Source organism: Coregonus clupeaformis, chromosome 3 (assembly GCF_020615455.1).
Source record: "Coregonus clupeaformis isolate EN_2021a chromosome 3, ASM2061545v1, whole genome shotgun sequence".
NCBI lineage: Eukaryota > Metazoa > Chordata > Actinopteri > Salmoniformes > Salmonidae > Coregonus > Coregonus clupeaformis.
In genome coordinates, this window is record NC_059194.1 from 28,882,475 (window position 1) to 29,146,307 (window position 263,833).

Sequence of the window (263,833 nt, forward strand, 5' to 3'; positions counted from 1 at the left end):
GGGGAAAAAAAAGTATTTAGTCAGCCACCAATTGTGCAAGTTCTCCCACTTAAAAAGATGAGAGAGGCCTGTAATTTTCATCATAGGTACACGTCAACTATGACAGACAAATTGAGAAAAAAATCCAGAAAATCACATTGTAGGATTTTTAATGAATTTATTTGCAAATTATGGTGGAAAATAAGTATTTGGTCACCTACAAACAAGCAAGATTTCTGGTTCTCACAGACCTGTAACTTCTTTAAGAGGCTCCTCTGTCCTCCACTCGTTACCTGTATTAATGGCACCTGTTTGAACTTGTTATCAGTATAAAAGACACCTGTCCACAACCTCAAACAGTCACACTCCAAACTCCACTATGGCCAAGACCAAAGAGCTGTCAAAGGACACCAGAAACAAAATTGTAGACCTGCACCAGGCTGGAAAGACTGAATCTGCAATAGGTAAGCAGCTTGGTTTTGAAGAAATCAACTGTGGGAGCAATTATTAGGAAATGGAAGACATACAAGACCACTGATAATCTCCCTCGATCTGGGGCTCCACGCAAGATCTCACCCCGTGGGGTCAAAATGTTCACAAGAACGGTGAGCAAAAATCCCAGAACCACACGGGGGGACTTAGTGAATGACCTGCAGAGAGCTGGGACCAAAGTAACAAAGCCTACCATCAGTAACACACTACGCCGCCAGGGACTCAAATCCTGCAGTGCCAGACGTGTCCCCCCTGCTTAAGCCAGTACATGTCCAGGCCCGTCTGAAGTTTGCTAGAGTGCATTTGGATGATCCAGAAGAGGATTGGGAGAATGTCATATGGTCAGATGAAACCAAAATATAACTTTTTGGTAAAAACTCAACTCGTCGTGTTTGGAGGACAAAGAATGCTGAGTTGCATCCAAAGAACACCATACATACTGTGAAGCATGGGGGTGGAAACATCATGCTTTGGGGCTGTTTTTCTGCAAAGGGACCAGGACGACTGATCCGTGTAAAGGAAAGAATGAATGGGGCCATGTATCGTGAGATTTTGAGTGAAAACCTCCTTCCATCAGCAAGGGCATTGAAGATGAAACGTGGCTGGGTCTTTCAGCATGACAATGATCCCAAACACACCGCCCGGGCAACGAAGTAGTGGCTTCGTAAGAAGCATTTCAAGGTCCTGGAGTGGCCTAGCCAGTCTCCAGATCTCAACCCCATAGAAAATCTTTGGAGGGAGTTGAAAGTCCGTGTTGCCCAGCGACAGCCCCAAAACATCACTGCTCTAGAGGAGATCTGCATGGAGGAATGGGCCAAAATACCAGCAACAGTGTGTGAAAACCTTGTGAAGACTTACAGAAAACGTTTGACCTGTGTCATTGCCAACAAAGGGTATATAACAAAGTATTGAGAAACTTTTGTTATTGACCAAATACTTATTTTCCACCATAATTTGCAAATAAATTCATTACAAATCCTACAATGTGATTTTCTGGATTTTTTTTTCTCATTTTGTCTGTCATAGTTGACGTGTACCTATGATGAAAATTACAGGCCTCATCTTTTTAAGTGGGAGAACTTGCACAATTGGTGGCTGACTAAATACTTGTTTTCCCCACTGTACTTGTGCGCACACACACACACTAGCGGACACACACACACTTGTCTCAGCATGTTTTAGGCAGGTCTCCAGTGTGCTGTAACCTCAGCATAAAGACCACAGCGCTGTTTAGGAAATATAGCATTTATGATGACGGCAGACAGTCAGGCAGAACCATACAGTAATTACAGATGACAGAGCACACCCAAGCACACACACGTAGCCCTAGACACACACACTTTTCTGTTTACGGACCTTTGAGAATGCCTAATAGAGCTCTACAGTCTGTTAATCAGTGACATAGTGACTCCTCCCTGTGAATCAGAGAGAACGTAAAGAGCAAGAACCCTGGGAAATTAGATGAGGACTGTGGAACACACACACTGTACACAAACACAAAGGTACACGCACAAACACATTTAGACTTATCCCTTGGAAAAACACACCTAAACATCAACCCCAGTGTGAACAACAGAACCGTTTAGGTAGAAGGTTTTTGATTGGTCCACCCTAACCCAACACAAACTCCTATTGGACAACACGAGCGCTGAAATGTGCAACTTGAAATTGTATTGGTTGGCACTTGTTTCTTTTATAAACATACAGCAAAACATACAGTATATTTGACAACTACAGAGCAACATTTAATAGGTTTGAAACAAAACCTGGAAGTTCTCTAAAACACTTCTATAAAACATCAGGGCTTCCACATAGGTAGGACATTCCAACCATCCAGATTGGGAAATCCATCCTATCCCTCTGGAAAAATGTAGGATCCCTCCTGATAAAGTGTTGTTGGATTGTCTCAAGAAGCACTTCAGAGATAGAGGAAAGTAGATGGACAGATAGTGACAGTGTGTGCGAGAGAAATTGATAGAGAGAAAGAGAGACTGAATGAGAGATAGACAGAGTGCAGTGGATGTGTGCAGATGCTGACGCTTGAACATTGATACCGTACGTTTATTATATGGCAGAGCAAGAGTCCTCCCTCAGCGTGGAAACAACTAATAGCAAGCCAGCCTGCGAAACCCTGGGGGTGTGGTTAAGGTGAGAGCCCCGCCTTCACCCATTGGCCCCTCCAGACCCAGTCTGTCCAATCCCGTGGTCCTATGAAGTAGAGTAGGATGAAGTTGCCCCTAGACACTAATCTAAGATCAGTTTCTGCATCCCTGCCCCCATGGTTAAAATTAGGATACTGGTACGGTAAGCTGATCCGAGATCTGTGGCTAAGGTGTAACTTCTACCCGTCTTTAATTGGACCGTGATAGGTTTTCCTCTAAAAGATCCTCTAGTGACCCCGCCCCCTCTATGCTAGGCTCCTCCTTTTGTTCTGCCTTGGTCTTCTTATTGAGCGGTTTGCTGAAGGAGGGCGTGGTGTCCTCCTTCATTAACTCTTTGGCCAGGATGTTCGTTACTGCATGACCAGCTCTCCGGTTGGCTGAAGAGAGAGAGGGAGGGAGAGAGAGAGAGAGAGAGAGAGGTCAGACATGTCAGGGTTGGTCATCTGGTGTTAACAGACATGCGACAGACAGGGATAGTCGAGACAGGGGTCAGTTCCATTCAGGATGCAGTTCGGTACAGGGTAAAGACAACACGGCCAAACCTCAACAAGCAAACCAAACCTCTCACTGCAAACATCAACCAGGCTGCGTACCAAACGGCACCCTATTCCCTATATAGTGCACTACTTTTGACAAGGGCCCATAGGGATCTAGTCAAAAGTAGTGCACTATGTAGGGAATAGGGTGCCACTTGGGATGCAACCGCAGAGAGAGAAGTGACTGACTCACCACAGGCCAGGGCAGGCTGTCTGGAGGAATACATACTATGTCTGCTGACTGGTCAACAGTATACACACATGCAATCATGTATTCTCAACGGTGACCACAAGAAATAACAAAATGCACACAAGAGACACATGCACGTATGCATGCACGCACGCGCACACAGCTGTGGCGTTAATGTGAGCGAGGATTAGTGTGTGTGTGTGTGTGTGTGTGTGTGTGTGTGTACACGTACAGAACCCTTCACTACATGTGTCTGATAACTACCACTCTACATGATGCTGCTGGCACAGAGAGATGGAAGGAGACACGGAAAGAACAGAGGAGGATTGGCGGCTGTGAGGAAGAGGGGGGAGGAGGGAGAGAGGGAGGGAGGGGTGGATGGAAGGAGGGAGGAGAGGAGGGAGGAGGAGAGGAGGATTGGCGGCTGTGAGGAAGAGGGGGGAGGAGGGAGAGAGGGAGGAGGAGGATTGGAAGCTGTATAGAAGAGGGGGACATGTAGAGGAGGGAAGGAAGAAGGAAACAGAAGATTCATGTAGTAGGAAGATGAGAGAGAGAGAGGAGAGTGGTATAGAGAGAGAGAGGAGAATGGTATAGAGAGAGAGGATGGGAGGAGTGGACCACATAGAAACAAAAGAGAGGATGTGGCACATAACCAGAGAGACAGGAATACACGGAAGAGTGAGAGCAGTGAATGAGAGAGAGAGAGAGAGAGAGAGAGAGAGAGAGAGAGAGAGAGAGAGAGAGAGAGAGAGAGAGAGAGAGAGAGAGAGAGAGATGGAGTGTGACAGATTCTTCCCTGTGGATGCTGTGATGCATTTATCCTTCTAGCCTTTTCTCCATCCCTCTCTCCCTCCAGCCATCCCTCTCTCCCCTCCTCCCTTTATTCTACAGCGTTGGCAGACAGCTGTGGCACAGCGGCCATTTAGAATTATATAGATCAGTGGGGGATTGTGTGTGTGTACTTGTGTATGCAAATGTATCAGAAGTAAGAGCCACTATCCCTCAAGCAAGTGTTTGTTAACAGCAATACATCTTGTACGCTGTACGTGTGTGTGTGTGTATGTGTGTGTGTGTGTGTGTGACATGAGGACTGAGCAGTGAGATGTAGTAGTGGGTTCTGGAGTTGACCTGGAATGAAGGCGGCAGTTAATTAGACTCTGGTCACAGATGCAAACAGGCACACACACACACAAGTACGCAAATGCATATGAATGAACCATGGATGCAAAACAACCACATTACAACACACAGTCACATGGTTCTGTTGACACACACGGGTTACCGAGCAGGTCTCCAGCTCTAGCTGTGACAGGGACAGCACTGAGTCTGGGGAGGAAGAAGAGGAGGAGAGAGAGAGAGGAAGATGGAGAGATACATTAGAGGTTATTCAACTCGGTTCATTTCACTTGTTCAGTACTGGGGTTTACAGTCTTCATCTATGCTGACGAACACAGGCAGCTGTGGCTTTAAATTAGCACCTCGCGCTCATCTACCCCAGGGTGTTCAGAACAGAGAGATCTCACACACACTAATTAGACATTATGCAAACGACCCGATAGTGTGCATGATCGGTGCAGAGCCTGTCCCACAAACCCAACACGAGAAAAACGTAAAAGGCTGTCAACTCTCCTCCACTCCACTTCTCTTCCTCCTCTCACATGAGAGAGAGAGAGAGAGAGAGAGAGAGAGAGAGAGAGAGAGAGAGAGAGAGAGAGAGAGAGGTCTCAACCTCTAAATAATAGAGGAGGATTCCGAATAAAGACTAAACCAGTAATCCTGACACTAATCAGAGAATCAGGGCGAGGACACTGGTTTGGAGGTCAGAGAATCAGGGCGAGGACACTGGTTAGTAACAGAGCATGCTGTCAGAACAGCAGATACATTTCTAATTGATCAAGAACATTTTCATTTTGTGCCGATAGTGACCTAAAACTGGAGAACAGAGCTGAGGCAAATTTAGCTCTGGGCCTGTAGAGTTCCCTTCCCACCAGGAAATGAGATGTCTAGACCAGAACCCAGCACAATGCCTCACAACATGCTGCCTGTGTTTACCTTTGTTTATAACTCTGTGTGTGTGTGTGTGTGTGTGTGTGTGTGTGTGTGTGTGTGTGAGAAGAGAAATGGGGACACAGACAGGGTGGTGAAAAGATCATCTGTTACACATTACACAACAGGATACTTCATAATGACTGCCTGATGAGGAAAAAAACTGTATGTGTGTACATGTGGGTGTTTTATTGTTTGTGTCTGCATATGTGCTGGAAAACGTGACTGTGAGCGAGTGTGTAAATGAGTGACAGAGATTAAGTGAGAAAGGTAAAGCAACGTATGTTTAGATGGAACAGTTTTATTGTAAGATAGCCATGGTCTCTCAATACTCACAGATGCTCACAGCTATGTGCGTGTCTGTGTGTGTGTGTGTGTGTGAGAGAGAGAGTGAGTGAGTGTTAGATCAGTGTGTAGAGAGTGAGAGGACTATGATCATGTAGATACAGTGATGATATGATAGTCATGAGACCAGTATGCATGGATGTTCCCAGCTGGAGCAGCAGACAGCGGATCTCGTTCTAGAAGCTCACGTCGCCCTCCTCAGGCTAGACAGGGTAACACACAGCTTCACATAACCTGTCCTCAGTGGCAGTGTGAGTCAGTCATCTGGGACTACTGCTCTGAAAGTAGACATGGCAATGTGGTGTGGTGTGGTGTGTGTGTCAGAGAGAGAAGGGGGTTGGTCTCTTCTAGATTTTTCTGTGAGTGACTGCTCTTTTGGAAAGTGTGTGTGTTTGTAGGTGTGTGTGTGTGTGTGTGTGTGTGCGTGCGTGCGCATTGTTGGGGTGTGCAGGGAGCCCCACAGTGAGGAAGCGTCCTTTATTACGGTCGTCTCTGTTAAAAGGGCCGGCCTGCTGTGGAGCGAGCGTGTCTCTATTGTGACTGGCCCTTTTATGTGTGTCGCTCTTTTGTGATTGGTGCTTTGCCATTCATTCTCTATTGTGATTGGTGGTTTAGGGTGGGGTTATGACCTAGCAGATGGGCTAGCGATGCCTCATTGTGGTGTCATCATTCCATTAAACACCATCATTCCATTATATGAAAGAAAGAATAGCCAGGATCTCTTCATTTCCTTAGAATGGCTGTGTGAGAGTCTATTTGGATAAAGTCTGTTACTCGGTGTCTAAGTGTGGGAGTTTGTATATGTTAGTATCAGTATGCATGCATATGTGTGTGTTGGTATGCAATGTGTGAGGGCCTGGTTTAAAAAGAGCAGTGTAGACAGAAGGAGGACAGCTGTAGCACCTCTCCCCCAGAGACAGCCAGACAGAGAGAGCCGAGTCACAGGTCACAGGTCAGAGGTTAGAGGCCCTCCCCCTTCTCTGTCACTCTCCTTTCAGCCTCGTGGCTCTCTATCGAAACAGACAGCCATGACACAATGACCATGACAACACCCAGCATGGAACAGTGTGTGTGGGTGCTCTGTCGTGAGGAAGAACAGGGGGATATGTGGGAAAGAAAGAGTAATAGTGATGGTGGTACTAATGAAGTAAAAAGAAGGTCTGAGTGGGTTTCTATTTAGTGTATGAGGGTGTAGGTCTATGTGTGTGTGGGAGTCAGAATGTCAGCCATCTGAACTGAAACCAGCCCAGGGAACCAGGAGGTACCTCCTCCTCTAGCCTGCTAAAATAAGACCTCTGAGTCATCTAACACACACACACTATTGTATGGGTTAACTACTGAGAGGCCAGCCTAACCGGGGAGAATCACGTGGCTGACTGGAAAATGTGGCTTTGAAAATCAATGTGGAAAAATGATGCATAAACAAAGCTCTGATTGGCCTGAATAAACCACAGCTAGCCAACACAGACATAGAAAACAAGAAGTAGGGAAGAGAGAGCACACATATCCTGCTTGGAGTGTGACAACAAGTAGCAGTGTTGGGGGTGACTGACTGAGGCCCTAGTGGGAACCTTTCTTCCTTTCCCTCATCCTTCCTTCCTTCCTTCCTTCCTTCCTTCCTTCCTTCCTTCCTTCCTTCCTTCCTTCCTTCCTTCCTTCCTTCCTTCCTTCCTTCCTTCCTTCCTTCCTTCCTTCCTTCCTTCCTTCCTTCCTTCCTTCCTTCCTTCCTTCCTTCCTTCCTTCCTTCCTTCCTTCCGCCCGCTGTGTCTCAGTCTGTTTAGCAGTGATTAGGTTGACTGGGCCTCACCTCCCTGTGATGAAGAGAGTTTTAGCTCCCTGGAAAATGCCTGTCAGAGTTAGAGGACCCCAAAAGACCCTTCCACAGATCACTGAGCCAAACTTTACAATCTCCACACTCATAACACGGAAACGTCACACACAGCTGCCCAGAAGAGAGGGCAGAGATGGAAAGATGAGAGAGAGAGGAGAGAGGCAAAGGGAGGAAGGGTAGGAGAGAGGGAGGGTGGAAGAGAAAAAAGGAGGAGGGGGGGGATGTCTGCGGTCTAAGTAGCCTACACTGTGGTGCTGTAACTTTGTGTATGTGTGTTTCTGTGACAGTGAACATTCTTAAGTGTGTGTGTGTGTGTGTGTGTGTGTGTGTGTGTGCAGCGGCTGAAGTGAGTGTAACTCAATAGGCCAGTGAAGCAGGAGAGAGTAAGTATTTAACCAGATTATGTGGGTGGTGTTCCTCTAGTCTGAGAGAGAGAGACTGGAGAACAGTAGAGTAGAACAGGTCTGAGTTGAAATCAATACAAATCACTTCGAGACAGACTGGCTGAAGCACGTGTTCACACAATGAACACAGTCTAGCCTGCTAGTGCTAGCCCCAGGCTAGTGGTTGTAGACAGAACAGGGGTTAACCTGTATTAAAAGGTGAAGCCACATTTTTATAGTGTATTTCTATTCTATAACTGAACTCCCCAGACCACCACCCCTCCCTGTCACTGCCACCCCACCCCTCTCCCTGTCCTGCCAGGCTGAGCTGACTGTACCCCTGGAGCAAAGCCCAAACTGGTGCCACGCCCTGGCCCCCTTGCAACAAAACAGATGGCACCATACAAACAGAAGGCAGCCATGGGACTGAAGGCTTCATCAGAGGGAGAGTCACTGTTTGTGCATGAGAGAGAGAGTGTGTGTCCAAGTATATATAAATATATATATATATATAGTGGGGGAAAAAAGTATTTAGTCAGCCACCAATTGTGCAAGTTCTCCCACTTAAAAAGATGAGAGAGGCCTGTAATTTTCATCATAGGTACACGTCAACTATGACAGACAAATTGAGAAAAATGTTTTTTTTTTTTTTTTTTTTGGGGGATTTTTAATGAATTTATTTGCAAATTATGGTGGAAAATAAGTATTTGGTCACCTACAAACAAGCAAGATTTCTGGCTTTCACAGACCTGTAAACTTCTTCTTTAAGAGGCTCCTCTGTCCTCCACTCGTTACCTGTATTAATGGTACCTGTTTGAACTTGTTATCAGTATAAAAGACACCTGTCCACAACCTCAAACAGTCACACTCCAAACTCCACTATGGCCAAGACCAAAGAGCTGTCAAAGGACACCAGAAACACAATTGTAGACCTGCACCAGGCTGGGAAGACTGAATCTGCAATAGGTAAGCAGCTTGGTTTGAAGAAATCAACCCTCGATCTGGGGCTCCACGCAAGATCTCACCCCGTGGGGTCAAAATGATCACAAGAACGGTGAGCAAAAATCCCAGAACCACACGGGGGGACTTAGTGAATGACCTGCAGAGAGCTGGGACCAAAGTAACAAAGCCTACCATCAGTAACACACTACGCCGCCAGGGACTCAAATCCTGCAGTGCCAGACGTGTCCCCCTGCTTAAGCCAGTACATGTCCAGGCCCGTCTGAAGTTTGCTAGAGTGCATTTGGATGATCCAGAAGAGGATTGGGAGAATGTCATATGGTCAGATGAAACCAAAATAGAACTTTTTGGTAAAAACTCAACTCGTCGTGTTTGGAGGACAAAGAATGCTGAGTTGCATCCAAAGAACACCATACCTACTGTGAAGCATGGGGGTGGAAACATCATGCTTTGGGGCTGTTTTTCTGCAAAGGGACCAGGACGACTGATCCGTGTAAAGGAAAGAATGAATGGGGCCATGTATCGTGAGATTTTGAGTGAAAACCTCCTTCCATCAGCAAGGGCATTGAAGATGAAACGTGGCTGGGTCTTTCAGCATGACAATGATCCCAAACACACCGCCCGGGCAACGAAGGAGTGGCTTCGTAAGAAGCATTTCAAGGTCCTGGATTGGCCTAGCCAGTCTCCAGATCTCAACCCCATAGAAAATATTTGGAGGGAGTTGAAAGTCTGTGTTGCCCAGCGACAGCCCCAAAACATCACTGCTCTAGAGGAGATCTGCATGGAGGAATGGGCCAAAATACCAGCAACAGTGTGTGAAAACCTTGTGAAGACTTACAGAAAACATTTGACCTGTGTCATTGCCAACAAAGGGTATATAACAAAGTATTGAGAAACTTTTGTTATTGACCAAATACTTATTTTCCACCATAATTTGCAAATAAATTCATTAAAAATCCTACAATGTGATTCTCTGGATTTTTTTCTTCTCATTTCGTCTGTCATAGTTGACGTGTACCTACGATGAAAATGACAGGCCTCTCTCATCTTTTTAAGTGGGAGAACTTGCACAATTGGTGGCTGACTAAATACTTTTTTCCCCCACTGTATATACACTGCTAAAAAAAATAAAGGGAACACTTAAACAACACAATGTAACTCCAAGTCAATCACACTTCTGTGAAATCAAACTGTCCACTTAGGAAGCAACACTGATTGACAAATTTCACATGCTGTTGTGCAAATGGAATAGACAACAGGTGGAAATTATAGGCAATTAGCAAGACACCCCCAATAAAGAAGTGGTTCTGCAGGTGGTGACCACAGACCACTTCTCAGTTCCTATGCTTCCTGGCTGATGTTTTGGTCACTTTTGAATGCTGGCGGTGCTTTCACTCTAGTGGTAGCATGAGACGGAGTCTACAACCCACACTAGTGGCTCAGGTAGTGCAGCTCATCCAGGATGGCACATCAATGCGAGCTGTGGCAAGAAGGTTTGCTGTGTCTGTCAGCGTAGTGTCCAGAGCATGGAGGCGCTACCAGGAGACAGGCCAGTACATCAGGAGACGTGGAGGAGGCCGTAGGAGGGCAACAACCCAGCAGCAGGACCGCTACCTCCGCCTTTGTGCAAGGAGGAGCAGGAGGAGCACTGCCAGAGCCCTGCAAAATGACCTCCAGCAGGCTACAAATGTGCATGTGTCTGCAGAAACAGACTCCATGAGGGTGGTATGAGGGCCCGACGTCCACAGGTGGGGGTTGTGCTTACAGCCCAACACCGTGCAGGACGTTTGGCATTTGCCAGAGAACACCAAGATTGGCAAATTCGCCACTGGCGCCCTATGCTCTTCACAGATGAAAGAAGGTTCACACTGAGCACATGTGACAGACGTGACAGAGTCTGGAAACGCCGTGGAGAACGTTCTGCATCCTGCAACATCCTCCAGCATGACCGGTTTGGCGGTGGGTCAGTCATGGTGTGGGGTGGCATTTCTTTGGGGGGCCGCACAGCCCTCCATGTGCTTGCCAGAGGTAGCCTGACTGCCATTAGGTACCGAGATGAGATCCTCAGACCCCTTGTGAGACCATATGCTGGTGTGGTTGGCCCTGGATTGCTCCTAATGCAAGACAATGCTAGACCTCATGTGGCTGGAGTGTGTCAGCAGTTCCTGCAAGAGGACGGCATTGATGCTATGGACTGGCCCGCCCGTTCCCCAGACCTGAATCCAATTGAGCACATCTGGGACATCATGTCTCGCTCCATCCACCAACGCCACGTTGCACCACAGACTGTCCAGGAGTTGGAGGATGCTTTAGTCCAGGTCTGGGAGGAGATCCCTCAGGAGACCATCCGCCACCTCATCAGGAGCATGCCCAGGCGTTGTAGGGAGGTCACGTGGAGGCCACACACACTACTGAGCCTCATTTTGACTTGTTTTAAGGACATTACATCAAAGTTGGATCAGCCTGTAGTGTGGTTTTCCACTTTAATTCCAGACCTCCATGGGTTGATAAATTTGATTTCCATTGATAATGGATGACGGATCACCACCTCAAGCTGAACCCTGGCAAGACGGAGCTGCTCTTCCTCCCGGGGAAGGACTGCCCGTTCCATGATCTCGCCATCACGGTTGACAACTCCGTTGTGTCCTCCTCCCAGAGTGCGAAGAGCCTTGGCGTGACCCTGGACAACACCCTGTCGTTCTCCGCTAACATCAAGGCGGTGACCCGCTCCTGCAGGTTCATGCTCTACAACATTCGGAGAGTACGACCCTGCCTTACACAGGAAGCGGCACAGGTCCTAATCCAGGCACTTGTCATCTCCCGTCTGGATTACTGCAACTCACTGTTGGCTGGCCTCCCTGCCTGTGCCATTAAACCCCTACAACTCATCCAGAACGCCGCAGCCCGTCTGGTGTTCAACCTTCCCAAGTTCTCTCACGTCACCCCCCTCCTCCGCACACTCCACTGGCTTCCAGTTGAAGCTCGCATCCGTTACAAGACCATGGTGCTTGCCTATGGAGCAGTGAGAGGAACGGCACCTCTGTACCTTCGGGCTCTGATCAGTCCCTACACCCAAACGAGGGCATTGCGTTCGTCCACCTCTGGCCTGCTGGCTCCCCTTCCTCTGCGGAAGCATAGTTCCCGCTCAGCCCAGTCAAAACTGTTCGCTGCTCTGGCACCCCAATGGTGGAACAAGCTCCCTCACGACGCCAGGACAGCGGAGTCACTCACCACCTTCCGGAGACATTTGAAACCCCACCTCTTTAAGGAATACCTGGGATAGGATAAAGTAATCCTTCTACCCCCCCCCCAAAAATTGTAAAGTGGTTATCCCACTGGGTATAGGGGTGAATGCACCAATTTGTGAGTCGCTCTGGATAAGAGCGTCTGCTAAATGACGTAAATGTGCCCTTGAGCAAGGCACTTAACCCTAATTGCTCCTGTAAGTCGCTCTGGATAAGAGCGTCTGCTAAATGACTAAAATGTAAAATGTAAATAATTTTTGTGTGATTTTGTTGAGTATATATATATATATATATATATATATATATATATATATATATATATATATATATATATATACTCAACAAAATCACACAAAAATTATTTACATTTTACATTTTAGTCATTTAGCAGACGCTCTTATCCAGAGCGATATATATATATATAGGTACAGGTCAACTGGACATGTACTGGCTTAAGCAGGGGGACACGTCTGGCACTGCAGGATTTGAGTCCCTGGAGGCGTAGTGTGTTACTGATGGTAGGCTTTGTTACTTTGGTCCCAGCTCTCTGCAGGTCATTCACTAGGTCCCCCCGTGTGGTTCTGGGATTTTTGCTCACCGTTCTTGTGATCATTTTGACCCCACGGGGTGAGATCTTGCGTGGAGCCCCAGATCGAGGGAGATTACCAGTGGTCTTGTATGTCTTCCATTTCCTAATAATTGCTCCCACAGTTGATTTCTTCAAACCAAGCTGCTTACCTATTGCAGATTCAGTCTTCCCAGCCTGGTGCAGGTCTACAATTTAGTTTCTGGTGTCCTTTGACAGCTCTTTGGTCTTGGCCATAGTGGAGTTTGGAGTGTGACTGTTTGAGGTTGTGGACAGGTGTCTTTTATACTGATAACAAGTTCAAACAGGTGCCATTAATACAGGTAACGTGTGGAGGACAGAGGAGCCTCTTAAATAAGAAGTTACAGGTCTGTGAGAGCCAGATATCTTGCTTGATTGTAGGTGACCAAATACTTATTTTCCACCATAATTTGCAAATAAATTCATTAAAAATCCTACAATGTGATTTTCTGGAAAAAAAATTCTCAATTAGTCTGTTATAGTTGACGTGTACCTATGATGAAAATTACAGGCCTCTCTCATCTTTTTAAGTGGGAGAACTTGCACAATTGGTGGCTGACTAAATACTTTTTCCCCCCACTGTATGTATGTATGTATGTATGTATGTATGTATGTATGTATGTATGTATGTATGTATGTATGTATGTATGTATGTATGTATGTATGTATGTATGTATGTATGTATGTATGTATGTATGTATGTATGTGTGTGTGTGTGTGTGTGTGTGTGTGTGTGTGTGTGTGTGTGTGTGTGTGTGTGTGTGTGTGTGTGTGTGTGTGTGTGTGTGTGTGTGTGTGTGTGTGTGTGTGTAAGAGAGACCGAGAGAGAGAGAGACAGAGAGAGAGAGAGAGAGACAGAGAGAGAGAGAGAGAGAGAGTGTGTCCAAGTACGTGAGAGCGAGAGAGAGAGAGAGCGAGAGAGAGGGAGCAACAGTGTGTGTTCTTACCAGCTTGTCGTGGGCCTCTCTTCCTCTTGAAGGCAGCACCAGACTGCAGCGCCTCCAACAGGCCGTCCATGATACCAGTCTCATCACCCTCTGTACACACACACACACAATACATATCACATACACAACATATAGAAACAATACAAAACACAGAAACATCCATAATTACCATAATCAAACACACACCATTTTCAGCATCCTCCATATAGACATACGACAGAGGAGAGCTCAGAAGACAAAGCACAACCCCTACCTTCACAAACATAACTCTCTCACAGGGGGGGAAGTCACCAGTCACAGACACGGTGGCCCATTAGATACATTAACCTAGTTGGGCACTGACCCAGTTCAGATCCTGCCTAGGCTGCAGGCTACATACATGTAGGAGTACACACACACACACACACACCAACAGGTCTAGTAAACTATGGCTCAATAAGCTTCAATGTCGACCAGGGATGTCTTCCATATGTGTGTGTATACTGGGGGTTGATTTATGTCTTTGTACCCCTGCACAGACACAGCGTCTGGCTGTCTAACAAAGCAGGGGAGAGGGGGTGTAGAGGGGATTCAGTGGCATACTCAGGCATATGGTTTGAATTATTTCCACTTTGAACTAAAAGAAGGGAGGCTGACAGGGGGGTGCTGCACGGGGTTAAAGGTTGTTGTCTTCACCTCCCCCTCCCCCTGTATCCCCCCCCCCACACACACACACTCTAGTTTAATCCCACTGTAAGCCTAGCGGCAGATGGCTCCTAGTCTCATTTGTCACGTCAAAGAAAGTCACACACACGCACGCACACACAGAGTTCAGGCCCCCAACACAGCTCGCATACACACTCAAGTGGCTGCAGCACTCAACTGCACAGGCAGAAAACATGCAGTCGTGTTTTTATTTTTAACCAAAGGAGAATACATCTGGCACAAAACCACTCCCCACTTCCATAAATCACAAGCTTGTGTTAAACCCAAAGCCATCCAGTGAAAACACACATCTTCTCGAGGAAACTGCTTTTGAGTGAGAGTTAACTGCAGCAGTACAGGGACAAACTGGGACCTGTTTTAAAAAGCATGCTTTATAGTTGACCTAATGACCTGGCAACTAAAATGAGACTACCGTGTCCTAGGGCTAATGGCCTCTCACTGTACAGCATGTTGAATGGCGCTACACTGGCTATGGGAGGACTGTCTAATGATTGAATAAGGCAAATTAAACGGAGTACACTATCGACTATGTCCGATCATTTCTGTAAGGTTTTTAAAATAGTTTTTTAATTTGCATTAATCAAGTTGAAGCACTTGTTGATAGCTAATTAACTCACATTTGATCCCTAAAACTGTTGCACAATACTGATTTAATTAACACAGCCATTGATAATCAATGGTCAGCAATCAATAGGAGAGTGAGAATTGAGTGGTGGTCAAGGTCATTATGAAATGCTCTCTCTGACCAGTGTGTAACGATGACCCCCCCCCACCACCAACAAAAAACAGGTATAGGATGGCAGTGAGTTAAGGACATAAGCTCTGTTAATCCGGTAATAGTATTAGAGAATCAGCATTAGAGATAAAGCTGGAGAAAATAATTAAGAGCTATTCTCTAAAGATGTCCCTTAGACACCCCCCCACACAGCCTGGCGTCATCATGTGCAGAACAAATATACACACACAAAGACAGACAACAGCCCCCCCTTTGGCCACAAGAGACGGTTTATCCAGCATGACTACCACTCTAGCAGGTTTCTCCATCCCCACCCACAAGAGGAGAGAAAGAAGTGCCCCCCCCCCCCCCATCTCATCCTCTCCCATCTATCCCTTTCTCCTCTCCATGTCCCTCCCTCTGTTCTGAGAGGACCAACACTGTCTAATCCCCCTGAGACATCTGTTGCTCTACAACTCCCCTGTCCCCACCCCCCTCCCTTCGCCTCTCTCTCACACAGCTTCTAAGGTAGAGCCACAGCACCCCCAGTGGCTACACGCCACACATCCACGTGTGTTCTCTCTCTCGCTCTCTCACACACACACACACACACACACACACACACACACACACACACACACACACACACACAACAAACACACCCTCTTTCATGCAGCACTGACACCTAGCTGCAGACCTGGGGAACTACGCAGAACTGGTGCTACTGAGGAATATGAACAGGTCCCAGATCAGCCTACACTACAGCTGCTGTCACTAATACAGTAGGCTATTGCCATTGGCACTAAACCCTACAATTCATACAGTTAAGACTAAGTATAAATAAACTAGGCCTAAATCCTGATTAAAATGAGCAGTGGTACAGCCTGGCAGTATAAGTAATATCGCTGTATTTTAATCTTAATTTATATGCTGGTATTATAATTAAGCAATAATGCATGAGGGGGTGTGGTATATGGCCAATATACCATGGCTAAGTGCTGTTCTTAAGCACGACGCAACGCAGAGTGCCTGGATACAGCCCTTAGCCGTGGTATATTGGCCATATACCACAAACCCCCGAGATGCCTTATTTACAGTGGGGAAAAAAAGTATTTAGTCAGCCACCAATTGTGCAAGTTCTCCCACTTAAAAAGATGAGAGAGGCCTGTAATTTTCATCATAGGTACACGTCAACTATAACAGACAAAATGAGGGGAAAAAATCCTGAAAATCACATTGTAGGATTTTTAATGAATTTATTTGCAAATTATGGTGGAAAATATGTATTTGGTCAATAACAAAAGTTTCACAATACTTTGTTATACACCCTTTGTTGGCAATGACACAGGTCAAACGTTTTCTGTAAGTCTTCACAAGGTTTTCACACACTGTTGCTGGTATTTTGGCCCATTCCTCCATGCAGATCTCCTCTAGAGCAGTGATGTTTTGGGGCGGTCGCTGGGCAACACAGACTTTCAACTCCCTCCAAAGATTTTCTATGGGGTTGAGATCTGGAGACTGGCTAGGCCACTCCAGGACATTGAAATTTACATTTACATTTTTGTCATTTAGCAGACGCTCTTATCCAGAGCGACTTACAGTTAGTGAATACATATTTTTTTATACTGGCCCCCCGTGGGAATCGAACCCACAACCCTGGCGTTGCAAACGCCATGCTCTATCAACTGAGCTACATCCCTGCCGGCCATTCCCTCCCCTACCCTGGACGACACTGGGCCAATTGTGCGCCGCCCATGAGTCTCCCGGTCGCGGCCGGCTGCGACAGAGCCTGGATTCGAACCAGGATCTCTAGTGGCACAGTTAGCACTGCGATGCAGTGCCTTAGACCACTGCGCCACTCAGGAGAAATGTTTCTTACGAAGCCACTCCTTCGTTGCCCGGGCGGTGTGTTTGGGATCATTGTCATGCTGAAAGACCCAGCCACGTTTCATCTTCAATGCCCTTGCTGATGGAAGGAGGTTTTCACTCAAAATCTCACGATACATGGCCCCATTCATTCTTTCCTTTACATGGATCAGTCGTCCTGGTCCCTTTGCAGAAAAACAGCCCCAAAGCATGATGTTTCCACCCCCATGCTTCACAGTAGTGGTGGTGTTTGGATGCAACTCAGCATTCTTTGTCCTCCAAACACGACGAGTTGAGTTTTTACCAAAAAGTTATATTTTGGTTTCATCTGACCATATGACATTCTCCCAATCCGCTTCTGGATCATCCAAATGCACTCTAGCAAACTTCAGACGGGCCTGAACACGTCTGGCACTGCAGGATTTGAGTCCCTGGCGGCGTAGTGTGTTACTGATGGTAGGCTTTGTTACTTTGGTCCCAGCTCTGTGCAGGTCATTCAATAGGTCCCCCCGTGTGGTTCTGGGATTTTTGCTCACCGTTCTTGTGATCATTTTGACCCCACGGGGTGAGATCTTGCGTGGAGCCCCAGATCGAGGGAGATTATCAGTGGTCTTGTATGTCTTCCATTTCCTAATAATTGCTCCCACAGTTGATTTCTTCAAACCAAGCTGCTTACCTATTGCAGATTCAGTCTTCCCAGCCTGGTGCAGGTCTACAATTTAGTTTCTGGTGTCCTTTGACAGCTCTTTGGTCTTGGCCATAGTGGAGTTTGGAGTGTGACTGTTTGAGGTTGTGGACAGGTGTCTTTTATAGTGATAACAAGTTCAAACAGGTGCCATTAATACAGGTAACGAGTGGAGGACAGAGGAGCCTCTTAAAGAAGAAGTTACAGGTCTGTGAGAGCCAGAAATCTTGCTTGTTTGTAGGTGACCAAATACTTATTTTCCACCATAATTTACAAATAAATTCATTAAAAATCCTACAATGTGATTTTCTGGAAAAAAAAGTCTCAATTTGTCTGTAATAGTTGACGTGTACCTATGATGAAAATTACAGGCCTCTCTCATCTTTAAAAAGTGGGAGAACTTGCACAATTGGTGGCTGACTAAATACTTTTTCCCCCCACTGTATATTATAAACTGGTTACCAACGTAATTACAGCAGTAAAAATAAATGTTTTGTCATACCCGTGGTATACGGTCAGCCAATCAGCATTCAGGGCTCGAACCACCCAGATTAAAATGTAATATAACCTAATCAAATGATCTTATCGACTCGAGCATCTGTGTGAGAGAAACTGAGGATACGGTCTCTCTGTGCTTATTTCACATGGGAATGTTAAGGCCATGAACTCCAAACACACACTGACCTCACAGAGTTCAACCAACTAGTGTGTATGTGTTAGAGAGGGAGTGCGTGAGAAGCAGGAAGTAAATGATGTGAGACAAAGTAATTATGAAGAGAGACCTTGAACACAGTTCAACACACACAACAAAGACTAGGTGAGTGTGTGTACTGTGTGTGTGTGTGTGTGTAACTAGGTTGTGGTAAATACCACAGAGCTTTGGCAGTCCTACCACCTGTATGTAAATCGCCCCTCCCCTCCCAGCCACACACAAGCGTGCAGTCAAGTTTCATGGTCAACTATCGATATGAAACTCAATAGGCAGTCAAAGCTCTATGAATGGATGGATGGAGTGTGTGCTTTGAATGTCTGTAGTGGTTGACCATGAAACTTGCCTCCTTCACGTTCTACACACCGCACGGATAAAGGGTTTAGATTGCAGGAAGATAAATGACTGTCCCTTTAAAAAGAAAGGACAGATGGAAGAAAAACTGAGGGAGGAAAGAGGGGAAGAGCCAGCTGGAACACCTCATCAGGAGAGAGGGAAATAATGTGGGTGAAAGAGTGGACGCACACGCACCCACACCAACACACACACCCACACCCACACACACACACACACCCACACACCCCACACACACCCCACACCCACACACCCCCACACACACACACACACACACACACACACACACACACACACACACACACACACACACACACACACACACACACACACACACACACACACACACACACACACACACACACAGCGCTGTAGCAGAGAGGAATTCTGTTGACTGTGGAGTCCCAAGGGAGACCAACTGGAGCCAAAAAGAGGAGGAATGTTCTGAAAGTAGGTCAGAGAACGAAAGAGGGAGGTGCAGTGTCTGTGAGGGAGTGAGAGAAGGCAAAAGTTACTCGTTTGTGGTCCGTTTGTATGGGTTTCAGCGCAATGCCCTGTGTGTGTGTGTCAGGATAAGATGGTCGCTATCCCAGCCTTTTTAAATCTCAGACAGAGAGACTAAACGTATTTGTGGAGTTAAGAGATTTACTCTTTCTTCTTATTGTTTTCGGAGACAAAAATCCCTCGTTCCAAAAAGAACTGAATGAGGTGATAAGACAGAGTCAGACTATAGTCTCCTCCACATTTCTATCCTCCGTCTCTCGTTCACTAGCTCTTTTCTCTCGCTCTGTGCAGAGGTCCTCTATATTAGATTATCTTAGGTCTGCTGTGGATTACTGGAAACAACGCACACACGCACACACACACACGGATCCCGCAGTACAGTGGGCTCTGACTGCCCCCAACTGGCATCAAGGAGAAGTTCAGTTCACAAAACATCCTCCCTCCACCCAGCCCCACACGTTGACCCACTCCTCTCCCACAGACACTCTGACCTGCGTTGAGGTCCAGTTGTTGGCTTTTCTTCTGTTTCTCCTCCTTCTCCCTGTCAGCCTTCTCTCTGGCCAGCTTGGCTCTCTTGAGCTTCTCCTCCGACTCCCTCCTCTTCGCATTCTCCTTCACCGCTTGCTGAGGGGACATGGACGCAGAGACAGGGACGTCAGTGTGTGCGTGTGTGTGTGTGTATGTGAGCGAGAGAGATTATGTGAAAGTGTGACACTGAGAAACACTTCAAGACTTGGCCGTCTGCCTAGATAGCCCGTCAAACAAACCAGCACCTGCATCTGTAGGATCAAGGAGTTCTTTTAGTAAACCACAGTCACAGTTAAACGGTTTAAGTGAGATAAACACACCATGTCAGCCGTTATGAACACTATGTCAACACTAGCAACAGGTGGCTAAATCTATCCCCTAATTGCCCCTTCCCTCCTCTTCCCTCTCTCCTCTAAAGTGTTTGTGTAGGCTAAAAGGAAACTGATAAGGAATACCTGTAGACTACACCTGCCTACTAACACAGTAAATATCACTCGCACAGACAGGTGACGAGAAACGGTACGGTTTGAAATCTACTTTAGTGTGTATAATTTAATCCGAATGAGAGTGAGAGAGACACCCGTGCACGCACACTCACCTGGAACATGTTCTTGAAGTTGTTGAGGTCACCGAAGAACTCTTCGACAGAAATCTTGCGAGGGTCGAACACAAAGTAGTCCCCCAGGTCAGAGTACTGCTTCTCCATGTTCTTATGCATCATGTCCAACTTCTCATACTGCTCTCTGGCACTGCCCACAAAGCTGTGAGGAACGGCGTTAAGGAATACACAGCCCGGCAACACACAGAGGCCTACACACATTCAGCTTTCAGCACGGAAGACCTGGCTTGCAGGAATTGACATCAGAGAATGTTTCCTGTCTCCATTGTAATTCGTAGGATGTGTGGCGCTCCTTTGAAACAACACTTTACATGTAGTTTTATTGGATGAGAGGAAGTGAAAATGATTTGAGTTGAGTTTGATTTAGAGTCAACGTGATTTGCAGTAGTAAAGGATATAGTCATTTTCTCTATGAACATGTCCCTGTCACTCTGTGGAGGAGGGAAGGTCTCCAGGTCTTTGTCCAGACTATTCAGTGCACGACCCATCTGCTCCAAGTTCTTCTGCAGAGTCTCAGCCGACACTGGCACAGGGGTTAGATAGGAAAGGGCAAAGGTCAACGTGTCGAAAGGAAAGGAGAGAAAACAAGGAAAGGAAAACTGTCTGAATATTGGTATCCACCCCCCCAGTCTTAGTTCTGAGGGTAGGTGTTAGGTGTAGTCTAGGGTTGGGCGATATTACGATAGGCGATACTATCGACAATGATTGACAGCCATCGTCGATGGTGACGACATCGTGATGTGACAGATGATGGTTTAGCCTATTTGAACTTGACTGGCTCTGCGCAGTAGGCCTAAGGAACGGTGTCGGACAGCGCACGGCAGGGCAGCACGAGTGACATTCCGAGTAATCTGCCTAGTCCTATTTGCTATAGCCTATTTAAATAAATAGCCTGTTATGTAGGCCTATAGAGTAATGTAGGCTAGACAGAGCAGATAATTCCACCAAAGCAGCGCAAAATGTCCAGTCGGAATATTGTTTCTCTCTCTCTAGCTCTGTCGGATGCATGGGCCTTATAGCCTAAACCTATTTATTTTTTATAATGAACACTCCTTAACTACATTGTGTCTAGCTGTTTTAAGAAACGTAGGCTATATTCCCTTGTTTCTCCATTTAATATGAATATGACTTTGGGCTAAACAATGAATGAGTCTAACGGAGTTCCACCTCAAAAAGTTGTTTAAATAGCCTACAAACGAAGGGTAGCCAGGGGACTAACAATGAGAAAGAACAAACTATATCAATAGCCTATAGAAAAGTTGAATGACAAGCTTAATCAAGTTTAAGCCTATTAAGAAATAAATGATCTGTGCGGGGTGAAAAAAAACAAACAGCCAATAACCTCTCCTCTTACATGGCCCATCATAGAAGTCATGAAGTTGCCGCTTTCAAAAAGAACAAGAATGAAGGTCTGAATCTAGGCTATAGAACAAACAACCGCCTTTTAAGAGAGGAGGAAGAAGCAAAGCAATCCTCATCAACTCTGAAGACGGTAGACTTTGCTTCTATCCAGCCCATGATTTTATGAGTACATACTCACGATAGGACAAAGATTGACATCGCCCAACCCTAGTGTAGTCCATGGTTGTCATGGTTACCTCGGCTGGCCTTCTCTACGTGGATGAGCTCGTCGGGGAAGGTCATGACGTCGGGATACTGCTCCTGACAAACGTCAGCCAGGAAGTGCAGCAGCGTCTGCTTCAGGTCAGCTGTCTTCGTGTCCCGCAGCTGATTGGACAGAGGGTCAGAGGGCAATTCAGACAATAGTTGTATTCCCCCCCCACCCCTTTAAAACCCTTAATGCAGTCTTTGCTTATCACATCCATTTTGTCCTAACCCTGTAGTGTCTGTAGATACGCGATTGTGTGTCTGTGTGTGTTTATGTATGTGTGTATATATCTGTCTCTCTCTCTCACACCTTGCAGAGGTAGCTAATGGTGAATCCGAAGGCCTTGGCGTTGCGGGAGCCGGCGTTCATGTAGTTGCCCACCAGCAGGGTGATCTGCAGCAGCTGGGAGAAGGCGGTGCTCTTCCTCAGCTCCTCGCAGGCCGCCGTCACGGACACCACGTCTGGCTTGATGTTGTTCAGCTGCTCCTCAAACTGCAGCCGGAACAAGATGGCCGTCAGCCGAGGCTTCAGCCGCTTCACCGTCGACATCTGGAGGCGGGAGAGAGGCGAGGGTTGGAGAACATGACACCCACGAGGGGTACATTTGTGTTATAAATGATTTCTGAAGCATCTTTTTAGTGCTTATGAAGACTTGTGAATGCTCTATAAAGCCTTTATAAATTATGTTTCCTTTAAAGTGGGATGGGAGGGACTGTATTCCTGGTAGTGTTTGACTAGGGTCAATAGGGTTGTGTGTATGGTTGGCTAGTTTGTGTTTTCCAAGTCTAATGTGTTATGCTATGGTTTAGTCAGGCCATTCACAGCTTTATTAATGCCCCATTTTTCCACATAATAGCGTGTGTGTTGTGTTGTGTTGTGCGTGTGTGTTGTGGCTTGTGTTCTCACCACTACTCCAAACTGCTCGGCCTCTGCCAGGTCTTCATACTCATCTTTCATCTCCCCCAGAACATTCAGCGTCTCCTGTTCTGGCAGCTGCTTGATAAGATTCTACACACAGCAAGAGCGAGAACATTCATTTACATACAGGAAAAATAGAACATTTGAATACACAAAACAAACATTTGCATTATCTAACGCACACATAGAAAACACTGACTCGCTCACGTTCAGCCAGCCAGACAGATAGACAGACAAACACTCTGGTCTGTACCTGCACCATGGACTCAGAGAGCAGTTTCTCGTTGACCTCCAGGATGACGTTTTTGATCTCCTCGTAGGGCAGACGGAACGAGCCCAGGAAGATGGCTGAAACACACACAGCCAATCACAGCTCACACACACACAACACTACTACTTGACTGCTAGACCCTTGCTGCATTGAAACCCTGAGAAGCTGAACATAGTGGAGAGCGGTGATACAGGGCTTGTGATTAGACACTCACAGAGGTTCTGAGAAGATTTGGAGTCCAACACCTTCAACTCTTTCACCTTCTTCTTCTGGGTTGTTTTCTTCTCCTCCTCTCCCTCCTGGTCCTTCTTTGCTATACACAGAGAGAGAGAGAGAGAGGGGGGGGTGGTGGTGAATGATTTATATTGTTAATATTCGGTCCTCTGTAGCTCAGTTGATAGAGCATGGCAACTAAGTCACTTTGGATAAAAGTGGCTGCTAAATGGCATAGATTATATTATTACTTCAATACTTCGAGAAGAGAACTCATGTCAATCCCAAGGCACATTTCAACTGGAGGGAGGAGAGAGATGGCGAGCAAGAGGGTAAAAAGGAATATAGGAGTGGAGAGGAGAGGGGGAAGCCAAGATGACCATTTTAAAGCATATGACAAAGAAAGAAAACAGAAAGAGTGATAGAAGTTAACAGAGGTGACAAGAAAAACAGTATGAAAGAAATAGAAAGGGGGAGAAATGTAGATAGACGCTGACAGAGAGAGAGAGAGATGTAGATAGACGCTGACAGAGAGAGAGAGAGATGTAGATAGAGGCTGACAGAGAGAGAGAGAGATGTAGATAGAGGCTGACAGAGAGAGAGAGAGATGTAGATAGAGGCTGACAGAGAGAGAGAGAGATGTAGATAGAGGCTGACAGAGAGAGAGAGAGATGTAGATAGAGGCTGACAGAGAGAGAGAGATGTAGATAGAGGCTGACAGAGAGAGAGAGATGTAGATAGAGGCTGACAGAGAGAGAGAGAGATGTAGATAGAGGCTGACAGAGAGAGAGAGATGTAGATAGAGGCTGACAGAGGGAGAGATGTAGATAGAGGCTGACAGAGGGAGAGATGCCCTTTTCGTGTCTCTCCCACCTCCAGCTGTAGAATGTCATGGAGGTGTTGGGAGCATTGTACTGTAACACCTCGGAGTAGACGAGAAATAACATCACTCCACCACCACGGGGGAAGAATATTCACGTCGCACAAGGCTACACATAGTTCTCATGCAGACGGACATGGAGGACTCTGAGGAAAGCACAAAGCAGCAGCAAACACACCACCATACACACTCACAAACTGTTGGTACAAGGAACTTGTCTGTGGGTAGTGTGTGTACTTCTGGGTTGAGTTCAGTGTTGGACACACACACACACAAGCGTGTATCCAATAGGGTTGGCCGGCATCCAGATGTTCATACTGTCTCTGTACCATACTGGGGTATACGGTATTACCGGAAGTGCACAATATATATATATATATATATATACACACATATTGGGGAGAACAAGTATTTGATACACTGCCGATTTTGCAGGTTTTCCTACTTACAAAGCATGTAGAGGTCTGTAATTTTTATCATAGGTACACTTCAACTGTGAGAGACGGAATCTAAAACAAAAATCCAGAAAATCACATTGTATGATTTTTAAGTAATTCATTTGCATTTTATTGCATGACATAAGTATTTGATCACCTACCAACCAGTAAGAATTCCGGCTCTCACAGACCTGTTAGTTTTTTCTTTAAGAAGCCCTCCTGTTCTCCACTCATTACCTGTATTAACTGCACCTGTTTGAACTCGTTACCTGTATAAAAGACACCTGTCCACACACTCAATCAAACAGACTCCAACCTCTCCACAATGGCCAAGACCAGAGAGCTGTGTAAGGACATCAGGGATAAAATTGTAGACCTGCACAAGGCTGGGATGGGCTACAGGACAATAGGCAAGCAGCTTGGTGAGAAGGCAACAACTGTTGGCGCAATTATTAGAAAATGTAAGAAGTTCAAGATGACGGTCAATCACCCTCGGTCTGGGGCTCCATGCAAGATCTCACCTCGTGGGGCATCAATGATCATGATGAAGGTGAGGGATCAGCCCAGAACTACACGGCAGGACCTGGTCAATGACCTGAAGAGAGCTGGGACCACAGTCTCAAAGAAAACCATTAGTAACACACTATGCCGTCATGGATTAAAATCCTGCAGCGCACGCAAGGTCCCCCTGCTCAAGCCAGCGCATGTCCAGGCCCATCTGAAGTTTGCCAATTACCATCTGGATGATCCAGAGGAGGAATGGGAGAAGGTCATGTGGTCTGATGAGACAAAAATAGAGCTTTTTGGTCTAAACTCCACTCGCCGTGTTTGGAGGAAGAAGAAGGATGAGTACATCCCCAAGAACACCATCCCAACCGTGAAGCATGGAGGTGGAAACATAATTCTTTGGGGATGCTTTTCTGCAAAGGGGACAGGACGACTACACCGTATTGAGGGGAGGATGGATGGGGCCATGTATCACGAGATCTTGGCCAACAACCTCCTTCCCTCAGTAAGAGCATTGAAGATGGGTTGTGGCTGGGTCTTCCAGCATGACAACGACCCGAAACACACAGCCAGGGCAACTAAGGAGTCGCTCTGTAAGAAGCATCTCAAGGTCCTGGAGTGGCCTAGCCAGTCTCCAGACCTGAACCCAATAGAACATCTTTGGAGGGAGCTGAAAGTCTGTATTGCCCAGCGACAGCCCCGAAACCTGAAGGATCTGGAAAAGGTCTGTATGGAGGAGTGGGCCAAAATCCCTGCTGCAGTGTGTGCAAACCTGGTCAAGACCTACAGGAAACGTATGATCTCTGTAATTGCAAACAAAGGTTTCTGTACCAAATATTAAGTTCTGCTTTTCTGATGTATCAAATACTTATGTCATGCAATAAAATGCAAATTAATTACTTAAAAATCATACAATGTGAATTTCTGGATTTTTGTTTTAGATTCCATCTCTCACATTTGAAGTGTACCTATGATAAAAATTACAGACCTCTACATGCTTTGTAAGTAGGAAAACCTGCAAAATCGGCAGTGTATCAAATACTTGTTCTCCCCACTGTATATATATATTTTACACACAAGAAAATGTAAGCAACAGGGATCTTGCTCCAAGAGGGGACTGAATGTCTCTGCTGTAACCAAGAATCTTGATCTTGACATCTAGCCACTTACAGTGCATTCGGAAAGTCTTCAGACCCCTTGACTTTTTCCACATTTTGATACATTACAGCCTTATTCTAAAATGGATTAAAAACTAAATCAATCTACACCCAATACCTCATAATAACAAAGCGAAAACAGGTTTATAAATATATTTATTAATAATAAAAACAGAAATACCTTATTTACATAAGTATTCAGACCCTTTGCAGTGAGACTCGAAATTGAGCTCAGGTGCATCCTGTTTCCATTGATCATCCTTGAGATGTTTCTACAACTTGATTGGAGTCCACCTGTGGTAAATTCAATTGATTGGACATGATTTGGAAAGACACACACCTGTTTATATAAGGCCCCACAGTTGACAGTGCACGTCAGAGCAAAAACCAAGCGGTGAGGTCAAAGGAATTGTCTGTAGAGCTTCGAGACAGGATTGTGTCGATGCACAGATCTGGGGAAGGGTACCAAAAAATGTCTGCAGCATTGAAGGTCCCCAAGAATACAGTGGCCTCCATCATTCTTAAATGGAAGAAGTTTGGAAACACCAAGACTCTCGCTAGAGCTGTCTGCCCGGCCAAACTGAGAAATCGGGGGAGAAGGGCCTTGGTGAGGGAGGTGACCAAGAACCCGATGGTCACTCTGACAAAGCTCCAGAGTTTGTCTGTGGAGATGGGAGAACATTCCAGAAGGACAATCATCTCTGTAGCACTCCACCAATCAGACCATTATGGTAGAGTGGCCAGACGGAAGCCACTCCTCAGTAAAAGACACATGACAGCCCGCTTGGAGTTTGCCAAAAGGCATGAGAAACAAGATCCTTTGGTCTGGAGGAAACCTGGCACCATCCCTACGGTGAAGCATGGTGGTGGCAGCATCATGCTGTGGGGATGTTATTAAGTGGCAGGGACTGGGAGACTAGTCAGGATCAGGGAAAGATGAACGGAGCAAAGTACAGAGAGATCCTTGATGAAAACCTGCTCCAGAGCGCAAAGGACCTCAGGCTGGGGTGAAGGATCACCTTCCAACAGGACAACGACCCTAAGCACACAGCCAAGACAACGCATGAGTGGCTTCGGGACAAGTCTCAATGTCCTTGAGTGGACCTGCCAGAGCCCAGACTTGAACACGATCCAACATCTCTGGAGAGACCTGAAAACAGCTGTGCAGCAACGCTCCCCATCCAACCTGAGAGAGCTTGAGAGGATCTGCAGAGAAGAACGGGAGAAACTGCCCAGTTACAGGTGTGCCAAGCGTCATACCCAAGAAGACTCGAGGCTGTAATCGCTGCCGAAGGTGCTTCAACAAAGTACTGAGTAAAAGGTCTGAATACTCAGGTAAATGTGATATTTCAGTTTTAAAAAATGTATACATGCATACATTTCTTAAAATCTGTATTTGTTTTCTCATTATGGGGTATTGTGTATAGATTGATGAGGGGGGAAAACACAATTTAATACATTTTAGAATGGATAAAGTCAAGGGGTCTGAATACTTTAGCTAGTAAGTTAGCAAACCAAATACATAGCTGGAGCCCTGAGCTGGATATAATTTATTTGACATATCTTAGATTTCTTATAGTTACACTTAACTTACAGTTAGTTATAAGCAGTGGCGTAGCACACAGCCCCCCCCAAAAAAAAAAAAAAGTATGTTTTTTAAATGGTATTGAAAAACCATACCATCGTTATTTCGAAATATACCGTGTTCCCGGTGCATCGCCCAAGCCTAGCATCCAAAGCGACTGGCTATAGGACAGAGTTCACGTGTCCCCATTTTTCTTTTTGCTCCTTCAACATCCTCCATCCATCTCCTGTCCCCTTCCACAAGGCATATTATGTCCCCTACCGCTCACTCAAGTTTTCACTCTCTCTCTCTCTCGCTCTCTTTTATCCCTCAGTTTCTTTTTCCTCACAGTTTTACATGGAGCCTGAACAGGAAATAGGAATACAACTACTACAACAACAGGTCCCCTGTAGCTTACTTGGTAGAGCATGGCACTTGCAACGCCAGGGTTGTGGGTTCGTTTCCCACGGGGGGCCAGTATGAAAAATGTATGCACTCACTAACTAAGTCGCTCTGGATAAGAGCGTCTGCTAAATAACAAAAGAAAATAACACCAGTAGTACTACTACTTCTACAACAACAGTAGTACTACTACTTCCTGGGACCACCATACTACCACTGCTACTACTACAACAGTACCACTACTACTACTGAACTACCCTTACTACAGTACTACCACTACAGTACTACCATTACCACTACAACAGTACTACTACTACAGTAATTTTCTATTTCACCTTTATTTAACCAGGTAGGCCAGTTGAGAACAAGTTCTCATTTACAACTGCAACCTGGCCAAGATAAAACAAAGCAGTGCGATAAAAACAACAACCACACAGAGTTACATATGGAATAAACAAAAACGTACAGTCAATAACACAATAGAAAATCTATATACAGTGTGTGCAAATGTAGTAAGATATGGAGGTAAGGCAATAAATAGGCCATAGTGCAAAATAATTACAATTTAGTATTAACACTGGAGTGATAGATGTGCAGAATATGATGTGCAAATAGAGATACTGGGGTGCAAATGAGCAAAATATATAACAATGTAAATAACAATATGGGGATGAGGTAGTTGGGTGGGCTGATTACAGATGGGCTGTGTACAGGTGCAGTGATCGGTAAGCTGCTCTGACAACTGATGCTTAAAGTTAAATGAGGGAGATAAGGGTCTCCAGCTTCAGAGATTTTTGTAGTTCGTTCCAGTCATTTGCAGCAGAGAACTGGAAGGAATGGCAGCCAAAAGGAGATGTTGGCTTTGGGGATGACCAGTGAGATATACCTGCTGGAGCACATACTACGGGTGGGTGTTGCTATGGTGACCAATGAGCTAAGATAAGGCAGGGATTTGCCTAGAAGTGATTTATAGATGACCTGGAGCCAGTGGGTTTGGCGACGAATATGTAGTGAGGGCCAGCCAATGAGAGCATACAGGTCACAATGGTGGGTAGTATATGGGGCTTTGGTGACAAAATGGATGGTACTGTGATAGACTACATCCAATTTGCTGAGTTGAGTATTGGAAGCTATTTTGTAAATGACATCGCCGAAGTCAAGGATCGGTAGGATAGTCAGTTTTACAAGGGCATGTTTAGCAGCATGAGTGAAGGAGGCTTTGTTGCGAAACAGGAAGCAGATTCTAGATTTAACTTTGGATTGGAGATGCTTAATGTGTCTGGAAGGAGAGTTTACGGTCTAACCAGACACCTAGGTATTTGTAGTTGTCCACATATTCTAAGTCAGACCCGCCGAGAGTAGTGATTCTAGTCGGGCGGGCGGGTGCAAGCAGCTTTCGATTGAAGAGCATGCATTTAGTTTTACTAGCGTTTAAGAGCAGTTGGAGGCTACGGAAGGAGTGTTGTATGGCATTGAAGCTCGTTTGGAGGTTTCTTAACACAGTATCCAATGAAGGGCCAGGTATATACAAAATGGTTTCGTCTGCGTAGCGGTGGATCTGAGAGTCACCAGCAGCAAGAGCGACATCATTGATATACACAGAGAATAGAGTCGGCCCGAGAATTTAACCCTGTGGCACCCCCATAGAGATTGCCAGAGGTCCAGACAACAGGCCCTCCGATTTGACACATTGAACTCTATCTGAAAAGTAGTTGGTGAACCAGGCGAGGCAGTCAGTTGAGAAACCAAGGCTATTTAGTCTGCCAATAAGAATGCTGTGATTGACAGAGTCAAAAGCCTTGGCCAGGTCGATGAAGACGACTGCACAGTACTGTCTTTTATCAATCGCGGTTATTATATCGTTTAGGACCTTGAGCGTGGCTGAGGTGCACCCATGACCAGCTCGGAAACCAGATTGCATAGTGGAGAAGGTATGGTGGGATTCGAAGTGGTCGGTGATCTGTTTGTTAACTTGGCTTTCAAATACTTTCGAAAGGCAGGGTAGGATGGATATAGGTCTGTAACAGTTTGGATCTAGAGTGTCACCCCCTTTGAAGAGGGGGATGACCGTGGCAGCTTTCCAATCTCTGGGGATCTCAGACGATACGAAAGATAGGTTGAACAGGCTAGTAATAGGGGTTGCGACAATTTCTGCGGCTAATTTTAGAAAGAAAGGATCCAGATTGTCTAGCCCAGCTGATTTGTAGGGGTCCAGATTTTGCAGCTCTTTCAGCTATCTGAATTTGGGTGAAGGAGAAGTGGGGGGGGCATGGGCAAGTTGCAGCGGAGGGTGCAGAGCTGGTGGCCGGGGTAGCCAGGTGGAAAGCATGGCCAGCCGTAGCAAAATGTTTATTGAAATTCTCGATTATCGTAGATTTATCAGTGGTGACAGTGTTTCCTAGCCTCAGTGCAGTGGGTAGCTGGGAGGAGGTGCTTTTCTCCATGGACTTTAGTGTCCCAAAACTTTTTGGAGTTAGTGCTACAGTTAGTACAGTGTATTATAAGACAGAGCAGGCCTTTGAGGCCTCTCTTTCGCTCAGTCACTAACGAGGTCTCTCTCTCACACTCCACCACTCACAGCCTCTACTGAACAGCATTGTTTGTTTCACTTGGCATCATGACCTCCTGTAAGCATCTTTGTCCCTCGTCTGCTCTCTGTGTGAGTGCAATGTTTTCGCTCTGTGGGTAGCATATGTGTTTTCCCTGTGTGACAACAAGCATATGTTGTCTTTGTACGTACCTAATGTATTGTGTGTGTGTGTGTCTTCTGAGTGTATATAATGTGTGCGGTCTGTATCGTCAGTGGGAATCATAAACACCATTGTGTCTCACACACTCTGTCCTGGAGTCTACAGAGAACAGGAAGACTATCAGGATATCCACCGTTACACACAAACGGACAAAGACAAACACACAGAGACAGACACACACAATCAGAGAGACAAATAGAGATGGACATACACTATATATACAAAAGTATGTGGACAACCCATCAAATTAGTGGATCCGGCTATTTCAGCCACACCCGTTGCTGACAGGTGTATAAAATCGAGCACACAGCCATGCAATCTCCATAGACAAACACTGGCAGTAGAATGGCCATACTGAAGAGCTCAGTGACTTTCAATGTGGCACCGTCATAGGATGCCACCTTTCCAACAAGTCAGTTCGTCAAATTTCTGCAATGCTAGAGCTGCCCCGGTCAACTGTAAGTGCTGCTTTTGTGAAGTGGAAACGTCTAGGAGCAACAACGGCTCAGCCTCGAAGTGGTAGGCCACACAAGCTCACAGAACGGGACAGCCGAGTACTGAAGCGCATAAAAATCGTCTGTCCTTGGTTGCAACATTCACTACATAGTTCGAAACTGCCTCTGGAAGCAACGTCAGCACAATAACTGTTCGTCGGGAGCTTTATTAAATGGGTTTTCATGGCAGAGCAGCCCAACACAAGTCTAAGCTCACCTTGCGCAATGCCAAGCGTCGGCTGTAGTGGTGTAAAGCTCGCCGCTATTGGACTCTGGAGCAGTGGAAATGTGTTCTCTGGACTGATGAATCACGCTTCACCATCTGGCAGTCCGACGGACGAATCTGGGTTTGGCGGATGCCAGGAGAAAGCTACCTGCACGAATGCATAGTGCCAACAGTAAAGTTTGGTGGAGGAGGAATAATGGTCTGGGGCTGTTTTTCATGTTTCGGGCTAGGCCACTTAGTTCCAGTGAAGGGAAATCTTAATGCTACAGCATACAATGACATTCTAGGCAAGTCTGTGCTTCCAACTTTGTGGCAACGAGAAAGAGAGAGAGAGGGGATGCGAGAGAAAGAGGGGATGCGAGAGAGAGAGGGGATGCGAGAGAGAGCGAGAGAGAGAGGATGAGAGGGCGCGAGAGGATGAGAGAGGGAGAGAGAGAGGATGAGAGGAGAGAGAGAGGATGAGAGAGGAGAGAGGGGATGAGAGAGGAGAGAGGGGATGAGAGGAGAGAGAGGGGATGAGAGGAGATGAGAGGGGATGAGAGGAGATGAGAGGGGATGAGAGGAGAGAGAGGGGATGAGAGGAGAGAGAGGGGATGAGAGGAGAGAGAGGGGATGAGAGGAGAGAGAGGGGATGAGAGGAGAGAGAGGGGATGAGAGGAGAGAGAGGGGAGAGAGGAGAGAGAGGGGATGAGAGGGGAGAGAAGGGATGAGAGGGGATGAGAGGAGATGAGAGGGGATGAGAGGAGATGAGAGGGGATGAGAGGAGATGAGAGGGGATGAGAGGAGAGAGAGGGGATGAGAGGAGAGAGAGGGGGATGAGAGGAGAGAGAGGGATGAGAGGAGAGAGAGGGGATGAGAGAGAGAGAGGGGAGAGAGGAGAGAGAGGGGATGAGAGGGGAGAGAAGGGATGAGAGGGGATGAGAGGAGAGAGAGGGGATGAGAGGAGAGAGGGGATGAGAGGAGAGAGGGGATGAGAGGAGAGAGAGGGGATAGAGGGGATGAGAGGAGAGAGAGGGGATGAGAGGAGAGAGAGGGGATGAGAGGGGAGAGAGGGGATGAGAGGGGAGAGAGGGGATGAGAGGAGAGAGAGGGGATGAGAGGAGAGAGAGGGGATGAGAGGAGAGAGAGGGGATGAGAGGAGAGAGAGGGGATGAGAGGGGAGAGAGGGGATGAGAGTGTGCTCTTACGCCTATTATAGTGCATGATGCGCTATAACCAATCAGAGCACAGCCCACAGATGACGACGTCATTACTGATTCATAAAATGGGTCCTAAGCTGAGGGCAAAATGGGTGCACACACACAGGTTCTCTCATTTATGGTGTAATGGCACCCCTACTGGCTACTGATAACACAGCACTCACATTAAACTGAGCCACTATGGGGGAGAACACATACACACATGGCAGGTCCATGAGCAAACACACAAACGTCGAGCACACATGCGCACACACACATTCTTGTTTTATAGTACATGCTGTAGTTCTATTGCTCCCCACCCGCACAAAGGGAACCCTCTACTCACCCCCATATGCCCCCTCCCTCCCCCTGGTTACCCCCACCACAGCCCCCTGCCTTTCCAACAGCTGTCTGGCACTGAGACGAGTGTGTGTGTCTGTGTGTGTCTGTGTGTCTGTGTCTGTCTGTCTGTCTGTGTGTGTGTGTGTGTGTGTGTGTATGCTCGCAAGTATTTTCTTTATTGTTTAGCTAACATTACAAATATATCCCCTGCTGCTTATCGAAAGAGAGAAACAAGAAAGGAGAGGAGGATGAAGGAGGAGAGGAGGATGAAGGAGGAGAGGAAGAGGAGGAGGGATGCCAAGTCATGCAGTAGTCCATCCGTCTGAGTGAGTGAGTGAGTGTGTGAGTGTGTCTGTCTGTACAAAGAGGAGACTGTTTATCAGTCACCAGGCCTGAACTGTCTTTCACACCCCCCTCGTCCCTCCCTCCCTCCCTTCCCTTCCTCTCTCACACCTTAAAAGGACAGAATCTGTGTGAGGAGGTGATTGCTCGCTGCCTTGGAGCGAGAAAAGAGACAGAGTGGAAACAAAGAAAGAAACTGGAAAGAACAAAATCAATCCCTTATCAGAGAGAAAAGCTCTCTTTTATTTGATCTATTTTCCTCTCTTTCATTCCCTCCCCTCTTTCATTCTCCAATTACCACTCCCTGCATGCGGAGCAGAGCGGACCAGGGGTATTTTTACTCTAAAAGCCCACAGATGACAGAGTCCACTGTGGGCTTATGGAGGAAAACGGTGGCACACCTCTACTGGCCAGCTGGGAGAAGTGCACTTAACGTTATATAACTTCAACGCAACTTTTTTCCATACAACATTCTTCTGCCCTGAGTTTCTCCCCAGCTAGAAGAGGGGAGAGGGTTTTAGTTTTCAGGAGTCACATTATTAATGTTTGGACTGCGAGGCTCCCCACATTATGCGTCTACATGTCTACCTACCATACAATACACGCAACACACTTTGCAAACTCATGAACTTCACAACCGTAATTCAATATGTTAAGACTGGAAGCCTTATGCTTTCAATTAGAAAATTAAGTTACTCTAAAAGTTTGAAGTTATCTAGAACCTAAAAGTTTAAATGGAATGTGTGTGACAGAAAGACAGGAGAGAAAGAGGAGAGCATGGGGAAGAGGGAGGTAGGGAGGGGGGCAAGAGAGGCATGAGGCCTTTGTCTAAACTTAACAGGACAGAACGACAGCTGACGGAGACTTGGTCCCTTTAAACTTTAAATGTCCACATTATGCCTCTGTGTGTGTGTGTGTGTGTGTTAAAGAGAGAAAGAATAGGGGGTTTCCAGGGTAACTTCGGACTGAAAGAGCCCCTTCATCCTGTTTTTCTTTCTGAAAGGAAGCAGGGAAAATGGATTCCTGGCAGTGTGTGTGGAGCCCAGCACCAGATGGCTGGGTGGGGCAGGGGGGAGGGGGAGCGGGGGCAGGATGTGGGAGGGCCAGGCTGGAGGGGAGGGGTCAGGGGAGGGGCTAGGACTGTGCTCACTTGCGCACCCCTGGTGTCTGAACAGTGTAACTGTTTATAAGAATTACTCCACTGACCCAAAGCGCACACATATCATCTTATAAAGGCTGTATAAAGTTGAAAATAAATGAAACATCAAATATCATCTCATGATAAAATGAGTAGGACATTTATTTGTCATTTCCACCAGTCATCAGCTTGCATGTGTGCTCTGTGTGTTATGTGATGGTATGGTAAAGACACCTGACAAAAAGTAAATCTAGAGACTGTCAAATCTTTGTAAGTTATATATGGTTGAAAGAGTACGCCTAGTGTATACCTACAGACAAAATATATTTATAAATTATTTAATTAAGATTCACAAGTCTCAAAACAGATTTTAAAAGTATACTAAACACCTCTAAGTATTTCCAACCAGATCTCAGAAAGTCTCACATAATGCAGCTCTACATTCATTTATTGAACCCTTATGGTGTCCTTACATTTACATAACCTTATAAAATCTCCCTAGAACTACATACACACACATACATATTTTTACCATTTTAAACTTACTTTCTAATCATTCCACTAGCTGTGTGTACTGAGGGTACAAAACATTAAGAACACCTGCTCTTTCCATGACAGACTGACCAGGTGAAAGCTATGATCCCTTATTGATGTCACTTGTTAAATCCACTTCAATCAGTGTAGATGAAGGGGAGGAGACAAGTTAAATACACATGGATTGTGTATGTGTGCCATTGAGAGGGTGAATGGGCAAGACAAAATATGTAAGTGCCTTTGAACGGGGTATGGTAGTAGGTGCCAGGCACACCAGTTTGTGTCAAGAACTGCATTGCTGCTGTGTTTTTCCCACTCAACAGTTTCCCGTGTGTATAACGAATGGTCCACCACCCAAAGGACATCCAGCCAACTTGACAACTGTGGGAAGCATTGGAGTCAACATGGCTGTTCTGAGGGCGGGGGGAGGCAACTCAATATTTGTAAGGTGTTATTAATGTTGTGTACACAGTGATCCATGTGTTGTAGGACAAAAGTGTCACTCATGTGGATGGCTGTATGTATGATGATGCGTGGAGTATGACTGACCTCTACTGGCTAAACCACGGAACTGTTTCTATAATAATGTATACGCCAACAGTAAGGAACACCTTGGTCCTAGTGGTTACTACTCTGTAACTATCTGTGAGAGTGACCCTGAGAGTTTATGAGAGGTTGTGTATTATAGAGAGAAAGTGTGTTATTCTCTCAGGGCCGTTCTGACCTCGCTCTGCTCTCCTGGCCATGAAGGTCTGCAGTGATGACGCACTCACACCACGCAGCCTGCATCACTGATAAGGCACCATAACTGACACACAGACACAGATTCACCTTGAACTCATATTCTCACTGCTGCCTCAACCACATAAACAGCTAATAAAACCCCCCTTTAAACACCCAGACGATAGACACACACAGGGTGAGGAAAGGCAGTTAGAGGTTAGCTGTAATGCGCTACCACTGGCTGTGGTTATTAAATCAGCCCTATATCAGCCACTCTCCCTGGGACATGAGCTAAGATTTACTACTGCAATTACACCAGCTAATTAAAACAGAGCGAGAGAGAGAGAGGGGGAGAGAGAGAAAGAGAGAGGGAGGGGAGAGAGAGAAAGAGAGGAGGGGAGAGAGAAAGAGAGGGAGGAGAGAGAGAGGGGGGAGAGAGAGAGAGAGAGAGGAGGAGAGAGAGGGGGGAGAGAGGGGGAGAGAGAGAGACAGAGAGAGAGAGAGGGGGGGAGAGAGAGACAGAGAGAAAATGAAAGAGGGAGGAGAGGAGAGAAGGACAGTTAAAGGGAGAGATGGAGGGGGCCATAAAACCAGTCAAACAAAGGAAATCTGAGAGAAAGAAGGAAGGGGAGACAGCAAAAGGGTAGAAAGAGGGAGGGAGGGAGGGAGGGAGAGAAAGGGTGAGGGCTATGTGCGCAAATGTTTCCTCTTCTCATCCACTTCACTTTGTCAGTGACCTTGAGTTCCACACAACCACACACAAACACAACCCCACACACAAAATCACACACACCTCAGATTCATCCTCTCCTTGTCCCTCCTTCACACTCCAGAGGACTTAGACAAGCCCAACCAGCGCTGGAGGGGTGACACTTGCCCGCCCGCCCACCCCCCTCCCTCCCTCCCTGTGTGTGTGTGTGTGTGTGTGTGTGTGTGTGCTTGCATGTACATCTGTGTTTGCGGGGGTGTGTGTGATTGTACATCTGTGTGTATGTGTGTATAGCGCTCCCAAATCCACTGGTGGTTGGTACACAGTGTGGAGTGCGAGCCAAGTGATGATGTAGTATTGCTGTTGCCGTCAAACGGCTCCCTCTAGGGTGGTTGACAGGGTACTACAAGCTGTCTCATAGAGAAGATTAGATCAATCGCAACACAACCGCAACCACAACACAACCACATCACTGATAGAGATTGTCATGTGGTAATCAAATAGACACAGCACACACACTGTGCTCTAACCCTCTAGGTAACAACCGCCTAGGGCTATGGAAGGGTTTGGAAAAGCACTTCTGTCAGTCTGAAATATTAACACGTTCATTCTGGACAAACACCAGAAAAGGAGAGAGAGAGAGAGGGATAGAGAGAGAGAACTATACTAAAATGATGAGAGGGATAGAGAGAAACCGTATTAAAAGGTTGAGGGATATATAGAGAGAACAAACTAAAAGGATGAGAGGGATAGAGAGAGAACCATACCAAAAGGATGAGAGGGGTAGAGAGAGAACCATACTAAAAGGATGAGAGGGATAGAGAGAGAACCATACTAAAAGGATGAGAGGGATAGAGAGAGAGAACCATACTAAAAGGTTGAGGGATATATAGAGAGAACAAACTAACAGGATGAGAGGGATTGAGAGAGAACCATACCAAAAGGATGAGAGGGGTAGAGAGAGAACCATATTAAAAGGATGAGAGGGACGGAGAGAGAGAGAGAACCATACTAAAAGGAGAGAGAGGGGTTGAGAGAGAGAGAACCATACTAAAAGGATGACAGGGATAGAGAGAGAGAACCATACTTAAATAATGAGGGATAGAGAGAACCATTCTAAAAGGATGAGAGGGATAAATATAGATAACCATACTAAAAGGATGAGGGATAGAGCGAGAACCATTCTAAAAGGATAGAGAGAGAGAGAACCATACTAAAATGATGAGGGATAGAGAGAACCATACTAAAATAATGAGAGGGATAAAAAGAGAGAACAATCCTAAAAGGATGAAGGATATAGAGAGAGAACCATCCTAAAAGGATAAGAACCATCCTAAAAGGATGAGGGATAGAGAGAGAACCATCCTAAAAGGATGAGGGATAGAGAGAGAGAAACATACTAAAAGGATGAGAGGGATAGAGAGAGAACCATACTAAAAGGATGAGAGGGATAAAGAGAGAGAACCGTATTAAAAGGATGAGAGGGATAGAGAGAGAACCATACTAAAAGGATGAGAGGGATAAAGAGAGAACCATACTAAAATGATGAGGGGTAGAGAGAGAGAACCATACTAAAAGGATGAGAGGGATAAAGAGAGAGAACCGTATTAAAAGGATGAGAGGGATAGAGAGAGAACCATACTAAAAGGATGAGAGGGATAAAGAGAGAGAACCATACTAAAAAGAGAGAGAGGGATAGAGAGAGAGAGAGAGAGCCATCCTAAAAGGAGAGAGAGGGATAGAGAGAGAGAACCATACTAAAAGGATGAGAGGGATAGAGAGAGAGAACCATAATAAAAGGATGAGAGGGATAGCGAGAGAGAACCGTATTAAAAGGATGAGAGGGATAGAGAGAGAACCATACTAAAAGGATGAGAGGGATAAAGAGAGAACCATACTAAAATGATGAGGGGTAGAGAGAGAGAACCATACTAAAAGGATGAGAGGGATAGAGAGAGAGAACCATAATAAAAGGATGAGAGGAATAGAGAGAGAACCATACTAAAAGGATGAGAGGGATAAATATAGATAACCATACTAAAAGGATGAGGGATAGAGCGAGAACCATTCTAAAAGGATAGAGAGAGAGAACCATACTAAAATGATGAGGGATAGAGAGAACCATACTAAAAGAATGAGAGGGATATAGAGAGAGAACCATCCTAAAAGGATAAGAACAATCCTAAAAGGATGAGGGATAGAGAGAGAACCATCCTAAAAGGATGAGGGATAGAGAGAGAGAATTACACTAAAGGATGAGAGGGACAGAGAGAACCATCCTAAAAAGGATGAGAGGGATAGAGAGAGAGAACCATCGTAAAAGGATGAGGGATAGAGAGAGAACCATCCTAAAAGGATGAGGGATAGAGAGAGAGAAACATACTAAAAGGATGAGAGGGATAGAGAGAGAACCATCCTAAAAAGGATGAGAGGGATAAAGAGAGAGAACCGTATTAAAAGGATGAGAGGGATAGAGAGAGAACCATCCTAAAAGGATGAGAGGGATAAAGAGAGAACCATACTAAAAGGATGAGAGGGATAAAGAGAGAGAACCGTATTAAAAGGATGAGAGGGATAGAGAGAGAACCATACTAAAAGGATGAGAGGGATAAAGAGAGAACCATACTAAAATGATGAGGGGTAGAGAGAGAGAACCATACTAAAAGGATGAGAGGGATAAAGAGAGAGAACCATACTAAAAAGAGAGAGAGGGATAGAGAGAGAGAACCATACTAAAAGGATGAGAGGAATAGAGAGAGAGAACCATAATAAAAGGATGAGAGGGATAGAGAGAGAGAACCGTATTAAAAGGATGAGAGGGATAGAGAGAGAACCATACTAAAAGGATGAGAGGGATAAAGAGAGAACCATACTAAAATGATGAGGGGTAGAGAGAGAGAACCATACTAAAAGGATGAGAGGGATAGAGAGAGAGAACCATAATAAAAGGATGAGAGGGATAGAGAGAGAACCATACTAAAAGGATGAGAGGGATAAATATAGATAACCATACTAAAAGGATGAGGGATAGAGCGAGAACCATTCTAAAAGGATAGAGAGAGAGAACCATACTAAAATGATGAGGGATAGAGAGAACCATACTAAAAGAATGAGAGGGATATAGAGAGAGAACCATACTAAAAGGATAAGAACAATCCTAAAAGGATGAGGGATAGAGAGAGAGAATTACACTAAAGGATGAGAGGGATAGAGAGAGAACCATCCTAAAAAGGATGAGAGGGATAGAGAGAGAGAACCATCGTAAAAGGATGAGGGATAGAGAGAGAACCATCCTAAAAGGATGAGGGATAGAGAGAGAGAAACATACTAAAAGGATGAGAGGGATAGAGAGAGAACCATCCTAAAAAGGATGAGAGGGATAAAGAGAGAGAACCGTATTAAAAGGATGAGAGGGATAGAGAGAGAACCATCCTAAAAGGATGAGAGGGATAAAGAGAGAACCATACTAAAAGGATGAGGGATAAAAAGAGAGAAACATACTAAAATGATGAGGGGTAGAGAGAGAGAACAATACTAAAAGCACGAGAGGGATAAAGAGAGAGAACCGTATTAAAAGGATGAGAGGGATAGAGAGAGAACCATACTAAAAGGATGAGAGGGATAAAGAGAGAACCATACTAAAATGATGAGGGGTAGAGAGAGAGAACCATACTAAAAGGATGAGAGGGATAAAGAGAGAGAACCGTATTAAAAGGATGAGAGGGATAGAGAGAGAACCATACTAAAAGGATGAGAGGGATAAAGAGAGAACCATACTAAAATGATGAGGGGTAAAGAGAGAGAGAACCATACTAAAAGGATGAGAGGGATAAAGAGAGAGAACCATACTAAAAAGAGAGAGCGGGATAGAGAAAGAGAGAGAACCATCCTAAAAGGAGAGAGAGGGATAGAGAGAGAGAACCATACTAAAAGGATGAGAGGGATAGAGAGAGAGAACCATAATAAAAGGATGAGAGGGAAGAGAGAGAGAACCATATTAAAAGGATGAGAGGGATAGAGAGAGAACCATACTAAAAGGATGAGAGGGATAAAGAGAGAACCATACTAATATGATGAGGGGTAGAGAGAGAGAACCATACTAAAAGGATGAGAAGGATAAAGAGAGAGAACCATACTAAAAAGAGAGAGGGATAGAGAGAGAGAGAACCATACTAAAAAGAGAGAGAGGGATAGAGAGAGAGAGAACCATCCTAAAAGGAGAGAGAGGGATAGAGAGAGAGAACCATACTAAAAGGATGAGAGGGATAGAGAGAGAGAACCATAATAAAAGGATGAGAGGGATAGAGAGAGAGAACCGTATTAAAATGATGAGAGGGATAGAGAGAGAACCATACTAAAAGGATGAGAGGGATAAAGAGAGAACCATACTAAAATGATGAGGGGTAGAGAGAGAGAACCATACTAAAAGGATGAGAAGGATAAAGAGAGAGAACCATACTAAAAAGAGAGAGAGGGATAGAGAGAGAGAGAACCATCCTAAAAAGAGAGAGGGATAGAGAGAGAGAGAACCATCCTAAAAGGAGAGAGAGGGATAGAGAGAGAGAACCATACTAAAAGGATGAGAGGGATAAAGAGAGAGAACCATAATAAAAGGATGAGAGGGATAGAGAACCATACTAAAAGGATGAGAGGGATAGAGAGAGAGAACCATAATAAAAGGATGAGAGGGATAGAGAGAGAACCATACTAAAAGGATGAGGGATAGAGAGAGAGAACCATAATAAAAGGATGAGAGGGATAGAGAGAGAACCATACTAAAAGGATGAGAGGGATAGAGAGAGAGAACCATACTAAAAGGATGAGAGGGATATAGAGAGAACCATACTAAAAGGATGAGGGATAGAAAGAGAGAACCATACTAAAAGGATGAGAGGGATAGAGAGAGAGAACCAAACTAAAAGGATGAGTGGGATAGAGAGAGAAACCCATACTAAAAGGATGAGAGGGATAGAGAGAGAACCATACTAAAATGATGAGAGGGAGAACCATACTAAAAGGAGAGAGAGGGATAGAGAGAACCATACTAAAAGGATGAGGTATAGAGAGAGAGAACCATACTAGAAGGATGAGAGGGATAGAGAGAGAACCATACTAAAAGGATGAGAGGGATAGAGAGAGAGAACCATACTAAAAGGTTGAGGGATATAAAGAGAGAACCATATTAAAAGGATGAGAGGGATAGAGAGAGAACCGTATTAAAAGGATGAGAGGGGTAGAGGGAGAACCATACTAAAAGGAGAGAGAGGGATAGAGAGAGAACCATGCTAAAAGGATGAGGGATAAAAAGAACAATACTAAAAGGATGAGGGATAAAGAGAGAGAACCATACTAAAAAGAGAGAGAGGGATAGAGAGAGAACCATACTAAAAGGAGAGAGAGGGATAGAGAGAGAGAACCATACTAAAAGGATGAGAGGTATAGAGAGAGAGAACCATACTAACAGGAGAGAGAGGGATAGAGAGAGAGAACCATACTAAAAGGGTGAGGGATAGAGAGAGAGAACCATACCAAAAGGATAGAGAGAACCATACTAAAATGATGAGGGATAGAGAGAACCATACTAAAAAGAGAGTGAGGGATAGAGAGAGAACCATACTAAAAGGAGAGAGAGGGATAGAGAGAGAGAACCATACTAAAAGGATGAGGGATAAAGAGAGAGAACCATACTAAAAAGAGAGGGATAGAGAGAGAACCATACTAAAAGGAGAGAGAGGGATAGAGAGAAAGAACCATACTAAAATGATGAGAGCGATAGAGAGAACAGAACTAAAAGGATGAGGGAAAGAGAGAGAACCATACTAAAGGGATAGAGAGAGAGAACCATCCTAAAAGGATGAGGGATAGAGAGAGAGAACCATACTAAAAGGATGAGGGATAGAGAGAGAGAACCATACCAAAAGGATAGAGAGAACCATACTAAAATGATGAGGGATAGAGAGAACCATACTAAAAAGAGAGTGAGGGATAGAGAGAGAACCATACTAAAAGGAGAGAGAGGGATAGAGAGAGAGAACCATACTAAAAGGATGAGGGATAAAGAGAGAGAACCATACTAAAAAGAGAGGGATAGAGAGAGAACCATACTAAAAGGAGAGAGAGGGAAAGAGAGAGAGAACCATACTAAAAGGATGAGAGGGATAGAGAGAACAGAACTAAAAGGATGAGGGAAAGAGAGAGAACCATACTAAAGGGATAGAGAGAGAGAACCATCCTAAAAGGATGAGGGATAGAGAGAGAGAACCATCCTAAAAGGATGAGAATAGAGAGAGAAACCATCCTAAAAGGATGAGGGATAGAGAGAGAGAACCATCCTAAAAGGATGAGGGATAGAGAGAGAGAACCATCCTAAAAGGATGAGAATAGAGAGAGAAACCATCCTAAAAGGATGAGAATAGAGAGAGAAACCATCCTAAAAGGATGAGAATAGAGAGAGAAACCATCCTAAAAGGATGAGGGATAAAGAGAGAGAACCATCCTAAAAGGATGAGGGATAGAGAGAGAGAACCATCCTAAAAGGATGAGGGATAGAGAGAGAGAACCATCCTAAAAGGATGAGGGATAGAGAGAGAGAACCATCCTAAAAGGATGAGGGATAGAGAGAGAACCATCCTAAAAGGATGAGGGATAGAGAGAGAGAACCATCCTAAAAGGATGAGGGATAGAGAGAGAGAACCATCCTAAAAGGATGAGGGATAGAAAGAGAACCATCCTAAAAGGATGAGAGGGATAGAGAGAGAGAGAATTACACTAACGGGATGAGAGGGATAGAGAGAGAGAACCATACTAAAAGGATGAGAGGGATAGAGAGAGAACAATACTAAAAGGATGAGGGGTAGAGAGAGAGAACCATCCTAAAAGGATGAGGGATAGAGAGAGAGAACCATCCTAAAAGGATGAGGGATAGAGAGAGAACCATCCTAAAAGGATGAGAGGGATAGAGAGAGAGAATTACACTAAAAGTATGAGAGGGATAGAAAGAGAACCATACTAAAAGGATGAGAGGGATAGAAAGAGAACCATACTAAAAGGATGAGAGGGATAGAGAGAGAGAACCATACTAAAAGGTTGAGGGATATATAGAGAGAACCATATTAAAAGGATGAGGGGTAGAGAGAGAACAGAACTAAAAGGATGAGAGGGATAGAGAGAGAGAACCATACTAAAAGGTTGAGGGATATATAGAGAGAACCATATTAAAAGGATGAGGGGTAGAGGGAGAACCATACTAAAAGGAGAGAGAGGGATAGAGAGAGAAACCCATGCTAAAAGGATGAGGGATAAAAAGAACCATACTAAAAGGATGAGAGGGATAGAGAGAGAGAACCATACTAAAAAAAGAGAGAGGGATAGAGAGAGAACCATACTAAAAGGAGAGAGAGGGATAGAGAGAGAGAACCATACTAAAAGGATGAGAGGTATAGAGAGAGAGAACCATACTAAAAGGAGAGAGAGGGATAGAGAGAGAGAACCATACTAAAAGGATGAGGTATAGAGAGAGAACCATACCAAAAGGATAGAGAGAACCATACTAAAATGATGAGGGATAGAGAGAACCATACTAAAAGGATGAGAGGGATAGAGAGAGAGAACCATACCAAAAGGATAGAGAGAACCATACTAAAATGATGAGGGATAGAGAGAACCATACTAAAAGGATGAGAGGGATAAAGAGAGAGAACCATACTAAAAGGAGAGAGAGGGATAGAGAGAGAACCATGCTAAAAGGATGAGGGATAAAAAGAACCATACTAAAAGGATGAGAGGGATAGAGAGAGAACCATACTAAAAAAAGAGAGAGGGATAGAGAGAGAACCATACTAAAAGGAGAGAGAGGGATAGAGAGAGAGAACCATACTAAAAGGATGAGAGGTATAGAGAGAGAGAACCATACTAAAAGGAGAGAGAGGGATAGAGAGAGAGAACCATACTAAAAGGATGAGGTATAGAGAGAGAACCATACCAAAAGGATAGAGAGAACCATACTAAAATGATGAGGGATAGAGAGAACCATACTAAAAGGTAGAGGGATATAGAGAGAACCATACTAAAAGGATGAGAGGGATAGAGAGAGAACCATACTAAAAGGATGAGAGCGATAGAGAGAGAGAACCATACTAAAAGGAGAGAGAGGGATAGAGAGAGAGAACCATACTAAAAGGATGAGAGGGATAGAGAGAGAGAACAGAACTAAAAGGATGAGAGGGATAGAGAGAGAAAACCATACTAGAAGGATGAGAGGGGTAGAAAGAACAATACTAAAATGATGAGGGGAGAGAGAGAACCATACTAAAAGGAGAGAGAGGGATAGAGAGAGAGAACCATACTAAAAGAATGAGAGGTATATAGAGAGAGAACCATACTAAAAGGAGAGAGAGGGGTAGAGAGATAACCATGCTAAAAGGATGAGGGATAGAGAGAGAACCATACTAAAAGGATGAGAGCGATAGAGAGAGAGAACCATACTAAAAGGAGAGATAGGGATAGAGAGAGAGAACCATACTAAAAGGATGAGAGGGATAGAGAGAGAGAACCATACTAAAAGGATGAGAGGGATAGAGAGAGAGAACCATAATAAAAGGAGAGAGAGGGATAGAGAGAGAGAACCATACTAAAAGGATGAGAGGGATAGAGAGATAAAACCATACTAAAAGGATGAGGGGAGAGAGAGAGAACCATACTAAAAGGATGAGAGGGAACCATATTAAACGGATGAGAGGGATAGAGAGAGAGAGCCATACTAAAAGGAGAGAGAGGGATAGAGAGAGAGAACCATACTAAAAGGATGAGAGGTATAGAGAACCATACTAAAAGGATGAGAGGTATAGAGAGAACGATACTAGAAGGATGAGAGGGATAGAGAGAGAACCATACTAAAAGGATGAGGGGGATAGAGAGAGAACCATATTAAAAGGATGAGAGGGATAGAGAGAGAGAACCATACTAAAAGGATGAGAGGGATAGAGAGAGAACCATCCTAAAAGGATGAGGGGCTAGAGGAAGAAAGTGGAAAGGAAGCAAAGAGATAAAGGGGGAAAGTAGAGAGTGAAAAATGGAGGGCTACATGGTGTCATGCCACAGAGGACAGTTAAAAGCTCGCCACGAGAGTGCACACATTCATCCTCCGTTAATCCCCCCGTTCCTGTCATCCGTCTCCATCCATCCATCCATCCATCCATCCATCCATCCATCCGCTTCTCCTCCTCGCCTCCATCTCTGCTTCGGCGAGGAGGACAAAGGAAAGCACTCTCTCTAGCTCCCTCCCTCCCTCCCTCTTTGGGCTAGCTTCGCAGACTTGATTAGCAGTCGTGAGTTGACCACATGGTGGAAACAGACTGACACGCGCACACACAACAAAAAAAAGGAGGCAGAGACAGTTTCACCGGGTTCTATAGGACCCTGGGCTATGACTTTAGAAAACATGGGGGTAGGGAGAGGAATATCGCCCTTTAAAATGTCACACACTGCTCGCAGGGCACAAAAACAAACAAACACACACACAATTGAGAAAAATATGTCAGATCTAAATATCTTCTAGCCACCATAGAGACTCGTGTTCCTGTTATAGTCCCTCTAGCTTTCCTCTGCCAGTCTCAGTGTCTGGCCAGGGCTCACATAGGCACAGATGAGGAGAGGAGGAAGAGGGGGAGAGAGATGAGGAAGAAAGGATGAATAGAGAAGAGGAGGGTATGGGGAGGAGATGATGAGGGGTGAGAGATAGGGATTTGGAGGGGTGAGAGAGGGAGAAAGGGATATCTAGAGGTAAGAACGGGGACAGCTCCAGTGAGACCCAGCCTCAATCACAAGGATTAGCTCTGAGCAGCCAGCTAGTGTTTCTGTCCGTCTGTCTGCCGCAGATGATCAGGAACCAGATTTAATCCAACTGCTAAAACGGGGGCCCTGCTCTCCTCTTTCATCTACACATAAAGGCAACCTACATCCAGTAGAGTAGTGTGTATGTGAGCGCAGGGCTCCAGACTTAACGTTTTCCACTGGTGGCACTAGCGCTACTAAGTTTTTCAGTTGGTGGCACCAGCACATGATTTCGTTGCACCAATTTGTTTTTGCGCCATCACACAACACATATATATATATATATATTTAATTTTTTTCATCATGTTATAAAGTCAATCATTTTGGGTTGACAATTGTATTTATACTAAAAATATATATAAACACAACATGCAACAATTTCAAATATTTTACTGAGTGAGAGTTCATATAAGGAAATCAGTCAATTGAAATCAATTTATTAGGCCCTAATCTATGGATTTTACATGATTGGGTGCAGCCATGGGTGGGCCTTGGAGGGCATAGGCCCACCCACTTTGCAGCAAAGCCCACCCACTGGGGAGCCAGGCCCAGCCAATCAGAATGAGTTTCTCCTCACAAAAGAGCTTTATTATAGACAGAAATACTCCTCAGCACACATCCCAAGAGACTAGACTCTGTCTCCTTTCTCAACTGGTTTAGTGTGCTGTAAAATATATTGTGTGTAAGACTGTCTTGTACAGCTAGACACCATAGTGTGTGTAATCCAGTCAGACGGGAGTTAAAGCTGCAGTTAGCTCCAGAGACTGACAGAGCAGCTCCAGGGGTAAATCAGTCTTACCACAGACAGCTTCAGCACTGAGACATATACACAGGGAGGAAGAGAGAGAGACACACACACACTAGATATTTTACAACACACATATTTTGAGGCCTTCATAGACTGCGTAAACTCCGGCCCTGTGTATGGTGTGTGCAACAGGATGTAGCTAGGTCCTGGACCTGTGTCTACTTTGAGATGGTGGTGTGTGTGATGCTCTGGTACTCTCGTGTAGCACGGCTCAGTGAGTGTGTCAGTCTGTGTTGAGGCTCACTGAGAAACCGCTGAGAGCTGGCAGCTGCATTAAATTTTAACCCTGTATCTAACTGCTCGGCGCACTCACACACACACAGAAAGATAGTGATGGACACACACTCTCTTCCTATTATTGTGGCTCAGATGTGATGGTGGTAGATGGGGAGCGACGGAGCGAAAGATGCAAGCAGACAGAGTAAAGAGAGGATAGAACCCATTACACACTGACCCACACACACACAAAGCCAGGACAGGGTAGGAATATGAATCCAGTCAGAGCCAGCTAAATGCACAAATGGAATGTCAATATGAATGTGTATCACTCATGACCCGTTTCTCATCCTGTGATCTTCTCAATCTGTTTATCTTCTTCCCTAACCCCTTCTCTCTCTCTCTTTGTCCTTCTATCCCTGTGTGACTCATCCTCAATGTCCTTCACCCTCTCAACCCCTCCTCTTTCCCTCGGTCTTCATTCTCCCCAACCCCTCTCCCTTTCTGCCCTGTCTTTGTCTGACTCTCTGTCCTCGCCTTCTCTCTCTCTCTCATTCGTCCCCCCCCCTCCCTCCCTCCCTCCCTCCCTCTGTCCTCTCTCCATTGCCTCTTCTCTCTCCCCCCTCTCCCCTCTTCATTGCCTCTTATCTCTCTGTCCTCTCCCCCCTCCCTCTGTCCTCTCTCCATTGCCTCTTCTCTTTCCCCCTCTGTCCTCTCTCCATTGCCTCTTCTCTCTTCCCCCTCCCCACCTCCTCTCTCCCTCTGTCCTCTCTTCATTGCCTAATCTCTCTCTGGCCTCTCCCCCTCCCCTTCTGTCCCTCTCTGTGCCCCAGTGGACTGTGGGAAAGCAGGCGGTGCTCGGAGGCGCTGGTCTCTTAATTAAGGGGCATAACGAGGCCGGAGCTAACGAGGTCACAGACACACACCCCCTCTCGGACACACAAACTGAGATGACACATACACGGTTGCCACCGAGCGCACACACCGCCTCTTTCTCTCACATCAACACAGACAATCAGTGCAAGAACCCCAGGGCCTAACCCTATGGGGGCAGGACTCAATCAGCTAGTGCAATCAGAAAAGACAAACACACACTCAGACTGCGACAGACACTGCGACAGACACACACTACGACGCAAACATAATAAGCCCAGAGCTGATGGTCGAAGAGAGACCATGATATTATTCAGTCTAGTCCAGCTCTACACACACAGGCTGGAAGTACACTGGGTTGCTATTTAGAGAGAGAGATAGTTGGTTCCTGGTGAAGGTGACTTTGGGCTGAGACAAGTGGTAATTGGGTACACATACAAATGCCTGTTTCTCCCTCTTCTCCAGGTTCATTTTAAACTTATTTTTCTCTCCTCTGCCCCCTCTCTCCCTCCCTCTCTCACTGGCGTGGCCCCGAACGAGATTACCTTTCGACACGGAAGAGAGGGAGACGGAGAGAGACAGATGATTGACTAGAAAAATGTAGACATGGAGAAAATGGCTCTGGTCTGGATATGAAAAATCAAGAAATAAACAAATGCGCGTACACACACACACCTCTACATATATGATTTACTCTGTTGGGGAGACTAAGCAGAGCGGAGAAACAGAATGTCACTCTCTCGGTCACCCTGCTCTTTCCTCTGACTGACACACATGCACCCAGCTCTGGTCATCTCATTTCCTCAGACGAGTGACATTTCTCTTCCCTGCTCTGTCGCCGCGGTGATGGAATTTGAATTCCTTCATCTGCCTCTCCCTCCCTCTGTGACTGGGCAAGGGGTGGGGACCGGAGGGAAGGAGAGGGAGAGTAGCAAGAGAGAGCAAGTGAGAGGATTGAGAGCAAGTGAGAGAATTGAGAGAGAGAGAGAGAGAGAGAGAGAGATCGACGAGAAGAGAGAAAAAGACGCGACCAGTATACATACTTAAGGAAACAGTACATGAGACCAAAAAAAACACTCCAGGGATTCCAATTGCCATGCCAACCATGTCTTCTCCTCTCCTCTCCCCTCCGAAGGTCCTCCTGTCCAGACCAGAATAAGTTGAACTCGTGGCGACAACACACACACACAGACACTGAGGGTGTATGGTCAATCAGCTCATCACTGGACGACTGACATTGACTGACATAATCCCTTGGAATAAGTAGATTAATTAAATAACACTGAGTGAACAAAACATTAGGAACACCTGCTCTTTCCATGACAGACTGACCAGGTGAAAGCTACGATCCCTTATTGATGTCACTTGTTAAATCCACTTCAATCAGTGTAGATGTCTCCTGAGTGGCGCAGTGGTCTAAGGCACTGCATCGCAGTGCTAGCTGTGCCACTAGAGATCCTGGTTCGAATCCAGGCTCTGTCGCAGCCGGCCGTGACCGGGAGACTCATGGGCGGCGCACAATTGGCCCAGCGTCGTCCAGGGTAGGGCAGAGAATGGCCGGCAGGGATGTAGCTCAGTTGATAGAGCATGGCGTTTGCAATGCCAGGATTGTGGGTTCGATTCCCACGGGGGGCCAGTATAAAAAATATGTATTCACTAACTAAGTCGCTCTGGATAAGAGCGTCTGCTAAATGACTAAAATGTAAATGTCTGTGGATATAGGATTTTAAAATAAATAAATATTAATAAATAAATACAATTTAGATGAAGGGGAGGAGACAGGTTAAAGAAGGATTTTTAAGCCTTGAGACAATTGAGACATGGATTGTTTATGTGTGCCATTCAGAGGGTGAACGGGCAAGACAAAATATTTAAGTGCCTTTTAACGGGGTATGATAGTAGGTGCCAGGTACACCGGTTTGAGTCTGTCAAGAACTGCAACGCTGCTGGGTTTTTCACGCTCAACAGTTTGTATCAAGAAAGATACACCACCCAAAGGACATCCAGCCAACTTGACAACTGTGGGAAGATTTGGAGTCAACATGGGCCAGCATCCCCGTAGAACAATTTCAACACCTTGTATAATCCATGCCCTGACAAATTGAAGCTGTTGAGGGCAAAATGGGGTGCAACTCAATATTAGAAAGGTGTCCTTAAATGTTTTGTACACTCAGTGTATAGGTACGCTTGTGAGTAAGTCAGTGTGTGTGTGTGTAAGAATGTGTGTGTGTTTGTGTGAAAGCGAGTGAGACAGAACGTGCGAGCGTCTAGGGGGTTAGTGCAGAGGGCCCACAGAGGATAATTAAAAGAGAAAGACACAGTCCTTGGGAGAGAAAAAATTATACTGCAGCAGAAAACTTCACAAAGAGCAGGTTAGTACTGACCTTTAAAAGACTGACAGAGAGAGAGAGAAAGAGGGGGAGAGAGAGGTACTGTGAGATGGGTTGATAACAAGAAAAAAGAACGACAGACTAAGCTAGAGACAGAATGATAAAGGGGAAGTAAAAGTGTGTGAAAGTGTTAAAGGAGGAGAGAAGGGAGAGAAGAGGGATGGAGCTAGGGAGTGTGTGTTAGGGGAGGAGAGGATGAGAGATGGACCCTAATCAGAAATCTGCAGGGACACTATAATACGAATGCCTGACAAATGTCAACAGGGAGAGAGAAAGAAGGAGAGAGAGGAGAGAAAGTGAGTCAGAGGGGGAAAGAGAGAGGGAGGGGATGGGAAAGGTGGGGAGGGAAAATGCAATTCTCTGATGTTAAGGGGGGAACATATCGAAATATATCCCCCCCCATTTCCCCATAGGAGTGGAAGAGAAGCTCAGGGTCAGATGGGTGAAGGTGTGTGTCTCTCTCTCTAGCCTTAAATCCTTGCCCTTGATCCAACCTTGACTGCAGTTTCACTCCAACTAAGCTTAATACTAAATCAAATGCTCTCACACACACACTTAAATCATTCTGACTGTGTAGTAAGATTATGAGACGAAGTTGTTCTCCCTCTCATTTGACTGCTTCTCCCCCTTATGGGCTCATCCCTGAGGATATCAGCCCACGCTCTCTCCGTCCTCTCTCTCCCTCTGGCTGGCACACTGTACGCCAGGGATCATCAACTAGATTCAGCCGGGGGCTTGCGAGAATGGTCGGGGGGCCGGAACATAATTCCAAATAATTTGCAGACTGCAAATTGACCACAAGAAGCCCAAACAGATAACATTTGACTAAAACAACCATTCCAAACCTTGCTTACATTTGTATATGATCACATATATTTATCTATAAAATCACTTGGAGCTGATTTGCTGGTGTTTGTACAGTCTTATGTACAACAATAAAAATCAATATCACCCACGGTTGGGGAACCCTGCTGTACGCAGAATGAGAAACAGAGAGAGAGGGGTATATAGAGGGAAAGAGAGGGAGATGGAGCAGTGTAGGGAGAGAGAAGAGATTGAGCTATTGCAAAAGAGTAAGAGACCAGGAGTCAGGAGACGCCCTCGAAGTCGAAGTTTCCCTTAGGCACAGATCTAGGATCAGTGTATCCTCTCCACATCCCATGAGCACTCTTAAGGTAAAGATCAGTGAAGGTCACCAGGTCATCTCATCCTGAATCTGAGAGTCCTCCTGTACTTCTCCTCCATCTAGTCCTTCTTTCCCCATCACACCATCATCTCGTCTCCTTCCTGGCTGAGGACACCCTGTACCCCCCCTCGGTCTCTCCACAGTGAGTAATGGCCGGAGCGAGGGATGCTGGCAGATGGCTATAAAAGTGTAATTTGTTCCATTTTCCTCAGGAAACCAAATTCACTTTCTCTCCTCCGTTACAATCTGTTAACATTCAGACGGCCAGCGCAAGCAGACAGCGCATTACCCACCCACGCCTGCAACTAATGACCCTTGCACACAAAGCGCACGCACAGACACGAGCACACACACTATATACAACCTTACTTGAATTCAGCCCGTAATAGACTAAGGGAAGGGAGCGAGAGACAAGGGGGAGGGAGAGAGAGAAAATACGAGAGAAATTAAGACAAAAAGGTATATAGGTACAAATTCGAAAAACATCTCTCTCCCTCATGCTTCCTTTCTTTCTTATTCCCTATCTTTCTCATTCTCTCCTTCCTTTTCCCTCCCTCCATTTCTGTCTGTCCTTTCTCAGAGAGCTTATAGTTCCCTCCTTTGTTGTAGTGGAACAATGTGCTATGGTGTACTGTATGACTGTACAGTACACCACCAGAGTGGAGCTATAGAGGGGATGTTGGTCATTAGCCCAGCCTCATTCCGATCCCCCTCACTAATTACGCTTGTTTCCATGCACACCACAATTAATCCCAACGCACACGCTGATGCTACCGCCACCGCGCTCAGAATAACCACCGCATCACACACAGACCCGCTCTCTCGCTTCGGAAACATCAGAGGAAGAGGAGGCTATTTAAATCACCATTGTTCCTCTCGGTAGCGCTGTAAGTTCACTAAACTAAGGGGACTTTCGTGTTCATTCAGATCAGCTCATCTCAACATGTGCCTAATTTCCTTGTCAGATGAAAGTTCAGGATTCATGATGCATTACATTAACATTTTAGTCATTTAGCAGACGCTCTTATCCAGAGCGACTTACAGTTTGTGAGTGCATACATTTTTTATACTGGCCCCCCGTGGGAAACGAACCCACAACCCTGGCGTTGCAAGCGCCATGCTCTACCAACTGAGCTACAGGGGACTAATTCTAATGTATCCATATTTTCTTAAGAGCATGAGGGTGATAGTTTGTAGTGTGATTTCCTTTACGGTCCATTGAGCTATTTAAAACAGTATTATAATCTCCCACCATAATAATAGAGTCTTATATTGCTTGTATTGCTTGCAGGTTTGATAATTTATTATATACATTGTCAAAGAAGCGTGGATCATCATTATTTGGTCCGTAAAGGTTAATGAGCCATATCTGTGTATGGTCCAATAACATATTTAAAATCATCCATCTACCTTGCGGATCTGTTTGGACAATTTGCACATTCGGATCAAAATTACTGTTAATTAATATCGTCACCCCTTTTGAGTTTCTTTGCCCATGGGAGAAGTATATTTCGCCCCCCAAGTCCTTTTTCCACATAACTTCATCTAGAATTGTTGAATGAGTTTCCTGTAAACAATAGATATTATATTCCTCCTCTAGGAGTTCTTCTTTTGTTATTATCTGCTATTTCATAATGAGATGAGTTTCAAATCTATTTATCATAATATATGTTTAAAATGTACCAATAAAAAGTACCACAGTGATTGAGTGTCCATATAGCTGTACCATGATATTTGCATTGCTACTAAGTAACCCTCCAATTGTTCTCCACTATTCCCCCCGCTAAAGCCCCTCCCCATCCCAAGTTGGGTTGTACATGATTTAGTAACTACATCGTTTTTCTCAACTAGCTGCTGCTCTGTAATGCCACTGTCCACCAGATGCATTTGCATTTTGTTTTGCCGGATGTCTAGCCCGCATTTTCCGTACTTGACGCAGGCGCTTCCCTTTTCAACTGGCTAAAAGCTAGCTAGTCGGAGTGTGTGTGTGAACATCCGTTTGTGCCACCGCACGGTAACGCAATGCACGAGTTCAACATATTGAACGCATGATGTACACAGAACGCACCGCGGCCTAGTGTGGCATCCACAAGATAGCATTGTGCACTGCTCCATTGCTCCGTTTATGACCATGTTGTTCTTTCTGCTTGCATTTTGTATTTATATTGATGTGTGTATTCTGTAATGTATGTAATTCAGGGCTCATCTGTAAAAAGAGACCTTGGACTCAGTATGACTCCCTGATAAAATAAAAGGTTAAATAAATACAATATAAATTGACAATGAATGACTTCGGCCGGAGTTTAATGCATCTGGTGGACATGAGACGTAATGCTTGGAATAAAGAGCGTCTACATGTCATTAATCAAGACTAGAACTAAGGTTACAAAGACGACAGGAAATGATTTCAGCAGTCATAATTGACACCGAAAACTCAGTCTCCGCTGTACTAATTCCCTCCCAGAGCCACGTATTTAAACATGTATTTAGAGAGTTGGGCCAATGCGGTTTCTGCATTATCATGCATTTACATGACACTACAACATTCTATGGCAGCCATGTTAGGTCTCCATTAACATTACATGGATAATATTTAAACAATTCTATGTAACTGAATGTCTAAAATTAGAACAATATGAAAAATTATATCTAAATACACTACCAGTCAAAAGTTTGGACACACCTACTCATTCAAGGGTTATTCTTTATTTTTACTATTTTTTACATTGTAGAATAATAGTGAAGATATCAAAACTATGAAATAACACATATGGAATCATGTAGTAACCAAAAAAGTGTTAAACAGATTCTTCAAATAGCCACCCTTTGCCTTGATGACAGCTTTGCACACTCTTGGCATTCTCTGAACCAGCTTCATAAGGTAGTCACCTGGAATGCATTTCAATTAACAGGTGTGCCTTGTTAAAAGTTAATTGTGGAATTTCTTTCCTTAATGCGTTTGAGCCAATCAGTTGTGTTGTGACAAGGTAGGGGGGTATACAGAAGATAGCCCTATTTGGTAAAAGACCAAGTCCATATTACGGCAAGAACAGCTCAAATAAGCAAAGAGAAACAACAGTCCATCATTACTTTAAGACATGAAGGTCAGTCAATATGGAACATTTCAAGAAGAAAGTTTCTTCAAGTGCAGTCGCAAAAACCATCAAGCGCTATGATGAAACTGGCTCTCAGGAAACGCCACAGGAATGAAAGACCCAGAGTTACCTCTGCTGCAGAGGATAAGTTCATTAGAGATGATATGAAGAGTGTTTGATCCAATATTATAAAGATTGTAAATTGTATGAGAGAGCGAGGGAAAGCCATGTGTTCGTAGTATCACGAGTGAATACTAGAAGGTCAGTGTGCCAAGATAGATTGGGGGCCACTAGTGCTACTCTTAGGATTGGTGCGTGATGGAATGGACTGGCTAGGGTGAGATATGACACCAAGGAAAGGAATGATATGTAGGAAGTGAGTGGCAGCTAGTAATAGTTAGCAACTGGGTAGGATAAAAGTAGACTGGAAGAGCACAATATAGGCTGAGAGAGAGTCCATGTAATTCAGTCATATGATAAGAGGCAAAGCACGTTCGTCTTATGTGATCCAGTACTGAAATAAATGTAAATCAAACTTCCATCTGAGTGTCTGCTACGTTCTCTTATATCCTGAACTTCTTCATACCAGAAACTCATAACAAGTTACCAGCCTCAGAAATTGCAGAACAAATAAATGCTTCACAGTTCAAATAACAGACATTTCAACATCAACTGTTCAGAGGAGACTGTGTGAATCAGGCCTTCATGGTCAAATTGCTTCAAAGAAACCACTACTAATGGACACCAATAATAAGAAGAGACTTGCTTGGGCCAAGAAACACGAGCAATGGACATTAGACCGGTGGAAATATGTCCTTTGGTCTGGAATCCAAATTTGAGATTTTTGGTTCCAACCGCTGTGTCTTTGTGAGACGCGGTGTGGGTGAATGGATTACCTCTGCATGTGTAGTTCCCACCGTAAAGCATGGAGGTCGTGGTGTTATGGTGTGGGGGTGCTTTGCTGGTGACACTGTCTGTGAATTATTTAGAATTCAAGGCACACTTAACCAGCATGGCTACCACAGCATTCTGCAGTGATACACCATCCCACCTGGTTTGGGCTTAGTGGGACTATAATTTGTTTTTCAACAGGACAATGACCCAACACACCTCCAGGCTGTGTAAGGGCTATTTTACCAAGATGGAGAGTGATGGAGTGCTGCATCAGATAATCTGGCCTCCACAATCCCCCGACCTCCACCCAATTGAGATGGTTTAGAATGAGTCAGACCGCAGAGTGAAGGAAAAGCAGCCAACAAGTGCTCAGCATATGTGGGAACTGAAAGCATTCCAGGTGAAGCTGGTTGAGAGAATACCAAGAGTGTGCAAAGTTGTCATCGAGGCAAAGGGTGGCTATTTGAAGAATCTAAAATATAAAATATATTTATATTTAACACTTTTTTGCTTACTAAATGATTCCATATGTGTTATTTCATAGTTTTGATGTCTTAACTATTATTCTACAATGAAGAAAATTGTAAAACATTCAGAAAAACCCTTGAATGAGTAGGTGTGTCCAAACTTTTGACTGGTACTGTATGTCTCTGCTCTCTCCTACTCTCTGTAACATAAAATTAATTTTATCACTACTTCTAAACTGAGTTGATCAGGAATGACTCATGCCAGCTTCTTATTCTGCATATCTCTGATGGATTCCATCTCCCACAGTTAAACTCAATCTCGATGTTCAATGCTACAGTATCTCTCCACACATCTCTCTATCAGTTCATCTCTCCCTCTCTCTCTTCTTAGGATTAGCTTCTCTCTGGAGATAAAAGGGTTTAAAACTTCACACAAATTAACACTGTGGGAAAGAGTGAGAGAGAGATTGGGCGGGAGGGAGAGATGGAATGAGAGAGAGATGGAGATGGAGATTTAGACAGCGGAACAAGCTCACATCCAGGTCATACTACTCTGCCTTTCAGAACTTAACCTGCTCTCATAAATAATCCCTCCCTTCCATCCCTCTCTTTCCATTAACACACATTCCAGAAACACGTGTTCCACTCTGTCTCCCTCACGTCTTCTCTATTATTAATGCTAGTTAACACTCGCCCAAACTACACACGCGCGTGTGTGTGTGTGTGTGTGTGAACGTGTCTAACAACACGGCGGAGGGACTGATGTACGGAAGTGGGGGGGAGGGAGGGGAATGAGCCGCAAGTGTAACACAGCATCATCATCAGTGCATTCTCTCGCGCTGATACACACAGGGCTTGCTGCCGAGGCAGATGTGAAGTGAAAGAAGTCACATTAAAACAGCAAACTCGTCCTGTTTCGCTTTCATACCCCCAGTCCATTTTCATAATGCACCAGTCAGAGAGAGGGAGGAAAGGAGGCAGAGGGAGAGAGATATTCGTAGTGAACGAGAGAATGAGGAAGATTACATGCAGGAAATAGAAGAAAAGCAGGTGAGGGATGAGGATGGACTGATAGACGGAGAGATCATGTAGATAGATAAAAGATAGGATGTACAGATAGAGGAAGGAGGAGGAAAAAGATATGGTGTCACTGATTCAGTTAGTTCCTGTAGTGTGTGTGTGAGAGTTTTGGGGGACTGCCGCAGGGCACTGCTGCCCTTGTTATTATGAACCAGTGGGACAACACACACACAGTACAATCAGAGTACACACCTACACACAACACAGAGCACACACACCCCCCCACACAGTACAATCAATCAGAGTACACACACACTATAGAGACTTGGGTTGGGAGTAATCTTGACACAGACGTAGAGAGATAGAAAGACACGCTACCTCCACATTAACAGACCCAGGGTCTTAAACAAACATACATCATATTACCATTAAACAATACTAATGTGTCCTAACAACAAGCATTTCCAACATCAATGTTTAAACATGAATGTGATGCTAATGGTAGATGTATTCTGGGAGAGATAGAGGGACACAAAGCTCCATCCAATAACACAGAGAATGCTCCTGACTAATACATTAAGAGAGAGAGACACAGTGCACCATGTAGCCAATACACTGGCGGTTAGAAGGCTATCTAATATACAGCCGACAGAGACTGAACACCAACAACAAAACTGCTGGAGGCAAAGAGCGAGGGAGGGAGAGATGGAGAGAAAGGAAAGTCGAGAAACTAACAATGTGGCCTGTGTGTGTCTATTGGGGATGGACAGGACCAGAGCTGGGATGGCTGGCTAGGACTCTGGCTTGTTTTGATTTCTGCCTCAACAACAGTAACCATGTATTCTCAAGGGAATGACAGATATGAAGGTAGCCATTCTCTCTCTGTGTGTGTGTGTGTACCTTCCAGATTCGCTGAGGTGTGTTTGAGTGTTGCTGAAGCCTGACAGTAATGATATTGTTTTTATTAATGTCTGATTAAAGATTTAGTGTGTGGCTGCTGGGGCTCTTAGTGTTTTTACAACACGGAGAAGAGCACCTGTCTGGATTCCTCTCCATCACACACACACACACACACACACACACACACACACACACCATGCATCCTTCACTCTCCTCCGCTCTGATTCCTCTCTTTATTTATTGCTCTACCTTGATGTTTCTCGCCTCATTCATCCCTCTCCCTTCCCATAGCTCTTCACAATGTAAAGATATCCCTATTTCTCTCTTTTATCCAAATACAGACACACACACACACACACACACACACTAAAGAAACATTCAGACACAAAACACAAACACACATTCAGAGACACACAGGACTGAAAGATGGAACTCATGAAATCTCTTAGAACACAATGCAAGCAGAGAGAGTGCAACACTAAAGCATAGCTAAAAGCAGAGAGACTGAGTGAAGGGGAGAGAGAGAGGAGAAACTGTACTCCTGCACTGAGACAGTCTACAATACAGACACTAAAAAAATCTCTGCCGTGCGCCGGTCTTGCTCCCTCTCTCAAACACGGACCAGTCTTTACAGAGACAAGCACAAAGAACCCCGACAAAATGAAAGCCTACACAGGCCTTTAGGAGACTAGATGAAGGAGGGAGAGAGGCCTAATAGGGAAAGAGGAGAAGAGGGTTGGGAGAGAATGTGTTGGAGACAAAGGGAAGGAAATAGAGGGAGAGAAAGGAGCAGGCAGTCTTTGCTTGGTTCAGCCTAGCCCTCCTCCTAAAATGCACTGTAGTGAGAGAGTGGTGTGTGCGTGCGAACGGATCCTACCGATAAGATTACACTCTAAATTCCTAATGAATCCTTCTAAACGGGATTATGGAATGGAGCATGATAACATCACTATTCTACCCCGTGCCCGGACATACACCGTGTGTGTGTGTGTGTTTTAATCTCACTTTAACGGCATTCAAGCTCAAATCTCAGTAGGGGTTCTGTGTCCTTGGTCACTTATGTTGGAAAATGGAGCTGACAGAGCCATAGGTCCCTCATGAACAAATTGTGCACGCTAGCACACACACTAAACTCTCCTCAGACCACAGGTCTATAACTGCTTATGAATTATTATTCGTGTGGAGGCCTCCTAAATCTTGACATTACACTTCACACAGTTAAACTGAAGACTGGAGGGAATACACACACACACACACACAGACCGAGAGACATTTGTCCCCACTCCCGTCCCTCTGGCACAGATGTAGAGTGATACAGGACTATCTTGGGGCTGCCCTGCTATGGACCATATCTACCATAACTAACAGTCCATAACCAGAACTAATATCTACCAGATAAAACCAGCAGCCTTATGCTTAATCAGAATTGATAAAAAAAATCCCTTACATTTACCCCTTGTATATAGGCTACCCTGACTACCCAATATCTATACTGGACCAGTGACAGTGGGAGAGGGATGAGGAGGGGGGGGTAGGAGTGGGAGTGATGTAGCGAGGGGTAAATTAGCCAGCTTTGCTGCTTTCAGCTGAGCTGTAGAGGGTCGGTGCTGCTCTAAGTACCACGCGGTATTAACCAGCTATACTCTCTACGGAGAGACTGAACAGAACCATAAAGAAAGAGAGCGAGAGAAAGGCAGTCAGAAAGACAGAGATACAGGGTAAGTATGTGTGTACAGTAAAGTGCTGGCAGCATTCTGTTCCTCTTTAGGACTGTCTCTGCGTCATTCTCCCTCGTTCTCAGGAGAGAAAGAAGAAAATTGTCACAGCAGGCATTTTAGCACCTCTTCCCCCAGACACAATGTGTCTCTCCGCTGTCTCTCTGGCATTTGGCCTTTATCATCTTTCGCTATCGTTTCAAATAGAGCATCTCGGACCTACTACGTAACGCACACACACACACACACACACACACACACACACACACACACACACGAGCGGAGTTGAGCTGTTGGAAATTCCACTCTTCGCTCACAGAGCGGTCTTTGCACACCGCTCCAGCAATCAACTTCCTTTCCCCCGCTCCACAAAAAAAGAAAAAACACTCAGCCCTCACAGGGGAAAAAAAGAAATGCAGCTCCAAATTCGCTACATTCATTTTTTTGTTTAAAAAGATAATTTAACAAACATTCCATCTACTTTTGGGACTATGTACCATTTGGTCTCGTAAGAAGCTTCAACATTTCAACAACATGTCATAAGCTACTAAACAACAGCCTACCTGATGATATGCGGCTGCTGTGTTAAAAAACGACTTGCCTTTTCTCTAATGTATTGATAATCAGATACTTCAGTTGTAACTGGCTCTGTTGCACTCACATTTGATAGACAACTTCAGCACTGCTAAAAAATTTGTTTTACAATAGCCAATATAAAAGTCTAAACGTCTCCGGTACATGGGCACATTCGTTGTCTTCCTATCAATTACACAGGCTGTGTGACCTATTTATTGGATGACACAAACATATCTGGGCATTAGTGATGGGGTAGGCTAAATAAACACAACAGAATATGCCTAATTAAAAGAACAGTGATGAAGGAAATGAAAAGCGCTGGGCAGAGCATGCCCAGAGCTTGACTGAGCGGTATTGGAGAAATTCCGCACGCACCGCTCCTTTCTCCACTCTGCTCACATCTTCTGGTACACACACTGGTGTACTTGTGGGTAACAGGGTCTCAAATCTGGAAGAACAACCGTACACGGTTCACTGTCACGGCAATACACGTCACGACAGACAACTACACCCACCCATCCATCTCCCTCTCTTTCACTCTCTATTCATTCCCTCTCTCCCTCTTTCAATCTCTATCCATCCCCTCTCTCCCTCATTCTTTCACTCTTACTCTATTCACTCTCCTTCAAATCATTCATTCTGACATATGTCCTTACATATTTGTATCTCTTTACTCCCAATCACTCCGGTCCTCCATCCTTCTGTTTACCTCGATTATCTCCTCCCCATTTTTCTCTACCTAGCTACTGGGTTCTCTGTACATTGTCCATCCCTCTCTCACAACAGAGCCTCACAGAGGTAGAAACTTTCCCTCAGAGTAGAAACTTCAACTTGGAATTCTTGTACATTCAGTGTTCAACATTGAACTTTATCCCTGGTGTATCAACTTAGTTCTCCAAGTAGAGAAAGACACAGTGCTGTCATTAACTATTCACTCTGGGTATTGTATAACACACTGCTTTCTCCTAGTATGAAGTCCATACACACATTTAGTTAAAAATAAGATAGCTTCCTGGACCAATACTATGGTCTCCACATCCCTATGGTAATGCAATACACATTCTTGACATGTTTCCCCAATGCTGTGACTGTCCTTGTCCCCACCTTCCCTCTTCTCCCAGTGCAAGGTTCACCCTCCAGTTACTCCTCCTGGATGGAGTGATGAGCGTGTGGGGAACGGAGAGAGAGATGAAAGGAGAGATGAAGGGAGGGAGAGAGAGAGCCCATGCATTATTGAACAGACAGAGTGGAGTTTTCGGGATAATGTAAAAGTGTGGTTAGGGACAACCTTTCCCTCTCTCCTCCCCCTCTCTCCCTCCTTCCCTCTCCCCCAGCGGATTTTACATATTTTATTCAAGTGAGGTTAAAAATTCAACGCTTGGGGGAGAGTGCGGGGGAGGGAATGAGTGTACCTGAAAATGGACAAAATGAACGAATGTCTTTAGGGACTTTCTCAAGTGCTAATCTAGGAGCGCTACTCCCTTTGATTAGGACCGAGGGAGAGAGGAGGGGGAGGAAGGGAAGGCACAGGTGCCTGCAGGGCGAACCAGAACTCAGTCTCAGGAACACATTGATACAGAGCAATGGAGAAGGGCTAGCGAACACACACACACACACACACACACACAGATCCTAAGTAATGGAGCAGGGCTAACACACACACACGCGCTCTCTCTAATAATACCATAGATTAACAGACAGAGTCACAGCTGTTCCTTAAAGGTTGCAAATTAAGGTCGGAAAGCAAAGTGACATAACCCACAAACCCCCGTAAATACCATGTCTGGTTTAAATGCCATGCTAAAGGCCCTACTGCAGGCTATACCAAAGCAGAGCCAGGAGCAGTCTAGGGCCCTTCCCCTCTCTCTGCAGGCTAGGAACAATGGAACTGGAAGGGTTGGTGCTAGGGAGATAGTTTAATATCTGGGAGTTTGTAACTGGTTAGGAACAATGGAACTGGAAGGGTTGGTGCTAGGGAGATAGTTTAATATCTGGGAGTTTGTAACTGGTTAGGAACAATGGAACTGGAAGGGTTGGTGCTAGGGAGATAGTTTAATATCTGGGAGTTTGTAACTGGTTAGGAACAATGGAACTGGAAGGGTTGGTGCTAGGGAGATAGTTTAATATCTGGGAGTTTGTAACTGGTTAGGAACAATGGAACTGGAAGGGTTGGTGCTAGGGAGATAGTTTAATATCTGGGAGTTTGTAACTGGTTAGGAACAATGGAACTGGAAGGGTTGGTGCTAGGGAGATCGTTTAATATCTGGGAGTTTGTAACTGGTTAGGAACAATGGAACTGGAAGGGTTGGTGCTAGGGAGATCGTTTAATATCTGGGAGTTTGTAACTGGTTAGGAACAATGGAACTGGAAGGGTTGGTGCTAGGGAGATAGTTTAATATCTGGGAGTTTGTAACTGGTTAGGAACAATGGAACTGGAAGGGTTGGTGCTAGGGAGATAGTTTAATATCTGGGAGTTTGTAACTGGTTAGGAACAATGGAACTGGAAGGGTTGGTGCTAGGGAGATAGTTTAATATCTGGGAGTTTGTAACTGGTTAGGAACAATGGAACTGGAAGGGTTGGTGCTAGGGAGATAGTTTAATATCTGGGAGTTTGTAACTGGTTAGGAACAATGGAACTGGAAGGGTTGGTGCTAGGGAGATAGTTTAATATCTGGGAGTTTGTAACTGGTTAGGAACAATGGAACTGGAAGGGTTGGTGCTAGGGAGATAGTTTAATATCTGGGAGTTTGTAACTGGTTAGGAACAATGGAACTGGAAGGGTTGGTGCTAGGGAGATAGTTTAATATCTGGGAGTTTGTAACTGGTTAGGAACAATGGAACTGGAAGGGTTGGTGCTAGGGAGATAGTTTAATATCTGGGAGTTTGTAACTGGTTAGGAACAATGGAACTGGAAGGGTTGGTGCTAGGGAGATAGTTTAATATCTGGGAGTTTGTAACTGGTTAGGAACAATGGAACTGGAAGGGTTGGTGCTAGGGAGATAGTTTAATATCTGGGAGTTTGTAACTGGTTAGGAACAATGGAACTGGAAGGGTTGGTGCTAGGGAGATAGTTTAATATCTGGGAGTTTGTAACTGGTTAGGAACAATGGAACTGGAAGGGTTGGTGCTAGGGAGATAGTTTAATATCTGGGAGTTTGTAACTGGTTAGGAACAATGGAACTGGAAGGGGTTGGTGCTAGGAGATAGTTTAATATCTGGGGAGTTTGTAACTGGTTAGGAACAATGGAACTGGAAGGGTTGGTGCTAGGGAGATAGTTTAATATCTGGGAGTTTGTAACTGGTTAGGAACAATGGAACTGGAAGGGTTGGTGCTAGGGAGATAGTTTAATATCTGGGAGTTTGTAACTGGTTAGGAACAATGGAACTGGAAGGGTTGGTGCTAGGGAGATAGTTTAATATCTGGGAGTTTGTAACTGGTTAGGAACAATGGAACTGGAAGGGTTGGTGCTAGGGAGATAGTTTAATATCTGGGAGTTTGTAACTGGTTAGGAACAATGGAACTGGAAGGGTTAAAGGGATACTTCAAGACTCTGGCAATTAAGCCATTGTTCTACTTAGCCAGAGTCAGATGAACTCATTTTGTTGTCTCTGTGCGCAGTAGCATACACCAGCGTACCTGTAGACTTCCAGTCACTGCGCTAATGCTAGTTAGCATTGGCTTGCGAAACTACCCCCAACTTCCTTCATACTGCACGGCACACAAAGACAAAAAAAATGTTATCCACAAGTTCTTCTGACTCTGGGTAAGTAGAAAAACTGCTTAATTGCCTGAATGTAGCAGTCTCCCTTTTATGCTAGGGAGAAGGAATCAACTCTAGGAGTTTGAAACTGATATAGTACTCATGAGGACGGGGAGAGATTTAAGGAGTTTCAGATGTAATGTGGGAGGTTGTAACTGTATTCCAGCAAAGCCCTGAAGACTTCCCTGCACCTCGGAAAAATATATATATTATTCGATTAACTCAAAACTGGAGAAAGGATGTCTAATGCTACAGCATCCGCTGTAGGCATCGGCTAAATGACAGTAGCTATTGGTATGAACATAGCTTCATATAAATCTCTCCCTCTGTCTCTCACAGCTGAGATAAGAGAAGAAAAGAGAGGAGGAAGGTAGGAGAGAGGAGCGAAGAAGAGGGGGTGCTATCTTGTCATCTGCGTCTTTGAAGATGCTCCTTTCCCCCCGCTTTTTCATTCCCTGCCATCGGTGGCATCAAAGTCTGTGGCTAGGCAGTATGCCTGTGTGTGCGTGTGTCCATGTGAGAGAGAGCGCTGTGTGCCAATGAGTGTGCCTGTGTGTGTGCGCCCGTGTGGGAGAGCAAGTGTGTGTGTGTGTGTGTGTGTGTGTATGCTACCCCTTAGGGAGGCCTAATAATGAGAATAACCCATCAGAAACAGCAGCAGACTCCGATGGCTGCCATAAGCAGGAGCATGGTAGCAGGGCATGCAGGCCCAATCAGTCTACACTCTCTCTCTGTTGACGACACACTTTCTCTTCTCCTCCTCTCTTCCCCTTTCACCATCTCTCGCTCCATGTTGATTAAACTGCTTCTAAACATAGATATGGCCCTTGTATCTTCCCTACCCCTCCTCTCTCTCCACCCTCCTTCCAGCATTAGAATACCCCCACCATCCTTCCCTAACACACTGACACTCAAAACACACAAAATGAAGAGAAAAATGGTTAGATGAAAAGAGTGAAGGGAGAGAATCTGTCCTTAAAATAATGGATGGAGTAAAAGAGTGGGTGGAGGAAGATTGTAGGTGTTGCATATCACTCCTCCCCTGCATCCATCCTTCCTTTTCTCTTCTCAAACCCAGATGCTTAATGCCTAACTCAGTAACAGGCAGCTCTGGGTTTGTAAACATTGGGATACTTAGCATCTGTAACAAGCTTTCAACCCCAATTAAAACACACTCACACACACACACACTCCTCGCCTGTCACATTGGAGTGTGTATTTAAATGGTAATGGTGTTGGGAGCTGAGATTGGAGCGGTGCTTGGCTCAGCGGTCGGAGAGTGAGCGGCAAGGAGCGCGGAGCAGGCCGTTCAAAACCGGATAATCTCCAGGAAGAGAAAGTGGAGAGAGATTATGCACACAGCCGTGTTGCAGTGGCGAGGGTACACTTCATTTGCATTTAAAACAGAGGGAGAGCCAGGGAGATGCAACGAAGGGACAAAAACATTTGCTGGCTGTGTGTGTAAATAAGCTGTTGCTTGTTGGCAGGCCGCAGCATGAGGAGCTCACAGATGTGTTTTAACGCGATAACGACTGATGAATGAGCGGCGTTCTCAAACGGCTCGTAACGATAAAGAGATTCGGAATTATGAGCTTCCGCTATCAGCGCCGAGGAAAAGAACGAATGCAGCAGCTCAGAACAGTGCTGTGCAAAGCCAAGCTAATACACAGCTAATGTAGGGCTTAGCGGTAGCCTTATTCCTTACCCAAAGCACTGTATAGCACTCGGAGATATAAACATTCACACACATCTACGCACACACACTCAGCCAACCTGTACTTATCAAAAGGTCTGCACACTGTGAAACTCAAAAGACACAAGCACGCCCCACGCACGCACAGCCTTACTGAAATCCAACACTTGTGTAGTAATTCAGTGAGAGGAAAAATGGTGGGGCAAAGATGGAGATTTGAATGGTATGGACGTCTTGAAAAAAGAAAGAAAGAGAGCGCGCTGAAGAGAAAAGTGTTTTTCGCTCTGGCATTAGTGACCTATGCATTAACCTGCCTCGGTCTCCCCCAGCCTGCAAACAGCATGATTTATTTAACGACTAACAACCACCATGTACCCCACTCACACCCACAAACACACTCAACCAATTTGAACAGAGATAACACGCTAGGCCTATTACCAAAGCCCATTGCATACGCATTTGAAAAACACATAAATCAAACACACACACAGCCCATGCCACAGACAAATCAGGCCTGTGCCAGTGTGCCTCATACCCATTTAAAATCATTTAAGCGGTTTATTGGCAGATCTTAAAAAATTGTCTCATGGGACAAGACACCATGCAGATAGGGCTGCCTGTGTGTGTTCATTAACACACACACACTAACGCACAACACTTTCTCCTCCTCGGGTAAACAAATGTTTCCCTGCGACTCCTCCGATGGGAATAACTGAAAACAAACCAACAGCTGGTGGGAGAGGTAGAAAGCAGGAAGGAGAGAGAGAGAAAAAGAGAGATAGACAGAGGGGGTCCGTCTACCCTTTTATTTTGACAGACAGGTTCTCCACCTCTCCCTCCCACGGCATCTCTAAACCTCATCCCAAAACTCACTAAAATAATGCAAATAATGATATCATTCTGCCAGGTAAGCATAGGCTACTTTGTAGTTAACATTTAATTGAGAAGGTTTTTGGGAAAGCCTTTCCATCTACCAGAAGATTTTTCATTAGCGTCATCGCTAACGGCTACACAAAGTGGTAGACCCGCGCACCGCACACACACACGGGGGCATTCTCGTTGCCTCTTCAGAACGTTGCAGGAAATACGAATCACTGATGCATTCTGTTCATGTCTTATGATAAACTGGGTCAAATTAATTAATGTAATAAATGTTGTTACTTCCCTACTAAGTTTGTTGAATTCAGTTTTACTGTCTAGATTCCTTGATTCTGTCCGCGTTCTCTGTATCGTGGATTTTATAGGGCCCTAAGCATTAAATTGTGTTTTATAACAATACTCCAACTCCTCCCTACTGACTCTACAGCCTGGCTAGAACACACTATTATACAGCACTGACTGCCCTTAAAATACTGCAGGTTGACGTATATTGTCATGAGTCTTGTCCTGGAGGCAGAACTGAGCGATTTCCCCTTAGATAGGCCAGCTGCAAAGTCAAAATTGGCTATATTGTAAAGATTCATGTAAACAAAAATGAATTTAAGGTTAGAGTTAGGCATTAGGGTTAGCAGTGTGGTTAAGGTTAGGTTTAGGAGGGAGGTAGCTTAGTGGGCGGCAGGTAGCTTAGTGGTTAAGAGCGTTGTGCCAGTAACCGAAAGGGCGCTAGTTCTAATCCCCGAGCCGACTAGGTGAAAAATCTCCCGATGTGCCCTTGAGCAAGGCACTTAACCCTAATTGCTCCTGTAAGTCGCTCTGGATAAGTATGTAAATGTTTAAAATCTGATTTTATGACTTTGTGGCTGTGCCAGCTAAGTGACCAGAGCTGCCCCCAAAACAAGATTCATGACAAAAAAACACTGAAAGTTTAACTTTAGTTTACCAGTCATGTTGACCACCTCATCACACACTGTTGTGTGTTGCCAAGTGTGTGTTTACCGGTCCGGTGTGACCTGTACTGCAGAGGCTGTATCATTAGGATGGAGAGAGGCCAAGCAGAGAGTACAGGATAGTCTTAGTGAGAGAAACACATGGGGACACACACACACAGAGATGTGGACCTGCACACACACGTATAACACCCTCACACAATGCAGGAAATTGATTTCCGTTGAACACAGGGAGATCAAAGGACTCATTATAATTGGCGTGTAAGTGCTGTGGAGCACCCCGACAGACGGAGAGACACACACACAAACACTTTTAAATAAAGACACATACGTAAATGTTCAAAATATACTTATAGCGCAGCAGGCCAAAGGCCATAGGGAAAAAATTGTGAGAAAGATGTGAGAACTTTATTGCCACCCCTTTCAATGTCGGCTGTGTGTGTGTGTGTGTGTGTGTGTGTGTGTGTGTGTGTGTGAGACTAGCAGGGATCAGAGCGGGTAGTGTGAGCCTCAGCACGCCACGACTTGCCATCCGGTAACCGTGGTAATGAAGTAGGTCGCTGTATTCATCGTGGTGCGGCGAGGGGGCGTCGCCAGCGCCGGCTGGTGGGGTGTCACTGAGCGTGCTCCGTAGGGGGTAGGATAATCTCCACGGAGACAGAAACCAGGCCGCTGTGCTGCTCAGGTGTGCCACAAACAAATGAACGAGGGAGGGAGGGAGAGGAAGAGAGGAGGAGGATGAAAGGAGAGGAGAACATATGCAGGCATCACCATGCCTTGAGACATCTTGAGACTTGTATTGGAAAAGTAGATGAGAAGGAAATTGAGACGAGGGAGGTGGATGGAGGGGAGGGAGGAGAGGGCTGGTTTAGGAAACTAAGGGTTATTAAAATCATCACCATATTAAGAGGATGAATCTGCTTCCGGCCCTTTCGCTCTCACTTCCATTTTAACCACTACTGTAACATCCCCCTCATCCTACTCTTTCCCTCTACTCATTCCTATATGTATTTTTTCTCGCTCTTCTTCCTTCACCATCCCGTCCTCCCTGCTTCCCCATCCCCTGTCCTCCCTCCTTTCCTGTCCTTCCTCCTTTCCTATCCCCCCTGCTTCCCCATCCCCTATCCTCCCTCCTTTCATATCCTCCCTCTTCCCCATCCCCTGTCCTGCCTCCTTCCCCATCCCCTGTCCTCCCTCCTTTCCTATCCTCCCTCCTTCCCCATCCTCTATCCTCCCTCCTTTCCTGTCCCCTATCCTCCCTCCTTTCCTGTATCCCTCCTTTCCTATCCCCTGTCCTCCCTCCTTTCCTGTATCCCTCCTTTCCTATCCCCTGTCCTCCCTCCTTTCCTGTACCCTCCTCCTTTCCTATCCCCTGTCCTCCTTCCTTCCCTCCCTCCTTTCCTATCCCTCCTCCTTTCCTATCCCCTATCCTCCCTCCTTTCCTATCCTCCCTCTTCCCCATCCCCTGTCCTCCCTCCTTTCCTGTCCTCCCTCCTTCCCCATCCCGTCCTCCCCATCCCCTGTCCTCCCTCCTTTCCTGTCCTCCCTCCTTCCCCATCCCGTCCTCCCCATCCCGTCCTCCCTCCTTTCCTATCCCGTCCTCCCCATCCCGTCCTCCCTCCTTTCCTATCCCCTATCCTCCCTCCTTTCCTGTATCCCTCCTTTCCTCCCTCCTTTCCTATCCCCTGTCCTCCCTCCTTTCCTATCCCTCCTCCTTTCCTATCCCCTATCCTCCTTCCTTTCCTCCCTCCTTTCCTATCCCGTCCTCCCTCCTTTCCTATCCCCTGCCCTCCCTCCTTCCCTATCCCGTTCTCTCGCTTTTCCCTATCCTCTGTCCTCCCTCCTTCCCCCTGTCCTCCCTCCCGCTATTCTCTCTCCCCCTCCATCTCTCTTTCCTGCTAATTGGCCTATCTGAGGTGCAGACATCAAAAGGCCCCTGCTATCAAACACTGTGCTAGCTTGTGCCAGAAAAGGAAGAACAGAAAAATAAAAACAGGGGGGGGGGAACACTGAAGAGAGCAAGAGAAGAGAGGAATATTCAAGAAAACGAACGGACACAATCACTTCAAAAGGGCAGAAATTAGAGCCAGAATCACACACACACTCTTCAGGGAGAACAGTGAGATATGGGTTTATAGAGGCACCACACATCCACTTCATCAACTAACTATACACATAAAAGCAGTTTTACACTGTTTATTTCAAACAAACAAACTAGTAACTCAGAAAGCTGCCAACAACTGATGGTAAAAGATAAATATTCCAAACAGCTAGCAAGAAAGAACAAGAGTGTAGGGGTGAGAAGGTTTAAACAAAGTTGGGATCCTTAACTTTAAGAAAAATCCCTAGGTGAAAAACAAAAGTTTTTTCCCCCTCACAGAATTAAAATCCCAGTGCAGTTACCAAACAACTTTTCCGTGTTATAGCCTAACTCGACGGTAGGCTATAAAGGCCTGGGGAAAGTTGTGTAAATTAAATAAAACCAGAGAGGTGAACTGTAGGCTACTTTGGTGAATTTGTGAGAAATGCAAGACAAGACATTGCGAGATACAGATTACATTTACATTTTAGTCATTTAGCAGACGCTCTTATCCAGAGCGACTTACAGTTAGTGAGTGCATAATTATTTATTTTTTTAATAAATACTGGAATCGAACCCACAACCCTGGCGTTGCAAATGCCATGCTCTACCAACTGAGCTACATCCCTGCCGACCATTCCCTCCCCTACTCTGGACGACGCTGGGCCAATTGTGCGCCGCCCCATGGGTCTCCTGGTCGCGGCCGGCTACGACAGAGCCTGGATTCGAACCAGGATCTCTAGTGGCACAGCTACTAGAGTCCAAGACATGCTTGCGGCCTGCCGCCTCCTCTCGCTCCCCTGCTCTTGCACTTCGCCAGAGATCTGTATATAATGACGAGATGCTCATGTCTCCGCCCTAACAATGGGAGTTGTTGTCCCAAAGGCGGGAATGCAGGTGACAAGCTTGCCCTCCCACTAAGTTAAGTATAACTATAAGAAATGAAATAAATTATGTTCAGCTCAGGGCTCCAGCTATGCATTTGGTTTGCTAACTTGCTAGCTAAGTGGCTAGATGTCAAGATCAAGCTTCTTGGTTACAGCAGAGACATTCAATCCCCTCCTGGGTCAAGATCCCTGTTGCCTAAATTGTTTTGTGCGTCAAATAGCGGCCCTTGTAATACACGTGGAATATATATTTGTAAATCGTATCGTTTTCACGGAAACCGGAAGAAAATGGCAGTTTAAACATTACAAATTGTTTCCGTTTGTCACATCCCTAGAGGAGAGAGAGAGCGATAGAGGGAGAAAATGAGAACCAACAAGCTATAGCGAGAGAGATAGAGGAGAGAGAGAGAGACAGATAAGGGCGGATGGCCAGCGAAGGCGCATGCAGCCCGAGGGCCCGTCACGTTCCATCAGCGCTGAGCACTGCCGCCGCACCCATGAGGTCATCAACCTGCGACCCAGCCCGCAGCACTGAGCGGGGGGTGTGAGTGTTTGCAGACAGCAGAGGAAAGGGGTCAGAGTGGGCTGACGGTGGCGTCGTTTCACTAGGCTGAGTAACGAGGGACGGGAGGAGGAGGAGGGCAAATGGAGCCGCTGCAGAGCCCCAGAAGCGAGGGATGTTTGTCAGCTTGTTTACATTGGTGGTATTGGAGTGGAGTGATGGGTAGAGGTGAGAGGTCAACCAATGGAATGAGGACTGGCTGCTTATCACAGTACACAACATGCAGGCTCTCGCACTAACAAACACACACCAGCAGAAGTAGGCAGTCAGAGGGAGTTGGAGCTATTGAAAAGGGCAGCGTGTGTTTACAGTCAGATATCAGAAAAGGTTATCAGACATCAAAATGGGACAGCCGTGTCTCAGCCAATCACGCAGAGGGACCAGAGGCACGCTAACGAATCACAGACTGACAGCAGACCTTAACCACTCCGTAGAGGTGAACGCTGATGGGACAGCTGACAACCTTGACATTTCAACAACTCGGACAGCCAGAGAGGGGGTGTGTGTGTGTGTGTGTGTGTGTGTGTACACGTTTGAGTGAATGTGTGTAGGACTATGTGCACGTGCGTAAGAGTGAGACAGAATGTGTGTGTTCTGATTGCATCGCAGCTGAAGGTCGGTTGAACAAGCGGGCACACACACACACACACACACATTTTGTCCCTGAGGGTATTAGGCAGAGTATCCTAGCTGTAATGATGAATATGGAGCAGAGGAGCAGAAGGCTCAGTGACACAGGAACAAGGTGACAGAGGAGAAGCAGGACAGGTGGGAGTGTGTGTGTGGGTGTTGACAGTAGGACAGCACTCTGTGCCAGGACAGCAGGTGGCTAGTAACAGGGCACCAGTGACCTCCCACCCATCTCTTCCTCCTCTCTTCCCTCTGTCCATCTCTTCCTCCTCTCTTCCCTCTGTCCATCTCTTCCTCCTCTCTTCCCTCTGTCCATCTCTTCCTCCTCTCTTCCCTCTGTCCATCTCTTCCTCCTCTCTTCCCTCTGTCCATCTCTTCCTCCTCTCTTCCCTCTGTCCATCTCTTCCTCCTCTCTTCCCTCTGTCCATCTCTTCCTCCTCTCTTCCCTCTGTCCATCTCTTCCTCCTCTCTTCCCTCTGTCCATCTCTTCCTCCTCTCTTCCCTCTGTCCATCTCTTCCTCCTCTTCTCCCTCCCTCCTTTCTTCTCTCATCCCCAAAACCCAATCCATCTCACCTAGGGGAGCACACTGTCTCTTGGAGAATGAGACAACTCACAGCCAGAACGGACAAGCTCACTCATACACACTCACAAGCAGCAGTAGAGCTCTTTGGAACGCACACACACACAACAGTCCTTGCACGCAACATAATGTATGTGTTCTTACCTTTGGAGGCTGTTGGATGGATGGAATGGACATGGAAAGCAGGTGGGGTGGGGTTGGGGGGGTGGGGGGAGTGAGAGGGGTGAGGAGGTGAAAAAAAAAGAAGACAATCCTCATCAGTAAGCCAACTTTAGAGACACAAGCGCACTGCCGACAGGCACGGACACACGAGCAATGGTACACACGTGCACACACAGACACGTGCATGGGCTGACACTCACTCTTGGTCTGGGAGGAGAAGGCCAGGGTGAGTTTGGCAAAGAGCTCGTTGTTCTCATAGCGATCCTCTTTGGCCTTTGTCCAGAAACTGCACTCAGACAGATCCTCATATCCAATCTGTATAACAGGGAGGGAGAGAGAAAGAAAGAGGGGGGTAGTGAGAAAGATAAATGCCTTCTGAATCCTTTCATCCAATTTTGCAAAAAATTATTCATCCATCTATACAGCAATCAAGCGAGAGATGGACAGAGAAAGAAAGCAAGAAAGAGAAAAAGAGAACAAGAGAGCCGGGGTGCTAAAGGAGGTGTTGGAGAGAGACACAAAGAGGAGGAGAGGAAGGAGGACAGAAGTAGTCATTTTCCCTGATCCTCATTCTCCTCCACACAAAAGGCATTTGCTTCACACAACTAGCCGTGTCACACAGAGAGAGAGAGAGAGAAAGAGAGAGAGAAACAGAGAGGGAGAGAAAGGAATCCATTCCCTTTATCCTCCTCTCTCCCTCTCTTTTTTCCTCCATCGCTACAGCGCTCACTTTCTCTCTTCCAACCATCAACACCACCGCCTCACAATTAAGTGCCTTTTTTCCATCTCTCTCCCCCTTTGGTTCTCTCATCAAGGAGCAGAGCAAAGAAGAGAGAGAACGGGGAAGTGAAAGAGCGAGAGAGGAAAGAGAGGGAGGATCAGAGGAGAGGTAGTAACTTCACAGATATGAGCCTTTCATTACGAAAGATGCCTCTGGGAGGGGGTGTGGGGGTGAGGGAGGGGGAATGTGATACAGGGGCTGAAGGGCCGAGGAGGAAAAAAAAAAATAGTAATTTAAATTACAAAAGAATGCTGTCCTTTCTAGCAGCAATTTAATTATCTTTCACCAGCGCAGTTAAAAGAAGCAGCCTTATTAAAAAGCAATTTCTGTGACATCCTCGTCAAAGGCCTCTCACCAACCCCGTCGAACGAACAGAGAGAACAGAGGGGGGGGGAGACTAAACGCTGATGAACTCAGCTGAAGCCATTAAACAGTAGCTTTAGGCTAAAGAGAGACAGAGGGCCGTTTTGATGTTTTAACCATCGCAGATGAGAAGGAGGACGACAACATGGAACAGAGACACAATCACATACACGCATGTAGTCATACACACTCACAGTCACATATGGTCACAGTCTTAGTATTCACTCACACACACTGACAAGAACTAAGTTGTTGTTGTTCTATTGACTCCTATGATTGGACACACTAATAAAGGCTCATGCTCTCATGAAAAAGAAACCTGACTCACAAACACACATTCATTTTCTCGCTCACACCGTCACGCTCCCATCCTCACCTTGCTCCAGTTGGCTCTCTTCAGCTGCACCTCAGGCTTGTACTCCTTCTTGGGCGCCAGGCCGAAGGGCAGAGGGGGTGGCACAGGGGCTCCCCAGCCCCCCATACCAGGAGGCGGAGGGGGCATGCCCATGCCAGGTGCAGGAGGGGGTGGAGGGGGCATACCAGGACCACCAGGGAGGGGAGGAGGGGGAGGTGGCATACCGGGCATCCCAGGGAGAGGTGGGGGTGGTGGGGGACCGCACATCCCTGGTAGGGGTGGTGGTGGAGGGGGCCCGGGCATCCCAGGGAGAGGTGGAGGTGGTGGGGGACCGCACATCCCTGGTAGGGGTGGTGGTGGAGGGGGGCCGGGCATGCCCGGTAGAGGAGGTGCTGGAGGGGGGGAAGGGAGGAGTGCTTGGCCGGGTAGGGGAGGAGGAGGAGGGGGCATGTTAGCTTGCCCTGGGATGGAAGGTGTGCCTGGGAGAGGGGGGGCAGTGGGAGGAGCAGGGCCAACTGGGACATGGACCGTGACAACTCTGGTCTTGGCCTCCTCCAGATCCTTACTGAGCTTCTCTATCTGGAGAGGGAAAGGGGGATGGAGAGACAGAGGACAGATAGAGGAAGAGAAAAATATATTAGTTAGAAGAGATTTACTTTACTGTATGAAAGTACTATACTACTAAACCATGAGAGAAGACATCATTTTCTGTCTTTCTAATGAGTGTGTGTGTGTGTACGTGCGCTTGAGTGTGTGTCTGCCAACATGTTCTTGTGACTGAGGGACAGAGAATTGCTCCTCACTAAACTCTGGCTGTCCTTATGAGCATTCAGTCACATGAAGGGGTGGGCACAGCCTCATACGGGGGGAGAGTGAGAGATCTCTACATGTGAATAGTGTTGTCAAGATACCAGAATTTTTACTTTGATACCGATACCAGGTTTAGTATCACGATACTCGATACCATCGCGATACTCAATACCAAAACGACACCAGCCAAAGTCACAGAATGGCACTTTATTCAGACAGATAAACTCAGCTACTGCTCTGTTCAATGGTTGGGCATCTTTTGAGTTCAATATCATTACATTTAAAAAATTGTCAAATTTTTTGAGACAGCCATGTATAATGAATCAATTATACAAATCATAAAATCTATTTGACTTTATTTTTACCAATCTAACTACAAAACAAAAATAGAAATAATTCATTTGAAAAGGTACATTTCTATTGATAAACTGGGTAAATCAAGATGTAGCCTAGGTCTATTCACAATACAGGTGAATGCATATTATTCAATAGGAGTGTGTGCATGCATTGAGTTATTGAGCTTGTTTTAGCTAATTTCATGGGTCTCCAGATGACAAACAATCCCTTTCATTTAGGACTTATTGTATTGGCAACTGCTAGGAGAACATATTATTGTATTGTACTGATCAACAACATTGGCATAGAAGAAGCAATCGCTTCTTTTATAAAAGTGTGCGCCGTCTCTTTAAGAAAGTAATTACATTTGTGAGCCAGAACATGGCTGTGGAATCTGACTTTGTGGCTATGGAATCTACTGGAAACCAGACGGGAGGGCGAGGGAGACGAAGTTAATTAATATATATTTTTGTGACAATCAACTTTGAAATCAGCATATTTGTACATTTTAGTCATTTAGCAGACACTCTTATCCAGATCGACTTACAGTTAGTGAGTGCATACATTATTTTATTTACATTTTTCATACTGGCCCCCCCTGGGAATCGAACCCACAACCCTGGCGTTGCAAACGCCATGCTCTACCAACTGAGCTACATCCCTGCCGGCCATTCCCTCCCCTACCCTGGACGACGCTGGGCCAATTGTGTGCCGCCCCATGGGTCTCCCGGTCGCGGCCGGCTACGACAGAGCCTGGATTCGAACCAGGATCTCTAGTGGCACAGCTAGCACTGCGATGCAGTGCCTTAGACCACTGCACCACTCGGGAGGCCATATGTTGCGTTATGGTTTGCATATTATCACAAACAGTACTAGGGTAGTGAACTGATGTTGCTTCAGCTGTAAGCTAGCAAGGAAAGTTAGCCTGCAATTAAAGGTGGAAGCTACCGGTATCGTCTTGCATTGTAAAAGTGTTCTAGCCTGTATGGACATTGTTTTGTGAACAGTAATGAACCGTTTCAACATTTCTCAATGCACTATTCAAGTGTGTTAACTTCTGTGTAGCATCAGCGGCAACCTATAAATGGAGGGGGGAGTCAATGATCTGTTGATGAGAGGGTCTTTGATATGTGTGTTGATGTGGGGACAAACAGTTGGACGTGTGTGAGAGACCATGAGATGATTCTGCTGGCCTCAGCCTGTTGGGGAAGGGACCTGTCCAGGTCTGTGTGGCTCCATCAGACACACACTTAAGAGGACAAACACACATGCACGTACACACACACAGTGATGTGTGCAGATTGGTGTGTGTGGACTGGAGTGGGTTGTATGTGTCAGATGAGCTGTTCGGTACATGCTCTGTGTGTCACTATGAGGCAGGGTCCAGCTGGTGGACACTTCTCTTCCCTCGCTCTCTTCCTCCCTCCTTTCATCCTCCTCCTCCTCTCCCTCCCATCTCTCTTTGTGTCAGTTGAGTCTAACACTTTTTTTTAGCTACTTGCTGTTGAAGCGCTCATGACTTTCTCCTCTGTTCATATTGGTCAAGGGGAGTTTAGAGTGTTCTATTGTGCTCTTATTGCTAGAGTAATGTAAGTTTGAGCTCTGGTTTTCTGAGTGAGTGTGTACCTGCTCTTTCAACGTGTTGATCTGTCCCAGTAAGGTCTGGTTCTCGCCCTCTCTCTCCTGTTTCTCAGAGCCCAGAGTCTCCTTCTCAGCAGCCAGCTCCTGGACTCTGTGTTCATAGTCTCCCTCCATCTTCTTCAGCTCTACCTGCAGCTCATGGCGCGCCGTCAGCTCTGCATCCAGCTACAGGAAAGATAGTTAAGAGTCAGGCAACAAAATGTGTATAAAGGCTTGTTAAATGCACATAGCTCAATGTCCAGTTATTGAGCAACATGAGTTTACAGGGTTAAAACACACAGCTTAGTGTCCACTGAATTATTTGTTACTTTTATTTCGTATTTTTGTGTGATTTATTTTTTTGTATTCTTTCTTAAAACTGCATTGTTGGTTAAGGGCTTGTAAGTAAGCATTTCACTGTTGTATTCAGCGCATGTGACAAATAAAACTTGATTTGAAAAGAACACAAACACACGTTCCTAAATTCTCAAACATACGTTCACATACACAGCTGGTTTGGTTTAACTTGCAGACACTAGTTTTCCTCATCTTACTGACAGTCTCATCCCTAATCCTGCCAGCAACTACCCTATCAACCAACGTGTGTTTGGTCAGTGGCAGACACTGAGTGTGGTAGTCCATATTAGCATGGAATGGGTATGATTATGTGGGTTTGCATTTAATGGGACAGAATGCCAGCATGTGTACGTGCATGCGTGTGTGATGGGGATAGTTTAGTTCATTTTTTGGGGGGGGGCACCAGGGTAGAAACCTCCGCAATCACAGCACTTACCCCCTCATTGTGTGTGTGTGTGTGTGTGCGTGTGTTCTCCATCAGGAAGCGGTCAGGCATGCGTGTATTCATTCTCCTCTTTCTTATTTAGACTGGTAGTTATGTGTCAGGGAGAGATGAGCACGGAGAGAATCTCATTACAATCCTCTGTGTGTGTGTGTGTGTGTGTGTGTATTTCACCTTTTTCTCCAGCTCTATGGCCTTGGCCTCACTGGTCTGCACCTTGGTCTTGTCCACCATATTGTCTGTGGGGAGACAGAGAGAGGGATGAGAGTGCGAGTGCGTTCCAAACAGACCTGATCACGTCTCAGAGTTGAGGCATTGTGCCCTTCAGTCTGGCGCTCGTTCTCACACATATACGGCGCCCTTCACTCTGCCTGCGTATCCATCAGTCTGCCTTTCCTTATCACACTCCTCAAAGTGTCGATCTGAGAGTCGATTGCCCAGGCATCTCATTATGTAGTCTGATCCTATCTGTGGGGAGCTGACGCTACCCATCTACACACACACACACAACAGTCGCAGCCACACACCCACACAGAGACACCCACAGACACCCACCCACCCACACAGGTCTGCCAGGCTACAAAGGGGAAACACTCATCTTCTCATTTCTTTCCATTTTCATTCCTTTTTTTTTCTCTTCGGTTTTTCATTTTCAACCCTGTCTAAAAAAAAAACAGAACTGAGAAACCGCCTCTAGGTGACGAAGGAAATAGGGATGGCATAATTACCGTATAATTTTGTAACCAACGTTTATGGATGAATAACAGTCATGAGCATTTAGAAAAACGAACTGCTGACTGAAGACAGGACAGCAGGGCATTTGTGCGGTTGAGTCCGTTTCCGCAGTTACATGGACTCTTTACAACGTGATGAAACTTTGTTTATCCTTGCTGAAACAAGCAAGTAATTGTAGCAAAGGAGTCTATAGTTGCCTAGGCAACAACCCCCTTCCAGCAGCAGCAAATGCATGTGCGTAAAAAAGAAATAAAAGACCAATAACCGTCATCCAGATTTCTATGACCGTCACAGCCCTAGACGGAACCTCTGACTGACCTATCAGGGTGGCTCAATAAGCAGGGGGTGGAGTCAAGGAATGTCTATTTGGCCAATAGGAGGGGGTTGTTGGTGGGACTGGAGTCTACAGGTGGTAAGGGGTCCCGGGGGTAGGCTGAGCATGTGCAGAAACGTATGCTTGGTGTCGAAGGGAAGGCTACATGGGGATTGGCCGAGAGAGCGCGACCAACAAGGCACAGCTCTCAGAGAAAGAGAGAAATAGAAAGAGAGAAAACAGGAAGAGAGAGATAAAATGGAGCGAGAGAGAGAATAATCCAGAAACAGTTGAGAAATTGAGAAAAATCCAAACAGGTAAAGAAAAGACAAGGAGAGAACGGTGAGAAAAAAAAGAGAAAGAATGATGAATAGAAAATAGTGGATGGGAGAGAAGAGAGAAAAGACTAGCGAGGAGAGGGAGAAGTTCTGTTGTATGTGAGGGAGACTGTTGGAAGAGTGTGTTATGAGTCCACTCCGTCGTCAGATCCGGGCTAAATGGGACAAGCCTCTAATAGAAAATAAGAAAAAAAACCTGTGTGCACAATTTCAAGAGTTCAAAGAAAAACACGAAATAATGCATGCAAGGCAGCAATGGGCTGCTTTCCACCGATAATAACAGCAACCTTAAAGGAGGCCGGCATGTGGGTACGCATTTAGAAGCAGTGCAATTAGAGCCTCCTGCAGAGAGAGAGAGAGAGAGAGAGAGAGAGAGAGAGAGAGAGAGAGAGAGAGAGAGAGAGAGAGAGAGAGAGAGAGAGAGAGAGAGAGAGAGAGAGAGAGAGAGAGAGAGAGAGAGAGAGAGAGAGAGAGAGAGAGAGAGAGAGAGAGAGAGAGAGAGAGAGAGAGAGAGAGAGAGAGAGAGAGAGAGAGAGAGAGAGAGAGAGAGAGAGAGAGAGAGAGAGAGAGAGAGAGAGAGAGAAGAGAGAGAGAGAGAGAGAGAGAGAGAGAGAGAGAGAGAGAGAGAGAGAGAGAGAGAGAGAGAGAGAGAGAGAGAGAGAGAGAGAGAGAGAGAGAGAGAGAGAGAGAGAGAGAGAGAGAGAGAGAGAGAGAGAGAGAGAGAGAGAGAGAGAGAGAGAGAGAGAGAGAGAGAGAGAGAGAGAGAGAGAGAGAGAGAGAGAGAGAGAGAGAGAGAGAGAGATTGTAGACTGGAGCTGTGAGCTGAGACAGCAAGTTCCTTTGGTCTGATCAGGTGACTGAACAATAGAGGGACTCAACCATCACACCTGTTCCCCTGCTTTATGGGCTGCTGTTGTTGTGGTGTTGTCTAGTTCCATGTTCTCTATGCACCAAGTCGGAAGACTACACCATGGTTACAATCACCTGAAATAATACGACCCCACCTCCGGAAAATGTACACATTCCCTCTCTGGTTCCCCCTTGTGGTAGCTGTGGAACAGCGTTCCGTGTGTGTGCGTGGATGTGTGCAAGGCACTCTTTGGAGTGTGTGTCTCTTACCAATTAACCCCTCAACATCCAGGCTGAGATTGCGGCACTTGAAGTCTGGGTCGGCTCCGTTCCTGTGCAACACGATCTGAGCTATACATTCATCTATCAGCTTGTAGTACTGGGGCCTGGAAGACAGAGCGAGAGAATCAATGTAATTGTGGCCGTGTGTGTGTGTGTGTGTGTGTGTGTGTGTGTATATGTGTATGTGTGTGTGTGTGTGTGTGTGTGTGTGTGTGTGGAAGACAGTGAAATTTGAGAGCAAGAAAAAGAGTGTGAAATTCAATTGAACGTAAATCTGGGAGATGGATGGAATAGGAAGAGAAACAAAGAGACGGAGAGAGACAGAGAAAGAGAATGTGTGGGTATATACAGATCAAAAACGCGTGGGACAATGTCTGGGCCAGTGTGTGCATACATGCATTCAAGTGTGTGCCTGAGTGAATGGGAGCGCAGGTGTCCATATGAAGCTGTGAAAATAGGAGTGGCGCATTTTCTTTATATCAAGGTGTAGGAGTGTGTCTGTGTGTGTGTGTGTGTGTGTCAGTTCTGCTCCACACTCCTTGTCTGATGTCGTTGGTTTCACACAGACACTCAATTTTGGAGGTGTCTGATTTTGTGACCCAATGTGATGCTCCAGTCAAAAACTCAATACTTTATTTATTCCCCAACTCTAGCACTCTACCCCCTACCTTTTCTCTCTCTCCTCCATTTCACCATTTCTTTTTTACAAACTCAGATTTAAATTGGTGGAGCGAGAGAGACATCTAGTGTCTGTTTCTAAAAACAAACTAGGAAAAATATATTCCTAAAATCCCTGATAACCTTGTAATTAGTGCTGTTGTCATGAAAGCGCATCCTATACTTAAGCAAACTTAGGTTTATTGACTTGTGATTGGTCAATAAAGGTATCGATATCTTGCCAGCTGTCTCATGTGAGATGTCCTTCCCTCTGCCTGTGTGTCATAGTCCTTCACTGTTGGCCATTCTCATCATTCCTTTCCCTGTTCAGACAGTGTGTAACTCAAGGATAGATTGAACCATGTAGTGGAGAGTGAAACCGAGTGTTTTATTCCCAGCCTAACATCATTCCTCTATAGCCAACCCCTCTCGCTCTCTTTCTCTCCCTCTAATTTCCATGCTAGCATCTCTTTCTCCCTCGCTCTCTCCCCCACCATGTCTCTTGCTCTATAATTTCCAATTTCTCCCTCCCTCTCTTTCCTCCCTCCCTCCCTCCGTCTCTCAGGACTCCATTATGGTCCAGCTCCATTGTGTGATGGCGTATGACCTGGAGGGGAAATGGGGGAGAGAGGGAGGAGAACCACTCTATTCAGCCAAGGCCATTACAGTAAGGCAGGGAGAGAGAGAGAGGCAGGGAGAGAGAGAGACTGGGAGAGAGAAAAAGACAGGGGAAAGAGAGAGGGATTAGCGGGAGGGGGGGGGGAGGGGGGTCAGACACTGCTACATGGGGAGGTCAGGTCCACATCCAGGGGTGAGGGTGGAGGCTGGAGGGGGCTGTCATTGCATTGTAAACCCTCCATGACTCATACGATTATTACCTCTCGCTCTCCCCTCCCTCCTCCCAGCGCCACTACAATTTCCTGCCTGTCAGAATCCATTCTAGGAACACTGGACCGGCAACAATACTGAAATCTCAACTCAGATCTGTGTGTAACTGAGTGATTCTAGGAAATTGCAGCTGTAAAATGTACTGTTCCTAGAAATGTACCCTGAAAATAAGGAAATAACTGTGTGTGTTTGTCGCATACCCCTATAGCGTATTCTCTCCTCTCTTTTCCTCTTTCATTCCACCCTCGATGTTCTCTCTTTCCCTCGCCCTACCCCTCTCTCCACAGTGAAAGCTCACTGGCTTTGGAGTGCATTAGCATATTTATGGAGATAGGAGGAGACTGTGCTCATTTCTATTAAAATCTATTTTGCATGTATTCATTTCACAGCTTTGAAATGACGCACTGAGAAAACAAACAGAGGGAATGGAGAGAAAAAGCAGAGAGAGATAGAGCGGAAAGGGGGAAAGAGAAGAGGTCCAGAGAGATCCAGAAACAGTTGTAGAAAAAGCAGAGAGAGATAGAGTGGAAAGGGGGAAAGTGAAGAGGTCCAGAGAGATCCAGAAAAAGTTGTAGAAAAAGGAGAGAGATAGAGCGGAAAGGAAGTGAGTGAGTGAGTAAGAGAGAGAGAAATCCAGAAACAGTAGCAGAGAAAGAGGCGAGAGAGCTGCAATAGGTGGCCTCCAGGTCATCACAACAACAATACATATTCTGAGTCACATGGTAGTAGAGCGGAGAGAACAAAAAGGCAAAGGGTAAAGGTTGTGAGATCATGGGGAGTGGAAGAGGTCTAAACTTCTATCACTGTTCCTAGGCATTTCCAGTCAATGCTGAAGTGACCGTTGTGGTTTTAACCTAACCGTGATTGTAATGCAGGTGCGTGTGATATTATGTCCCTTACCTGACCATGTAGTCATTGCGAACCAGCAGCAGGTGCTGCATCAGAGATAGGAAGTGTGTTTCCGCCTTGGAGTCTTTGACCGTGTTCATCAGGATCTGGAACACCTCCATCACGTCAGTACGACCGCACGGTTAAGGACCACAACCTCAAGTTGTGAGAGCGGTCAAATAGGAACACTTTTAAATCCACAGCATCATCAACGCACTGAATCATTCTGCTCCTACTACTAAGATATACTATTTTGTTTAGAGGCAACCCAATCTACAGTAACATAGATCCAATATAGTTTACTACCACTGTATATGCAGTAGTCATTGTGTTATATTGTGATGGATATGCAGCAAATATATACAACTCTGTTAATGATTGGTGTCAGTATCTGATCAAATGCTAAATAGCTTCCTGATCAGTTTATTACTGTGATCAAATGTATCTCAGTCATGATGATCAGAGCCAAAGCAATCAACACGGTAAAATAAAAGCACTGTAGAAATCCTTGTGCTTTTGTGTGAGAAACTATTATGGCACCTTGGAGCCACCTGGTGGTGAAATATAGGAATGCACGTTAGAAGACAACAGTGACCTTGACTGGTAGGTTGCACCCTATTCCCTATATAGTGGACTACCCTATAGACCGTGATCAACAGTAGCGCACTATATAGGGAATAGAGTACAATTTGAGACACAGCCAACTATAAACTCGTATCACTTTAACATCTGAACTAAAGTAACTTGCCCTTCATAGAGGGACTTTTTGAGCCTCTCTGAGGTGGAAGGATATTCCATCTCGATGCGCACGTCGTTGAGGCGGGCCTGGAGTTCATCAGAGTCATCCTCAGCCTGCTCGTCAAAAACACTGAGCTGCACCCTCAGCTCCTCATTCTCAATGGTCCGAATCTCCTACAGGACCCAGGGAGGAGGGAGACAGGGGGAGGAAGTGAGAGCAAGGGGGAGGGAGGGAGAGCAAGGGGGAGGGAGGGAGGGTTGGAGAGTGGGGGGGGGAGAAGAAGGATAGGAGAGGAAGGGGAAGAGAGAAAGGTTCAATAAAAATCTGAACTTCCCTGAACCTACAGGTAAACATGAGTGTTTGGAATCTGTGTGTGTGTCTGTGTGACTCACCGTCAGCAGGTCCCGTAGGCCCAGTCTCAGTAGTTCTGAGCGGATGTGGATCCTGTAGTCCAGCTCTTCTCCTCGACTGATGAGAGCATTGATGAGCTGCATACAGCCATTCTTCAGGGCGATGTTGGGCTTATTCATACCTGAGAGGAGTGGCTGAAACCTCTCAATGTCCAGCTTTTCTGCCTCCTCAGTGATGGCCTCCAGAACACGCTCATGACTGCAGAGAGCGTTCCATATTAATACACAGAAACGTACACACACACAAACACACTCTCGCTCGCTCTCAGACACATTCTCCCGCTCACAGACACGCTTCCTCACTCACACACACACACACCTAAACGGACACTTACAGGTTGTCAGGGTGTTCCAGGATGCAGATGGCCGAGAGCAGTTTGACCACATCCACCATCATGTGAGGGACCCGGGGGTTGATGGCTCGGACCAGCAGAGGGATGCCCACGGCAGACGTCAACATGGCCTTCAGACCGTACTTGTTGTTCATGAAGGCTTTGAGACAGCGCACAATCTCGTGTTGACACTTCATGCCCATGTTTCTAACCGGAGGAAAGAGAGAGAAAAGGTGTGTTACTGTACATAAGGGGTTTACAAACAAAACAAGTGAGTAGCAAATCTACTGCAGCGGGTAATGGGTTATAGGAATAAGAGGGCTGAGGGGGGTAAAATGGTGTAAGAGGGTGTTGATGTCTTACGTAGGGCCCTATAAAATCCGCCATCTGGAGAACGCGGACGGAATCACGGAATCCAGACATTAAACCGGAATTCAACAATATTCAAAAATGCATTGAACTTCATAGAGAATCAACTATATTTATTGAAAATAAATGTATTTGCCCAAGTTTATCATAAGACATGAACAGAACGCACCAGTGATTTGTATTTCCTGCAACGTTCTGAAGAGGCAACGAGAATGCACCCGTGTGTGTGTGCGGTGCGCGGGTCTACCACTTTGTGTAGCCGTTAGCAATGATGCTAATGAAAAAACGTCTGGTAGATGGAAAGGCTTTCCCAAAAAGCTTCTCAATTAAATGTTAACTACAAAGTAGCCTATGCTTACCTGACAGAATGATATCATGATTATTTGCATCAATCCAGTGGGTATTTGTTGTGCAAACTCTACAATCATATGTGCGCTACAAAAACGCTAAACAACAGTCTCTTGCTAGGTGTGCACTGTAATTAAAGGGTAACTACACCCAAAAATCTAAATTTCTCATAAATTTTCCCAGACCTCAAAAGAAGTCTTCTAATGTGGTTTAAACATTGTTGTGGACTTAGAACGTACAATTTAGTTGTTTTTCTAGAGTGAAAACGCAAACCTGGAAAAACTAAACTGAGAAAAGGAATTTTGGGGAAAAAACTTAATCAGACTAAACTTAACTGATTTTATAGGGCCCTACTTACAGGTACTCGTCTCTTTCCTCCTGGAGTTGGGGTTAGGGTAAAAGGGTTGAGAAGGTTAAGAGGGAGTTAAAAGGGCTTACGGGTACTCGTCCTTCTCCTCCTGGATTTTCCTCATGATGTTGAGCAGCAGAACCAGGCCCTCGTCTCCAAAGTTCTGCACCCAGCTGACAGGGTTGTTGTTGAGGGAGACCCGGAGTGACTCCAGACAGCCCAGGAGCTGTGCGTCTCTGGGCTCCGTCCTCAGCTCCTGGATGTACATCATGGCTGACTTGGAGCTCTCCTTCTGGTTCTGACCCTATCCCACACAAACAAATGGTATTAGTATATTGGGCACATAAGGAGGACTAGTTACCGCTGCTCTAAGTCTACTGTGTATGTTATACAGGTGGGACTGATTGTTATCCCAGTACCTCAACCTTTGTTACTCACGGCTTTGGACGTGTGGAGGTACTGAGACACCATCTCTCGTTTGATGACGATGTCTTTCGCCCGCAGAGGCTGCTGCTTCTCCTCATTCAAGTTCATATCCACCTGGAGAGAGAGAGAGAGAGAGAGAGAGAGAGAGAGAGAGAGAGAGAGAGAGAGAGAGAGAGAGAGAGAGAGAGAGAGAGAGAGAGAGAGAGAGAGAGAGAGAGAGAGAGAGAGAGAGAGAGAGAGAGAGAGAGAGAGAGAGAGAGAGAGAGAGAGAGAGAGAGAGAGAGAGAGAGAGAGAGAGAGAGAGAGAGAGAGAGAGAGAGAGAGAGAGAGAGAGAGAGAGAGAGAGAGAGAGAGAGAGAGAGAGAGAGAGAGAGAGAGAGAGAGAGAGAGAGAGAGAGAGAGAGAGAGAGAGAGAGAGAGAGAGAGAGAGAGAGAGAGGGGGGAGAAAGAGAGGGGGGGGGGAGAAAGAGAGGGGGGAGAAAGAGAGGGGGAGAAAGAGAGGGGGAGAAAGAGAGGGGGGAGAAAGAGAGGGAGGGAGAAAGAGAGGGGGAGAGAAAGGAGAAGAAGCGAGAAAGGGAGGGGAGAGCGAGGGGAGAGCGAGAAAGGGAGGGGAGAGCGAGGGGAGAGCGAGAGAGGGAGGAGATAGAGAGAGAGGGATGGAGGGGAGACCGAGAAAAATACATTTAAGTCAGCATCCCCAAAAGAGACACAAATAGCCTATAGTCCACACTTAGCAGACATTAATTCTCTCTGTTTAAATCTCTCCTCTCACCAGCATCTGTTCGAATAGTTCAAGGACGTATTCGTCAGGGTGGTCATGCAGCATAGCCCCCTGGGCAGGAACCTCGTAGTGGGCAGCGTTGGAGTGGCGCTGCCCGGCTGCATGAGGCTTCTCCTTGTCCTTCTTCATCCTCATGCTGGTGAAACGCTCCAACTGCAGAGGGTCAATAGACAGTGGTTAGAGGTGAGAGGTCACACAGGGAGATATGAGGGTTATTCCAGTTCAACCCCAACCCTGTGGATTGGATAGGTCAGGGCAAAAAGTTTGATTTGGGATTGGGCATCATCAGATTCCAGTGGACGTTCAGACGTCATTAATTACTAAATATCACTCAAACACCTTGAGCTTCATTGCTGTGTGTGCTAGAATAAGATTAAGCAGGATCACAGGGTGATGTCATCATCATCCCAGTTCCCTCCAAAGAGTAGGCTACTTATTGTTGGCCTCTTATGACAATGTCTGTGAAATAGGCTTGGGCGGTATACTGTATATTACCGTATACCGGGGTACTTGGAAATAGCCACCAGATGGTTTTTCAATATCGTCAATAACGTTGAAACTATTTATTTTTTCAAGTTTTTCAATGCATTTTAATATTTGTAGCTACTTTAAGTAAATACCTGCATTCAACTTGTGCAATACATTAGGAGATAAAGCAGAATGCGTTCTTCATTTCACCCACCACATTATTTTCCATAATGAAGCTTACCGTGGTTGCCCACGACAGTTGAGCCAGTCACGTGTTTGTTTGTAAATAGCACAACGGGAGAAAGCGGGAGCAGGTGAGTCCAGCTGTGTAGCCTATTGACAGGGCTCGCGTTTTATATTGCTTCAATAGAGTGATCAGGGGCGTGAAACTATAGTTTTCCTTCACAGAAAATACATTAGTGCAACACATTTGGTAGAAAATAGCTTTATTTTCATCAGATGACAAAAGTGGCTGAATTACTAAGGTGACGGGGCATCATTGCGTTAGCTTTCTGCCGTGTTTGAGAAGTCAAAGCCCTTTGGATTAGTTATTTTAACAGTACTGGCTCTCAATTTTCTTGCGTTTGTTCTCCTCTCCATTCTCTACCCGTCTGCTCCTCCCCCTTCTTCTCAGATTAGAGCAGGCAGGGTCCATGCTATCCGGGATCCTGGGGGCGTCCCTACCCCATTGACGTTGACATTTAAAAAGTTTAGGGTTAGGTAAGGGTTAAGGTTAGGGAAGGATTATGGTTATGGTTTAGGGTAGGGACATCCCAAGGATTCCCGTTAGCACTAACCGAGCAGGCCCATTGCCCTAGCGACTCCAGACTCCACACAGAAACAGCATGCAGGCCTACACATGCAGCTCCAGAGCCAGTACTTTTCTTCCTTCAGACAAGCATGCGTCAAAACACTGTACATTTCCACAATGTCGCTCATTCACATTTGCTTGTAAATGTCCAAAATCACCAACAATTAAATTCGGTTGCTCCTACCCGCAGTGCCTTCGGAAAGTATTAAGACCATTTGACCTTTTCCACATTCTGTTACATTACAGCCTTATTCTAAAATAGATTAAACAAAAAAATAATCCTCAGCAATCTACACACAATACCCCAGAATGACAAAGCGAACAGGTTGACGAATTTTTGCAAATGTATTACAAATAAAAAACTAAAATACCTTATTTACATAAGGATTCAGACCCTTTGCTGTGAGACTCGAAATTGAGCTCAGGTGCATCCTGTTTCCGTTGATCATCCTTGAGATGTTTCTACAACTTGATTGGAGTCCACCTTCGGTAAATTCAATTGATTGGACATGATTTGGAAAGGCACAAACCTCTCTATATAAGGTCCCACAGTTGACAGTGCATGTCAGAGCAAAAACCAAGCCATGAGGTCGAAGGATACAGGATTGTGACGGGGAACAGATTTTGGGAAGGGTACCAAAAAATGTCTGCATCATTGAAGGTCCAAGAATACAGTGGCCTCTATCATTCTTAAAAATGGAGGCAGCCACTCCTCAGTACAGTATACACTACTCTATACAGTATACACACCAAAAGTATCTGGACACCTGCTCGTTGAACAACTCATTCCAAAATCATGGGCGTTAATAGGCACATGACAGCCCGCTCGGAGTTTGCCAAAGGCACCTAAAGACTCTCAGACCATGAGGAACAAGATTATCTGGTTTTATGAAAACAAGATTGAACTCTTTGGCCTGAATGCCAAGCGTCAAGTCTGGAGGAAACCTGCCACCATCCCTACGGTGAAGCATGGTGGTGGCAGCATCATGTTGTGGGGATGTTTTCAGCGGCAGGGACTGGGAGACTAGACAGGATCGAGGCAAAGATGAACAGAGCAACGTACAGAGAGATCCTTGATGAAAACCTACCCCAGAGCGCTCAGGACCTCAGACTGGGGCAATGTTCACCTTCCAACATACCACGACCCTAAGCACACAGCCAAGACAATGCAGGAGTGGCTTTGGGACAAGTCTCTGAATGTCCTTGAGAGGCCCAGCCAGAGCCAGGCCTTGAACCCGATTGAACATCTCTGGAGAGCCCTGAAAATAGCTGTGCAGCGACGCTCCCCATCCAACCTGACAGAGCTTGAGAGGATCTGCAGAGAAGAATGGGAGAAACTCCCCAAATACAGGTGTGCCAAGCTTGTAGCGTCATACCCAAGAAGACTCGAGGCTGTAATCGCTGCCAAGGGTGCTTCAACAAAGTACTGAGTAAAGGGTCTGAATACTTATGTAAATGTTATATTTCAGTTTATGTATTTAATAAATTAGCAAACATTTCTAAAAACCTGTTTTTGCTTTGTCATTATGGTGTATTGTGCGTAAATTAAGGGGAAAAAAACAATTTAATACATTTTAGAATAAGGCTGTAAGCTAACAAAATGTGGAAAAGGTGAAGGTGTCTGAATATTTTCCGAATGCAGTGTGTATGTGAGTGTGTGTGTGTGTGTGTGTTTGTGTGCATTGATAGATATACAAAATAATACTGTATAATATGTTATTTATTTCTGAGGTCTGAATACTTTCCAAATGCACTCTATACAGTATACACACCAAAAGTATCTGGACACCTGCTCGTTGAACAACTCATTCCAAAATCATGGGCGTTAATATGGAGTTGGTCCCCCCTTTGCTGCTATAACAGCCTCCACTTTTCTGGGAAGGCTTTCCACTAGATGAAAATGTATGCACTCACTAAGTGTAAGTCGCTCTGGATAAGAGTGACTAAAATGTAAAATCTAGATGTTGGAACATTGCTGCGGGGACTTGCTTCCATTCAGCCACAAGTGATGTTGGGCGATTAGGCCTGGCTAGCAGTTGGCGTTCCTATTCATCCCAAAGGATGAAAAGAAAAGGGCCTTCCCCAAACTGTTGCCACAAAGTTGGAAGCACAGAACCATCTAGAATGTCATTGTATGCTGTAGCGTTAAGATTTCCCTTCACTGGAACTAAGGGGCCTAGTCCGAACCATGAAAAACAGCCCCAGACCATTATTCCTCCTCCACCAAACTTTACAGTTGGCACTATGCATTGGGGCAGGTAGCTTTCTCCTGGCATCCGCCAAACCCAAATTCGTCCATCAGACTGCCAGATGGTGAAGTGTGATTTATCACTCCAGAGAACACGTTTCCACTGCTCCAGAGTCCAATGGCAGCAAGCTTTACACCACTCCAGCCGGCGCTTGGCAGTGTGCATGGTGATCTTAGGCTTGTGTGCGGCTGCTCGGCCCTGGAAACCCATTGCATGAAGCTCCCGATGAACACTTCTTGTGCCGACGTTGCTTCCAGAGTCAGTTTGGAACTTGGTAGTGAGTGTTGCAACCGAGTACATACGATTTTAACGCGCTTCAGCAGTCCTGTTCTGTGAGCTTGTGTGGCCTACCATTTCGCTGCTGAGCCGTTGTTGCTCCTAGACGTTTCCACTTCACAATAACAGCACATACAGTTGACATTTGATGAACTGACTTGATGGAAAGGTGGCATCCTATGACGATGCCACATTGAAAGTCACTGAGCTCTTCAGTATGGGCCATTCTACTGCCAATGTTTGTCTATGGAGATTGCATGGCTGTGTGCTCAATTTTATACACCTATCAACAACAGGTGTGGCTGAAATAGAAGGCGTGTCCACATACTTTTGGCCATGTGTGTAACTTCATGAGCTGGATTGCCTGTCTTTGCAATTAGTTAATTTTAATTTGCGCTCTATAGCATATTTACCTAGCAGCCACCATGGAAATTCGCTATTACTTGGGCTAATTTCGTTAGCATTCTGGTAATAGACGCCCAATGGGCTTTTTTGCGTTATTTGGCGCCACCCTGTGTGCTAAGCCGGTAATACCGTAAATCCCGCGACGAGAGGACAGTATGACGATATGAAAATCTGGATACCGCCCAACCCTACTGTGGAGTCTTAACCTTTATCTCATTATAGTGTATAGCATTGATTATTGCCTGTGTAGCTGCTTAGCTGCTCTCAGCGCAGAGACACCAGAGAGCACTGGCAAGCTGCAGCACAATAAGACAGCAGCTCTGGGAAGCATGGATGATGGCCATGGTTAGGGACTAGCTAGTTTAACCCCTCCCTGCCCTGGGCCTAACCTACCTACAACCCCCCCAACCTCCACCCCAGACCGAACCTGTAGCCTAGGCCTACCCCTCAGACCGACCACTGAGGGGGAGCCAGGGCGGCACAGACGGACAGGCAGGCACCGTCCAACAGTATCTGTCCATACAACCAGGGTGAGTAGTAAAGACAACATGGTTGAGTTATTATGGGGTGTTACTGCAACCAGGCTCATGGGGGTTGTAGTGTGGTATGGGTGGATGGGCATGGGTTAGTAGTGGACTACAGGGTGAGATGAGATGCGACAAAGACAGTCAGATGATTATGACTGGGATATGGGTACACACACAACCTACCTCATCAGGAATCAGCCGTTTGAGTTTCTGTACGGGGGGGGGGGGTGAGAGAACGAGTGAAAGAAAGAAATGGGGAGATTGAACGGGGAAGAGAGAGACAATGAGGGAGACGGGGAGATCGAGGGAGGGATTAAGAGACAGACGGAAGGAGAGAAAGAGAGAGGGAGTGGGGGAGAGAGGAAAGGATCAATTAGGATCAGACAGGGATCGTCTCTACAAAGGTCATTATTAATCATTGATCACAAGAGGACAGAGGGGAATAGGCTACAGGTAGATCAATATCACAATAATAGATCACTTCATTAAACACAGTTACACATTACACACTTGATCAATCAAGAACATACACACCTAGATTAGCTCACTAATTCCTCTGGTATGAAGTTATGGATCTGAAAAATTCTACAAGCAAGGATTGATATTTTTTATTTAGAGATTAGGGGATTTCAGATTTTTGACAGGTTTATGGCAGAATCACACTACAATTGCACATGCACATCTTTGCCACAAGGTGTCAGGCTACACCAATGAATGTCCTGGTGATGGCAGCATCTCAACCGCCAGGTGGTGCTGAAGATCACACAGACTTGCACACAACTACGGAAAGCTTTTGGGTAAGTTCCTCACTTCCTATTTTTGCATTCTACTCTAATTAGGCTACACAACCGCAAAGATAAGCCAGAAATAAGATGCATGATCTCTGTAACTGTGCTTCCAAACTAGCAGACATGACCCATAATGACTGTCCCACACGCCAGCATCTGAAGCCAATCAGCAGCCACCTAGAGCCTGAGGGTCACAGGTCAAAGGCCACTGAACAACACAACCAAGGCTCGACATGTTCAACGGCTTTATAAAGTCATCCTTCAGGAGAAGACACAAACAGAGGAGCACACACGCCTCATCTCTCTCTGAGCCAGCACTCCTAGATCAGGTATCCCCAATTACAATCAGTCGTGGGCATATTTTTCCTGAAGCGGATGGTTGGGGGGGCAGGAACATAATTACAAATAATTTGTACACTGCAAATTGACCGCAAGAATCACAAAGATAGAGTATTTGATTATCTAAACAATATTGAATGTAAAGGTATTGTTTTGTTATGTCTGGTATAGGCTTTCATTAGGTAAGAAGTCTAATTAGAAGGCTCTTTTTCAAAGCGTTTTGAGTTGTCAATGTGCTGCTTCTCATTGTAAAAAAAAATATATATTGTTCTTAATTTCATTAAATTGTTTCCTTTTATCCAAATGTTGAATAGACAGGCAGACTAATTTATGCAGGGCGGGGAATAACAGCCTACTATTCTGGAGTCATAAAAACAATTAAATTAATTATGTTATTTGGCGGGTCACGGATCGGCTCTCGGGAACAATTAATTCTATGTAGGTGGGTTGGTGAGAAAAATATGTCCTGATATCGGGTGTGACTCCGAATGTATGTGGCCGGCGCGGGGCAGGTTCGGCTCCAAAAAAACGGACCAATGCAGGACTCTACTTCAGTGATCAGCTTTCTCTTCAACAGAGAAAGGTTCAATTAGCGAAAGACAGACTCTCTCTCTCACTCACTCACTCACAAAGGCGGACACACATACACACACAGCTACATGGAAAACAGTGCAAACAGGGACTGGTGTAAGCTGCTGTTGGACTATAATATGGATTCCACAAACATTCAACACAATTATCTAAGTCACAGTATGGAGTGTCATTACTGCACACCATCTCCACACTTTTATCTCTCCATCTCTCCCTTCATCTATCCCTTCCAGTCTCTTGTTCTCTTTCCAATCCTCCTCCTCTCCATCCCTTCTTCACTCTCTCCTCTGTCTCTCCATCCATCCTGAGGCAGCCAGCTGATTGGATCTGGGCCTGAGAGAGTGGCAGAGGGTCTGAGGTCCCTGGCTGCATTTTCTTCTTTTTGATTACTTTCTCTCAACTTTTCATCCCTCGTTACCTTCTAGACTTGGGCAGTATCCAGAATGTCATACCGACCTTGTGCCATAACGGGATATTATGTATGTTTTCAAACTCCACTGATACTCTGTAATCCGAAGGTTAGCAATGCTAACAAGCACATGTATAATCCAATAGAGAACGCTAACTAAATGCATTGTGAAGATTTTATACAGTCTGGCCTAAACTATACAAGTACCTCAAAAATGCTACTTTGCAGTTTGTTTGCTGCACGCAGAAAACAAGTATTAGCCAGCAAGGCTCTTGATCCAGGAGGGGATTCTCTGCTGTTACCAAGTGAATGCTTGATTTAGAAAGAATCTAACCACTTAGATAGATAGCTAACTAGCTATTAAATTAGCAAATCAAATTCACAACTGCAGAGCATTTAGCACATTTTAGACAGTTAACTTAATAGTTATAAGATATCTAGCTGGCAAACATTTAGTTGTGAATTCCATACTGTAACTAGATCACCTGGTGCATGCTGCACAACAGTGAGTGACTCACAAGGCTCCGGTCTCTGGTCATTGTGTGCTTGTAAACAAACACCACGTGACTGGGGACTACCAGTAAGCGTCATAATGGAAAATTATGTGACAGGTGAAATAAAGCACGCAATCTTCTTTATCTCCTAACGTATTGCACAAGTTGATTGCAGGTATTTACTTCTCTGTAGCTCAGCTGGTAGAGCACGGCGCTTGTAACGCTAAGGTAGTGGGTTCGATCCCCGGGACCACCCATACACAAAAAAATAAATTATGCACGCATGACTGTAAGTCGCTTTGGATAAAAGCGTCTGCTAAATGGCATATTATAAAAGTAGCTACAAATATTCACATTTATTAAAAAACTTCAAAGAAATAGTTTCAACGGTATTGAAAAACCATCCCGTGGCTTTTTCCAAATACCCTGGTATACGGTATATACGGTACACCGCCCAAGCCTATTACCTTCTGACAACTTTCACTCAAGCACCTTGGGAACACATTCAGATTGGTGTCTGCCATGCCAGCCTGAGCTTTCGACCCTCATCATAGAACTATTAGGTCTGCAGCTAGACTGAATAGGAATCACCTTGTGTTGTGTTGGCCATCTGTTCTATTCTATTTCTATGGTATTGGGCTGACATTAGCTGGTGCCCTTTCTTAAGAAATACCAGACATGGTATTATGAGTGGGAGTCACCCTACCTCCCTCAAAACCAACACACACTTTGTCAAGTTTTAATAGGCGGCACCCCAGTTATCCAATCTCTATAGGTTAACATCACAAATGAACTCACATGTGGGCTCAACCGCTATACAGATGTGTATTCAAAACACACTCACGGGCACGTACACAAACAAAGGCCTACACTGCACATTGTTGTTCACATGATAGATGTTATCACACAGGGAATAGGGTGCCATTTGGGAAGCCGCCACAGGGCTGGTAATGAGACTACCTGTGTAGTGCTGTTCTTTTATACTATGTGATGTGTATGTCCTCTAATGATGTCCTATTCTTATTCATGTTGGAAACAAACATCATGATGTTGTCACAGATGTATTTTCTAAGCTATAACACACACACACAATATTTAAAATAGAGAAGGTTTAAAGGACCAAAGAAATACGTTTTTTAAAGGACCAAAGCATATGGTCTGCTTCGTGTTTTCATTGTTGGCATGGGAAACATGTTGGGTATCGTCAAACATACTGGGTATCGTCCTGGCCCTAATTCTTATACAGTCATTGTGTTGACCAGGCTAATTGGTCTTTGTCTCCTGCAGTTAACACGGATCCTGATTGCCTCTACAGGGCGGCTTCCGCTTAGGCTACATTGATGACAAGTGCGGGCTCAAACACGCAGATCAGGGTTTCTGTTAGGAAAATTTTCCGCCAGACAACGTAACCGGCAAGATATGAATTTCCTGGACATTTGAGAAATTTACCAGACATCCATATGCATTGGGTGCGTAACGCATTAGGGTGTCGACCCACGGTGCTCAAAATCCCATCTAGATTATTGTAATTCATTTGAACAGAATAGAAAATAGCCTGTAAAGCTGCATTAAAATAAAGTAGAACAATGCTCTTATACCAACATTAAAGGCTTTATTGAAAAGCAAAACATTGCTCTAGGCAGCCACAAAATGAAGAAATTGTAAAACTGACGATGGACTGTCAAATTCGATATGTACAGTGCCTTGGGAAAGTATTCAGACACCGTGACTTTTTCCACATTATGTTACATTACAACCTTACTCTAAAACTGATTAAATTGTTTTTTGCCCTCATCAATCTACGCACAATACCCCATAATTACAAAACAAAAACTGTTTTTTATACATTTTTGCAAATGTATTAAAAATAAATAAATTGAAATATCACATTAACATAAGTATTCAGACCCTTTACTCAGTACTTTGTTGAAGCACCTTTGGCAGCGATTACAGCCTCAAGTCTTCTTTGGTATGACGCTACAAGCTTGGCACACCTGTATTTGGGGAGTTTCTCCCATTCTTCTCTGCAGATCCTCTCAAGCGCTTGTCAGGTTGGATGGGGAGCATTGCTGCACAGCCATTTTCAGGTCTCTCCAGAGACTGTAACGTAACAAAGTGTGGAAAAAGTCAAGGGGTCTGAATACTTTCCGAAGACACTGTAAATAAACACATTTCGGTAAGGCTGGTTCATTAAGAGAAAGCTTATTTTACAATGCTCCTGTGAAATGAGGCCCGCGCCATGCATTTATGAAAGCACTTGTTTGGAAAGCTCACATTATATCTCACTCTTTTTACAGTTCTACTGGATGAAGTTAATACATTATGTTTATTGTAATTTCAACTATTATGGTGTCATGTGTGATATACGTGGCTCATTGATAACTCTGCTTCCTACAATAGGCAGTTGGCTGCCTAGTGATTGCACAATTGTAACTCTCCGATGTGAATAGCTGGCTGAATAAACTCAACTGAAATGCACCAATTGTGCATGATACACATAATTACTCTACTCTATCAATCCATTCCAAGTCTTTATACTATACATGACACAGGGGTGGTATATGTTGATCTTGCCTAGGGTGCCAGCAGAATTGCTAGGACCAGGCCTGACGAACACAATAATTTGCCTCTAATTTAGTTGAGTTTGCGGTGGACCTTGGGCTGCTTAAAGTGAGCTGCTGCTGTTGGGAAGTCAAAACTGTCCAACTCCTTGGAGTAGCTTGTGATGCGCATCAGCCTCATTACTTTGTCCTCAAGAAGGTGCGATCTTGAAGCTGTCATTACTCCGTTTTGGAGAAAGAATCCCCTCTCGGCAGGCACACTGGAAACTGGGATAATCTTAAATTTTGCCCAGTCGGGGTAGCCTACACTTACCTGAAGTCCCTTATGAGGACCTCGCATCTTTTGCGTGAATAAAAATTTAAAAACACACACCCAACACTAATTTCCAAGCAGCTTGAGGATTTATTATCCTACAAAAGTATATTTGCCTTTGAAGTTGGAGCACATCGACTGGTATTTCCATCAATGAATAAAAAGCATTATTTTGCAACGGATTATATATATATTTTTTAACAATTTGTCCGGCAACAATATATATATTTTTTTAAATCAGGTTTTCATTTATTTTTGGGGCCAAAAACCGGCATTTACCGGCAAACCGAAACCCTGACACTGCTATTCTAAAAGCAGCTGATGCCATGATGGTGCCATTTAACCCACAAGGCCAGAAACATCAGACTGAGAAAACAGCCACAAAGAACTCTGGGTAATCACACAGGAAACAGTGTGTGTATATATGAGAGCAAGAGAGCGCGAGAGAGGAGAAAATGTCCAAAAGTAAAAAGTGATATTCCCCCACCACACATACAGAGACATAGCCTACACACTGTCAGTCAGGGCAGTAGCTTAACTCTGAGTAATTAGAAAGAGATGAGAAGAACAGGCTGCATTCCTCAGGAGAACTTCACTTCACACGGAGGATCACCACACACACACACACACACACACACACACACACACACACACACACACACACACACACACACACGAACACACCACTAAAACAAAAGTGCTGTGTAATTATCCGTCTAAAAAGTACCCTGCTGCACAGGCACTCACCGACAAAACCACACACAGAGTTCCAAAAGGAACATCATTAAACAGGCAGAAAGAAGCACAGAACTAAAGGAGCAGAATAACTGTATTTGGTTCTTGTGGTTCCTAGGAAACTTAGTGAAAGTCAGTATTTAAGCGCTTGGCTTGTGACAAGAACATAATGAGCCAGTCAGCCTCTCTTCATAGCACTGTTACTACTAATGTACAGCTCCCACCCAGAACCATAAGACAGCCCTGTGTGTGTGTGTGTGTGTGTGTGTGTGTGTGTGTGTGTGTGTGTGTGTGTGTGTGTGTGTATGTGAGAGACAGCTATGCTGAGTGAGCACGGGAGGGAGAAAGAAAGCTAGAGAGCAGGTGGAGAGAGAAGAAAAAAAGAGCACACACCCATTTATTTATTTATTTTAATAATGATTTTAGAGCCAGTGTTGAGATGTGTTATTACACACACTTGAATTATTACTCACTTCCCTTTAGAGACAAGCAGAGGTCAGAGTAACGTCACAGTAAGTTGAGTGAATGGACCCAACTTAACTGGCTAGCTGCATGAGTAAGGTTCAATAAATAACACCTTCAATTAATTAATAATCCCGTTACCACACCTGTGATCTCATTCTCTCTCTCTCTCTCTGCCTCTCACTCTTTGCTGCCCCGCTCTCTCGTTCTCTCTCTCCTGTACATGGACAGGACTGACTATTTGGTGTTTCTTTCTGAACAACAAAGTCCACTTTAGATCAGTGATGTTAATGTCTAAACTACTGCTAGTTAAATACCTATTAAGGAGAAAATTAGTATTTTGGGGAAAGAGAGCGAGAGGAGATGGAAAGATGGATAGAGTGGGAGATTGGATGTATTGTTGTCTACACTGTGGCTGTTGATACGAGTGCTTGCAGGGTTGCCATGGCTCAATGGCGGCGGCTGTGCACTGCTGAGCGGTGAGTGATAGTATCACAGGGAGGGGTTCTCTGGAAGGCGACACGCCCGAATGAGTGACAACACTTCCTGTTCACAGCTACAACAGGAAGTCAGTGCCATACTGAAACCTGACTCACTATCACTACAGAGGGAGATCTAGGAAAACACATGCCGCTTAATTCTAACATACTCCCTCTCACACACCCGTCAAACACACACAGACACACAAACTCCCCCGTCAAACACACACACACACACACACACACGTAACCTCCGAGGCAAGTCTCCTGACCTGAGGCCTGGTAAGTGAATACAAAATAAACCTAAACCCTAAGTGTTAACGCATAAAGCCCATTTCCTCACCGTGCATTTCAGACAGACATTCTCACACTTGGTCAAATGGACCACAGACAGTTACGTGTCAAAAGGAGTGGTGTGTCCAACTGTCCATGAGAGTGGTGGTGGTGTGTATTCGTGTTGTCACGATAGCAGAATTGACTTCAATACCGATACCAGGTTTAGTATCACGATACGCGATACCGTCATGATACTTGATTCCAAAATGATACCAACACAATACCACAACAACAAAAAAGGCATATTAGCCAAAGTCACAGAATGGCACTTGATCCAGAGAGATAAACTCAGCCACTGCTCTGTTCAATCGTTGGGCATCTTTTGAGTTCAATATCATTTATTATATTTGAACATTTACGTACATTTCTTAGAGACAGCCATGTATGCATTAATTAATCAAATATACAATCAATTTCACTTTGTTTTTACCAAACTACAAAATAACACAATGGTAATCATAATTTGAAAGGTACATTTCTATTGACAAACTGGGTAAATCAAGATGTAGCCTAGGTCTATTCACAATACAGGTGAATGCATATTATTCAATAGGAGTGTGTGCATGCATTGAGTTATTGATCTTGTTTTAGCTAATTTCATGGCGCTACAGATGAAACAATCCCTTCAATTTAGGACTTATTTTATTGGCAACTGCTAGGAGAACATATTATTGTATTGTACTGATCAACAACATTGGCATAGAAGAAGCAATCGCTTCTTTTATAAAAGTGTGCGCCGTCTCTTTAAGTAATGACTATGTGCAAGGCAGAATGTGGCTGTGGAATCTGACCTTGTGGGTATGGAATATAGTGGAAACCAGACTGGAGGCGAATTAGGTTTTTGGTGACAATCAGCTTTGAAATCAGCATATTTTGCTTTTATGGTTTGCATATTATCACAAAGTACTAGGGTAGTGAACTGATGTTGCTTCAGCTGTAATCTAGCAAGGAAAGTTAGCCTACAATTAAAGGTGGAAGCTACCGGTATCGTCTTGCATTGTAAAAGTGTTCTAGCCTGTATGGACATTGGTTTGCGAACAGTAATGAACAGCTTCAACATTTCTACATACTGTGTTGCATTATTCAAGCGTGTTAACGTCTGTGCAGCATGAGTGGGGAACTAACAATGCATCCCAGAAAGCTCTAGCAATGCTTGAGTAAGTGGAGCAGGCACTTTGCTCTTCGTGCTACAAAGGGGCTGTGCGGATAGAACGACTTGAGCCTCTCAATCACGTTAGACATTTGACAGAAGCACTGAACGAAACAAAAATTATAGTATCAAATGGTTTAGTTTTTTTGGTGAAAAAGTACAGAAGTTTCAGTATTACTGTGCAACACTAGTGTGCGTTACATGCTGACCACACCGCTCGCGTTACATGCGCTCGCGTTGCAAAATAAATGTACACATACATGTTATTCAACCATTTCATCCCAACTGCTTGTGTGCGTCTGCGTAGCCAGGCGCTAAAATAGAACTTGGTTCTATTTTTTACACTTGACGCGTTGCAAGTCCCGCCTCTCCCATCTCCTCTTTGGTTTTTAGGAGCATATACCCACGTGGGTGATTGAAAGCTGAACTGAGGTCCACACTCCAGTCCAGTTGGTGGTGGTAATACACTTTAAAGTTGGTTTCCAAAGGCCATATAAAGTCCAAAGAAGAAGAATGAAGGAAAAACTAACTAGAAACTAACTAGGTTGACCCTTTTGTCTGTGGATTAATTGTCAGAGTAGAGGACCTTGTGCATTTCAGGTAAAATAACAACCTAATGTTTATATCCCAGAACAAATTAGCTAGCAACAGCAAGCTAGCTAGCTAAATGGCCATGAATGTTTCATGCATTTCGACCTGTCCCCTAATTAATAGAGGTGGTTCAGAGTTTGTTTTGATATTTCAACCTGCGCGTCCTGATCACGTCTAGTGTGGATGGAAAAAAATCAACATTCGTGCGATGGCGCACGCAGACGCAGGCGCGTGTCCAGTCTAGTCAACATGTTAGGGTGATGTGTGCCTTTAAGGCTTAAGGCAGGCAGGTGGTTACTGGTTATGCCTAAGTGTGTTACACGTGGTTACATTGTGTTCCTTGTCCCTGATGAACACTTGACTGTTTACACATGATCAAACACTCACAGAGATAAACAACTTGACAAAGAGAGAGACAAACATACACACAACTAACACATGACAAAAACAGAATGGTAATGATCATTCACACACAAAACAAATATTTAATAAAAACACTACAAAACACTGACAAAACACACAAATCACAACCAACACTTCTTGGGTGGACGACTGGTTTGGTTGCTACTTTCTCTTGCAATAACATGACACTAATCCTTGTAAATCAACTAAGATATTAACATAAAACCAGCAGTCACTTGGAATGGAATGGTTTGCTTTCCTTAACACCCCTAGGCTAACATACTCCGTCAACACAGAACACACAAACAAACATACTCACGACCAACCAGCCATGCACCAGCAGCACACTCTAAGCCAGGGATCTAGATTAAGCCGCGGGCCGATTTTTTCGAGCAGATGGTCAGGTGACCAAACAGAAGCCCAAACAGATAATGTTTGACTAAAACATCATTTCAAACCTTGCTTACATTTGTATATGATCACATTATCTCTCTATTACACGTGGAAATACTTTGGAACAGATTTCCCAAATTAAAATCACTTGTAGCTAATTCGCTGGTGTTTGTACAGTCTTTTATGTCCAACAATAACAAATAAAATAATAAAATCCAGAAAACTTTGGGGGGCCAAATAAAATCACCAGTTGGTGAACCCTGCTCGAAGCAGTTCCATGGGTTAGGCCTTTGATTGACAGCTCACAGAAAAAAAAAGCTGTGACAGCTTCATCATACCCATTTCCACCCATGCCACCTCCCTGTCAGTGTGTGTGAGTGTGTACATACAGTAGCACTATGTAACCAGGAAGTTCTTTAGGTCATATTAGGCTCTTTCCTTTTTATTTCACATCAGACGGTCTCTCTGGTTCACTGTGGCTGGGCCTTCTCCCTTACGCCTGACCGACCCCTGCTCTGTGTGTGTGTGTGTGTGTGTGTGTTCAGTGACAGTGGTGCGTAGCCTACATGCAAGTCTTTAGGAGTGTGTCCAAGTGGGCCGTTTTTCCACATGATTGCTCCATCCTTGGAGGGCCGTCCCTAATGGTAAAACAAAAACTAGCCCAGAACAACAAGAGAGGCTAACGCGACCTGGCCATGTCTGTACTGCTGCATGAGGCCCTGCGAGTATTTCTGCTGGCAGATAAGGGATGCAGTCATTAGCGAATGTAGAGCGCATTCCCACTGAAACCATGTCTGTCTGGTGGCATTACACACAGGCAGGCGGACATATTTGTAGGATCATTTTGAATGTTAGGTGAATCGTCAAATACCTGCTTAATGTGGCATACCCGCCTGAATAGAATACTGATTAGGCTATGTACGAAATGTCTGATTTGCATGTACTGTAAAAGCACCATCCCAAAATGAGTTCACCTATGTGAACAGAAAAGGCTTCCATTCATAAATGTGCAGGTGATGCTCAAAAGACGCTGCTGAATGTAAAATCAAATCAAATTGTATTTGTCACATGCGGCGAATACAACAACATTACTGTGAAATACTTACTAAACCAACAATGCTGAGTTTAAAAAAGGAAGTACCGGTACCGAGTCAATGTGTAGGGGTACGGGTTAATCAAGGTAATTGAGGTAATATGTACATAATAATAATAATAATAATAATAATAATAATAAGCCATTTAGCAGACGCTTTTATCCAAAGCGACTTACAGTCATGTGTGCATACATTTTTGTGTATGGGTGGTCCCGGGGATCGAACCCACTACCCTGGCGTTACAAGCGCCGTGCTCTACCAGCTGAGCTACAGAGGACCATGTAGGACCATGTAGGTAGGGATAAAGTGACTATGCACAAATAATAAACAGAGAGTAGCTACAGCGTGTGAAGAGTGTGAAGGAATGTGAATGTCCTGTATGTTTGTGTGTGTGGCGTCAGTGTGTTGTGTGTGTGTGTGTGCGCGTGTGTGTGTGTGCGTGTGTGTGTTGGAGTGTCAGTGTAGTATGTGAGTGTGTGGTTAGAGTACAGTGAATGTACATCGAGCCTGTGCAAGCAAGCCAGTGCAAAAACTATGAATAAATAATAATAAAATAAGGGGGGCAATGCAAATAGTCCGGGTAGCCATTTGATGAACTGTTCAGCAGTCTTATGGCTTGGGGATAGAAGCTGTTAAGGAGCCTTTTGGTCCCAGACTTGGTGCTCCGGTACCTCTTGCCATGCGGTAGCAGAGAGAACAGTCTATGACTTGGGTGGCTGGAGTTTTTTTTTTTTTATAATTTGAGCCTTCCTGTGACACCGCCTGGTATAGAGGTCCTGGATGGCAGGAAGCTCGACCCCAGTGATGTACTGGGCCGTATGCACTCTGTAGTGCCTTGCGGTCGGATGCCGAGCAGTTGCCATACCAAGCAGTAATGCAACCAGTCAGGATGCTCTCGATGGTGCAGCTGTAGAACTTTTTGAGGATTTGAGGTCCCATGCTAAATCTTTTCAGCCTCCTGAGGGGGAATAGGCGTTGTCGTGCCCTCTTCACGACTGTGTTGGTGTGTTTGGACCATGATAGGTCCTTAGTGAAGTGGCCACCAAGGAACTTAAAGCTCTCGACCCGCTGTGGTGGTAAGGTGGCAAGGTGGCCAGGTGGAACGCACGACTCGTTTAGAACAGCAATGTTGGCCTATACACCTACAAGAGGGAGCGGTTGAGGATGGATGGCTTATTGGTGATTGTTGCGTACTCATTTTAAGTATACAGTGGGGAAAAAAAGTATTTAGTCAGCCACCAATTGTGCAAGTTCTCCCACTTAGAAAGATGAGAGGCCTGTAATTTTCATCATAGGTACACATCAACTATGACAAAAAAAATCCAGAAAATCACATTGTAGGATTTTTAATGAATTTATTTGCAAATTATGGTGGAAAATAAGTATTTGTTCAATAACAAAAGTTTCTCAATACTTTGTTATATACCCTTTGTTGGCAATGACACAGGTCAAATGTTTTCTGTAAGTCTTCACAAGGTTTTCACACACTGTTGCTGGTATTTTGGCCCATTCCTCCATGCAGATCTCCTCTAGAGCAGTGATGTTTTGGGGCTGTCGCTGGGCAACACGGACTTTCAACTCCCTCCAAAGATTTTCTATGGGGTTGAGATCTGGAGACTGGCTAGGCCACTCCAGGACCTTGAAATGCTTCTTACGAAGCCACTCCTTCGTTGCCCGGGCGGTGTGTTTGGGATCATTGTCATGCTGAAAGATCCAGCCACGTTTCATCTTCAATGCCCTTGCTGATGGAAGGAGGTTTTCACTCAAAATCTCACGATACATGGCCCCATTCATTCTTTCCTTTACACGGATCAGTCGTCCTGGTCCATTTGCAGAAAAACAGCCCCAAAGCATGATGTTACCTCCCCCATGCTTCACAGTAGGTATGGTGTTCTTTGGATGCAACTCAGCATTCTTTGTCCTCCAAACACGACGAGTTGAGTTTTTACCAAAAAGTTCTATTTTGGTTTCATCTGACCATATGACATTCTCCCAATCCTCTTCTGGATCATCCAAATGCACTCTAGCAAACTTCAGACGGGCCTGGACATGTACTGGCTTAAGCAGGGGGACACATCTGGCACTGCAGGATTTGAGTCCCTGGCGGCGTAGTGTGTTACTGATGGTAGGCTTTGTTACTTTGGTCCCAGCTCTCTGCAGGTCATTCACTAGGTCCCCCCGTGTGGTTCTGGGATTTTTGCTCACCGTTCTTGTGATCATTTTGACCCCACGGGGTGAGATCTTGCGTGGAGCCCCAGATCGAGGGAGATTATCAGTGGTCTTGTATGTCTTCCATTTCCTAATAATTGCTCCCACAGTTGATTTCTTCAAACCAAGCTGCTTACCTATTGCAGATTCAGTCTTCCCAGCCTGGTGCAGGTCTACAATTTTGTTTCTGGTGTCCTTTGACAGCTCTTTGGTCTTGGCCATAGTGGAGTTTGGAGTGTGACTGAGGTTGTGGACAGGTGTCTTTTATACTGATAACAAGTTCAAACAGGTGCCATTAATACAGGTAATGAGTGGAGGACAGAGGAGCCTCTTAAAGAAGAAGTTACAGGTCTGTGAGAGCCAGAAATCTTGATGGTTTGTAGGTGACCAAATACTTATTTTCCACCATCATTTGCAAATAAATTCATAAAAAATCCTACAATGTGATTTTCTGGAAAATAAATTCTCAATTTGTCTGTCATAGTTGGCGTGTACTTATGATGAAAATTACAGGCCTCTCATCTTTTTAAGTGGGAGAACTTGCACAATTGGTGGCTGACTAAATACTTTTTTTCTCCACTGTACTGGTAAAGATCATTAGAACAATTATTGAGGTTTTTTCCTCGGACTGGTGAAACACAAATTAAAACTTCAGGTCGCACAGCAAAATATTTCAAAGAACTTTAGAGCTCTGGCTGAGGGCTCTTTCTGCCCTCTGGGTGAGAGCACTTTGTGGGGCAGGAAGCTGTGACGAAGGCTCCACAGCCTGGAGCAATTATGGAGCTGTGAGTCCTGAGAAGCAGGATCTTCTGAAACAGACAAACTGCATTGATTACAGACAGAGACTGCCTGTGGGATAAATGTTACAGAGCCACCAATCGATCAGTCACTGTCAGTCACTCACAGCACCTCAGACAGAAGACCTCGAACTGATGCTCACACACAGTGGCAAACAGTCTTACACACACCCACATGTGTTCTCTCAAACACTGTGGCGTACCGCAGACAAGCCACCAGGGGGAGACTCGTTGAGGCCTGGTGACAGACTGAGTCTACATCACGCAGCGGTGGCTCCCTCTGCTGGACGTGCCAGGTCTCGACGGTTCCTCCGGCCAGGACTAATTGGGGCTAATTGAGGCTGCTGAGTAATCAAGGGGCTGATTGCTCACCAGCCGTACGGGGCCCATAAAGCTGCCAGGAGGGCAGTACACGGGTGGGTTGGAGGTAGTGAGAGGTTGCTACCGGACAGATGTCCTCACGGTCTGATAGAACCGAGGGGCTTGGTGTTCTACACCAGAGGAGACCGCATTCCCCAGAGCCCAGGTAACCTGGAAGAGATCTCCAGGAGGAGACTGGTTTCTTTTATTTTTCTTTATTGTTTTAAATACCCTTGAAACCGAGGTATCACACTACTGTCCGTGTCTGATCTGTGTAAACGTCTTGATCAATCCCCTTGGTCTGCCACAAGTGGTGGAGAATGCGGGAAAGTCTGACAACGTGGTCAGAACAGGGTTGACGTTTACGCGGTATCAGCATGGACGAGTTGATAGCTCAGTTCGTTCGGGCCCAACAAGCGCAACAGGACATTCAGGAACGAACGCTGGAAGAACAGCGTCTACAGAATGTCCGCCTGCTGGAGGAAGTCAGGAAGCTGCGAGGAGAAACGCAGACCGAATCGCATCCCAATCAGTTTTCAATCAAGCTAACGGAGGATGATGACATCGACACCTACATCTGCACATTTGAACGGACAGCACTCCAGGAAGGATGGCCCAAAGCGAAGTGGGCGAGTCTGCTGGACCCGTTCCTGTCCGGAGACGCCCAAAAGGCGTATTATGACCTCAACACCAAACAGGCGGCTGACTACGACTGTCTCAAGAGTGAGGTACTCAGCCGCTATGGGTACAGCCTGGCCCGTCGGGCCCAACTGGAAGTTCGTGGCCGAAGCTTCCCCCCGAGCCCAGATGAGCGACCTACTGCGCATCACCAGGGCATGGCTCCTAACTGACGTAGCCACCCTCCCCGTTATCGACAAAGTGGTCATGGATCACTTCTTACGGGCACTCCCACACGACATGAAGAGGGCGGCGAGCCTACGCGCACCCCAGACCTTGGAGAACCTCTTGGGAGCCGTGGAGATGCACCAGAATACAGAGGCACTGCTGAAGGGGACGCAGGCCGAGTCCGGGAGCCATTGGAGGGGATGGAAGGACGCCCCCACCACCGTACAGCCCAATCCGACAGTCAGCCGGGCTAAAGGACTGCAGATCCGGAGAGACAGCTGGGGGAGAGTCGACCCGCCGCCGACGACCCCAGGTGGATGAAGACATGGAATTGTACGGGTCAAGGAGTCGATGCCATCAGCAGGCCCCGGAGACGAGCCGGGCCACGTAGTAAACTACGTCACATCCTGTTGGGCCCACAGCGAACCACCAGCACCCATGGTCCCGGTGAAAGTTGACGGTCACGACACCCACGTTCTGTTGGATTCCGGGAGTGTGGTTACGCTTGTACAAGCGCACCTGCTGACCCATCCGACCGACTGTGGTGAGGAGATGTCCGTCTCCTGTGTCCACAGCGACACCAAGCGATATTTGACCGGGCAGGCATTTATCGTGAAGCCACAAGGGAGCTGCCAGATGAGGGTGGGTGCCGTACCGGAGTTGCTGGTACCCCTCCTCGTGGGGCGAGATTGTCAACTGTTCGCGGCACTGTGGAGGCACGAGCTGGGAAAAAGAGTACGAGCCGGCGACCAACGAGAGCGGGGATGGATCGTCGCCTCCATGGTTGCCAACACAGTGTCTACGAACCCGGAGTCGGGGTTCGAGGGGGCGCCGGAACTAACCTCACCTGGAGGCTCGAAATTGAGGGACCCTCCAAGACACCGGCCCTGAGTCCCGATGGTACAATTCGGGACAGCCCAGTGGGAGGATCCAAACTTGAAAGCCACCACGGCCCAAGTGATAGCGGTGGATGGCCAGCTTCTTCCGGGGATGAGTGACTGATGATACAACAGGTTATTTTTATTTGGAAATGGGGGTATCAGGTGTCGCACGAACAGGGGGAACTTCCGAGAGGTGCTGTTGCTGCCCCGCCGGTACGTCGGAACAGTTCTTCAGCTTGCCCACACCTGGGAATGGAGAAGACCCGGGAACGGATCGACGCCCGTTTCCACTGGCCCGGGATGAGGCGGGCCGTGGAAGACTATTGCCGCAGCTGCCCGGTGTGTCAAATCACCGCCCCAAAAGCACACTTCCGCAACCCGCTGGTTCCTCTACCAATCATTGGAGTGCCGTTTGAACACATCGCCATGGACATATTGGGCCCCCTGGTAAAAACGTCCCGAGGACACCGGTACATCCTGGTACTAGTAGATTATGCCACCCGATATCCCGAGGCCATTCCCCTACGGGCGGCAGTCTCCAAGGGAATTGCCCAGGAGCTGTTCCACCTCTTCAGCCGGATGGGCATCCCGAACGAGATCCTGACCGACCAAGGTACCGAGTTCATGTCCCGACTAATGAAAGATTTGTGTGGTCTCCTACAGATAAAGCAACTCCGGACCTCTGTCTTTCACCCGCAGACGGATGGGTTTGTCGATCAGTTCAAGAAAACGCTCAAACAAATGCTGTGGAAGGTCATCGACGGGACGGGAAGAACTGGGACCAGCTACTACCCCACTTAATGTTCTCGAGCCGAGAAGTGCCCCAGTCCTCCACTGGGGTTTCCCCTTTTGAACTTCTCTACGGGAGGAGACCCCGCGGCCTACTGGATCTCGACAAGGAGGTGTGGGAAGCCCAGCCGACCCCCTTATGCAGCGTGGTGGAACACGTAGACGATGAGGGAGCGGATGACAGCCATATGGTCAGTGCTAAGGGAACATATGGAGAAGGCCCAGCGCGCTCAAGTCAAGGTCTACAATCAGGGTACCCAGCCCTGAGAGTTCCATGGGGTGAAAAGGTGCTAGTTTTGATCCCCACCGCAGAAAGTAAGTTCCTGGCCACATGGCACGGGCCGTACGAGGTGACGGAGAAGCTGGGACCCGTAAATTAGTGAGTACGGCAGCCGGGAAGACGGAAACCCCAACAGATTTAATATAATAATATAATATAAATATGCCATTTAGCAGATGCTTTTATCCAAAGCGACTTACAGTCATGTGTGCATAAATTTTTACGTATGGGTGGTCCCGGGGATCGAACCCACTACCCTGGCGTTACAAGCGCCATGCTCTTTACCACGTGAACCTATTGAAGAGGTGGCACGTAAGGACAGTACGAAAAAGGCCATACCGGATCCCCGAGAAGAGGTCTCCAGGAGGAGACCGGTTTCTTTTATTTTTCTTTGTTTTATATAAACACCCTTGAAACTGAGGTATCAAACTTGTGTCCGTGTCTGATCTGTCTAAACGTCTTGATCAAACCCCCTGGTCTGCCACAACACATAGGAGTAAAATCAGACATAGGGAGGAATCCCCAGACAGCAGTTTAGAATTGCGTGTAGGAGGATAATGGGGATCATTCGAAATCTTTACATGACACCCTCCTAAAATACCGCACTCCTCCACTGTTCCACCTCCCAAAAATACCCCCATCACTTACTATACAGAAAGAGGACGTTACCTCGCTGTCCCATGCAGGCAGATCGGACAGATGGTGTGCGTGTTTCAAGTTTCAAGTTGTATTAGTCGTATGTACGGAATAGACATGGTATACACCGTACAATGAAATGCATCATTGCAGGTTCCTTCTCGACAATGGAACAACAATAAGAAATAATAAAATATAAGAATACAAACGTGTAGTAAATGTCTCAGTAGAATATAACATTTTAGCATACGTATAATACAGGAAGGCAAAATGTACTATTTGTATATACTACAATATTTACACGTGTTTTGGGGAAGGGGGGATTGGGGAAAAGTGTTTAAATTGTGCAGTATTTAGCAATCATAATAAGAGTCTGGTAGCAGCAGTTGTGATGCGTGTGTAGCATGAATGTGTGGTTGTGTGCGTGAGTGCATGTGTCTGCGTGAGAGACAGAACAAAGGAACTCTACAAGCGATAGCACCCCCCCAACAACTACCTACATCTCCATCTCCCTGCCTTCAACAAGTCCATTCACTGTTCCTCCTTCACTTACCCAGTACACACACACACACACACACACACACAGCCCCTATAGCCCCCACCAACGCACACAAACAGGGCCCCTATGCCAAAAAACAGCAAAGCACCCAGCATTCCCATCTCAACATCAGCTCTGCATTGAAGTCCTCGCTCAGCAAGAATCACCATATGTCCCCTTGTAAGCCTAGGCCTATGCCCTTGGCAGATGCTCCAATGTACTATCAACACTTATTCTGAGCATGTATAGTTACTGAACCCACAGCCTTGGTGTTCTCAGCAGCATGATCTGACTGTCTGAGACCCATGCTCCACATATCCCACAAAGTCTTGTCCAGTACTGACTCTCCTGGATGCACGCACACCAAACGTTCCTCCTATGAATTGGCATGGCTCCTGTGTGAGTAGGTTGACTGCTGGGTACTTGCACTGACTGGGAGACTGCCTCTCACAGCTGTTCCAGGAGAATGAGGAGATAGTGTTATGTTAGACTAGAGGGATGCAGGGAGGAAGTGCTCATTTCAATAACACGCCAAACCCAAAGCCTGAGTCTCAGTAATGATGAGGCTGCATAGAGCAGTTTCACACTGCGTAGCCACACCTAGAACATGCATCACCAGACTATCAAACACTGAGACACAGTTAATATTTGATAACGCCCTCTCTATAGAAACAGACTGTGTCAGTGTTCCTAGAGGCCCACATACCCAAACAAAAGCTATTTATTTAGCCTACTCGATATAATATAGCACTGGTCATTCATAATTTCAGACTTCATAGAGCAATAGAGAGAGCACTAGCGAGACTCAGGCCCCTGGATATTCAGAGGTCAATAGCAACTCCATCAATCAATTTTACATCAATGGCAACTCTCTCAGCTCTTCTTTTGTTTCTCTTCTTCTACCATTTCTCCATTCCTCCTCTCATCCATCTCGGTCTCTCTGCCCCCTTCTGCTTTGCCCCTCTCTAAAAAGGCGCTGCATGGTCAATCCGTGTCTGCATTGGCCTTGCAGCATTTAGGGTGATACGGCCTCTGCAGAATTCAAGGCATTCATATTTCTTGCGCTTCGCGGAGCAGCGCAGAGCTGTTGTGAAGGAAGTTGTCAAGGAAGTGGATTTACAGGACCTCCCGCCCTCACCTACCAATCATGTCAATGCGGAGCTAAACGGAGCCCTCCGGTTTCTGCATTATTAAAGCATTTGAGAGGCGCAGGGCTATGCAGTACGGAACTCAATTTGGCCTCTGCATGCCTCCGGAGGCTCCGCAATTGCGTCACACCATCCATATGGCACCTCCGACCACATTTTCGGATCAAGCTTAAATTGGTTTTTAATCTCTCTAAATGTCTCTCCATTGATTCTTCTCCTTTACTACCTATTCCACTCCTCACGTTTCCGTTGTACACGCCAAGGTTCAATGCTAACTTTTTTTCTCACTTGCCCAGTCGGGCCAATTGGCCAAAATCTACTGGCCCGAACAGAATTTGTACTGGCCCGGACATTGGTTAGTTTACAAATGCATTGGTGTCATGCAGGGCCTATTGGTTGGCATGCTTTCTCTCTATATTCAGCTAATGCTAGTATGTTCACTATTGAAAGTTAACTTTTGTAAATAACTTTCCCTAAAGTAAATAAGCTCAGCGAGTGGATTGATGAGAGCTTATTTTTGATTTGGACAGCTTGTGTGTGCAGTGTGAACGAAGTAACTCATTATGTACCGCTCGAGAACGAAAAGTTGTGACTCGCGGGGAGCGTGGTGGCACTTGAACGACCAATCATATTTCTCAAATACAAATAGCATGACTTCTCTTTGTTGTCATCAATGGTTTTCAATGGCAGACCGCGACAGAGCAGGTAAACGTCGAACTGGATCTCAAAATGCACGGAGAAGTTACTGGCCTGGTCACATAGCCTAGTTTGACTGGAATATATCACAGGTCGGGCTGTGAGAGCACGCAACTCCTCAAACAGCGTGGAAAGAAACATGTTCTGAAAAGCGCAGTCATTGCGTAAGTCTAAATGCCATCGTGGGAAAAACACAGCTTTGATGGCTTCTCTATGAAAAGAGAATCCCGGCTTTCCATTCCTATATTATTTATCTCTGAATTGAGCAGATGAGTGTTTTATAGTCAGAGTATCTGGCATGCTTTAGATAAAAAAACTAACAGTGGTAAGCGCTTTGTCCGTTCTCCATTTGAATGCATAGGGGCTAAATGTTACGGGACAGTTGTAAAAGTAGGGCCCTATAAACATCTGCTATGCGGAGAACACCGACGGAATCACGGAATCCAGATATTAAAACGGAATTGAACAATATTCAAAAATGTATTGAACTTAGTAGGGAATCAACTAAATGAATTGAAAGTGAATTAATTAAATTTGCCCCAGTTTATCATAAGACATGAACAGAATGCATCAGTGATTTGTATTTCCTGCAACATTCTGCAAGAATTCCCCATCTGTGTATGTGCGGGTCTACCACTTTGTGTAGCAGTTAGCGATGATGCTAATGAAAAGTATTCTGGTAGATGGAAAGGCTTTCCCAAAAACTACAAAGTAGCCTATGCTTACCTGGCAGAATGATATCATTTTATTTACATCAATTCAGTCTATTTCTTTTGCGCACTGGAATTGAAGGGTGCTTACACCCAAACATTTCTAAAATGTCCCAGATATCAAAAGTGGTCTCCTGATGTGGTTTAAGCATGGTTGTGGACTTAGAACATCCAATTTAATTGTTTTTCTATAAAATAAATGTGATTGAGAGCGAAAACCTGAAGAAACTGAAATCTGTAAAAACAAAACAGAGAAAACAGAATTTGGGAGAGAAAAAAAATTAACGGAATCAGGCAAAAAAATACATATATATTTCACTGGGCCCTATAACAGGTAGGCCTACATATTCAGTGTTTTTACATCATTGGATAAGTGCCAGTGGAATGTTTTTTAGGACATCATAAATACATGGCTAACTAAAAAACCAACAAGATCATATTTTGAGTCTGATCTCTGGGAGTGTGGTGCCAGGAAAATAACCTCTCACTCAACGTCAACAAAACAAAGGAGATGATTGTGGACTTCACGAAACAGCAGAGGGTGTACCCCCCTATCCACATCGACGGGACCGCAGTGGAGAAGGTGGAAAGCTTCAAGTTCATTGGCGTACACATTACTGACAAACTGAAATGGTCCACCCACGCAGACAGTGTGGTGAAGAAGGCACAACAGAGCCTCTTCAACCTCAGGACGCTGAAGAAATTTGGCTTGGCACCTAAAACCCTCACAAACTTTTACACATGCACAATTGAGAGCATCCTGTCGGGCTGCATCACCGCCTGGTACGGCAACTGCACCGCCCACAACCGCAGGGCTCGCCAGAGGGTGGTGCGTTCTGCCGAACGCATTACCGTGGGCAAACTACCCGCCCTCAAGGACACCTATAGCACCCGATGTCACAGGAAAGCCAAAAAGATCATCAAGGACATCAACAACCCGAGCCACTGCCTGTTCACCCCGCTATCATCCAGAAGGCGAGGTCAGTACAGGTGCATCAAAGCTGGGACCGAGAGAATGAAAAACAGCTTCTATCTCAAGGCCATCAGACTGTTAAATAGCCATCATTAGCACATTAGAGGCTGCTGCTGCCTATTGAAAATCACTGGCCACTTTAAGAAATTGAACACTAGTCACTTTAATGTTTACATATCTTGCATTACTCATCTCATATGTATATACCGTAATCTATAATATCTTAGTCCATGCCGCTCTGTCATTGCTTGTCCATATATGTATATATTCTTAATTCCATTCCTTACTTAGATTTGTGTGTATTGGGTTTATGTTGTGAAATTGTTAGATATTACTTGTTAGATATTACTAAACTGTTGGAGCTAGAAGCACAAGCATTTCGCTACACCCGCAATAACATCTGCTAAACACGTGTGTGACGAATAAAATTTGATTTGATCTACCTAATTATTAGCTAGGGGTAAACAAATTAAGATGGGCATCCCCATGCTTCAGCTATGTAGCCACTATGCTGCATTATTTGAGCTGTGGTGATTATGCTTATTGCAAAAAAAGCAAACCTGCCTAATAATATGGACCTTCTATAGGCCCTAAAGATATTACTTTTCACCAATATATTATTGGGCCAAGAGTTGGAATAAGAGTTTGTTCTGTAGATAATATTTTACAGACTAAATAAATAAAACTGTCTTAATTCATTAACTAGCCTATACTTCTTGATTATATTTATTGGTAAGTGTGCAGCAGAGGGAGGGAACAAAGTATGTATTGCATACACCATACAAATTACAGGCTTTTCTTGTCCATGGGCATGATCTGTAAATGATCAAGTCTTTGCCACTAGTACAGTGGTGGGCAAACTATGGCCAGCGGGCCAGTTCATTCAATCCAATTTGTGGGGGGGTAAAAAAAAAAAGACACTGAAGGCCACTCTTGAATGGCGAAAACTAGATTGAAAGTATGTAAAAAATTATAAATGGACCTACAGTTGAAGTCGGAAGTTTACATACACTTAGGTTGGTGTCATTAAAACTCGCTTTTCAACCACACCACAAATTTCTTGTTAAAAAACTATAGTTTTGGCAAGTCGGTTAGGACATCTACTTTGTGCATGACAAGCAATTTTCCAACAATTGTTTACAGACAGATTATTTCACTTATAATTCACTGTATCACAATTCCAGTGGGTCAGAAGTTTACATACACTAAGTTGACTGTGCCTTTAAACAGCTTGTAAAATTCCAGAAAATTATGTCATGGCTTTAGAAGCTTCTGATAGGCTAAATTGACATCATTTGAGTCAATTGGAGGTGTACCTGTGGATGTATTTAAAGGCCTACCGTCAAACTCAGTGCCTCTTTACTTGACATCATGGTAAAAGCAAAAGAAATCAGCCAAGACCTCAGAAAATAAATTGTAGACCTCCACAAGTCTGGTTCATCCTTGGGAGCAATTTCCAAACGCCTGAAGGTACCACGTTCATCTGTACAAACAATAGTACGCAAGTATAAACACCATGGGACCACGCAGCCGTCATACCGCTCAGGAAGGAGACGCGTTCTGTCTCCTAGAGATGAACGTTCTTTGGTGTGAAAAGTGCAAATCAATCCCAGAACAACAGCAAAGGACCCTGTGAAGATGCTGGAGGAAACAGGTACAGTAAAACGAGTCCTATATCGACATAACCTGAAAGGCCGCTCAGCAAGGAAGAAGCCACTGCTCCAAAACCGCCATAAAAAAGCTAGACTACGGTTTGCAACTGCACATGGGGACAAAGATTGTACTTTTTGGAGAAACGTCCTCTGGTCTGATGAAACAAAGAACGGTTTGGCCATAATGACCATCTTTATGTTTGGAGGAAAAAGGGGGGTGCTTGCAAGCCGAAGAACACCATCCCAACCATGAAGCATGGGGATGGCAGCATTATGCTGTGGGGGTGCTTTGCTGCAGGACGGACTGGTGCACTTCACAAAATAGATGGCATCATGAGGAAGGAAAATTATGTGGATTTATTGAAGCAACATCTCAAGACATCAGTCAGGAAGTTAAAGCTTGGTCGCAAATGGGTCTTCCAAATAGACAATGACCCCACGCATACTTCCAAAGTTGTGGCAAAATGGCTTAAGGACAACAAAGTCAAGGTATTGGAGTGGCCATCACAAAGCCCTGACCTCAATCCTATAGAACATTTGTGGGCAGAACTGAAAAAGCGTGTGCGAGTAAGGAGGCCTACAAACCTGACTCAGTTACACCAGCTGTCAGGAGGAATGGGCCAAAATTCACCTAACTTATTGTGGGAAGCTTGTGGAAGGCTACCCAAAATGTTTGACCCAAGTTAAACAATTTAAAGGCAACGCTACCAAATACTAATTGAGTGTATGTAAACTTCTGACCCACTGGGAATGTGATGAAATAAAGAAAAGCTGAAATAAATAATTCTCTCTACTATTATTCTGACATTTCACATTCTTAAAATAAAGTGGTGATCCTAACTGACCTAAAACAGGGAATTCTTACTAGGATTAAATGTCAGGAATTGTGAAAAACTGAGTTTAAATGTATTTGGCTAAGGTGTATGTAAACTTCCGACTTCAACTGTAAATATTTTCAAATAACTGCCCTTTTTTTGGCCTGCAAATTGATTTGGACAAATCGGTCAAAAACAATGTGTGGCCCTCGAGCCAAAACGTTTTCCCACCCCTGCAGTAGTAGGTACTAGCTAGATAACATTTTAGTCATTTAGCAGACGCTCTTATCCAGAGTGACTTACAGTTAGTGAATGCATACATGTTTTTTGTTGTTGTTTTTATAAATTTTTTCATACTGGCCCCCTGTGGGAAACAAACCCACATCCCTGCCGGCCAAACCCCCACTACCTTGGACGACGCTGGACCAATTGTGCGCAGCCCATGGGTCTCCCGGTCGCGGCCGGCTGCGACAGAGCCTGGTCTAAGGCATGGAACACACAAAATCGTTCAAAGCTGTTTTTTGGTTTCTGAATAGACTTAATTGGCTATTTTGGTTAATGGCCTTGGTTCCCTGGCACCTCAGGTCTTCCCAGCAGGCCTCGTTGGTGGTGATAAAAATCAAAGGCTCAAAGGTTGAATGCCAAAGTTCAAATAGTAACATGAATTTTAAATGTTTTCAGCTAAGGGTACGCATGAAACATGACTCCAGTCCAGTCCACTCCACTCCACTGAAGAGTGATATTTCTCAGTTTCCCCCCTTCCTGCCTCCCTCCATCCCTACTAGCTCTGTCTCGCTTTAGCCCGCCCCCCCAATCTCTTCCTTTCATACTTCAATGACACCTGATCAGCAGAAAGCCCGACCTACATCACCTCCTGTCACATCAGATTAGAGTGATTAATTTGTTAATGACAGATTGCAGGTTAAGCTCCGTTTCCTACACTCACTGCCAACACCAGCCTCACTTCACTTTTGCGTACACCAGCCTCACTTCACTTTTGCGTGCGCCATGCATGACCATTCATCTCACTGGTATAAATTGTATGTTGGATATGTGGGGGGAGAAACTATGAGGTATCGGAGCTGGGACTGTCATTCCCGTGTCTCCAACAATTTAAACATCTTAATAGAGAAAATGAAGGGAAGAGGGAGAGATAGTGTGTGAGTGAACATTCGTGCTCGTGTGTGCACAAGTCCAAACCCTTGCAAAAGCACACATACTTTCAGTGTGCTTATTCAAACTGACAGATACAATTTACTCCAACACCCCACACACTGACAAAAAAACTCACTCTATAAATGACGAGGTTCTACTGTGCGGTGTTCTTGTTTACCTGTGCTGTCTAGGGTGCAACAGGGCAGCCTCAGATTAGCAGTAATCTGTCAGTCAGTCTGAGAATGGGAGAGTCACACTCTAATCCTGACTAATCCCACACAGAACACAGATAACGACATCATCATACACACACTGACACTGTCTATGGGACTGTTTATCTACATGGCCATCGGAGTCTGTCTGTCTGTGTTTGTATCTGGGTACTGCAGAAGCACAGAGATAAAATAAGCAGCAATTTTCAATGAAAATAGACACAGACTAGGCTTGGGCGATATACCGTTTACTGGGGTGTATTTCGAAATACCAACGATATGATTTTCAATACCATTTAAAAAATATATTTTTTGGGGGGAAATGGGGGCACCCGGGGGCTGCATGCTACGCCACTGCTTATAAATTACCACTGGCAAAATCTATGAAGTTAAAATGCCTATTTACTCTGTTCAATCTGAATGCGCAATCCACCGTCTCATCAGCCCAGCCAGGCAATTTATTAACTTGATCTCCACTATAAAAAGCATGTAGACATTCTCATTTATTTTAGACTAACACTTTAAACAGCAGAGATTTGTATAAACCTTGCGGTCTGTCTCTCCAACATTTGCAACATTGTTTCAATATTCAAATTGGATCTCCAGCTGTCCCAAAGTAATGAATGTGTTGGGAGTCAGGACGAGACAGAGAGGCAGACAGTGTTTCTCAGCCAGTCAAAATAATGAATCAGCTGGCATCATTTTTACAGATATATACAAAGAAATGTCAATTGAAAAAATTTCTAACGAAACATTGTGCGTCTGGCAACCGAACCGATAGATTGAACGACCAGCTGGCTTGGGTAGCAACCCTAGATTTGTGTCGGGACTATATCTTGTGGAAGGATTAAATAGTATGTAAAATCATCAAAATAACATATTGTACATATGTAAAATATGTACAGTGAGGGAAAAAAGTATTTGATCCCCTGCTGATTTTGTACGTTTGCCCACTGACAAAGACATGATCAGTCTATAATTTTAACGGTAGGTATATTTGAACAGTGAGAGACAGAATAACAACAACAAAATCCAGAAAAACGCATGTCAAAAATGTTATAAATTGATTTGCATTTGAATGAGGGAAATAAGTATTTGACCCCTCTCAATCAGAAAGGTTTCTGGCTCCTAGGTGTCTTTTATACAGGTAACGAGCTGAGATTAAGAGCACAATCTTAAAGGGAGTGCTCCTAATCTCAGCTTGTTACCTGTATAAAAGACACTTGTCCACAGAAGCAATCAATCAATCAGATTCCAAACTCTCCACCATGGCCAAGACCAAAGAGCTCTCCAAGGATGTCAGGGACAATATTGTAGACCTACACAAGGCTGGAATGGGCTACAAGACCATCGCCAAGCAGCTTGGTGAGAAGGTGACAACAGTTGGTGCGATTATTCGCAAATGGAAGAAACACAAAATAACTGTCAATCTACCTCTGCCTGGGGCTCCATGCAAGATCTCACCTCGTGGAGTTGCAATGATCATGAGAACGGTGAGGAATAAGCCCAAAACTACACGGGAGGATCTTGTCAATGATCTCAAGGCAGCTGGGACCATAGTCACCAAGAAAACAATTGGTAACACACTACGCCGTGAAGGACTGAAATCCTGCAGCGCCCGCAAGGTCCTCCTGCTCAAGAAAGCACATATACAGGCCCGTCTGAAGTTTGCCAATGAACATCTGAATGATTCAGAGGAGAACTGGGTGAAAGTGTTGTGGTCAGATGAGACCAGAATCGAGCTCTTTGCCATCAACTCAACTCGCCGTGTTTGGAGGAGGAGGAATGCTGCCTATGACCCCAAGAACACCAACCCCACCGTCAAACATGGAGGTGGAAGCATTATGCTTTGGGGGTGTTTTTCTGCTAAGGGGACAGGACAATTTCACCGCATCAAAGGGACGATGGACGGGGCCATATACCGTCAAATTTTGGGTGAGAACCTCCTTCCCTCAGCCAGGGCATTGAAAATGGGTCGTGGATGGGTATTCCAGCATGACAATGACCCAAAACACACGGCCAAGGCAACAAAGGAGTGGCTCAAGAAGAAGCACATTAAGGTCCTGGAGTGGCCTAGCCAGTCTCCAGACCTTAATCCCATAGAAAATCTGTGGAGGGAGCTGAAGGTTCGAGTTGCCAAACGTCAGCCTCAAAACCTTAAATGACTTGGAGAAGATCTGCAAAGAGGAGTGGGACAAAATCCCTCCTGAGATGTGTGCAAACCTGGTGGCCAACTACAAGAAACGTCTGACCTCTGATTGCCAACAAGGGTTTTGCCACCAAGTACTAAGTCATGTTTTGCAGAGGGGTCAAATACTAATTTCCCTCATTAAAATGCAAATCAATTCCTAAGATTTTTGACATGCATTTCTCTCGATTTTTTTATTGTTATTCTGTCTCACTGTTCAAATAAAACTACCATTAAAATTATAGACTGATCATGTCTTTGTCAGTGGGCAAACGTACAAAATCAGCAGGGGATCAAATACATTTTTCCCTCACTGTACATACATACATATAGTGGGGAGAACAAGTATTTGAATCACTGCCGATTTTGCAGGTTTTCCTACTTATAAAGCATGTAGAGGTCTGTAATTTTTATCATAGGTACACTTCAACTGTGAGAGACAGAATCTAAAACAAAAATCCAGAAAATCACATTATGATTTTTAAGTAATTAATTTGCATTTTATTGCATGACATAAGTATTTGATCACCTACCAACCAGTAAGAATTCCGGCACTCACAGACCCGTTAGTTTTTCCTTAAGAAGCCCTCCTGTTCTCCACTCATTACATGTATTAACTGCACCTGTTTGAACTCGTTACCTGTATAAAAGACACCTGTCCACATACTCAATCAAACATACTCTAACCTCTCCACAATGGCCAAGACCAGAGAGCTGTGTAAGGACATCAGGGATAAAATTGTAGACCTGCACAAGGCTGGGATGGGCTACAGGACAATAGACAAGCAGCTTGGTGAGAAGGCAACAACTGTTGGCGCAATTATTAGAAAATGGAAGAAGTACAAGATGACGGTCAATCACCCTCGGTCTGGGTCTCCATGCAAGATCTCACCTCGTGGGGCATCAATGATCATGAGGAAGGTAAGGGATCAGCCCAGAACTACACGGCAGGACCTGGTCAATGACCTGAAGAGAGCTGGGACCACAGTCTCAAAGAAAACCATTAGTAACACACTACGCCGTCATGGATTAAAATCCTGCAGCGCACGCAAGGTCCCCCTGCTCAAGCCAGCGCATGTCCAGGCCCGTCTGAAGTTTGCCAATGACCATCTGGATGATCCAGAGGAGGAATGGGAGAAGGTCATGTGGTCTAAACTCCACTCGCCGTGTTTGGAGGAAGAAGAAGGATGAGTACAACCCCAAGAACACCATCCCAACCGTGAAGCATGGAGGTGGAAACATAATTCTTTGGGGATGCTTTTCTGCAAAGGGGACAGAACGACTGCACTATATTGAGGGGAGGATGGATGGGGCCATGTATCGCGAGATCTTGGCCAACAACCTCCTTCCCTCAGTAAGAGCATTGAAGATGTGTCGTGGCTGGGTCTTCCAGCATGACAACGACCCGAAACACACAGCCAGGGCAACTAAGGAGTGGCTCCGTAAGAAGCATCTCAAGGTCCTGGAGAGGCCTAGCCAGTCTCCAGACCTGAACCCAATAGAAAATATTTGGAGGGAGCTGAAAGTCCGTATTGCCCAGCGACAACCCTGAAACCTGAAGGATCTGGAGAAGGTCTGTATGGAGGAGTGGGCCAAAATCCCTGCTGCAGTGTGTGCAAACCTGGTCAAGACCTACAGGAAACGTATGATCTCTATAATTGCAAACAAAGGTTTCTGTACCAAATATTAAGTTCTGCTTTTCTGATGTATCAAATACTTATGTCATGCAATAAAATGCAAATTAATTACTTTAAAATCATACAATGTGATTTTCTGGATTTTTGTTTTAGATTCCGTCTCTCACAGTTTAAGTGTACCTATGATAAAAAATTACAGACCTCTACATGCTTTGTAAGTAGGAAAACCTGCAAAATCGGCAGTGTATCAAAATACTTGTTCTCCCCACTGTACATACACACACATATATACATAGCGGGTGCTACTAAATTGTAGTTATTTGCCCTATGTCATTAAGAATCACATACAGTTAATCATTACATTGTTCTCTACAACAGTATAACCTTAATATGCTTGTACTTAACAGTGTTGATTAAATAAGAATGTTTGCTGTGACCGTTGCTAGTTTAGAACGCCTCGCTCTTAGTTGTATCTCTTCCATTTGTCGGCGTTGGGGGTGGTAACATTTGGAGGCTTTTCACGCAAAGAAATGGGGAAATTATATTATATTACTAATACAATTGCTCAGAGAAAGAGATTTGGTTTTACAAGCAATAAAATAAATCATAAAAAGATAGGGGTCAGATTCCATGAAAATAGTGCTATTTGGTCATGCATAACAGTGGTGGGTTAGGGATCGGAAAAAAAGAAGCACATGCTTTTTACCGACAGCAAAATATGGTGTTATGGCGCTATTTTGCATCCACTGATCCTGTGGCCCTTGTCAAGGCCAACGGCATCATGAACTTCATCAAGTACCAGGACATTTCAGCCAAAAATGTGGTTGCCTCTGCCAGGAGACTGACACATGGTCGCAAGTGGATCTTCCAGAAAGACAATAACCACAAGCACACATCAAAATCCAAATAATTGTTAATTGACCACAAAATCAACATTTTACAATGGCCATCTCAGTCTCTGTACTTGAACCCCATTGAAAACCTGTGGTTTGAGTTGAAGAGGGCAGTCCATATGCACAGACGAAGGATATCAAGGATCTGAAAATATTCTCTATGGAGGAATGGTTTAAGACCCTCCCAATGTGTTGTACAATCTCATAAAACATTTTAGAAAAAGGCTCAGTGTTGTTTTCCTCGCAAGTGTAGGGTGCTGGAGTACTGAAAACAGGGGTGCTAATAATTTTGACCGCTATCTTTTGTAGATTTGTTTTATTACTTGTTAAACAAAATCTCGTTCTCTGAGCAATTGCACTAGTATAAAATAATATAATCCCCCTCCCCCAAAATTGCTTGCAATAGTCACTTTATTTTTTAAATATTCCACAGATTTAGAAAAATACAATTTTATCACACACAAACCTGCAGCCACAAGCTAGCTCTGTGTGTGTGTGTGTGTGTGTGTGTGTGTGTGTGTGTGTGTGTGTGTGTGTACGTACATAAGAGCATGTCTAAGTGAGCATGTAGACGCAGGTAGGTAAGTCACTCATCCTCTGTAATCCTTCTGTGATGCACTGTAAGAAGCAGATCCTCATCGTTCAATGTCCCTGGCCGTCAGTACAGAGCTACACATGCACACACGACTCCCCACTCCAGGGCTAAACAGTGACAACGATTATCAATAACACGATTCGAAAATTTCACAATGGCTTAAAGGAAAGGTTCACCCAATTTGAATGTTGTATTGTTTTTGTACATCTCTGGGTGATGTTCTATCGATTCCCTGGGTCATTTCATGTTTTCATGTGTTTGAAGCAGGCAGAAATACGTCCGGTTTGATGTAGCACTGTGCTAAAGCCGCTCACTAAACTGGAAGTTAATAGGAATACGACTTTTAGATGGCAGAAACATCCATCATACATGTCCGACTTCAATACTGGCCGATGTCATAATACTGGTGGATGTCTTCTCTCGAATGAGCCATTGATCATATTTTAGCGATATTCCTACCTGGAATTTTTGTATTTAACTAAGGGTCTAGCACATTTTTCCTATTTGTCTGCATCTTCAGTCCAGGGTGCATTGCATGGTGCCATTGCCAGAGATATTATAGAAAGTAGACAGGAATCCAATTAATGAAGGAACATATAACGCCCCACCCAGCAGACTGTCGACAAATCGTGTTCAAATTGTCATGCTGCGTCACGCGGTTGCTAAGTTAATCGCCACGCAATCCCTTCTCAGTCAGGGTATATGTCGAGAAACGTGCCTATTTTTCATCCAACGTACGTAATATCACAATTCCAACACTATACGTTACTACAGATAGCAAGTTAATTACAGTGCATTCGGAAAGTATTTAGACCCCTTGGCTTTTTCCACATTGTTACGTTACAGCCTTATACTAAAATTGATTTTTTATTATTTTTTTCTCATCAATCCATGTGTGTGTGCATGTGTGTATTCATGTCTGTGTGCGTGTGTGCGTGTGTGTTTGAGCGTGTCTCCTGCCAAAATGAAAATAAGGACTTGTAGGACACTAAAATTAAAACCAGGTCATTGAAATTTAGCAGAGCCTAGTGCAGTTACATCACCACACAGTGACACAATACACATTATTCCAAGATAACAGGAATCATGTTTGTACCACAGAAATAAATAACATATTATACAGTATTATTTTGTATATCTATCTATACACACACTGCATTCGGAAAGTATTCAGACCCCTTCACTTTTTCCACATTTTGTTACGTTACAGCCTTATTCTAAAACGGATTAAATTGTTTGTCCCCCTCAATCTATACACAATACCCAATAATAACGAAGCAAAAACAGATTGTTAGACATTTTTGCAAATGTATAAAAAAATAAATAATAATATCACATTTACATAAGTATTCAGACCTTTTCCTCAATACTTTGTTGAAGCACCTTTGGCAGCAAATACAACCTTGAGTCTTCTTGGGTATGACGCTACAAGCTTGGCACACCTGTATTTGGGGGGTATCTCCCATTCTTCTCTGCAGATCCTCTCAAGCTCAGTTAGGATGGCTGGGGAGCGTCGCTGCACAGCTATTTTCAGGTCACTCCAGAGATGTTCGATCGGGTTCAAGTCTGGGCTCTGGCTGGGCCACTCGAGGACATTGAGACTTGTCCCGAAGCCACTCCTGCGTTGTCTTGGCTGTGTGCTTAGGGTCATTGTCCTGTTGGAAGGTGAACCTTCGACCCACAGCATGATGCTGCCACCAACATGCTTCACCGTATGGATGGTGCCAGGTTTCCTCCAGACGTGACGCTTGGCATTCAGGCCAAAGAGTTCAATCTTGGTTTCATCAGACCAGAGAATCTTGTTTCTCATGGTCAGAGTCCTTTAGGTGCCTTTTGGCAAACTCAAAGCAGGCTGTCATGTGCCTTTTATTGAAGAGTGGCTTCCATCTGGCCACTCTACCATAAAGGCATGATTGGTGGCGTGCTGCAGAGATGGTTTCCTTCTGGAAGGTCTCCCATCTCCACAGAGCAACTCTGGAGCTCTGTCAGAGTGACCATCGGGTTCCTGGTCAACTCCCAGAAAAAGGCCCTTCTCCCCCGATTGCTCATTTTGGCCGGGCGGCCAGCTCTAGGAAGAGTCTTGGTGGTTCCAATCTTCTTTCATTTAAGAATGATGGAGGCCACTGTGTTCTTGGGGCCCTTCAATGCTGCAGAAATATTATGGAACCCTTCCCCAGATCTGTGCCGAGACACAATCCTGTCTCGGAGCTCTACGGACAATTCCTTCGACCTCATGGCTTGGTATTTGCTCTGACATGCACTGTCAACTGTGGGACCTTATATAGACAGTTGTGTGCCTTTCCAAATCATGTCCAATCAATTGAATTTACCACAGGTGGACGCCAATCAAGTTGTAGAAACATCAAGGATGATCAATGGAAACAGGATGCACCTGAGCTCAATTTCGAGTCATTGCAAAAGGTCTGAATACTTATGTAAATAAGGTGTTTCTAAAAACCTGTTTTCGCTTTGTCATTATGGAGTATTTGGTGTAGATTGATGAGGGATTTTTTAAAATCCATTTTAGAATAAGGCTGTAACGTAACAAAATGTGGAAAAGGTCAAGGGGTCTGAATACTTTCCGAATGCACTGTATCGCACATCTCGGAAAAGATTTGTAATGTTGTACTTCTTGTTGACGAAATTCATGCTAATGCTGGTTTTTTTTGTTAGCACCCAATAGACTCCCATTCACTCCTTGAAGGAGAGCGCTCCTTGATGTAGCATGGGCAATGTTTCCCATCTCCTCAAAAGTATAGCTGCTGTTACGAATATTATACTCCACTCTGTGAGGCACATCGATCTGCAGGTTGAACATGGAGATATTGTAGACTCCTGAATTGATAGTGCAGTTTGTTTAGCCAATTTTACAGCTAACTAGCTACGTTACATGCTGATATTGTCTTTGGTATTATTGTGTGTAGCTACGTTTTGCTAGCTAGCTACCTAGCTAGCACATAGAGAGCATTGCATTGTGGATTTTGTAGCAACAGTTTTCCACAAAGTTTTTCCATGTTTCTACCAACCTTATTATAAACGGCAAAAATGAAACTTTTGTTCACAAAAATATTGTTCTCACAGTGTCATTTAACACTGTAAATTAAAGGAAGGAGTGTTTTTTTCCTTAAAACGGTACCAGTTTGGTGCCTCACTCAATTGATACTCTCGGTATACAATTCAATATTACAAGCTGTGCACAAATTAGACTTCAATGGGCAATTTCAAGTGAATTTGCTGAAGCCAAAATGGATTAGACCTTAAGATATCCTCATGTTTAGTGTGGGTGAAGTGATGTGGATTAGTTTGGCTGAGGTGAGACACCTCAGTAAGTTGTGCAGCACTCTCCTATTGGACCGCTCAAATCAGGAAGTGTGTGTTACTATGGTGATGTAAACTGCTGCAGAACACCTACAGGCTGCAAAGCCACAGCAGGAAATATGTGACAAAAAAATAAATACCAGTTGGAATGGATAATGGCTGTCAGTGATCAGTCACACATTCAGGCCTCCATAGAGATCCTGTTAGTATTCTAATTCCTAATTCTATGAACACCTCCCTGGCTTTTTCATTTGTTGTCATGTCAAATACTGTATTCAAAGTGCCCACTATTACATTCTAGAATTAGAATAATCATTCTACTTCCATGATTCCAACAGTTCTCCCAAATGTTTTGACTTGCGATCTAAATCAATTGCAATATTTGGTTAAAAATAAGGCCTAGATGTTTTGCCCATATAGTGCAGTCCTATGTTGCAGTGTGGAAATTATCTCAAATGAGATAAACTTTGATTGAAGTTGGTATGAACAGTATAAAACAAATCAGAATGGAGAGAGCCCCATTTAAATATATCACCTAGAATGTTTGTGTTGCCACCCTAGGGTCATGCACAACTCAAAGCAAATGTAGAACTTTTATTATTCAAAAACCTAAAATACCGTAAAAACTATGACAAATATTGTGATATGATATTTTAACCATATCGCCCAGCCCAAGTGTGTGTTGGTAAGATAAACATGGCAGGTTAACAGGGTGCCAGTTGAGTTATGCCTTTCCCTGATTAATCTCTCACTGTGTATTTAGTACCCATTTGTCCATTAGCGCTCACGATGAGGTAGCCTTGTACTCCTTCTCAGAGTGAGAGTATGGTTAAAAATATAAATAGTGACTTGAGTTATGTGAACGTATTTACTTCCCACACTGGTCCCTTTGAGTCCAGCCACAATGGATGGAGAGGAGGGGTGTAGGGCAATGGGGAAGAATAAGGCAACTTCCTGTTTCTGATTTTTGCACAACTTCCTGCAACAATATAGATCAGAGTTCCGCAAAGGACAAGCAGATACAGTATGTACACACACAATTACTAAAACTCAAACCGGCATTGTAAAGTCTTGAAACTTAGTAATGTAACATTGATAGTAAAATGAGGTAATACTGGATTTGTACTGTACCCCAACTGTTTCCTAAATGAAAGGGGAAACAAAAACGAAGGAAAAAAAAAAAAGGTTGTGTGTGGGAAAACAAAAAGTAGAAATGACTCCCACTCCTTCAATTAAACTGAAGAGTTGAAAGGTTAACCTCCGTCTCAGCTAGGGCTGTGATCATCATGGGATTTTGGATGGGTAACACTTTACTCCACACCCAGTGTCATGTACCAGCCATAAAATTACGCAATACATGTCACAACAGGTCTAAATGTGTGTCATGACAGTGTTATTACCATATTATGGTATGACATGGTTATGACTGTATCATAACGTGTTATGACGCTGGGTGTCAAGTAAAGTCTTAACTTTGGATGATTGTTATTGATCAGTCAAATGACCACAGTCACCGTAATAACCGTTCGAATAGTCATTTCTTTAAAGATGCACATTTTCTCCTCTCCTCCAATCCTGACTGCATGTGCTACTGCAGCAGGGAGGGGGCATTGCCTAGGCAACCGAAGAATCATGTGCTACACCACCTTGCGTGTTTCAGCAAGGAGCAACAACGTTTCATAACGTTGTAGAGGCCTATGTTACAGCAGAAACTGACTCAACCGCGTGAATGCCCAGCATTCCAGTCTTCAGTCAGCTGTTCGTTCCACACTAAAAATAAATATAAAAAAAAAAACATTTACATGTAAAACGGTTATTTAATTTTTATGACCGTCTTCACCCATAACTGTCGGTTAGGCCTTCACGGTTATAGTGTAATTGTGCCATCCTTAGTCTCAACAGCAGCTCAGCGACAAACACAGCAGAGAACGCCCTAATTCTATATTGGGATTAAATGTCTCGTTCCCCCTACGGCTGTGACTGCGAGCCCTGTTTGGCGATGAAGGGAAGAGGCATGAGTTTGTAGAATGTGTCAAAAAGGAATTGACAGAATTTACCAGTGATAAAACCGAGAGGTGAAATAGACAGAATAAAGCATATGTATAGCCTGGCTGTTGGTTCACTCAAGACAACTGGGCAAAAGAGCAACCTTTCACCATCAAAGCAGGTGGAACCAACAGCAGCACAGTTAAACGTGTGGAATATTCAATAAACCACGCAGTGGGCTCAATGCACACACACAGGCACTTGTTCAAAGTCCTTTAGAGAAGAATGGGGAATTTACTAACCTAACTTCATTCTCAAACAGAGAATGAAGTCAGCTGTGTTCTGTTCTTTGCCGCCCTCTCGCACACATTCCACAACAAATAAGCACGCACATACAATTATAATGCAGAATGCACACCAACACACAGAGATACACACTGCCACAGTTCTTGACACAGCTCTTTAGCCATGATGTTTGAAGAGTAGAGGCTGTCACGTCTTATCACCCGTGTCACTTCTGGCTGTTTCCAGTTCCATTAGTGCCGTGTCGGTGTCACTCAACAGCCTGACTGACTGACACTGGGAGAAATACCACAGCAGAGCAGACCAACATCCACCCATTACACAACAATTTCAATGACTCAACACATGGCCATCATCTAGTGCTAGGAGACCACATCAGTAGTAGGGTTGGGAATTGCCAGGGACCTTACGATACGATATTATCACGATACTTAGGTGCTGATACGATATGTATAACCTGCGATTCTCCAGATTATATATGTTTGCGATTCGATACTGAGATTTTATTGCAATGTGATGTTCCAAACATATTGCTCACTATACACTCAGTGGCCAGTGTATTAGGTACACCACCCCATTCACGAAAATGGCTCGATCCTACAGACAGTGAATCACGTAGCCGTGGCTTGCTATATAAAGCAGGCAGACAGGCGTCGAGGCATTCAGTTACTGTTTGATTGAAAGTTAGAATGGGCAAAACGAGTGACCTAAGCGACTTTGAGCGTGGTATGATCGTCGGTGCCAGGCGCGCTGGTTCTAGTATCTCAGAAATGACCGGCCTCCTGGGCTTTTCACGCACAACAGTGTCTAGGGATTACAGAGAATGGTGCGACAAACAAAAAACATCCAGTCATCGGCAGTCCTGTGGGGAAAACAGCATGTTGGGAGGTCAAAGGAGAATGGCAAGAATCATGCAAGCAAACTGACGGGCCACAAATAGGCAAATAACGGCACAGTACAACAGTGGTGTGCAGAAGGGCATCTCGGAAAACACAACTCGTCGGTCCTTGTCAAGGATGGGCTATTTCAGCCGACGACCACACACGGATCCACTCCGATCAGCTAAAAACAAGAAGATGCGGCGCAAGTGGGTACGTGTTCACCAACACTGGACAACTGAGTAGAAAATTCAGGCTGTTGTGGCAAAGCTGGGTCCGACCCGGTACTAGAAGGGTGTACCTTATGAACTGCGTATGTCTGCTGCAGAGAGACAGAGAGCATTACAACATTTTAAAAAATCAGTCATAGAAATAAGGGCTGAAAACATGGTGGCTCACTATTTAAAAGAGAGAGATATTATGTAGGAGTGATTCCTTGCAGAGAGCGAGTGTATTTACATTTACATTTTAGTCATTTAGCAGACGCTCTTATCCAGAGCGACTTACATGAGCAATTAGGGTTAAGTGCCTTGCTTAAGGGCACATCGACAGATTTTTCACCTAGTCGGCTCGGGGATTAGAACCAGCGACCTTTCGGTTACTGGCACAACGCTCTTACCCACTAAGCTACCTGCCGCCCATGTATTCATCTGCCTGCTTGTCCTGAAATATTAGAATACTTACTACACAACTCACTTATCCAGAAAAAGGACAAATGGAGCACACACACTCTTTAGGCTACAGACTCTGGACCTGTAGCGCATACTACCAACCACAGTCATATACAGTGCCTTCGGAAAGTATTCAGACCCCTTGACTTTTTCAAAATAAATTTACGTTACAGCCTTATTCTGAAATTAAATTGTTTTTTTTCCCCCTCATCAATCTAAACACAATACCCCATAATGACAAAGCAAAAACAGGTTTTTAGACACTTTCCGAGTGTACATAACATTAAGGACACCTTCCTAATACTGAGTTCCCCCCCTCAAAACAGCCTCATTTCATTGGGCATGGGCTCTACAAGGTGTCGAAATTGTTCCACAGGGATGCTGACTCATGTTGCCTCCAATGCTTCCCACAGTTGTGTCAAGTTGGCTGGATGTCCTTTGGGTGGTGGCCCATTCTCGATTCACACGGGAAAATCTTGAGCGTGGAAAGCCCAACAGCGCTTTTCTTAATACAAACCAGTGTGCCTGGCACCTACTACCATACCCCGTTCAAAGGCACTGAAATATTTTGTCTTGCCCATTCACCCTATGAATGGCACACATACACAATCCATGTCTCAATTGTCTCAATGCTTAGAAATCAATAAGGAATCAAAGCTTTCCCCTGGATTCACCTGGTCAGTTTGTCATGGAAAGAGCAGGTGTTCCTAATGTTCTGTACACTATGTATATGGTCTAGTAAGGCTATATGAATATATATAGTTAGGCCTATATGGCTCTGTTTATGTGGTAATGCTCTGTCTCAGACTATCAGCTAAAAGTGTCACGCATACATAACAATACGCTCTCTCAGCTCAGAGAGAGGAGTGTACAACTCTAGTTGTCAAGGGCCACAATGTAGGCCTATAGGCTTTCCTTTATATATAATTTTTGTCCTACTTGTCAGCAGGACAGTGCCCCTTGGGGACTAGAGTAGTGCACCCTTGGATTGGATCAGAGTGCACTTGAGCAAGGATCCCATTCAAATAGACTACATAGGCCAACATCTGGGGTAGCCTATAGCCTAAGCCATTCGATTATCTTAGATTCCTCTAGCTCAGGGTTCCCCAACTGGCGCCACTGTTCTGAGCAAAAACAAAAGACATAAGACTAAAAACACCATGAAATCAGATCCAAGTCATTATAATTTTGCCATGTCATCAGACTGTAACACCCCTCTACTTAATTCACTAGTCTAATCTCATCCCGTTGCATCCGTCTACCTCGCCCGATACTCCCTACAACTCACCCTGTGTTCCCTCCCTCACTCACATTCCCCTCAGAGCTAAGAGGCTCCTCCGGGTGCATTAACCACTCGAGTTTCACACGAGCTACAATATGCTCTTATCCAGAGAGAGGGGTTGCACAGCCAGGTGCACTTGTCTGCACAGCTAATGAGAGACTGAACAACTCTATAGACAGAGGTTAAGGGTTAGGTAAATCCATTTGAATTCAATCACTTTGACAGCACCCCTTTTGATTTGAACGAAACCTTCCATACATATTGCTCAGAAAGTGACTTTTGGACCTGAATGCCAAAACATTCAAGAGATAAAAGGTGCTCAAAGTTGACCTGTTTTGCAGTAATTCAAATTTCAATTCAATTTCAATGGTGTACCAGCTAAATTGCAAAGGGCTCTCGGCTGACATTTTTTACAAGGAGCACGTGCTCCTAAGTTGAAATATTTAGGAGTACACAATCAAATTCAGGAGCAATTAAAGTATTTGAGGAAGTGTTTTTATGATAAGAAATGACAAAGTTTGTGAATAAAACCTTTTTGGAGTGTTCCATGCTCAATCAAGTACAATGTACCCTCAAATATTTGAGTCACTTAGGTGAGACAAAAATGTTCAGCTGCCCCTTTTAAATAGCGGGCTGTTACAGTGGTGGGACTCGCATGTCTGTCTGTGAGATCTGAGATTCTCCGACATCTCTTCCCTAGCAGTTGAGCAAGCTCAAACTAACATTGAAAAACAACCTAGCGTGTGAACAAAATGATGCAAATAGCCAAAAAAGTGGAGGACAATGTTACACTGCTCAAAAAAATAAAGGGAACACTTTGTGGTCCTCTGTAGCTCAGCTGGTAGAGCACGGCGCTTGTAACGCCAAGGTAGTGGGTTCGATCCCTGGGACCACCCATACACAAAAATGTATGCACGCATGACTGTAAGTCGCTTTGGATAAAAGCGTCTGCTAAATGGCATATTATTTATTTATTTATTATTTAAACAACACAATGTAACTCCAAGTCAATCACACTTCTGTGAAATCAAACTGTCCACTTAGGAAGCAACACTGATTGACAGTGAATTTCACATGCTGTTGTGCAAATGGAATAGACAACAGGTGGAAATTATAGGCAATTATCAAGACACCCCCAATAAAGGAGTGGTTCTGCAGGTGGTGACCACAGACCACTTCTCAGTTCCTATGCTTCCTGGCTGATGTTTTGGTCACTTTTGAATGCTGGCGGTGCTTTCACTCTAGTGGTAGCATGAGACGGAGTCTACAACCCACACAAGTGGCTCAGGTAGTGCAGCTCATCCAGGATGGCACATCAATGCGAGCTGTGGCAAGAAGGTTTGTTGTGTCTGTCAGCGTAGTGTCCAGAGCATGGAGGCGCTACCAGGAGACAGGCCAGTACATCAGGAGACGTGGAGGAGGCCGTGGGAGGGCAACAACCCAGCAGCAGGATCGCTACCTCCGCCTTTGTGCAAGGAGGAGCAAGGAGGAGCACTGCTAGAGCCCTGCAAAATGACCTCCAACAGGCCACAAATGTGCATGTGTCTGCTCAAACGGTCAGAAACAGACTCCATGAGGGTGGTATGAGGGCCCGACGTCCACAGGTGGGGGTTGTGCTTACAGCCCAACACCGTGCAGGACGTTTGGCATTTGCCAGAGAACACCAAGATTGGCAAATTCGCCACTGGCGCCCTGTGCTCTTCACAGATGAAAGCAGGTTCACACTGAGCACATGTGACAGACATGACAGAGTCTGGAGACGCCGTGGAGAATGTTCTGCTGCCTGCAACATCCTCCAGCATGACCGGTTTGGCGGTGGGTCAGTCATGGTGTGGGGTGGCATTTCTTTGGGGGGCCGCACAGCCCTCCATGTGCTCGCCAGAGGTAGCCTGACTGCCATTAGGTACCGAAATGAGATCCTCAGACCCCTTGTGAGACCATATGCTGGTGCGGTTGGCCCTGGGTTCCTCCTAATGCAAGACAATGCTAGACCTCATGTGGCTGGAGTGTGTCAGCAGTTCCTGCAAGAGGAAGGCATTGATGCTATGGACTGGCCTGCCCGTTCCCCAGACCTGAATCCAATTGAGCACATCTGGGACATCATGTCTCGCTCCATCCACCAACGCCACGTTGCAGCACAGACTGTCCAGGAGTTGGCGGATGCTTTAGTCCAGGTCTGGGAGGAGATCCCTCAGGAGACCATCCGCCACCTCATCAGGAGCATGCCCAGGCGTTGTACGGAGGTCATACAGGCACGTGGAGGCCACACACACTACTGAGCCTCATTTTGACTTGTTTTAAGGACATTACATCAAAGTTGGATCAGCCTGCAGTGTGGTTTTCCACTTTAATTTTGAGTGTGACTCCAAATCCAGACCTCCATGGGTTGATAAATTTGATTTCCATTGATAATTTTGTGTGATTTTGTTGTCAGCACATTCAACTATGTAAAGAAAAAAGTATTTAATAAGATTATTTCATTCATTCAGATCTAGGATGTGTTATTTTAGTGTTCCCTTAATTTTTTTGAGCAGTGTACATTTAGTAGACGTTAGTGTAAATTCAACCAACTTCTATGCCTGTGCACTTCTAAAAATGAATCTTTCAGCACTTCACTCACAGTGCACATAGCGCCCCAGGCACTGTTGCTGTGCGAGCTGGTATATGGGACTCTAGTTCTTTGTGTGATTAGCTACCAGCTATGAAACAAAACGACAGAAATACTTTGAAAATAGCTACGGCAGCTTTTGTTTTGCTATAAATCACAACTCGCACATACTTGACTTTCCAGTTCGCACATGTGAGCAAAATGGTTGCACTCTAGAGCCCTGTTGCAGTGGTTTGAAGGCATAGGTCCATTCTATGAGTTCAATTTCTTTGACTGAAATGTTACCCACCCTGTATTCAAGAGCATGTTGTCTCAACCGATAGCAGGCACAACACAAACACCTCAGATGATGTAAAGCAGGGTCTAAGCTACAACATATGCAAATATGAAGAAAAAAGGTTCAAAAAGTAACTTTCTGACCACTTCTTCCATGGGCAAACATGTATAGAAATGTGTTTAAATCAAAAGGGATGCTGTCAAAAAGTGATTGAATTCATATGGATTTACCCGGTTGTGTTAGCGAGTTCTGAAAACTGAGCGTAACTGTGTGTGTAGGACTATTGTCAGAGGGTTCATCAGCCAATCAGTGGCCTCTGTCTGGTGGGGTGGGCAGCAGGTGGAGGCAGTGGTGCATGCTGGAAAGGGTTATTTCTGCTTGAGGAGTGTTTAGGCAGGGTTCATCTAATGACCTCTGTGCCTAGGGCTGTCCCCGCAGAGCCCACACAGCACAGCACAGCAAAGCGCAGAGTGGTGTGGAGTAAAGCTCTAAGAGCACAGGCAGCATGATAGCATCGTCCTTAGGCTAATTGCTGCATGCTAAGGAGATTAATACCCCAGTCTCTTTCCATCTACACTAACTAAAAACTCTCTCTATAACCTGGTCTCTACTCAAAAATATGCTGGCTGTTCTGAGTGTCACTTCAAGAGGGGTGGGAGGGCTCTTGTCATGCAAGCTAGGGAAAAGGAAAGGGGGATACCTAGTCAGTTGCACAACTGAATGCATTCAACCAAAATGTCTCTTCCGCATTTTGAATCAGAGAGGTGCGGGGGGCTGCCTTAATCGACGTCCGGGAGCAGTTGTTATTGGGGGTTAAATGCCTTTCTCAAGTTAGCTGTAACAGTGGGTCATAACATAAGTATAGGCCTGTTTCACCCAAAACACAATGACTCACTCTGTAGAACAGCAATAATAGGCAAAGGATGTTGAGTCATAGAGGGTTTAGATCAGGGGTTGGAGGGTCATGAGGGGGTTGACGTCATCGCCCAATCGGACAGTGTTTTCATGTAAGCTTGACATGGGGTCACAATGCAAAATATTACCCATCCAAGATTGTCCCTACACTAAGAGCTTGTTGTGTCATCATTGTCACCAATGCAATCAAGTCTGAGAATGAACTACAGGTAGAAAGACAGTTGGGAGTGATTACATAGCAGATAAGGGACACCTGATATGGTGGATACCCAAAACAGAGCTTTATTATCACATCTCTCTGAACTCTGACCTCAAAATACCTGCGACAACAAAAAAAGATACAACGTATAAGAAATATCTTGCTGCGTTTTGTAAACGCAGATCTAAAATGCTTCTTATTGTAATTCCTGCTCAGTATCAATCTAATTTTGTGCTTCAGTTGCACTTCTCCACTCAGATGAGAATTCACGAACAGGCATTCTATCAGCAGACAGAGCTCTGACTGATGTGTAGCCTACTTTTCTCCTGTAAAATGCAAGATTAACTTCAAGCAAAACATGAGGAAATGTAGATGGCTACATTCCTTCTATCAATAACAATAGAAATATGCTTTTTCATTGTAAGCTTGTTTACTTGTGTGGCTGCTAGCAAAATAGTGTTGCACTTCTGAAAATGAAGCTATTTTCTGCCGAATGTGTTGCACTAACGTATTTTATGTGAAGGAAAACTATAGTTGCACGCCCCTGATCACTCTATTGAAGTAAAATAACACTTGACTTTCAATATAAAACATAGGTGAAATTGTTTAAAAATGCAGACTATTGTTATGGTCTGCGTTTTGAAAATTCTGATTTCTGAACTCTAACGTGTCCCCTTGGACATACCATGACATTTCAAATTATTAATTTAATAAAACAAACTTTTCAATGTAGTTTTTATGACATGCATGGTGCGCCCCATAACAAAGATTGGTAGCCGACCTGTAGCCTTCACTTGTGTAGCTTGTGTTTTATGTTGGCCAATCAAAGCAGCAAAGAGGCTAAATGTGTAGCAAGTGGAGTGAGAGTTCACTAACGCAATGCAAGATGGAATAAAATTACAGAATCAAAAGTTAGCTAAATGAAAAAGAGTAGGCTACAACGAGCAACCAACCGGTAGGCTGTTTTATCTGAATGGGGATGGGGAGAGAGCAAAGCATTTGGCCTCAATTAGCCTAGCTAGCTATAGCAAGCTAGCTAGTTTCTCTAGGCTACTCCAGTCAAACCAGGCACTGTTATAGGGGACGATAAATAACATTGTGGCTGCTACAAGTTAGCTAGTCTTGGCTGTAGCAGAGTTTCATTGGTGTCTCTCTCTCCCTCAGTCTGCCCGCTACACACTGCCCCATATAACCTCTCGTGCAGAAGTGCTCAGGTTAAAAACTTACATTTAAAAAAATAAAACATGTATTTCGGATATCTGGCAAAAATGAATGATACTATTTGAATAGTGAAATTATTTCAAACCCCCATCCCTAGAGTGTGTGTACTGCATATTACAAACACTGTTGGGGTGAGTTCAAATTGCTGATCATTCCAGCCAAGGTCGAATCACTGATGCTCACTTGCTCTCACACACAAACACACTGTGCAGACTGCAGTATGCATGTACTGTACTTGATTATAGGCCAATGTTGACCTTTGTTTGAACTGTGTGCGTCTCACTCTCTCAGATATGAATGACAAACTATGTAATTTATTAAAAACTGAAAAAATTTGGTAAACAGCCCAAATTATCTAGAAGAAATTTAATTAAAGGTTACATTTAAAATTAAATGCAAAAATGGGTCTAAAATAAAAAGAACAGATGCTCAATTAAGGTCTGTGTCCATACGTGTTAAGAGAAGAGCAAGAACAATATCAGTTAAATTAGAGAGACTTTCAACAAGTGTTTGCAACTCTGTGAATTGCAGTATGTCATTTATAAAAAATATATATATATAAAAAACACTTGTTTAACAACTGACCCACACATTTATTTGTAAAGAATCTTATAAGAGTCTGCTGACTTCCAGAGGCTTCAAGCTTCATTTTAAGAGGCATTTTCTAAGCTATCTTCAATACAGGTATGATTGAAGAACGAAGCAGGTGTTAATCATGGGCTTAGCTACACAGTTGACTACTCCATGCAGTTGACTACTCCATTGTCAACACTTTGATTAAATCAGTAGACCTACAGAGCTCGACATTGACGCTTGTCCGGGGCAAGTAAAAATAATTGCCAGACAAGCATATTATAGATTAAGTTGTCTGAATGGACAAGTTTTTAAAAAACACGCAAAAATCACTACATCAAACAATTAGGCTACTCGGATCAAAATTGGTCATAACTATATCAAAGTGTCCTCCGGATGCGATGTGTTATGCATTTACCTCCCAATCTCTGCAGAGCGCATTGGAGTATAAATATTGTAGGATTGACAGGCAAGAGCAGTATTTCAATGATGCAGTCGCGAGATGCGTTTTTGAGATCAAATTGAGCCTAGCTGCGTGTGCACATTTGTTGATATTCATTGCTAGTTAGTGAGTTACAGTGCATTCGGAAAGTATTCAGACCCCTTGACTTTTTTCCACTTTGTTACGTTACAGCCTTATTCTAAAATTGATTACATATTTTTTTACGTCATCAATCTACACACAATACCCCATAATGACAAAGCGAAAACAGGTTATTACTAATGTTGGCAAATTTGTTACAAATAAAAAACAGAAATACCTTATTTACATAGGTATTCAGACCCTTTGCTATGAGACTCGAAATTGAGCTCAGGTGCATCCTGTTTCCATTGACCATCCTTGATGTTTCTACAACTTGATTGGAGTCCACCTGTGGTAAATTCAATTGATTGGACATAATTTGGAAAGGCACACAGCTGTCTATATAAGGTCCCACAGATGACAGTGCATGTCAGAGCAAAAACCAAACCATGAGGTATAAGGAATTGTCCATAGCGCTCCAAGACAGGATTGTGTCGAGGCACAGATCTGGGGAATGGTACCAAAACATTTCTGCAGCATTGAAGGTCGCCAAGAACACAGTGGCCTCCATCATTCTTAAATAAAAGAAGATTGGAACCACCAAGACTCTTCCTAGAGCTGCCCGCCTGGCCAAACTGAGCAATCGGGGGAGAAGGGCCTTGGTCAGGGAGGTGACCAAGAACCCGATGGTCACTGACAGAGCTCCAGAGTTCCTCTGTGGAGATGGGAGACCTTCCAGAAGGAAACCATCTCTGCAGCACTCCACCAATCAGGCCTTTATGGTAGAGTGGCCAGACGGAAGCCACTCCTCAGTAAAAGGCACATGACAGCCCGCTTGGAGTTTGCCAGAAGGCACCTAAAGGACTCTCAGACCACGAGAAACAAGATTCTCTGGTCTGATGAAACCAAGATTGATCTCTTTGGCCTGAATGCCAAGCGTCACGTCTGGAGGAAACCTGGCACCATCCCTACGGTGAAGCATGGTGGTGGAAGCATTATGCTGTGGGGATGTTTTTCAGCAGCAGGTACTGGGCGACTAGTCAGGATCGATGGAAAGATGAACAGACAGATCTTTGATGAAAACCTGCTCCAGAGCGTTCAGGACGTCAGACTGGGGCGAAGGTTCACCTTCCAACAGGACAACGACCCTAAACACACAGCCAAGACAACTCAGGAGTGGCTTCGGGAAAAGTCTCTGAATGTCCTTAAATGGCCCAGCCAGAGCACAGACTTTAACCCGACCGAACATCTCTGGAGAGACCTGAAAATAGCTGTGCAACGCTCCCCATCCAACCTGACAGAGCTTGAGAGGATCTGCAGAGAAGAATGGGAGATACTCCCCAAATACAGGTGTGCCAAGCTTGTAGTGTCATACCCAAGAAGACAAGGCTGTAATCGCTGCCAAAGGCGCTTCATTAAAAGTACTGAGTAAAGGGTCTGAATACTTATGTAAATGTCATATCAGTTGTTTTTTTATATATACACATTTGCAAGCATTTCTAAAAAGCTGTTTTTGCTTTGTCATTATGGGGTATTGTGTGTAGATTGATGAGGCAAAACAATTGTTTTATCAATTTCTGAAGGCTGTAACGTAACAAAATGTGGAAAAAGTCAAGGGGTCTGAATAATTTCCGAATAGACTGAATTTCCCCAGTTATAGCTCATTTTTGGTCAGCAATGAAAATCCAGGAAAAGTCATGGTATGTGCCAGTGGGCCGTTGCCAGAGGAGAGAGAGACACATTGCGCAGCAGGTAAAATAATGATATAGCCTACAACAGACTAAATAGATAACCATCCTCCAGGAGAGTCCAGGAGAGCTACTGGGTGTGCAGGCTTTTGCTTCAGCCCTGCCCGAACACCCCACATTATGCGCAACAGGACCTTGATAAGCTGGCTCTGGTGTGTTTGATCAGGGTTGGATGAAAAGCCTGCACACCCAGTAGCTCTCCAGATGGGGGGGGGTTGACAGACCCTATCGGTGCAGTATTATATTTTGTGGGGGGTTAATTGGTAGAGCATGCTCAATTGGTAGAGCATGGCACTTGTAATGCCAGGGTAGTGGGTTCGATCCCCGGGTCCACCCATAAGTAAAAATGTATGCACACATGACTAAGTCGCTTTGTATAAAAAAAAACACACACACACACACACACACAGGTACCGAGAGACAGAACAAACAGCAGACTGTCAAACCAGCAGTGTTTCCTTGTCATCGCTCACTTTGTGACTGACAGGCGCCTGTCCTATCAATAGATCGCTAGCAGATGCATATAGTTCATTCTAGCAGGCTCGGCAGACTTTTTTTTCTGACTTGCAAATTGTAAAAAATAAGTAGCCTAGTTAATTTAAGTGGAAAAAGTACCTGGCTGAAAGGGTAGTGTGTAACCAGCTCTATAGCTGACGCTAGTGGAAAACACTGATCGTCAATGGTGATATAGCCTAGGCCTATATCAAGATAATGCAAACCAGATCACATAGCCTACACATGGAACCTTGCCAAATCATTCAAGTTGCAAACATCTGCTCTAGCCAGCATGGCAGGACGCCTGGGATGGGAACATCTGTCACTGGCACCTTCAGAATGGGGAGACTGAAGGGCTTTCTAGAGGTGGGGGGTTGTTGGGCTGTGCTCGTTGACCAGGTGTGTATTTGGGCCTCTATGGTTACCGTTTTGTCTGTGGAATATCAGTTTCCAACTGTTGCGACACTAGCCAGGGGTTAAATGACATGTTACCATCCATGATGACACGCAATTACGAGTGACTCCCCATGCTCTCTCTTCTACATATCACAATGAATCACCCATTCTTGCCATGGGTACTCACTGGCTATGTTGTCACTATATCACACTCCACGAGACTACTTCAATCAGTGTGATGTACCACATGTCAGTGTTGTACTCTAAGATACAAAGTAGCATATAATCCATTTCCCATTCAGAATAGTTTCTTTTGTCATTGTTATGTGTAAATGACATTTCTGAATACTAGCCCGAAAGGGAGACCATGTCAATTGTTTGCCTACACGTGGGAAAGTGGAGAAAGGCATTTATTCCATATATGTGTACTGTACTTCAAACTATACCCCGGTTCAATCCGGAGACAGCAACCTGTGGCAAACCCTAACTGAATCATCTCCAAAACAAACACTAGTTAGCTAACTTGCTACAGTTACTGTTTCCAAACCGCGAGTCAAGCCGTTTGCTACATTGTCAATCTCATTGCAACACTTCAGTTTTAACACGAGGATAGCTAGCTAACGTTAGTTACTTCCTCATTTTTTCACAAACCAGGTAACACGGTTGACATTAGCCTTGCATATTTCAGAGTAGTCGGAAAACACACTGAATGTTGTAAAATAACTGGCTGTAAATTAAATAAACACCGTTTTGTTAGGTAGATAGATATAAGTGGTATCTGACAGCTTCTGCCACTTATTCTACCAAAAAGTAGCTACTGAGGTGTCCACACTTGCTGAGGATGTTTTCATCACAGAGTTCCAAAGTAACATTGAACAGGAGTGCATTATTAGTTAACTCACAACCAGTTAAATATTTAATTAATACGTACAAATTTCTTTTTGCCGTCTCCATCTTCATAGTTTTTCTTTTCTTTCTTGTCCTTTTTGCTTTTGGGAGCAGCAGCAGAGGCAGAATTCCCCGAATTAGGATCCATTGTGTAGAGATAATTTCCTCAAAGGGAGAGCAAAAATAAATCCACAACCCCAATTTTTACACAAAACGGATGCCTCGATACAAAGTTATCAAACGCTGTCCTTTCCGACGAAAAAAATAAAAGTATAGCTAAGTACCCTTGAGGACTGACTACAACTATTAGCAAATGGCTAGTTAACTGGTGCTAGCCAACAACCCCAAACCCCTTTTCATCCGCCTGGGATTGAAAAAGGAGGGAAATTCAAAGTACACCCAAACAGTGGAAGGAAAACGTATTGTAGCTACTCTTGACGACTATTTGTTGTTGGAACAAACACAACTTTACCCTTACAAATGTTGTGCAATTTTCGTCTCAAAGGAGAGAGGTAGTCCGTAATCCCCCCAAAAACTTTGAGTGCCTCCCTGAGTGTCTGTGCGGTAGTGACTGATGGCTAATGTAATGCTAGCTAGCTATGCTAAAACTCGGTTTAAAAAAAAAAACTAACAACAAAGACACGGTTCTACCTACTTCCACAAGTGTTTTCTATACAACAAGTTGTTCGTGCTTATATCGCTGTTGACTCCATTATTACAGTCATTTCAAATTCGTTTCCATTACTGCAACAAGTTAACTTTCCCGAGTGACAACGTTCAAACACGTCCACAGTAGGCTTCTTCCTGCTCTATCAGGTTGGAACGGCTGGGGGAAGGACCATGCGCACTAGAACTACACCTGAGAGATATGACAGACGTATGTGTAGAAGGGCCTTAAGTAATTCTTCTAAATTTGATAAATGTGAACAGCAATCACGTGAAGTAGAATGATGCAAAACAAATTAATAATAATGTGCTTAATAAAAATTTTTAAATGGTAGTGATTGAAATGTAGCCTTGAGCAAAGTAGTTTATATTTTCAGAATACTCCCTCCCCCTGTATTTTTGAGGTCATATTTTACTCGGTCCAACTCAACTCCAGCTCAGCTCCAAAATAATTCACTATGACAAGATCCCTTTAGAACACAAAACAAACACAACCACAGAACAAATCTACCAATTCATTTCACTGTGAGATGGTAAATAAATGTATCCTCATAAACTTGCTGATTTGATTCAGGTTATAATTATTTTCCAGTTTTACTTAGATTTCAAGGAGAAAGACTGATCACCAGTGTTAGGCTACCCCTTAGTGGTTAATAAACGAATAACAGGCTCAGGGGAGGATGGAGAAAAATCAACACCTTTGTTGAATGTTTTATTTTTTATTTTTTATTCGGATTTCAATCTTCAATAGCTGATGGAACACTTGGTTAAAGAGCTATTGAAGAACCATTTTGTAATTATTTTGTATTTAAAAAATAAAAGGTGTGGATTGTTCTCCATCCTCAACTAACTCGGAATATACACTGAGTGTACAAAACATTAAGATCACCTGCTCTTTCCATGACAGACTGACCAGGTGAATCCAGGTGAAAGCTATGATCCCTTATTGATGTCACTTGTTAAATCCACTTCAATCAGTGAAGGGTTATAGAATGATTTTTAAGCATTGAGACATGGATTGTGTATGTGTGCCATTCAGAGGGTGAAATGTGCAAGACAAAATATTTAAATGCCTTTGAACGGGCTATGGTAGGTTTGAGTGTGTCAAGAACCGCAACGCTGCTGGGTTTTTTATGCTAAACAGTTTCCCTTGTGCATCGCTTTCGTCACCTTGTAGAGTCCATGCCCGTACGAATTTAGGCTGTTCTGAGGGCAAAAGGGGGGTGCAACTCAATACTAGGAAGGTGTTCCTAATGTTTGGTATACTTGGTGTATCTTGTTTATAGTGAAGGCACGTTTGGTTTAAGAGCTATTGAAATCAGAATAATAAAAAAATAAAATAAAGGTGTAGATTCAGAATCTATTTTTCATGGCACTGCTTTGTATAAGAGCTATTGAAGATTGAAATCCAAATTTTAAAAAAAATCTCACAAATTCGGCCCCAAAAAGGTGTGGATTGTTCTCCATCCTCCCCTGATTCAGAATATACAATTTTCAGTCATGGCATGCTTGGAAAACCGCATATCCAATATAAAACTAACTTTACCTCGGTATAAAACCAATAGATAGCCAATTTGGCTTGGGCGATTTTTTATCAGCGTTCATTCATTCATTCCGCGAGAAATTACGCTCGTCAATTGTGAGTGAAGGCTTAATTTTAAAAAACTAAACGAAAGCGCGTGATAAGCAAGGATTGCAGTCATGAAACCTCGCGTTGTCTCTGGGACATTCAACTTTCAATCCGTTTCATCCCATCACATTATCATCATCACCATATGTTGTTCATATATTTATCTTGAACTTGATGGACATATAGATTTAATCATGGTTTTACAAAGGACAAGGAATTAAACTTTAAGTGGCAGAATTACACAACAGGCCTACATAAGAGCGCAAATTAATTACAGTGCAGTAATACAAATTGTTTTATATACAAACAAACATAAACATGTATATGCACATAATGACATTAGTCCAGTTTGGAACATGTTGAGTAATAGGCCTCTATCTCATTGTGCCAAATGAACACTTAACGGTTATGCACAGCGTTTGGACCATGCAGTTCGCCAAAATCGTAAATTCCTCCATGACTACATTCGATAACACAAGTTACCCAGTCCTGGTACAAATGTTACCACCCGAAGTTCTACTTGTAGGATGTCCGGGCCTCTCTGAGTGACCTGTCGTAGGGCATGGAGGCGAAAAAGGAGGTCCTCAGCTGACAGTTGATGAAGAAGACGATGAGCAGCACGAGCAGAAACAGCACCAGACAGATCACAACGTAGGTTGCCAGGTCAGGTTTGTTCAGCTCTCCGCCCTCCCGCAGTCCTCCCCTGCTACCCGTGGGCCTGAGCAGGGCAGCCATGCTCACCGAGCCGTGAGATGCGTTCACAGACCCAGGCGCGTGCGTCTGGTGGGCCATCCCTAAATCGAAGTCCGGAGCGTTGGTGGAATTCAGCAGGATTTGCCTCAACATGACCGCTTGCGTCACCGGCCGTCCACCCGGTCAACGTTCAACTGGGAAGGGGAGTAAAATACCAGATTTTAATCACAGACCGATGTGATGATAGGCTACTATAACGATCAATCATGCAAATGTGGTCTGTGAACAGTTCCCACACGATCATGAGAACGCAATTTGGCTACAGACCCGTGTGAAAGACAATGACGCACAGGGAAGAAATGGAGTGTGTCAAAAAGGCAAAGATAAAAGTGAGTGTTGAGTCAATAATACCCCGTACGAGTCTGTTACTTACTTTGGTGTGTGCGGCGGAGAGTCTCCGCAGGTGAGGTGGAGATCCAGGGAAACAGTGCCCGCATTCCTCAGACTCTGCCCGCTCTATCCACTCTCTCCCGGGGAGAACGCGCTCTGGAGAGGCGGTGTTGTTTTGGCACTAAATCCCCTGCGCCTACAGACCATATGTCCTTCAGCCACTAATTTAGCCGCAGAACTGAATTCGCATATCCTTCTATGTCGAAGTCACTATATATCACCAGAGGTTGTCTAGTCTCGTTACCAGTGACGTAAACCGCCAGGAGCTTCTCCGGCGGTAATGTTGAGATCATGAGGACAGAACTAGCGAATTGAATCCTCCGATTTCTTCATTGAGGGTTCTTACCGTAAACACCTAGCCTATCTGGACTGTAAGTTGACGTAATGTCGCTAAATGGTGCTACTTGGCATAGCCTAGATGGTAAAGTTCCATAAGACCATCCTTATACTCACGCAATTTATCTCGTCTGGCTGGTCCAAGTGGGTTCTTATAGCGCGCTGTAACAAGTGGATGTCTCGGTTGGAGCGCGGGCAGAGAGAGGGTAGACAAGGGGCACACTGGTTCACCCCCAGTTCCTCCTCGTGCCCCGCGCACGTTCTTATATCCAGGAAAGGTCGACACGTCTCGGTTTTGAGTGCCTTCAACGCCAACCGATCCCCCGACGGGAATATCGATCCAGGCCGGAGGAGTGGGGTGGGGAGAGAGACAATTGATAGAAGGTTCAGAGATCCGTCTCCTCTCAGGTAGCGCTATCTCTTTCTCTCCAGGTCGTAGGCTATACAGCTTCCTCCCTGCCTCGGTTTGTGTGTTGTGGGGAGAGGATAGATTGGTTAAGGAGAGGGCAAGCGCTGGACGGGCTCCCTTTGCGCTCCGGGTTGGTGAAGAGATGTCATTGGACAGGGATGTGATAAAGTCAAGCGTGTCATGTGACGTCTTATCACCCTCACACTTTCCTTCTCTCTTGTTTTTTTTCCCAACATGTCCTTCTTCATTTGTGAGAAGGTGAGTGAAACAATTGTTATGTCAATGCGGAATCTCACAGGGTGATTAAAACCAAGCAGGTTGTGAGGAGGTGAGTGGGGGGTGGACAGTTAAAGGAACAGCCCCAAACAAGGCTACAATCTGAATGTATCTATTTGATCCCTCAGGTGTAAATACAGCATGATGCAGTATGATGCAAGTAAGCAACAGTCTTCTGGTAGAGCCTGAAAGTGTAATTTTCTCAGAGAGTCTGGAGTGGAAGAGTAATAACACCCTGAGATTGATGATGAAATAAGGTAGTGTCCCAGTTATAAGGATTGAGAGGAGACAGTGGGGCGGAGATGTGAGTGTTATTGATATATACACTATATGCAAAAGTATGTGGACACCACTTCAAATTAGTGGATTCGGCTATTTCAGCCACACCTGTTGCTGACAGGTGTATACAATCGAGCATTCAGCCATACAATCTTCATAGACAAACAATGGCAGTAGAATGGCCTTACTGAAAAGCTCAGTGACTTTCAATGTGGCACCGTCATAGGATGCCACCTTTCCAAAAAGTCAGTTTGTCAGATTTCTGCCCTGCTAGAGCTGCCCCAGTCAACTGTAAGTGCTGTTATTGTGAAGTGGAAACGTCTAGAAGCAACAACGGCTCAGCCGCAAAGTGTTAGGCCACACAAGCTCACAGAACGGGACAGCCGAGTGCTGAAGAGACTAAAAATCGTCTGTCCTCGGATGCAACACTCAGTACTGAGTTCCAAACTGCTTCTGGAAGCAACGTCATTACAATAACTGTTTGTCGGGAGCTTCATGAAATTGGTTTCCAAGGCCGAACAGCCGCACACAAGCCTAAGATTACCATGCGCAATGTCAAGTGTCGGCTGAAGGTGTGTAAAGCTCGCCGCCATTTGACTCTGGAGCAATGGAAACGCGTTCACTGGAGTGATGAATCACGCTTCACCATCTGGCAGTCCGATGGACGAATCTGGGTTTGGCCGATGCCAGGACAACGCTACCTGCCCCAATGCATAGTGCCAACTGTACAGTTTGGTGGAGGAGGAATAATGGTCTGGGGCTGTTTTTCATGGTTCGGGCTGGGCCTCTTAGTTCCAGTGGAGGGAAATCTTAATGCTACAGCATACAATTACATTCCAGACGTTTCTGTGCTTTGAACTTTGTGGCAACAGTTTGGGGAAGGCCACTTCCTGTTTCAGCATGACAATGCCCCCGTGCACAAAGTGAGGTTCATACAGAAATGGTTTGCCAAGATCGGTGTGGAAGAACTTGACTGGCCTGCACAGAGCCCTGACCTCAACCCCATCGAACACCTTTGGGATGAATTGGAACGCCGACTATGAGCCAGGCCTAATCGCCCAACATCAGTGCCCGACCTCACTAATGCTCTTGTGGCTGAATGGAAGCAAGTCCCTGCAGCAATGTTCCAACATCTAGTGGAAAGCCATCCCAGAAGAGTGGAGGCTGTTATAGCAGCAAAGGGGGGACCAACTCCATATTAATGCCCATGATTTTGGAATGAGATATTCGACAAGCAGGTGTCCACATACCTTTGGTCATGTAGTGTATATTCTGGGGAACGATAATTTGGTAAGGAATGGACATTTGGAGATGGTGAGTCTTTATGGATCATAATAGCTGGATGCACTCCATTAATAAGCCTACAAATCTTAAAGCTTCTTGCCAAAAGTGAGTGGGTTGACACATGGTTTCTGAATTCTCAAAGTGCAAATAGAACGCAGTATGTATGAAAATTGCTACATAGTCATAATAGCCTTGTGTGCCATGCTCATAGCTGTCAAGCAGCTGATAAATGACACTAATATTATATTATTGTGTTTGGCTGCAGAAAACAACCATTCTCTATGATAACTGTTAGAGCCTCCATCACTAACCATCCCTCATACAAGGAGACTAATGGTTCTCTCTCTCTCTCTGTGTGTGTCTCTCTCTTGTCTCTGCCTGACTGTCACTATGGAAATCACACTCACCTGCTGTCATTTAGGAGAACATGACAGAATGGGCATGAATACAGCACAGCCCCTGAAGAGAAACCACAACGACTACAGGAAAACATTAGGCATCAGTCTATTCTCTATTTTAGAATAAAAGGATTTGATGACATTTGTCATGAATAATCAGGTGAAGGCGACCATTGGAATCCATTATTATTATAGTAGGCATTTGGGTTGTGTATGATTAATACACCACTGCCATAAAAGTTTGGCTGGCTGGTTCATATTCATGCGCACCTGTCGTGGTCGCAACAGGACGCATTGGCAAGGCAAGGACAGACTGACACGGTCCACTGATGGACACATGCACGCACGCGCACTTCATAAATATCTGCCAAGCGAGGAAAGATGAAAAAACATTTACCATTACAGAACAGGAGTTTGATTTCATGTGCAATATAAAATATGATATCTTACAGTATTATCTTTTTACTATTACATTTACATTTACATTTTAGTCATTTAGCAGACGCTCTTATCCAGAGCGACTTACAGTTAGTGAATAAATTTTTTTTATACTGGCCCCCCGTGGGAATCGAACCCACAACCCTGGCGTTGCAAACGCCATGCTCTATCAACTGAGCTATATCCCTGCCGGCCATTCCCTCCCCTACCCTGGGCCAATTGTGCGCCGCCCATGAGTCTCCCGGTCGCGGCCGGCTGCGACAGAGCCTGGATTCGAACCAGGATCTCTAGTGGCACAGTTAGCACTGCGATGCAGTGCCTTAGACCACTGCGCCACTCAGGAGTTACTATCATAACAATATGATACAACAGAATCTATACAACCTTATACTGTATATGTATACCCTACAAGTCAAAAGTTTGGACACACCTACTCATTCAAGTGTTTTTCTTTATTTTTTACATTGTAGAATAATAGCGAAGACATCAAAACTATGAAATACCACATAGAATCATGTAGAAACCAAAAAAGTGTTAAACAAATCTAAATATATTTTATATTTGAGATTCTTCAAATAGCCACCCTTGCCTTGATGACAGCTTTGCACACTCTTGGCATTCTCTCAACCAGCTTCATGAGGTAGTCACCTGAAATGCATTTCAATTAACAGGTGTGCCTTCTTAAAAGTTAATTTGTGGAATTTCTTTCCTTCTTAATGCGTTTGAGCCAATCAGTTGTGTTGTGACAAGGTAGGAGGGGTATACAGAAGATAGCCCTATTTGGTAAAAGACCAAGTCCATATTATGGCAAGAACAGCTCAAATAGGCAATGAGAAACGACAGTCCATCATTACTTTAAGACACGAAGGTCAGTCAATACGGAACATTTCAAGAACTTTGAACGTTTCTTCAAGTGCAGTCGCAAAAACCATCAAGCATGTCACGTTCGCTGAAGGAGGAGGACCAAGGCGCAGCGTGGAAGGTGAACATACTTATTTATTAAATGATTACACGAACAAAACGATACGTGACGTCCAAAGGTGCAAAACACAAACCTACACAGGAACAAAATCCCACAAACACTGTGGGAAAACAGCCTGTCTAAATATGGTTCCCAATCAGAGACAACCAGCAACAGCTGACACTTGTTGCCTCTGATTGAGAACCACTCTGGCCAACATAGATATACATGAACTAGAATAAACAAAGAACCCTCACACCCTGGCTCATACAAGCGTCCCCAGAACCAGGGCGTGACAGTACCCCCCCCCAAAGGCGCGGACTCCGACCGCGCCAACCAAATACCACAGGGGAGGGACCGGGTGGGCACTCCGCCTTGGCGGCGGATCCGGCTCCGGGCATGATTCCCACTCCAACCCCCCAAAGTACCCCCGGCTCCAACCCCCCAAAGTACCCCTGGTCCGGTCTGGCCCTGCTGGCCGGAGCTGGACTGAACACCGGTGGAGCGGATTGCTCTAGCTCCGGCGTGGAGCAGCTGACCGGTGCCGGACCAGGCACCGGTGGAACAGGCACGGGCTGTGCCGGACTGACGACGCGCACCACTGGCTTGGTGCGGGGAGCAGGAATGGGCCGAACCGGGCTGACGATGCGCACCATAGGCTTGGTGCGTGGAGCAGGAACAGGCCGGGCCGGGCTGACGACGCGCACCACAGGCTCGATGCGAGGAACAGGAACAGGCCGGACCGTACTGGGGACACACATCACTGGCCCCACGCAGGGATCAGGAACGGGCCGGACCGGACTGGTAACACACCCCAGTACCTCTCGCCGTGCCTCTACACTTTCCCTCCCCTCTGTGACTAGTGGCCCCCTTAACCTGGCGGCCTCCTCTGCAAACCTGCTGGACCGCTCTATCGCGGCCTTCTGCTGCCCCGTCGTCCACGGCGTGATTCCCCCCCCAAAAAAAAAAAATTCTGGGGGTCTCTCCTCCCCGTGGGCCAGGCCTCCATAGCTCTCACCAGACTTTCGCTCCTCTGCTCCCAAGTCCAGCCTCTCTCCTCCTCCCGCGGCTTGACCCAGTCGAGGTTGATGTCCTTTAGCAATACCTCTGGCGTTGGCTCCTGGACACGCTGCTTGGTCCAGTGTTGGTGGGATCTTCTGTCACGTTCACTGAAGGAGGAGGACCAAGGCGCAGCGTGGAAGGTGAACATACTTATTTATTAAATGATTACACGAACAAAACAACAAATCGATACGTGACGTCCAAAGGTGCAAAACACAAACCTACACAGGAACAAGATCCCACAAACACTGTGGGAAAACAGCCTGTCTAAATATGGTTCCCAATCAGAGACAACCAGCAACAGCTGACACTCGTTGCCTCTGATTGAGAACCACTCTGGCCAACATAGATATACATGAACTAGAATAAACAAAGAACCCTCACACCCTGGCTCATACAAGCATCCCCAGAACCAGGGCGTGACAGTACCCCCCCCCAAAGGCGCGGACTCCGACCGCGCCAACCAAATACCACAGGGGAGGGACCGGGTGGGCACTCCGCCTTGGCGGCGGATCCGGCTCCGGGCATGATTCCCACTCCCTCTCCAACCCCCCAAAGTACCCCTGGTCCGGTCTGGCCCTGCTGGCCGGAGCTGGACTGAACACCGGTGGAGCGGATTGCTCTAGCTCCGGCGTGGAGCAGCTGACCGGTGCCGGACCAGGCACCGGTGGAACAGGCACGGGCTGTGCCGGACTGACGACGCGCACCACTGGCTTGGTGCGGGGAGCAGGAATGGGCCGAACCGGGCTGACGATGCGCACCATAGGCTTGGTGCGTGGAGCAGGAACAGGCCGGGCCGGGCTGACGACGCGCACCACAGGCTCGATGCGAGGAACAGGAACAGGCCGGACCGTACTGGGGACACACGTCACTGGCCCCACGCAGGGATCAGGAATGGGCCGGACCGGACTGGTAACACACCCCAGTACCTCTCGCCGTGCCTCTACACTTTCCCTCCCCTCTGTGACTAGTGGCCCCCTTAATCTGGCGGCCTCCTCTGCAAACCTGCTGGACCGCTCTATCGCGGCCTTCTGCTGCCCCGTCGTCCACGGCGTGAGCCCCCCCCCAAAAAAAATTTCTGGGGGTCTCTCCTCCCCGTGGGCCAGGCCTCCATAGCTCTCGCCAGACTTTCGCTCCTCTGCTCCCAAGTCCAGCCTCTCTCCTCCTCCCGCGGCTTGACCCAGTCGAGGTTGATGTCCTTTAGCAATACCTCTGGCGTTGGCTCCTGGACACGCTGCTTGGTCCAGTGTTGGTGGGATCTTCTGTCACGTTCACTGAAGGAGGAGGACCAAGGCGCAGCGTGGAAGGTGAACATACTTATTTATTAAATGATTACACGAACAAAACAACAAATCGATACGTGACGTCCAAAGGTGCAAAACACAAACCTACACAGGAACAAGATCCCACAAACACTGTGGGAAAACAGCCTGTCTAAATATGGTTCCCAATCAGAGACAACCAGCAACAGCTGACACTCGTTGCCTCTGATTGAGAACCACTCTGGCCAACATAGATATACATGAACTAGAATAAACAAAGAACCCTCACACCCTGGCTCATACAAGCGTCCCCAGAACCAGGGCGTGACAGTACCCCCCCCCAAAGGCGCGGACTCCGACCGCGCCAACCAAATACCACAGGGGAGGGACCGGGTGGGCACTCCGCCTTGGCGGCAGATCCGGCTCCGGGCATGATTCCCACTCCCTCTCCAACCCCCCAAAGTACCCCTGGTCCGGTCTGGCCCTGCTGGCCGGAGCTGGACTGAACACCGGTGGAGCGGAGCAGAGTGGCACAGTGGTCTAAGGCACTGCATCGCAGTGCTAACTGTGCCACTAGAGATCCTGGTTCGAATCCAGGCTCTGTCGCAGCCGGCCGCGACCGGGAGACTCATGGGCGGCGCACAATTGGCCCAGCGTCATCCAGGGTAGGGGAGGAAATGGCCGGCAGGGATGTAGCTCAGTTGATAGAGCATGGCGTTTGCAACGCCAGGGTTGTGGGTTTGATTCCCACGGGGGGCCAGTATAAATATAAAAAATAAAAATAAAAATGTATTCACTAACTGTAAGTCGCTCTGGATAAGAGCGTCTGCTAAATGACTAAAATGTAAATGTAAAGCACTATGATGAAACTGGTTCTCATGAGGACCGCCACAGGAATGGAAGACCCAGAGTTACCTCTGCTGCAGAGGATAAGTTAATTAGAGTTCCAGCCTCATAAATTGCAGCCCAAAAAAATGCTTCACCGAGTTCAAGTAACAGACACATCTCAACATCAACTGTTCAGAGGGGGCTGTGAATCAGGCCTTCATGGTCAAATTGCTGCAAAGAAACCACTACTAAAGGACACCAATAAGAAGAAGATACCTGCTTGGGCCAAGAAATACGAGCAATGGACATTAGACCAGTGGAAATTTGTCCTTTAGTCTGATGAGTCCAAATTGGAGATTTTTGGTTCAAACCGCACTGTCTTTGTGAGACGCGGTGTGGGTGAATGGATGATCTCCGCATGTGTAGTTCCCACCGTAAAGCATGGAGGAGGAGATGTTATGGTGTTGGGGTGCTTTGCTGGTGACACTGTCTGTGATTTATTTAGAATTCAAGGCACACTTAACCAGCATGTCTACCACAGCATTCTGCAGTGACATGCAATCGCATCTGGTTTGGGCTTAGTGGGACTATCATTTGTTTTTCAACAGGACAATGACCCAAAACACACCTCCAGGCTGTGTAAGGGCTATTTTACCAAGAAGGAGAGTGATGGAGTGCTGCATCAGATGACCTGGCCACCACAATTCCCCGACCTCAACTCAATTGAGATGGTTTGGGATGAGTCGGACGGCAGAGTGAAGGAAAAGCAGCCAACAAGTGCTCAGCATATGTGGGAACTCCTTCAAGACTGTTGGGAAAGCATTCCAGGTGAAGCTGGTTGAGAGAATGCCAAGAGTGTGCAAAGCTGTCATCAAGGCAAAGGGTGGCTCTTTGAAGAATATCAAATGTAAAATACATTTTTATTTCTTTAACTTTTTTGGTTACTACATGATTCCATATGTGTTATTTCATAGTTTTGATGTCTTTACTATTATTCTACAATGTCAAAAATAGTAAAAATTAAGAAAAACCCTTGAATGAGTAGGTGTGTCCAAACTTTTGACAGGTACTGTATATTATAAACACAAACAAACAGAAACAACACAAAAACAACACAACGACCACACCCGATACACACCACAACATGCTGTGGTGTAACCTTGGTGTGGTGTAACTTAATGTTCAATAGCTTCCTTTCCTTCTCTCCTCTCCCTAATACACTAATCTTAAGCTACATGGAAGGTATACATGTGAAATGGAATCTTATTTAGTTCTTCTATCTATTATACTGATAAGTAAGAGGACATAAGAGGTAGTGGTAGAGTATGATCTACATTTATTATGTCAAATTCCTTTATATAAAAGACCTAGCCCACTGCATCTCAAATGACCTGTGGAATATGTGAAACATGATCACCTTGTTATGCACTGCACTGCTATGCAACAGAAACCAAACATATGAAATGCTAAGAGGCGTTAAGACCCCAGTGCTTGGCTAAATCTCCTTGTCGCAGCTGTACACAAATATAGCTGTGAGTCATGTTTACATAAATGGAAGGGAAAACATCCAAGTAATTGTAACGAGTAAAGAGATTATAATTGCTTTTCTCAAGTGACACTCTTTCTCTATAGGCCTACTCTGCTACAGACTCACCGCATACTCCTCCATCCCCCCTTTGCTCAGCACCCAATGAGAATGACCCACTTTCCCAGTGCTCCGCTGTCTAACTCTATCTCTTTACATTCCGCTGGGTGACAGTCTCACCCGTATTTGCAAAATTCTGATCCCGTCTCCTGACATGAGGCCGACAAGCGGCTTGCATGGACACAGAGAAGGGCAACCTACTCTGACAGAGAGGGGCAACCAGGAGAGAACTAAATATATCAATAAATATATAGGTGTTCAAAGATGCCTTGCTCCATAGCTAATTGTGTTCATTATCCAGCTCTGCTCATTAGCTGGTAACCCACGACAATGGAATTTTGATTATGAACGCTGCATTATAATTCTCACCCAGCAGTACTGAAGTAGGCTTCATTAGGGACAATGCCAATCTGCGTGATTCTCTCTCTTTCTTCTCTCTCTCTCTCTCTCTCTCTCTCTCTCTCTCTCTCTCTCTCTCTCTCTCTCTCTCTCTCTCTCTTGACACACTTGGCTCTCTCATTGTCTCTCTCTCGTTCTTATTAACACATATATCCAAGAGCAGCAAGGGATCAGGTTCACAAATAAATATGAAAAGTGTTTTTGTCTTTGTCTCATAACATTTTTGACAAGGAAACAGAGAGGTTCTTGAGACAGTCCTGAGAGAGAGAGAGGTAGAGAGGCCAGTGTGATTGTGCAGGAGTGCTTTTTTGCGATGAGACATAATCGGCCCCAGCGGGGGCTGAGAGAGAGTCGACAGGGATTATGCACGTAGCACCCACATCCACCCCCTCCCGCCGCCGGGTGCCGCTCACTGGAGCGCTGCAGTGCCATGCAGTGTGTTTTGAAGGAAGGTCGACTTTGACTCTCTGATACATTCCCTCATATGCCTCATTCAATGTTTTGACTTGCCTCAAATACTGGATTCAGGTGTTTTAGAGTTAGTAAACTGTGTGATCTCAACCTAAATATCACACTATTTTCAATAACAATTTCCCCAAAATAAATAATGTCACTGGAGCCAGAGGATATGTCTGAGAGATATGTCTGTGTTTGTGAGTGCCTCTGTATTTTTCTATAATTGGATGGGTATTACATCATGGGAGGGCAGCAACATCATTTCAATACCCAAATTCAGGTCCCTACAGTCAGGGCCAGGGACAGAGCTGACAGGCCAGGGACAGAGCTACATGTGTGGGGTACATACTGTCGAGCAATGGTTCCCAAACTGTGGGTCGGGACCCACTTGTGGGTCGCGGCAGGGGTCCAGGTGGGTCGCGGGATGACATTTTATTAAATACAAAATTGGGATGGAAAACGCTTTCAGTGTAAACTTCAACAACTCAAACCAAATAGAAAGTATTTAAAAAAAGATAATGGACCTATATATGTTTTTAAATAATATCCTAGAATCTTTGAGAACTTACAATCAACAAAATTAAAGCTAGACAATCAAGCCCCCATTGATTTGTTATAATGTTTTGAGCATAAGAACACAGCATTAGCATGTCAAAATGCGTAGAATGGCAGGAAACATGCTTAGAAATGGCACATTTTTCTCTCAGCTCCATGGCAATATGTATAGAATTTCAGAAAAATTGGCTTTAAAACTGCAACATTTATTTTAGCGCCATGACAAAAGGTGTAGAATTGCAGGAAATTAGCTTTAAAGGGGCAATCTGTAGTAGCTACATACAATGTTTGGACTTATAAATTAATGATGTGTACCCATTGATTCTTAAAGAATATAACTTATAAATGCCTCATAAGCGTAGTTCAACTGATGTACCCCAATGTTTGTAAACAAAGTAAATGTAAACAAACACTATTTAGATTCAAAAAAGGTTCAGTCCTTGCATCCATAGCTCTGTATATGAATTTGAGAGTGGTTACATTTCTCCAGCCTCATCCCTCAGCATTTTACAGAAACAAGGGCAGGAAGACGCTTTGTTATTGTTTCAACTGCTGATTGCCACTTTAAAACTGAAAAGTTTTCTCTCCACTGCCAAGATTATTTTCTTTACTTATTCTTTGCTCTGTGTATGTTTTTTCACCGCTCAACCCTTATGGTGGGTCACAAATCAAAAGACACCTAAATTGGTGGGTCACGAAGCAACATTTTTTGGAGACTACTGCTGTAGAGTATGCATGATCAGGCCTCTCTCTGTGTGTTCTGTACACAAAGCCCTTAGTTCCCTTCAGCCGTAATGCAGCTAACCGCCATCAGAACTGAATGTCCCTGCTGCCAGCATAGAGCACACAGACCTGACCCAAAACACAAAGGCTGATAACAGCCAGATACAGACAGACAGCACACCTGCTTTGATAAAATACTTGACACATACATGACCCTATTCAGTCCACCCAGTTCCCTAAAAAACTAAAAGAAATAAAAAACATTCTTCATTGGCCGAGTTTGAATTGATTCGCACAGTTAACATTGTTTCATTGGTAACCTAAGCCCAAACTCGCCATTTTCTATTGAAAGATGGATGTTAGTGTTGTCTTGCTCTGTCTGGAATATCTGGAAACTGATTTTGAGTGCCTAGTCTGATAGCAGGGGTAACGTAGGGCATCAGTAGCAGGTCGTCTGTTAGTGGCTACATGGCTTCAAACATGCTACATTGCCTCCTCTTCTCTGATGATTTTTGTCTGACTGCAGTCAAGATACATGCAAACAACGATTTCGGTACGCAATCGGGGGCTCTGTACAATTAGTCACTTGACTATCCTCTCAGAAATATGAAATACTGTTTTATTTTTATAATTCAACAATCAGACAAGGAACACATCTCCAAATGAACAGACTCCGAGACATGACACTTGAAAAAACAAGACGTTTCTGTTTCTGTTTCTATGAGACTTCTTTTTTACCACAGTGCTCTTTTGGTAATCACATCCACTCCAGAATATTTGGTTCTAATGCTCCATTTATTCTTGAATGCATAGAAATGTTTGTACCACTTTGACATGATTGGTATATTGTGATGAGTGTGATAGAAGGAGTCAGGCGCAGGAGGGTAATCACCGACACGAAACAGGCACAGGGGAAAATCCACCCTGGCAATACAAGGTAACTGCAGCTCCAACAATAACAGGCACGGGGGAAATATCTACCCCGGCAATAACAAGGTACGAATAGCTCCACCGAGCTACACTACTCTCACAATTAAACAATCACCCACAAGGACAAGGGGGGCAGAGGGAACACTTATACACGGACTAATGAGGGGATAAGAACCAGGTGTGTGTAATTGACAAGACAAGACAAATGGAATGATGAATAATGGAGCGGCAGTGGCTAGTATGCCGGTGCCCGAACAAGGAGGGCAGGAAGCCTCGGTGGAAGTCGTGACAGTACCCCACCCTTGACGCGCAGCTCCAGCAGCGCGCCGACCCCGGCCTCGGTGACGGCCAGGAGGACGCGGAGCAGGGCGAGGGTGGAAATCTTGCAACAGGGAGGGATCGAGGATATCCCTCACCGGGACCCAGAACCGTCATGGTATTCGGGGGGAATGCGCACGGTGGAGGTAGCGTCTGGACTTTCCACCGTGGTTGCACCAACGGAAACACCTAGACACCTACCCTGACACTCTCGCGACCATCCCGTGAGAACCCTCTGCGGTCATGAGAAGGTGGGGTTGTGGATATATATATATATATATACTGCTCAAAAAAATAAAGGGAACACTAAAATAACACATCCTAGATCTGAATGAATGAAATAATCTTATTAAATACTTTCTTCTTTACATAGTTGAATGTGCTGACAACAAAATCACACAACAATTATCAATGGAAATCAAATTTATCAACCCATGGAGGTCTGGATTTGGAGTCACCCTCAAAATTAAAGTGGAAAACCACACTACAGGCTGATCCAACTTTTATGTAATGTCCTTAAAACAAGTCAAAATGAGGCTCAGTAGTGTGTGTGGCCTCCGCGTGCATGTATGACCTCCCTACAACGCCTGGGCATGCTCCTGATGAGGTGGCGGATGGTCTCCTGAGGGATCTCCTCCCAGTCCTGGACTAAAGCATCCGCCAACTCCTGGACAGTCTATGGTGCAACGTGGCGTTGGTGGATGGAGCGAGACATGATGTCCCAGATGTGCTCAATTGGATTCAGGTCTGGGGAACGGGCGGGCCAGTCCATAGCATCAATGCCTTCCTCTTGCAGGAACTGCTGACACACTCCAGCCACATGAGGTCTAGCATTGTCTTGCATTAGGAGGAACCCAGGGCCAACCGCAACAGCATATGGTCTCACAAGGGGTCTGAGGATCTCATCTCGGTACCTAATGGCAGTCAGGCTACCTCTGGCGAGCACATGGAGGGCTGTGCGGCCCCCCAAAGAAATGCCACCCCACACCATGACTGACCCACCGCCAAACCGGTCATGCTGGAGGATGTTACAGGCAGCAGAACGTTCTCCACAGCGTCTCCAGACTGTCACGTCTGTCACATGTGCTCAGCGTGAACTTGCTTTCATCTGTGAAGAGCACAGGGCGCCAGTGGCGAATTTGCCAATCTTGGTGTTCTCTGGCAAATGCCAAACGTCCTGCACGGTGTTGGGCTGTAAGCACAACCTCCACCTCTGGACGTCGGGCCCTCATACCACCCTCATGGAGTCTGTTTCTGACCGTTTGAGCAGACACATGCACATTTGTGGCCTGCTGGAGGTCATTTTGCAGGGCTCTGGCAGTGCTCCTCCTGCTCCTCTTTGCACAAAGGCGGAGGTAGCAGTCCTGCTGCTGGGTTGTTGCCCTCCTACGGCCTCCTCCACGTCTCCTGATGTACTGGCCTGTCTCCTGGTAGCGCCTCCATGCTCTGGACACTACGCTGACAGACACAGCAAACCTTCTTGCCACAGCTCGCATTGATGTGCCATCCTGGATGAGCTGCACTACCTGAGCCACTTGTGTGGGTTGTAGACTCCGTCTCATATTACCACTAGAGTGAAAGCACCGCCAGCATTCAAAAGTGACCAAAACATCAGCCAGGAAGCATAGGAACTGAGAAGTGGTCTGTGGTCACCACCTGCAAAACCAGTCCTTTATTGGGGGTGTCTTGCTAATTGCCTATAATTTCCACCTGTTGTCTATTCCATTTGCACAACAGCATGTGAAATTTATTGTCAATCAGTGTTGCTTCCTAAGTGGACAGTTTGATTTCACAGAAGTGTGATTGACTTGGAGTTACATTGTGTTGTTTAAGTGTTCCCTTTATTTTTTTGAGCAGTGTATATACAGTGGGGAGAACAAGTATTTGATACACTGCCGATTTTGCAGGTTTTCCTACTTACAAAGCATGTAGAGGTCTGTAATTTTTATCATAGGTACACTTCAACTGTGAGAGACAGAATCTAAAACAAAAATCCAGAAAATCACATTGTTTGATTTTTAAGTAATTCATTTGCATTTTATTGCATGACATAAGTATTTGATCACCTACCAACCAGTAAGAATTCTGGCTCTCACAGACCTGTTCGTTTTTCTTTCAGAAGCCCTCCTGTTCTCCACTCATTACCTGTATTAACTACACCTGTTTGAACTCGTTACCTGTATAAAATACACCTGTCCACACACTCAATCAAACAGACTCCAACCTCTCCACAATGGCCAAGACCAGAGAGCTGTGTAAGGACATCAGGGATAAAATTGTAGACCAGCACAAGGCTGGGATGGGCTACAGGACAATAGGCAAGCAGCTTGGTGAGAAGGCAACAACTGTTGGAGCAATTATTAGAAAATGGAAGAAGTACAAGATGAAGGTCAATCACCCTCGGTCTGGGGCTCCATGCAAGATCTCACCTCGTGGGGCATCAATGATCATGAGGAAGGTGAGGGATCAGCCCAGAACTACACGACAGGACCTGGTCAATGACCTGAAGAGAGCTGGGACCACAGTCTCAAAGAAAACCATTAGTAACACACTACGCCGTCATGGATTAAAATCCTATAGCGCACGCAAGGTCCCCCTGCTCAAGCCAGCGCATGTCCAGGCCCGTCTGAAGTTTGCCAATGACCATCTGGATGATCCAGAGGAGGAATGGGAGAAGGTAATGTGGTCTGATGAGACAAAAATAGAGCTTTTTGGTCTAAACTCCACTCGCCGTGTTTGGAGGAAGATGAAGGACGAGTCCAACCCCAAGAACACCATCCCAACCATGAAGCATGGAGGTGGAAACATAATTTTTTGGGGATGCTTTTCTGCAAAGGGGACAGGACGACTGCACCGTATTGAGGGGAGGATGGATGGGGCCATGTATCGCGAGATCTTGGCCAACAACCTCCTTCCCTCAGTAAGAGCATTGAAGATGGGTCGTGGCTGGGTCTTCCAGCATGACAACGACCCGAAACACACAGCCAGGGCAACTAAGGAGTGGCTCCGTAAGAAGCATCTCAAGGTCCTGGAGTGGCCTAGCCAGTCTCCAGACCTGAACCCAAAAGAAAATCTTTGGAGGGAGCTGAAAGTCCGTATTGCCCAGTGACAGCCCCGAAACCTGAAGGATCTGGAGAAGGTCTGTATGGAAGAGTGGGCCAAAATCCCTGCTGCAGTGTGTGCAAACCTGGTCAAGACCTACAGGAAACGTATGATCTCTGTAATTGCAAACAAAGGTTTCTGTACCAAATATTAAGTTCTGCTTTTCTGATGTATCAAATACTTATGTCATGCAATAAAATGCAAATTAATTACTTAAAAATCATACAATGTGATTTTCTGGATTTTTGTTTTATATTCCGTCTCTCACAGTTTAAGTGTACCTATGATAAAAATTACAGACCTCTACATGCTTTGTAAGTAGGAAAACCTGCAAAATCGGCAGTGTATCAAATACTTGTTCTCCCCACTGTACATACATACACATACATATCCTTAAAAAATATATATATATTCCCTTTTATTACTTTCCAACCCCGCCACCCTTTCCCCACTTGGAGTAAACTAGTGAACAACAACGACTAGGCCTCTACTTCCAGCCAATACCCACTATCTACATTTTATGGACACAGTCAATTTTACAGTAATTACATTTTGTTTGTTCTTTCTCCTGAACTTCTTCTACTCTCAACCTCTCCAATCATTTTCATGATGTCCATCCGGTTTGCTTCTATATGCCATATCTTTCTAACTGTGCTCCTTCACAAAAGCTCCCAACATACAACCCATACACTTATTATGGACACAGCGTGCCTACATTATTAGTTATCTTGTTATTGTTTGTTGTTAGTTGTTATTAGTCCCATCCTTCAATTCCATTCAACACCTCCCATCTGTCTTTTAACACCATCCATATAGGATTTCTATTTGCCATATATAGTCAACTGTACTGTGATGTCTTACAAAAGTTCTGAACCTTTCTATTCTCATTGTTTCTACAGATTGTGAATTGAAAATAAACATTTTTTTCTAATAGTTGTTGATTAGAGGATGGTTTTGGCTGGGTCACTAGTTAGTGGGGTGGATGGTAGGGTGCAGGGGGCCTGGGGACCAAGCAGGGAGAGGAAGACAAGAGAGAAGCACACAGCTAATTACACGCTGCTGAACTGCTTCCAGTGTCACCTGGTCACACACACACACACACACACACACAAAGAGAGAGAGAGAGACAATGCAACAAAAACCTGAGAGAGGAGGAGGACGAGGGAGAGAGGGAGGGATAGAGAAAGGAGTGAGAGCAAGAGAGAACAACTACTGACCCTGCAGAGGAGTTAACAAGGAGTTAATGCTTTGTAAGTATATGGACATATACAGTATCAGTCAAAAGTTTGGACACACCTACTCATTCCAGGGTTTTTCTTTATTTTTACTATTTTCTACATTGTAGTAGTGAAGACATCAAAACTACGAAATAACACATATAGAATCATGTAGTAACCCACAAAGTGATAAACAAATCAAAATATACATTATATTTTAGATTCTTCAAAGTAGCCACCCTTTGCCTTGATGACAGCTTTGCACACTCTTGGCATTCTCTCAACCAGCTTCATGAGGTAGTCACCTGGAATGCATTTCAATTAACAGGTGTGCCTTCTTAAAAGTTAATTTGTGGATTTTCTTTCCTTCTTAATGTGTTTGAGCCAATCAGTTGTGTTGTGACAAGGCAGGGGCGGTATACAGAAGATAGCCGTATTTGGTAAAAGACCAAGTCCATATTATGGCAAGAACAGCTCAAATAAGCAAAGAGAAATGACAGTCCATCATTACTTTAAGACATGAAGGTCAGTCCAACACGGAACATTTCAAGAACTTTTAAAGTTTCTTCAAGTGCAGTCGCAAAAACCATCAAGGGCTATGATGAAACTGGCTCTCATGAGGACCACAACAGGAAAGGAAGACCCAGAGTTACCTCTGCTGCAGAGGATAAGTTCATTAGAGTTAACTGCACCTCAGATTGCAGCCCAAATACATTCTTCACAGAGTTCAAGTAACAGACGCATCTCAGCATCAACTGTTCAGAGGGGACTGTGTGAATCAGGCCTTCATGGTCGAATTGCTGCAAAGAACCACTACTAAAGAACATTAATGCAGGGAAACTTAAATCCGTTTTACCAAATTTCTACCAGCATGTTAAATGTGCAACCAGAGGAAAAACAACTCCAGACCACCTTTACTCCACACACAGAGACGCGTACAAAGCTCTCCCTCAACTCGACGACGAAGCCGCTGCTGGAGTCAGCGTAGTTGGAGTCAGCGTAGTTGGAGTCAGCACCGCTGTCGCAGACACAGGCAATCCCAGCGATGAAGGCGCAGGTAGATCAGGCACCAGTGCAGTGAAGCTATTCCTTATGTCAATCTGCTCTGAACCTCTCGCAGTCACTTCTGTCCACTTAGCAGCATGCCGTTGCCTTTGGTTTCCACGACTTGTAACTTGACTAGAGCTGATTGGAACAATCTTCTTGCTGTTCTCCATCTACTTCACCACAAGATGGAGAAAGAGAAGAAGATGGAGACGACTGCCTTTGCAGGCAAGTTCCAGGTAGCACAGCCCATTCAGATAGGGACATATGGCAAGGCGGGGAAACATCCATCAGGCCCGAGCGGCGTCCAGCCATAGGAGTCGAGAATGAGAATGTTCCAATTAGCGTTTTCCCCATAAATTCGCGCAGAATTGAGATTTGTTTGCTAAGCATAGCAGCCTCATTCCTGTAATCCTCCACTAGCAAACAATTACCTCATTGGAACTCCGGATTGTCAACGTTGTCCTGTACAAGAGCATAATAAACAGCTTCTACAGTGCTGGAAACGTTTGTTAGCTATTCCAGGCAAAGCAGGCTCCATTGCAGCTAGCTGGCTAGTTGGTAGCAGGTGTTGACACAAACACAAAATAAATAAATAATAATAAAACAAAGCAAAACTTCAGAAACAACAGGCCGAAGTAACAGGTCGAGGAGCAGGAGGTATCCGAGTTCGTGACAGGAAATAACGCATTGAAGAGATGAGATGACACTCATCGACAACTCATGGGGGACAATCCAAACTACACCAGAGAGAGGGTGTCACACACACACACACATAATTGGTATGATTGGGCAAGACCCTTGGAGGTCAGACAAATATTAGATGGAAAGTTGAATAAGAGCACTAAGCATATCAAATAAATAGTATTTCTGTGTACTGGGAAAAGCACACCCTAGACCACCTTAGTTGCTATGGAAATAGGACTGTTCAGCTTTGGGTTGGAGAGCTGTGTTTGTATGTGTGTCTGTGCATGTGGTTTTTTTCCCCGCTGTGTGTCTTCGTATCTGAATACCATATAAGGCAGGTAGATTAACTTTTAAAGCTGCAATATGTAACTTTTTGTAACAAAATTCATATAGAACTGTGAGTTATAGATCTGTCATTCTCATTGAAAGCAAGTCTAAGAAGCGGTAGATCGGTTCCACGTGCGCCATTTCTATGCTTCCCGTTTTTAAGTTTCGGTTTTGTACAACAGCTTCAAACAGTTTAAAATACAACAATTTTGGTTATGGAAAATATATTTCACATCATTTTAGATGATACAATGATTATGTACACTATACAGTACTTGCTTGTTTTGTCACATAAATTAAAATTAGGCAAACTATTAGCATTTTAGCACCCAGGAAATGGCAGAGCGAGTTCTGTCTAGTGCATCTTTAAAGCTGAGTTTTACAGGAGTTCCTGGCCCCATCCTGTTTACCTACAGACTATACAGTAAGGTATGTACATCCAGACTTCACAACAGGTTGAAAGTGATACAGTGTCCGTGTCGGAGGTGCCAGACAGTTATTTGTGAATTTGATTAAGATCAACCGTTTTTGTGTGATATGCTTATTTTGAGTGCAGTAGCCTTATCTTGATTTATTAATTATTGTGTGCTTACTTTTATTTAGCATGATCCCTTTTGGTTTGCTGTTCCCGTTCTTTGTGTTTCATAAATTAAACATATAAGTTACTCCTCCTTTTTGGCTGGTCGACCTTGGAAATGGACTGAACCCTGGCCTGGCGCACCTGTGCGCAATCACCTTAACGAGCCAATGGACTGTTTAAAAGGGGAGCTGAGAGCTCAGTTTGACAGAGCTGGAGACATGTCGGGAAGATGAGCACCGACAGTGTAGTATCTGTAGTAGTCATGAAGCCAGGTCTACAGAATGCCTGGTTAAAGTGAAACAGATAAAGGTATTTAAAGTCAGAGTAGAACAGGGTGTTGCGTATGCAGTGAGAAGGGATGAGAGGGAAGGAATGCTCCCTCCGTCGCTGTGATAGAAGGGCCAACAGCAATACTGAATGTTCCCATGTCAGCGTGTGGACCCCAGAAACTGTGCTGACAAATCCAGGTTCTTGGCCAATTGTGCTGCGGAAGTAGAAAGCAGGTCAGGGAGAATTTCCATTATTGTGAAAGCGGTCGGATGTTTTCTGTAAGTTCGAGACAACTGCAGAGGATCTACAGAAGATGTTGGAAGAAGGAGCGCTGCCCTCCTAGGCCTGTGGGCCGAAAAGGGATTCATTTAATTTAATCTGTTGTATGGCTAGTGTAGTATATGTAGTTTGGGTTTTTGTGTTTATTTCTACCCCAAAAAATTTGAGCAGATGAAGCAGAAATACAGTTGGTGGCAGTACTGCAACATAATATTGGATGCCAACCTCCGCTAACCCCAACGAAGAAGAAGTTCGACAGAGCTACTACTGGGGAAACACGACTGCCACGGAGCTGCCGCCTCTGCCACTGCTCCCGTCACTACAGCCGCCTGGACCCAGATAGAGAGCGCAGAGCCGGACCCATGTGCTACGACCCAGAGACGCTGCTGCAATGCACACACCACTTCCCAGATGGGTATGAACGATTACCAGTGTGAGACTGAATGATTTTGTGAGAATGGCCTACTCCTTACCATTGTTCTGCTTCTCCCCTCTGCATGTTCAGTATCCATGGAAGTGGCGGGTGGCCGACTCCAGCATTGGCGTGGCAGTCAGGTGGCAGCGTCAATACCCCATATGGACCCAAAATGCAACGAGCCACAACTACATCCATAACAATGAGCTAATGATGCGCGATTTTGCCTGGCATAGAAAATGTGTTCTCTTGTCAGGACACTGTTCAGAGGAACTAGCCAACTACATTGCTAATGCAGTCACTTCTAACTAAAGCTGGTAAGACAGCAATAGTTGCATTTCATGTAGTTTGACCTGTTTTTCTATTGACATTTCTTTGTGGTATATACTGTATCCATAAAAATGAAGTTGATTAATGATTTCGACTGGCTGAGAAAATATTTTCATCCGTTCATTCTATCGGTTAGGTTGCCAGAGACGCGACCCAGTCGTGAAGTCTTTTTATTCTATATCCAGTTGTTCGTTCTAAATGTTCCGTTGCCATTCTGGCTGGCAACGCTCTTATCCCTTGCTTGCTAGCTAGCCAACTACGCAAACACAGTCACGTCAAACTGGGCAGCTAGAATGACAGCAAAGTAGCTGCATTTCATTTCGTTTGACCTGTTTTTCTGCCATCTCTTTGTGTATACACTACCGGTGAAAAGTTTTAGAACACCTACTCATTCAAGGGTTTTTCTTTATTTTCACTGTTTTCTACATTGTATAATAATAGTGATGACATCAAAACTATTAAATAACACACATGGAATCATGTAGTAACCAAAAAAGTGTTAAATAGATTATTAAAAAAGCCACCCTTTGCCTTGATGACAGCTTTGCAAACTCTTGGCATTCTCTCTACCAACTTCGCCTGGAATGCTTTTCCAACAGTCTTGAATGAGTTCTCACATATGCTGAGCACTTGTTGGCTGCTTTTCCTTCACTCTACGGTCCGACTCATCACAAACCATCTCAATTTGGTTGAGGTCGGGGGATTGTGGAGGCCAGGTCATCTGATGCAGCACTCCATCGCTCAAAAGTTGGACCACTACTTTTGAGCGGTAGGTATATCCAGAAATATTATGCTGATTTGTGATTTTGACTGGCTGAGAAAAGACTGCCGTCTCTTCCTGACACATTAATTCTGAATAGGACAGTGGAGATCGAATTTCAATATTGAAGCAATGTTGCAAATGTCGAGAGAGAGACCGCAACGTTTGTACAAACCCCCGTTGTTGCAAACCAAATGTTAGGCTAGAAGCAAGAGGAAATAATGTCTAGATGCTTTTTACAGTGGGGATCAAGTTAATAAATTGGCTGGCTGGGCTTATGGGACAGTGGAAGATCAGGGATTTCTCAGATGGAACAGAAAAAAAGATGCCAATTTTTGCGTCATAGGCTTACCCAGCCGTGTAAAGGACAGGAAAATGGTCAAATTCACGCACTTATCACGAGAACATCCCTGGTCATCCCTACGGCCTCTTATCTGACGGACTCACTAAACACATACTTCATTTGTAAATTATGTCTGAGTGTTGGAGTGTGCCACTGGCTATCAGTAAATAAAAATTAAAATTGTGCCATCTGGTTTGCTTAATATATATTTTACTTTTGATACTTAAGTTTATTTAAAACCAAATATACCACATGACCAAAAGTATGTGGACACCTGCTTGTCGAACACCTCATTCCAAAATCATAGGCATTAATATGGAGTTGGTCCCCCCTTTGCTTCTATAACAGCCTCCACTCTTCTGGGAAGACTTTCCACTAGATGTTGGAACATTGCTGCAGGGATTTGTTTCCATTCGGCCACAAGAGCATTAGTGAGGTCGGGCACTGATGTTGGGCGATCAGGCCTGGCTCGCAGTCGGAGTTCCAATTCATCCTAAATATGTTAGATGGGGTTGAGGTCAGGGCTCTGTGCAGGCCAGTCAAGTTCTTCCACACAGATCTCGACAAACCATTCATTCAGATCCTCTCAAGCTCTGTCAGGTTGGATGGGAAGCGTTGCTGCACAGCTATTTTCGGTCTCTCCAGAGATGTTGGATCGGGTTCAAGTCCGGGCTCTGGCTGGGCCACTCAAGGACATTCAGAGACTTGTCCCGAAGCCACTCCTGCGTTGTCTTGGCTGTGTGCTTAGGGTCGTTCTCCTGTTGGAAGGTGAACCTTCACCCCAGTCTGAGGTCCTGAGTGCTCTGGAGCAGTTTTTCCTCAAGGATCTCTCTGTACTTTGCTCCGTTCATCTTTCCTTTGATCCTGACTAGTCTCGCAGTCCCTGCCGCTGAAAAACATCCCCATAGCATGATGTTGCCATCACCATGCTTCACCATCAGGATGGTGCCAGGTTTCCTCCAGACGTGACGCTTGGCATTCCGGCAAAAGAGTTCAATCTTGGTTTCATCAGACCAGAGAATCTTGTTTCTCATGGTCTGAGAGTCCTTTAGGTGTTTTTTGGCAAACTCCAAGCTGGCTGTCATGTGCCTTTTACTGAGGAGTTGCTTCTGTCTGGCCACTCTACCATAAAGGCCTGATTGGTGGAGTGCTGCAGAGATGGTTGTCCTTCTGGAAGGTTCTCCATCTCCACAGAGGAACTCTGGAGCTCTGTCAGTGACCATTGGGTTCTTGGTCACCTCCCTGACCAAGGCCCTTCTCCCCCGATTGCTCAGTTTGGCCGGGCGGCCAGCTCTAGGAAGAGTCTTGGTGGTTCCAAACTTCTTCCATTTTAAGAATGATGGAGGCCAGCGTGTTCTTGGGGACCTTCAATGCTGCAGAAAGTTTTTTTTTGTACCCTTCCCCAGATCTGTGCCTCGACATAATCCTGTCTCGGAGCGCATTGGACAATTCCTTCGACCTCATGGCTTGGTTTATGCTCTGACATGCAATGTCAACTGTGGGACCTTATCTAGACAGGTGTGTGCCTTTCCAAATCATGTCCAATCAATTGAATTTACCACAGGTGGACTCCAATCAAGTTGTAGAAACATCTCAAGGATGATCAATGGGAACAGGATGCACTTGAGCTCAGTTTCGAGTCTCATAACAAAGGGTCTGAATACTTATGTAAATAAGGTATTTCAGTTGTTTTTTTTAAACCTGTTTTTGCGTTCTCATTATGGGGTATTGTGTGTAGATTGAGATTTATTAATTTTTTAATCCATTTTAGAATAAGGCTGTAACGTAACAAAATGTGGAAGAAGTCAAGGGGTCTGAATACTTTCCGAATGCACTATAGTGTACTTTTAGACTTTTACTCAAGTATTTTACTGGGTGACTTTAATTTTTTCTTGAGTCATTTTCTATTAAGGTATCTTTACTTTTACTCAAGTATGACAATTGGGTACTTTTTCCACCACTGGGCTTACCCGTGCTAAACAGTTTTTTTAGTATGACTTAGAACGCGTCTCAACCAATCACAATGCTTGTTTTGACCAACCCATTGTAGAACAATCACATTGTGACACTGTTCCCATAAGGTCATGTGTGGAGTATTTAGTTCTCATACATATACACATTGTGATGTCACGAGAGGCTGTGTCCTGGAGGGACGTTACATCCCCCTGAGGTGGCTGCAGACCCAGACAGCTATGGCTCCATCTGCTGGTATGGTCGGGAACTCCACCCCTCTATGGCCAATCTTCCCACGCAGCTGAAACAAATGAGGAGCTGATGAGCTGAAGGTTTGGGGAAGGGAAGAGACACAGTCTCCAACCTGGGCTCTCTGGAGGACAAGAGTGCTGCACGTCCACTTCCATGAGGAATATAAGGATTTGGAGATACTTACCTTTGGGAAATACTCACCTTTGGATATATGCACCTGTGGAAATACGTGAGAGACATTTGGAAGGACTTTTTGCTGGGTTGGCCACTAGCTGCAACGTGGACTACAGTAAGGCTGGGGAAAAGTTATCTGAGCGAGTGAGAATTATGACTTTGGATGTGGAAGAGACATCCCTGAACTGTTAACCCTTAAAGAGCCACAAGAGAACAGAATTTTGTTATATTTTCGTTAATTTCCCAAGACCTATAATAAAATCCTTGTTTTGTTTGAACCTTGTCTCCTTGCACTACTTGAGCAATCCCGCTGAAAGCTGTGTAGCCTCTCGTGACGTCACAACATACTGGAGGAATTATGAATGAATTATAAATGCTTGGTTTGTGCATTGTGTACAGTGCTTGTGTGTGTCATCAGTGGTTGACTGTCAGAATGTGTGAAGTCCTACACAATATCTATCGGCCCACATTTGCCCAGAGGGGTATACTACAAAGCAGTATTAATCAGTTAGCCGACTAACTTTGATAAGCAACCACAAAAAAAACTGATTTTATGGTTAATTTTTCTTTGTTAAATCAATTAGACCATGCCCATTTCAAGCTTATATTTCTACAAAACAAAAATGTATCAGAATGTTTAGACAAGTTAGTTGGCTAACTCCATAATCCTGCTTTGTAGTATCCTCCTCAGGTTGGGTGTGTGTGTGTGTCCACAGTCTGTTTTCACCATGCACAAGCAGACTGTTTGAGCAGTGTGTGACGGTGCCCTTGCCAGTGCGTACGGACACAGAATGACGTTGTCGCCAGATGTTCGGTCTTGCTTGGGTGCGTGTCATTGTGTTAACAACAGAACAATCATATTTTATCAGCTCAATACAATCAAATGGTCCAGACTGATTAATAAAACAGAATGAATCAAACACAATATCCAGTTTATTCCTTTTAATTCAAGATCAAAATATACAATATTTTTTATCAATATTTTCCGCATACAAGTGAAAAATACAGTATCTTGAGTCTCTATTCTGTTTTGTTGTCTGTGAATGAAAATGTTAAGCGTTTTTTTTAACAAACAATTACAATTTTCTATGAACTCTTCCAATTGACACACATATAGATTGACAGTCTCTCTCATTCTCACACACACACGCAAAACAAAGATATAGTTTGAAGCTGAGATCCGCATTTGGTGAAACGACGCCACTGGTAGCCCCAGGCGCATTTCTTACAGTGGGGAGAACAAGTATTTGATACACTGCCAATTTTGCAGGTTTTCCTACTTACAAAGCATGTAGAGGTCTGTCATTTGTATCATAGGTACACTTCAACTGTGAGAGACGGAATCTAAAACAAAAATCCAGAAAATCACATTGTATGATTTTAAAGTAATTAATTAGCATTTTATTGCATGACATAAGTATTTGATACATCAGAAAAGCAGAACTTAATATTTGGTACAGAAACCTTTGTTTGCAATTACAGAGATCATACGTTTCCTGTAGGTCTTGACCAGGTTAGCACACACTGCAGCAGCGATTTTGGCCCACTCCTCCATACAGACCTTCTCCAGATCCTTCAGGTTTTCGGGGCTGTCGCTGGGCAATACGGACTTTCAGCTCCCTCCAAAGATTTTCTATTGGGTTCAGGTCTGGAGACTGGCTAGGCCACTCCAGGACCTTGAGATGCTTCTTACGGAGCCACTCCTTAGTTGCCCTGGCTGTGTGTTTCGGGTCGTTGTCATGCTGGAAGAACCAGCCACGACCCATCTTCAATGCTCTTACTGAGGGAAGGAGGTTGTTGGCCAAGATCTCGCGATACATGGCCCCATCCATCCTCCCCTCAATACGGTGCAGTCGTCCTGTCCCCTTTGCAGAAAAGCATCCCCAAAAAATTATGTTTCCACCTCCATGCTTCACGGTTGGGATGGTGTTCTTGGGGTTGTACTCGTCCTTCTTCTTCCTCCAAACACGGCGAGTGGAGTTTAGACCAAAAAGCTCTATTTTTGTCTCATCAGACCACATGACCTTCTCCCATTCCTCCTCTGGATCATCCAGATGGTCATTGGCAAACTTCAGACGGGCCTAGACATGCGCTGGCTTGAGCAGGGGGACCATGCGTGCGCTGCAGGATTTTATTCCATGGTTTTCTTTGAGACTGTGGTCCCAGCTCTCTTCAGGTCATTGACCAGGTCCTGCCGTGTAGTTCTGGGCTGATCCCTCACCTTCCTCATGATTATTGATGCCCCACGAGGTGAGATCTTGCATGGAGCCCCAGACCGAGGGTGATTGACCGTCATCTTGAACTTCTTCCATTTTCTAATAATTGCGCCAACAGTTGTTGCCTTCTCGCCAAGCTGCTTGCCTATTGTCCTGTAGCCCATCCCATCCCTGATGTCCTTACACAGCTCTCTGGTTTTGGCCATTGTGGAGAGGTTGGAGTCTGTTTGATTGAGTGTGTGGACAGGTGTCTTTTATACAGGTAATGAGTTCAAACAGGTGCAGTTAATACAGGTAATGAGTGGAGAACAGGAGGGCTTCTTAAAGAAAAACTAACAGGTCTGTGAGAGACGGAATTCTTACTGGTTGGTAGGTGATCAAATACTTATGTCATGCAATAAAATGCAAATTAATTACTTAAAAATCATACAATGTGACTTTCTGGATTTTTGTTTTAGATTCCGTCTCTCACAGTTGAAGTGTACCTATGATAAAAATTACAGACCTCTACATGCTTTGTAAGTAGGAAAACCTGCAAAATCGGCAGTGTATCAAATACTTGTTCTCCCCACTGTATTGTTTTGTTTTTGAAAGGGGCAGAGGAGCATTCTGCATTGTGGTACAAAAAAAAAGTCAGCTCTTCTATCGTGCGTGCAATGATGTCAGAGGGGAAAAAATTATGTTCTTTGTTTGAAGTAATGTCTTTATTGTTGTAATATCGCATACGGAAGTGGCAGTTTCACCCCTACGGATTCCGACTACAGAGTTTCAAATCTTATTTCAATAAACTCTAAAATCTTGTGCAACCTCCACTGGGTATCTGGAAACAAATAAATAATTCAATAAGTGTGTGTGTGTGTGTGTGTGTGAACTAATTCAGTGTGTGTGAATATATGGCCATTGGCCAATGTGTTAATTAGATTGCCTGCTCTATAAAAATGGTCATCATATTTATCTTCCTGAAACAGTGGACTGCTATATGGCACAATCATTCAGGTAAAGACACCCTGGGCTAGCTGTCTGCAGTTATAAAAACCATAACATTACTTTGTTTATTTCTCCCTCTTCCCTATTACCTCTTCATCCCTCTCTACTCTGTTTCTGTCTCCCTCTCTACTGTGTTTCCATCTCTACTCTGTCTCCATCTCTGTCTCTGCCTACATCTCTGTCTCTGTCTCTACTCTGTCTCCATCTCTACTCTGTCTCCCTCTCTACTCTCTCTCCCTCTCTACTCTGTCTCCCTCTCTACTCTGTCTCCATCTCTACTCTGTCTCCATCTCTACTCTGTCTCCATCTCTACTCTGTCTCCATCTCTACTCTGTCTCCATCTCTACTCTGTCTCCATCTCTACTCTGTATCCATCTCTACTCTGTATCCATCTCTACTCTGTATCCATGTCTACTCTGTCTCCCTCTCTACTCTGTCTCCATCTCTACTCTGTATCCATCTCTACTCTGTCTCCCTCTCTACCCTGTCTGTCTCCCTCTCTACTCTGTCTCCCTCTCTACTCTGTCTCCCTCTCTACTCTGTCTCCCTCTCTATTCTGTCTCCCTCTCTATTCTGTCTCCCTCTCTACCCTGTCCGAATCCTTCTCTACTCTGTCTCCCTCTCTACTCTGTCTCCCTCTCTACTCTGTCTGTCTCCATCTCTACTCTGTCTCCCTCTCTACTCTGTAAACATCTCTGTCTCCCTCTCTACTCTGTATCCATCTCTGTCTCCATCTCTACTCTAGCTCCCTCTCTACTCTGTCTCCATCTCTACTCTGTCTCCCTCTCTACTCTGGCTCCCTCTCTACTCTGTAAACATCTCTGTCTCCCTCTCTACTCTGGCTCCCTCTCTACTCTGTCTCCCTCTCTACTCTGGCTCCCTCTCTACTCAGTCTCCCTCTCTACTCTGTCTGTCTCCATCTCTGTCTCTGCCTACATCTCTACTCTATCTCTATCTCTGTCTCTGTCTCCCTCTCTACTCTGTCTGTCTCCATCTCTACTCTGTCTCCCTCTCTACTCTGTCTCCCTCTCTACTCTGTCTCCCTCTCTGTCTCCATCTCTACTCTGTCTCCATCTCTACTCTGTCTCCCTCTTTACTCTGTCTGTCTCCCTCTCTACTCTGTCTCCCTCTCTACTCTGTCTCCATCTCTACTATGTCTCCATCTCTACTATGTCTCCCTCTCTATTCTGACTCCCTCTCTACCCTGTCCGACTCCTTCTCTACCCTGTCCGACTCCTTCTCTACTCTGTCTCCCTCTCTACTCTGTCTGTCTCCATCTCTACTCTGTCTCCATCTCTACTCTGTCTCCCTCTCTACTCTGTCTCCCTCTCTACTCTGTCTCCCTCTCTACTCTGTCTCCCTCTCTACTCTGTCTCCCTCTCTACTCTGTCTCCCTCTCTACTCTGTCTCCCTCTCTATTCTGTCTCCCTCTCTACCCTGTCCGACTCCTTCTCTACCCTGTCCGACTCCTTCTCTACTCTGTCTCCTCTCTACTCTGTCTGTCTCCATCTCTACTCTGTCTCCCTCTCTACTCTGTCTCCCTCTCTACTCTGTCTCCTCTCTACTCTGTCTCCCTCTCTACTCTGTCTCCCTCTCTACTCTGTCTCCCTCTCTACTCTGTCTCCCTCTCTACTCTGTCTCCCTCTCTATTCTGTCTCCCTCTCTACCCTGTCTGACTCCTTCTCTACTCTGTCTCCGTCTCTCCTCTGTCTCCTCTCTACTCTGTCTCCCTCTCTACTCTGTCTCCCTCTCTACTCTGTCTGTCTCCATCTCTACTCTGTCTGTCTCCATCTCTACTCTGTCTCCCTCTCTACTCTGTCTCCATCTCTACTATGTCTCCATCTCTACTATGTCTCCCTCTCTATTCTGACTCCCTCTCTACCCTGTCCGACTCCTTCTCTACCCTGTCCGACTCCTTCTCTACTCTGTCTCCCTCTCTACTCTGTCTGTCTCCATCTCTACTCTGTCTCCCTCTCTACTCTGTCTCCCTCTCTACTCTGTCTCCCTCTCTACTCTGTCTCCCTCTCTACTCTGTCTCCCTCTCTACTCTGTCTCCCTCTCTACTCTGTCTCCCTCTCTACTCTGTCTCCCTCTCTATTCTGTCTCCCTCTCTACCCTGTCCGACTCCTTCTCTACCCTGTCCGACTCCTTCTCTACTCTGTCTCCCTCTCTACTCTGTCTGTCTCCATCTCTACTCTGTCTCCCTCTCTACTCTGTCTCCCTCTCTACTCTGTCTCCCTCTCTACTCTGTCTCCCTCTCTACTCTGTCTCCCTCTCTACTCTGTCTCCCTCTCTACTCTGTCTCCCTCTCTACTCTGTCTCCCTCTCTATTCTGTCTCCCTCTCTACCCTGTCCGACTCCTTCTCTACTCTGTCTCCATCTCTACTCTGTCTCCCTCTCTACTCTGTCTCCCTCTCTACTCTGTCTCCCTCTCTACTCTGTCTGTCTCCATCTCTACTCTGTCTGTCTCCATCTCTACTCTGTCTCCCTCTCTACTCTGTATCCATCTCTGTCTCCATCTCTACTCTAGCTCCCTCTCTACTCTGTCTCCCTCTCTACTCTGTCTGTCTCCATCTCTACTCTGTCTCCCTCTCTACTCTGTATCCATCTATGTCTCCATCTCTACTCTGGCTCCCTCTCTACTCTGTCTCCCTCTCTACTCTGTATCCATCTCTGTCTCTGTCTCCCTCTCTACCCTGTCTGTCTCCCTCTCTACTATGTCTCCCTCTCTACTGGCTCCCTCTCTACCCTGTCAGACTCCTTCTCTACTCTGTCTCCCTCTCTACTCTGTATCCATCTCTGTCTCCCTCTCTACACTGTCTCCATCTCTACTCTGGCTCCCTCTCTACTCTGTCTCGCTCTCTGTCTCTGTCTCCCTCTCTACTCTGTCTCCATCTCTACTCTGGCTCCCTCTCTACTCTATCTGTCTCCCTCTCTACTCTATCTGTCTCCATCTCTACTCTGTCTCCCTCTCTACTCTGTCTCCCTCTCTACTCTGTCTCCCTCTCTACTCTGTCTCCCTCTCTACTCTGTCTCCCTCTCTACTCTGTCTCCCTCTCTACTCTGTCTCCCTCTCTACTCTGTCTCCCTCTCTACTCTGTCTCCCTCTCTACTCTGTCTCCCTCTCTACTCTGACTCCCTCTCTACTCTGACTCCCTCTCTACTCTGTCTGTCTCCCTCTCCACTCTGTCTGTCTCCCTCTCCACTCTGTCTGTCTCCCTCTCCACTCTGGCTGTCTCCCTCTCCACTCTGGCTGTCTCCCTCTCTACTCTGTCTCCCTCTCTACTCTGTCTCCCTCTCTACTCTGTCTCCCTCTCTACTCTGTCTCCATCTCTACCCTGTCTCCCTCTCTACCCTTTATATCTCCCTCTCTACCCTTTATATCTCCCTCTCTATTCTGTCTCCCTCTCTATTCTGTCTCCCTCTCTACCCTGTCCGACTCCTTCTCTACTCTGTCTCCCTCTCTACTCTGTCTCCCTCTCTACTCTGTCTCCCTCTCTACTCTGTCGCCCTCTCAAACTCTGTCACCCTCTCTACTGTCTCTGTCACCCTCTCTACTGTCTCTGTCACCCTCTCTACTGTCTCTGTCTCCCTCTCTACTCTCTATGTCCCCATCTCTACTCTCTCTGTCTCCATCTCTACTCTCTCTGTCTCCATCTCTACTCTCTCTGTCTCCATCTCTACTCTCTCTGTCTCCCTCTCTACTCTCTCCGTCTCCCTCTCTACTCTCTCTGTCTCCCTCTCTACTCTCTCTGTCTCCATCTCTATTCTCTCTGTCTCCATCTCTATCTCTCTGTCTCCCTCTCTACTCTCTCCATCTCTACTCTCTCTGTCTCCATCTCTACTCTGTCTGTCTCCATCTCTACTCTTTCTGTCTCCATCTCTACTCTCTCTGTCTCCATCTCTACTCTCTCTGTCTCCCTCTCTACTCTCTCTGTCTCCCTCTCTACTCTCTCTGTCTCCCTCTCTACTCTCTCTTCTCCCTCTCTGTCTCCATCTCTACTCTCTCTGTCTCCATCTCTACTCTGTCTGTCTCCATCTCTACTCTGTCTGTCTCCATCTCTATTCTCTCTGTCTCCATCTCTATCTCTCTGTCTCCCTCTCTACTCTCTATGTCCCCATCTCTACTCTCTCTGTCTCCATCTCTACTCTCTCTGTCTCCATCTCTACTCTCTCTGTCTTCATCTCTACTCTCTCTGTCTCCCTCTCTACTCTCTCTGTCTCCCTCTCTACTCTCTCTCCCTCTCTACTCTCTCTGTCTCCCTCTCTACTCTCTCTGTCTCCATCTCTATTCTCTCTGTCTCCATCTCTATCTCTCTGTCTCCCTCTCTACTCTCTCCATCTCTACTCTCTCTGTCTCCATCTCTACTCTGTCTGTCTCCATCTCTACTCTTTCTGTCTCCATCTCTACTCTCTCTGTCTCCATCTCTACTCTCTCTGTCTCCCTCTCTACTCTCTCTGTCTCCCTCTCTACTCTCTCTGTCTCCCTCTCTACTCTCTCTTCTCCCTCTCTGTCTCCATCTCTACTCTCTCTGTCTCCATCTCTACTCTGTCTGTCTCCATCTCTACTCTGTCTGTCTCCATCTCTACTCTCTCTCTCTCCCTCTCTACTCTCTCTGTCTCCCTCTCTACTCTCTCTGTCTCCCTCTCTATTCTGTCTCCCTCTCTATTCTGACTCCCTCTCTATTCCGACTCCTTCTCTACTCTGTCTCCCTCTCTACTCTGTCTCCCTCTCTACTCTGTCTGTCTCCCTCTCTACTCTGTCTGTCTCCCTCTCTACTCTGTCTGTTTCCCTCTCTACTCTGTCTGTCTCCCTCTCTACTCTGTCTGTCTCCCTCTCTACTTTGTCTCCCTCTCTACTCTGTCTCCCTCTCTACTCTGTCTCCCTCTCAAACTCTGTCTCCCTCTCTACTCTCTCTGTCCCCATCTCTACTCTCTCTGACTCCATCTCTACTCTCGCTGTCTCCCTCTCTACTCTCTCTGTCTCCCTCTCTACGCTCCATCTCTACTCTCTCTGTCTCCATCTCTATTCTCTCTGTCTCCCTCTCGACTCTCTCTGTCTCCATCTCTATTCTCTCTGTCTCCATCTCTATCTCTCCATCTCTACTCTCTCTGTCTCCATCTCTACTCTCTCTGTCTCCATCTCTACTCTCTCTGTCTCCATCTCTACTCTTTCTGTCTCCATCTCTACTCTCTCTGTCTCCATCTCTACCCTCTCTCTCTCTCTCTCTCACCCTCTCTACTCTCTCTGTCTCCATCTCTACTCTCTCTTCTCCCTCTACTCTGTCTGTCTCCATCTCTACTCTGTCTGTCTCCATCTCTACTCTGTCTGTCTCCATCTCTACTCTCTCTGTCTCCCTCTCTACTCTGTCTGTCTCCATCTCTACTCTCTCTGTCTCCATCTCTATTCTCTCTGTCTCCATCTCTATCTCTCCATCTCTACTCTCTCTGTCTCCATCTCTACTCTCTCTGTCTCCATCTCTACTCTCTCTCTCTCCCTCTCTACTCTCTCTCTCTCCCTCTCTACTCTCTCTACTCTCTCTGTCTCCCTCTCTACTCTCTCTGTCTCCCTCTCTACTCTCTCTGTCTCCCTCTCTACTCTCTCTGTTCCAATCTCCCTGGTAGGTTGAGCTGATGTATTTTGGCAGTGTGTGGGAAGGTTGACCTCTCGTCGCTGCCTCAGAATTCTACTCCAAGATGAAGAATTCTACTCTAAACATCCCCTACACTCCCCTCGTGCTGTTCAGAGCCTCCTCCCTTTTAGTCACTTTTCCTCTCTCCTGCCTCCTCTCTTCTCCCTCCGTCCCACTTATCTCCTCCCTTTCTCTCTTCTCCTCCTGTCCCATCTCTCTCCTCCCTCCACTAATTAGATCAGGACATCTACTCTCCTGAAAGCCACCTTTTCACCTCTCATCCCTGACCTCCTTTTCATCCACTCTCCATCACTCTCTCTCGCTCTCTCTCTTTCTCTGTAATTCTCTATCTGTCCCCTCCCCCTCTCTCTTCTCTCCTCTTTCCCACCTCTCACTCTCCCTGTATTTTCATGTCTCCCACTCCCCTCTCTCCTACCCCTTCTCCCCCTCGCCCCTCTCTCTCAGGGTTTTTTGGTGATGTTCTTGACAAACTTGTCACTGAGTTGTGTGATGAGGTCAGCCAGTTCTCCGGTGGCCTGAGACTTCTCCTCCAGAAGCTCATAGCGCAGGCTGGAGATGTCCTGCTTGATCTCCTTCAGCTCACCTAAAACACACACACACACAGATACACACACACAGTCAGGCAGAGTCACACACACACACCAGCACATGTAGGAGTGAAACACACACAAACACATGCACGCACATGAACACGGACACGCATACACACACTCACAACGTTGCTGTTCTATTACATGCTGTTAAGAATGAACTAACATTCAGGAGAGAGGACCAGACTGTGGTCCTTTAAGTTACTCTGCAGGATACAGTACACACACTCACACTGACAATACCCATCCAGGCAGGTAGCATCTGGTGAGGTACATAACGTCGACGTTAAAGGAGATTAGATTTTCACCTTCATTGACTTCATCGTTCTCTCTGTCAACCTGAGCCTTCAGAACATAGCGCTTAATGAGACGCTTCATGATCTTCTGCAGTACGACAGAGAAGAGAGGGAGGAGGAGAGGTGAGAAAAATATGAAGGGGAGAGAAGTGGAGAAGAGAGAGTTGGTTATGAAAGCTGACAATAATCTCTATTAAACACACACACACACACACATCCAGACATACACCCCCCCCCACACACACACACACACTACACTCTCACACTGTGTCACACTGTTCAGTTCTGAATGGTAAGTATTGATCTGAAACCTATACACTACACTCCTGTAGCTCTCTCTAAGACCCACTCAGTCTGTCCGTGCATTAAAACACTCTGGGAACCTGTCAAATATATATAGATGTTGTATTGTCACATACACCAGATAGGTGCAGTGAAATGTGTTGTTTTACAGGATCAGCCAGTGGTATGTGGAGCAAATTAGGGTTAAGTGCCATGCTCAAGGGCAAATTGACAGATTTTTCACCTTTACAGCTCAGGGGTTTCGAACCAGCGACCTTTCGGTTATTGGCCCAATGCTTTAACCGCTAGGCTACCTGCTGCCCTGCGTGCACTACATACACATTCACTGTGAGAAGCTGACCTGACATACCTAAATGCAGTGTGTGTGTGTCAGGAGAAAGGCTTTTAGAGAGAAGCATAATGGTGTGTGAGAGGCACAATAGAATGACCTCATGACGGAGGAAGAGAGAAGATTTCCCATAGGGAAAAGGTGGAGGACAGAAAGACCTTTCCTCATTCATCATTTTCCCCATTCAGTGAATCACTCCACACTCCTGCTCATTTATTCAGCTATTACCTGCTCCCACTAAATCAATTTCTCGATACTTCATTAAATCTATATGGAGTCATCTCGATACCTCATTAAATCTATATGGAGTCGTCTCGTTCTCTTTCCTTCTTTGCCCACCCATTCCCCTCTGATATTTATCACCTATTACCTCTACCTCCCCCTTCTACACCCCTCTCCCCTCTTTCTTTCTTTCTTTCTTGCTTACTTTCTATATATCTCTCATTCTCTCGTACCTGATATCTGGTGGGATGTTTAATGGGTTTTCTGAGAGTGGACTCCTCTCGTGGTCGACCGTGGGCTCTGTAGCGTTTGCCCTGCAACAACACAACATGAGTTATATATACAGTACCAGTCAAAAGTTTGGACACACTTACTCATTCAAGGGTTTTTCTTTATTTTTACTGTTTTTTACATTGTAGAATAATAGTGAAGACATCAAAACTATGAAATAACACATATGGAATCATGTAGTAACCAAAAAAGTGTTCAACAAATTATATTTGAGATTCTTCAAAGTAGCCACCCTTTTCCTTGATGACAGCTTTGCACACACTTGGCATTCGCTCAACCAGCTTCATGAGGAATGCTTTTCCAACAGTCTTGAAGGAGTTCCCACATATGCAGAGCACTTGTTCGCTGCTTTTCCTTCACTATGTGGTCCAACTCATCCCAAACCATCTCAATTGGGTTGAGGTCGGGTGATTGTGGAGGACAGGTCAACTGGTGCAGCACTCCATCACTCTCCTTGGTCAAATAGACCTTACAAAGCCTGGAGGTGTGTTTTGGGTCATTGTCCTGTTGAAAAACAATTGACAGTCCCACTAAGCGCAAACCTGATGGGATAGCGTATCGCTGCAGAATGCTGTGGTAGCCATGCTGGTTAAGTGTGCCTTGAATTTTAAATAAATCACAGACAGTGTCACCAGCAAAACACCCCCACACTATCCCACCTCCTCCTCCATGCTTCACGGTAGGAACCACACATGTGGAGATCATCTGTTCACCTACTCTGTGTCTCACAAAGACACGGCGGTTGGAATCAGAAATCTCAAATTTGGACTCATCAGACCAAAGGACAGATTTCCACCGGTCGAATGTCCATTGCTCATGTTTCTTGGCCCAAGCAAGTCTGTTCTTCTTATTGGTGTCCTTTAGTAGTGGTTTATTTGCAGCAATTCAACCATGAAGGCCTGATTTACGCAGTCTCCTCTGAACAGTTTATGTTGAGATGTGTCTGTTACTTGAACTCTGTGAAACATTTATTTGGGCTGCAATCTGAGGTGCAGTTAACTCTAATGAACTTATCCTCTGCAGCAGAGGTAACTCTGGGTCTTCCTTTTCGGTGGCTGTCCTCATGAGAGCCAGTTTCATCATAGTGCTTGATGTTTTTCAGCGGCAGGGACTGGGAGACTAGTCAGGATCGATGGAAAGATGAACGGAGCAAAGTACAGAGAGATCCTTGATGAAAACCTGCTCCAGTGTGCTCAGGACCTCAGACTGGGGCGAAGGTTCACCTTCCAACAGGAGAACGACCCTAAGCACACAGCCAAGACAACGCAGGAGTGGCTTCGGGATAAGTCTCTGAATGTCCTTGAGTGGACCAGCCAGAGCCCGGACTTGAACCAGATCGAACATCTCTGGAGAGACCTGAAAATAGCTGTTCAGCGACTCTCCCCATCCAACCTGACAGAGCTTGAGAGGGTCTGCAGAGAAGAATGGGAGAAACTCCCCAAATACAGGTGTGCCAAGCTTGTAGCGTCATACCCAAGAAGACTCAAGGCTGTAATCGCTGCGAAAGGTACTGAATACTTGTGTAAATGTGATTTTCTCTCAACCTGTGTGCACCTACGTTGTAATCTTTAATTCATAGTCTAGGTTGTAGCAACCTCTTGATGGGTATAGGGAAAATCATGTAGTAGCCTAAACCTGTCGATGTTGCATTGAACTGGATGAATGGAATATGAATGACAGTCATCCAATATTCTGTAATAGAAATAAGGCCATGCTCATGAAAAAAAAAAACGGCATATATATATATATATACACTGAGGGAAAAAAGTATTTGATCCCCTGCTGATTTTGTATGTTTGCCCACTGACAAAGACATGATCAGTCTATAATTTTAATGGTAGGTTTATTTGAACAGTGAGAGACAGAATAACAACAAAAAAATCCAGAAAAACGCATGTCAAAAATATTATAAATTGATTTGCATTTTAATGTGGGAAATAAGTATTTGACCCCTCTGCAAAACATGACTTAGTACTTGGTGGCAAAACCCGTTTCTTGTAGTTGGCCACCAGGTTAGCACACATCTCAGGAGGGATTTTGTTCCACTTCTCTTTGCAGATCTTCTCCAAGTCATTAAGGTTTCGAGGCTGACGTTTGGCAACTCGAACCTTCAGCTCCCTCCACAGATTTTCTATGGGATTAAGGTCTGGAGACTGGCTAGGCCACTCCAGGACCTTAATGTGCTTCTTCTTGAGCCACTCCTTTGTTGCCTTGGCCGTGGGTTTTGGGCCATTGTGATGCTGGAATACCCATCCACGACCCATTTTCAATGTCCTGGCTGAGGGAAGGAGGTTCTCACCCAAGATTTGACAGTACATGGCCCCGTCCATCGTACCTTTGATGCGGTGAAGTTGTCCGGTCCTCTTAGCAGAAAAACACCCCCAAAGCATAATGTTTCCACCTCCATGTTTGACGGTGGGGATGGTGTTCTTGGGGTCATAAGCAGCATTCCTCCTCCAAACACGGTGAGTTGAGTTGATGCCAAAGAGCTCGATTTTGGTCTCATCTGACCACAACACTTTCACCCAGTTCTCCTCTGAATCATTCAGATGTACATTGGCAAACTTCAGACGGCCCTGTATATGTGCTTTCTTGAGCAGGGGGACCTTGCGGGCGCTGCAGGATTTCAGTCCTTCATGGTGTAGTGTGTTACCAATTGTTTTCTTTGTGACTATGGTCCCAGCTGCCTTGAGATCATTGACAAGATCCTCCCGTGTAGTTCTGGGCTGATTCCTCACCGTTCTTATGATCATTGCAATTCCACGAGGTGAGATCTTGCATGGATCCCCAGGCCGAGGGAGATTGACAGTTCTTTTGTGTTTCTTCCATTTGCGAATAATCGCACCAACTGTTGTCACCTTCTCACCAAGCTGCTTGGTGATGGTCTTGTAGCCCATTCCAGCCTTGTGTAGGTCTACAATCTTGTCCCTGACATCCTTGGAGAGCTCTTTGGTCTTGGCCATGGTGGAGAGTTTGGAATCTGATTGATTGATTGCTTCTGTGGACAGGTGTCTTTTATACAGGTAACAAGCTGAGATTAGGAGCACTCTCTTTAAGAGTGTGCTCCTAATCTCAGCTCGTTACCTGTATAAGACACCTGGGAGCCATAAATCTTTCTGATTGAGAGGGGGTCAAATACTTATTTCCCTCATTAAAATGCAAATCAATTTATAACATTTTTGACATGCGTTTTTCTGGATTGTTTTGTTGTTATTCTGTCTCTCACTGTTCAAATAAACCTACCATTAAAATTATAGACTGATCATTTCTTTGTCAGTGGGCAAACGTACAAAATCAGCAGGGGATCAATACTTTTTTCCCTCACTGTATATACAGTGGGGAAAAAAAGTATTTAGTCAGCCACCAATTGTGCAAGTTCTCCAACTTAAAAAGATGAGAGAGGCCTGTAATTTTCATCATAGGTACACGTCAACTATGACAGACAAAATGATAATTTTTTTCCCAGAAAATCACATTGTAGGATTTTTTATGAATTTATTTGCAAATTATGGTGGAAAATAAGTATTTGGTCAATAACAAAAGTTTCTCAATACTTTGTTATATACCCTTTGTTGGCAATGACACAGGTCAAACGTTTTCTGTAAGTCTTCACAAGGTTTTCACACACTGTTGCTGGTATTTTGGCCCATTCCTCCATGCAGATCTCCTCTAGAGCAGTGATGTTTTGGGGCTGTCGCTGGTCAACACACTTTCAACTCCCTCCAAAGATTTTCTATGGGGTTGAGATCTGGAGACTGGCTAGGCCACTCCAGGACCTTGAAATGCTTCTTACGAAGCCACTCCTTCGTAGCCCGGGCGGTGTGTTTGGGATCACTGTCATGCTGAAAGACCCAGCCACGTTTCATCTTCAATGCCCTTGCTGATGGAAGGAGGTTTTCACTCAAAATCTCACGATACATGGCCCCATTCATTCTTTCCTTTACACAGATCAGTCGTCCTGGTCCCTTTGCAGAAAAACAGCCCCAAAGCATGATGTTTCCACCCCCATGCTTCACAGTAGGTATGGTGTTCTTTGGATGCAACTCAGCATTCTTTGTCCTCCAAACACGACGAGTTGAGTTTTTACCAAAAAGTTATATTTTGGTTTCATCTGACCATATGACATTCTCCCAATCCTCTTCTGGATCATCCAAATGCACTCTAGCAAACTTCAGACGGGCCTGGACATGTACTGGCTTAAGCAGGGGGACACGTCTGGCACTGCAGGATTTGAGTCCCTGGCGGCGTAGTGTGTTACTGATGGTAGGCTTTGTTACTTTGGTCCCAGCTCTCTGCAGGTCATTCACTAGGTCCCCCCGTGTGGTTCTGGGATTTTTGCTCACCGTTCTTGTGATAATTTTAACCCCACGGGGTGAGATCTTGCGTGGAGCCCCAGATCGAGGGAGATTATCAGTGGTCTTGTATGTCTTCCATTTCCTAATAATTGCTCCCACAGTTGATTTCTTCAAACCAAGCTGCTTACCTATTGCAGATTCAGTCTTCCCAGCCTGGTGCAGGTCTACAATTTTGTTTCTGGTGTCCTTTGACAGCTCTTTGGTCTTGGCCATAGTGGAGTTTGGAGTGTGACTGTTTGAGGTTGTGGACAGGTGTCTTTTATACTGATAACAAGTTCAAACAGGTGCCATTAATACAGGTAACGAGTGGAGGACAGAGGAGCCTCTTAAAGAAGAAGTTACAGGTCTGTGAGAGCCAGAAATCTTGCTTGTTTGTAGGTGACCAAATACTTATTTTCCACCATAATTTGCAAATAAATTCATAAAAAATCATACAATGTGACTTTCTGGAAAAAAAATTCTCAATGGAAATTACAGGCCTCTCTCATCTTTTTAAGTGGGAGAACTTGCACAATTGGTGGCTGACTAAATACTTTTTTCCCCCACTGTATATATATATATATATGACTTCGGGACGTCTATATAAATAGATACAAAATAATACTGTATAATATGTTCTCTTTTTTTCTGTGGCACAAACATGATTCCTGTTATCTTGGAATAATGTGTATTGTGTCACTGTGTGGTGATGTAACCACACTCGGCTCTGCTAAATTTCAATGACCTGGTTTTAATGTCCTCTTCTAGATTTACTTAGTGTCCTACAAGTCCTTATTTTCATTTTGGCAGGAGATACATTCAAACACACACACATGTGCTCGCACGCACGCACAGATATACACACACAGCTCTGGGGCTCGTAAAGCTGCCAAGCTTGTCATCATCAGTGGCATGGCAAAACAAGACATGGCGCCAAACTGCAATGGCTCCTGAAACCCCAGACAGACACACACCCACTAACCTGTGCACTAGCCCTGCATACTAACACGCACGCACGCACGCACGCACACACGCACACCACGCACACACGCACACACGCACACACACACACACACACACACACACACACACACACACACACACACACACACACACACACACACACACACACACACACACACACACACACACACACACACACAATAACAACAGTTACAAACACAATGTACACAAACACTCTAAAAGTGAAGGAGGTTGCTGTATACATGCATGTCTCTTTCAGAAAGAGAGAAATAGCTGTAGTTTACTCCTACAAACTCACTTGACATTTTTCACGTCTTCCAAAGGTGTAGTGTGAGTCTATCTATCGATTGCTCACGTAATGCTCTGCTCAGTTGTGTTTCATAGCCAAGCCATCAGATATATGTCTACCCACAGAGGCAGTTCTATGAAACTGATCCTGCCTCTATAAACCAGGTTAAACATTAGGAAGGAGCGGGCATATTCAATAGCTCCTATACTACATTCTGAAGCCTTTGAAATACATCCAATAGTCTCCACAACACATCCACCACCAAAATAAACCAAGCAGCTTCAGCAATAGCTTTGGCAAAACATTGTGCAATGCCATTTAGATCTGGCTGTGCCCTAGATGTCAGCTGTGCCTTTGTGTTACGTGTGACATGTTTTTCTTTCTCCCAATCGTCCTTTGTAGTGTGTGTTTGGTTCAGAGTGGTTGTTCTGTTTGTGTGTTCTGGTTATTACAGGTGTGCTGAGTTGCGGCTGATGATGGTGGGCGTGGCTTCGGTCCGGAGTCCTGGCAGCTGTGGTTGAGTGACTGACTGACTAGAGCATATAAACTGTTTGTCGTGTGAGCTGGAGGGAGAGAGGGGGCACTTTTTGTTTGGCTGTTTGAGGATTTGGTTATTGGTTGTGTTCCAGCCTGTCCTCCTGCTGTACACCCTACCTGGGTCCTGGAGAAGGGAAAGGTAGTTCTGCCCATAGGTGTACATTCACACGTAGATAACCCACTGGTTTACACACTAGGTTAGCCGGGCGGGTGTCACCCCTGTATTTGTGGTAACAGGTAGGAAAGGTGGTTAAGGCTTAGAGTGTGATAGGAAGGCTTTGTATAAGATCAAACACTTACTAGCATCTACAGTATGTATTGATACAATTAGGGTTTGCCTTTTGACCTTTGCCCTCTCCCCTCTGACCTTGAGTCCTGAGTTGAGCATGCCCATCTCTAGCTCGTTGTCATGGCGACACCCCTTGGCCTTGCAGAGGTGAACGATGCAGGCCTTGGTGCGGAGGACCAGGTAGTACCAGGACTTGGGAGAAGGCACCATGTTGAAGGGAGTGGGCAGAGTGCGACCCTCGTCAAAGTAGGACATCCACAGCTTGGCACGGGCAAACTTCCACTCTACATCTGCATCAGTCTGGAGGGGACAGACACACATGGACATACAGACACAAACAAATAAATGCAGGCGCACACATAAACATACATTGGTATTAACAAATATTTCACACTGAATATTCGTTTCTTCAGCTAAACATTATCATAACGCAACCATTGTATGATTGGATAATTCCTAATTACATTTTAGTCATTTAGCAGACGCTCTTATCCAGAGCGACTTACAGTTAGTGAGTGCATACATTATTTTTATAATTTTTTCTTCATACTGGCCCCCCGTGGGAATCGAACCCACAACCCTGGCGTTGCAAACACCATGCCAACTGAGCTACATCCCTGCCGGCCATTCCCTCCCGTACCCTGGATGACGCTGGGCCAATTGTGCGCCGCCCCATGGGTCTCCCGGTCGCGGCCGGCTACGACAGAGCCTGGATTTGAACCAGGATCTCTAGTGGCACATCTAGCACTGTGATGCAGTGCCTTAGACCACTGCGCCACTCAGGAATGAATGAGTTATTAATAGGACTGACCTCTATATGAATTACTTATTAATAGGACTGACCTCTATCTCCTGGTAGGAGCTATTGATCATAGCGATGAGCATGTTGAGTAGAACCACCACCATTGTGACGTTATAGACCCCGAACAGCACATAACCAATGTTCTCTATGAACTTATGGTCATACTTCAGGACCACGGAGATCACCTCTGACAGACCGAAGATGGACCAGAACAGGGTCTTAAAGCTCTCCTCCACCCTGGGGAAACACATGGATGCACACGCAAGCATGAGTCTATAAACGAGAGTGTAATGTTCTTTTAGTAGAGTTTATGAGCTGGCACTGATGAAATAGCTGATGAGTCATGTCCAATTCCAACACATTATCCCCCCACCAGGAAAGCTCAATGAAGAGGCAAAGCCAGTTCTCCTGTTTCTGGTTGTGCACAGAACGGAAAAGGTTGGTAATGTCTGGTCTAGTCCAGTCCATTCGGTTCTGCTTTTAGTCTCCGTGCTCATGGCGTGATCTGCTGCGCCCTTGTTTCGTTTCACGAGAACAGGTTGGTCAAATGAGGTTACAGTGCTCTAGCTAGCCCTGTCAGAGACCCAAGCTCTGAGGGGGTTTGGAGTGTGCTAAACATACACTTTGCCTAAAGAACACACAGTTGGACACAATCCTGTCAATAAATATTCATAGAGTGGCAGAGCAGGAGGGAGGGGTGAAGGGGATAAGAGATGTCAACCACAGGCCTGTGTGTGTACTTCAATAAACCTCTCCTCTTCCAGCGCTTAGAGCCACACACTGCTTAACCTCCAAGACTCACTCTCTCTCTGTAGTAACTTATTAAACAACTAACCCATATGCCATGTGTCAGCTCGATGTGCTGTAGTACATGGCTGAATAAAACTGAATTATTTCTCTATTGGACAATGTTCTCATGTGGAACAGTATTCATATCACCATATATCCATTGATCCTTGCTAATGTTTATTGAATTCACTTTCCTCTGACCTGGGGCTCACATGCCAAACTCATTTCAATATGCAAGACTCTTTACATGTATTTAGAAATATGATTTACATTTTATTAGGCAGGGAAAAGGATAGAAAATGATTTCTAATAGAAGCTTATGACATACACGGATATCCCCACTTGTCTGCAGAGATACAGTAGTACTTTCTATATGATTTACCTGCCTAAACTCTCCTTGCCCACTGTATAATATTCTGTCAGTCGCCGCCTCCCACTACCCCTCCTATACACACAGAGAGCAGACCAGTTGATGCAGGGTGGTGAGCCATCATTAAACGCTTCTGTCTAGTTCCCTAACAGCTGGTCACAGTAGGTGCCTTCAGAGACACAGTAAGCCTTAACCCTCAGGAGAGCACCTCACTGACAGGAGAGAGGGAGGGAGTACAAGACACCACACACACACTGCCTACGAGGGAGAATGGTGGTGACTCACCTCTGCTCTGTATGTGTAATCCAAACCCAATTTCTGCTCATCTACTCCCCCAGGAGACTCATATGAACACAGGCTCTCATATGGTATCTCTCCCTCTCTCTCTCTCTCTCTCTAACTTTCTTTTCCATCTTTCCTTTTCTCTCTTCTCTATCTTTCTTCAGTGCCACTCTCTCCCTCCAATCCACTCTGTCTCTTTCTGTCTCTATCTTTATCGCACTGTCTCTCTATAATCAGCTAAATCAATGCTGCAGATCAGTAAATTACTGACTTTTAATACAAATATTCTCTCGCTCTAGCTCATCATTCCGATATTAAAATCCTCTCCATCCCTCTCTCTTTCTATCCCTCCCTTCTAGCATTTAGATATGAGCTTCCCTCCCTCCTTTCCTCCCTCGTCGTCTCCCTCGCGCCATCTATCAGTGCTATCAGGAGAGCGGTGCAGACAGTCAGACAGACATCTTTAAGTATTCAACTCAGATTAACTTTCCTCTATCATGCTGCTGAGCCGTATCCATGGTGACAGACGGGTGGCACCTCTGGTCTTAATCAATGTGATTTGTTTGAGTGTGTGTGTAGTGTGTGTGTCTTCTCAGGTCATATGTATTGAAATGGGATTTGAACAGCGGGAGACAAGCAATTAGGAGCTTTATGACAACACAAGTGTCCATCACGCTCTATCAATTTTTGACCTCCTTCTCAATATACCTCTCTCTATCTCTCTCTCTCTCGCTCTAATTCAGATGCGCTTGACTGATCATGGCACATCCCGATTTACATATCTACAGAAATTAATAACCACTCTCTTTCACTCAGATCCCTCTCTCTCAACCTTTATATCACTCTCTCCTTTTCTCCTTCTCTCATTTTGTATGCGTATATATATATATATGTTCCTTTTTTGCCCACGCTAAACTGGCATGCCATACCACCAGCCCTATTTACCCTTCCCTCTCACACCCCTCTCTCTCTATCAGTCTCATCCACATCCTCAACTCTCTATCTCTCCACTCTTCCTCTCTCACTCCATCACATCTCACTCTTTCTAGGTTTCGCCCTCTCCCTCCTTCGCAGCTTGTTCTCCCATGTATGTGTCTTCTTCATCTTATCCCTCTGATTCCCACTCTCTCCTGTCTGTGCCAGTGGCCTGTTTCCCTTATTGTGGCCAGCCAAGAATCCTCCTCTGCTTCTCTCCTGCCCCCTCTAGTCTCTCTATCCACCTCTCTTCACTCCATACTCATTCCTCCTTTCATCTTGCTTTTATCTCATTTGTTTCTCATCCTTCTCTCTGTCTAATTTGCCCTTCTCTCTTTTCTCCTCTCTACTCCAGATGGTCTCTCCTTTCCCTCTATCTTTTACTTCCTGACTCCCCCTCCTTTACTCTATCTCTCCATTACTCTCCTCTTGTCTGGCAGTCAGGTCTGTACAGCAGTGTACTCATGCATGGCTGACTAGAACATAGAGACAGGCCTACTGCTTCTCCAGAGGTGCCTGGCTGAGAATCCTAATAACCTGCCGTGTGTGTGTGTGTGTGTGTGTTTGTGTGTGTGTGTGTGAGAGAGAGAGAGAGAGAGAGAGAGAGAGAGAGAGAGAGAGAGTGTGTGTGTGTGTGCAAGAGAAGAATAATATGTTTGCTTTTGTGTGTGAGTGTGTTTGGTTCTGAAGGCTAGAATAATAGCCATTAGGGCATACAGTCAGCTGCACCTTCACTGTCTGAATCCTCTGGCCATCCTCCAAAGAACCCCCTTCACCCTCTCCACGGCCTCCACTCAGAGTGCTTCCTCCTGGGGTATCATTATCACCACCACCTGCCTCCCTCAATCACCACTGGAGCCATCAAACCTGCCCTCACTACCATCCTCCATCAAAACCTACCCTGTCTGTTATACTCAATAACACAGAGTGATAGCAGATACACGCACATAGGTACCCACACACACATTCACATATGTCTAAACCAACTGTTCTGAAGCATCATGCAAATTCTACCAACTTCCAATTACCCTCTGGACTTCCCCCTATCCTGTCAACTCACCACACCTGAAATCACTCTGCTAATCACCATTCCTCTCACATTCCTCTGGTATAAAGCAGCTTGTGTTTTCCTTAATGTTTGGTGGCATGGGGCGGCCCAAGTCTTTCCCCGTCCCTGTCCATGGCTGCGTTTAGACAGGCAGCCCAATTCTGATAATCTTTTCCACAAATTGATCTTTTGAACAATCACATCAGATATTTTCACGTCAGATCTTTTTTAAGGCTGATCTGATTGGTCAAAAGACCAATTAGTGAAAAAATATCAGAATTGGGCTGCCTGTCTAAACGCAGCCCATGTTGTGCATACCTGAGTTTAAGTAAGTGCCTTTTCATATGTTTGGAGATTGTATAATGCTAACTTCCTAGCCTGTGTGTGTATATATACATATACACACACAAAGGTATATGGACACCCCTTCAAATTAGTGGATTCGGCTAGTTCAGCCACACCGTTGCTGACAGCCATGCAATCTCCACAGACAAACACTGTCAGTACTGAAGAGCTCAGTGACTTTCAACGTGGCACCGTTTTAAGATGCCACCTTTCCAAAAAGTCAGTTTGTCAAATTTCTGCCCCGGTAAACTGTAAGTGCTGTTATTGTGAAGTGGAAACGTCTAGGCACAACAACGGCTCAGCCGCGAAGTGGTAGGCCAAACAAGCTCACAGAATGGGTCTGCCGAGTGCTGAAGCACGTAGCACTTAAAAATCATCTGTCCTCGGTTGCAACATTCACTACCGAGTTCCAAACTGCCTCTGGAAGCAACGTCAGCACAAGAACTGTTCGTCGGGACCTTCATGAAATGGGTTTCCATGGCCGGCAGCCGCACACAAGCCTAAGATCACCATGCGCAATGCTGGAGTTATGTAAAGCTTGCCGCCATTTGACTCTGGTGCAGTGGAAACGTGTTCTCTGGAGTGATGAATCACGCTTCACAATCTGACAGTCCGACGGACGAATCTGGGTTTGGCGAATGCCAGGAGAATGCTACTTACCCCAAATACAGGTGTGCCAAGCTTGTAGACTCATACCCAAGAAAACTTGAGGCTGTAATCACTGCCAAAGATGCTTCAAAAAAAGTACTGAGTAAAGGGTCTGAATACTTAAATAAATGTGATATTTCAGTTTTTTTATTTTTAATACATTTGCAAACAATTCTAAAAACGTGTTTTCACTTTGTCATTCTATTGTGTGTAGATTGATGAGAGATTTAAAAAGAAAATCAATTTTAGAATAAAGCTGTAATGTAACAAAATGTGAAAAAAGTCAAGGGGTCTGAATACTTTCCGAATGCACTGTATATATATATATATATATATACAGTGCTGTGAAAAAGTATTTGCCCCCTTTCTAATCTTCTCTACTTTTAAATATTTTTGACACTGAATGTTATCAGATCTTCAACCAAAACCTGATATTAGATAAAGGGAACCATATTGAACAAATAACACAACAATTACATACTTATTTTCTTTATTAAACAAAGTTTAATAAACAAAGTTATGCAACACCCAATGCCCCTGTGTGAAAAAGTAATTGCCCCCTTACACTCATCAACTGTAACTTGTGGTCCTCTGTAGCTCACCTGGTAGAGCACGGTGCTTGTAACGCCAAGGTAGTGGGTTCGATCCCCGGGACCACCCATACACAAAAATGTATGCACGCATGACTGTAAGTCGCTTTGGATAAAAGCGTCTGCTAAATGGCATATTATTAACTGGTTGTGCCACCTTTAGCTGCAATGACTGCAACCAAACACTTCCTGTAGTTATGGATCAGTCTCTCACGTCGCTGTGGAAGAATTTTGGCCCACTCTTCCACTCAGCCACATTTGTGGGTTTTCAAGCATGAACTGCTTGTTTCAAGTCCTGCCACAACATCTCAATTGGGAATAGGTCTGGACTTTGACTAGGCCATTCCAAAACTTCAAATGTGTTGCTTTTTAGCCATTTTCATGTAGACTTGATTCTGTGTTTTGGATCTTTGTCTTGCTGCATGACCCAGCTGCGCTTCAGCTTCAGCTCACACACGGATGGCCTGACATTCTCCTGTAGAATTGTCTGATACAGAGCAGAATTGATGGTTCCTTCTATTAAGGCAAGTCGTCCAGTTCCTGAGGCAGCAAAGCATCCCCAAACCTTCACTACACCACCACCATGCTTAACTGTTGGTATAAGGTTCTTACTGTGGAATGCAGTGTTTGGTTTTCACCGGGCATAATGGGACCCATGTCATCCAAGAAGTTATACTTTTGACTCATCTGTCCATAGAACATTCTTCCAAGAGTCTTGATGATCATCCAGGTGCTTCCAGGAGCTTTTTGGCAAACTTGAATAAACTTTTTCGATGAGATGGGTCCCATTATGTCTGGCGAAAACCAAACACTGCATTCCACAGTAAGAACCTCATACCAACGGTCAAGCATGGTGGTGGTAGTGTGATGGTTTGGGGAATTCTTTAGTTACCAGTGATGTCCTTTGTTCCTGTTAGCCTGTGTGTTATACCTTTTTACATTCTCCTATTAGTTATGGCACTTTGTATGTATGGTAATGTATTTATTTTATTTTTTGTCATTTTTTAGCAGACGCTCTTATCCAGAGCGACTTACAGTTAGTGAGTGCATACATTTTTCATACTGGCCCCCCGTGGGAATCCAACCCACAACCCTGGCGTTGCAAACGCCATGCTCTACCAACTGAGCTTCACTTTTGTATCCTCCAGAACCACAACATCCTTTCAGACAACCTTAGCTACCAGGCTGGCAAGCCATTCTATATCTCCATCCTACTCCCCATGTGCTCTCCTGTGTCCTTGTGCTGGGCCTTTATTAGTTAGTTAATAAATGAATACCCTGAACTGGAAACCTTGTCCTCAAGCAACATTCCTATATCCTGACCGATACACCATAGTTGCAATTTCACTCCTCAACCTAGCCTAAGATACAGTCCAACCTACTCCTTTTCTTTACCAGATAAATTATGAATGTATATTCCACCTTGAAAATGTTACTCCTACAGAAGCACAGAAATTATTGAAATGAAGTATGTGCGGTCACCACCTTCTGTTATTGTCTTTTACTAATGGAGTCAGAATTGGAGTCATAATGACCCCTTGTGGAGCTAGTAAGAACTTGTCGACAGTAGAATTCATTCAAAACAGCTCACTGGTTGATAGGCTACTATAAATTCAAGTGGAATGATATATCAGCTGGAATCCTCAAAACTGACATCAGAAACAAATCCCAACTGTGTTTCAAGGCAACACAGGCTGCGTTTAGATTGGTATTTTGACCACTGTGAAAAGATCTGATGTGATTGGTCAAAAGACCAATTAGTGGAAAAAAAGTTCAGTGTGCTCTGTGAACGCAGCCCTTGAGAGTACTATTCAGACCTTAGAGTCCAAGACAGAGCCCTAAAACTGAATATCCTCTGTGGGGAGTAAAAGTAATGAGTCCGACGTTTGTACCGGTACCGCCTCAGCAGACTGGTGGTTCTATGTGATCAGCCAAGCAGAACCCATTCCAGACTCCACGGCTCTCTGTGGTTCTACCTCACTACACACAGATGGAACAGAGGAGTTCTCACAACTAAAAACTGACTGACTGACTGACAGATGGCCAGACTGACTGACCGACAGACTGACGGACAGGCTGGATCCAAAATCCATTAGCCAAGTGACTGAGATGATTGAGTGGAAAGTTTCAGTCTGTGTCATTTGAAAGAGTGATAGAATGATAAAATGATCATGTGTCTCTGGTCTAAAGTACTAAATTGACATTCTGAGAGGAGAGGAGGGAAGAGGTCTGAATGACTGTGTCTTCTCTCTCTAAGATAAATGTTGACAAACGGTTCCTAAACGAGCCAGCCACAGGATAAAGATTGATGACATCACTTTGCGACGTTGCTAAAATCAACAGGCGGACATTGACTGAATCCCACATGTGTCTGTCATCATGGATGTGAAAGGAACAACAGATTCCAGAAAACATCATGGTGGATTTCCACTGATTAACTGGACAGAGATGTAGCCAGACACTACTTTCACCTGTCCTATCAGAAGAGAGCTTTGAAAGAAAGCTGACCTTGTGGGATTCCACCAGTATCTTTCCTAAATCACTTGACAAAAAAACAAATGATGTGTTTCACTCATCTCACTAATCTTCCATTTGTGTACGTGTCAGTGTGCGCGCGTGCGTGTATGCGCACGTGTGTGTGTACAGTATGTGTATTGTATTTTCTCACTCACGTGGTGAAGGCAGGGTTGTACTTGGCTCCTAGGTAGTAGGAGTAGAGGTTGAACATGCCGATCATGAAGGCCACAAATACCATGATGAAGATGACCATGAACTTGAAGATGTCCTTCACCGTCCGGCCCAGGGAGATCTGGAGGGGGCCGAAGCTCTCGTTGGCTGGTAGGATGTAGGCGATGCGGGAGAAACTCAGCACCACAGCGATGGCATACAGACCCTCTGAGATGATCTGGGGGTCAGATGGATGCCACTTATTCCTGGCTGAGAGGGGGAGGGGTGGGGGGAGAGAGAGTTGGAATTGAATGTCATTGAAATAACTGGATTGTAGGTGAAGGAGAGAGAGAGGAGGGAGGGGGAAAGGGAAGACAGGGATGGAAAACGATATGTAGAGAGGGAGGGAGTTGGAAAAGAGAGAGAGAAAGGGGTGGGACAGTTAGAAAAAGAGAGTGAGAGAGGAAGACGTAGAGCAGGATATGTATGAGAAACATAGGGATAGGAACACAGAGACAAACCGTAGGGAGAGAATATGAAAAATAGAAGAGTGTGTGGAAGAGAGAGAAGTAGCCAAAAAAGAAAGCAGACAGGTCACCAGATACAAGGGGCAACAGTGAGCGCTGTTACCTTCAAGTAGGCTTCGGTTTTGCCAGGATGTTGTGGGGGCAGAGATGGCAGATGATTGTAAGCATCTGATTCCAAAGGTTGCAAGTTCAAATCCAGCGATAGAATGTTGTTTTTGAGATGTTTGTTTTAAGCCTATCCCAAACTTTAACTCTTACCTTAACCATTCTGAGTTAATGCCTAACCTTAAAGAGGGACTGACAGCATTTTAGCAACATGAAATCTGTTCATATACACCCCCAGGAAGAATATTACACTTTTTACATATTCTGACAAGTGAGCACTTAGATATGGTCATGTTCACTTTTTTATAAATTCTTAGAATGTTTGAGAATGACATAGAGTAAGGCATTTGTGAAAATTCTATAGCAATATAGAGAGGGAAAGCGGCCGTGCGTTTGGACAATTAATAGACACTGCAGTAAATAAAACCTAATAAAAACATCTGTCCAGGACCAGACTCAGACAGGTGCGCCATAGCCAATCAGAACTACAATAGGCCTTTATGCAAACAAGCCATTTGCCACACGGGCCTGCCATCATTCACTTTGAACTGAACTGTGTGTTTACAGGTAGTTACAACAGTGCAACTTTAGATCAATAGAATGCATTCGGCAAAAGCCACAAAATACACCTGAGTGGATTTCTGAAAATATTTAAATACCACGGGTGTTCTCTTACATTTGGGAACTTTACAGTCCTATTGATCAAACAACCATAAAAAGGTAGGCTATCTTTCCCTATATGCACATCAACAACAACAAGATCAACAACTAATGCTAGCCAGACCAAGATGAGCTAAAATCTAATGAAGGATCATTAAATAAACCCTCTCAAACTTTTTCAGCTAGTTGGTCATCAAAAATTGCACTGATAAACGATGGGGAATAGTAAGTCGCCTGCTCGTCCTTCTGCTGCTTTACGGCCAATGCACGCTTGTCCCAACCAAACACCCAAGCTAACTGGATAAAGAGAACACCTCACTCTGACCATTTTACTTGCCCTAGCAAAGCTGGTTAGCAAAGCAATTCACATTTCTTTCTAGCTAACCAAACGACACCTGCATCTCTAGCTGTGTAGCCACCGAAAAATGAAGGGAAAAACAGTCAGTCACTCACCCACTCCTCCAATTACATGACATCCTCCTAGCAGCTAGCTAGCTAACGTTAGGCTCCATGTTTTTAGTTTGCTACATAAATATATAAGCTAGCCTATTAGCCACGTTATGACTGACTTGTGATCATTGCCCTTGCTAGTTGGATTGTATTGACATTCCCAGCCTTAGTTACATTCGGCCGTTTTTGTCCAAAATATTGAGCCATTGAAACTAAAACAGTGCATTCCGAATCGAGGCAGCAAACAATGTATCAGGCCAGCTGTGATTTACAACCTGATAGCAATATGTTTTGGACTACGAAGAAATATTGGACAACTTGGAGTGTCAGCATAGTGCAATACAAAGGCCAGGTGTAACACTTAGTAATCAAAACTGGATGGTGTTCAGAGATAGATGGGAGGAGTCGAGGGTAGCTGAAGGATGGGACTAAAAACAAACAAAAGATAACTATTGCAAAATATACTGTGTCTGTAAAATGTATATATTATGTACAAGCTGGAAGTAGAAGCCTAAGTGTTGTTGTCCATTAGTTTACTCAAATTAGGGGAGGGGTGGTAGGGTTAGGGGAAAACAATAAAGGAAAATATATTTTATATATACTGTATATATTACCAAAAATATATATCTATGGGAGATTGGAAATGATGCAGACAATTACATTGATGGAAGCCACAATCTATCTTCAATATTAAAGTTGATCTACCCCCTTTTTATTTTTTATTTTTTTATAACACTTTCTTTGGAAAAACGGCTTCCTTACTTCAAAGAACCAAAACCCCCCAGGGGAACAGCAGAACACCCCTGGACAGCATGGAAAAGAGAGGAGCAGAGAGGAACACACAGACACGCACAGACAATTACCACAGCTTTGGGGTGTGTGACCGAATGCTTCATTGTGTGTGTTGGCTGTTTCAAAGTACTGATGTGTAAACAGTGGGGAGGCCATCATGTGCATGCGTATGCAGACTTTAGCTTACTGTAAACAGCCATGTCATAACAGCCTTACACCACAAGATGACAGCAGTGATTAGGGAGCGCGAGCAGTGCACTGGGAAGAGTAGGGCACTGGTCCACAGTGGTTAATGTAGACCAGGGTTCTTCAATTCCGGTCCTGGAGGGCCGAAACACTTCTGTTTTTTATTTCTACCTGGTAGTTAATTGCACTCACCTGGTGTCCCAGGACTGAATTAGCCCCTGATTAGAAGGAGAGGATGAAAAACAGAGGTGTTTCGGCCCTCCAGGACCGGAATTGAAGAACCCTGATGTAGACCCTCGTAGAAGGGTAGAAAATGAGAATGCCAACTGTATATGTCCACGCACCATAGGTGTAGTAGGCTACCTCTGTAGGTAGTGATGCGTTGCAGATGTCTTCGTTGGTGACAAACTGGTCTACGTACAGCTGGGCCTTGGAGGCCTTGAGGAACGCCATGAACCGAGCGGTGAACGAAGCCACAAAGATAGACAACATGCCGAAGTCTAACACGTTCCACAGGTGCATCATGTACTCTCTAGGACCGTCCACCCAGATCTCCTTGACCTCCGACCAGATCATACCTGAGAGAGAGAGAGAGAGAGAGAGAGAGATAGAGAGAGAGAGAGAGAGAGAGAGCACACATTAAAATAACACATACTTCCCTGAGATAATATCTGGTAGGTACACAGTCGTATTGAAACTACATTGCACAGTCGTATTAAAACTACATTCAGAGCCCAACAAATACATAAACACCACTACGGTATCACACCAACACAGACACATCTGTGTATCTCTGCAGCCAAAACAGGGAGAAAATTATTGAAAAGCTTCTCTAATCATTATCATCGCTGTGCCACAAAGAATGCACACATAATTAAAATGACCCCTCTCTCCCTCAGATGGCCCCATACACACCTCACACACTCACACTCACACACACACTAAACAGCTCACACACACTCTGGCTGAAATTGCTTTTGTTATCAAGTTATTGTATTTGGATACCCATTAGCTGTTGCAAAGCAGCAGCTACTCTTCCTGGGATCCACATAAAAACATTACATAATACAGAACATTAATAAGCAAGAACAGCTCAAGGACAGAACTACTCTTGGTGGGAAGAGAGTGCTGCCATTACTAGAAACCAGGGTTGGGTAGGTTACTTTCTAAATGTAATCTGTTACAGTTACTACTGAACAAAAATATAAAAGCAACATGTAAACTGTTGGTCCCATTTTTCATGTGCTGAAATAAAATATCCCAGAAATGTTCCATACGCACAAAAAGCTTATTTCTCTCAAATTTTGTGCTCAAATTTGTTTACATCCCTGTTAGCAAGCATTTCTCCTTTGCCAAGATAATCCATCCACCTGACAGGTGTGGCATATCAAGAAGCTGATTAAACAGCCTGATCATTACACAGGTGCACCTTGTGTGGGGGAAATAAAAGGTCACTCTAAAATGTGCAGTTTTTTCACACAATTCCACAGATGTCTCAAGTTTTGAGGCAGCATGCAATTGGCATGCTGACTGCAGGAATGTCCACCAGAGAGTTTAATGTTAATTTCTCCAACTTCGCCTCCAACGTCATTTTAGAGAATTTGGCAGTACATCCAACCGGCCTCACAACCGCAGATCACGTGTAACCACGCCAGCCGAGGATCTCCACATCCGGCTTCTTAACCTGTGGGATCGTCTGAGGAGGGGGAGGCGGGGTGCTGAGGAGTATTTCTGTCTACAATAAAGCCTTTTTGTGTGGAAAAACTAATTTTGATTGGCTGGGCCTGGCTCCCCAGTGGGTGGACCTGGCTCCCAAGTGGGTGGGCCTATGCCCTCCCAGGCCCACCCATGGCTGTGCCCCTGCCCAGTCATGTGAAATCCATAGATTAGGGCCTAATTAATTGATTTCAATTGACTGATCTCCTTCCATTAACTGTAACTCACTAAAATCTTAGAAATTGTTACATGTTGCGTTTATATTTTGTTCAGTATAGTTACCTGTCCAAAATTGTTATCAGTAATGTAACTTTTGGTTGACCCAAACTCAGTAATATAATCTGATTACTTACTTTTGGATTACTTTCCCCTTAAGAGGCATTAGAAGAAGATAAAAATTATCCATATACTGCATTTGGTGTGTCATCATAGTGGGCTCTGACTTCTGGTCAGACTCACTCAGGAGGAACAATATTTTGAATTCTAGGTTGAATGTCATTGAGAAAACAGAAAGGTGTCATAATGTATTTTTTTCGCAAACATCCTTTCTGGATTTAAAAGTAATTCAGGAAGTAATCATCTAGTTTTTCAAAAGTATCTGTAATCTGATTGCGATGTTTTTGCTGGTAACGTAACTGATTACAGTTACAGTTTTTTTGTCATCAGTAACTGATTACAGGCAATCAGTTACTCCCCATCCCTGCTGGAAACACACAAACAAATGATATTGCTATGTTAAGAAGTGAGAGAGAGAAAGTGTGAGGAGACGGAGAAACCAGCTGATGTTTTTTTAGTGGTTGATCTTATGCCCCCCTGTCCTTATTTCTCCCTCTTTCTCCCTCTCTCCCTCTCTCCCTCCCCCTCTCTCTCCATTCATCTGTCTTTCTATTCCTCCCCTCTCCCTCCCTCCCTCCCTCCCTCCCCTTCTCCCTCTCTTCTGCTCACCCAGCACCCATTTCATGATGAGCATCTCGGTCCAGGAGAACTGAGTCGTCTTGACCCGGAACACCTGGCGAGGGTGGTCAGTGATGGTCTCGTTGGGCAGATTCTTGACCCCCTCGAAGCGGTCAGAGGCGTTGATGACCAGCAGGCCCAGGAAGATGGTGAAGGAAACGGCGTGGGCCACAAACTTCATGAAGGGACTTCTCAGGATCTGACCCAGCTGGACAAAGACAAAAAACACCATACTGGTTACTTGCGCCTTAGGTGATAGCTGTTTTACTGAGGAAAAAGGTTTGACTTATTATGAATGTGATCTGTGGTTGTCTTACCTAGCTAACTTAAGATGATTGCTCTGGATAAGAGCATATGCTAAATGACTCAAATGTAAATGTAGTACCATGTTAAATGTTTACATGATATTGCAAATACATTTCCCCTATAAAGTCAGTTAAAGTAAACAGTATCACTGTCAGGAGGAGGAATAAACTAGACGGAACTGGGAAACACGGAACTGGTCTAAACTATGATCTGGAACCTGAGGCAAAAAAACTAACCAGGTTCTTCCAGGGATCAGTTCAGTCAGACTTTGAATCTGAACATTTTTGCCATTGGAGTGTAGACAACATAAAAAATGTTTTATTGACACTTCAGGGCCCCATGTCCAGACATTAAAGTGTGTTACTGTGTGTGAAGATCATTCAGTGTCAGTTTCACCCTTATTATTTATCTCCCCTACATCAGAAGCAGTGAGGAGAGACTCAGTAAATAAGACAGAGAGAAATAAGAGAGAGAGATGTGAATTTCACAGTGCCTTGTTGTGTGTTCCACTATTCAATACTAACCCTGGAGAATCCAGCTATGTCTCAACAGGATGGGAGAGATAGGGAGGAGACACGCCTTAACAAACACAGGCAGATCGACACACTGAAAATGTACATTCAGTATGCACTCAAAACACATGTATTTGTGAATGTGAACATTCACATAAGTACACCCATTGACACAAATACCAGCAACAATATGCAGGAAGGCTGAGAAGGAGGGGGGTGAAACAGTATTGGCCAGGTTGTTCATTTAACAACACACAGCAATCACATCCATTGTGCTGTGTGTGTGTGTGTGTGTGTGTGTGTGTGTGTGTGTGTGTGTGTGTCTGCTTATATGTGTCCCTCTGTTTTTATTAAAGGCCATTAGCCAATACTGGTCATTAAAATCAGTCCGATATCAACCAACTGATAGATCAAGGGTGTTGTTCACAACACACACACCGCCATCTAAACCTAATCAAACAGGTGTGTGTGTTTTTCCTATCTGATTTTTTGGACAGGGACTGGCTACGTCCCAAAATGCACCCTATTCCCTATATAATGTAGTTCACTACTTCTGACCAGGGCTCACATGGCTCTGGTGAAATGTAGTGCACTCTAGTGAATAGGGTGCCATTTGGGATTTTTCCACTGTTTTTCTCAGTAGTTTCAGGTGGGGAGAGAGATACCCTGCTGTATTTCCCCTGTTATTGTCCTATTAAACCCACACACCATGATGACACACATCATCAGCTGAGACCCCCACCCCGCCCCTCCCATTCCCTCCATCCCTCTGTCTGTCTGTCTCTCTGTCCGACTACCCCAGTCTCCCCATCTCTCCCTCTCTCTCTCTCTCTCTCTCTCTCTCTCTCTCTCTCTCTCTCTCTCTCTCTCTCTCTCTCTGTCCATTCCTTCTCTCTCCCTCGTATCCATCCTTCTCCACGCTCCTTCAATTTCTGTCACCATTCCCCTCCCTCCCCACTTAATCTAATCCCCCTTCGTCAAATTTCGACGGTTAAGTTTAGGCATTAATTCAGAATGCGGACAACCTAACCACATTATGATCCCTTAGAGGATCTCTAGTGTGTGTGTGCATGTGTGTGTGTGTACGTACGTGCGGCGCGCATGTGTGTGTGTGTGTACCTGCAGTGCATACTTGCATTACCTTGCTGCAGGGCATGATCCAGTAGGCGATAGCCAGGAAGGGCAGTCCCACGGTGACCCCTACCACGGTCCAACACTTGACCCCAATGGACTGCTGCCTCAGACCTGACAGGTTCTCATACCAGATAGTTAGCAGCTGCTGCTGGCAGTTAGGGTGCGCCACAAACTACACACAGAGAGAGAGGGAGAGAGAGAGAGATCACAGCAGCAAGATTTGTGACCTGTTGCCATAAGAAAAGGGCAACCATGTTTATGTTAATTTATTTTCCCTTTTGTACTTTAACTATTTTCACATCGTTACAACACTGTATATAGCCATAATATGACATTTGAAATGTCTCTATTCCTTTGAAACTTTTGTGAGTGTAATGTTTACTGTTCAGTTTTTATTGTTAATTTCACTTTTGTTTATTATCTATTTCACTTGCTTTGGCAATGTAAACATATCTTTCCCATGCCAATAAAGTCCTTTGAATTTACATTTACATTTTAGTCATTTAGCAGACGCTCTTATCCAGAGCGACTTGAGAGAGAGCGAGAGATTTCCACTGTGTGTGTGTGTGTGTGTGTGTGTGTGTGTTTCCCTCAACAGGTTAACCACTCAATCAGCCGAGGCCATCTACTGACATTCAAGGATCATTTGTGACTAACCACAGCACACACACACATGCACACACACACATACACACACACACTATGACTTCAACCCAGAAACGAACAATAAAAATGAGACAGTGTCCATCATTCCTCCATCCCCTTGGTGATTGCAATCATCTTCAATGACCCATCATGGGAACCCTGTCACCAGTTTGTATGTCAATATGTCTAAGTCTGTCTGAGAGTGCCCATGCTGTGTGTGTGTTTGTGTGTGTGTGAGTGTGTGTGCACGTGTGCGTGAGTGGGTGCCTGCCTGCCTATAGCATTCAAGGCCACCTGGTTGTCCTGGCAACCTGTCCTCCCCCTCATCTGGCAGGTTGATTAACACACCCAGCTGTGGTCACGCTCCCTGCTTTGGGAAAACACCCCAGGCACTAGACTTTACTGTTTCCCTGTAAGCTTACACACAGGATGGACGTTTCACAATTTAGGTGTAGCCCTGAAATAGCTCACCTGATTCACCTAGTCAAAGGCTTGATGATTAGTTGACACGTTGAATCAGGTGTGTTAGCGCTGGAATAGATCAAATACATGGAACGGCTGGGGGTCCATGAGGAGAGGTTTGAGAACCAGGTGTTTTTTGTGTGTTGTTGGGGGTACTCGAGGACCGGAGTTGTGAACCGCTGCCTTAGATGATATCTGAGGTAATATGAGCCTTATGGTACTATGTGTCACAATGTTTCCATACAGGATGTTCGACCATAAGGTCAGAGAAACTTATTTACCTTTTTTGTTGAAATGTGTGTGTATGAGTGTGTGTGCCTGTGTGTCTGTGTGTGTGTGTGTCTCTGTGAGTCCCGGGTGATGTAGGGAGAGAGGACTTGGTTTGACATTTAGCTGAAACACCTCTGGTATGAAAGGGATTAGCATTCTGACACAGAGGCTTGTCTGATATTTACAAATGCTACCAGGCCTCGGGACACACGCACGCACACACACACACACACACACACACACACACACAGACAGACATGTGTGTACTGCATCACTACTACAATACTACATCACTGATCCAATGTTTTCCCTGTGAGATGTTCTAGCTTGAACATAAATCAACATTTCCCACTCCGAATACACCTGTTAACAAATACACAAATGTGGTCAAATGCTACATGAACAAACAATGCTATCAGATAGAAATGATGCCATGTAAACTAAACCATAAAAAACATGAACATACTGTAAATATTTGGTCATTTACAGCAGTGTCAAGTAATGCGGTCAGGTTGCGGTCCTGGTTGGGGTGTCTCACCTTCTTGACGTCATATTTGATGGCCAGTTTGACGCGTTCGAGGCAGGGGCGGTTGTTGTCACTGGGCGGGGCATTGTCCACGTCTCCATTCAAGATGGCCTCCACTTCCTCTGTGTCTCTGCACTGGTCCAAAACTCCCACTACAAAATCCTTACACTGCATGGACAACTTCCTGTAGTCATTCTACGGAGAGAGAGAGAGAGAGAGAGAGAGAGAGAGAGAGAGAGAGAGAGAGAGAGAGAGAGAGAGAGAGAGAGAGAGAGAGAGAGAGAGAGAGAGAGAGAAAGAGAGAGAGAGAGAGAGAGTGATAAAGAAATGTGTGAGTAAGAGATTACTAAACTGTCACACCCTCAGTTAAACTAATAATGTATGACTAGTAGACTAGAACTTAGAGAGTTAATCAAATGTGTTTATATAAGATGCATATTTGCCCAGCAACAGAGTATTTGTGTCTTATAATTAGGCAAGCAGAAGTGCAAAACGATTGAAACCAATAACAGGAGACTGGTTCCAAAAACACACAGGGAAGGGGAGTGAAAGGCTTGCATGATATTGTGAGAACAGCGATAGAGAAAAAATGCAGCCTGCCCGAGCAAGGAGTAGGCTATGATAAGAACATGTGTGTATGTGTGTGTGTGTGTGTGTGCGTGTGTAAGATCAAAAATGGGATGGGGTCCTAGCATGACTCCAGGTAGTTGAGGCCATTACCAAAAATAAACTGACCTTGTGTTGCGTTCAATCTAGGATTGTCAAGAGTACACAGGAAGGACGTAAACTTCAGCGTTTTTAGACGTTTATCTAGAGAAAACCCAATGCGGCAGTATTCTAGATAAATAAAAAACGGGGGTGAAACTTCCAGTATGGAGAGGTGATAATGAGACGGTCCAGGACCGTCAATTAATATCAAGGAGGGAAATTACTATTATCGTGTGAGATAGATACATTAAACAAGTCAAAAGTCATAAACAACTGTAGATTAGCCATTTCAGTGAAAACTGGAGCCTTACAAACTCCGGGTTACCAATAGTGTTAACTAATAATCATATAAGGTTGTATGCATGTGAGACCTAATGATCCATTGAAAGTTGCGATAATTAATTGTTTCAAGGAAGGGACTAAAATAGGTCGCGTGAGAAAGAATGGTTGTCCCATCCGTTTCATGAAACTGGGGTCTTAAAACACTTTGGGTTGCGGGTTGAATAATTTAAATGGTTAATTACAAAAGTTGATCATAACATTTGCTCAAAAGTCGCACCTAATAATAAGTCCAAAGGAGAATAATTATTGAGTGAATTATTACAAGATTTATGGAGTCCAGGGATAGAAGGAACCTCCATTATGTGACCAGGTGGAGGGAGAGGTATGGTTTTGAGGGACGTCTGGACGCAGACAAACTCGAATCCATGGTAAAACAGATGCACGAGGTGTGTAAAGGCTGAGCAGAGAGAGAGCGAGTGGAAGGGCTAGATACGGCCAGGGTGTGGCTCTCGGAGTCTCGAAAGAGAGAGGAGGATGAGAGACAGAAAAAGGAAGTTAAAGAAAAAGAAGCAGTAAGTAGGAAAGGAAGGTCTAAGACAGAACCCACAGCTCCCCCTGTAGAACGGTCTGGATCCAGATTATACCCCTCCTTGGCAGATCAGGCCTGGAGGGAAAATCCAGATGATGAAGCAGTGGTGGTGAGGGGAAGGGTGCCACAGCAGGCTGCTGCTTTGGAGCCTCCACCCCCTTACCAGAACCAAGGGGAAGCTGAAGGAGGACAGGGAGTAGGTGAGGATAAAGAAAAGGAAGAAGGTACAGTTGAGGTTCTTAAGAAACTTTTGGAACAACAGCAGCAAACCTAATTGGAATTGCAGAAATTAGAGAGAGAGAGAGAGAGAGAGAGAGAGAGAGAGAGAGAGAGAGAGAGAGAGAGGAGAGAGAGAGAGAGACGGAAAGAGAAGGCTGAAAAAGTAACTACAGTACTAGGGTACAATAGGGGGGGTCAAGGGACCGAATGCTGAAAGACCCAGGTCCCTGAGGAGACTTGAACCCCACAACAAAAGTCCAGTTAGGAGCTGAGCTCAGGAGGGAGTCAGTATGAGTCAGGAGATGAGAGAGTAGGAGGGGGCCAGTACCCAATGATAGCCTTACCTAATCCATTGGCAGGGAATGAAGGGGCCCCAGCAACCTTAGATGTATACAGGCCATGGAAACAGAGGGACGTGGCCCGAGCGATAGAAGGAATGACTCACCCCAAAAAAGGATTGGGCTGCCGTTAGAGGCCAGTGGGTTCCAGGGGATGCCCAGAGGGCACTTTTGCCATGGGCCGATCACGGAGAGTATGTTGGGAAAATAACTGAATTGTGTAATTGCCTCAGGGAACATTACCATCGTCATGCAGACTTCTCTAGTACATGAGTGTAAACAAGAGGATAGTGAGACTGTTAGCCAATACTTATAGAGGCTTAAGGATGTGTTCAACGCAAACAGTGGCATACCCGAGCCAGACCAGAGACAGGGGAATGATACGTCCTACCATCAGCAATTAAAAATAGCGTTCCTCAGTGGAATGAGACCAGAGATAAGCAGGACCATTAAAAATACTTTGATAGGGTGGGGAACGACACCACTAGCTGAGGTTAAAAGATATGCAATCCAGCATGAGCAGAATAAGTGCTTTAACTGTAGCCAGGAAGGGCATTTTGCCAAAGAGTGTGAGGCGCCGTGCAAATACTGTAAGAGAACAGGCCACAACCATCGAGATTGCAGATAGTGGTAGGAAAGGATTGGGCAACTGTGAAGGGAGACTGGACCCCAGGAAGGGGGGACAGAGTAATTTTACAGTGGGCCGTAGACGGAGAGTATCGAGACAAACTTAATCAACTATGTAACAATCTCAGAGATTACTACCATAGACATGCTGATTTTTCTAAAATCCATGAATGCAAACAGGTAGCAGATGGGCCGTATCATCAACAATTAAAAATAACATTTTTAAGCAGAATGAGGCCTGAAATTTCTCAAACAATAAAAAATACCCTGATTGGCTGGGGCACAGCAACACTGATTGAGGTTAAAAGGTATGCAGTTTACCAAGAGCAGAACGGGAGAGAAAAGAGGAGTAAGAGAGACATGAAGGGAGTGCCAACTCTCGGGGAGATAGGAGGCCAGAACAAAGGGGCAGTGTCCTGGAAATCACAGTCTGTGTGTTTTTTGTCAGTTCTGTTGGGAGTATATTTGATGAAGGGGATTTGTGTTGAATGAGAGGCTAGAGATTTTATAAAATAATAATTGGAATAATAATTATATATTAACTTGCTCACCCAAACGTAGACATACGTCATGGGTGAGACATAATTAATATGGGTTTTCTGAATAAACTGACCAGAAGTAATGTGGTTAAAGACGTGAGTTATAATATTGTACAAAGCCAATTTAGGGTTTCCATTAAGGAACGACATTTCGTATCAGATGGTAAGAGGACAAACCATTGTGATAGTAGGGGGATTTATTTGTCATTTTAATCACATAGAGTGAATAAATTGTTTAAATCAGTAGATTACCGGAAAGTGGTTATGGGTTTTTTATTTATAGGTTTAGTGAATTTAATGAAACGTGGAGGGTATTTTTTCTTTTTTGCCAGGCTTGAGGGAAATCCTGATCCCCTGCTGATTTTGTACGTTTGCCCACTGACAAAGAAATGATCAGTCTATAATTTTAATGGTAGGTTTATTTGAACAGTGAGAGACAGAATAACAACAAAAAAATCCAGAAAAACGCATGTCAAAAATGTTATAAATTGATTTGCATTTTAATGAAGGAAATAAGTATTTGAACCCCTCTCAATCAGAAAGATTTCTGGTTCCCAGGTGTCTTTTATACAGGTAATGACCTGAGATTATGTCACGCCCTGGCTCTGGGGACTCTTAAATGTTGAGCCAGGGTGTGGATTTTCATTGTTTAGTTTTCTATGTTTTTGTTCTAGATCGTGTTGATCTATGTTGGCCAGGGTGGTTCCCAATCAGAGACAGCTGTAGCTCGTTGTCTCTGATTGGGGACCATACTTAGGCAGCCTGTTGGCACCAGTTAGTTTGTGGGATCTTGATCCGTAAAGGTTTGGTGTGTGTAACCTCAGGACTTCACGTATCGTTTCGTTTTGTTGTTTTGTTCGTGTGTTGTGTACTAAATAAAGATGTACGCTTATCACGCTGCGCCTTGGTTCCACGAGTCTTCCTGTAACGATCGTGACAGAAGATCCCACCAAAAAAGGACTAAGCAGCGTGTCCAGGAACAGACAGCCTGGACTTGGGAGGAGATCCTGGACGGGAAGGGATCCTGGACTTGGGAAGAGATTCAGGCCGGAATGGATCGCCGTCCTTGGGAGGAGACTGTGGAGGCGCGCTACAGAGAGGAGCAGCGGCAACGCAGAGGGTACCGGCCCGAGGAGGAAGCCCGAGAGACAGCCCCAATAAAACATTTTTTTGGGGGGCTAAAAGGGTGGTTGGCGGAGCCTAGAGTTAGAGCAGAGCCAACTCCCCATACTCAGGCTAGGAAGCGTGAGACTGGGCAGGCTCCGTGTTATGCGGAGCCACGTACTGTGCCGCGAGTGTTCCGGCACAGTCCTGTACGTCCGGTGCTAGCACCACGCACGTGTCGTGCTAAGATGGGCATGCAGCCAGGACGGGGTGTGCCGGCTCAATGCTCGTGGCCTCCAGTACGCCTCCTCGGTCCCATATATCCTGCGCCAGTGCCACGTGCTGTAGCGCCAGTACGAGTGCACAGCCCTGTACGTCCTGTGCTGATGCCTCACACATATTGTGTGGAAATAGGCATTCAGCCAGGACGGGTTGTGTCCAGACCTCCAGTCCACCTCCACAGTCCGGCCCGGCCCGTTCCGGCTCCCCGCACCAAGCCAGTGGTGCGTGTTCCCAGTCCAGCCCGGCCTGTTCCTGTCCCGCTCACCAAGCCATTGGTGCGCGTCGCCAGCCCGGTCCGGCCTGTTCCTGCCCCTCGCACCAAGCCAGTGGTGCGCGTCGCCAGCCCGGTCCGGCCTGTTCCTGCTCCCCGCACCAAGCCAGTGGTGCACGTCGCCAGCCCGGTCCGGCCTGGTCCTGCTCCCCGCACCAAGCCAGTGGTGCGCGTCGTCAGCCCGGTGCGGCCTGTTCCTGCTCCCCGCACCAAGCCAGTGGTGCGCGTCGTCAGCCCGGTCCGGCCCGTTCCTGCTCCCCGCGCCAAGCCAGTGGTGCGTGTGTCCAGTCCGGCACGGCCCGTGCCTGTTCCACCGGTGCCTGGTCCGGCACCGGTCAGCTGCTCCACTCCGGAGTCAGAGCAATCCGCTCCACCGGGGTCCAGTCCAGCTCCGGCCAGCGGCTCCAGTCCGGAGCTGGTAAGGTTTGGTCCACCGTCGTCGGGTCCAGCTCCAGTCAGCGGGGCCAGACCAGACCAGGGGCGCAACGGGGAGGTGGAGAAAAGGTGGTGGTCACGCCCGGAGCCGGATCCGCCTCCGAGGCGGAATGCCCACCCGGCCCCTACCCTCTTGTGTTTGTGTGGCGCGGTCGCAGTCCGCGCCTTTGGGGGGGGTACTGTCACGCCCTGGGGACTTTTAAATGTTGAGCCAGGGTGTGGATTTTCATTGTTTAGTTTTCTATGTTTTTGTTCTAGATCGTGTTGATCTATGTTGGCCAGGGTGGTTCCCAATCAGAGACAGCTGTAGCTTGTTGTCTCTGATTGGGGACCATACTTAGGCAGCCTGTTGGCACCAGTTAGTTTGTGGGATCTTGTTCCGTAAAGGTTTGGTGTGTGTAACCTCAGGACTTCACGTATCGTTTCGTTTTGTTGTTTTGTTCGTGTGTTGTGTACTAAATAAAGATGTACGCTTATCACGCTGCGCCTTGGTTCCACGAGTCATCAGTCAACGTGCGTGACAGATTAGGAGCACACTCTTAAAGGGAGTGCTCCTAATCTCAGTTTGTTACCTGTATAAAAGACACAAGTCCACAGAAGCAATCAATCAATCAGATTCCAAACTCTCCACCATGGCCAAGACCAAAGAGCTCTCCAAGGATGTCAGGGACAAGATTGTAGACCTACACAAGGCTGGAATGGGCTACAAGACCATCGCCAAGCAGCTTGGTGAGAAGGTGACAACAGTTGGTGCGATTATTCGCAAATGGAAGAAACACAAAACAACTGTCAATCTCCCTTGGCCTGGGGATCCATGCAAGATCTCACCTCGTGGAGTTGCAATGATCATGAGAACGGTGAGGAATCAGCCCAGAACTACACGGGAGGATCTTGTCAATGATCTCAAGGCAGCTGGGACCATAGTCACCAAGAAAACAATTGGTAACACACTACGCCGTGAAGGACTGAAATCCAGCAGCGCCCGCAAGGTCCCCTTGCTCAAGAAAGCACACATACATGCCCGTCTGAAGTTTGCCAATGAACATCTGAATGATTCAGAAGAGAACTGGGTGAAAGTGTTGTGGTCAGATGAGACCAAAATCGAGGTCTTTGGCATCAACTCAACTCGCAGTGTTTGGAGGAGGCGGAATGCTGCCTATGACCCCAAGAACACCATCCCCACCGTCAAACATGGAGGTGGAAACATTATGCTTTGGGGGTGTTTTTCTGCTAAGTGGACAGAACAACTTCACCACATCAAAGGGAATCTCAGCTCGTTACCTGTATAAAAGACACCTGGGAGCCAGAAATCTTTCTGATTGAGAGGGGGTCAAATACTTATTTCCCTCATTAAAATGCAAATCAATTTATAACATTTTTGACATGCGTTTTTCTGGACTTTTTTGTTGTTATTCTGTCTCTCACTGTTCAAATAAACCTACCATTAAAATTATAGACTGATCATTTCTTTGTCAGTTGGCAAACTTACAAAATCAGCAGGGGATCAAATACTTTTTTCCCTCACTGTATGTATGTCACCATGTACATCCTGGGACCATGTAGTTGCTCATACCGAGAGGGGGGGATATGTGAATCTCCATACACAGTCCCGACAGATGAAATATCCTCTTCAACTGGGGCACCCTATAGAGTAAACATTTCTGAGGGAGGGAGTGAGACTGGGGCCGTGGTGAAGATAGTGCAAACTATAGACCTGAGGAGGTATTAGAGGTGGAGACTGGTTATAAGGACCCAAATCTATGGTTGGCAGTATACGGCAAGAACTATGTCCAAGGAGGACTGTTACGCCTGTGAAACAGCTAAACCTGGGTTAACCACTACTCCGTTCCCTTTGACGGGCTTTAACACTCTGTCAGGTTTATCCTGCATGGTTAAATTGTTCAAACCACTTGGGAATGTGGTGAATGAGTCTTGTGTTAACTTGCACTATCTGTATCCCCCAGTATCAAAGTCTCCTAGACCTAAATTACCCCCTTTTGAAGTATCAGTGGAGGCGTATTATTGCTTTTCTAGGATGGACAAGATGGGGTACGAGGTAGGGCATCTTAGCTCTTGCTCCCACACAGAGAATGTCATGACCAAAGACACCATGACTAATCTCTCCTCTTTGTTGCAGCCAGAGGATTTTAGGGATCAAAACCAGGCCAGCGCTGACATCAGGTGGTTGTGTGGTGGTGACAGACTGTGGCCCAGACTACATGTGAATTGTATGCACAGGTTCCAGTCCAAAGAGGACAGATTAGCCATGGTGTCTTTGGTCATGACATTCTCTGTGTGGGAGCAAGAGCTAAGATGCCCTACCTCGTACCCCATCTTTCACCCTCATAAAACGATCTAACATGTCAGAGACTGATGGGTAGTCGCGTAAAAAGCGAGACCTCCTTCCGGGATCCTTTGATGAGAGGATATATATCGATGGGATAGGAGTACCTTGAGGGGTTCCAGAAGAATTCAAAGCTAGGAATCAGATCGCGCCTGGGTTTGAGTCAAGTCTTTTAAATTACATTTACTACAACCAGCAGAGATTTATTAACCACACGCGATAAAGGGATTGGCTGAGCAGACAGCAACAACTAGCTTAATGGCATGGCAGAATAGGATAGCTTTAGATATTGTGATGTCACGAGAGGCTGTGTCCTGGAGGGACGTTACATCCCCCTGAGATGGCTGCAAACCCAGACAGCTATGGCTCCATCTGCTGGTATGGTCGGGAACTCCAACCCTCTATGGCCAATCTTCCCACGCAGCTGAAACCAATCAGGAGCTGATGAGCTGAGGGTTTGTTGAAGGGAAGAGACACGGTCTCCAACCTGGGCTCTCTGGAGGACAAGAGTGCTGCACGTCCACTTCCATGAGGAATATAAGGATTTGGAGATACTTACCTTTGGGAAATACTCACCTTTGGATATATGCACCTGTGGAAATACGTGTGGGACATTTGGAAGGACGTTTTGCTGGGTTGGCCACTAGCTGCAACGTGGAATACAGTAAGACTGGGGAAAAGTTATTTGAGCGAGGGAGAGTTATGATTTTGGATGTGGAAGAGACATCCCTGAACTGTTAACCCTTAAAGAGCCACCAGAGAACAGAATTGTGTTATACTTTCGTTAGTTTCCCAAGACCTTTAATAAAATCCTTGTTTTGGTTGAACCTGGTCTCCTTGCACTACTTGAGCAATCCCGCTGAAAGCTGTGTAGCCTCTCGTGACGTCACAGATGGTGGAGAATACGGGCACGCTCAAGCGTTAATAGTGCATGTCAGAGGAGGATACCGAAGGTTTGATCACCCAGTTTTCCAAGCTGGCCGTAGGCTCCCCGCCGACTGAAATGGAGGACATATTGAACGCCCTTGTTGCTGGCCAGCAAGCCCAGATGCAAGCAAACGTGGCTCTCTTGGAGGAGCAAAAGAAAGCCAACCTTCTGAAGGCAGAGGAATTGCAGTTGCAGAGACAGAGGGTGGTCCAAAATACCCGCCCAATAAAGGCAAGTGACTTTATATCTAAGATGGGAGCTACCGATGACATTGAGGCATACCTGCATGCATTTGAGGCCACGGCCACTAGGGAAGCCTGGCCCAAGCAACAGTGGGTTGGTCTGTTAGCCCCCTTTCTAACCGGGGAAGCGCTGAATGCTGTCCGGGACCTGGGCCCTGACCAGGTTACTGACTATGATGCCCTGAAGTCTGAGATCCTCAGCAGATATGGACTCACAAAGTTTGGTATGGCCCAGCGCTTTCACAGTTGGACCTTCCAACCAGACCAACCTCCTCGGGCGCAGATGCATGAACTTGTCCGAATCGCAAGGAAATGGCTGGATCCGCAGAGGAATACAGCAGCGGCGGTGGTGGAGGCCGTTGTGGTGGATCGTTACCTACGCGCCCTGCCTTATGAGGCAAAACGGTTCATCAGTCAACAGGCCTTGACCACGGCTGATCTGACCGTGGAAGCTGTGGAAAAGTACCAGGCCACAGCGGAGATGCTGAATGCTTCCCGGAAAGACCCCAGGAGTGCGGCCCCACCACAAATGGGAAGAACCCGTCCAAAGGACCCCAAGGTCTCGAACCCAGCCACGTCAGGACTCATCCCGGCTCCAGGGGGAGCCAGAAACCAGGCGGGTCCAAGAAGAGTACACCAGGAGGGGGAAACTCGACAGTGTTACCGGTGTGGGGAGATGGGACATATCTCCTGGCAGTGTGGGAAACCAGCCGATGAACCTATGCCCACTGCGGAGTCCTCCAGCGCAGCACCCACACACCGTTTTGCCTCGCTCTTGGGAGTCGTAGATGGCGGCCCAGATCGACCCCCCCACCTGCCCGGTAACTGTGAATCACCATGATGTGGAGGCCTTACTGGATTCTGGTAGCCGGGCCACCCTGGTGCGTAAGGATTTGGTGGGCCCAACGTGTCTGACCCCGGGAAAGTCCTCCCAGTTTCCTGTGTCCATGGGGACACCAGAGAATACCCCATTACTGAACTTACAATGACCAGCACACGGGGAACCATACACACGACGGCGGGGGTGGTTGATTCCCTCCCCGTCCCTGTCCTAATTGGACGAGACTGCCCAGCCTTTTACCCACTCTGGAGAGAGTCTCAGGAGAGGATAACCCGAGTACCTCGGAAACGGAGAGGCAAGACTCATCCTGGGAAGGCTCCGGTGCAATCCTCCGAATTACTCACTCCCGCCCCGGGCTCGGATAGGGATGGCAGGTGCCCAGACCGACACAGAGACGGAGCTACAGAATCTGGACAAAGAACTGTCTGGTCTGAAGGGGACCGCTGAGAGGTATCGTTTGTTAAAGCAACAGTTAGACATGAAGACAGAAGAGTTAGATATCCTCCAGGCTAAACTCCAACAGAGCTCCTTCCATAAGCAACAGGAGGAGCTGGAGAGGCTGCGCAGGACCATCGAGGAGTGTGAGGAGACCCTGCGCAGTAGTAAGGAGGTCCAGAAGAAGGCAGAGGAGAAGTACAAGGTGTTGGAGAACAAGATGAAGAATGCGGAGGCAGAGAGAGAGAAGGAACTGAAAGCTGCTCAACAGAAGCTAAACTCTGCTAAAACCAAGGCTGATGCGTTCAGTAAGAAACTCAAGGAGAGACAACAGGAGGCTGAGTCCCTGGTCCTAGAGTTGGAGGAGTTGAAGAGAGAGCAGTCTGGCAAGCACCACGGCAATGCGGACGCCCTCTCCCGGCGTGATGCCTTCTTCGCTGCCTTTACCCCGACGAGGACGTCGGTCCCGAGGAGGGGGATGTGTGATGTCACGAGAGGCTGTGTCCTGGAGGGACGTTACATCCCCCTGAGATGGCTGCAAACCCAGACAGCTATGGCTCCATCTGCTGGTATGGTCGGGAACTCCAACCCTCTATGGCCAATCTTCCCACGCAGCTGAAACCAATCAGGAGCTGATGAGCTGAAGGTTTGTTGAAGGGAAGAGACACGGTCTCCAACCTGGGCTCTCTGGAGGACAAGAGTGCTGCACGTCCACTTCCATGAGGAATATAAGGATTTGGAGATACTTACCTTTGGGAAATACTCACCTTTGGATATATGCACCTGTGGAAATACGTGTGGGACATTTGGAAGGACGTTTTGCTGGGTTGGCCACTAGCTGCAACGTGGAATACAGTAAGACTGGGGAAAAGTTATTTGAGCGAGGGAGAGTTATGATTTTGGATGTGGAAGAGACATCCCTGAACTGTTAACCCTTAAAGAGCCACCAGAGAACAGAATTGTGTTATACTTTCGTTAGTTTCCCAAGACCTTTAATAAAATCCTTGTTTTGGTTGAACCTGGTCTCCTTGCACTACTTGAGCAATCCCGCTGAAAGCTGTGTAGCCTCTCGTGACGTCACAATATGCTTTCGGCTGAGAGGGGCGGGGTTTGTGTTATGTTTGGATCTATGTGCTGTACTTTCATCCCCAATAATACAGCACCTGATGGGTCAGTGACCAAGGCTCTTCAGGGACTCACCACGCTGGCGAACGAACTGGCTGAGAACTCCGGTATTGATAACTCACTAACCGGTTGGTTTGATAACATGTTTGGAAAATGGAAAGCTATTGTTGCAACTTTATTTGGCTGGAATGTTCATGCTGGTGTTATGTGAATGTTGCCTAATCCCGTGTGTGAGAGGTCTTGTGTTCAGGTCTCTGGAGAAAGCAGTGACCCAGCAGATGGTGAGGTATGGGTCCAACGCTACATGCCTGGTGGGGTTTTTCCTCTGACGTGTGTGTATAAAAAGATTGTACGACCATTTTGTTGCAGAGCGTTTCTCATGAATAAACAGGCTGACCATTGCAGAATTGGGTCTTTGTTTAATTTATTTAAACTAGAGATTTACAACCTTTGGGAATTATTCAAAGATTTAAGAAGTGTTTGACTTCAACCATTGAGATAACAAAATTCTCGTGACAGAGAGAGAGAGAGAGAGAGAGAGAGAGAGAGAGAGAGAGAGAGAGAGAGAGAGAGAGGGCAAGAATACACTCCTTCACCCTCTCTCATCTCTTTATTCACACTCCCTCATCTCTTTATTCACACTCCTTTACCCTCTCTCATCTCTTTATTCACACTCCTTCTCCCTCTCTCATCTTTTTATTCACACTCCTTCTCCCTCTCATCTCTTTATTCACACTCCTTCTCCCTCTCTCAAACCTTAATTTCTCTCCCTGCATCTCTTCCTTTCTCATTCTTCCTTTTCTATACATCCTTCATCCATTCACCCCTTCCATCTTCTCCAATCCTTCCATACTCCCTCCTCCATCACTGCTCCACTATAGCTCTTCAGGCCAGTGCCTGAGGCCCCTCAGATGCGGTTACACACACATTATCACTCAGTAACAAACAACAGACAAGCGCACGTGTAACACACAACCAGGAATCCTTCATTGTCTGTCATGTATTTGCACAAGAACATACCAAATCTGCCAACCCATCCCTCCTGGACCAGTCAAAGTGTTTTGTAGAGCCAAATGTCGACAGAGACTGAAGTGTAATTGTATATGCATAGCTGAGAACAGCTCAGTGATAACATGCTTTCCGGGAAAGTTTCCCTCAGCCCTTGCAGTTATAAGATGTCCCCGACGGGCTTCCTCTGCTACATAGTCACCACTTAATACCAAGCACATTAGTATTAGCTCCCTCTTCGTACCCTATCAGAACCCAAAATATATGCTTGTTTTACTCCAATGTTTGTAAACAAAGAAACTGTAAATAAACACTACATAGCCTGAAAATATGGTAAAAACTATCATTTTGATACCATGGATGGTCAATCCTTGCATCCATAGTTCAGAGAGAGAGAGAGATGGAGAGAGAGGAAGGGAGGGAGGGCAAGAATACAGTGAATTAGAAAGAGGCAGAGAAAAAGGGGAGAGATAAGGAGAGATTGAAGGAGAGGAGGATAGAGAAGAGGAGATGTGAGAAAGAAAAGGGGTTAAAGAGAGAGAGGAGAGTGGTAGAATGTTCCTGTGCAGCAAGTGATTGTATAATGACTTGATTAGGCAAGTTGTTGGAAGCTCCCCTCCGGGCACAGACATCAAGTCAATGTCTAATCCACGTTGGTTCAATGTAATTCCATTGAATTGATGTGAAAACAATGTCGATTCAACCAGTGTGTGCCCAATGGGTAAGGTGCAGCTCTGGAGACAATTTCACATAGCTTTCAGCTCTGACACCACATTCCTCCTCTCCTTGTCTCTCTCATCCCTTCATCTTTTTCCCTCTCTCATCTCTTTATTTACACTCCCTCTCTCATCTCTTTATTCACACTCCCTCTCTCATCTCTTTATTTACACTCCCTCTCTCATCTCTTTATTCACACTCCCTCTCTCATCTCTTTATTTACACTCCCTCTCTCATCTCTTTATTTACACTCCCTCTCTCATCTCTTTATTCACACTCCCTCTCTCATCTCTTTATTTATACTCCCTCTCTCATCTCTTTATTTACACTCCCTCTCATCTCTTTATTTACACTCCCTCTCTCATCTCTTTATTCACACTCCCTCTCTCATCTCATTATTTACACTCCCTCTCTCATCTCTTTATTTACACTCCCTCTCTCATCTCTTTATTCACACTCCCTCTCTCATCTCTTTATTTACACTCCCTCTCTCATCTCTTTATTCACACTCCCTCTCCCTCTCTCATCTCTTTATTCACACTCCCTCTCCCTCTCTCATCTCTTTATTCACACTTCCTCGCCCTCTCTCATCTCTTTATTCACACTCCTTCACCCTCTCTCATCTCTTTATTCACACTCCCTCTCCCTCTTTCATCTCTTTATTCATACTCCTTCACCCTCTCCCTCTCTCATCTCTTTATTCACACTCCCTCTCCCTCTCTCATCTCTTTATTCACACTCCCTCTCCCTCTCTCATCTCTTTATTCACACTCCTTTACCCTCTCTAATCTCTTTATTCACACTCCTTTACCCTCTCTCATCTCTTTATTCACACTCCTTCAACCTCTCTCATCTCTTTATTCACACTCCTTTACCCTCTCTCATCTCTTTATTCACACTCCTTCTCCCTCTCTCAAACCTTAATTTCTCTCCCTGCATCTCTTCCTTTCTCATTCTTCCTTTTCTATACATCCTTCATCCATTCACCCCTCCCGTCTTCTCCAATCCTACTACTGCTGATTGCCGCTGTAAGGAATTTTGGATTCCTTGAACATAACTATTTCCTTTGACTCAGGGATTGTCATTCTATAATGGAGTGATAGCCGTGTTTGAATACAGAACATTGTAATGAGGTTCTAGAAGGTCCGCGGACACATGGGAATTATTCCACCCTGCAGGCATTGTTCACATGCTGATGATACCACTGTCCTAATTGATGGAAATTCCACAGAGCCACACTATTGAGAGAGAGAGAGAGAGAGAGAGAGAGAGAGAGAGAGAGAGAGAGAGAGAGAGAGAGAGAGAGAGAGAGAGAGAGAGAGAGAGAGAGAGAGAGAGAGAGAGAGAGAGAGAGAGAGAGAGAGAGAGAGAGAGAGAGAGAGAGAGAGAGAGAGAGAGAGAGAGAGAGAGAGGGGGAGAGAGAGAGAGAGAGAAAGAGAGGGAAAGCAGAGAGAGAGAGAGAGAGGGGGGAAAGAGAGAGAGCGAGAGAGAGAGGGAGGGGGAGAGAGAGACAGAGCGGGGAGAGAGAGAGAGAGAGAGAGAGAGGGGGGAGCGACAGTGAGACAAAGAGGAAGAGGAGATGGTTTCATACATTCTGAAGTGACATTTTGCTATGTGCCAAAGAGAATGATTGATCACACACTCTAGGCCAATGGAATTGAGTGTCTTTAGGCTCTCAGGGGACTATAACAAAAAGGTAGGTGTCTGGAATGAATGAGCACACACACACACAGACACACACACACACAGACACACACTCTGGTATACATCATGAAAGAGGCAAAAAGGAGGGGGGGAAGAGAGATGGAAGGAGATGGAAAGAGATGGAAAATGCCGAAGTATATCGGGAGGAGAAATGGAAGAACTAGTGAGGCGGAAAGGGAGAGGAAGAGAGAGAGATGAAGAGAGAGATAGGTGAGGAGAGAGAGAGAGAGATGTGGAGAGAGAGAGGTGGCGAGGGGGATATGTCGTGACCCTGCTCTGCTGATTGTGACTCTGTGGTGCTTCCCTCTCCAGCTGATTAGACACAGGTGCTCCTCACCAGCCAATTTCACACCTCTGAGCAGTAGTGTGTGTGTGAGAGAGAGACAGAGAGAGAGAGAGAGAGAGAGAGAGAGAGTGAGAGAGAGAGAGAGAGAGAGAGAGAGAGAGAGAGAGAGAGAGAGAGAGATAGAGAGTGCATGTGTGTGTACATGTACAGTACTGCTTGAAACTATGTGAACCACTTGTGCAATTACAGATTTCTTCAGTTTTTACCATGAAATCTTCATTTAATCAGAACCAGTCTTTTTGATCTGACATAACAGGTTTATATTTACCAATACCATATATTGGTGTAGAGGAAATCATGTGTGTAGTAGAAAAACAAAATTAAAAAGGAATTAGTGCAGGTGCAAAAATAAGTGAACCCCAAGTTGCATTGGTTAAATCAAGTAGGTAAGTAGAATCAGGTGGGTAAATAATTAGCTACCAAATGAACCAATCAAAGGAGAGGTTGTTAGGAAAGAGTTTGGGCGGGACTCTGATAAATAGAGATAAGAAACCTGGTCAGTTTGGTGTTACCCATCCAGGTGAATGCAAAGCACACCATGCCGAGAGGAAAGGAGATCTCAGAGGACATCAGGACGAGGGTAGTGAGAGCACATCAGTCTGGGGAAGGCTATAAAATCATCTCAGAAAGATTTGAGCTCCATCAGTCCACTGGCAAATCATTTACAAATGGAGAGCATTTAACCTGACAGCAACTCGGCCTAGAAGTGGACGCCCTTCCAAAATATCCTCAAGAGCCACAATAATAATAATAAATCAGGTAAAAGCCAACCCAAACATAACATCTAGAGATTTGCAGACCTCAGGTAACTGTGCATGCTTCAACAATAAGAAGAACACTGAATGGACATGCCATTCATGGGAGGGTTGCTAGGAAGAAGCCTCTGCTGTCAAAAAAGAACCAAACTGCCCATCTTAACTTTGCCAGAGACCACCTGGACAAACCTGGAGGTTTCTGGAAGTCCATTCTCTGGACCGATGAGTCCAAAATTGACCTTTTTGGTCACAATCAACACCGCTATGTTTGGCAATAACCCAACCACCACCAAAAATAACCTTATCCCAACAGTCAAGCATGGTGGTGGGAATGTCATGATCTGGGGCTACTTTTCCTCCTCTGGACCTGGACGACTCCACATCATTAAGGGAACCATGAATTCTGAGGTATACCAGGAGATTCTTGAACAGAACGTCAGGCCATCAGTCAAGGAGCTAAAGCTGGCCCGAAAATGGGTCTTCCAACAAGACAACGACCCAAAGCATTCAAGCAAATCTACCAAAGAATGGCTCAGGAGAAAGAAGATTTGTGTTTTGGATTGGCCAAGTCAAAGTCCTGACCTAAATCCAATTGAGATGCTGTGGCAGGACCTGAAGCGGGCAGTTCATGCTAGACACCCCTCAAACCTCACTCAATTGGCTGAGTTCAGTAAGGAGGAGTGGGCAAAAATCCCTCAAAACAGATGTCAGAGACTGATTACTGACTATAGGAGACGTTTAGTCCAAGTTATCGCTGCTAATGGAGGTACCACAAGCTATTGACTGAAGGGGTTCACATATTTTTGCACACATCAAATCTGAGTTTCTGTTAAATAAACCACATTTGTTAAATAAACAATGAAAAAAAAAATGTTTTGTTTCCGTCATTTACTTGGAATGTCTTTATTACGAATTGAGGTTTAGATAAGGATTTATGTTTATTTGAATATTTTATAGCAAAATAATGACCTGCCCTGTAGGGTTCACATACTTTCAAGCAGCACTGTATAGGTGTGTGTGGTGTTACAGTACATCAAGGAGGCCTTTGGACTTCCTCTCTGTGGGTCAGTAAATTAGTCCATTGGCCCCCATAACAACTCTCAGATGTTAACTATAGTCTCTCCACCAATCAAACACACAAGATATACACTGAGTGTATAAACATTAAGAACACCTGTTCTTTCCATGACATAGACTGACCAGGTGAATCCAGGTGAAAGCTATGATGCCTTATTGATGTAACTTGTTAAATCCACTTCAATCAGTGTAGATGAAGGGGAGGAGACAGGTTAAAACATAATTTTTCCTAATATTGAGTTGCACCCCCTTTTGCCCTCAGAACAGCCTCAATTCGTCGGGGCATGGACTCTACAAGGTGTCAAAGGCGTTCCAAACGGATGCTGGCCCATGTATATGCTCCAATGCTTCCCACAGTTGTTTCAAGTTGGCTGGATGTCCTTTGGGTGGTGGACCATTCTTGATACACACGGGAAACTGTTGAGTGTGAAAAACCCAGCAGCGTTGCAGTTCTTGCCACAAACCGGTGCGCCTGGCACCTACTACCATACCCCGTTCAAAGCCACTTAATTATTTTGTCTTGCCCATTCACCCTCTGAATGGCACACATACACAATCCATGTTTCAATTGTCTCAAACCTTTAAAATGCGTATTTAACCTGTCTCCTCCCCTTCATCTACACTGATTGAAGTGGATTTAACAAGTGACATCTATAAGGGACCATAACTTTCACCTGGATTCACCTGGTCAGTCTATGTCATGGAAAGTCATGGTGTTCTTAATGTTTTGTGCACTCTGAGTATATGTCACCGCCTAACATTAAGAGCACACTGTGTGCTGTCCACATCACTTTAACCCACTGGTACAATACTACATGTGCCACCGTGTCAACATCACCCTGGGCAACAGGGCTAATCCTGCACTTAACCATGTAAACATTGCAGAGGGCAACTGCATTAAAATCACTGGTGGCAACAACAACACTGATAATGCCCACAGGGACTTTCTCCTATGGGATCAGTCCTTTCCTTGCTTAAAGATCAGTGGACAACATTAGGAAAGAGTGTTCGAGTACCGACTGCGTCTGAACCAGTCAGAACATATTTATTCTTACCTCAGAGAGAGGGGGGAGAGGGAGAGAGAGGGAAGAGATGAAAAGGGAGGGAGAGAGTAAGCGAGAGGGAGAAGTAGAAGGAGAGTGAAAGTTAGAGTTAGAGGGAGAGGGAGAGTTTGAGGGAGAGAGAGGGAGAGAGCGAGGGAGGGGGAGAGAGAGGGAGAGTTAGAGATAGAGAGAGGGAGAGAGCGAGGGAGGGGGAGAGAGAGGGAGAGTTAGAGGAGAGAGAGGGAGAGAGCGAGGGAGGGGGAGAGAGAGGGATAGTTAAAGATAGAGAGAGGAAGAGAGCGAGGGAGGGGGAGCGAGAGGGCGAGCTAGAGATAGAGAGAGGGAGAGAGTGAGGGAGGGGGAGAGAGAGGGAGAGTTAGAGATAGAGAGAGGGAGAGAGTGCGAGGGAGGGGAAGAGAGAGGGAGAGTTAGAGGAGAGAGACATGGAAGGTGATAATGAGTGTGTAATGAAAGAGATGGAGGGTAATAGAACTAAGCCCCCCCGGTCACTACTTCTCATTTCCACATCTAGGAAGCAGACAGACAGACAGACAGACAGACAGACAGACAGACAGACAGACAGACAGACAGACAGACACCTGAGCAGACACAGCTGCCGTCATAGCAAATACCCACGCACCCTTCTGGACTACACCCTTCTACTCACTTTTCCTTTGCCCCATAAATGCCCAAATGTTCCCCTCTGCCTCCCTTCCTTCCCAGAGCTCCCGGGCTTCAATCTTGTTCCTGTCGTTGTTGCTGTCTATCCCACACCGCAGCATGAAACTTCTATTTTCAACACACAGACCCAGTTGTGTGCCGTTAACACGTTAACGTGTGTATTAGTGTATGTGTGTATATTCAGTAGTATGGGTGTATAGCTTATGATTGTTAGACTGTGTGTGTATGTTTGTTTGTGTGTGTGCGTGTGCACACGTGTAGGACTAGTGAGGCAGCAAAGTACAGAGAGCAGCCTCAGTCCTGAGCCAAAGCTGCTAAGACTCCTAGCAGAGACAGATCAAACATTATAGCAGATGAAGGAGCAGCAAATCCTCACTGGCAAAAAAATCTCTCTCTCTCTCTCTCTCTCTCTCTCTCTCTCTCTCTCTCTCTCTCTCTCTCTCTCTCTCTCTCTCTCTCTCTCTCTCTCTCTCTCTCTCTCTCTCTCTCTCTCTCTCTCTCCTGAGGCTTTGTTGGGTTGGTAGTGGTTAGTGAACTGAGCCTCAGGACCTCAGGGGACTCTTTTCTATGGTCACCTTTGGGCAATTGAGGGCTTTGTAATGGTAGGAGTGGGGGTAACTTGTTTTTAAATGATCATACAATTTGGTGGCTATTTTTTGGATATTAATCAGAAGAGGGAATTGGCCTAATTCTGCATGCTTTCTCTCACTCTCTTTCTATCTGTCTCTCTCTCTCTCTTTCTCTCTGTCTCTCTCTCTTTCTCTGTCTCTCTCTCTTTCTCGGTCTCTCTCTCTTTCTCGGTCTCTCTCTCTCGGTCTCGGTGTGTGTGTGTGTGCTCTGTCTATGTTATGTGCTCCATCATCTCTCACCTTAAACTCAGTCTCTATGTTAGCCAGTCTGGCTAGTTAAACTCACCTTCAACTCAGTCTCTATGTTAGCCAGTCTGGCTAGTTAAACTCACCTTCAACTCAGTCTCTATGTTAGCCAGTCTGGCTAGTTAAACTCACCTTAAACTCAGTCTCTATGTTAACCAGTCTGGCCAGTTAAGCTCACCTTAAATTCAGTATATATAGGTAACTGCCAAAATAATGAAAACACTTGAGTAAATTAGGGATACAAAGTGTATTGAAAGCAGGTTCTTCTACACAGGTGTGATTTCTGAGTTAATTAAGCAATTAACATCCCATCATGCTTTGAGTCATGTATAAAAATGTTGGGCAGGCCATTATTTTGGCTACCACGGCTATGACTCCATAGGAAGACAATGCCGCCATCCACAGAGCACGAGTGATCACTGAATGGTTTGATGAGCATGAAAACGATGTAAACCACATGCCATGGCCCTCTCAGTCACCAGATTTCAACCCAAATGAACACTTATGGGAGATTCTGGAGCGTAATCTGAGACAGCGTTTTCCACCACCATCAACAAAACACCATTTGATGCAATTTCTCATAGAAGAATGGTGTCACATCCCTCCAATAGAGTTCCAGACACTTGTAGAATGTATGCTAAGGTGCATTGAAGCTGTTCTGGCTCGTGGTGGCCCAACACACTATTAAGACACTTTATGTTTGTGTTTCCTTTATTTTGGCACTTACCTGTATGTTAGCCAGTCTGGACAGTTAAACTCACCTTCAACTCAGTCTCTATGTTAGCCAGTCTGGACAGTTAAACTCACCTTAAACTCAGTCTCTATGTTAGCCAGTCTGGCCAGTTCGTTGCTGAGCTCCAGGGCGATGAGGACAGGGTCTTCACTGCTCAGGGACAGGTAGGCAGCACTGGCCAACCCTTTATAAGCATTCATCCTGGAGCGGGAGTGGCTGAATGAGTCTCTCTTCTGCTTCTCTGCACACTCATTGCACTTACAGAAGTAGTCATGAGGCCTCTCGATGCGAGCCCCCTTGGTGAGCAGGATATGTACAATCTCATATTCCTGACAGTGTGCTGCTAGGATGACAGGGGTGACGTCATGGGAAAAGCGTGTACCGTCTTCATCGTAAGCGTAGAAATCGTCATCCCGTAGCTCCTGTTCGAGGGGACTCTGGGTGAGCCGCAGCCCTTGGCTGAACGCCGGGTTCCCCAATATGGCTTCCACGATACGCACATACCCTTTAGAGATAGCCAATAAGAGCCCGTCGCCCACTCTGGCTAGCCCATCCATCTTTAGCAACAGCTCAGTCACTTCCAGGTGTTCATTTCCAACTGCCAGCTGCAATGCATTCTGGCCCATGTAGTCCACACAGTTGAAATTCAGGGTCTTGGACTCCTCCAGCATCTTGCGGACCACGGGGATGTTGCCGTACTCGGCAGCATCAAGGAAACCTTCTTCCTCGGGCGTCAGGGCCGAGCCGCGCTCATTAAACATGTAGGCTGGGCCTCGCACAGCCTGACGACGCCCCTTCTCCCGCAGCGTGGTGTGTCTCCGGTGCATGGCTTCCACTCTAGAAGAGGGGGGAGAGGGAGGGAGACAGGGAGAGAGAAAAGGTTAAGCAAGGGTTAAACCACTGTAAAATGACACACACACACACACACTCAAATAATGCTGCACTGAATCACACAATCCCAAATACTGTATGCCAACTAACTGTCTTTTGCACCACCAGTTAATGTTTTTTCCATAACTGTGTATCTGCCCTGAGCTGTAAACTGACACAATGTTAGCCTCCCAGAGGAACTGACTGGGTCAATCTAAATCTCTTTAATCAATACTGTGTGCGGCAGGCCCCTCGGACAAAACCTCCATTATCGCTGTGGTTACCTCAAAAACACACTGTTCAGTGCCTCAATTCACATTTTAGACACAAAGAGCAGGGGCAATTCCCACCCTAAAGCTGAAGCACAACACTCAGTACTCAACTACTCTCTGTCGGGATGAAAATCTACAGACACATTCATTTTCAAATGAATGGAAAAGAGAAACAATAAGAGATGTAGAAAAGAGGTAGGGGTAAGGAGCCAGAGAGAGGGAGGCTGATGGAGCAAGGGAAAGAGAGTGATAGGAGGGAGTAGAGGTGGTAAAGTTTTTGCAGTGAACAGGATGAAATGTACAACAACTACATACAATATGCTATCAACAACTAGGGTAACAGGCTTACTCTTTTAGCATTTTGTCCTAGGATTTAAAACTTTGTTTGAGAAATAGAGGTGGTTACAAAACACAGTCCACTAACCCTAAGAGTAGATGTCTGCATCCGCGCGGAATAACCATTTTATTCTTATTTTAATTGCAGTTTTATTAATCGAAATCCGTCTGATTAAGCTAGAGACTTCCTGTTTTTTTCAAGGGCTGCCTCTCAATCCACTGCATCCGCCAATATCGGCCTTCCGCATCTGTGGTGGAAGGTGGCTGAGGTACAGCACTGTCTGTCAGACCGGGAGTAATCCTGAAAACCGGTTTTCTCACAAAAACGTTTGGAAAGTCTGAATGGTTTGAGCTACAAACTAATATGATCCCACTATGGAAAGTCAAGACTCTCACGAACAAGAATGTATGAAAATGTATAGACTTCAATGGGCTTTTTTGGAACCAGGGTTTGGAACCATGATGCTTTCCTATATCTCTCAGATGCATTTCAGACACCTCAAACCATACTTCCTTTTGATTTATTTTTGGACTATCTTTTTTTGCCATGTATGAATGTATTATTCAATGCGTTTCTATGGGGCTAATAACAGTAAGGACAAATTCAATGTTTCATCAGATAATTTATTGTTTATTTTTTGGGTTACCTACAGGGGTCCTAAAACTCTAAATCAAACAGCAAAATGGTCCATCTTATGGCCATATTAAAACAATTCCATATGTTAGCTAAGTATATATCGCCATCTACAGGCTTAGATTCTTAGGGGCTAAACAAAGCCATCTGTCACACCCTGATCTGTTTCACCTGTCTTTGTGATTGTCTCCACCCCCCTCCAGGTGTCGCCCATCTTCCCCATTATCCCCAATGTATTCATACCTGTGTTCTCTGTTTGTCTGTTGCCAGTTCATTTTGTTTCATCAAGCCTACCAGCAGTTTTCCCCTTGCGCTGTCACGTCTCCTCCCGTTGCTCCCCACCGGCGCTCTGATTCGCCTTCTGAGCCACCGGTCTGAGCGCACCACCTCGGCAAACACAGGAATGGAAACCCAACGCACCCTAATCACCTCCAGCGCACCTGCACCTCATCATCTCATCACCACCACTATATAGCCCTGGACTGTTAGTTCATTGTTGTGTGTAATTGTTAGCGTTGTGTCGTTTACACGCTCCTTGTTATTCTCGTTCTTATTGTTAAGTAAACCTTTACCTTGTTAATTCCTGCGTCTGCATCCTGCCTCTTCGTATACTCAGTACTCGTCACAGAATTACACACCACTCACGAAAATGGATGCAGCAGGAGTTTCCCAGTGCCTCGACCAGCACCAGCAGCAGCTTGCCCAGTTGAACGCTGCCATGCAGGAAGTGCTCCAAACTCTGCATAATCTGCCCAGCGCTCCGGTTCCACCACAGGGAGCGGCGAGTGCACCCAATCCACCTGTTCCCGTGCTATCACCCACTTCTGAGGAAACCCTCGCCCTACCGGAGCGCAATGACGGTAAAACTACTAAATGTAGCGGCTTCCTGCTACAGGTTTCACTTTATCTGGCGCGTCAGCCTGGGGAATATCCATCTGACCAAGCCAGGATAGCGCTGGGGATTTCGTAACTTAAAGGAAAGGCGCTGGATTGGGCCACGGCAGTCTGGGAAGGAGGTGAGGCCGTGGTGCTTCCCTACTCCACCTTCCTCGCTCGGTTCAGGGCGGTGTTTGATCATCCCATGGAGGGAAAGGACGGGGGTGAGCGTCTCATCCAGCTACAACAGGGAGAGGGGCCCGCGTCCGAGTACGCTCTGAGCTTTCGCACGGTGGCGGCGTCTTCCGGCTGGAATGAGCGTGTTCTGCACACGGCCTTCAGGAGAGGCTTACGGGAGGACATCAAGATGGAACTCGCATGTCGGGACGACGAGATAGACCTTGATACCCTCATTGCCATGTCCATCCGTCTTGACGACATGTTGAGAGACAGACGGCGTTCCCAACATCTCCCGGAGCCTCGACACTCACCCCATCTGAGCTACGGAAGCCACCCTGCCTCCGAGTCCTCACCCACAGAGGTGGGCAGCACCCCCTACACCACCACGGACCACAGATCTCCTGGCGGCTCCCAATCTAGGCAGTATGACTCCCATAGCCGCTCCGTGAGTGTTGTCCTATCAAAAAACCATTGTTTTTAGTTCCCATAACGGTGACTGGTTATTCCTTCTCTTCCATTTCCACTGCAATGATAGATTCCGGATCAGTGGGGAACCTTATAGATAGGGAGCTGGTCTCTGAATGTGGGTTGCCCACCGTGCCACTGCCTTCTCCGCTACACGTCACCTCGCTGGACAATAAACCACTTGGATCAGGCACCATTATGCATGTCACTTTCTCCATCACCATCACCATTCCCACACTACCGGAGCACCACGAGGAGCTGTCATTCCACATCGTCACGTCACCCCTTCACCGGATCGTCTTGGGATTGCCCTGGTTCAGACGACACAAGGCCACCATCAATTGGATCACCAAGAGGAAGACCTGCCTGCCTGCTGTTGGTTTGTTGTTCCACGTCAGTGGAGAGTCCGGAGTCCGCCCTCCAGCCCAACATTCCACGTGAGTATGCAGATCTCTCCGATGTCTTCTCTTCATCAAAGGCTACATGTCTCCCTCCTCACACAGGCCCTGGGAGTGCGCCATTGACCTGCTGGAGGGACAACACCCCCGAAGAGTCGCGTTTACCCCCTTTCCATGGTGGAGACTGAGGCCATGGAGAAGTATGTGGCGGAGACCCTGAAACAGGTTCATCAGACGCTCTACCTCTCCTGCCTCCGTCAACTTCTTCTTCGTGGTCAAAAAAGACGGAGGACTGAGGCCTTGCATTGATTACAGTGGGCTGAATGTAGTCACCACCAAGTACCAGTACCCCCTCCCTCTGGTTCCGTCGGCCATCGAGCAGCTACGAGGTGCCCGGTACATTACCAAGTTGGACATGAGGAGTGCCTACAACCTGATCCGAATCCGGGAAGGAGACGAGTGGAAGACGGCATTCAGCACTACCTCAGGCCACTATGAATACTGCGTCATGCCCTACAGCCTCGCCAATGCACCTTCTGTGTTCCAGTCCTTCGTCAATGACGTGTTCTGAGACATGCTGAGTAGACAGGTGGTGGTGTACATCAACGATATCCTGATCTACTTAGCTACGTTCGAGGAGCACGTCAGGGACATCAGAGCTGTCCTACTCTGCCTCCGCGAACACAGCTTGTTGGTGAAGGGGGAGAAATGTGAAATCCACCAACATGCCATCTCCTTCCTGGGATACAGGATCAGTCCTCAGGGGGTGTTCATGGAAAGAGCGAAGACGGACGTCGTCAGGTCATGGCCAGTCCCCACCACCATCAAGGGCCTACAGAGCTTCCTGGGCTTTGCCAATTTCTACCGGCGTTTCATCAGGTCTTTCAGCTCCATAGCCACCCCGCTCACCTCTCTCCTTAAGGGTGGGCCTCAGAAGCTGGCCTGGAACCCTGAGGCTGACGCTGCCTTCAAGAGGCTGAAGGAGAGGTTCACCACAGCGCCCATCCTAAAACACGCAGATCCATCTTGTCCTTTCATCCTGGAGGTGGACGCATCGGAGGAGGGCGTGGGTGCGGTCCTCTCCCAGCGGTACGGTAAGCCAGAGAACATGTATCCCTGTGCCTTTTTCTCTAAAAAGCTTACCCCAGCAGAGAGGAACTATGGAGTTGGAGACATGGAGCTGTTGGCGGAGGTCCTCGCTCTGGAGGAATGGAGACACTGGCTGGAGGGTGCAGTCCATCCATTCCGGATTCTTACTGACCACCAGAATTTGGAGCACATACGGGCAGTGAAACGGATGAACTCTTGTCAAGACAGGGGGGCCCAATTTCTTACTCGCTTTCAATTAATTCTGTCCTACCACCCAGGATCCCAGAATGTGATGCACTCTCCAGGATGCACCATACCGGAGAGAGGAAAGATCTGGGGGGTCCTATCCTGCCCCCGTATCTCATCGTTGCACCTGTCGTTTGGGATGTGGACAAAGACATCCGCCTGGCGGCTCAGGAGGACCCAGCGCCTACCAACGCCCCTCTGGGGTGCGTGTATGTACCCACCAGTGTCCGTGACTGCCTGCTAATCTGGGCGCACACCACCCTTACGGCAGGGCACTCCGGTATTACGCGCACCCTGCATTCTCTTGCACAAAAATACTGTGGCCCACCTTGGCTTCTGATGTCTTTCGCTATGTCAACTCCTGTTCTATATGTGCCCAAACGAAGACACCTCGGAACGCCCCGGCAGGCAAACTAGTTCCTCTACCAGTGCCTCAGCGACCTTGGTCACACCTGTCCATAGACTTTGTCACCGACCTCCCACGTTCTGACGGCTTCATCACAGTCATGGTGGTCATAGATCGGTTCTCAAAATCATGCTGTTTTTTGCCACTAACTGGTCTTCCTTCTGCTCTCCAGGTCACTGAGGTCCTGTTCCAACAAGTATTCCGGCACTATGGACTTCCGGAGGACATCGTCTTGGACCGTGGCCCCCAATTCACCTCCCGAGTGTGGAAAGCTTTCCTGGAGAAGATCGGGGTCATGGCCAGCCTCACTTCCGGGTATAGGCCTCAGTCAAATGGGCAGGTGGAGTGCATGAACCAGGAGCTGGAGAGGTTTCTTTGTTGCCACTGTCAGGAACGGCAGGGTGAGTGGGTGAGGTTTCTTCCCTTGGCAGAATATGCCCAGAACTCCCTTGTTCACTCCTTCACTGGGCTCACTCCCTTCCAATGCGTCCTGGGGTACCAGCCGGCCCTGGCCCATTGGACACCCAGCCAGACCGATGCGCCCGCTGTCGACTAGTGGTTCCGCAGGGCCGGACAGGTCTGGGACGCCGCCCATGTCCGTCTCCAGAGGCCATTCGTCGGCAGAAGGACCTAGCTGACCGCCACCGCAGTGAGGTTCCCGTATTCCAGCCTGGTGATTGCGTCTGCATCTCATCATCTCATCACCACCACTATATAGCCCTGGACTGTTCGTTCATTGTTGTGTGTAATTGTTAGCGTTGTGTCGTTTACTCACTCTTTGTTATTCTCTTTCTTATTGTTAAGTAAACCTTTACCTTGTTAATTCCTGCGTCCTGCCTCTTCGTATACTCAGTATTTGTCACATGCGCCTGTCTTTTTCAAGTTCCTGTTTTCTAGTTTTCCCAGTTTTTACCATTCTGCCTGCCCTGAGGCTGCCTGCCATTCTGTACCTTGTCACACCACCCTGGATTATTGATCTCAGCCTGCCTGACCCTGAGACTGCCTGCCGTTCTGTACCTTTTGGACTCTGATCAAGATTACTGACCTCTGCCTGCCCTTGACCTGTCATTTGCCTGCCCCCTGTTTTTGTAATACATTTTGTTACTTCGACACTGTCTGCATCTGGGTCTTCTCCTGAAACGTGATACAATCACAGGATCAAACAGAGGAGTGTAGGGAGAACTGGGGAACAGGTGAAAATGATAACCTATTCACGCAGGGAACGTTCCCCAGGGGCATCAAAGGATGTGCGACTGAGAAGATGAAGATTGCTCACTCATGCAAAGCTATGTGTCTGTGTGTAAGTGTTTTGGGACTCTTTTTAAAATTTAATTTTGTCTAATCTTAGTCATTTTGACTAAAATATCATTAAGTCTTAGTCACAGTTTTGTCATTTGAATAATTATTTAGTTTTGGGACATTTTAGTTACATCACATTTCTGCTGCATCATTAACCTATACATTTACATTTTAGTCATTTAGCAGACGCTCTTATCCAGAGCGACTTACAGTTAGTGAGTGCATACATTTTCATACTGGCCCCCCGTGGGAAACGAACCCACAACCCTGGCGTTGCAAGTGCCATGCTCTACCAACTGAGCTACACGAGGCCCTGTATGAAAATGTTAAGTAAACATAAATCACTGACTTCCATGTGCACAAACATACATAACCTTGTCCTACCAACATGTTTTTCTGCATAACATCCAATTCTCTTCCCAACAGCAGAGATGGCTAGCTGATGAGGCAACATGACTGAACAAGGTGTAGCCTTAACAAATGGTTAACGGTCCGGTCCGCAAGTAGCCTAGTTTTAGAACGGCCCGCGATATTCTTTATGAATGTAAAATGGGACCCGCCAATGCACGATAGAAATAAAAATATATAGTGCAGGTATTATGGGTCATATCTTTTGAACTGTAATGGCTATTATCAAGCCATTTTCTCTTAGGAAAAGAGGGAGACTAGCTTAGTACGTTGGCTACAGGACCTGGCTATGAAATGTAGTGGGGAAAGTGCGAGGGTTGAGTGAGACTACAAATTCTAAAACGTTTCTATGCTCAAGGGAGAGAAAAACCTAGCTAGACTGTTGTTTTACTATTAAACTTAATGATGCTATTGTTTTAAATGTTCCTAAAGCAGCTTGTATTTCTTAACCAGACAAACAGTATATGATTAATAGGCTGGGGGTGACAAGTTAGCTATGGTGTGTATAATCGGAGGCGGAGCCGGAACAGAAGCGGAGCCTGTCTGCCGGTCTGCTCACACTCATCGCTTGCTCGCCTGCAGCTCCTGCGCTGGTTGTGTTTGCCAGGTGTGGCGCGCCCTTCACGCTGCTGAACAGAACTACACTGCACATCTGTGCCGCTAATTGTACTTATCACTGAAAAGCTTTCAATCAACTACAAAAAAAAAAACTTTTGTCCTGTCCAGTTAGTACTCAGATTTTAGTCACAGAGATAATTTAGTCTTGTTTTAGTCAATTGAAATAAAAAATCATTTTCGTTTAGTTATAGTTTTTTTCTGGGTCTATTTAGTCTTGTAAATTGCAACTGAAAAATAGGTTTTTGATGAATATTAGAGTCTCTGTTTTTGTTGTTGAAATTAACAATGGTCTGTGTTTGTGCCTGTTTATTGTGTTTGTGTGTGATTATATGGTACAAAGCACACAGGTTATGGGTGTTGACTTAAACTTACAGTCGATCAGAGCTGTGTGTGGTAGGCTGGAAATCAATGGAATAGAGGCAAAAGAGAAAACCGAGCAAAAGCCCTTATGATAATACACAATCCTAGTGAGCTTCAGAACAATATCAACAATGCAAACACCATATAATTATAATTGATAGAACTGACATTCTCATTCAAATCAATGCTCCATTCTAATTATATGGCTAACACTGCCCCTGCTCAGTCGACGTCCGTCCAGGTAAGCAGGACGTCAGGTATTACTTCAAAACCGGCTACTAGGGGCAACGATGAGCATTATTACCAACAAGTAGGCTTAGGGTTTGCTAGGGTGTTGTGGACGGGGATGGAGGATGGACATAAACCGCGAGCTCCGGCTCAGAGGGTCGCGTGTTTAATCCCAGTGCTTGGTACTTGTTTTACATGTTTTTGTTTTAACCCTTAACTCTTACCTTAACCATTCAGAATTAATGTCTAACCTTAACCAATGAATTGTTTTTGTTTTAACCCTATCCCAAACCTTAACTCTTACCTTAACCATTCAGAATTAATGTCTAACCTTAACCAATGAATTGTTTTTGTTTGAACCCTATCCTAAACCTTAAATGCCTAAAGTCAACCATTGATTCTGCAGTGAGACTGTGAAACTTGTTGCAGAGGGAGTGAATGAGAAAGCTCTGAAGAAGGTCGATGGGAGATGCCCTGATTGTTTAAAAAAAAAAGTATTCCTAGTCCACTCTGCTGTGGTGGTTCTCACACACACACAAACACACACACACACACACACACACACACACACACACACACACACACACACACACACCTATTTTGGGGCAGAATAATTAAACTGCCAGCAGCTACCATGGCTGATGGGCTGTGAGAGCCACTTAGATCAGTAAACACTGTGTGTGTTTTCATGCTTGTTATGTCCCAAAGCTCAGGGTGGAACAGAGAAACCATTAACGCCACATCCAGCAGCCCCACTGAGACTTTATAGTCCCACAAACACACACACACACCTAAAATTGATTTCCATTCAAAATCCTATTTTCCCTAACCCCTAACCCTAACTCTTAACCCTTAACCTCTAACCCTAATTCTAACCCTAACCCTAACCCAAATTGTAACCCTAAACCTAACCCCTAAGATTAAAATAGCCTCTGTCCTTGTCGGGACATTGGAAATGTCCAGTACAGAGGATTTTCCTTGTTTTACTATCCTAGTGGGGACTTTTGGGGATTTCCAATGCTTCCCTGTAACATTTTCAAGTAGGATCCCTGAGATGACTAATAAAGAAATGATGGACAGTCATTTTCAGTGATCTATATAACCCCTTCTGTAGTTTTCTGATCATATTGGAACTCCCTGTTATATGTTGCTCTGGTTGTCTTTGTCTAATAACATCTGTAAATATTTTAAATAGACGCTCAAAAACCTTATTTTTATGTTGTTCAAGCTCCAAATAGCATATATTTTCATATGGAATTACTTGTAAACGTTTTATTAGTTCCAATAGGCCTCCAGTGTTGTTGGGTGGTTGCTTGGACAGTCGCTGAGGCTGTATTTGTCTGTTATTGTTGAAAACACTTTATTTCATATGCAGCAGGTTTAGCTACTTAGCTAGCTAGCATTGCTAACGTTAGCACCAAAGATAAAGGCTGAGAGACTAGGATTCTTTAATGATTTGCCTGTACATTTCATAATAAATGTTGTGTTCTTCTAGCAGGCCTACACATTGTTTGGACTGTTATTTAAGACAGTCTCTAAAATGAAACTCAGCTGTAATTGTTGTAAACACTATTATTTTGGATGTAGCAGTTGAGCTAGCTAGCATGCTAACTAAATACAGTAATTCTGTGTTATGGTTATCGTAGCTAGTAAGCATCTAAATTCATTTTTTGTTTGTTTGTGGATTGCAGTTGATTTGTGACAATGACATGAACATAACTTATGACATGTTATTTGGATTGTTGTTTAAGACAGTTGCTAAGATGAAACTCGGCTGTTATTGTAGCATGCAATCATTATAATACATTTACAACCCAAAAGTAATGTGAAATGCACTCATAACTTATGACATGAATAAAAATATAAACGCAACATGCAACAATTTCAAAGGTTTTACTGAGTTACAGTTCATATAAGGAAATATGTTAATTAAAATAAATGTGTTATGCCCTAATCTATGGATTTCACATGACTGGGAATAGAGATATACATTTGTTGGCCACAGATACCTTTATTACTTAGAGGCGTGGCTCAGAAAACCAGTCAGTATCTGGTGACCACCATTTGCCTCATGCAGTGCGACATATCTCCTTCGCATAGAGTTGATGAGGCTGTTGATTGTGGCCTGTGGAATGTTGTCCCACTCCTCTTCAATGGCTGTGCGATGTTGCTGGATACTGTCGTCCACGTAGACCCAGAGCATCCCAAACATGCTCAATGAGTGACATGTCTGGTGATTATGCAGGCCATGGAAGAACTGGGACATTTTCAGCTTCCAGGAATTGTGTACAGATCCTTGTGACATGCGGCCGTGCATTATCATACTGAAACATGAGGTGAGGGCGGCGGATGAATGGCACGACAATGGGCCTCAGGGTCTCGTTACGATATCGCTGTGCATTCAAATTGCCATCAATAAAATGCAATTGTGTTCATTGTCCGTAGCTTATGCCTGCCCATACCATAACTCCACCGCCACCATGGGTCACTCTGTTCACAGTTGAAACCGGGATTCATCCGTGAAGAGCACACTTCTCCAGCGTGCCAGTGGCCATCGAAGGTGAGCATTTGCCCACTTAAGTCGGTTACGACGCCAAACTGCAGTCAGGTCAAGATCCTGGTGAGGACGACGAGCATGCAGGTGAGCTTCCCTGAGATGGTTTCTGACACTTTATGCAGAAATTCTTCGGTTGTGCAAACCCACAGTTTCATCAGCTGGATGGCCTCAGATGAACCTGCTGGCGAAGAAGCCGGATGTGGAGGTCCTGGGCTGGCGTGGTTACACGTGGTGTGCGGTTGTGAGGCCGGTTGGACGCACTGGCAAATTCTCTAAAACGACGTTGAAGGTGGCTTATGGTAGAGAAATTAACATTCAATTTTCTGGCAACAGCTCTGGTGGACATTCCTGCTGTCAGCATGGCAATTGCACTCTCCCTCAACTTGAGACATCTGTGGCATTGTGTTGTGTGACAAAACTGCACATTTTAGAATGGCCTTTCATTGTCCCCAGCACAAGGTGCACCTGTGTAACGATAATGCTGTTTAATCAGCTTCTTGATATGCCACACCTGTCAGGTGGATGGATTATCTTGGCAAAGGAGAAATGCTCACTAACAGGGATGTAAACACATTTGTGCACAAAATTTGAGAGACATTTTTTTGAGAAAAATAAGCTGAAACATGGGAACCAACACTTTACATGTTGTGTTTATATTTTTGTTCAGTGTATTTAGACTAAGCTTCGTCCGGGCTTGATAGTCAGCTCGCTAAGCTAACTGCAGGCTAACTAGGCGGTGCATTGCGTCATGGTAGATGAAATGCACCCTGGGAATCATAGTGTAGACCAGGGCAATACAGAAGCTTCTAAATGACAGTATGACTAACAAAAACGATAAAACATCAACCTGTGTATCAAATATTACAGTAGTGCATAAATACTAACAGCATAATAACTGCTTATAGTGGTGGAATTTTCCTTTAAGAGGCATTAGAAGAAGACAAAAAGGATCCATCAAATGCATTTGGTGTGTCATCATAGTGGGCTCTGACTTGTGATCAGACTCACTCGGGTAGAACAAACTTAAACTTGTGCCTATATTTTGAATTCTAGGTTGAATGTCATTGAGAAAACAGAATGGTGTCATAATGCTTTTTTTCCCGCAAACTTCCTTTCTGAATTTAAAAGTAACTTTAGACATGCCTATCATGCTTGCTTCTTCTCCTCACAGACAAGGCTTTCAAGGGTAATGCTACTGTATCAAAGAGCAGATAGAGACCGGAGAGATCAAACACAAACACACTGCAGGCCGATTGGGTTATCTCCTATTATATTTTCAACTGTAATACCACTGGCTTGGAACACTGTCTAGAGACTAGATGTTATACTTTGATGTGGCAGCCTTTCTACCTGGGTAATACAGTGGATGACCTCACATGTCAACGTCTGTCCAATAGGCTAATTCGTCAAACTGACCATTTGCATCCAGAGTATTGACTCAGCACGGTTACTCTCGCGGCCAGCCTATAACATATCGGTTTCTCCGGTATCAATCAAGACTCTCTCAAATCAAGAACAAGCAGCACAAACACTCTGTTATGGTAGAATCCGTTACCCGCCCAGCTGTGTCAAGGGCCCGAATTAGGGTGTGCATGTTTAGCTGGATCTGACTGATGGGTTTTACTTATTTATTTATTAAGGGTTTGGAGTAACACGAAAGGAATTCCGTTAAATGGGGATGGAATCACCCTACTTCAAAAAGGAGACACACTCAACTAAAAGTAGCCTAATAGAGTTACAGAAAAAATGCACAGTTAAAGACAGTGAACTAGAGTATGAAGCTATTATCTGACAACATCAACCATATGGTCACTGTACATGTTGAGGTCCAGGGGGAAACCCCATAACCCCATACAGTACATGCGCAATGTGGGATGTATCTCTTCAGTAGAATATGATGTCTGCACACCCCAATATTTAAGCAATCAAACAATATGGCACAACTGTATCCACTCATTCATTGTATAGGCTTAATATTTTGGGTAGCCTATAGGCTACATAGGCCACATTATTCATTTTACTCAACTAATTGTGTTTCCTCATATTTGAATAAGGTATAGCCTAACCTTGTCATAATTAATACAAGGGTGGACTCACGGTGGCTGGGTCTCACTGCTGTCTCGCTGGGGCTCTAGGAGCTGATTAGTGCAGTGGTAAACCTCTTGGTCTTGTCCGCGGGGGAGTTGCTGTCCGTGGTCCTGAAACGATGCGGAGGTGGTGTCTCCGTCTCCTCTGCGCTTTGGAAAGGGGGCATCGCGCCCGTTGTCCTCCGCAGCTGCTAAGCGCGCATTCTGTCTCTGGCGGAACTGAGAGCCCGTCTTCGTCAGGCGCTGGGTGAACTTTGGCAGGGTACAGCGCGGGGAGTCCCCGGGTTTGCAGCGCTCTGGAGACGGGCGGAGGCAGTCCTGGGGAAACGGGGCTGGGTCTCGAAGAACCGGGTGACTGGAGGAAAGGTCTGGCGGCAGTGGAGGAGAAGGGGTTCCGGCGGGACCAGGTGGAGATTGGGAGGGAGAGCACCGGAGCTCTGCTAGCTCCGCGCTGTCGCTTCCTTCGTCAGACATCGGTGGAAATCGTGAGCAGCATAAGTTTAATATTTAGCTATAGCGACAAAATACTACATCTGAGATAAAGAACACATAAATGTCACGTCAGGGCAGGTGCAACAAGTTGAAGGCACAATTTTCTATTTTTCTACAGCACGGGTCGGGACGGATGGCACCAGTGTTTCGAGCAGCAACTCTCTCTCTCTCTCTCTCTCTCTCTCTCTCTCTCTCTCTCTCTCTCTCTCTCTCTCTCACACACACGCACGCACACACACACACACACACTGCGCACGCAACTATCCTATTTAACATGCTCGCTTGGAAAATAATGAAGCGCTCAGATTGATGAAGTCGTTAGTGCTTAGGTTGAAATAATAAAACTGAAAAGCATACAACTTCACTATAAACAGATCAAATTCAATAGTTTAGCCTATATTCTATATTCCTAATTACATTTAGACTGAACTAGACCATAGTCCTATAGGAGTTAATTTAAAGGTGAAGCACGCAGAATGCAATTCTAATTGGACAACTGGCTGTCTACAGGCCTACCTTTGGGTAAGGTATCTTTGGTTATGTGAAGCTCTGATTTACATTATTAAATCCTTAGTGGTTTTGAAATAAGATCTTGTCCAGTTAAGAACTGACAGGACCAACGGACTGGCTGTAAAAAACGACCAGCCTAATAAAGAATGAAACGGTCGCCTTGTCTTTCATCGTCTGTTTGCTATGAAAAGAGATTCCCTTCTTTCATTGTAGGAAGCATCTGTGAACGGGGTCGGGGTCGCCCCATTGTGAAGACCTACTTGAAATTTATTTTGTAAAGAGGGGTTGTATCACGTGTTATTCAATAAACGCACCTGCTGTTGTGGCTGTCTTATTAACCGGTAGACGTAACTCAGCTGTAGGTCTACTTGAAATAGCGACTAGACATGTCCCCCGTAATTCCCACATAAACGAATTAAGCCATAAATGAAGTTGTACACTAAGGTTTTATTACGGTTTTCGTGAGTACCCTAATTATTGTGATGTGGGGGACAGACAGTCAGTCTTGTTTAAACAGTGTGTGTGTGGTTGCACGTGCACATGTGTGTGTCTCTCTGTGTGTGTGTGTGCGTCTGTGTGTAGTTGTGAGTGTGTGTGTGTGCGTGCGTGCGTGCGCGTGCATGTGTGGGTGGTCCAAGGCAGGATATTTGACATGCAAGACTGGTGGCTGAAGAGTCCCTAATTAGACACACAGACCAATTAGTCAAGTTTACCGAGGTCTCCCTGACCCATGCAGACACCACACAGCACACACACTAACTCTGATACACACAGTGTTGGGTAGGTTACTTTCTAAATGTAATCCATTACAGTCACTAGTTACTTGTCCACAATTATAATCAGTAACTTAACTTTTGGATTACCCAAACTCAGTAATGTAAACTGATTACTTTCCCCTTAAGAAGCATTAGAAGAAGACACAAATTATGGAAATATGGACTTGGAAATATAGGTTAGTCTAATTATTTTACCTGAACATAACCCAAAAACGAAGGACTTATTAGCAACTCTGTTGTTTATGTTTTGCTTCAAAACATGGTTGAAAAAGAAAGGCTGCTCTCATGTAATGGCGTTCTTTGAGCATTACTGAAAAGTGCTATTTGCATGATGTGAAAAAGGAATGCAATATGCTGCATTTGCTATAGGCCTATTGTTTTAAGTTTTTTGTTGGTGACACCATATAATTAAGAATGAGAATACTTAAAGTGGAACTGACAATGTTTTAGCAACATGCAATCCTTTTCACGTTTTCATACTTTCAAAATGAAATGAGGCAGAGTAAGTCATTTGTTAAAATTCCATAGCAATATAGAGTGGGAAAGCGGCCATGCGTTTGGACAATTGATAGACACTGCAGTAAATAAAACCTAATAAAAACATGTCAGTCTTGTCAAGGGCTGCGTTCAGTAGGTTTTTCCGTTCTGGAACATTCAATTGAACGGAAACGGTGCTGTATTGAACGACCAGTTGAAAAACGGGGAAAGGTTGGGTTATGGGTTGGGGAATGGTGTCAGTATGGCCACTGCCCTTTTAAATACATCACTCATTGCTTCAAACCACACCTCGCCACACCCACTAAACGGGAGCAAACACACCTCAAAGTCTGTTCAAGAACATTCAAGAACGTTTTTGGGAAACATGCCGTTCAGCAAAAAACATTCAGCAACGTAGCAAACGTTCAAGCAAATTGAACGCAACTCAGGACCAAACTCTACACAGACCAGTGCACCATAGCCAATCAGAGCTATAGTAGGCCTATATGCAAATAAGCCATTTGCCACATGGGCCTGCCATCATTCACTTTGAACTGGACTGTGTGTTTACAGGCAGTAGCAACAGCGCAACTTTAGATCATTAGAAAGCATTTGCCAAAAGCCACAAAACACACCTGAATGGATTTCTGCAAATATATAAATACCACAGGAGTCCACTTACATTTGGTAACTTTACAGTCCTACTGATCAAACAACCATGAACCATAGGCTCTCTCTCCCTCAGTTGCCTATGCACATCAACAACAAGATCAATAACTAATGTTAGCCAAAGCGAGATTAGCTAAAATATAACGAGGGAACAGTAGATAAACACTCTCAAACTTTTTTAGCTTTTAGTTGGCTGTCAAAATTGCACTGATAAACAATAGGGAATAGTAGCCTGCTCACCCTTGTCCCAAACCACGTTTTGACAACTGAATAGAAACTTGCCTGCCTGTCCTCCCATTTGATCGATGCCAATACATTTGATTGACAACTACGAGATATGCTAACTGTGGATAACAGTCGTTCAAGTTCAGCATAGCTAGCTAGCAAAGTGATTCACATGTATTGCTAGCTAACCAAATGACACCTGCATCTTTAGCTGTCGCCACTGAAAAACGATACGGTGGGGAAAAGTTTTCCACACCCACTCGTCCAATGTCAACGACATCCTCCCAGCAGCTAGCTAGCGTTAGGCTCCGTGTTTTAAGCTTGCTAAATAAATAGCTAGATAAAGAGATAAGCTAGCCTATTAGCCACGTTATGACTGACTTATGGTCATTGCCCTTGCTAGTTTGATTGTATTGACATTCCCAGCCTTAGTTATATTTGTCAATTTTTGTCCAAAATATTGTGTCATTGAAACTGAAACAGTGCATCTGGAAGGGCTGGAGGCAGGAAACAATGTACCAGGCCAGCTGTGATTTACAACCTGATAGCAATATTTGTTGGACTACCAGTAAATATATTGGTGTATTAGCTAAATTAATCATGCATTGAACTGCAGCCATTTATTCTGCCAACAATGCCTTACTGTACGTCATGGAATTTTGAGTCAAATAGAGCCCATTTTTTAAACCTCTTATAAAGTTGGTTTTGTAGCATAAACTGGGAATTTGATATTTTTTACTGATATTATGATTGGCTGTTGGTTTCATATCTGCAAAGTAGTTAAAACGCTGTCAGTTCCACTTTAATTAATTCAATAGGATATCTATGCTTGACCCTTTGATACCGCAATAATTTGCAGATGCTTAAGTCTATCAAAAGTGTCCAAGTTTAAGCATTTGTCTGTTAGGCCTTTGGACATTTTTTTTTTTAATCAGCACGAATTAGATTGAGCAGTAAAAGCCCTACTCGTGGTCTTCTTAAATTAAACTAGTTTTTGTCAGTATGTATGGAGCACAATACCACGGAGGAGTTTACAACAGTTCCATGTACATTTTAGTCATTTAGCAGACACTCTTATCCAGAGCGACTTACAGTTAGAGCATTCATCTTCAGATACAGTAGCTAGGTGGGACAACCACACATCTCAGTCATATTAAGTCCTCAATAAAGTAGCTATCAGCAAAGTCAGTGCTAGTAGGAGGGGTCAAGTGCGAGTGTAGTTCACGAAAGGCAATCTTTTTTCTTTTTTTTGGTGGAACTCCCTTTTTTTTACATTAAGCAGATGCTCTTGTCCAGAGAGACTTACAGTAGTGAGTGCATACATTTTCATTTGTACTATTCCATAGGCTAGGATCTGCACTATGCAGCTGTTGCAAGAGCGCATTTTTCACTGGCTGTCCAAGGTACGCACAAACAGTGATTGATAAGCAACTTAGCCTACACTTCTTCAATTCAACCATTATTGGGGTAAAATACATCCATATAAACTCAGCAAAAACTGGACCAGATTTGCCAGTTCTTGGTGTGAGATGTTACTCCACTCTTCCACCAAGGCACCTGCAAGTTCTCAGACATTTCTGGGGGGAATGGCCCTAGCCTTCACCCTCCGATCCAACAGGTCCCAGAAGTGCTCAATGGGATTGCACGTGGTCTGCCACTGCGAGGACGATCAGCTGTCCGTCCTGTCTCCCTGTAGCGCTCACAGTACGGACATTGCAATTTATTGCCCTGGCCACATCTGCAGTCCTTATGCCTCCTTGCAGCATGCTTAAGGCACGTTCACACAGATGAGCAGGGACCCTGGGCATCTTTATTTTGGTGTTTTTCAGAGTCAGTAGAAAGGCCTCTTTAGTGTACTAAGTTTTCATAACTGTGACCTTAATTGCCTACCGTCCGTAAGCTGTTAGTGTCTTAACGACCGTTCCACAGGTGCATGTTCATTAATTGTTTATGGTTCATTGAACAAGCATGGGAAACAGTGTTTAAACCCTTTACAATGAAGATCTGTGAAGTTATTTAGATTTTTACTAAGACAGGGTCCTGAAAAAGGGACATTTCTTTTTTTGCTGAGTTTATTTTTGAACAGCCATCCACAACAACCACAATCCGTAAGGCGCAAATAATTGAGAGAGCAGCAGTGTGATTCACATAATAGGCCTACAGTGAGGGAAAAAAGTATTTGATCCCCTGCTGATTTTGTACATTTGCCCACTGACAAAGAAATGATCAGTCTATAATTTTAATGGTAGGTTTATTTTAACAGTGAGAGACAGAATAACAACAACAAAAATCCAGAATAACGCATGTCAAAAATGTTATAAATTGATTTGCATTTTAATGAGGGAAATAAGTATTTGACCCCCTCTCAATCAGAAAGATTTCTGGCTCCCAGGTGTCTTTTATACAGGTAACGAGCTGAGATTAGGAGCACACTCTTAAAGGGAGTGCTCCTAATCTCAGTTTCTATCAATATATTCGCCTGTAATGATCCCCCCAAAATAAGATGCTAATTAGCCGCTAATGTGGTTATCATACAGAACTACACATCCTGTTGCAAGTCTTGACATCATCACTCAAGGTGCAGGATTGGAAAAACCTACAGCCAGCTAGGTAACGTTAGCTCACGGTTTGTGTAGTCATACTTTTTCACGTGATGACATCATTTACATTTACATTTTAGTCATTTAGCAGACGCTCTTATCCAGAGCGACTTACAGGAGCAATTAGGGTTAAGTGCCTTGCTCAAGGGCACATTAACGTCATTTAGCAGACGCTCTTAGCCAGAGCGACTCACAAATTGGTGCGTTCACCCTATAGCCAGTGGGATAACCACTTTACAATTTGGGGGGTTAGAAGGAATACTTTATCCTATCCCAGGTATTCCTTAAAGAGGTGGGGTTTCAAATGTCTCCGGAAGGTGGTGAGTGACTCCCGCTGTCCTGGCGTCGTGAGGGAGCTTGTTCCACCATTGGGGTGCCAGAGCAGCGAACAGTTTTGACTGGGCTGAGCGGGAGCTATGCTTCCGCAGAGGAAGGGGAGCCAGCAGGCCAGAGGTGGATGAACGCAATGCCCTCGTTTGGGTGTAGGGACTGATCAGAGCCTGAAGGTACAGAGGTGCCGTTCCCCTCACTGCTCCATAGGCAAGCACCATGGTCTTGTAGCGGATGCGAGCTTCAACTGGAAGCCAGTGGAGTGTGCGGAGGAGGGGGTGACGTGAGAGAACTTGGGAAGGTTGAACACCAGACGGGCTGCGGCATTCTGGATGAGTTGTAGGGGTTTAATGGCACAGGCAGGGAGGCCAGCCAACAGCGAGTTGCAGTAGTCCAGACGGGAGATGACAAGTGCCTGGACCAGGACCTGCGCCGCTTCCTGTGTAAGGCAGGGTCGCACTCTCCGAATGTTGTAGAGCATGAACCTGCAGGACCGGGTCACCGCCTTGATGTTGGCGGAGAAACGACAGGGTGTTGTCCAGGGTCACGCCTAGGCTCTTCGCAGACTCTGGGAGGAGGACACAGCGGAGTTGTCAACCGTGATGGCGAGATCATGGAACGGGCAGTCCTTCCCGGGAGGAAGAGCAGCTCCGTCTTGCCAGGGGTTCAGCTTGAGGTGGTGATCCGTCATCCATACTGATATGTCTGCCAGACATGCAGAGATGCGATTCGCCACCTGGTTATCAGGGGGAAAGGAGAAGATTAGTTGTGTATCGTCAGCGTAGCAATGATAGGAAAGGCCATGTGAGGATATGACAGAGCCAAGTGACTTGGTGTATAGGGAGAAAAGGAGAGGGCCTAGAACCGAGCCCTGGGGACACCAGTGGTGAGAGCACGTGGTGCGGAGACAGCTTCCCGCCACGCCACTTGGTAGGAGCGACCGGTCAGGTAGGACGCAATCCAGGAGTGAGCCGCGCCGGAGATGCCCAGCTCGGAGAGGGTGGAGAGGAGGATCTGATGGTTCACAGTATCAAAGGCAGCAGACAGGTCTAGAAGGACAAGAGCAGAGGAGAGAGAGTTAGCTTTAGCAGTGCGGAGAGTCTCCGTGACACAGAGAAGAGCAGTCTCAGTTGAATGACCAGTCCTGAAACCTGATTGGTTTGGATCAAGAAGGTCATTCTGAGAGAGATAGCAAGAGAGTTGGCTAAAGACGGCACGCTCAATAGTTTTGGAAAGAAAAGAAAGAAGGGATACTGGTCTGTAGTTGTTGACATCAGTGGGGTCGAGTGTTGGTTTTTGAGAAGGGGAGCAACTCTCGCTCTCTTGAAGACGGAAGGGACATGGCCAGCGGTCAAGGATGAGTTGATCAGCGAGGTGAGGTAGGGAGAAGGTCACCGGAGATGGTCTGGAGAAGGAGGAGGGGATGGGGTCAAGCGGGCAGGTTGTTGGGCGGCCTGCAGTCACAATCGCAGGATTTTATCTGGAGAGAGAGGGGAGAAAGAAGTCAAAGCATAGGGTAGGGCAGTGTGAGCAGGACCAGCAGTGTCATTAGACTTAACAAAGCGAGGATCGGATGTCGTCAACCTTCTTTTCAAAGTGGTTGACGAAGTCATCCACAGAGAGAGAGGAGGGGGGGAGGATTCAGGAGGGAGGAAAATGTGGCAAAGAGCTTCCTTGGGTTAGAGGCAGATGCTTGGAATTTAGAGTGGTAGAAGGTGGCCTTAGAGCAGAAACAGATGAAGAAAATGTAGAGAGGAGGGAGTGAAAAGATGCCAGGTCGGCAGGGAGTTTAGTTTTCTTCCATTTCCGCCTCCGCTGCCCGGGAGCTCTGTTCTGTGAGCTCGCAATGAGTCATCAAGCCACGGAGCTGGAGGGGGGACCGAGCCGGCCGGGAGGATAGGGGACACAGAGAGTCAAAGGATGCAGAAAGGGAGGAGAGGAGGGTTGAGGAGGCAGAATCAGGAGATTGGAGGGAGAAGGATTGAGCAGAGGGAAGAGATGATAGGATGGAAGAGGAGAGAGTAGTGGGAGAGAGAGAGCGAAGGTTGCGGCGGCGCATTACCATCTGTGTAGGGGCAGAGTGAGTAGTGTGGGAGGAGAGTGAGAGAGAAAAGGAAACAAAGTAGTGGTCGGAGACATGGAGGGGAGTTGCAGTGAGATTAGTAGAGGAGCAGCATCTAGTGAAGATGAGGTCAAGCGTATTGCCTGCCTTGTGAGTAGGGGGGGACGGTGAGAGGGTGAGGTCAAAAGAGGAGAGAAGTGGAAAGAAGGAGGCAGAGAGAAATGAGTCATGCTAGCTAATGTTAGCCCACCAGGGCAGGGATATAGCTATCTAAATATTGCCTGATGGGCTAGCTAGTTTGGCTACATTAGCTAGCTAACGTTGCACCATATCTCACCGTGGTGTAGTCAGACTTTCCTGACTGTAGTCAGACTTTTCCTTCTAGTGAATGTGCCTAATGTTGGCGATTAGCGCTACCTAGCTAATGTTAAATATCCCTGCCCTGGTGGACTAGCTAGCATGTCACCACCCGTGGGGTCTGGGGAAAAGTCTGACTACACGAACGATAAGCTAATGTAACTAGCTAGCTAAACGTTAGCTAAATATCCCTGCCCTGGTGGGCTAACATTAGCTCGCATGTCACAATGTGGAAAAGTGTGACTACACAAATGGTTAACTAGATGGCTAGCTAGCCCACAAAGGACTTGTGGGCTTAATGTTTTCCCATACAAAGCACAAACGGTTTTGTTCCACGAGTGCATCTGTTGTACAATACTAATCAAATGACCAGTGAAGTAATTTATACATGTCAGCATGGATGGAAATTAAGCTAGCCCGTGGCTAGTACTTTTCAGACTGGGCTAGTAGACAATATGCCAAACTAGCCTGACACAGCAGTGAAATTTTGTCTTTACAAACATTGAATGCCACAGATTTAGGACCTGAACGTTACCCGGGCTAGTAGAAATTGTGGTCTGCTGGCCAGTGGCCAAAATCCTTATGTTCCATCCCTGCATGTCAGTCCCTTTCAGACGATCCCCCTATCACTGTTGGGCCTCCTCACTGACCTCATGGCTGAGGGTTTTAACATTCCTGAGAATTAGAATCAGATGTACAGTCGTATAGCTCATCGCAGTACTTCACCTCTTCGGGACAATAGTATCCTAGACTGTCCTGATCATCTAGTTGAGCATTCCAGATAATTCTTCCGTCCCAGCAGAAATATCCCATCCACATAGTAGGATTTTAGATGTGCAGATAGACCAAAGCCCAGTCTATTTTACTGTTAGGAAAGTCATGTCTGTGGGTTATGGTATTTTAATATAGATGTTACCAGTTTAGTAATCAACTAGCCAGAATCTTTTTATTTTTTTTTGTCTTTTAGACAAACCCACACTCGGGTCTGCAGCTGCCATTTTCCGTGGGGAAAGAGAAATACAACAATGAATTTGTAGATATATCTGCGCAGCATGTTTGTGTATGGTTCTCATGACATAAGATTGGGTGTTGAGGGACCACTTGTCACATTGTCCAATGTGTGTTTGTGTTATGATAAACAATGTGTTTTCTGTCAAGATAAAGATGGTGAAAAAGACCTACCGCTGCCCAAATGTCTCTTTGTTTTACAGTCTAAAAGGAGTGCATCCCTCAGACCATCCGTTGCATGGACAGCCTGTGCCAGTGTGATCCGAGCAAGAGCGTCCAGATGTGGAGACTACAGCACATCGAGTCTGTGGACGGACAGGTCAGTAACTCATCAAATATGATAATATACAATATTGTGTAAAACATAGAATTTGTAGATGCATTGAAATGTTGACTTTCTATCCACTTTTCCCCATGTTTTAGATGGTGCGTGAACATCAGGCTCACCCAACGAGAAGCAGTGCATGATCAACGCCAACCTCAGCAAGGAGATCTGCTGGAAGTGATGCACTCTCTCTCACTCTCTCTCACTCTGTGGGTAAGACAATTTAAACATCACAGATATAAATTCCCACTGTGCCCATGATAAAATGCAATGTGAATTGTGTTGTACTACTGAATGAAACAACATTACTTTAGTTGGCTGCTTTGAGCAAAACTTGTATGTATTATAACATTCTGGGAGCCAAGTGTGTGTGCATGAACTATGTGGAATATGTTTTGGACTATTGGCTTCCCTGAAAACAGGTACTGACAGGAGGAGCAATATGAGTCAGTTAGAGGTCGTCATGCTGGATGGGGATGGTGATGGAGGCTTTGGTGGTCCACACAACAAAGAAGCAGGTGTCCCTTCCAGTGATGTGGAGCTGACCTTGGACCTGGTGCCAGTAAGGATGATCTTCACAGAGGCGATAAGACCCTCCCTCCTTGATATAGAACTCCTTCGACTTCACTGCCTCTTCAATAGTAAGGTCCCTTGCACTGTAGGGAAACTTGACCTCCACCACTGCTGTGGTGCCACCAGACCATCCGGTGAGGCACCCAGGATCCCAGACACCGTGACCAAAGCCCTGACTCCTGCACATCCATCCCTGTCTTTTGAATGCCTTGATGCCCTCTTTGTTATCTGTGCCCCACTTTACAGACAACACCCCATCCAACGACTGTGATCTGAGGACCCTTTTTAGCAGTGACAGAGTACTGTGCTTGGCCCTAACCACTGCTCCATAATTGCTGGCCGTCAACCTCCCTCTCCTCATGGTGTGCCAGTTGGGGTTCGTGCGCTGTCTAACTGTTGCCTGCTCTATAACCTCCTGCTGCTCCACCGACAGTGCCATGCCAGCCAGGCTGCCTGCATGCCCCAGGTGCCCATGTTCTTTTAACAATGTCCGGTACAGACAGGGATGACAGGGAGGGTAGCGGTTGTTCTGGATCAGGTTCAAGGAGACATGCCATTCCCCTGAACCTGCCTCGGAGACGGTTCCTTAGCCACTGAAGATCCTCCTCTGTGAGCTCTTGGGACAAAGGGTTGTAGTCTTTGGCCGAATACAGGTCATCCACTGAATGCACCTGGTTGGGCTTGGCTGGCTTCCTCCACTAGCATTCTACATCCGTCAGGCCGAAATTGTGAACTGCCAAAATAGTCTGCATGGCTACACTTATGAGCTCCACGGAGGCATTCGCATGTGGTAGAGAGAATCCCCTGGTCACCTATAGAGACCTGCCAAGATGAAGAATGTTAAGTGTCACGTCCCTTTCAATGCATGACTTTGAACACCTTGAAATGCATTATTTGTAAGACAGTGCATTCGAAAAGTATTCAGAGCCCTTAAATCTTTCCACATTTTGTTACGTTAAAATTGATTAATTTCTTTTTCCCCTCATCAATCTACACATCATACCCCATAATAAGAAAACAAAAACAGGTTTTTAGACATTTTTTGCAAATGTATTAATAATAAAAAACATAAATAGCTTATTTACATACAGTTGAAGTCGGAAGTTTACATACACCTTAGCCAAATACATTTAAACTCAGTTCTTCACAATTCCTGACATTTATCCAAGTAAAAGTTGCCTGTCTTAGGTCAGTTAGGATCACCACTTTATTTTAAGAATGTGAAATAATAGTAGAGAGAATGATTTATTTCAGCTTTTATTTATTTCATCACATTCCGACTTCAATTGTAAGTATTCAGACCCATTTTTTAATGTGACTCGAAATTGAGTTCAGGTGCATCCTGTTTCATTTGATCATCCTTGAAATGTTTCTACAACTTGATTGGAGTCCACCTGTGGTACATTCAATTGATCGGACAGGATTTGGAAAGGCACCCACCTGTCTATATAAGGTCCCACAGCTGACAGTGCATGTCAGAGCAAAATCCAAGCCATTAGGTCAAAGGAATTGTCCGTAGAGCTCCAAGACAGAATTGTGTCGATGCACAGCACTGGGGAAGGGTACCAAAACATTTCTGCAGTATTGAAGGTCCCCAAGAACACAGTGGCCTCCATAATTTTTTTATGGAAAAAGTTTGGAGTCAACAAGACTCTTCCTAGAGCTGGCCGCCCGGCCAAACTGAGCAATCGGGGGAGAAGGGCCTTGGTCAGGGAGGTGACCAAGAACCCGATGGACACTCTGACAGAGCTCCAGAGTTCCTCTGTGGAGATGGGAGAACCTTCCAGAAGAACAACCATCTCTGCAGCACTCCACCAATCAGGCCTTTATGGTAGAGTGCCTGACGGAAGCCACTCCTCAGTAAAAGACACATGACAGCCCGCTTGGAGTTTGCCAAAAGGCACCTAAAGGACTCTCAGACCATGAGAAACAAGATTAAACTCTTTGGCCTGAATGCCAAGCGTCAAGTCTGGAGGAAACCTGGCACCATCCCTACAGTGAACCATGGTGGTTGCTGTGGGGATTTTTTCAGGGTTGAGGGAAAGATGAACAGAGCTAAGCACACAGCCAAGACAACGCAGGAGTGGCTTCGGGACAAGTCTCTGAATGTCCTTGAGGGGCCCAGTCAGAGCCTGGATTTGAACCGGATCGAACATCTCTGGAGAGACCTGAAAATAGCTGTGCAGCGACACTCCCCATCCAATCTGATAGAGCTCGAGAGGATCTGCAGAGAAGAATGGGAGAAACTCCCCAAATACAGGTGTGCCAATCTTGTAGCGTCATACCCAAGAAGACTCGAGGCTGTAATCTCTGCCAAAGGTGCTTCAACAAAGTACTGAGTAAAGGGTCTGAATATTTATATATCTGTTTTTTATTTCTAATGGATTTGCAAGAATTTCTAAAAACCTGTTTTTGTTTTGTCATAATGGGGTGTTGTGTGTAGATTGATGTTTGTTTTTGAATTTATTTTTGAATTTTTTAATAAGGCTGTAACGTAACAAAATGTGGAAATATGGAAGGGGTCTGAATACTTTCCGAATGCACTGTAAATAAAATGTGATTTGATTGATGACATTACAGCTGTAAAATATTTAATAAACGGTAATTTTCACATGAGGACAAGTGCAGTTTTTCCATAAACTTTTAATTGATAACTTGACATATCAATCATATAGTGGGAAGGATACTATAAATCAAGACTGTGTGAATGCATGTAACACTCTGAATAAATAAATACTGTGCTTTTGAAGATTTGTCTCTGGTCATGCAACTACAATACAGGCTGGATGTCTAAACAAAGTAAAAACAGATTCATTCTCATCAATGACAACATTCTAGAACTGAGTTATTAGTATCCGGGATAATCTGGTTAATGATTATAGAATTAATTAAGTGGTTCTTTCCTTGTAGAATGTTGACAGCTGTATAGAACACATTGTATTGCTAAGATGCTCAAACTTAACTTAATAGCTACACTCACCAACACAGGACAAACTTTATCTGGCCCTGACCTAACCAGTAAGTTGCCCCCCACTATAGCTGCACTTCTCCCCTTTTAATGCTCTTATGCTCATCCTTGACAAATGCCATAAGGTCTGAAATAGACACCAAAGTCAACATACTGTACAAAAAAGTATCTAGGTTAAGTAATACAAAATAATTGTTTGATCTACTGCTCTGCTAACTAGCTAGCTAAATTGTAGTCAGTGGCTAGCTAAGACAGAGAAAGGGGACAGAAGAAGTTCTTTTTTCAATTAATTTCAATAGAGCGCATGGATTCATCAGGTCTCTGATCGTGCTGGTGAACGGTAGCTGACAGTGTCCGTTAGAGATGAGGTGCACGATCTTCCAGCAGGAATTTGTAGTCTTCTCTGTTTCTAATTAACATTTCTAATTTGGAGGCAAATATATTGACAAACTCACCTTGTCCGAGAAAGAATTACACAGTTATTAAAACGTCACGCCAAGGTAAGCCTACACCAAACACAAAAACTATTTCTGTGTTTGACCACTAGGTTTTATGGGTATTATGACGCGTCCACTGTGGGGGACGATAGTTGTCTCTGGCTTGTGGTCAGACTCGCTTTGGTGGAACAAACTTAAATTTGGGGCTTTTTCAATTCTCATTTGAATGTCATTGAGAAAACGGAAAGGTGTCAAATATTTTTCTCGCAAATATCCTTTCTGAACTTAAAAGTAATCAAAAGTATCTGTAGTCTGATTACAATATTTTTGCTGGTAACGTAATGGATTCCAGTTACAGTTAATTTGTAATCTGTTACTCCCCAACCTTGGATACACAGCAGCTCTGTTATGGTGCTGCGCAGAAATTTCATGAGAGGCGAGTGCAGCCTGTTGTTGTTTTTCGTCCAATTATAAGTCATCAAAGTAGCACTAGCTTCTGGCTCTGTGTGTGCCGTGGCAAGCAAGTTAGGAGATCAATGGAATTATGGAATTTAAAGTTAAGTGGAAGGATAGGCTACAACGACCAATAGCCAACAGGTAGGCTGCTACTTAATACTCTAAATGGAGTTGTTGTTCTTGTAATTGTGTAGCTACTATTCCTTGTTTTTCATTACAACTAAGATTTAATGGTGGTTATTGGTGAGAATGGAGAGGGGTATTGTGATGGGGTGACTGGGAGGGCATCAGATACTTCTCTGAGTTGTGCTTGGGGGCTCCACTCATACCATGATTAATTAAATGAAAGTATAGTGGCTGGTGGGTCTCTCGGAGGACCCACCAGCCACTATACTTTCATTTAATTAATAAGGTAATACAAACTAACCACAGTACTTAAGTGGCATTCTTTCTTAAATGTATGTACAGTGGATGTACAATGTATCCACTGTTTTTTTGGGGTACATTAGGAGAGGAGTCGGAGCTAAAAAGCCCTAAAAAAGGCATAGCGCCTCAAGTGCAAAGACATACTTTGCTTTATGTTTTTTTTTTGTGTGTTTTTTTTTTGTTAAATGTCTGCTCAGCCCACATGCCCACACACTCTATATATGTAATGTATAAAATAACTATGCATTTATACTATGATCCTCCCATTCTATGGAATGCCCACCGCCTTCATATGTCATGTCTGCTCGAATGTTTTACTTGGTTCTTCAATGATAGACGGAACCGATAAGGTCAATTTTGATTCTAAATACAAGTAAAGACTAACAAATTCCAACTCATCACATGGAATGTGCACAGGCTCCATGATGGGAAAAAAAGCAAATGGTTCTTGAACACTTGAAGAGATTGTCAACAGATGTGGTTTCTTGCAAGAGTTACATTTAACCCTTTAGAACCCATAGCGGCCGTCATCGGCCTTTCTTTAAATTACTATAGTAGCCGGGGACGGCCTTGTTTTTCTAACAATAATATCTGTGTCAATATCGCAAAATGAACTTGCTAACAACTTGTTGTCATGTTCGTGTGGCTGTTGTCATAAACCAGAAACCGGAAAAAGGGTATGCTGTCATTTGACTTTTAAAATAAAAAATCACTTAATTACTCGAAATGACGGCGCCGAAGCGGCCACGACCTTTCACTCTGGAAGAGGCTCTATCTATGTTGGTTGGTGATACAGATTCGGACACGTCCTTGCACTTTGAAAGTGATGATGTCGAGGTGAGTGAAATAGCAAAGTAAACAGCAGATATACAGTGAGGGAAAAAAGTATTTGATCCCCTGCTGATTTTGTACATTTGCCCACTGACAAAGAAATTATCAGTCTATAATTTTAATGGTAGGTTTATTTGAACAGTGAGAGACAGAATAACAACAACAAAAAATCCAGAAAAACGCATGTCAAAAATGTAAAAAATTGATTTGCATTTTAATGAGGGAAATAAGTATTTGACCCCCTCTCAATCAGAAAGATTTCTGGCTCCCAGGTGTCTTATATACAGGTAACGAGCTGAGATTAGGAGCACACTCTTAAAGGGAGTGCTCCTAATCTCAGCTTGTTACCTGTATAAAAGACACCTGTCCACAGAAGCAATCAATCAGATTCCAAACTCTCCACCATGGCCAAGACCAAAGAGCTCTCCAAGGATGTCAGGGACAAGATTGTAGACCTACACAAGGCTGGAATGGGCTACAAGACCATCGCCAAGCAGCGTGGTGAGAAGGTGACAACAGTTGGTGCGATTATTCGCAAATGGAAAAAAACACAAAAGAACTGTCAATCTCCCTCGGCCTGGGGCTCCATGCAAGATCTCACCTCGTGGAGTGAGGAAGAACAGTGAGGAATCAGCCCAGAACTACATGGGAGGATCTTGTCAATGATCTCAAGGCAGCTGGGACCATAGTCACCAAGAAAACAATTGGTAACACACTACGCCGTGAAGGACTGAAATCCTGCAGCACCTGCAAGGTCCCACTGCTCAAGAAAGCACATATACAGGGCCGTCTGGAGTTTGCCAATGAACATCTGAATGATTCAGAGGAGAACTGGGTGAAAGTGTTGTGGTCAGATGAGACCAAAATCGAGCTCTTTGGCATCAACCAATGGAGGAGGAGGAATGCAGCCTATGACCCCAAGAACACCATCCCCACCGTCAAACATGGAGGTGGAAACATTGTGCTTTGGGGGTGTTTTTCTGCTAAGGGGACAGGACAACTTCACTGCATCAAAGGGACGATGGACAGGGCCATGTACCATCAAATCTTGTGTGAGAACCTCCTTCCCTCAGCCAGGGCATTGAAAATGGGTCGTGGATGGGTATTCCAGCATGACAATGACCCAAAACACACGGCCAAGGCAACAAAGGAGTGGCTCAAGAAGAAGCACATTAAGGTCCTGGAGTGGCCTAGCCAGTCTCCAGACCTTAATCCCATAACAAATCTGTGGAGGGAGCTGAAGGTTCGAGTTGCCAAACGTCAGCCTCGAAACGTTAATGACTTGAAGAAGATCTGCAAAGAGGAGTGGAACAAAATCCCTCCTGAGATGTGTGCAAACCTGGTGGCCAACTACAAGAAACGTCTGACCTCTGTGATTGCCAACAAGGGTTTTACCACCAAGTACTATGTCATGTTTTGCAGAGGGGTCAAATACTTATTTCCCTCAATTTATAACATTTTTGACATGCGTTTTTCTGGGTTTTGCTGTTGCTATTCTGTCTCTCACTGTTCAAATAAACCTACCATTAAAATTATAGACTGATCATGTCTTTGTCAGTGGGCAAACGTACAAAATCAGCAGGGGATCAAATACGTTTTTCCCTCACTGTATGTTTGGTGTAGTTGATGTTTGATGCTGTGAAACTTGGGGAATAGCTCTCAGATTAGCAAATCCTGTTATGATCACTTGGTTGGTACAGGCGAGCACATCAGCGGTGGAGCAGGAGCTTGAATGATTGCTCTCTGTCTCATGGAAATAGTTGCAGTGTTTAGCTGAATACAGTATGGTCACCTAACTAGATGGTTGTTTTGTCTTGTTTCTACTGATGTAATTCATATGGAAACAGCCCAAGCTGCTTGCTATAGCTAGCTAGCTAGTCTGTCAGGCATGAAAAGTTGTGTGTGGTCGTAAATTTGGGCTGCTCTAGCGAAGCGTCAACCTCACCTATCACTTTCACTAGCTAGCCATACAGACAACCAGCTAACTAGCCACCGAAATGGAGATTAGAGTAATTTGGGTTTATCTGTTGGGCTTAGGTTATGGTTTGTCATGTTTGCTAGGTACAGATATTCATAGGCTATACATTGCCTTGTTTTCCTATTATTTGACAGCTTAGCTGTTGTGTTAGGGTGGATGCCTGCCCAGTGGAGCTCATATGATATTGAGTTGCAGTGATATTTGTTTTACATTGCCAGCTAACAAGTTGCTTGTTTTGTCCTGTTTCTACCGATAAAATTAATTAGGAAACTGTCCCAGCTTCGTAACTAATCAGCTGACATTGGCGAATTCTGTAGTTAGTCTGTCATGCAGGAAAACGAGAGTTGGAGGCAAAATTGTGCTTCAATTGCTACACTGTCACTTAATCGACTCACTCCCTCCCTACAAAGACAACCAGCTAACTATGCCCATCGAAATAGATGAATAATTATTCTAAACCTGTTTGGCTAAATTGCACGGTGTCATCTTTGTCATCTTTTACTTTCAACATCCTAAATAAATAAACAATAGTTGATGAAGTGTTGAATCTGTAAACCGTTGTGCCACATACTTTGACTTCTTACTGTCTATGAAGTCATCTGACCATGGGTACAACATATTAATTCACTTATTTTTGTGTACTCTATCCTGTATGATTATTCATCAGTCTGACATACGTATGCACACCATGAACTGAGAAACAATCTGGCCACTAAGGAGGGTGTGTGTGAGGGTGTGTGTGTGTGTGTGTGTGTGTGTGTGTGTGTGTGTGTGTGTGTGTGTGTGTGTGTGTGTGTGTGTGTGTGTGTGTGTGTGTGTGTGTGTGTGTGTGTGTGTGTGTGTGTGTGTGTGTGTGTGTGTGGAATGGGAGGCGTGTAACTGTATCACACAATTTATTATGGAAACCCCTAAGAGGTGATTATTAGGAAGAGAATATGTGTATGGTTGAGAAAAAGAGAGGAATGACGAGAGAGACCGTGTGAGAGGGAGAGAGAAAGATGATGTTCCTGACCACAATTGTGTTCTATTTGTTGCTCCGCTCCTCTCTCTGTCTCTTTCCCTCTCCCTCTGTTACTCTGTTACTCTGTTCCTCTATGTCAGTGAAAGCGAGGGAAGTGATGTGGAGAGTCAGGGCTCAGCAGCAGAAGGCAGGGAGGAAGAGGAGTTAGAGATGATAGAAGGGATAGAGATGTGGAGCGAGGAGAAGGGAGTAGTGGAGCGAGAGGAGAGTGGAGAGGGAGAGAGGAAGAGGAGAGTGAAGAGGAGGGAGAGGAGAGTAGAGGGAGAGGAACATAGAGAGGAAAAGGAACATGGAGATGAGGAAGCAGAGGGAGAGGAGGAAGCAGAGGGACAGGAGGAAGCCGAGGGAGAGGAGGAAGCAGAGGGATAGAAGGAAGCAGAGGGAGGGGAGGAAGCAGAGGGAGAGGAGGAGGGAGAGCACACCCGAGAGGGGAGCCTACGTTTCAATGGAGTGAGTCTGCCGCAAGTCCCACCATTCACCCTTGCACCACACAACCTGGGCCTAAAATGACAGTGGCAGGGGTTTTTGAGTTGTTTTAAAAGTGTAGAGTTTTTCTCAGATCTTTAACACCTCCCCCACATCCAATTCACTGACTGAATTGTTGTCAAAGTAGGCTACTATTTCTACATTTTGTATCAGGCGTAGTCTGTACAAAATGTTATTTTGAAATAATCTCTGAAGATTTGTTTGCATTTTTACATTGTTACAGAAGTAAGAATCGTTGTCAATCAAATAGCCTACTGAATATTGTCCTCTGGTCACATTTTGGATTATTTTGTAAAAATGTATATGTAAATAATATTTATAAGTATAATATACTTGGTACATTTTGAGTGAGTCATTTAGTCAAATGTACTACAATTTAAATATTGTAGGGTTTTTTGTTGTGTTGAGTGTTAATAGTTTTTTGATAGCTGGTGTATTTACACAATGGAAGACAAAAATTATTCCTATTGACATGTCATATTAAAGAAGAGGATGTGCTCCTTAAAACTAAGTTAACTTGTAATTGTCATTTGTTTTTGTTTTTGAGCTATGTCTGTTTGACATTTTTGAGAAAATTAGCTTTATCTTGGGAATTCTACAACAGCATTCTAGAATTCTATTGGGGTCTAAAGGGTTAAAAAAATGATAAATTGAACATTTTCAGAGGAGCTGGGTTGGAGATGCTGCCGCCTACTGTAGTAACAGCAGAGGTGTAGGCATCCTGATAAATAAGAATACACCATTTTCCCTTATATCCCAGCAAATGGACCAAGAAGGCTGTTTTCTAATGTTGAATTGTACCTTACTGTGGTGAGTGTGGTGAAAGGAGTCAGGCGCAGGAGGGTAATCACTGAATACAGAGTTTATTCCTTTGTTGACACACAAATGCGCTCCAATAGCGATCAACGAAACAGGCACAGGGGAAACAAACATCCCTGGCAATTACACTGTAACGGAATCCAATAATACATAGGCACAGGGGGAAAATTCGACTCTGGCAACACAATGTTATGTGTAGCTCCAACAAGCTACATACTCTCACAATTAACAATCACCCACAAGGACAAGGGGGCAGAGGGAACACTTATACACGGACTAATTAGGGGATTAGAACCAGGTGTGTGTGATTGACAAGACAATTGTGATGATGATTGGGGCGGCAGTGGTTAGTACTCCGGTGATGACGAACGCCGAAGCCTGCCCGAACAAGGAGGGGAGGTAGCCTCGGCCGAAGTCGTGACACTTACATGGTGAACAATACACATTGATTTCATTGCATATCCCACCAGTGGCAAATTTGGTGCTTTTAGATTGAATTCAAACTATATTAGATCAAATCCAGACAGGAACTATTATTTAGCAGGTGACCTAAATCTTACATCTGGTAAGATTGACAGACATAGTAATAAAAAAGGCACATATCGGGAGCCTCCAAAGAGGATGAACATTTTAATCTCTACAAATAATTTACAGGACACCTGGAGATTTCGCTTCCCAACTACAAAGACTATTCCTTTTCTTCTCAAAGTAAGAAAAGCTATTCAACAATTGACAACATTTTTATTTCCAAAAACACACAACAATTTACTGGATTCAGAAATGCATGATATAGTGATATCGGATCATTCTCTGGTATCATGCCTAATTACATCAATAGAAAATAAACTTAACAACAGAATTTGGAGAATGAACAGAGCGCATCTTCTGGACCAGAAATGTATTAAATACGTAAACGAAAAAATAAAAACCTTTACCTTTACAAATCTAGACATAAAGGACAGAGAAAAGCCGACCCCTGATAGAATTTGGGATGCCTTTAAGGCATACATTAGGGGAATGATAATCTGATACTCTGCTAAAGTTAAATCTGATTTAGAAATTAAAATTAAAGAATAAGAAAAATAAATCACTATCTTAGAAAAAGCCCATACATCTTTACAAGGTAAAGAAGAAAAAAATTATGTAAACAGGAATACGATCTATTACTTTTGAAAGAGCTAATAACTACAGGTTAAACTCAAATAAAGCATACTACTTAATGGCAAATAAACCTGGTAAATATGTCGCAGCTCTCACAAAATGAATACATGCTAAACCAGTTATAATTTTAAAAGATAAAGACAAATGCGGTAATTAGAAACCTGATTAATGACAATCTTTAAAGATGCTATGAAAATGTATATAAATCAGAATTAAACAACAGTTGGACAGATCCTATAACCTTCTTAGACTCAACAACTAAGAAGCAGTTAACAGCAGACAAAAAAATAATCACTAGAAACAGAGATCACCCAAGAAGAAATATTAGATACTGTTAAAACAATCACATGGAGAAAAGCACCAGGAATGGATGGCTTTCCCATAGAATTCTATTCAACATTTCTGGACAAAGAAGCCCCCGTATTTACACAAATGACAACACACATGTCATTTCAGTTATATTAAAACCAGGAAAATCTGTATAGTCCCCTGCTGATTACAGACCCATAAGTTTAATAAATTGTGAGAATACAATAATAACAAAGCTTATAAACAATATAATGGCAAAAGTCTTACCAGACTTGATACATTTCAATCAAACAGGGTTTATAAAAAATAGTTTAATACAAGATATAGATTTATCAATAATGGCTGTTGATGCCGAAACTATTTCGTCCATCTTGAATGACCTTTTCTACTCAAAACTTTGGAAGCTTTCAACTTTCCAGCTGAAATGTTAAATTGAAAAAGAAAACTGTATAAATGTCCTAAAACAAAAATATACACAAATAATACATTATCAGATGAAATTTATTTTGAAAGGGGCACAAGACAGGGATGTCCCTTCTCCCCCCTCCTGTTTGAACTGGCAATTGAACCGGTTGCTGAAATAATTAGACAGGACCCAAACAAAACAGGTATCAGTATTGGTAAACATGAATATAAACTAAACTTATTTGCAGATGATCTCCTGATATACCTGACCAATATTGAAAACGCAATGCCCCCTTTGCGAAAAAATATTTTCAGGAGCCTCAATTAGCCTACCCAGCTAGCTACAACACAGCATACTGAGAGAGAGTAAACAGGCCTGAACTCTCATGTCACTCTCCTGAAGAAATTTGGCTTGGCCCCTAAGACCCTAACAAACTTCTAGAGATGCACCATTGAGAGCATCCTGTCGGGTTGTATCACCGCCTGGTACGACAATTGCACCGTCCACAACCGCAGGGCTCTCCAGAGGGTGGTGCGGTCTGCCCAACGCATCATCAGGGGCACACTGCCTGCCCTCCAGGACATCTACAGCACCTGGTGTCACAGGAAGCCCAAGAAGATCATTAAGGTGGCACGGCCTGTTTACCCCGCTACCATCTAGAAGGCGGAGACAGTACAGGTGCATCAAAGCTGGGGCCGAGATACTGATAAACAGCTTCTATCCCTAGGCCATCAGACTGTTAAACAGTCACCACTAGCCAGCTTCCGCCCAGTACCCTGCCCTCCGCCCAGTACACTACTCTGCCCCTTACGCACTGTCACTAGCCGGCTACCACCGGGTACTTTACCCTGCACCTTTGCGACTGCTGCCCTATGTACTGTAGATAGTAATTGAACACTGGAAACTTTAATAATGTTTGCATAATATTTATATATCTACTGCTGTACTACATTTTTTATATATTTTTTCTTTTGGATTATTGTGTGCTTGTTTGACATTGACTGCTTTGATTGATAGGAACTAGGAACATAAGCATTTAGCTGCACCTGCCATAACACCTGCTAACTATGCAACCAATAAAACGTGATTTGATTTGATTTGACTACTCTCATAGTCTCTCTGATAACATTTAGTGCTCTATTTTAACAAACCTAATGCAATAGTAAATCTAAGTGCAGGCGGTAGTGCTATAGGTTCAGGGGTGTGTCAGATTTTGTTTAGCTATTTTCACTGTTACAATTATCGGCGCACTAGCTGAGGTTGGCACGAAAGGGCTGGGTTTTGATGAATAAACAAGTTATGGGTGTGTCGATGCTTGGCCCCTCACTGGCCAATCAGAATGTGCTCCATGGCGAAATATGTGGTTGCTTCAAGTTGTGTATTTACAGTCTTTTATATATTGCCTCGGAATCAACTCCAATTCCAATGTTAGTCCGCTATAGTTTGTAAAATGGCTTACAGAAACAAAATAACAAAATGTAGACCTATCTTTGCTAAATAGTTGACTTGAACCCATTTGCAGTCCACATTGTTCTAAGTAATTGCATGGCTTCAATAGCATACACACTGATATAGGGGCTAGGCCTACTGTAAATTGCATTATGGCTGAGCATGGACATGCCAAATATTGTCAATAAGCAAGATTAAATACATTATTGATAAGGCCTAAAAAGATAAAGAATCATTCTAATCAAATTCTAAACAAAAAAACAACAACTTGTTTTAAAAAGCCATGTCACACTTACAGGCACCATAATTTCTCCTCATGGGCATATAATATTTAAACAACGCAGACTATGGAGGGTTTTACGCACATCCAAACTTTGACATTAGCAAAGATCCAATATAAAAAGAAAGGGAGAATGTGCACTCATGCTGCTACCAAACATGCCTATGTTATATGAACATAATCGTAACCATGTTACAGATCAGATCACATTCACATATCTCCAGAAGTTGCATTGCATGTGCCCTACAGACGATGTACCCATAAAACCAGGGAGGTGAATCATTCTAAAAAGATTGGCTGTGATAAAATTAAACGAAAAACAAGCAATTATAACAACAACAATAAATACATGTAAAATGTACTGATATCATAAAATCACCAGGATAAAAAATACATTGCTTTTGAACCAGCCTTCATTATAGTAGGCCTAAGGGAGGGCTTGGGTTTTGAACATATGAAATGGAAAAAACAAGCAATTGTTGCAGGTTACAGATAACCTCTAAATACGAGGGTTACCTGTATTCACCGAGGTTCTCATCTCTTGTTTCATGATGGGCATGGACACGTAGCCTACATCATGGAGTGGGTTTTAGGCACGTCCAAAACGGAACCTGCATGGCTAAAATAATGTGGGCTTGCCTGCAATGCATAGATAAAAAGGGAATGTCATCTCACTGTTTTACTCCTCTCAAACTTTATATTTTAATACATTTTTGGTGATTAAGATTTATTTCCAAGAGGTCTCGGGACCCAAACCCTTTATCCACCATCCTGGCTACTTCTTGATTGCATTGGGCAGGACCAAAACAAGTGGAGGCCTGGTTTTTAAACAAATAAAACAAAATGGGGCAAAAAATATATCTTTATGTTTCTAAATATGAAGTACAGTATAAAGGAACCTAAAGCACATTAGGCTACTCTTGTTCCATGCGCATATGGGCAATGTGCATCACGGCTGGATAGGCTGCGTTTCCCCTGTCAAGATTCATGCCATAACCAACTGCGTTACCGCTAAAACCAGCTTGTGGTTGGCCTTAAATATCCCTATCAGCACTGCCTGGATCATGTATTTCCGCCCCTCCCCATATTTCCGCCCTTCCCATCCGAGCGCAAGCGAGCTGATATAAGACAGGTAAATTGCCGAACCTGGCCTTTACAGGCGGACCTGACCGCCCGCGTTGCGTGCACGAGCGTTGCAAAATAAATGTACACATACATGATATTCAATCATTGCACCCACACTCACACTCGTCGCTATGGGCGGGCCATAGGGGGCCGGGCCCGCCCCCAAAAATGCTTGTGCCCCCCCACTTGAGGGAATTTATTATTAAATATATGTACTGTAGGCTAATAACAATTGTGCCCTGCCCTCCCATGCATTTCATATGCCCCCCTTAAGACTGAGGTCTGGCGACGGGTCTGCCCACACTGCTTGCGCACGTCAACAAGCGTCTGCGTAGCCAGGTGCTAAAATAGAACTTGGTTCTATTTGTGACGCTCGAAGCACTGCAAGTCCCGCCTCTCTCATCTCCTCATTGGTTTTTAGGAGCATATACCCACGTGGGTGATCGAAAGATGAAACGGAGGTCCACACTCCAGTCCAGTTGTTGGTGGTACAGTTGTTGGTGGTAATGCACCTTAAAGTTAGTTGCCAACCGCCATATAAAGTCCAAAGAAGAAGAAGAAGAGGCCTGAAGGAGGAGAGAACTAGAAATTCACTGGGTTTACACTTTTATCTGTGGATTAATTGTTGGAGTAGAGGACCTTGTGCATTTCAGGTAAAATAACAACCCAATGTTTATATCCCAGGACAAATTAGATAGCAACAGCAAGCTAGCTAGCTAAATTGCCATTCATGTTTAATGGTTTTCGACCTGCCCCGAAGTTAATATAGTTGGTTCAGAGTTCGTTTTGATATTACAACCTGCGTGTCCTGATCGCGTCTGATGTTGGTAGACAAAATCAACATGCGCACGATGGCGCACACGGACTGGTCAGCATGTAACGCGCGTTTGACACTAGCGCCGCCTTAAAGCCAGCCGAAAATAGAGCCTAGAGTCCTCATGCCATCTTCTTCCACAAGGCAACCCTCACACATGCATGGTCTCTCATCTACTGCAGACCACAAAATAACACACAAACACGCACACTGGCGCAAACGCGTGCACACACACACACACAGTAAGAATAAACAAGCCAACAGCCCTGCGGTCCCATCTGACCTCACTAGCACACACACACACACACACACACACACACTGAGAAAACAGGCTAATCCTGGCTAGCAGGAGGAAGGACCGCTAACAACCTCATTACAGACACTGCAGAGAGGATGTTTACCAAGCAACAAACAACCCTTCCTTCCTCTCACCACGAGCCTCCTTAAGTATGGAGAGAACAAATAGCCTTCATGCTGAGTTAGAAGACAACCATGAAGTGAGAGAATCAGTAAGTTTAAAGGCCTAGTGCAGTGAAAAACGTGATTTTCCTGTATTTTATCTATATTTTCACACTATGAGTTTGGAATAATACTGTGAAATTGTGATAATGATGAAAATGCCCTTGCCCTATTAGTGTAAGAGCTGTTTGAAAAGACTGCCTGAAATTTCTGCCTGTTTTATTGGGATCGAGTTTTGGCCTTTCTGGTGACATCAACAGACGGTAAATTAGTTAATAGACCAATAAGAAAGAGAGTTCCAAACCGCTCTGCCAATAACTGCTAGTTTTCCCCTCCCTACTTAGACCACTCCCAGACAGTCCTAGCAAAATTCTTGCTTGAGAAATAGCTCTTTGCTAAGACGCTATCTTTGTGTTGTTTTGACAATTTTAATTGTTACCCAGAAATGATTGATTTGATATTAAGACAAAAACAGCTGCATTGGACCTTTAACCAAAGTGGGGTAAAGTAAGTGGCAGGGAGAGATGAGTGAGAGGGTGAAAAGAGAAAAGGAGGTCCAAAAAGAGAAAGATAACGATAGGTTGTTGGTCAGAGAGAAAGACAAACCTAACGCAATGGTAAATCTAAGAGCTGGCGGTACTATAGGTCTGGGGGTGTGTCAGAAATATCTTTGCTATTTTCACAGCCGGAATTATGAGTGGAATAGCTGGCGATGGCACGAAAGGGCTG

At 45.0% G+C, this 263,833-nt stretch overlaps 2 protein-coding genes and 1 long non-coding RNA gene across 6 annotated transcripts; all 3 read right to left on the reverse strand.

Annotated features, from left to right (window-relative positions):
- Positions 1 to 1,569: 1,569 nt before the first annotated feature.
- LOC121544049 (protein diaphanous homolog 1) lies at positions 1,570 to 141,704 on the reverse strand. 4 transcript variants are annotated; one of them, XM_041854109.2, is made up of 27 exons: positions 141,542 to 141,704; positions 140,930 to 141,051; positions 91,643 to 91,669; positions 86,715 to 86,876; positions 85,955 to 86,056; positions 85,606 to 85,820; positions 84,454 to 84,657; positions 84,101 to 84,317; positions 83,763 to 83,881; positions 82,982 to 83,098; positions 80,525 to 80,640; positions 78,194 to 78,258; positions 77,227 to 77,406; positions 74,476 to 75,033; positions 73,156 to 73,270; positions 72,938 to 72,946; positions 23,421 to 23,519; positions 23,189 to 23,283; positions 22,924 to 23,025; positions 22,327 to 22,566; positions 22,007 to 22,136; positions 20,807 to 20,931; positions 20,388 to 20,552; positions 19,753 to 19,885; positions 13,724 to 13,813; positions 4,635 to 4,685; positions 1,570 to 3,010 (listed from the first exon to the last, which is right to left on the reverse strand). In XM_041854109.2, exons 2-27 carry the CDS (start codon positions 141,032 to 141,034, stop codon positions 2,823 to 2,825), a joined length of 3,729 nt encoding a protein of 1,242 aa, XP_041710043.1. In that variant the 5' UTR covers positions 141,035 to 141,051; positions 141,542 to 141,704; the 3' UTR covers positions 1,570 to 2,822. The 4 variants fall into 4 exon arrangements, with proteins under 4 accessions (XP_041710043.1, XP_041710044.1, XP_041710046.1 ...); XM_041854112.2 differs by having other exon boundaries at positions 2,897 to 3,010; positions 4,642 to 4,685; positions 140,930 to 141,704; XM_041854110.2 differs by lacking the exon at positions 4,635 to 4,685 and having other exon boundaries at positions 140,930 to 141,704.
- A 1,649-nt stretch (positions 141,705 to 143,353) lies between these two features.
- LOC121546740 lies at positions 143,354 to 145,185 on the reverse strand. The gene is made up of 2 exons (XR_005996408.2): positions 144,309 to 145,185; positions 143,354 to 144,069 (listed from the first exon to the last, which is right to left on the reverse strand). It is a non-coding gene; the product is annotated as an uncharacterized LOC121546740 (long non-coding RNA).
- A 32,729-nt stretch (positions 145,186 to 177,914) lies between these two features.
- On the reverse strand, positions 177,915 to 224,773 carry LOC121546746 (short transient receptor potential channel 7). The gene is made up of 11 exons (XM_041857988.1): positions 224,021 to 224,773; positions 203,711 to 203,893; positions 201,803 to 201,967; positions 199,835 to 200,051; positions 197,518 to 197,751; positions 194,459 to 194,723; positions 186,781 to 186,976; positions 186,016 to 186,237; positions 179,447 to 179,527; positions 178,373 to 178,448; positions 177,915 to 178,057 (listed from the first exon to the last, which is right to left on the reverse strand). The coding sequence occupies exons 1-11, from the start codon at positions 224,771 to 224,773 to the stop codon at positions 177,915 to 177,917; spliced, it is 2,535 nt and encodes an 844-aa protein (XP_041713922.1).
- Between the last annotated feature and the right edge of the window lie 39,060 nt (positions 224,774 to 263,833).

Bases quoted from the DNA above. Each gene is read 5' to 3' on its own strand.
- LOC121544049 (XM_041854109.2), bottom strand. From the start codon at position 141,034: ATGGATCCTAATTCGGGGAATTCTGCCTCTGCTGCTGCTCCCAAAAGC. The intron at 85,821-85,954 runs GTGAGTAACAAA...TGTGTGGGATAG, and splicing joins ACCTCCACACGTCCAAAGCC to GGTCAGAACCAGAAGGAGAG. The intron at 13,814-19,752 runs GTCAGAGTGTCT...GTGTGTGTACAG, and splicing joins ACAACTGGACCTCAACGCAG to AGGGTGATGAGACTGGTATC.
- LOC121546746 (XM_041857988.1), bottom strand. From the start codon at position 224,773: ATGCACCGGAGACACACCACGCTGCGGGAGAAGGGGCGTCGTCAGGCT. The intron at 197,752-199,834 runs GTGAGCAGAAGA...TCTCTCTCTCAG, and splicing joins CATCATGAAATGGGTGCTGG to GTATGATCTGGTCGGAGGTC. The intron at 178,449-179,446 runs GTACGAGAGAAT...GTCGTACTGCAG, and splicing joins AACATCCCACCAGATATCAG to AAGATCATGAAGCGTCTCAT.